This window comes from Thunnus albacares, chromosome 7 (assembly GCF_914725855.1).
Source record: "Thunnus albacares chromosome 7, fThuAlb1.1, whole genome shotgun sequence".
Classification (NCBI taxonomy): Eukaryota; Metazoa; Chordata; class Actinopteri; order Scombriformes; family Scombridae; genus Thunnus; species Thunnus albacares.
The window spans coordinates 12139507-12427864 of NC_058112.1; the positions used below are offsets into that span (position 1 = coordinate 12139507).

Genomic DNA, 288358 nt, shown 5'->3' on the forward strand with positions numbered 1-288358 from the left:
TTAATTGATTTGAACCTGGCAACCTGACACTGGCAGTCCCTGGTGGCTCTATAGAAATGGAGTTTGTGTGAGCCAGCACAGTGACGTCAGGGTGGAGAGGGGTTGTAACCTCTCTCTGTCAGTTTGGCAGCTCCTTGCCAGACCACTCTTAAGCAGCAGCAGACCACTCAGAGGAAACGCCTGCAGAGAGGCTGTCAGGATTCAATAACCTGAAGGAAGCTGTCATACACTGCGGTCAGAAAGTGTTAAGACAGTTCTACGGTAAGTTATTCAGAGTTACGGCTCTGTACTCCAGATAAAGTGGAATTAAATTAGGTTTAAGTGCAGACTATTTTCAAGGTGTTTACATTTATACTAGATGAACAGTGTACAGTGTAGCAGGACTCTAATCCTAAACATAAAGTCATGGCAACTAAATAATTTTTATGGCAAATACTGGGATGATCTCGATTTGCCGAGTTTGTCACCTGACTTCAGTCCAACCGATCATGTGTTTCATTTCCTGAGACTGAGGGGGGAAAAAGCCCTGAAACAAGCCAGCTGTACAGGCCTGTCAGAGCATCACCAGAGAAGACAACAAGTCTTTGCTGATGTCTGTGAGAGGGAGACTCTAGCCAGTTATTACCTGCAAAGGTTCTGCAAAGAAACAATTTATAAAAAAGGATGGGATGATGATGTGGATGATAAATCCCTTAAAGCTCAGATTCTGAGCCTTAACCTCACTGTTTGATTTCAAATCCAATAATGTGCTGGATTACAGTGCCAACACAAAATAATGTGTCACTGTCCTAATACTTTCTGGCCGCACACTACTGTATGAACAGTGGCACATAATAGGTAGTAAATTTATTTACATTTTTGAGCATTTGTGCATTTATTGTCTACAGTGGAATGAATTAGAGAGAATTGTGATGGTAAAAAGAGGATAGCATATGATTAAAGCTGTGGGCTAGATTCAAAAGTTACATGATATACAGATTAGCAAAATAAGCCACCAGGACATCCCAAACGGAGGTGAGATTTTGACGAGCAGTTGCATATTTTGCAGAGTTTATGCCACTTTCCTCAAACCACTTTCACTCTTGAACTTTGGCATTGTGGATATAGTGCACTGTGGATTGTTATATTAAATGATGATTTAATAATGATGTATGATGATGTTTTTCTTTAAATTCCTTTATAGAGAGAAAAGCATTTGTGACCATGAGTACAATGAGTACTGTACAAGTACAATCTCTTTGGCTGACTGAGCTGACTGGTAAAAATCTCTCCAGAAGAATGCCTATACAAGAATGGGAGCAAGTCCGACCTCTAGTGTTCATATTGTGTATTACAAGAGCCAGGAAAATTGAGTACAAGCAAGTAGAAAGATGAAAAAACAGCATTTTAAACAGATGACAAGCAATCACAAGCAATCAGTCAAGTCAATCGTAAATCTGATGTATATGTTTCTAATGTCCTAAAGCTTCAACCCTAGCCAAAGTTATTGTAAGTGGCGACAGTACATGCAGAAGGTATGTGGCCAATCAAAGTGCATCTGCCATGGCATGTCTTACAAGATAAGCTTCTCTTTGTTTGCCTGGTTGGTCAGGCTCTCCAGCAGGCCTTTGTCATCTTTATCTGGAAGACATTGTGACATACAGAGAGATAAAGAATTAGTTCAGCAAAGCTTAATACACATTTTTTTCTGTATTAATCCATCGTTACACTCTACTGCCCCTCTCTAAAACTTACCAAAGATCACCAGGCTGCAGGAACACTTGGCCGTCCCCAGTGGATTCTCCAGCACTAGCGTGTATCTACCTCCATCTTTAGCTCCACAGGTAGGGATGACCAGGGTGCACACTCCGTTGGCTGTGCTGTGCCAAAACCGAGGGTTGTCAGAGATCTTCGATTCCCCTTTGTACCAGCAGGCCTATACATGGGAATAACCAACAGATGTTTTATTAATGCAAGGATGTTTTGGGCCAATGCACCACACTGATATCAGAAACATGTCTTTCATACCTTTGGAGTTGGCATGCCTTGATAGGCGCAGCTCATGGTGCAGTCATGGCCTTTGTATACAGCGTGATCCTTCAGTGGCAGCAGGAAAGTAGGTTTCACCTGACGTGATGGTGGAGCATATTCCTTCAACTGAAGGCTGCTGATGCACTCTTAGACACAAATATATAAACAGAGATATATACGTGAAGATAGAAGTACAGGAAAATGAGCAAAAGTGCTCATTTGACACGCCAATCAATGGTGTAACGCTGAAATCAAATGTCCACCCTCTCACCTTTCTCCTTTGCAATGATGAGAGGTTCCTTGGAGTCCAAGGGGTCACTATCTCCAATAGAGTTCTGTGCAACAACCCTGAAGTAGTACTTCCTCCCAGGCAGTAGTCCGGTGACAGTGTACTTGCTGCTGAAGACACGCTCAGCCACCGTAAACCAGGAAGCTGTGCTGGTATCTCGTTTAAGGATGACATAATGTGCTCCCTCATCATCGTCAACCAGGTCTGGGGTGTGATCCCACTGCAGGGTCACCGTGCCTGGGACCTCCTCCACCAGGCGAAGGTTCTTCGGGGGTCGTGGAAAGTCTTATGGAAGGGGAGCAATTGAAGGGGGATGATGAGGAGAAGAAATATTTTATTTGAGCTGCAATATTATTTTGAGGTCAAATATCTTATTTGACCTCAAATTTCTCAAATTTCCACAAAGCCAGAAAAGCAGAGATGTATCCTCCCTGAGTGATTTGTTGTTGGGCAAAATACAGTAAAAAACATTAAAGAAAGCACAAAATTAAAACATAGATGCATAAACAATCAATCCTTCATCACTTACCTGTAATCCTGACATTAACATCATAGTGAGCCTCTCCGTAGTCGTTCTTCAGGTGGGCACGGTAGACGCCAGAGTCAGACCGCTGAGATGAGGAAATGAGGAACTGGGAGTGATTCTGGCTCTTGGTGATGACCTCTCTTCCTGTGGTGAGGATGCCATCCTTGAACCAGGTTACCACTGGGGGAGGTGAAGCCTGTGATGGTGAAGAAGGAAATGAGTGATGACTTGTATTAGTTAGTCTTGAGGCTCAGAAAGACATATCCGATTGTAATCTAACTAGTTCATCTGACTGATGGAGTCTTACACTGAAGCTGAGGTGAAGGCAGAGGGCTGTTCCAGCACGGACCACCATCTGGTTCTTCAGCTTCCCCTGGAGGTCAAACCTGGGTGCCACTTTGTAGGGAATTAAAAAGAAATCAATGAATAGAAAAGAAAAAAACAAATAGAGAAAAGGGGGATTTCAACAGAATGCATTTATATATTACCAGGAGGAGGCAGAGCCAGTACACCCTCCGACAGCTCAATAGGCTCCCCCAGCCCTCCTTCGTTGACAGCCCGAATACGGAAGTGGTACTTCATACGCTCCTGAAGTCCTCCCACAGTGAAGCCAGTACCAGCGATGGGGATCTTAGTGGCTTTCATCCAATCTTTAGCATCTTCAGAGCGGACCTCTAGGATGTAGCCCGAAGGCTCATCTCCCTGCTCTGGAGGGGTCCACCTCAGAGTAATGGAAGAGTTTGTGGAGTCAGAAACACACAGATTCCTCACCAGGCCAGGAGCTCCTGTGAGAGGAAAGCCAGATTTTTTAAATGATGTTAGATAGTCTAGATAATACAGATAAAGAGAAGAAAGGAGGGGAAGGAAATGAAGAAGGCAGCAAAGGACTCACGTATTGGGTCTTTGGCCAGGACAGAATTAGAAATGGTGCTGGGACTTCCTGCTCCAGCCCTGTTTACACTGATCACTCTGAACTCATACTCCACATCATCCACCAGCCCATCCACCACAAATTTAGAATCTAGATAGATACAAATGCAATAGAAGAGTATGTACTTTCAATACAGAAATGAAAATCATATAGGTTAGACACTCTGCGCTATTGCCACTTCTGACAAGTCATGACTTGGTTGACACATGTTAAAATGTCCTTACACATGCATTTCTGTATTGTATGTATAGGCAAGTTAAATATTATCTTACATTTATAGTAACTAGGGCATGATATCTTATTTTACTGCCCTTTAGTCTGACCTGTGAGCAGCTCCTTATTGACCTGCAACCACATGTTGCTGCCCTTCTTCCTCCTCTCGAGATTGTAGCCCAGAACTGGGGCTCCACCATCGTGGCCTGGAGGTGTCCAGCTCACTGTCATGGTGTCCTTGGTTATGTTAGACACCTGGGGCTGGGATGCCATCCCTGGAGGCTCTGGGTGGGTGGATTTAAACAAGAGAAGTATTCTCAAATGCTAAGATATGAAGAAAAGGGAATGTATCTAACAATGAAATGATAATTTCAACGGCTGTGATGATAATGACAGGGAAGAATAATGATGGTATAAGTCTCACCTTTCCTTTGCACATGCATCTGGGTGTTTAAGAGATGATTTTGATGATAGCAGCAATGATGATGATGATGATGACAGCCCTGTGATATGTTCAAATGAGCTCTCACCTATCGGTTCTCCAGCACGCACCTCCTCTGTCTCGAGGGGGTCACTCATTCCCTCCACGTTGACGGCCCTGATGCGATACTGATACGCCTGCCCCTCCTCCACTTTGTCATCGCTGAAGATGGTGGTGCTGCTGTCCACTTCTCCAACTCTGTTCCAGGACTTCTTCCCTGCCACGCGGCGTTCAATCACAAAGCTAGTCACCTGCTTACCCCCGTTGTCCCGGGGAGCCTTCCACTTCATCTTGATACACTTTCCTGAAAGCTCCTGGAACTCAACTTTCCCTTGAGGAGGCTTAGGATGGTCTAGAGAACGTGGCAAAAGAGGAGTCAAGTATTTCAAATCAGCATTAAAGAAAACAGTGTCAACATTGGTTGCCAAAAATTGTCACCCACCAATCACATTGAGGTGCAGGTTAGCAACGGCAGTACCACAGTCGCTCTTTAGGCGAAGCATGATTGCACCGCTGTCCTCTCGTACACATCTGGTTAAACAGGCAGAGGGAGTGGAAATGTTTATACATTTCAGTGCCTTTTAGAAGATCAGAAAATATCTGAGTAGATGATGCCCTTCTCTGCTCACCCACCTGCTGAGTACCAGTGAGGTGCCGTCAGCTGTCCGCTCCACCTTGGTCCTCTCATCCTCCGTGACCTCTACACCGTCCTTGTACCAGGTGACCTTGGGAGGCGGTTTACCTTTGAAGGGGATCTTAATGGTGGCTGTCTGGCCTGCCTTCACAGTCACAGGTTGGGCCCCCAACAAGTCCAGTGCAGAGGAATCAATCTCCGGAGGGTCTAATAAACAATTTTTTTTAATGGATATTTGGATGTAGTTTCAAGTTTTTATTTCATTTTTATTTTGGTTTAATTAATTTCTGGTATAGATTTGGTAGCTTTAGTTTAAACCCCTTGTGTGTAGGATTTGAAAATGTAATAGAAAAAATAGAAAAAAAATCACAGTCTGGATTTAAATATAAATATTGTTTGATTTTGACAGTGCCCCCCCCCCCCTCCCCCACACACACACTCACACACTCACCTGCAATAGTAAGCACAGCCTCACTCTCTGCTCCTTTGGCTCTGAAGGTGTACTTGCCCTCATGGGCATCAGACACACCTGTGAAGATCAGCTTGTGGACAGCTCCTTGTTTGACCACCTGAACCCCACTCTGCTCTGAAATCTGTCGAGTGAAACCCGGGAAAAATACACAACAATGTTTTTTTTTATCATGTGTTAACAAAAAATAAATGCAATTGAAATGGTGGTGATGAAGTAGAGTTTTTAAAGATGGTAGTTTATCACAAAAAATACACCTAATGCTATGTTTGCTTGATATTTAGGTATGAGAGTGGAAGGAGCAAAGACTAGTCAGATAAATTGACAGAAGAAGGATGCATAATGAGGAGACTACAACCTTTTCTTCTCATCATCTCTTACCTCCAGTCCATCCTTCAGCCACACTCCATCCACTTTCTCATCATCAAGGACAACGCACAGCTCTGCAGGGGAGCCTGTCGGACACTGAACATCTGACATACCGCTCTTCACTGAGGCAAAACGCTCTGACATAAAAACATAAAAGAAAAAGAGCTTATTTAGGGTCTTATTTAGTACTTCGTAATTCAATTTTAGTCCTTCAACAAGCTATGTGCCACAGAAAAAGTACAGACGGACAGATTTCATTACCATCCACAGTCAGATTGGCAGAGCTGACATATTCGTGTGAGTCATTGTCCTGAGTACAGACGACCGAGTACTTCCCCTCATCTGTCAGCTCACAGTCCTCGATGATGACCTCTGCCCTCTTTCCCTCACGCATGAAGATGTAGCGACGGCTCGCTGTGATATCACACCCATCCTTCAGCCAGCGAATGTGCACGTCCTTGGAGCTCATCTCACACTCCAGGTGGGCCTTGCCTCTCTCCTGCACACGGACGTTTTTCAAATGGCTGGTAAACTTGATAGGAATCCCTGGACAGTATAGTAAAAAAAAAGAAAAAAAAAAAAGACCAACAATAAGAGAAAGAGTCACTTCAAGGTAGATTTTGTGGTGATTTCTGTATTTTAAACACATGAAAACAAGATTAATCACATCTTAAATGGAAAAACATAATTTTAGATAAGAACAGATCTTTCTTGTGTACCCACTTATTAGTTTACTTTATATTAAGTCCCTACACATACAGCAGACCTTCGTTATAGAATTATGCTTAAAGAACAAGAAAGATAGAGTGTACCAATGAATAACTAATTAACACAACCTCAATTACTATGCTTCTGTTCCTGCAACCCCAGAGGACAGCCACATATCCTTGTGAAGATATTTACATGCCCCAGCTTGCACCTTAGGCAAATAAGCATCTTGTTAGACAGAGGCGTAATAAATGAGCTTGTTGTGAGGAGGGATTTGGTTGGCTTACTTTCAACTCAGCACTAGGAGGGAGGATTTATTATGCTACCCATACATCTTCATTTGGAAGATAGAGGGAAGATAATGTTGTTAAGCATAGCTATGAAGCAACCTCTAATCTCAGGGGAGGAAAAAAAAATAGCAGTAAGTGCTCATCTCCACTGAGTCTGAGGGAGGAAGTTTGTTTCCTTAGAATTGCTTCTGCTAACTCCACTAAAACAGGAAGACACGGCCCTTTTGGGAAAAACAAAACAAAACATAAAACGTTTTTTATGTTGGTGAAACCTATGAAATACTTCCATCCGTACGTTCGATGAAGAGCGGCACAGTGGTGGTGAGGTCTCCGATGCTGATGGTGTAGTCTCCAGTGTCACTGACTTTCACATCTTTAATCTTCAAGGTGTAGGTCAGACCATCTTCAGACAGGGACACGTCGAACTTTTCATCTCTTTTTACTTCCTTTCCTTTTACCTGTCAAAAACACATAAACACACAAACACATCTGGGAAAACGATTTCTTTTCTTTTTTTTCCCTCTTCAATCATGCAATTTCAATCAACCTCCTAGAGGTTTTCCTAGAGACCAAATTTGTGAAATCTCCTCCAGGATGGGACGGTGAATTATTGTTTAATTCTGTAAAAGTGTAATTAAGTCAATCAGTGTGTCTTTTTGAATCAGACACTAACCTTCCAGATGAGTGGTGCGTCTGTCTTCTTGGAAAGACGGACCTCAAACACAGCAGTTTGGCGCTCCGTCACTTTTTTGGGCTTGAAGTCAGACAGGAATTTTAGAGGTTCATCTGAAAGAAAGAAAGGACACAGAAATCACTACAAATTAAAAAGATAAAACATTATTGAAAGATGCCTGGCAATTAGCACTTTCTTATGTGAGTGTTTAGAGTAATATAAGAAAACTAAAAGAGCTCCAAAGACAGGTAATCATCCCTAATTGGTCAAAAAAGAAGTGTTTTGTCAATCTGTGCCCTGTAGACAGAATAGGAGATGAGAGACAGGAAAGGAAACCGAGACTGAGTAGAAGGAATAAGAAAAATGTCATGCACATAGGCAGGTGAGTATGCTCAAATAAAACGTGTCCATCTCTGTTAAAACAATCAAACAAGTCCAAATCAAAGCTCTTGACAGAACACCACATGGCACAGGTGTTCAAGGGTGCAAATGACAAGAAAAAGAGAGCGTGTAAAAACAGAGAGAGTCACACAGAGTAGGTAATACAGTCAATGATGACACTGTCTCTATGAGTTATGAGAGGCGGGAAGGACTTGAGTCTCATTCTGCACTTGCCTATGACATTAAGCCTGGCTGACAGTCTCTTGTCTCCAACCTGGAGAGCGTAGGTGCCCATGTCACTGAGTCTCACGCTAGAGATGCACAGCATGTGCTTGGTTCCCATCTGTTTCACTTCGTATTTCCCATGAGAGTACTGGATCCGCAGCAGCTCCGTGCCCTGAATCGTAAATAAAATGTCTGGATGAGTGGAGAACTCACAAGTGGTTTATGTAATGGAAAATTCTCTCTCGCTCTCTCTCTCTCTCTCTCTCTCTCTCTCTCTCTCTCTCTCTCTCTCTCTATATATATATATATATATATATATATATATATACACACACACTGTGACACACTAACACAACAGTCAGACATTGATTTTTTCACCAGAAACCACTGCATCCTGATGTTTGGATCTTTCAGTTCCAGGATGGTGTCAAACACAACATTGGTGTCAGGTTTGGCAGTGATGTCCTCCAGGGGCTTCAGCACGCGCACCATCTGGAAAAAAAAATAATCAAATAATCAAACATTTATTTATATATTTTAAACAAACCACTTAAGTGACGAAATGACACCGCAAAGTATTTTCCTATGTTCACATTAGTTGTCTTGAGTGTAACCATGCGACATACCTTTGTTCCCATGGCTATGCTGTGACATTAAACATTCAGCTCTATTTTAAGATTTTTTTCCCATATCATATCCCAAACCTTTTCATCTTTATCTGATCCTCCAGTATGTGAACAAGCTCTCTGTATGACAGGCCCACCTCCACCTCCACTTTCTTCTTCATCTCTTTCAGCTTCTTGAGGATGCCTCTGAAGTCGGTGAAGCCGTGCTCGGCACAGATCTTCTCGTAGTCCTTCTTGTCAGCTCCAGCCAAGATCTTTAGCATCTCCTCCTCTGTAGGTGGCTTCCTCTCCTCTCTCTTCTCCACACTGCTGCACAAGGAGAAAGTTCTCAGGAGGCAGCAAAGCATGCATGTGTGTTTATGTGCACGTGCATAGGTGGATGCCAGGTTTGTGTATGTATGCGTGCGTGTATGTCTGACAGTATGGGCATATGTGCGATGACAGCTCAGAAGCATCTTCCTCTGCCCCTGCGGCAACACTGGCACACAGTGGAGCTCTTTAGATCTCGTCCTGTAGATATTTCTGGATGCATGCAAAAAAAGAGGAAAGAACCTGGGGGTGGATCAGAGAAAGCTCCATCACACCTTGACAGGTTTTGGGAGTGTCAGGGGCAGTATTAGACAACATGCTTGTGTTCTTACCGTTTCTTCAGCATCTTTTTGAAGTCCAAGGCTGGATCTAGAAACAAAAAGAGAGAATCTTCACCAGAGGCGCTGAGTGAAAACAGCATGTAAACTAAGCTGAAATCTTCTAAACAACTTATCAGGACTAAGAAAGGTTCACACAATATATCATATGAAACAGTTAGACTCACTTTCTGTAACAATGAGGGATACAGAGTAGATAGCCTCTCCATGCTGGTTGGAGGTGATGCATTTATAGACATCAGCATCCCCCAGTGTGAGGTTTTTAATCTGAAGTGGAAGAAACACATCAAATGAATGAGAGCGGCTTGATTGATGCTCACTGTAACTTATAACTGTAACCTGTAACTGTAACCCTATGCAGATGTACCCACTCTATTACAAAGTAATGAAAGTAAAGATACACAAATATTTGAAACAGCCGTATTGTCACATCATCATCTGGTCACTTTAGATTCCACTGCAGTGCTTATTTGGAGCAGAGGGAGGCAGTGCAATGCTAGGAATACCTTGTCAACATTTAGCGCTGCAACTTAACAGTCATCCCTCACCAGAGAAACAGATGGCATGGGGAGATGCATATGTCAGCACCCACAAGTTAATTGCTTTATAATAGCTATTTAAGCTTCACTTAAGCTCCCCGGCTGGTACAGAGAAAGCGCTAAATCCACTCCAGAGTGGTTATAGATAAAAGGATCAGAGAGAGTTTTTTTCCCCTATCTACTTTTCCTCATGATGCATGGTGTGCTGTCTGGGTTGACAGCACCAAGATGGCAGAGCCCCTCGGCTTAATGATACTCTGTATAGAGCCGCTGCGGCAGTCTGTTATGGTCACATTCACATTTTTAAGTACTGCATTTTCACTCTTTACTGTCTTGGTAAATGTGTTATGATTTAAACACATACGGATTCATTAAAGAAATGCTTACAGATACCAGTGATCCACTCATACACAACTTTTGGAATACATACATGACATCTGTGTGTGTGATGGATTTGTCTTAAAAATAAGGCATTGCTTCATCACAGCCATCAATGAAGCAAATATGACAACCAGAAAGCACAAATATACGCAATGCTACCTTGTATTTATAGTCTGATGTGACTGAAATAAAACAAATATTAACTCAATTTCAGTTTCTTGTTTGACATTAGTCATTGTACAATTATATCAATTATAACAACAAAATGATCAAAATGATCTTCTGAGAGACTCATTGTAGATCTGAATCAACACAAAGTTAATTTCAATATCAGAGAAGTTGTTTTCTTTTATCACAGCCTTGGTTTCTGTTTCAGAAGAGAAAACAGTGGGATCCTTTAATAAGAGAGGCGCATTGTAAAGCTGTGTGGTTATATTGTCAAACCTTGAGTATATACTGATGGTTGATATTGTCATAGAAAGGCTTTGTTGCATCAGACAGCGGACACCCACTGGCTCGTTCCCAGCTGACACTGGGCTGGGGATTCCCTGTCACCTTCGCCTTGAACACTGCGTTGTCACCTATGAATGACAGACGAGACTGCTTGAGAATGATTAGATGTAGAGAAACCACTGTTGCATTACCAATTGATTTTTGAGACATAGTTATGATTTTTAAATCATATTGATGCAATAAAACTGAATGTTTCATGTTACCTCTCTGTCTCTCTCTCTTGTCTTTTTCTGTTTTCCCTTTCAGGCCATACCTGTAAGGTCAGTCCATGAATGCTAATGCTATGGCTACTCTGCAGTGTTCTGCATATTGTGACAGGCTACCTTCTACAATCCTCTTAATCTGTAATTCACAGGTGGAGTCAGGGTAAATAACACTCAGACACCTGCAGTTTATGCAGAACAGGCACTAGTATTCAGCAGAGGCAACAAAGGCTTTCTTGTGTGGAGGTCACCGACATCTCACAAACCCTATCACAGTATCTTTGTGCTTTGTGAGGTCTTTGTCAGGACTTTGATATCAGATTGGATTTACTGTACCTTCACCCAGACAGAAAAATGGTTATATCTGGAGTTTACACATTGCAGCAAACTTTTACTTTAACTTTTTCCCCAGTGGAGTTGAACTTGTGTCAACTGAAGTTTCTAGGCAAACTATGGGCATGAATCTAAAATTAGCTTGCACGTAGTTCTCTTGTAATCTCAAGGGCTCACAGTTGTTTACAATGCAATGGGAAGAGAGATATTAGGGGACACTAGGGGCATTTCTTGAATTTTCAAGGTACTGTGGGGATGGAAAGAGAGAATTCCCACATACTGTCCCTTAACTTGCAATAAACTCTATTAAAGATACAATGTTTCAGTCTTTAGACCTTACCTGATGAAGGTCTAACAACCAAAACTTTAATGAAGTTTATTGCAAGTAAAAGGACAGTGTGCAGGAATTCTCTGTTCTGTTGCCTATGGACATTTCCTCCCACACAGCTGTCTACAAGTAACTGAAGGTGTGCATGAGCCTTTACAGTTAAGGTACTGTAGGATACAAGGAGCAGTTCACCTCACCCTCTTGGGCTGTGATGGGGCGCAGTTTCTCCTCAAAATCTGGGACAGACTCTCCCTCAGGGACGTGGGTGGATTTCTGTACCTGGCTGAAGGACTCCACCACAGCTGAGGACTTACGCTGAACCCCAGAGTGCTCTGAAGGAGTATAAAGGACATTCACATCAACAACATCATCATGCACAAAGAGGCAAACCATCCTAGAGCAGCCTTACATGCAAATGTGATGTTTTCATCACTTTCAATGGTGCTTGTTGCACTGTAGTACTGAAAAATGTAGTTAATGTGCTTTATCATTGGTCTGCATTTGGGCAGGAGCTTAAAATGACAGGCTGGTGTCATTTAGTCATCACAGTTCAAAATGCACATAGCTTTAAGACATTAAGACAAAATGCAGGTAAGAAAAGTCCACTATAGGTACTTTTTATTTATTACTATTATTATTATTGTTAATTTTGTTATTATTGCTCATTGTATCCCCAACTGTCTCATGCCATTTCTCATAATAAAATTTGCTCTATTAAAGAACATAGCACATGAAGGGAAGATCATCACGTTTCCTACCATCCATGGTCCTCAACAAGCCCTGAGACACTCTCCGCAGCTTGGTGGAGCTCATGGAAGAGGTAAAAGTTGAGGAACTGGAGGAGGAGGAGGAGGACATCTGCATTTCTGGTATCTGCCTTATCTGACCCATCTGCTCCATCCTGCCCCCTGTGGCCTGGAGGAGTTCTTCTGCCATGGTGGTGATATTAAGGTGGTGTCTGGCTGTTGATGGATGCAAATAAAGATGCAAAAAGATATCTTACAAGTGGTAAAATGACAGAAGCGGACAATACTCATTTGACTCCATTCCATAGAGTCTCGTTATGTGTAACATCTTTTAGTCCTGATATATTGCCTCCAGTAGATAAGAGGGACCTGAGGGATAGAGGACGATCTTAACCATTTTCTCTAAATTCATGCAGAGAATGTGCAAAGCAGACATCGCCTTGTCTTTGTGCATTTGTATGTGCGTGTATGTGTGTGTAGGCTTGCGCGTTTGCATGCACGTGCATGCGTCGGACACACTTCTCCGCTGTGTCTTAGTGGTAATTGGGTTTGTGTTTCTAGAAGTATGCCCCCAAAAAATTACTGAAACCCACCTCCCTTCCCCTGTTGTCCCCTGCCCTTTCCTTGCTCTATCATCCTCCTTTCAGCAGTGACTACAATAGTCATTTGCCTTTGCCAGACTCAAACAAAGATCCAATTAAAAAGGTAATCCACATACCTGCTGTGTGCGATAAGGCATTGTGTTTGTACCACTGATGAACCGTGCTCTTCCTTCTTCTTACTTTGAATTAGGATTCCTCCCTCATGCCCAGTCCACATTTCTGTCTCTCTGTATGTGTGTGAGCTGTGCATTTGTGCCTGCACACGTATAATGTATAATGCATACACTTTACCCGTGGCTGAAGGAAGAAGATTAGCCACATTACAACTGTTTAATGCCAAGTACCAGCAGGAGTCAAGCTCCAGTGTCTCCTACTAATTAAAAATGTGTCACTCACTTTATCTGCTTATGAAACTTCAGTACTCATATAAAACTCACATAAAGCCCAGGGTGCATGATCATGTCTATATTTGTGAGCCAGTATGAAAATATAGAATTGTTTTCTTTCGCTGACAGCCTGGTTTTAGTATGTAAATGTCAAGCCAAAGGAACAATTAACCACAAGATTAGCCTCTAAATGTAAAACGTAAATCCAACAAGTAATTATGTGAGTTTTGCTTCCTGCAGCAAATATATTACATGTTGGAGTTATGGAACTAATTAGTGGTGTAAGCTTTGATACCTACCAAAGGAAGTTGTTTTTAAGCGGCTGCAGCAAACTCTCTGATGGTATAACTGTACAGTCTAAAGCAGTAGCAAGTGACTCACAGCTACAAAGTGCTGAACAGGTTGCTGTCTCACTGCAAGTGGAACACGAGAACATCTCTTCTTCCTCCCTACCTCTCTGGCTCTTTGTTCAGTGTCCTTGATCTCTCTCTTTCTCACAGCATCCAGCATGGCAAATTGCAAAAGGATTTTTCCTCTCCTCCCATGGCTCCGTTATTTCAGAAGACACACAGCCAACCAAACTTACTTGTTACAGCAAAGCCTTTACTGTCTTTTCAGATTCAGTCAGCGCCCCGGGTTCCTGGTTTAACTGCTTCCAGCCCAAATGTCTCCTCTTATGATGTTCTTAATCCACTCACTGCTCCCCTCTCTGTGGCACTCCTGCCAGCTGGGTCTCTGATGCTGTCTTGGTTCCTTTTTGGTGGATGAGCCAAGGCTGGGGCACTCAGCTTAAACACCTGCTGTGTCTTGTCTCTGGACAAATAAGGCTCTGATCTGGCCTGAGTTTGTTGGTCTATGCTGTCCTGGGCTGGACCAATACATCATATTAATATTTCCCACTGGTCAGTTAGTCTGAGCATCCACTGAGGGCTGTCTCACACTAGTATATCTGAACATTAACATGCTCCAAAGAGCATGTGGTGATGGAGAGTTTCTAGCAGGCTCTGGCTCTGAGGCATGTCTTCCCACGTGCGTCAGTGCCAGAGGTCTCAGTGTATCATTAAAAAAAAATGCAATATGCAACAGTTTTAACATACATTAAACAATAGTACATGAATTATAAATGATCATTCTCTGTTGGTCTGTGACCTTGTACTTGCCTCTTCAGTGCTTTAGGTTTATACCATCTGTTGTGAGTTTGTCCAGCACTGAATAATGGTTATCAAGGTGAGGCTAGAGCATCAACAGGACAACCCATGATGCACGACGAACCCCTGACACACGATGAACTAGCGATGTAACTCACTCATAATCACTGGTACACACAGATTTACTTGGGAGAGTAGACATGGCAAGAAAGAAGCTGATCGTCTTCAAAGGCACAAGATATTATAGATATATGTCTGAGCACAGTACAGCATGAGGTGTTACACTTGCCTCTTTTTCCCCAGATAAGACTGTGCTCAGAGCACGGTGGAGGAAGAGAAGGATGAAGATATTTACCAGGCCCTGCACTGAGATCTTTTCCTTGGTATTTTTTCTGGGAAGACGTTTAAGCAACCTGGGAGAAATAACATTCTACAGTTTTTAAGAGGCCAATTAATTGTGGATATTTTATGCACTGATTCCAGCATCTACATTTGACTATTTTTAGGCCATCAAAAAAAGTAAAGTTGACCATGTTGGGAGGTGCAATTAACTTATAGAACCTATAAACGAATTGATTTGACAGAAATGTGAAATATGTAAACAATAACTAAACAATTAAAGCCCAACAAGATTTAATTGTTGCTATCTACTCAGAATTTTCTGACACCAGTAAAATGGAGGGGCTTTCTGAATTCAGTATTTCTGACTATGGTCCTGATTTTTAATATTATTATGATGTACTGCAGCAAAACTGTTGCTTTTGATGATTATATAATTTTGAGTGATTGCTGACACTACATCATCTTAGTTGATAAGAAGAAATCAGAACAAGCTGATGTCAGTGGTTAAATGATGCAAGGTATTGAGTCCATTTCACAGACGTTTTTAGCAGGGTGAACACAGTCAGCTAATTTCATAATGTCACTTAATTAAGCTTTAAGAAATGGATCCACACCAAGAAGGTAGCTCCCAGCCTGAAAAGTAATACGGAAATGCGGAAGTGCCTTAAACCTGCATTCTTTACAATTGCCAGCAGGGAGTGACTCCACTGTTTGCAGAAATAAGTCCGATTATTTGGAAGTCTATGAGAAAATGACCCTACTTCCTACTTGATTTATTACCTCAGTAAACTCTTTCCTAATGAGTTTATGGTCTAAATCGCTAGTTTCAAGTCTTCTTCAATACATCATGGTGTTCATTTTGTAAATTATGGTCCCAGTTAAAGTAAAATAGACGATAAAGCAGCGTACGCTTTAGGGCGTGGCTACCTTGTGATTGACAAACCGCTACCACAGTCACAACGTTCATTAACGTTCATCAACGTTCGTAACGTCACCATGGCGTAACCCCAGATTCACAGAGTATAGGCGTAGCTGCCGCTATTTTAGTGTGTTTTCAGTTCATGAAAGTTAATTGTAACATTTTGGTCGCCTAAAAAGTCTTGTTCAGCGTTTTGCTGTACTAAAAGACCCTCTAAGGAGTCAGCTGTTCAGTTTTTCCGGTGAGCAATTTAGCCATAATTAGCATTACCATTAGCATTATCACAGTCAACCATAGACTGTCAATGTTATTTGCACCTGTGTTTTCTTTCCAGTCAAAATGTCTGCTATTAAAGGGGTCTAATGGGCCAACGTGGGTCTAGCCAGCTGTTTATTAACCTAAAAGTTTTGGAAATTACCGAAGTCCTGAATCCCGAGATTAATGCTTTTTCTCATTGAGATGGTAAAATGGGGGGAAAAAAATGTTTACTTTTGTTGCCTATATTTCTATTAATATGGTATTTTTTTTTATGTAAATGTGACATTATATTTAAAACTAGAATGTGCATTTCCAGAAGAAATTGCTGTTAGCTGATTAGACCTCTAGCTTTTTTAAATTTTGTAGCACCACCAAAAGGTGAAATTGTATCAAACGCTACGGACTTGTTCAGCACCCTTGCCTGTTCTGCATTGCCAAATTTGGTTGCAAATGAATGATACATTTAGGAGATATAGTAGTTTATGTGTATTAGGCCACACCCTCAAAGATTTGGTAACCAATTACAGAGAAACAGTAGGAGATATCCCAAAACGAAGACAAGTTTTGTTCAGGTTATCAAAATATGGTATGTATCAAGTTTGGTGAAGATAGGATTTGACAAAACATGCTCAATAAAAACCACAAACTGTGTTTACCAAAAAATGCAAAATGACAGAGGCATTTTATCGGCACAGATGGGTGTGGCCATAACCATAGACTGATTTCAGCCAAGGAACCCACAGTTGCTTGCAGGAGTCACACAATAACAATATTTATTATTCAGCTCATGAAAGTGGGAAATGTAGAACAAAGGAAATATAGAAAAAAAGGGAAAAAAGAAATATAGAAAGAAGGAAGAAAACAAAAAAGCAAAAAAGGAAAAGGACAAAAAACAAAGGAAAAGACACACTCCCTCAGGCTGTCTTTCACACTAACCTGGCATGCTTTCACAGGGCCCAGTGGAGCGTGCTGGTGGGGCTCTACTGACAGAGGAAACTGCTGCGCTGAGATGGAAAACATGGACATCATGGTGGTGATTGGGAGGAGGTTGATTGCACAATAGTAGGTCTGAAAGACAGAGTACAGAATTGCAATGATATTTAAAGAGCAGCATTGGGAGTCTGATTGGCTAGAGGAACGAAAAATCATATTCCACTATCCAGGAAGACGTGCCAACTCTCTACTATTGTAGAGAACTGCTGCTGCAAAAGCTACTGCTCCAGCAGCAATTTTTAAAATTTTGTAGTGCCGCCCACAGGTGAAATTGTATCAAATGCTAATACTTTGGCACTTGTAGTTGAGATTCCAACTTTCAAACTGATGGGGATCATTCCTCCCATAGAATGCCATTAAAAAATGTAATCTTTCAAAAATAGATAAAATCACCGGAAGATGCTAGAAAAAAGAGAAGTAACAGTATAATAGTAACATAAATACAAAACCAAACATTTAACTAAATAAAATAAATCCCCCCATACTTGATCTAATCCATGATATCAATGATGATGTCGTTTAGATCTTAAAAGCAGGAAGTGGTTCAGTGCCTCCCTCTTTTGTCTCCTGAAAGCACAGTGAGTATATGGTAAGTTACAACCAAAGCTAATCTATAACTCAAGAAACTATGGACTTAAATCAATCAACAATAAATGAACTTAAATACTTGTCTGTCTCGATTAGACCATAAATGCAGATGTAAATGAAGCTGTTACATCCCTGAAAAATGTCCAGGGGATAAAGGGAGTGACACATATAAAAGTGAGCCTAGGAGAATGAAGGAAAGGGAAATGGATGTAACCAAAATTAAGACTTTATTTGTAACAACAAAATAACTATAGCAGTAACTCAAAGTGAGGGGGTGGGAGGGGGCAGTACACCTATAACAGAGACAATAGTAACAGTTAACCCAAGTGAAGACAAAGTTCAAAAACAATCTTCACCCTCCCTTCATAAAGGAGTAAACCAAAACCTACTGATCCTGGTACATAGCCGCTTGAGGATTAAGAGGGTTTGCAACCACCAAGGTTTGCACACAGACTGCCAAAATGGCCCAAGGGCCCGGTCTGCACTGTTCTCTAGGGCCCAATCCCAATATCCACACTCATGGACTCACGGACTTTGAGGTGTGTCCCCACAAAATCCGTGAGGGTTTAGGGCTGTCCCACTATCAAATCATCAAGTGCATGAGGGCTCTCTGCCAGACATTTTGAGTCCTTTATGCATACTTTCTGTAAGTCCCAATAAAAAGTCCCAAACCCACAATCATACTTAACATGTTTTGGTGCCATCAAGCTAACATGATATGTCGCAAAGTGCTGTCCAATTCCTATTTAAACCTTCTCAAGCCCTTGCAGCCTCTTGCACTCAATCACCTACCAGGTGACGTCAATTAAGTCCATGAGGGTTCAGGGCTTAGGGCTTAGGGGGGACAGTGGGATTGAGCCTAGGTCTTTATCCAGACCCTGATGAGTGAGTGAACACCAGTGTCCTTAATCACTCACTGTAGCTGCAAGGAGGGGGAAGGGCAGTACCTGAGGAGAGGCACAAAAGAGAAAAACAAAACACACATACACGACACTAAGGCTGTAATAATAACAAAATGAAGCTAAACACAAGCACATTGCATGTGACAGCAATGCTACAATGCTAACAAATGTTAAACTGGCTAAACAAACAAATGAAAAGTATGGAAAGAAATACAAAGTGTAATGGTGACAATGACATGATGTGGTCCACTCACTTTTTCACAGCCTCTAAAAACTATTCAAATAAAACAATCCTAGAACTACTTTTCTCCTCTGATCTGAAGATTTTATCTATCCAATACTGAAATAGTCAAAACCTTTCAAAATAGTCAAAAGTTTTTTTAACCAGGAAAATTTAAGCTAATTAGTTTGGTTTTGGATATAAATAGCTTGACTGAACCAGTAAATATTGAACTGTCTTACTGTTGAAAATTGTTTGTACGGTAAGTCCTTCATATATTTTAAGTGAACTTATAACTGTAATCATTTATCTTTCCTCCTAGGCTCAACTGGAACATGAGTACTGAGGTTCCTTGAGCTTCAAAGAAATCTCGGTATGATGTAGTATACTGAAATAGTATGTGCTTGAATGTTTAATTTTATTAACCATGCACTCAAGGGTTCCCCCAGCGCTACTACTCCTGCCAAATCTGAAGTGGCTACTGGCCTTTGACTCAATCAACTTAAAGATTAATCAACTAAACCACACTTAAAGAGCCTGGCAAGATGCCGCCAGACCTGTGGAGGGCTGTCAGCAGTGTTAGTTTATGTGTTCTTTTTAAACTTAGGTTTGAGACTTATTTACAGCAGTCTTGATTGTCATAGAAATTGTACCGTTGTCCGAGAGCCTCTGGACAAAGACTGTCAGTTTTCAGCAAAAGCTGAGGGAAAACATTTTGGAAATGGCAATGAAGTTTTGATTACCAGGCTTCCTCAGTCCAGCCTCTCAGGCAAGGGAAGTAGAGCCAGAGGCAAGCAACAAACTGACGCTGGCGCCATCATACTGTCTGTCTGTCTGCTGCTTTCGGGAGACATTCACCAGTGTCCTGGACCAAACAACTCACAGGTGAGATACGGGATCGATGTCAGTCTGGGTTTTTACAGTCCTAACTGTGAGGAGGTGGTGAGAGCTAATGCTAAAGCAGTTGCTTGTGATTTTTGTGATATATTTGTTGACATAAAATGTGGAAATATCACATCAAAAACCTATGATCTGGCTGTGAGGAGTGACTAACATTCCCCTGGTGTGCAATGGATGCTGCTTGAAGGAATGTGTCCCGCGAATGTGTTTGATGGTGCCCTGGAGGAACCTGTCGCTCTGATGAGGGTTTGTTTGATACTTGGAAAGATCCTGATGTTTTATTCATTTGGAGAGGACTTCACTTTATTCATATAAATGCAAGGAGCTTTTTGCCTAAGCTTGAGGAGATCAAGCTGTTTGTAGTTACTTCTAAAACTGCTGTGATTGCAGTATCCGAGACATGGCTTCATAGCTCCGTTCAAGACGCAGAAATTGAGCTCACCAGTTATTCTGTCTACTAGCGTGATCACAACAGAAATGGAGGTGGGGTATGCTTGTTTGTAAGGAGTGATCTAACATTCAATACGCAAGCCAACTTCCAGGTGGACTGTTTGGAAACGGCGTGAATTGAACTGCTACTTCTCAAGACTAAACCCATTATTATTGGTGAGTGTTACAGACCTCCTAAGCAAACTGACTTTTATGAGCTTTTAAGAATAATGTATGCATGGAGTAGGAATGTATTACATTGGGTGAATTTAATACAAACTTGTTATTGCCTCCTAATAAGAGTTGTTTAGTTAAATCATTTTCAAACATCTGTAAGGTGTTTGGTTTGCAACAACTTATTACTGAACCTACTACAATATGTGTAGATAGCCAGTCCATATTGGACTTGATATTGGCCTAAGAGTGTAAAAAGTTCCCCAAATCTGGCGTCCTTGATATTGCTTTAAGTGATCATGAAATAATTTTTTGCACTTGTAAGATATCTAAATTACAGATAAATATTGGAAATCACCACTCTGTTAAGTGTGCTAACAACTCAAGTTCCTGTGTCGCAGAACAAGGCTTTTTGACTTTTCTGTTAAGAAACTTCTCGTGTCATCATTGATACAGTTTAATTTCAATTATGCATGTTCTGCTTGGTACAGTGGTTTGACAGCTAAACTTAGTAACATACTGCAGGTGATGCAAAATAATAGTATTCGGTATTTATTAAATGCATCCCCTTGAACTCATGTCGATAGTGATGAATTCAGAAGGGTAGGACTGCTGCCAGTACAGCTCAGAGTAGAACAACAGAAGCTGCATCATATGTACAATATTATCAATGGGTATGCTCCTCAATACTTGTGTTCTCAGAAAACAATGGTCCATACTCAGCATAACTGTAATACCAAGACCAGTGTGTGTTTATGTAAAGTGCCTCAAGTGAATAATGTTGCCAGAAGTTCCTTTTATTACACTGGTGCCGTGTTCCCGAACAGCCCTCTGCTACACATCCAGTTTTTAAGTATGAGAGGGGCTTGTAGAAGTCAGGTTAGGACTTTTAAATCTGCAATGACATCGTTACTGTAGCTGTTCTTGTTTTTCGATGTGGGAGTTATTACTTTTTATTTCTTAAATTGCGATGAAGTGTTTTTAGACTTCAGGATTGTATTGTTTATTTTTATGTTGAATGTCTTGTGTTTCTTTGTGTTTCTTTATCTTTTAACATCATAGGACCATGTTGGAAATAAGTGTGCTCACTTTAACATTTTATCACATGGATTTTAGTTTTTTTGTGTCTGATAATACATAAATTGAATCAATCAATCAATCAATCAATCAATCAATCAATCAATCAATCAATCAATCAATCAATCAATCATTCAATCAATCAATCAATCAATCAATCAGTGTAGCTCTACTTCAAACCCTGTCCGTATGTTTTTACTTAGCTGTTATTTTATAAACTAATCAAAAGTTCATATTCATGTATTTTGTGCACATCTAGGACTAAAGAGTACTAAATCATCTGACTCACCAGAAAGCAGCTATTGTATTTGTGAGTCAGATAGTTACATTTTGTATTTAAAAAGTCACTTAAGCATTTCATTGTGAAGTTCTTCTTAACTGGAATAATTAGGAGTTAGAACTTATTATCACATATTTTTTGTTAATCTGTTCCCGCAGGATCAGATTTACTACTGAGTGACACTGCCCTTTCTACAGCTATTTGAGGTATGTTTTAAATGACATTTTCTCTGTATCAGGAGTAGTATATTTTTATTGAATTATTCACGAATATCTAGACTCAATGCTTTTTATACTGAGCTATTGCCAGACTGAAATTCTGTCTGAACCCTGTTCAGACCAAAAATAGTCTGTATTAGTGTGGGCATGTTGCTTCAGGTAGTGTAAAGGAATACTCCAGTGAAAACCTATGTTTTGGTATCAAAGTAAGTATGAAAGCTAGCTTGGAAATGTTTGTAACTTGCTCATTATGGATTATATATAAACCTAATGGATTTTTCTGTTACAATGGATGCCAGTGGTTATCCAATTTCCATAGAAACTTTGAAAAGCATGATCCACTTCTGAATTGTCCATCCATATGCTCAGTTTATTTCCTATAAGCTTACAATTGGTGAGGGACATTCCTTTTATTTCTTTTTTTTTTTTTTCTTGTATTTGTTGTTATTAAGGCACTTTTTTGAGACTCTGAAAGTAATTGTGCTGCTAATGGAAATATATGGTTACTTTTTTCATAAACATAACAGTGCTGGTAGTAAGGGCGAGTACAAGTGTTGTCATTCAGCTTTAGGGGCGATCTGTTAACTAGAAGTGTTTGGGGTTCTTTAATAATTGTTGCCTCTAAAATAAATCAGGCCAGTACAGTTTAGTTTTCACTTCTCATTTTAGTGGTACTACTCATGTGAGATTAGGGCTGCAACTAACAATTGTTTTTTCAGTATCGATTGGTCTGCTGATTATTTTCTTTAAATAATTCTTTGATCGCAATTTCTAAAGCCCAAGGTAATGTTCTCAGTCCAACGATGTAAACCCCCAAGTATTTAATTCATAAATAAATCATAATCAAATCATAAATAAGCAGCAAATCAACAATTGAGAAGCTGTAACCAGGGAATGTTTGAAATTATTTCCTAAAGGTAACTGAAAACAATCAATTGATAATCAAAATAGTTGCTGATTCATTTCCTACAATCAACTTATCATTTCAGCTCTATGTAAAATGTGCCTTTCCTGTTATTAGCCTGATGTTGGAATTGTGTGTCAGTGTGAAATACTTGGTTGTTCCTATGGAAAAAATACTGTAGTTTCTACAAGAGATGTTTCAAACTCTGATAATGATTGTTATTGCCTGTGAAAAGGCAAAACACAGTGTTTGAAGGAAGAGAGGATCTGTAAGTTTAAGAAACGGAGGGACCACCTGCAGTTTGTATTGCAGTCAATAAGAGCTGGACAGTGTTCTCCCTGTCAATTAAGGTTTAGATCTCAAAAACTATAACTCCTATGAGAGAGAGGAGGCTTGTGGCAGCATTTTGAGGTATGATATGTGCTTGGAGAGTTGAGACGTTTTTAGAATTTTTTTTCACCTGCCATTATAAATTTTAATATTTTAAAAATGTACATTAAATCAATTTATTCTAGAAAAAATAAAACAGCACACATCATGGAAACATGCTCAACATGTTATAATCAAACCGTGTTTCTAGCTATAAGTGTGTGGAACTAGTTAGGCACTGAAGAAATGCGATGGAATAAAAATAATAAAGAGAACAAAGAACAAAGTGTGACTGCTGCAGTTGCAGAGAAGACTGTTTTAACAGGACTAAAAATAGTAAAATAATCATTTTTATCCTTGTATTATCCAGACAACTTTCACTTACTCATGATGTTTTTTGCAGAATCCACACCCACCTCAGTGAATCCTTGGTTGGTGGATATATGAACATCCTTGTGAGTACATTTTCCGTTGTTCAAGTAAGACTTATGATTTTGTTTTTTGAGTAACCTTATGAAAGATGTTTCATGTTATATTGTCTGTTTGGTAAAACCTGATTGCCTGAAAAAATCCTGATTAAGAACGACCAAGTAAATGACAAACCAGGAAATAATTGCTAATTAATGAATTACTACCAAGTAGTTCCTGGGTAACTTAGACTCAAGAATTATATCAATGACTTTCTGTCTCTTTTGTCACGAACCGGTCTCGATTAACTCTGAATGGATATATTACACTACATATACTGTCAATTGTATATTTATTGGGTACCTCAGCTAAAATTAATGTAGTCTAATACAATGCACCTGCAAAAAAATCCTATCTTCATGAAGGTTATAATGTTCAGTCTGTGTTGAAAGTGCTTTAGAGAGCATGTTTAAGGTCATTTTGGAGGCTGTGGTTTCTGGTGCCATTGAATTACATTGTGTTTTAGTGAGAGGTGTTCTTAATATGTTGTCCACATTTATTGTCCACATTTATATCAACTATGGCAAACTTAGGCTGTACATTGACCCTCAAGAAAAGTGGTGCATCCCTCTGAGCTGTTACAAGGAAATCCTTGTTACCTCATGAATTAACAAATCATTACTTATCACTTTTGGATCCTTTCAAGTAATGTGGAGCATCATCCTACCAAACTGACATATAGCTTCCAGATTTTAACTACAAATCTGCTATTGACGCATTAGTTTACATTTACATGAACATTCATATCCAAGTGTCATATTAATAGCCCAATACCAGATGCTAGCTAGCCAATTGATAAACTAATAGCATAGGTCAATCACTTACAATTGCTTACTTTCACCAACTTCATTAGGATTTGTTTCAGCATTTCCACTTTGAGGCAATGTCTGCTGCTCATATTTAGAAACAAGATTAATTCAACACAACTACACTACCTGAAAAAACAAACTTCTTCAGGAGGAGCAGTCACAGGGAAGATAATTCCCACACCCCTGTACAGTACCTGTTGACTGATTGGGCTGTCCCTGGCTTTTATGATCTCCCATAATGTCAAAATTGGGATTTAGCAAATATTCCTTGTTTAATGGGCTTGAAACAAGCTCATCATTGGAGCTGGGTAATGCATGAATGTTTTATTGCCAGTCTGGACTACTTGTCATGGATATCCTCTTTGAGGTGGCAGCAGGGAGCACTTAAGTGTGATTGTTTGCTTTGAGAGAGAGGGAGAGAGAGAGAGAGAGATAGATAAAGAGGAAGAAAAAGAGATAGACATAGAGAGCCCCACTGGCATTACTTCCCCCTAATCCTCTTTGTGCTACACCTGGCTGGCATACTAATGATGGAGAAATGACCTAGATTTTTCTCTTAGCACATTCATACTCACAGCATAAAACATACAGTAATGGATGAGTTGTTTTTGGTTTTTTTGTGTGTGTGAATCTGACTACTGTTTTTCCGTCACTGTTAAATCTTAGAAAGAGGCCAAGCATGGATATTCAGTCGTGATGAAAGACAGACTCTAACGCTACAACAGTCACTTTGGTCTCAGTTGTTTGAGCTTCTTCAGTGGCTTCATGATAAATACAAACTTTGCTTTGAGGGGTAAGACAGATGATTGTCAACAAAAATCATAGCTGTATGATGTCTTTTGATATCCTACACTTTCTTGTGACAGTATCCTTGGAACAAACAGTTTATTACTAAGACAAAAAGCAGAGCTATTTTTACTGTTATTGTTTAGACACTTCACCTGTTCAGATGGAAATGTAGCTTACTGTGTACTGCAATAACAATACTAACAAGATCTTTAAGAAATGACAAATTCCAGTAGCTGCAGATCTCAGGGCAAAGGTCAAGGTCGACTAGTGAGTGCATTTGGACGTTTTACCTCTAACTTTGTGAAGACGCAGGCAGGGAAAACACTGCAGAATGCTGTATAATATGACAGTAGCTGTAGCCGTGTGATGTTTAACGCTCCGTCTGAACTGCAAATCTCTGGAGACATCTAATTTTCAAATCTGTCCAACTGTATTTGGAGGAAACAGCTGCAGATGAGTGCATGTGTCTGTCCATGGTGTGTGGGTGTGGGATGCTGGGCGGGGGCAGAGTGTAGAAACGATTAAAGTCAACTTTGCAAACTTTGTATTAATAATCCAGAGAAATATTCTAATTATGTCCAAGGAAATAGATTTTCCCATTTTGACTTTTGCCATAAGTATTGAATCCTCTCCTCTCCCCTGATCTGTGCTCCCCTCAATTTATCGTTCTTCATCTCCACATCTCTTCCCCTCACTTCTCCCCATCTCCTGTTTCCCTCTTTACTCATCTGTAAACATGGATGAATGTTATTTCCCCAGAAGGAAATCCAATAGGGCACAGCGGAGCAGAAAGAAATACCACTCCGCACCTGTTTAGGGAGGAGGAAGCTCCAGCACAGAGGGCAGCTAGAACTGATCCGGTGAGATGCAGGAGGCAAAACCCCTTAATCCCTGTGACATTTTTGCTCAGACCTCTCATCAAAGCCTGTGAGCTGCTGTGCTGCCCGGGAAAAAGGAAGGTTGGAGGAGAGCGAGGAAGGATGTTTGTGAGAGATTGAGGGAGATGAAGGCTAGTGGACAGACAGAAGGCAGACACGGATAGACAAAGACGGACGAACAGATGTTGGATTAGTGAAAAGAGAGAAATTTTAGAACCTGCGGCTCTTGAATCGGATGAATTGTTGATGAAAGATGTGGCAGCTCTGATAAAGTTTCTCCTCTCTTGCTCGTCTGCATCACGTCTTCTCGTTTCAAAATGCAAACACCATCACACTCTGAGATTATGCTCTCTGCATGCTGATTCCCTAGTGACGCCTCACCCCTCGGCTGTGCTCAGTGGCATCATAACGTCAGTGCCACACTTTGACACCTGTCACAGCCAGCTGGGCATTTACTCCTCCCTGTGGGCTTGGTCTCTGTAACACCCCAGGAGACAGCAGCTCCTTTACTTGTATCTGTCTCCACCTTTGAACATCCTCTCTGTCCATATCATACCACTGCACACCGCCTCCTCCTGGATTCATACAAGCATGTAATTCCCTGGAGGGGGGACCTAGGTGCCAAATGTTTCTGCAGGCATAAAAAAGAGGGGAGGCAGAGAGGGAAAATGGCATGAGTTAACTTTTAAACTGAAAGAGACATGTACCTGAATGTGAAAGTTTCAGATGATGTAAAAGCTTTCTCTTAGCCAATTTACACCTTTTTCTTGGGCTTTACGCAAATACAATGCAGTGTGAGAAACTTTGTCTACCTTTTTTGAGTTAAAAGTGCGCACGTCCCTTGCATGTATTGGATTCTTGCCCGTCCTTGGATGAAAGAGAAATAACGGGAGCAGACAGACAGAATATCAGGTACACTGAGTAGGAAAGAGACTTGTTTCTGTTGGACTGAAGACAAAAACAAGTCAGATGATCAAACATACAGAGCGATAGAATCAGGACCTCAAAAGGCCCATGATAATGTCCTGCAGCCGAGAGAGACGAGAAAAAAAAAGTACATGAAACTATTTGATTACACACGTTGGATGACTTTCAAACCCAGAGTGTGTGATGAAATACCATCGGTTTATCCTGCAACAGCACATGCAAGGTGAATGCCGTGAAGTTTTTGCTTCAGCGTAAATGATGTTTGACTGAGGTCATTCACTGAGTACTCATTTCAATACGGCCCAGATGAATACCTAAGCATTTCATTTACGCTCACTGTTTGCTCTGAAGATTACATTATTAATCCACAGAGAGAGGATTATGGTTTGTGTTCAGACTGATTCAGAAGGCACAGCTGGGACAAACTAAATTGAGGTCGTATTCTTATAGTTCAGGTTTCGTGTCCTTTGATCCTTTATCTAGATTCATAACGGCATCACTAGCTTACCATAGCAGTAGTTGGATGATTGGACATGTATTAAACTGAGGATAAACCACATGTTTGATACATTTTTCTGAACCTAAAGTGAAGGATATATTAGAAGAAATACTTGTTTTTCTCGGTTAATGTAAAATACCCCTTTAAGTTCACTCAGACATCCTGTTAGTGTTTTTCCTCTTTTGGCTCAGACCCACAGGTGTTTCCATTTAATATGCCTAATTAGACCTCCTGTCAGGACTGTGCGACTGTGTGCAGAATGACTGACATCTCCACCAGTCTCTTGTTAAGTTTGATGCCACCTGTCAGGATGGGGCAATTTATATCAGACCATTTATTATTTCTATACTTAACTCTACATACAGTTTTTGCATTTAGTAAACAAGAAAGTAACATAAACCATTTTATATTAATAGAAAATGATAGAATAGTTACACTCTCGAATGTCAATGGAATCATTGATGGCTCTGTTGTATTTAGATGTCAGTTTCAGGGTTCAGGAATTGTACTTGCTCACTTATTGGGAAACATAAACCGAACAGAGCAATCATTGACAATATCGGTTCCACCTGTGCGTTTCCTGTTATAAGTAGTTGAAATGTTTGCTGTGAAAATTGCTTATAGATCCGATCTGTAGCTGAAATGTAAATGCATTCTGGGAATAACCCAAAAGTACAGTTATTCCTCTACATGTAGTTTGTCACCTTACATTCAACGATAACCAACTTGGCTTCAACAAGGACAGTATAGACTGTTGCTTCTCTTAATGTGATTATTGCTCTTTTCTCTTTGGCCAGAAGGCGGCAGCCAAGCGTCTATCCTGAGTGCATCTGTCTTCAGGGTGCCACCACCAACAGCTCACACAGGCTACATCATGTGTAATTACTTTGCAGCGAGCAGTCTAATGCGGTGGTTCTCAAACTTTTTCACATCAAGGACCCCTACACTCACGCAAATTAGACCACAGACCCCTTTCTGATAAGATTTTGTCCCAGGGTCACCCATCTGATAAGAGTTTTGCTTTTAGAGGTTTTATTACAGAAAGTGTATGAAACCCATGACCAAAACAGTCATACAGTCTGTGATTGTGTTACTTATGGGTGGAATTACAGTGAAAGTGAATTATTCTCTTTTTTTCTAGGGACTCCCTGGAACCTCCTCAAGGATCCCTGTGTGTCCCCGGACTCCTCTTTGAGAACCAATGGTCTAATGAACTGTGAAGTCAGTAGGAATTATTATTATTTCAGCCTCAAAATTAAAATAATTAAATAGAAAAATAATGTAGTGACCTCCTTTTTAAATAGCAGACTGTAGATGAATTATTCAAACAATATATGGATTTTTCCCTATCTGACACATAGTGAGTATGAGACGAATGACGACACATTACGTTTTTATGTAGGCATTTATTCCCTTATTCCCTAGACTAAATGCCTACATTAAGACGTGGTGTGTTGTCATTCGTCTCACCGGGGCGAAAGTAACACGGCGATTTTCCATGAGCCCATACAATTCTGATTTGCCTAACTACGTCAGCACGTACAGCACGTAACACTTACCAGAACCGTGAAAGATCGCGTGGACACGTCATACTTTCGTGGACTTTTACCATGGATATATCATAAGAGCTTTTACAATACATCCATGAGTTTTACCCGAAAAGTTGCTTTCGATCACTTTAAGTAAATTCACTCAAGAATGGCAAGTTGTTTTAATTGATTCACGCGTCATAGTCATGATCATTTGACAGATTATCTTAAAGTTTGCCATGTCAGCTTTTCTCAGTGTGATTGTAAAAAGTGTTTCTTTCGTCACTCTACAGTAACAACGAGCTTAAAATAAATTATTTTGAACTATAAATCACTTAATATGATTCGAAGCTGGAATTTGAGGAAATGCAATGTGTAAATGGGATGAAAAAAATTCAACTGCGCATCATTTTTTGTTTGGCCCTATGTTCTAAAAATTCAATTGGAATATATTTTTTATTAAGATAAAGGACATAATATGTTTGCAATTACATATTAACAAGGACATTGTCAGACATTTTAAATAAAAACAAGAACAATGTAAACAATTAGTTTATACCGTTGCGTTATTTTTCACCCACCCGATTGACTGGGTCGAAAGTAATAATGCGCAATTTCCGTTTAAAGTCAAATTATACTGAAGTAGTTCCACATTTGTAGAAAACAGCACCTGGTATCGACAGAACACACATGTGAGCTGTTGATCACAACGAAAATTAGTTTCTGTCTGTAACATATTTTAAAATGACGTTTATCGTTTTCGACCTGGTTCTCTCCCATCATCACCCAGGGATTTTTCAAAAGGGACGCAAAAATCAAATTTCAGTGATTTAAAGTTCTAATGTTCAGAAGGCTATTGTGATTAATGTGCAGTTTTTTGAGAAAAATTAATAAAGAAAAATACCATATTTTAAGAAGTAACTGTTTAGATGGTCGCCTTACATTGTCACACTATTTCTATGTACTGTTGTGTGTCAAGTGTTAGTGTTGTCTCATTACCCGTAAAAAAAAAAGACATTATTGTTCAGGGGGCTACTTGCCTTGATTTAAGGGGAGAAGGACTAAAGTGGGGAGCTTAACAAGTTTCAGGCTTTACATTCAGCTATTGGATGATAGATCATATTAGTACCAAGCCAACGGTGAGGGCAAACGTTGTCGTCCCGCCTTCTCTGAACCCTTTGCAGGGCTGTGATTGGATGATGAAGTCGTCACTCCCCACCCTCCAAGGGTTAGGTTGCTCTGCACCGTTAAGATGCTCAATTGATGGGCGTACTGAGCTGTGCAGTGAAACGAGATACCCTTACGTGTTTCATTGTAGCAAAACAAAACCATGTTCTGTCCTGGTTATATCACAGCTTGTTGCTGGTTTTTCCGCGACACCTTCCCCGGAGCTCAGCTGTTTTTCCTCCCTGCGCGCGGTGACAAGCGGGTTGGACGGTGCTATTGCGGCGTTTTAATGGGAAAAAAGCTCATGACAGAATAACAACACGGGGCATTGTATCGCTGCTTGCACCGTATATCACTGTTTATTAGTTTAATCCGGATGTGGTTCTTTTCTTTTGATCTTTGTCGCACGCACGGTGGACTCGGACAACGCAGCTACTTTGGGAGAATTGGGTAAAATGCACCTGCCGTGAGATAACGGAGCAGTCGGAGCACATGGACATCTCTTCCCTGGATCTCAAACCGGACAGTCAGGTCTGAGTATTTCTATCAAACCTCTTTTCTCATGGAGCATCCACAGTTTTTAATCTACATCGGGTTAATATTTACTCGTCGCGGCGGCGCTTCAAACCAACCCGAGTATGAGGATGACAGCTGATCGCCCCTCCTCTCCTGGAGACTTCAATAAAAACGCGCTCCATCTGAATCCGCTGCCTTCAACTGGAAGCCAGAGTCTCAGTTTCAGATGTGTTTAACAATAGATGGAGCGCAGAGGGATGTGACATTTAGTTGATTGCCATCTTAACCTTTCCCTCGATCAGGTTACCTCTCCGTTAAAGATCTCACCGGCATTAGCTGATGCCATTTTCCCACTGTAGGCCCTTTAATTTCATTTGTACTCATTTGGAAAGATTAAAATCATCCATCTGTTCTGCAGGAAACTGTTTTTTTCCTGCACAGAAGCGCAGCTGTGTGGAGATGCTCCGTCCAATCACCTCTCCATATGGAAACTAAATTTCTCCTCTTACTCTTTGATACTTTGCGTTAAGCCCATGGCCGGGGATGATCCTTGAGTAGCCGATAGAATAATCAGCGTCGCGGTGTCAGCAAAGGCTTGAGCTACAGGGGATTTGTGTAGATTATCGCCGGACTGCTATTTTGTTCCCCTGGTCACACTCTGAACTGAACTTAGCGGCTTTTGATCTGCAGCCTTTTCCCTGCTGCTCCAGCCGACTGGAAACTCCAGCAGGGAAGCCTGTTTCAAAGCCACGCTGTTCACAGGGAAAAGGGGGGAACCGGGTTGCGCTCATAAGCAATGACCGCCACAGAGTTGTTTGGACCCAGATCTGAGGATACGAGCAATTTGGCACCGCTGTCACCCCGTGGATCCAGAGGCATGACACGCGCTTTACGGCTGTAGTTAATACTCCCTGTTTACACGCAGGCTGCCTGGGATGCCGTCGCTGTGACCGGGAGAGCGAGCCCGTCAGTAGAGCCGAGGACAGCCAGGGACACCGAACAGCAGCGCCCGAACGACCTCTTCCCGGACCCGTTCTGACTTTCTACCGTGCGGCTACCGGAGGATGTTTGAGCCAGGATGCTGCGCTTCCCCGTGAAGAAGATCCGGAAGCAGTTCAAGCTCCTGCTGCTGCTGGTACTGCTCACCTCCGCCGTGTGGTTCACCTACCTGCACATAAACCAGGGCAAGACCATCAAACTTCACTTCAACTACGGAAAAGGTAGGATTTCCTGAGGAAAAAAAAATGTCTATTCATCTTATGTATTACACTTTCGAGTTTTCCTAAAGTGTGTTTTACCCTGATGGATATGAGCTACCAGCCTTTACAGACATTTAAAAGGACATTAAAAGCCACTTTATGAACACTGTAGTGATACCTCAGGAGATAGTATCATAAACTAGAGATCACCATCGTCACCCTGGAGTACAATGAGCTCCTACAGGAATATTATAGAAATATTAAAGTGACTTCACAGTAGATATTAATGTCATAAAGCATGATACGGCCACTCACAGTACAGGCATAATAACAGATTATATGTCCTATAAGGAAAAATCTTACGTGTCGGGTACTATAACTTATGATGAAGTACTACAGACACATAGTCCCTTATAAATATTACAGTAATAAAATAGTTGAGTGGATTTATGACAAATGTGTCCCTTGAACCGGTGCCCTACTGACTTTTCCATACCGATCGTTCTCCCTTGGGTAGTGTGATGGGTAGGACCAGATATGCCACAAGAAGTTACACAGAGAGAAAGCGTGTCTCATAAATTAACAATAGTTTCCTTCTCCAAGCTAAGTAAAGAGCACCGCGGTCTCAAGCCAGGCCGAAAGCCAGGCCACTGCCTTCAACATAAATAATCAAAGGGCTTTTCATGACGGTGGCTTCAGAGGTCACAGGCATGCCAGTCAGACTTGGAAAAAATATTAGAGGCTGGGCAGACCTCCACCTGCTGCTGTTATGCTTCTTATAACTAAGGCTTGATTGCGTTCATCCACTGCGTCTGGTTGTAACAGTGGATGATGTTGAGTATTGTACAGAAATGACACTTAATTAAAAAAAAAAAATCCTGATATTAGGTGTTGGATGATGTAATGTACCACCACCTACTACAGATTTAACATGGAATGATGGTATACTATATCTCCCGCAGCTGTCCGTGTAAAGTGATACTCAATGATTATGATGCCCTTGAAGAGTGTACACCGCGTACACACACGCACACACACACACACACACACACCCCACACACACACACACACACACACACACACCACACACACACACACACACACACACACACACACACACACACACACACACACACACACGATGCACTGACACAGGGCTCATTTCATTGTCTCTGATCTCAGCCGCGGGGTTTTCCCAGCGACAGACTAGATTTAGTTTTCTGATGGTGACAGTCCTGAATCATACTGAGGGCTGAAGTGTCACTCTGGCTTGTCGCATTTAGTATCTGCAGCTAAGCGAGTTGTGAGTTTGTATCAGGATTCAGGGTAGAAACTGTACACATTGAAGAAAGGAAAGAGCAAAGTCATTATGTTAACGATACCATGAGGATTTTGTATGAACTTGCAGGCTCATATATATACATGTACAGGACCTGCAAAAACCTAAAGGCCACCAATATCATGCAAAGCAACACAATATCCCTGCAATGAATTCCATATTTATGATGCATATATTATTCTTCTCTGTATTTACAGTATATGGCAGGCCAGTCTTACAGTGTTTCAAGAAAAGTACACAAAAAACGTACATTATAAGCTTCATACAGGCCGAATTTATTGCAGGGCTATTGTGTTGCACTACACTATATTGTACAGGTATCCACACCCTGTGCTCACGAATACAGACACTGTATTTGATGTAATAAATGGTCACGTTCAGTCCTCCTGTACAAGCAGATTTACTCAGCCTTACTCAGTGATTGTGCTGTCAGCATGTGAGACTGCTGATTTTGTGTGAACTTGCGTAAGAGTACGGAAAAATCCCTTTCATTCTCTGAAATCACAGAACCCAACACGTATCAATATATTTCCGCTATTACTGTGTTCCTCATTTTTAAGGCTAGTAGTCTGCTTCTGTGACTCGTCTGCTGCAGCCGTCTGGTGAGGAAGGAAGCTGTTATGCTGTGCTCTGCTGGTCTGTGTGTCTAATTGACTGTCTTCCATTTAGCAGGCATCTGAGCAGGTCAACTCACTTAACCTCATATGAATAACATGTCCCCTCTCGCACCAAGGGTTTCTAAGTGAGATGTAGCCATTACTGGAAATGGGGCACTATGATTTGTGTAAATATTCATATCAGGCTGGCAGTATTCTCTCCACACAGGAATCTTCATTGATTCTTAGCACTGAGGTGGGGCAGGTAGAACTAATGTAATTTCATTTCTGGCCAGAGTCCTCTCTTATTTGAATATGAAATGACAATTTGTCAAGTTTTTATTCTGTCCCTATTTTGGAGGAAATTAGATTTTTATCAGCCAAATCCTCTCCTGGAGCAAGCACAAGCTAGTACCTCATTCACTAGATAATGTCTTCTTGGCATATGACCAGCAGACCTATGAGAAATATAAACATCTTGGCATAAAGTGTCCCGTTGAGGCTGCATCTTTCTAGTTGTGAATAATGACTGAGAAGCGTGTCGGAGACAGTTTGCAGCGGTTGATTTTATACACAGTCTGTCAAGCGTTTCAGACTTCAGTCTACTCACCTCTGTGTGCTCATGTGTTGGTTGACTGGGTCAACATAATGAGGCAGCAGAGGCCTAAACTTTGAGAGGAGGCCTTCATAATGGTACCTTGTGGAGTTTTCATGGCAAACAAACACAGTTTTGTTATTCCAAAACACACTGAGTGTATTCTTAAAACCTACCAAACCTGTGATATAAATATTTTACCTCATGAAACATTTGCTGTCTTTGGAATGCCCTGAAACCTGCTTTTTTGCATCAGCTGGTGGTCATCTTCTACTCTTATTGGCGCATTGCTACCTTTTTTTGGTGCATTACGTCCACCATCTGTTACCGCCCTCTGAAGTTAGTAGTAGTGTTGTGTGTGCTTGTATGCATGGTGGTAGAGCATCAGACACAAAAATATGGGGATCAGGTCATGGTATGGTAGTGGTTGAACTCTTTGGACTGGCTTATAATGAACCTGTGGTAGTTGTACAATCCAAAACTGGCATGTGAACCCTAAGTGGACATGTGTTTCTTCTCTAACAAAAATAACACACTGATTCCTCTTCTGGCTGAAAGCAGACGTGGGTGTATTAATCCTTGTTGCCTATACAAAATAAACTTTCTTATTAAAAAATCTAATAGATAAACACAGCCTTGTATCCAGATATTCCACAACATGGTTGGAAAACTGTGAGGCTCCAGTCTCGTCACATGAGCTACAAAACTATATTCCTGTGCCTGTGTCTATCCACGGCAAATTAGCCGGTCCCATCATAAAGAGACATGAACATATTTCTCTCAATGAGTTTACTACTAATAACACACATGCAAAATGGTTAACACTGCTAATAATTCTACTTGTACAGATTAATGTGCATTATACATGAGATATAGTAATTTTAAACAAATGTAAGGAAATATAAATATGTAAGTACGGTGAGTGTAAAATATGAATCTGGCTCCTACAGTAGTGAAAGAACAGCACTCTCAGCAGGTGTTCATGGCCTTGAGCAAGGTTCAAATAGCAATCTTTGTGTTATTATCTGGCCAATGACATGTCATACATCCAAATGTAAATAAACTATTACTGAACAGTACTAAGCCAGTCTATGTTTTACCCTGGTGAAATAACGGAAACGGTATGATTAACATTAGTTAATACTTTGTTCAAGTACTTTGACTCACAGATGCATTCATTAATATTGCACTGTGGTTGATGGGAAAGGAAATCAATCCCACAGAAGTGTCATCAGGTCATTTTTATTCAGAATTGTCACACTAAGCCAGCCACAGCCGTATTGAAATGGGCCATCATTTTCTGCAACTAAATTATTCAGTACAGGATGGAGCTGTGTGATAGACTGATGATAGAATGGTGATGGGCAGTCCACTCACCTTTTTGTGATTTTATAGAAAGTAGAGATGGAGATGAGAGAAGATCCAATCTCAGACTGGTGATGGCACACGTGAATAGTAGCTGAAGAAGTGAGGAATCTTAAAACTTGACTATTGGGGTGCAGAATGGAGATTCTTCCAAAACTCTAAAAAGGTAAAGTTACTTCCCACATAATGAAACATCTATGCTTGAAGAGCAAACCATAGCTCAGAAGGCTACTCTCAACGTCACATTTTGCAACGTACAAATACCAGCTGCAATACTACTATTTGCTTTGTGGATGAATGTGTGTATCATTTACATAGCCTGCGTGTCACTCCTCAAAGAACTATAATTACAGCACAACGAGCAATTCTAACAGGAGTTTGTGAATGTGTGGGTGTTTCTAAGGGCATTTATTTCTATTTTCTTAAAAGCCAAGGTAGCTGTTGTAACTATGATGATGGGGAAAGCTAAAAAGGTATAATTAAATAGTTTTCAGATTGTGCACAGGCCAGACTGGCCTTATTTAATCAGAATTTCAATGAGGAAGCATGTTGGCAGGCAGCACTGTGGTGCATATTAGATGAGTGCCACATTTATGCGGCCACCCAGTTGTACAACAGCCCCCCTGTTTTCTAGCATCAACAGGTCCACTGAGGAGGAGGAGGCTGGCTACTGCATACAGGCCTCTATTGATCAACTATGATTACACATGTGGAGGTACACACATATGCATACATGCACCCACCCCCACACAAACACATAAATGCGTTGCCTGTAAATTGGAAAATAGCACATAATACACAGGTATTCTTTATATCATCACTTCTCTGAGGAGATAAGGAGGAAGTCGAAGAGGGGAAGTCTCAGGGGCCTTGACAGATTGGCTGCTTGGTTGCCCATGGAGACAACATATGGGAAATGAACGTGCGGTGTTGGGCTGGTGGGATGTTTCAGTGCTTATTTTATCATGACTAAAGCACGTATAGATTTTGAGGAAGCATGAATACTTCAAATGTCCAACAAGAGACTAAAAATAAAACACAACTTGTTGATTGTTTTGATGTCTCTTGACAGAAAGGTAGAAACTGACTTAACAAACCACACGCACACATTCACATCAAAACACTTGGATATTGTTGCAGTTCAGTATCAAGTTGGATTTGCTTGTTGTAGTATCTCAGCAGCAGCACCCTCAGGCTGACTCGCTGTCATGGTAACCATGCCCTCCGATGTCACCTTTCCTAATTTTAGCTCTTGTGGTTCTCACGGTCGGTCAGCTTTACCTCTGCCAGAACCACTCTGCCGGTAAAATGGTAAGTGACACCACCCTGGCGTGTGTAAGCGCTTAAACACATACACAACACTTTTTCATGTTATTATTTATTCATGCAACAATGAATATCGTCAATTACCTTTTCAGATTTGTGAATAATGCAGCTGCTTGGTATCCACTTGCGCCTTTGATGAATCAGAACAGTTGTAAATGGAAGACAACCTTCATGCTCAGTAAAAAGAAATTTCCATGGCGGTCATGTTGTATATCTTAGGGGTGTTTCTGATGGAGTTGATTCTAGCAATTTTTATAGGAACACTGAGTCCAGTGTGGGTGCAGTCTGCAAGTCTGCATCAACAAAATGCTTTGGGCATGTTAAACCGGGGACAAGTGTGAACCCAGCTGGGCAGTGCGGCTTTTAAAGATTGCTTCCATTTAAGAATGCAAGGCCTTTATATCACTGTGGAAGAGCTCAGTTAATCAGATGGAAATGGAAAAAAAGCTTTTCATTAGAAGAAATTCTGAAAGGAGTGAATTATAAAATTGTAGCTGTACTAATGTGGTGATTTATATTCTTTTAGAGCCTTAGTGTTTTGCTGGCTTAACAGTAATATTTCTGATTCTGTACAAGCATATAATTCCATTTCCAGATGGAAGTTATTGCTGCAGAAACCTGAATGTTTTCAGTGCTGTGATCATAAAATATAATCTGTGCATCTGGCTTTCCTATCATTGAGAAATGATTTGATATAACAATATCCAATAAAGAGAAACAGCATTACATATGAAAGTCATTTCATTTGAAGCAACTATATCTTAGAGGTCTTATTTCATTTAAAGGGTAGTCTTATAAAAGCGTACACATGTGGCAGTCAGTCCATTGTTAGGTTGTGTCTGGAGAGCTGGGATGGGAGCTGTCACAGGATCAACAATGAATCTGCCCCACAGCTTATCTGACCAACCCAGTAAATCTTTCTCTCTGGGTAATTCCACAGTGAGGATGAAGGATGTCCCTGTAACAACTCACACTGCATTCTCAATGAGCCTAGATGCTGTAGGACCTGCCTGTTGGAGGTGGAGACAACAGAAGGATTGAGGTCGTAGATATTCTCGCTTTTAACTTTGCGTCTGTGCGCGCATGATGGCTGCCTCAGATATCCACCGTCCGTTTGGAGCGTTGGTTGTGCACGTTCTCAGAAATTAATGCTAGGTTGGGGCAGTGTAGGGTTAATACGGGGATGTGACAGGGTCAGGGGTCAGTAGGCAGGTCATCGGCAACAACAATGGCGTAAAGTTTTGAAGACAAGTTAATAGAACAAGTCTGCAATAACCTGCATCTGTATGATGTGTTATTACCGCTACACAATAACAAATATTGTCAGAAGTCTCTACTTGTCAGTGTTCATTGTTTACATCATGCAAATCCAGAAATTCTGTTTATATTTTTAGTTCTCTGGTGTTCCCTCTAGTGGAATCCTCCAGAAACGTAGTACATAGGCAAGTATGTGAGCAGTTACTTTCACGACGCAGCCAGTTGTCTACACGAACACGTGGTCAAAAAGTAGGTATATCTCCAGCCTAAGAAGGGGAAATAATACCTCATGCTCTATTTATGTGAATACACATTTACTGACACTCCATTGAACATGTTGTCGTACTTGTGCATTTGCTCGTCCTCACATTTAAATGCATTTGTGAAAATATGTTATCGTAGAATAATCATAGAACTCTTGTTTTCCTATTGGCTATTAAACATTTTCTGTTTTCTTGCCAGTGGTCCAGCAGATGCACAATGCTATTGGACAGAATTTTTTAACAGCCCTGAAATATTTCACACTCAGGACTTGATACCTTCACATCACCACAGTGTATTTCACGACATTGCACGTAAGATTAACAGATGCGACTATAGGATGGAGGGAGGAAGGGAGTCTGGGTTGGAAGGTGCAGAAGCACTGGAAAACAGAAGTCCAGAGTGTGTTAACCTCGGGGTTAATGAAATTTGTGTTGGCCTGCCTAACAAGCCACCATCAAGGTACCAGCTCTGCCCCATGCAGATGAGAGTTCTGGCCCAATGCCACAGCTTTGCCGCAGGAGATTTGTCTGTGTGTGTACAAGAGTGAGTGAGTGAGTGAAACAGAGATTTAGTGTAAAAGAGAAGGAAATGTGTATGTGTTAGTGCACATATAGTGTTTTTTCTCCAACTGTGTTATGTGTTTATGAGTGCGCACTTCCCCGATCTCGCTGCCGTCTGCACTTTAGCCCCAGTGTTTAGCCGAGCAGAAGAGGAAGCAGCTGAATGATGGTACTGTCTGCCCGCTGGCACGCTTGCTGTGAATGGGGGACGGGCATTTGGGGAGGAGGGACAGGGCCGAAGAAGGACACCCTTCTCACGCAACAGGTGGGACATGCAGCAGGATGCAGGAGCAGGAGAGGATGTGGCTGTGACCTACAATAAACCCAGCCCTGTTTGTACATGGAGATGTGTTGTATGTGCACACATCAAATGAGGTTCATTGTGGAACGCCAGCTCATACTGTGCAGCAAGGGTGTCTAATAATGCAGCAATCACACTATTAAACAGTCCTATCAAGTTTTCATTAAGACCAATTTCCTCAGTAGAGTCTCATAAAAACTCACACAACTTGGACAATTTACTAGGACACTGCTGGGAGACACAGAGGAGGGGAGTGTGAATCCTCAAACAGAGAATGAGTCGGTGGTGAATTTTAAAGTGGAAACAGACTACTTTTCAACCCCCCCCCCCCTAGCGTTTCCAAGTGGTATTATTATTTGCGCCACTGTTGCAAAGAAAACCGGATCGCTTTCTGTTTTCCTCAGAGCTTAGCTCCGTGAAACAAATGATCAACACCACTTTGGAAATAAGAGGGAAGAAAGAAGCATATTCACTGAAGAGGTAAATTGAAATTGTGACAATTTTATATTGAATTTGGGAACAGGCAAAAGCTATTATAATGATGTGCAATGCATAGCAATAACATACTTTGAGTAACGTTATTGCTTCACATAAACAAGTAACTACAGCAGGGGTCGGCATCGGGGTGGGTTGTGTGTGTATGTGTTGAGAAAAGTGAACTGGGTTGGAAGTATGTTTATGTTTTTATAAAATGAATGAAATTGCTCAACAGAGATGATGATAACATATTTTCTGTCATTTTTTATATGAACAAGTAGATCATATGAATTATACTTGTTCATATGATTTTCATATGAACAAGTAGATGAGCCTGACAGCCAGCCTGACTGGATACTGATCCATATTCTCTGGCGGTAGCTTAGCTAACTGACTTTTAGAGGGTTTTCTTCCTGTTAGCTGCCATAGCTAACATGAAGCAGTATACTCAAAGCATCTAAAATGTAGCATATGCAGATATAAGTAGTGTTGATGGTGTCATTATTCTATAGCCATCACACTGTGCAAGCAATATTTTCTTCATAATAATTTAAAACAAAAAAGTCTATTTCCACTTTAAGAAATAAGAAACAGTCAGAGAGCGAGAGAGAAAAGAAGCAGAGCCAGAGAGACAGATGTCAGGTGGGAGTATCGACTGTAGACAATCATGATCCTTGTCATGATGGGATTTGTCAGTTTCCCTGTGCTCAGGCTCGGTTCCGCTCTTTACTCCCCACCTCTGCAGAAGGATTTTCTTTCATAGGGTTTTTGTGCAACGCTGGGCTGTATCAGCTCTGGTGTTACCTTACTGTAAGTGATCCAGACCTTGCAGGATTTCAATCAATCATCAAAGAGTGTGTGTCTGTGAGCTCCCTGCTGCTCAGAATGAGCTTTCTGTAGTGGTGGTTAATGGAAAAGGTCACCTCTCCTCCAGGCTGCGCTGGCTACGCAACAAAGACAGAGAAAGCATCAGAGGAGAGGGACAGATAAACCTAAGAGACAGACAAAAAACGCTGAATTTTTAGATACAGAGATGTTAGTTGCATGGTAATCAACTGCAAGTCATAGAAATGGATCCACTTGATATAAGAGAGTAAACTGACTGTAACATACCGGTCCCTGTGTGCATCTCTCTCTGTAGTTTTCACCCCTGTTTTCTTTTTGAAATCCCTATCATGCACATTCTTACTATTCATCGCACACTTATGAATATTTACACATTTGTGGAACCAGATCTGGAGGTGGGATAGGAATTCATCTCCATTTATAAAAGCTTGCCGGATAAAGTTAAGCAGTGAGAGGGAGAGTTGGAGGCTTTCATCCCTCTGACGTTCAAGGGCTTTCACCAACATGTCTAGGTGCCATTTAGATGAAGCTAAATCTTGCGCTTTACATTTGGCTATACATATAAAAGGATAAAAACAGCATGAATGTGATAGCGGTGGTAATAAGGTTCCCCACTGTTCCGCAGCAGGTCTGAAGGGGCTCCCCTGCTGACAGCAACCCAATTGTGAAACTCAAGTAGCATTTTTGCATTTTGCTTAGTTGAGCTGAATGGTGCGTATTCCCTTCTTGATTTTTATATTGTATCATTGCAGCATTTTTTAAAATGCTTGTTCCCTGTCACCTAATGTCCTAGGTTTTCTTTCATATCTGACTGTCTCCATCTTTATCGTGTTTTTTTTTTGTTTTTTTTTTTGCATGAAGCGTAGGAGTATGTCAGGAGGTGGGAGAAATGAGAAAGAGAGAGCACAAGGGCTGCACTTTGTCATTCTTTTGTTTTGAGTCTCAAAGGCCTGCTCGCCGGCTTGATTACCATGTGAGCTGCTTTGTGAAGGAGCGCAGCATCGCTCTCACAGGGCTGTCAAACACTGTTCCCTTTTTTCTATTGTGGCCAGTCATGAGGAAAGATATTCAAGAGAAGAGGAAAGTTTCCAGTTTACTTTGGAGCCGTATGTGTGTTTGTGTTTGTGTAACTGTGCATACTCGCTTTGAGAGACGCCTTGCCAGCCTGCTCTGAATTCTAACATCTCTTCATTAATTTAACTTCACTATAATTCACTGTAATTACATAGCCTGTTTTAGTATTCCGTGTACCGTCTCAATCACACAAACACAGCTGATAGAAAATCCAGTGTTTTGATAAGAGCTTAATTTTTATTTTTGGCAATTGCTATGCGGAGTAGTTGCAGGAAAAAGGAAGGTTATAAAGGAAGCTGTGACAGAAAGTTCAGTCACAGATAAATAAACAGTTCCAAATGAGTAGTCACTGGTTTAAAGATTATAGCAATGTTTTTGCATATCCTAGTCCGTTCATTTTATACCATCTTGAATGTTTGTCCTACATTCCTGGTTTCAGTTTTTTTCTGTTATGGTATGAAAATCAACTTTCAATGACCCGCAACAAGCTTTTGAAAGTTACTGTGTCACAGTCACAGTGAACATCACATTTTTTTGTATTTCTTTGTGATGGACATTATTATTGTTGTGTGGTAGTGCACTGCATTACCTGCAGCTGCATCACAGTGCAAACTTAACATACCTTTTACAGCAATAAAAGCAAACATGTAAGGTGGGCCTTACAGGGTTAAGGATTAGTCATCTCAAGAAAGATCCAGGTTATTGCAAATCAATATTCATACCCTACTTAAATGAGTGGAAATCAATGGCTGCCATGTATGCATGAAAAAAACACATTAAACACTTAAATTAGACAGATGTTGTTGTGAAAGAGCTAAAGCCTTTTGAAAAAGGGCAAAAACTGCTTGAAGTGCTGAGATGAAGGGTACTTGTGCCTAAGGATGTTCTCCCTGAATATTACATATTTTGCTTCCAAATCATGGAGTTTTCTCTCATGTTTCTAGATGTTTTCAACTTGAGGCAGTTGAAGGTTTCATATGCTTGTACTTTTTTGAATTTGTTGGTGCTGTTGGGCACTGCTGCAGTATCAAGAAATGTATTTGAAATTGCCAAAACCAGATTTCCCAACTGTGGCAGAAATCTTAAATAACTTCTCGGAGAGGTCACTTCTCTCACCTTCAGGCTCAATCTCTACCGAGTACACGGCTGGGTTTAGGCCAGCTCGTATCTTTTCCATCAAATCACCTATGAGAAATTCACTTAAATCTCAGCGCTCTATCTCTCTTTGTCTCATGTACAGTATATCAGGCAGTATTCCTTATCTAACGTGATGATGCCTGCTGCCGAGGGCACTGCTATAAATTCTCCTCTTGGCAAAATAGTGAGCTCTCGAGACCGAACAAGGTAGAGTATCAACTCTCACGGCCTAATTCTAGCTTGGCGTCTATTTTTTTCCCACTACTAGCTGTGTTCTTTTTTGACAGCAATATGCCACACTACCTTCATAAATGATACCATGACACCCTCTTTTAAAAGATTACCTTGTACATCCATCGAGTTTGCATTCCACCGTTCCAGGAAATGTTGGTTTTATTTATTTCAAAATTTAATTAGAGGATAAACCCCTTGAGATGCATCGTCTCGTTTTCGAGGGGGGTCCTCAGGCACAAAACATTAAAAGTTACAACATTTAAACAAAACTTTATTAGTAATAAGAATGATAATTTAAACAATATAGCAACACAAAACAGTCAACATAGTAACATGGACATACACATAAGGGTTCTCACACCATTCCAAACCCTACCTGCTTCAACTGTTACATACATGTCATCTGTACAAAGAATGAACGAAAAATAAAATAAATGTATATATAATATATAAGTACTGAGTCTACTTATAAATTAAAATGAGGGTAAATATAATCAAAAACAAGAACAAGTATATCTAAGGTTAACAAGCAAAGAAGTCTTGAAGTCATGGAAAGAAGTAATCGATCTGAGTGAGTTAGGCAAATTATTCCAGTCTGATGGTGGATGCTTTAAACTTAAAAGCATGTCTCCTCATTTCTTTAAAGATTCCAGGCACAATAAAAAAAAAGGTTGTTGAGTGTGTCTAAGTGAATATGATGATCTGAATGGAACTAAAAGCTGTTTTAGGCGTAAAGGATTGTTAAAGTAAATGCATTTGAAAACAAAGAGCAACCGATGAAAATGTCTTCTAGAGCGAAGTGGTAGCCAGTTCAGTGTGTCGTACATGAAACAATAGTGAATGCGGTACGGACACCTCAGGACAAATCTACAAATATTATTGCAGACTACTTTTAGAGGCTGAAGATGTGTTTCAGAGGTGTTCTGATGTATAATATCACTATAATCAATAATGGGAAATAAAAGCTGTTGGACAATTAGTTTTATGCTTGGAAGATTAAACAATTCATTGACAGATATAGTGGTCTGAGACTAGCATTTAATATGCTAGTCTAGGTCTCAATATGAGACCTAAAAGAAAATTCAGAATCAATCCAAAGTCCCAAGTATTTAAATTTATCAACTTTAATAAGTTGTGACGGGCTGGCCAGCCAACCGGCCAATTGGTTGACTAGTTTTGTTCATTGTGCAGCATTTCGGATGTTGAGCTAAGGCAGCAGAAACACTTGCCACAGCAATAAAAAGCAGCAAACAGTGACAGCCGTATAAATAAAAGGATACTCCTGCCTCCAGTGAGCAGGACACAGTGGAGAAAAAAAAAGAGTAGTGTGGAGATGTAAACGGGCACGAAGAGAAATGTTCCATACAAGATCAGCAACATCAGCAACAAAAGTGACAAAGACTCTAAAAGCTTATTATCTGAACATAGTTGTACATTTTCTCAGAGAACAGCGTGGCAAGGAAACGTATGCGTGCCACCTTGTCTGGACTTTTAGTTTCACATCACCAAACATTGCTACATGGCTTCTTTTACATGATGGCACACAGACAACATTCTTAAAAGCTCATCAGACAGAGAGGGCTTTGTACGTCTAATGTCACCACACTTTCTTCCACCTCCTCCGCCACGCTCTCATCTTCCATTTCCCTCCTGCTCAGTTGCTCTTCTTGGTTCTCTTTCCTCCACAAAATGACACATCTATCCCATTCTCTTGTTTTTTTTTCATGTACCAATGAGATGTGGGTCAAATGCAAGCTTTTCATGTGCCACATTTGACATGGAGATTCACCTTCCTCAGAAAAGCAAGACGATGCAACTCTATTATCTCTCATTATCTGTCAGACATGCTGCTGCTACCCACCCTGCTGGTGAAAATGAGGTGTTTTTAAATCGCTGGGGAAGAGAAGAGGACTGGCAGTGAGCCGATTGGTATAATACATTAGACGAGCACTTTTTTTGTGACCATCTGATTGTGTTCCAGAGTACAAAGAATAGAGAGAAAAACAGCCAAGGCCTTGTATATATTGAGTGCTGGAGGATAGAGTGAGATTTCTTATGTACTGCATTTAAAGTGGTGTTGGCAAGTAGATAGATAGATCTGTTTACATGTATACTTGTATATGTATACACATAGAAAGAATGGAGATTTGGTTTCCTAATTTATACCATGTTCGTGTGTCACGATTTTAGTTGTCACGATGCTCAAACTGACTCAAAGGTTAAGTTTTTATTGTGTTGTACAATAAAAAGCCTGTTCCCCGATTCTCCTTTCTTCAAAATTAGAATACATATTTAAAAAAAAGTGATAGATGCATCACATGTACAATCAAAGGACATTAAAGTCAACAAGAACAACTGCATAAAAAGGCATCAAAGGGAATTAAAAGTACAATAAAAACAAAAGTATATAGCATAAAAATAATGATATTGCAGATAAATACAAAGGTCAGGATGGATGGCATATTGCTGCTTTAATAATAATATTAACTTTCGATGCATAGCAGGAAATAAATGAATAAAATGTCCACAAAACAAAAGCATCATGTTTACACAAACATGTACATAAGTTGCCTGAATCCAAAAGTCCACAGTTTTTATCTTCACAATAACCAACATGTCCATTAACAGTCAAGTGTACTGTGTAAGAGTCCTTGAGTCATCTCCTGCTCATGTAATGTCAACTGCTTTACAATGTAGTGAATTGCATTTATAGTAAAAAGAAAAAAAACCATTCATCTAGCATACTAATGGTGTCATGCTTGTCCTTTATGGGTTTTTCCTTTTAGAATGTCTTTGTGTTCTTGGTAGCAAAGCGTGACAAACTACTTTTGTCTCCCTTAGACCACACTGTAGACTGCAGCGTTCCACATTAGCTCTCATTCCTCTTTTGAGATAAACCACGTTGCCGCTACATTTGTGATAACAGGTCTCCACTACTGCCTTCTCAAAACCTCTCTGTTGTTTCATTTAGATAGAATCAAGCTTAATCTCCACCACGACAAAGCGCGCCCACATGACTCACTTATTTTTCATGATTTAAAAATGAATTAGCCCTTACATCTACTGTTAATTCTGCTTGCCAAGTTAATATTTATTGTTATGGCAGCTTGTCACAAATACACAAATGGCCTTATCAGAATTGTTTCTTGGTTAAAAGTAATGCTGACTGTATGTTGTGGGTACAAACAGCATCAACACCTCTGGAGAAAGTGCTTTTAAAAACTGATTTCCCTGCCTAGTATGGTTCCTATTATCCTTATCCTAAGATTTTGCGGCTTTGCTGATTCACAGGCCTTGGGGAGTTACTTTCAGTGTGCCTTAGGGTAAATGAAGGAGGGAAAAAGATGACTTTGTTTACAACAGTGTTCCCTACCTAGCGACTTAAAAGTTGAAGTTAGTGATGGAGGAAGTGATAGTGTGCTTTGGCCCTTTTGCAGAGAGGATCAGTGCAGTTTGATAACAGAGTAGACCTTGTCTTCACCTTCCTATCGCACTCGCATTTTTGCTTAGAATTGTGGGAATGCTGATTATATTGCCTCTTCATATTAATCTGCCTTCAGCCCACACATTCGTAAGATGAAATACACACACTCACACACACACACACATAAGAGGTGTGTACGCAAGTTGGGGAGTAATTTGTTTTTCTTTGAATGCCCTTAACGCTTGCTGGTACTCTGAATAAAAAATCATCCAATCAACAAAAAGTCCTTGCTGTTGAGCCCTAGTTCTGCCTGTGCAAATGGAGTCCTTACAGGCTGAAGTGGATTCTGCTTATTACCCCAATCACATTGAGACACGCTCATTCACTGTGCAGGTGAAGGCCTCACTCAGCTGGGTTAAGTTAATGGAACCTCAAATAGAAGTTTTTCACCAGAGCTGCGTTTACCTGGATGAATATCGCGGTATCAGCTGTACTTAACTGTACTCAGGTGACAGAGTATGAAGAGTGAAGTGATATAGAGGTGCATTAAGGGAGTTTGACGCATTATGGTTGCAATGAATGGAAGAAAAGTGTGATTAAATGTACTTTTTGAACCTTTTTACTTCTTTTAACCTCTATCTTATATGACATTTTCCATTATTCGCAGTACAACACAAAATCAGAGATGTGGGTGACCATTTAGAGAGTTAGAATCATTTTTATGTCCAAACCTGATTAATGCCATATGTCTGGATTGGGAAGGTAGTAAGCACTTCTTTTCAAAACTTCAATCCCTGAGGCTTCTTTTAGCTTTTTTCTTTCTCTATCCTGAGCAATTATTCATTCAGTTTATATATATATATATATATATTTATTTATTTATAGAGCTCTCTTTATACTGTTTTTTTTTTTTATCTGTGTTTTTAATGGTACCATGCTTGTAATTTCATTCTGCTTTGCATCACTGATGTTTTGCTGACTGACAATAAAAGGATCTTGAATCTTGAGCAGTAGATAGTACAGTAGGGACCAACAAAGATGCATTAATTTAGTTAATAAAAACATTCTCGGGCGAGCTCCACAGATTCAGTTTCTCTGTCTGTCTGGAAAGAGAGAAATGTCTTTGTGACATTATGCCAAATATTATGATTATACTGGTTACATTGACTAGCGTGTCTGTTCTATCTTTCATTTCAATACCATAATTCATCAAAAATAGCTGATCTGCTGTAAGACCAGTTTTGCCTGCGACAGTTCCTATTAACAGCAAGGAGAGAAAACCATATTTAGTTATGTTTAAAGATTGCGTTTGCATACTTGTTTGGAGCATGTTGGAACCCTGCAAGACTACAGCATCTGTATGTGCAACATGCCACAGAAACACAATCATCAGCAGTGAAGGCATACAGCTGTGTGATAAATGATCATTGGCAGAGTCATGCTCTTACAACGGCACATTAAGGGTGAAGCGTGTGTGTGTAGCTTTCTGTTTACCACAGTCTGTGTTTCTCACTCTTAGACTCAGAGTCGGAGTGTGTTGTGGCCTTTCTGCAGGTGGTGTCACTCTCTCCCCCTTCCTCCCCACCCCCCACCTATCACCGCCTATGCTACAGTGACACTATTTACCTGCATGTGATGTTTCTGTAGAATGTTGCACCTGTGCCCCGCTGCAGGCTGCTGTCCCCCTGGGTTCCTTATTATCCCTGCTGGTGACACACACACACACATACACACACGCCCTCCATCCCATCCACCCTCCTCATTCAAGCACTCTGTGCTCATTCATATGCTACAAGGGATTCCTATTTTGCTGCCTTGATTCTTTTCCTTCCGGGGTTGTGGGAATCCGCACCTGTGGGGTACATGCACACACACACACACACACACACACACACACACACACATACGTTTGTGGACTGAATCTCTCCCATTTTAGCTGTAGGGAACCTGACTCTGGAAGCATTTAGATTTGCCCTCTGTGAGTTCCAGCTGCGTGGAAAATAGGTGCAGGAGCTGTGAAAAAGACATGACAAATAGAGGAAAGAGAATATCATCAGACTTCATTTGCCACAAGAGATTCATTTTTAAAAGGGGGCTTAATATGGACTGTGCATACTTTAAAAACTACCGACCTGTTAAGACATGTCACACAGAGGCTTTATTGCTTTTTCAAAGAGAATACAAATGTTTCTCTGCCATAAAGAGGAGCTTTTTATATCTACCGCTAATGTTGTCAGACACAGGTGGTGGAGTGAGTGAACATCAGCGTAGATAGTTTTGCTGAACACCACAAGAAAAGAGGTGTGCTGAAATCAGATCAAGTGCCATATAGATGAGCTCTGTGTGCATGTGTGTAGGTGTTTTGAGTACACATGTGTGCTGGAGCCATTATATAAATGACAGTGAAACAACCCGAAGCCTATATCAGCTTTCTGCCGCTACATTTTCCTGTCAGCAGGTTGACTCACACAGCAACATGTGAGTCAGCTGAGTTTGACACCACATCCCTACGGACAGATACACTCACATACTCAGCGTATACACAAAAAAGGCGGCTCAACCCCCCTCCTCTCAGAAGACGTGTGAATGAATCGGACATTAGTTTAAAAGTCAAGCTAAAAACGGCTCTCATCGCTTAGCTCCCTGTCCACTATCCCGCAAATGCCGTGTAGTTGTTTGTACTTGACTGAGCATCTCTGGGAATCTGGCCTCATAACCTCATCCCGTTAGCTCAGACGAGCCTGCAGCCTCAGCAAGTTTTGCGCTTTATTCAGGTCAGAGCAGAACACAACCTCTCTCCACTGAGATTTAAATGTCCCACCCATAATCCAAAATGTTAAATAAGGGGTAGTTCCATCTCCAAAGCTAAATCACATATACCTTCCCAAAGGAATGGCAAATGTAACAATAGTATTAATATCTTTATGACTAAAACTCTAATCTTCCTTTAAACACTGTACATGCTGGTCAAGCACCAGCGATATGTATTTAAATTACAAGCTAAATTGTGTGTGAGCATGCAGAGATAGAACAACCCAACTCACCTCTCTCAGCAGTTTCTCTTCGCACCTGCCTTATTGTTTTTTTTGTACTATTAAGTGTTTAAAGAGTTGGGTTTTTTTTGGTGAAACAGCCAAAAACAGGAAAAACACAAGCATAGGTTTGCTTGTGTTTTTCCTCGTCAAACCCAGTCCTACCGAACGAACTGCAGGAAGGCAGATACCCCCCGCTGCTCTCTTTTTGAAGAAATTTGTATCACAGCCAGGGAGCTATAAGGCCAAAATACAATACAGAGCAGTGAGTTAATCACTGGGGTGAAACGTTCATTTAGTCCAACGTGTAAACCTGTGAAGTTCACTTGTTGAAGGAAATTTGTTCTGTGTGTGAAGTCCATTGCATTACAGGAGTCACTCAACCCGTCTCATATACTGACACCTCAGGTAATAACTGTCTTCATTTCCCAAAATGCCTTTGTACAACCTGAGTAGAAGCGGGGTTTTCTGTGTTGTATGGCAATAGTGTGATATTTCATTTCAGGAGTTGACGGGCAGCAAACAAACCGCCAGTACTAGGAGAGAGAGAAAGCAGGAAAGAGTAGATCAGGTCAGCATCAGGGACAACACAACTACTTAGGGAAACTGGGAGTCGAGTGTCGCAGGGAGTCTCTTTTCCACTCGACGTGTTTTATAGCCGATTAAGGATTGGACTTGGACCCGCCTGTGACCGATTAACAATCAGAGCTAAAGCCTATTTAACCTGCCACTCTCGCTGAATCTTGAACAGCTCCAGGGGAGACGGAGTACTCTCTGCCTGACATACACCGTTAACCTGCAGTTGACAACAAAGGCTTTGGATTGACAGTCAGTACTCAGCCTCAATGTAATATTTCACCTCTAGAGAATGTGAGGCAATAATCTGGATGTAAAGTTGTCTGACTACTGTTCCAGTCCTCAGAAGAATTTCACTTACCTTTTCTGGTTTCCTCTGCCCCACAGAGACTGTTTTACTGAACCTTTAATATAATGATGAAACCAACCACAGTAGTAAGTTCTTCCAGCTGATAAAAGTGACAGCGGAAAGAGAAAAGAACTATGGTTACATTGTATTAATATGGACTACGAAGATGTGGTGACACCGGTGACATGATGGATTTCTTTCTGTATGATTTTCTTGTCTCGCTGATTAGCTTGACCAGTTATACGTGAAAGAAAAGAAACAGTAAAATGCACGTTTGAACACGAAAATAGGCCCACGGCTGCGAGGTAAATCACCAGTAGCTGTTATTGTAAGAGTTTGAAAGGTGTTTTCAGAATCTAAAAACTTTTACTGGTTCATTTTCTTTCAAATCCCGTGCATTAAAACTCACAAGATAACAGCCATTTTTGTTTATGTTTTACTGGAGAGGGATAGTGAGAAAATGACTTGAAACATATTGAAACATATGTTGGTCAACACATACAAATTCTCATAAACATGTAAAGATTTGCCTTCAGCTAGTTTTCTGAATATGCTCTCTCTCCTGTGCCCTCTGGCGCTTTCCTTTTTAAAATGTCTTTGCTCTGCTGTTCTTCTCCCAGCATTCCCTACAGTGTTTCTTTTGAAATGTCTCAGAGTCACTAATTGAGAGTTAGGCTGATTGGGGTGTCAGAGGGCTTTAGGGGCAGACAGATACATGTAGCCCACAGTGCTGTGCAGATGCTTTCTGAGCGTACACACATGCAATCATGCGGTAACTAACGTTTCTCTTACGGCCATCTGGGAGTTAAGACGTCAGGACGTGTTTGTAGCCTACTCAAAAAAATCATGTAATTGAACTGCTGTGTGTGTATGTGGGTATGTGTGCTGATGCTACTCAGGCTTAAAAAAGCGTTTTAATGACCGTAATGTTTTTGCTTGCCTGTCTACACAGTTCCTTTGTCTGGTTACTCGGGTACACATCAAAGGCACAAACAACATTAGTGACGACAATAGTGGAAACAGCAAAAGAAAGAGGGGATTTCTCTCATTATGCTCCACTACTGCCTTCTACTACCAATTAACCAGTGTTCACATGCAAAACATTGCACCCGGTAATGGCGTGCTCTTATTCTTGACAAATACTCACAAGCAGATTTCTTTTTGAAAGCGTGTGGTTTGTTACCCTCATCCAGTATTCAATGAGTTTCTGAGACTGCTTGCCTGTTTAATAGAAAAGGGAGGGGAAGAGGTGGCAGCACAGCACGAGACAAATCCACTCCCTTCTATCAATATAAATATACCTGCTCGTCATTCAGCTATGTCTCTTAATGTTTTTTTTTTTTGTAAGCTCTGCTAGGCAACTGTTGCTAAGCACCTATTCTTTGGTTGTGAAAATTCTCTTCCTTTACCACCCCATAAAGCACCCACTTATTATATTTTACCAGCATGTCATTTCACTAGCTGTCCTATTTCATTTTTCCAAAGTAATATATTCTTCCCTCCCAATATTCTCTGGAGCATCTGACAGACAATATGGGGCTCAGTAAATTCCTGAACTCATAATCCAATTTCATAATTCACAATTCCCCTTTCCTACCCGCTTGCCAAGCCGGGAGCAGCAGAAGCGCAGAGGGATATGTGCGCTGACGTGTGGACTGTCAGTGAGTGTGAGCAGAAGAATTAGAGGTTTTGCGGAGAAGGCTGCTCTGAATGTCGAATAAACTGCAGGTTTAAAAAAAACATGTTTTCCTTCAGGTGACGTTCTGGCAATACGCAGGTCTCTTATCTGCGCCTCTTAAGGTTCTGAGGTTACTGGTTCAGGGTCTTTCAACAAGGTTTTTCGAAAAAGGTTTTTCGAAAAAGGTTTTTCAGCAATTGTCAGTGGCATAAACAGCCCTCTTAATTCTTTATTCACACGCCACACTCTTACTGCTATTTAATTATTTCTAAAAATCAGCCTGACCCTTGCTGAAATTCTGTCCCAGAACTTTTTTTTTTTTTTTTTTTGGAATGACTTTACCTTATGATGAAGTGGCTTTTTTTAATTCCCTTTCCCTTCTGTTTTCTTCTCATTGGGTGTATAAACTGTACGTGTGTGAGCACCCGTCTGGTCCTTGCTAAAGCCATATGTGGCTATGGCTCATTCCTTGGCTCTGAACTCAAATGTCTTGGCATCCATTCATGGGTACACAAGCGTGATATTGAATCACACAAAGAGAGAGAGAGCTCTGATTTCCCCGCTGGGTGTGCCCTCTGTGGCCCTTCGCCGTCACCCCCTCCAACCACCCCCCCACCCCCCTACCCCCACCCCTCCTCACTTTGGGTGGCACACAGACACAGCATGGCCGGAGGAAGGAAACTCAGATGATGTAACCGAGGACCGCGGGTAGCACAATGAGACAGTGACAGTGCTCTCGTAGCTGTTTCATCACCCCGTGCTTTCTTTCTCGTTCAAACTGTTACGTCGGTAGCCCAAATGTGATTTGATAAAAGTCATTCTGCTGAAATAAATGCAGATATGATTAAAAGGTCATTAAAGAGGAGCTGTAAAACCTGAAAGGCAATTTTTCTAGGAAGTTGAATATATTCAGAAGTGATTTAGTAGCTGCTTTTCTCCTTCTTGAAAAATCTTGTTTGTTAATCCCACTGCATTGTAGGCAAACAGTGACCAGTCAATATTCCTGCCATGAGAACTGTCCCAGTATGTGTTTATTAGCACGCTGGCTCATTGACTGGCTCACAGTGGGGGGGGATCCAGGGTGACAAATTGACCTGCTGATGCTTAATGTGGAGCGTGATGTAGGTTAATGATTCCAGCAGGAACAAAGGCTGTGACAGCAGAAGCACAAAATGTTTCTTAATATTATATTAAACCTTGTAGGGAATTTTTCTTCTAGTTAGCAGGATATAACTGCAACCCTGGACTTGGAAGGGATTCTGTGCCTTGCAGATAGTCCACCAGCGGAAGGTCACCGTACTCGGGTCATGGATAGAAAATCATTTCAGTCCCCTCTGCATGCCAGGCTTGTATATCACACAGTTGTATTTAATTGTTTCATAGATTTTCTTCCCCCTGAACATACAAGCGTTGGAGTCCAGGTTTTTATACATGCATTGCTTTGTCAGTGCACTGCTGGACCACTCTCAAGAATTAAATCATTATCCAGTAATGCAGGATAGATACAGGATGAGGTAAAGTCTGTAAGATTGTAGCACTGGACCGTTCAGCCTCTTGTACACACAAGATGAGAAGACTGCGTTGTGTGTTTCTTCTGCTGCTCGCTGGCTTGTCATGTTGATTAGTAACCCCCATCCTGAGAGGAAGGAGCTAACTGTCCTTGTGTCACACTATACGTGCCAAGGTTTCTTTCATGCCATCGGGGAATCAATGGGGACTTGTTTCTGCATGTGGCACTTTTTTTCTTTCTCCGTTTTCCGCGGAGGTGGTGTGCAAATCGATGGCTTTGAACTCAGACGAACAGCAATTCAGAAGGGAGCCAGGCGTTTAATGAAATCCTGCCCACTAGAGACACACTCGGACAATTCGCCTGACGCAGAGAAATGCGTGATCTTTAAGAAGAAGATCTCCTAGATATATTTTTAAGCATACCCGCCAATTACCCCATAAGTATTTTTACTAAGAATATGCTGAGATGCTAAGATTCACTGTGACATTACAGTATGTTGAACTGTTGCCCATTTAGTGTCCCGCCACAGTTCTGTATAGGTGAACAGTCCATGCCAAGCCAATTACTTAACCCTGACCCACGGTGGCAGGGAGGCAGGGTATCAGAGAGACTCTGGACTTAGTGGCTGTCTGTAATCTTGAAAGGAAGGCAGTGAAGCAGTGGTCTGGCTCTAATGTGGGAACTGGGGACTGCAAGCTGGAGCGGCAGAAAGGTGGCCATAGACACCAGGACCACTCCTTAATCTAAACTGCAGGGACCAAAACAATCACACAATGGTACACTGATAATATGATTACGAGGTGCTGGGTCTTAAGTCTAGACTTGAAGCCTCAGGGGCTTGATTCTGTCTCACTTTTTCTCTTTTCTTTCAACCTTTATCACATACACTGCTTCACAAACTTATTGTCATGAGGGCTGATAGCATCTCTTTGAACTTCACTGAGAGGAGAGAGAAGCCCAGAGCCATCCATTCTCATTCACCTTCAACAAACCAAGCCTCTCTGAGGCCATGTCCACTCTAATGTGGATATGTTTAAAGACACCATTTGAGTGTTGAAAGGGTTTTGTCCACACCAGTTTTTTCAGATAAAAGCTCAGATTGCACACTGGAGGGCCAAAACAATGGAAAGTGCTTAAGTTAATTCTTCCTCCAGTCTTGGCCAATTAACAACAACACAGTGCTTTGTGATCACTTAGTTTGTGCTTTACAACCAAGTTCATAACCAGTCACTCAATACAGGTGTTTTTGTTCATTGTGATATCCACCTTTGAACAATATATAATAATACCAACCCTGTAGAAGATACACTGAAATTAAGTAGGTGCATATTATGATATTGAGCATATTTTAAGAAGCAAAAATCTTTGCAGATTCATATTTCCATTCATTACACACACTATATGTCAGTAACTTTTGGTCCAGTCAACACATGAGGTGAGTCTTTTTCATTATGGTACTGCATAGATCTTTACAGACATGTTTGCTGAATTATTGTACTGAGAATTTTGAAAACTCTTCAAGAAAGCCATATGAGTCATACTGTGACTGTCATAAATGAGTCTGATAATCATTCAAAACTAAAAGAAATCATCTTTGAATGTAGGGTTTTTGACAACTAGTGGTGCCATAGAGCCATCATATGCTCTACCAGCATATATGTACAAGGATGCACATGCACTATCACCAGGGGTGATGTAATGCATATTTTCTCTCTAATTAGAAAGGAGTACATCATTCATTCTTTTGTCTTTGTGTACAAACATGCAAATACCAATGTGTCCAACACCCAAGAAGATAATGAAAAACGATTTGAGCACGACCCCACATATCCAGCGGTGTCCTCGTACTGCACTCGTGTCCACACGGACAAAAACACACATGACGCTGACCCTTGTAGCACTTCCACATCAGTTTATGGAGATTGCCCGTGCTTTTCATGACTGAACAAAAGGTTTGAGTGGCATCGTGAGAGTTGGAGCAGGATTAGACCTAACCTCCGAGGGCTCTCTCCAAAGCCCCTTTTGTGTGTGTTTGTGAATAGAAACATGGAGCCCTGAGATTGTCTGTCTGCCTGCCAGCCAGCCGTGTCCTACATGCTGTCTGCTTCTTTGCTTCATTTAAAATAAGCATCAACGTGTGTGTGTGTGTGAGTGTGCGTGCATGTTGTGAGTGTATATAAATATGTGACATTTAGGGATTTTTTTCTATCCTTCTAGACTGCAAATCTAGACTATGTGGTCTAACTTACATTCACTTTTATCCTCTTAAGCTAGTGATAACTTAAGGTCTGCCTAATGCATGAGGACAAAAAGCTTCCTCTCTCTTGCTCCCTAATTGTGCCTAAATGCAACATGAATGGCAAGCTGAACTGATGTTTCCCTCAAGTCCCTGAAATTACACAGAAGACCAGCAGACCATCTTTCTCCATCTCCCTCTGCATATTTGACAAAATCGACAAAGATTTGATCAAGGATTTCAGTGCCTCCCCTCTTTCCTTTGCCTCTTTAATCAACCGTTCCAATTGGCCGTGAGCATCCGGCCAGTTGTTTGTCTTTTCAGCTGGCCGAGAAAACACAGAGGGAATCATTGCAATCATAGCTTCAATGTAATTGGCTGCCTCAGCCAGTAATCATGCCGTAGAGCTCTGATAATAACAGTACATCTCCTCTCCCTGATTGTCTAAGGGCATCTCAGTGAGATGTTATCTCCCCCCTCCCCTCCCCCCCCCCTTCTTTTTCTGCCCGTTCAGTTTTTGCAGTAAAGGAAGTGCAGGAGGTTGGGAGCCTCACCCAAGGGCCAGTCATGCATGAACAGAAAATTACCAGGAGAAATCACTTTCCCTTTGCGCTTGATTTTAGATTTAGCAATTACCTCCTTTCCTCTATTCATCTCTGACATGCTGTGGATTATAAACGAATACAGTCTCTTTTTATAGTGTGTTTATTTTGCACTTTGTCTCGATGCTTTTAATATTTTATGTAAAGCACTTTGAATTGCCTTGTCGCTGAAACGTGCTATATAAATAAACTGGCCTTGCCTTACACAGGTGGGCTGTACGTGCACATGTGTGTGCATTTAATTAATGTGTCTGCCAGTGTGGATGCATGATCACGAGCCCTTTCCATCCTCTGCAAACTTGACTTGGTTTCTGGTGTCAAGTGCCAGCACAGTCAGAGGTGGTGAGTAGGTGCTCCATTCATCCAGAGTAGTACGCATTTGACAGTATCGGCCCACCATTAGGCCCCGTGATGGATGCTTCACTGAGCGGCAACAGATGTGTGCAGGCTGCTCACGACGGAAATGGGATTTGTTTGGAATTCATTCATCTGCAGCGTACAATTTTACAAAAAAAAATGTTTTTCACATTTCATTTTTTGTTATTTGCAGTGAACACAGTAGATTAAATTTATACTCACAGCTTACAGACTTGACTTGCAAATTAAAAGGAATAGTATGAATTTAAAGAATAAAAACACATTAGTAACCAAGATGTATATTTTTAATCTGACTCCCTAGTCTGTTGTGTGTTCCTGTGTTTGCATGCTTGTTTTACTCCGTCCCACTGTATCATAGATTTGTGTTTGCATGCCCAGAGCGAGGACCCTGCAGGGTATGCATGTGTGTTTGCTATCCTCCTTGGTTGTTTGCCCCTGTTTGCACGGATGAATACAAATTGGGCCATGTTCCTTATGGCTAGAGATGCTGTAGTGAGTAAGATTTTGCCCCTCTCTCTCTCTCTCTCTCTCTGTCTCTCTCTCTCTATTTCTGTGATCCCTTAATGCAGACATTGCTCTGCTCCTGGCTGGTTTTATGGTGTTACTCACATCCCCTGACACAGCCTAGAGTCATTTTCGTTTGATTTTGTGTTATGATTAATATTGTCACCCTCCCCCTCTCTGGTGTTTTCTTGTCACCCTCAATACAATGAGGGGCCTGAGCCATGAGCATCTTGTTCATTTTTTTATTTTTTTTTTGCCATTCTGTATGCGTCATCGCCACTTGTTTTTATTTCCTTTCAGCCTCAAGGAGTTTTACTGGAGTTGGTGTTGCATCCATTTCTATCTATGTCTTGTCTGTCTCTCTCATACCCCTACGTGATTGCTTTCTCCATCAAAAACTCTTTGCCTTTGATTCTGAAGTCCTCCCCATTTCCCATCCCGCTGCTGAGAAATGTTAAAGAAACGTGCTGGAAAATTAGTTCTGCTGCTCTTTTGCATCCCTCAGCATGTTCTTTTACCTCCAGTTACCACTCCGTCCACTCTCCCTCTCTTCCCTTTCCCTTTTTCCTCACCTACGCACCACTCCTCATCCTTCCTTTCTCTACTCATCCCCCAATCTCAGACTCACACCTTTGCCTCTGCGCGATGTGGACCAGGCTTATCTCTGCTCTGGCAAACATTCATTCGCTCGCTGCCATCCTCCTCTCCTCCGTCCAGTCCTTTTACCCCTCATCTGCTGTCCTTCTCACCTCTCTGCGCTCTTCTCCTTTCTCTTCTTCTTTCCAATTTCCTCTGCTCAAATGAGATGTTGTGTACAGAGGAGAGTGTGTACATTCCTTATCGCCAGCTCCTGTATGGGTATTAGGTGGGGGAAATGGGCCTGTAATGAAACAGAGAGTACTGCTGTGCAAACACACACCCGCCAGGTTTGATGGTATTTTTTTTGTGTGTGCGTGTATATGTATGTATATGTGTCTACGCGTGTTCACGCACGTGTACATTCTAGCGAGTGCTTGATTAAGGTCACCCTCTTTCTCATCTCATTACTTTTGCCACTGTCCTCTCGTCTCTCTTCCTGTCTCGCCCCTTCAGCCGCTTCCTCCTTCTTCTGTCTCTTACTATTCATCTCCGCTCATGCCTCCCACTGTCTGTCTCTCGGTTTGTCTTTCTCTCTCAGTATTATCCTGCCCGCTGCCTTAATCACTCACTGTTCCTCTCCTCTACAATGTATATTTGTCAAGTTTAATTGTGCATAAATTATTTGGTATAAAGAGTTCTCTGTATTTGCACTGTATGTTTGCTGAGTGCAAGTGCATACTGTGCATGTGTGCGTAACATGTGTCTGTCTTTCTGTCCCCGTCATTCTTATCTACCTACACACAGCCTCCGCTTGCGCCGTGTCCTCTGCCCTCTTTGCTCCACTGTTCCTCATGCATAGTAGATGTGTTTCGCAACAACAACAGAACGGCAAATGCTCCATCCGTGTACGCCCTCCCGCTTCCTACACTGCCGTGTTGTCTGGCATGACAATTGAATGTCTTGTGTCTTTTGCATAGCTTGCTTCAGAGAACACATTTTCACTGAGCCGTCCTGCAACCCACACAAAGCAGAATGGGCTTTTGTCTTTAGCAAGCGACGGTCTTTTTCTATCTTGCTGCAGCACTCCACTACTGAACAGACTTCCTTCATGTTCCTTCTCCTTTGGCTTGCACTGATCGCTCCTCAGGAGCCTGCTTGAAATAGGCAGATAGCGTAATTGGATAGAAGTGAGCCCTAAAGACAGTGTAATGCCTATTAAAATGTGTCAGATCAGTGAATGATAGGTAGTCTTACTTGCAAGACGGTGTTACCCTATGACTTCATTGATCAGCAGAAGCTACGATTTCAAACGTGGCAAAGTTGTCCTTGAATCCCTACTTGTCCTTTGAAGAATAATATTTTGTGGACCTTCAAGATTGTACACTAACATTTTTGTGAATGAATCTATTTATTAAAATAAATATTCATATCATAACCGAAGAGATCATTGTATCCACAGTTATTGTTGATTTCACTCTGCTTAAACTGACTAATCTGACAAAATCGTTTCAGTTATTGGATGTGCAGCCTTGATATCAGGAAAAGACAACATTTAAGTACTATTATGATGTTTGGATGCCAAGTACTATATATTCTCATTACATGGTATGATTTAATGTTCATACAGTATACTGACTAGCTCTGTCATGTTTATTCAGTAACTTTAAGACTATATCTGTAAAGATAGAGATGAAACAAAGTTAAACCATAAAATTCAGGAGCAGAAAGGGAGAACGCTACAGCGATCGAAAGAAAGAGGATGGAGAGATTCTGTCAGGTTAATACAAGCTCACGGCTCAGGGGAGGTCTTGTTTTGGCTCTACAGTAGGTGTGTACACTGACAAGAGGATAGTGCGGTGGGGAGTGTTGCTAAGGGTAACAGATTGAAATATGTTTCTCTGCCTCCAGCTCATGCTCGGGTCAACGTGGTTGCCCAAGGCGATGGTTTTCAATGTTAAATCCTCCTACAGGGTAAATGACTGGTTGCCCAGGGAGACGACTGCAAGGGTCCACAGACTCTGGTACACCATGAGGAGAGCAGAGTGCTGGTTCATATCTCTGCCCAACATTAGTTGTTAGCTTCCCTCCCATTCATTACACAGAATGAGAAAGCTAGTCTTTGTTTGTACAACGTTGTATAATTTCTGTGTTTACAAAGGTGTACAGTAAATACTGTACGTGCAGGAGCTGCGTGTGTTTTTATTTGTTTACTTGGTTTAGGGGTCGATGTTGGACTGCATAAGGTTATGTGGGACGATGTACACAACAATACACTTTACAGATCTGTATTTTAATTGTTGTTGTTTTCATAATTCTCTGAGGAATGCAAAAAAGAAAAGAAAAGAGAATATAAAGTGATATAACATCCAAGTGTGGAGATAGATAACTACCCTATTCTGAATTATATATTTAGCTTCTGATTACGTTTTTGTTCACAGGGCACAAAATTAGCAACAGCCACCAGCCAAATGCTGGTAAAATATGCAAGTGACTGGTAGATGTGCTTCACTCACCAGCCAAAAAAACAATAGTAATTTATTGAGTGGCTGGTAAAATTTGAATGATCACTAGCCATTTGGCCGGTGGACAAAAAGTTAATTTTACACCCTGGTTGTTCATCATGACCAATGATACCAATGATATACTGTACAGTCATTCCAAAACATGTCTCTGAAAGCGTGTGTGCCGCTCGGTCAACCTGGGGAAACACTGGAACCAATAAAACATTTGCAACATAGCAACACAGCTGAATTGGTTTTGGATCTTACATCTGTCAGTCACCGTCTAGCCAATTTATTCTTTGATGTGTGTGTGCTTGTTTTTTCATTAAGAAGGTTGCCAAGCAGTGAGACACAGACGCCTGAGTTATTCCCATACCATTCCTGGACACATTGTGAATCAGTTGAAAAATGCATAGATTGAGGCCTTGTCTATGCTCAAACACTGAACAATACCGGCATCTGTTCAATTAAGCACATTAAAATGATTTTGTTGCACCCTCTACTCACCCTGGCTATGCCATCTCCCATGACGATCCCATAAAAATGAAAGTGGAGCTGTCAGATTGCCTTCCCAATTACTCAGAGACCAACATGCAGTGTTAGTTTTATTTATTTCCTTCCAGTTTTTTTCACTCAACAGTCTCATCCTGCTTGATGGCTTTGATGTTTATAAATACACAGGTTTTTTTTTTTTTGGTTTTACATCAGGAAACTGATGAGTGCACAAGATATATCACAGGGTTTAGAGTGTGGGGAGAAAAGAGTTTACAAATCAACTTGCTATATGCTATAAGAATTCAAAATAGAGTGATGGTACACAGCTGGAGTGCCTCTCTATAACGTAAATATTAATGTCTAAATAAGTTAAAATTCAGACAATAACATCCTTAGTTATTATTTAAGTGTGTCATTCTCCAAAACTGAGCTAAAGTGTTTGATCAGGACTTGATCAGATTTGATTGACAGTCGTCTGGCAACAGAACCAAACAATTTCCCAACTGTCATCAGATTCTGATTCAAATCTTGCGAAATTGTCATCGGTGCATAAATTAACATGACATCATCTTTTTTTCCAAATGAGTCCCACAGAGTAAAAAAAAATACAGAAATACAAATACGAAAGACAAAGACTTTCTTTCTTTCTTTCGTTTCTCTGTATCAGCTGCTGTCACGTGTGGCTAGTTGACGCACAGAGATCGATCACAATACTGAGTTATCACCAGTAACCAGAGGATGATGTGCTGAAGTGGCTGTCAGATGTGAGGGTAGAGGAAGGGGATGATGGGACGTGACAGAGTGGCCCATTTGAGGTTGTCACTGGGTCCCAGGAGTGATGACACCGACCCAAGACGAATTGAGGCCCAGCTGGCTCCTTGGCTGTGCTCGTATAAGAGTCCTGATCATAAATAGCCAGGGCCGCAGTGCAGTGTGGAGGTGGTTTGTCATCAGGCCTGACCCCAGCCGGGGCACAGGCTCCCCGACGAGAAGGGAATTTATCACTGTACAGTGATAAGACAAGGCTATTATTGTTTCTGTCCTCCTCCTCCTCCTCTCCCACCTCCTTTTCCTCCCCCACCCTTGTATGTAACATATCACCTTTTCCTTTTCTTTTGAGTTTCCCCCCCTTCCTCTGTCCTCCTTTCCTCCTCCTGTCTTTCATCTTTTATTGTTACCCCTCACCACCACTACCCCTTTTTCTTTTTTTTTTGGCCCTTGTTCTCGCCTTTATGTCTGTCCTCCTGACTTCACCACCCTTCTTCTATCTCTCTTTCTCTCAGCACACAGGTGATATGATCAGGAAAGCAACGACTCCTACGGATGATAGTAATCAGATACTCGGTGGAGGATAATGACCACACCGGGGGTCCGACACGGAAACAACATCAGACAGCCACAGAGGGTGACTGAGAGGAGAAGAGAAGAAAAGGAAAAGAAAAGGAGAACAAGATGAATGACAGAAGTAGAGTGTAAAAAAGAGGGGGAGGGGGGGGGATAAAAGATATGTAGAAGAGGAAGTGCACGCTAGACAACAAAGAGAGAAAAAAGGAAGGGGGAAAGGTGCATTGTGAGTGAGACAAAAAAGGGAGAGCGAGGTGGTAAACAGAGTAAGGTTATTTGGGGGTCAGTCTTGTCTCAAGCGTTTCGAGGTTTCAGAAATACTATTTGTCTCCATCTTCTAGTGAAGCATAGCTAAACTCTCCATTTTTCTCCTCTTCTTTCATTATTCTGACACTTCTGTCTCTTCTTTTTTTTGTTGCTCCCACCAGAAAAGTGTCTTTTTTTTTCCTGTTTCTGGCTCACGTAGCTCGGCGCCCTGAGACTCAAAGCCGGGCCTCGACTCTCAAGTTTATCTAGTGTAAGTTTTTTTGGATGCAGGCCTGGTGCAGACACCGCCGGCACCTCTCTCATTGTCTCCCAGCGCGGCAGCTCAGCTGTCAGGAGCGGAGAAGATGAATGAATTATCACAGAAAGGTCTCCTCTAGCGCTCTCACCTCATTTAGATGCTCTGTTCAGCTCTGACTCTTGCTAATGGCGTGACAGCGTGTTAGCCTAGCACCTAGGCCCTTGTCGCCTCTGTTTCTTTGTTTACAAATGTATGCTAATGAGCGAGGGGGCTCAGGAAGCGTGCAACCTCTGCGTGCTCACTCTAATTCCTTCCCCGGTGACACATCAGCTGTGACAGTTGTGGTTCTGCTGTGGCTCCTAGTAGCCTCCTTATCTCCTCTACTGTGATTGGAGCAGCTGCCTGTGGGTGTCACTGTCAACGGGTATTGTTTAGCAGTTTGTGTGAGTGTGTTCGTACTGTATGGGTCTTTACACTTCCTCTCAGGGGCTCAATTAACACCCTGGAGACTGAGAACTCAGGGACACTTTTAGCCTGTATGTGAGAATATGCACTGATGCACATATAATATACAGACACATGAAGGCATCCTAAAAGAGAGAGAGTTGAGGTTATTTGCATTTGTGTTTGTATGTATGTGTTTCCTGGATAAAGTTCATCTGCTCTAGCCACTGCCGCTGCCCCTTTGTAAGTGGCTGCTATAACTAGGGGTGCACTGATTGATCAGCCAGCGATTGAAACTGGCCGATTTTACGCCTGATCAGCTCAGACCGGAACCGGCAGGTCTTTCTGACTATAAAGCCGATTGTATTAGCCGATCTGGCTTTGCACTGTGGCTGCGCTGACCAGCGAGAACATCAGTACGTTAACATGCAGACAAGAAACCCGATAATTGAGAGTAACCAGGTTATGTTACCTCACACTGATTATACTCAAAATCTCTGTATACATGCACTTGTGCATAGTCAGGTTTCTCCCCCACTGCGACCTCCCCCCAGATGGTAAGTGCGCTGCAGCTGGAGCACCCGTCTGCCAAAGAGAGCAGGTCAGTCGGCCTCTTTACGTAATCTCAAAAGAAAATAGGAATTTCACCTATCACCTATCAAGAGCGTTGCCAAACTCTGGGAAAACTCTCCCTGTTTTCATGAGAGATCATTTTAATAACATTAAGCGTTCTTCAACGGGCATGTAGAACAGAAAGTTTTTACTCCCTCCAGTGTTCAACAGTGTGTTTTCTATTGTATGTATATGGTCAATTTCCTTATTTGCTCTGTTCTTTTGGACAAGTGTACTTGTAAAAAGCTGGTCAGAAATAGATTGTCTGCTGTGTGGGACTTCTATACTGTAGAAAAAAATAATATAAGTCATGAGTTCTGTAACCTTCTGCACATTATTTCCATTTGAAAAAGTAGAAAAAGGTGATGTAACCTGGTGCACGTTATTTTGTTTGCATTTGGAGAAGTTGTTTTATGTTTAGTGTTGTATATGCAGACCATTAAGTTGTTTATTAAAGAACAGGTACATTTTTAATTAATTAATTTATTTATTTATTTATTTATTGCAGGCTGTTAATTATATCAAACTAAAGAAAATCCGTATCGGCTGGTGAGGCTTTAAAAAAAAAACAGAATCAGCCAAAGAAAATGTAATCGGTACATCCTTCGCCATAACTTCCTCTCCTCTTTTTTTTTCATTCTCTGGCTCTCTAGCTTCTGTCTGCCCTGTCTATCTTGTGTCATTGAACATGATGGAAATGTTTCCATTTTGCACTCTCGTTGTCTCCATGGCAACCCAGTGTAGGGCCAAAGCAGACCTCTAGACAGCTGCTGGAGTTCACAGAAGCTTTGAGCACTAAGTAGCAGGAGGAGATGGGTAGAGGCAGACAGCCATTTAAAGGTGAGCAGGGTGGGCTTGTAGGTCACGGAGGGATCAGACTGTTTTGCTCCACAGCCTGTGGCCAAATACCAACTAGATGGGAGATTGACAGAAATATGTCAGGTCCTTTTTTTTTTTTAACTGTGTGTCCAACATGACCTGAGTTGCCAGCTAACTAGCTCTTAAAAAGATCTATCCCACACTCAGCCAAGGATAGAAGGCAAAATTTATCAATGATGCAGAATACCCAGTTTGTCTAGTGATTTAATGTCAGCTTTAAGGCGTCACCTCTTAGGCCCTGTTTATCTGCTAATTGTCAGATGAGTGTAAAAACCTCAAGAGCGGATAATATTTAGTTTCAAGCTTTGAGTCGAGAGCAAGTCAGATTTAAACCCACTGGAGTCCAGGTAGTCTAGAGATAAGTAGTAGGCACTTCCTGGCTTTCACCGCTGCTTTAATTACAGCTTCTTAATTGCACTTTCTACACTCTAAGATCATTATATTGTAAGCAGTGATAAATATGCATAAATAGAAAGCCAAAGATTGACTTGCATAATTGTACTCATAGATGTTACGAACACGAGCAGCTTTTCACACACCGGCTTTCGCTGTGAATCCAGCAGACCTCACACTAATGCCAGTTCATTGCCAAGCTCATCTACTCTGAAATGCAAGTGTTTAATTGATTCTATTCATTAAAATTGCTTCAAAACAATACCCTCTACATATGAGTGTGTGCGTATGTGCGTGGTTGCATGCAAGAGCATGTGTGAGCGCGTGTGTGTGTGTGTGTGATCGGAGCCCGGCACTGCAATGAGGTCATTCCATTTTCTTTCAGGCTGTCTATTAATCTTTGCGTGCACCGGGCCTTGGGGCTCTGATTTTATGTTTGTCTCCATCCGAGGTATTTTGTTTTTTTGTTATTTGAATTTTCCTAAGTGGCGGCTTTAGTGAGCTGTTAGTGGAGTGCAAAACATTGCGGGAGCTTAGAGGAGAGGGTAGAAGAGTGAGAGAGAGAGTGGGACCTCTTTGCCCCTGACCCATATTACAGCACATTAAGCATCTCTGCCATCTCACTCTCTCTCTCTCTCTCTCGCTGCCCTACACACCCACAGGCCTACAAGCTCACATTCACTCCACTTTCTGTCGCTTCTCCCATCAACTTATCTCCATCTCTATCTGTGTCTTTCCATGCCTCTCTATGCCACAGTCTCTTTGATTCTATTTATCTCATCTCCAAAGCCTTGTTATGCCTCTTGTCTTAATGCACCCGCACTTTTCCTCAGAAGGCTGTGTTGTTGGAGCCGAACTAAAGGCCGGGGAGTGCAGCACTCAGAGCCAGGCCTATTCATCAGTGTCACGGCGGCCCTCCACTCTTCTTCATTACTGACTGGCTAATGGCACAGATCAGTACAGTTTATTTGCTATAATTAGCTAGCTCCATTTGGCCAGCACAGCCCTTGTGAAGCCCGCTACACATACGCTGCCCCCTGCCATGCCACCCTGCGTGTGTGTGTGTGTGTGTGTGTGTGTGTGTGTGTGTGTGCATGAATGCTTTGCTCTTGTGCCTAAAAGAGTCGTTAAAAAACTATACAGGCCCATCATTTTGACATTCTCCATTGCCTTATGTCAGCCATGTCTTATAATGTCATGCGCGATTGCAGAGGAAAAAGCCACGAGCCTTGTAAAACTTAATAAGCTCTGTGCTTGTAAAAAGTAGTAGAGTGTATTGTAAATGCATCGCAGAGAGAGAGAGGGATTATGGATCGAGAGTGAATGAGTGAGTGACTAAGTCAATCAGTGAATGGCTGACTGAGTAATGAGTGATTGAATGAGTGAACATGTGAGCGAATGGGAAATGGTAGGCTCCGTCCCTGTGGTCACAACTTCTTCTTCTTCTATTGTCTCTCTTACTCCCTCTTGTCCTTGCATCCCACTCAAGTTTCTCTCACTGTCTCCTCCAGCGTGCCACTCTCTGCCTTGACTTCCAATTTCATCTCTTCCCCTGTACCCTCTCGTATTCTCCACCCTTTCACCCTGTCCCCCTCTCACTTAATCTCCCTGTCTTTCTCCCGCCCTTGTGTTCTTAAAAGCTGAAGCCTCTTGTTTTTCGTCATCCCATGCATCTTTAATCTTGTTCCTCAATGGAGGGAGAGGAGGTGGGGTGGGGTGGGGGGATGGAGTCACAGTGTACTCGGTGAGTAGAGGAAAAGAGCGGGCAGAGGCCCCGTCAATAATTTACACAGAGCACGCTGTTGCTGTGGACTCGCCCACTCTCCCTGTAACTCTTTTGTCTCTTCTTCCTCCCTCTATGGGATTCTTGATTTTCGTTCCGCTGGCCTGTGCAGTATTCGAGTCTTAATCCAATAAAGCGTCTTTTGGATGAGATTGAATAGGTTTCGAGTATAAAACTGTTGCTGGAAAATCTGCTGGAATTGCAAGACGGTATTGAGTCAGCATGGACCAAATACCTGAGGACTGTTTCCAGTAAATACGTCTTATTTAGTTACTTGTTTTTTTGGCAAATATATAATTTAACCACCAACATTTTATAAGCCTTTAAAATATGAGGAATATTTGCTATAATTGAATATCTTTAGTTTTGGGACTGCTGGTTCGATAGAACAAGTATCACTTGGGGCTCAAAGAAATTATAATGGACATTTTATGGATTTAAGAAGAAGAAGAAGAAGTACTTTATTGATCACTGGGGGAAATTTATCCTCTGCATCCTATATACTCACACTAGAAGCAGTGGGCAGCCGCAGTGCAGCAGCCGGGGACCAACTCCAGTTCTTTTGCCAGTGCCTTGGTCAGGAGCACTGATGGGAGTATTAACCCTAACATACATGTCTTTGATGGTGCACCTGGTGGAAACCCACACAAACACGGGGAGAACATACAGACTCTGCAAAGAAATGTCCTGGGACGGCTGGGGTTCAAACCCAGGACCTTCTTGCTGTGAGGCAGCAGTGCTAACCTCTGAGCCATCCTGCTGCCACTTTAAGGATGAATTGATTAAATAAAAAAAAAAGAAAATAATTGGTTGCGGCCCTAGAAGTATCTACTTTGAATGTCAACCACAAGAACAAATAGATTTGTAACCTAACCTTTATCTGTACATTCGGATGTGTATCTGTAACTGGGAAGGATATATTTAAAGCATTTTTCGCTGCTTGTGTTGCTGTTGGTAGTCCTTTATTACCGTTGAGTATAAGCGTGTTTGCCTGCGCCCTTTCAAAGGAGACCATGTAGGGCGGCAAATAAATTGTGATAATGACCAGTGGCATTGTTCTGTAACCACTGTGAGTTGCTGTGTTTGACTGTGTGCTATTATTTCCCCCTGTTTACCAGAGGGGCTATTACGTGGAACAGATCCAGAGGGCTCCCAAACACATTATTATTTCATTTGTTATGACGAGGATTTGTCATATGTGTTCAAACTCAACTCCTCCTACTTAAACACCTCAGTTAAGTCCTCTGTAGGGTTCAATTTTCACCCCTTTTCTCTTCTAAGTGTCCTTCGTTCTCATGCGTGTAGCTCCTGCTGCACTCACTTCTTTGACTCTGTGATTAGCATTCTGCTGTATCACCATCCTGTCTATCACTTAACATACAGTGGAGCACCACCTCGCAGTGAAGCGAAACAGTTGTTGTCAGTCTTGTTCAAAGATAAAATGAGAAACAAGAACACGCACATGCATGCACGTGCCACACATAGGCATATATTGTATGCATGCAAACACACTGAAATACACACACAGTATATAGTATACACACACACACACACACACACGCACACATATATATATATATATATATATATATATATATATATATATATATATCCACAGAGCCATGAGAGCCTGTCTCAGTTGGTTGAAAGCTGTAGAGTTTAGAATATCATTAGTTTTAAAAGGGCAGAAAGGTAAGGTGAACTTATTACTCATTTCTCAGAAGTAAAGGAAGCTGGTGAAAGTTTCCCACAATCTACGTCTCCATCTACAGATTATCAACCGTGGATAAGACTCCTGTTTACTGTGTTTTTTTAATACACTCTGTCACAGACGTAATCTGCAAAACACTTCAAAACCTAGTCACTATCTCTGTCCTCTGGAGGTTGCAGAAGTTGCTCTCCAACATCTTATCTGCGCAGTGAAATAGTGCTGCTGTTTTAGGACCGGGGGATATGAACAGATAGGCAGAACATAAGAGAGGAAGCTGCTAAATGATTAGCATTCCACTTGGTCTCCTGCTGGTGGCGGAGCTCGTAGTCAATTGGCTTCCATTAACCTGCCAGCCAGCTCTTCGTTGCTTCATTGGAGGCGGCACGGAGGCTGGAGGAAGACCCGTCACAGTCCAGGGGCTGGGACCGACTGCTGCTGCGTCATGGTCTACATGTGAAAGTAAAGGCCAGGTGGAAAAGGAGTCTGAGCTTCAGTTCATCCTGGTCTCACAGTACTTTTTTAACTTTGCATAGTCCATGAGTGAATGAAGGCAATGCATGCTAGTTACTTAGGGGAATTACAGTCCCAGCGTAGGATGAAAGAGCTAACCTCCCGGTTTGTAGGACTGATTCACCACAGAAGAACCCACAGAAAAATTATTTATGATTCATTCCCATTGCAGCACCACAGCTTCCTATCTGACAAGCTGCAAATAAGCACATGTCCACACATGCATGCATACTTCCAGTCAGGACACACATACACAGTCTTTTAAAGAGTGCTAAGGGATATGTTGGCAAAAAATGTTTGAACATTTGTCCACAAGTGTTCCAACACACACACACACACACATGCACACACACACACACACACACACTCTACAAGTGCTTTGCAGTTCTCATTATCTTCTCCTTTTGGGATTGTTGAAGAATTTATTAGAAGAATATATTAACAGCGAATGTTCTTTTTCAAAATTTCAAACACTTATCCGTATAAAGGGACTCTTGGTGATTTTAAATGTAACTATAAACTACAAAAATAGCATTCTTCTACATTACATATATTCCTCTACAGCCCTGCATAGGGTGCAGAGACACATGTTGTACTTTCGTTGTATTTTCATTTTTATTTTCTCAAGTAAGACAAAAAATATTCTCTCTCTTCTAGAGACAGTGATTGAGGGACCTGAAAAAGAAGTGAAATTATTTGGAAGTGAATTCTTTGGTTGCCTCCAAATGTTGGTGGACTGCTTTCTGCCACCAGACTGATGTTTCTATAGATGATTTTCTTTCTGTCGCACGTTATGTTGTTAATCTTTTCTCTACTTATGGAGGGTATTAAGGGAAGCTCAGATGGCTTTGACTGTTGGTTTGACCATCTATACAACTTGAATATACTATATATCATGCATACAAAATGCCATTCATTCTCATCAGCTTTTATTGTGAATGTGAAGGTGCAAGGTTTGTTTGTTGAGGACATTTAAGTATGATATATAATAAAAATCCCTTTATTATTCACAGATATACGCTATTTAACTATTTTTTCTTTTTCTGTCACTCATTTAATTTCCAGGTAGAATTGATAAGAGGTCTTTATGCTCTGCGTGCTCATTGATATTAAAGGTAATCACTTATATAAATGATGCGAGACAAAGGGGAGGCTCACCTCGCTCCCTGGTGCATTGCCTGCTCATAATAGTCTGAGATAAACGGTTAAATGGAGATGTGCTGCCAGTTGAATCATGCAGTGACTCATGCGGTGTTTACTCAGAGGAAGAACAAAAATAAACAGCAAAATAAAGCAGGAGATGAATTACAAAGCATAAAGAAATTATTTTGCCATTCAACTGCTATTTGGGTGATTTTGGGTAATTTGTTATATACTAATTACAATACCATATGCTTTTGTGTTTCTCTGATGTGTTATTTTGACATTTAGGGCTTTTAATGGTGTATTTTTAATGTAATTTATATACTAGAGTTTCCTGAACATTCAAACATTACTGAACTACTGAATTCTACCTTTAGAAGTTTTGACAAAAGAGCTTTTAGTTACATAGTAAGATCAAAACGTGGAAGTTGAAGTGCCTCGCTATATTTGGCTCAACAATGGCAGGGGAGTCAGGCTTGAAGTGAGACGAAGTTCAGGACGGCTACTCTTTGGTGCTTGCTCTTTGATCTGGCAGAGCTTTGATAGACCCCGGAGGCCATACTTAGACTGTCCATGTCGAGTTGACGGCTTTTACAGCACGGTTCCTGTGGCTCAAGTGGCTGGAGTTTGACATGGAAATGGCAATCACTGAAAGCTTCCTGGACTGTCATTGGTTTTTTTTTTTCCCCCTTTTTTTGTCAGGCTGACCTTTCCAGTGCTCTTTGTCCTAAGTGGACAAGAGTGGGAAAACATACAACACAGTACTTTATACCCTCACACAATCAGAGAGAAAGATGGGGAACGGTTTGAAAGGAAATGCTTTCCTGGCAATCGGCACATGGCCATTTTTCCTCCTCTGTTTCCTTTATTCAGCAAAAGGCGAAGATTTCTCAGATCAAAGCAGATTTTTTTTTTTATTACAGTTGTCTGGAATCAGTGAAATTGCAGAGGGAATGGAGAGAGACAGGCAAGATGATATCCAAACAAATGAGGAAAACAAATCATCAACACAGATTATGTTTGCTCGAGACTTTCCTGGGATGCAGCTGTACAAGAGGAAAAAAAAAAAGACTTCTGTTAGAATTTCTTTTATTTCGTGTGTTTGATTGCATGTTTTGATTGTTTTTTGGTTGTATTTTCTAATGTCACTTCTCTGTCTCTGTACATGAATGATGAGTGAGCATGCACAAGTACACCTATCTGTCTTCCTCTTCCCCTTGACCGCATCAACCTGCTCAAAGATCAACCACACTAACACACACACACACACACACACACACCACTTTCCCCCAAAGCCCCCCCACCCCATCCAATTCAGCCCACTCAGACTCATTGTTAAGGGGACATATTGGAAAACCATTAGCCCTCATTATGCTTTATAGGCACCCGTTCTCCCCACTCTGTCTTTTAATCACAATCCATCCCCTTGTGTGTGCGCGTGGGTGTGTGAGTGCGTGTGTGGCTGTATGCATGTGCGTACGCTACAGCCGCCATTGCTCAGCAGACAGTAATGAACCACTTTCACTGTAATGCATTTGGAACACCACGCTTTTTATGAAGGAGTCAATGGCACAGGCGCCACCTTTTATGGCAGCCCATCCGAGCTGCAGCGATGTCGCACATTCGTGAACCATGTCAGCCAAATGGGATCGAATGCAATGCAATACAAATAAAGAGATTGGAGTGAATAGGGTATGGATTCCCTTTTTTATATGAACTCTGCAGAGGTAGAAACCCTTATAGGAAACCTCATGAGTGTCTATTTGGTCCTTGTAACTCCAAATAACCAGGCACTCATAAAGTGTCGAATATCCTGTTACTGCTCTGTATTGAATTGTGCTCCGGCTTAATCATCCATGACTCTGTGTGTGTGTGTGTGTGTATGTCTGTGTGTCTCTGTGTGTCTGTGTGTGTGTGTATGTGTGTGTATGTGTGTGTATGTACGTGCGTGCCTTTTTGCTGGCAGCACAGAGAGATGGCAATTTTGACCATATGCTCTGTGACGGACACACAAAGATACACTCTTGCATGCACACACACAAACACACAGACTCGTAATGAGTGGATTTAAATTCTGGTTGTTCTCTCCCGGCCAAGGCAACTGTCATCATTGTGCAGCAAAACTCCCATAATCCATCTGTGGCATGACAGCATCCTAACAGCTCCACTTCGCAGCAAAAAAAAGCTATTCTTTATGCCTCTCCATTTCTCTATCTCCTTTTTATTTTTAACCCCCCACCCCCCTCCTTCCCCACCCTCCTCACCCCCCTCCACGTTTCGCTTCCGGACCAGTTTTTAGTCTCTCTTGTCTCTTTTCGCTTTTCCAATTACATCTCTTTTTTTTCCCCCATTTAATCCCCTTTTCTCTGGAAACTTTTATCTGGTTTTGATTACAGTACATAGGCTCAGTAGGAAGACAAATGAGTGATAGCTCAAAATTATTGTTGACCATAATGATGATAATACTGAAGATATGCATAATTACAACGATTCTATTGGTGATGAGGATAATGATAGAGATCTGAATGACAATGACGCTATTAATTACGATGATTAAAATGGAGATGAAGATCATGACAATGATAGGAGTGATGATAATTGTGCTTGCTGGCTTTCTGAGCAGTGTCCATGTTTTCACCTTGGCTCAGATGGAGAGAGACAGACGGAGGGGACAGACGCCAGCCGCAAGAGGGACACTCGCTCCTCAGCCGGCCACCACAAGAGTGAGGACACCAGCGACAGCAGGGAGGACGAGGCAGCAGTGAGTCTTTCTTTTTTTTGCATGTTTGCTAGCTGTCTTCATTTCTGTCTCACCACTCTGGACAGAGTATTAATAGGATATCACTACCTAAGCACACGTACCTGCTGCACCCACATCCCTTTGATTAAGCAGTAATGAGGTTTATTGCTCATGTATGTGTGAAGGAGCTCATCAGGGCTTCAACAATCACAGTCTGGATCATAATTATCATCAAAAACTTTGAGCTTTGGTCTCTGGGCACCCAATGATTATGGCTCCATTCTGCCGGAGCCCCAAAAGACAGTCCTTTCCCTCTATTGACCTCATGCATTTCATTAATAAGGAAGCACTCCAAATCCGTTGTTTTGTCTTTTAACTTCCTGTTTAAACTTGAAGTGGAAGTGGGTGCCATTGTTTAGGTTGAATTTTCCTGCTTGTGATCCCTTTGCCTGCACTATAGCAAATATCTGACCAGTATCACAATATAATATACAGCATGAAGGATTGACAGAGTTGAAGGAAAAAGAGCGAACGTGTTTTACAGCAGTCTAACAAACATCAACACATTAGCTAGTCATGTTACTGTTATAATAGTCATGGTGACTGGTCAGAACCATCATTACAGAAGTTGCCTATGTGTGGCCATTCAACACATGTGCCAGTGGAGACACATTACAGTATGTTAGTTACACCACACTGCACAGTCCAGTTTCCCATGATGCGGGCTTATTACAGTGCAACAACCTGAATATTCAAAATTGTATTATTGATAGATAAATATCATATGTATATAACCTGAATCATCACACTAATAAGTTAAACATCATCATCATCAAAATACCTCCACAAAACAAAGACTGTAAAAATGTGAATGATGATAAACTGCTCTCATTACCTTGACAACAAAGGAAGCTGTACAGTTGCTGGATAGCATTTTCATTTAGTTGATAAGAGTTTTCCAAATCTGTACCAGGCACAGTGTGCAAATGTTTACAACTGAACTGGAAAGGTTTAGGGCTAGTTAACTGTTTAATTCCAAAATGAGATTGAAAACCATAGAAAATAAGTCTGTATCTCTGGATGAGGACAGACTTAAGGAATTGCGCTCTAGTGGAAACTTGAGCAGTCACAAACACCATACTCCTGTACTGTAATATTTTATCTCCATTTTCTTACATAAATTGTATCTAGCTAAGAGTCTGCTTTATTAAAGTAAGAGCAATCTTTTAATACTCTCAAGATTCACCTTCCATCATTTGGCCTTGAGGCAGACGATTTATTATTAGTCCCTTCTTCCTCAACCAGTCGACCAGCACTTGTCACTCATGTTGACAGACTGTCTACCTTGAAAAGGTATCTTGCCTGAGGCTCAGGTATCTGTAGAAGTGCAAACTCTTCACCTTTCAGTGAAATTTTCTGTTTTGAGATCAAAATAGGTCACCTACAAGATTCATGTAGATCTGAGGAGGTTGGGTTGATTGGTGTTATGCAAGTAGCGTTGCTCCTTTAAAGGTTAGCTCAGCGCGTAGGTTGTGTGTGTAGCGAGTGTGCAGTCGAGAGGGAGAGAGAGAGAGAGAGCAGGTGTGATCGTGAGGCTGGTGACCGGAGTATGAAGTTAGCAGTATAGCTGTGAACGTAGCAATGCAGTGTGTGTACACTTTAGGCTATTTGTCAGTGAATAAATGCTACAACTCCTCAAGACCCAAGCCAAGTTCCCATTTCTTACTTGCCACCTGCTGATTAAAATGAAGAAGGTTAGCCCCGAAGTTAGCAACAACGTCGGCCCTGGAGCAGAACACAAAGTCTCCTGTGTGCTTCCCAGCTACATTTTGGACACTGAAGCAGGGAAGGTTAACATTGAGTTAGACGCAGAATTGATTAATTTTAACTCTATCGATTTTGTCTTCAAAGTATGTCATTTTGATGCATTTATATGCAAACATATTCAGTTTTGAGTCAGTTCTGGGCTGGGTGTACTGGTAATAGCATTATTTGTGTCATAGTTTTCTTGTAGTTATATTATAGTAAACAAAAACAAATGTGTGAATTCACATTTGCATTTATGTTATGTTACTTATTATGTCATATGTAATCATGCATATAGACTAGATGTAAGCTTTTTATGAATTTTACCAATTGCATGTCTGATAGTGGAAGAAGCTACTATAACCTGGTTTCCAACATACTTTTCTATCTTGTTGTTTTCTTCTTGTTTTTGTCTTGTTTATGTATTCAGCTCCCATATCTATTCCTATTCCCATCTATTCTATTCCTTTTATGTGCTTTATGTAGGGTTGTTTTACCCCATAATGGCTGTTAGAATTAGTTTTCAGGCAGATGCAAATATACTTGAAACTAGACTGAAACTAGAAATGAGCATGTGAAGATTTATTCCCGGGGGAGCATGCCACCAGAGCCTCCTAGTTGTGGCAGGTTTTCTCTATCCATGCAATGTTCTCACCTTTTTTTACCCCTTACCTGTTTGCATCTCTGATCTGTAAAAATACCCGAGGTGCTCAAGAATCATGCTGTGAATGCAGACAATCTGTAGTAATTAAATGTTTCACTGCGTGTTTAGTGGTGTTGAATGTTTGGTATGAAAAAAGGCCAACATAATAAAGAGAAAGGATGTAGACAGATACAGATTAATGAGCTGAATCAGATGTAGTTATTGGTATTTTGTTAATAAAAAGCTTTTACCTCTTTGCCTGCTAGAGAGACTCATTACACTGGACTATAAAGGAAGTCCCTGAGAAGCTTCTGTTCAAAATGAACTGAAATGGATCAGAGAGTTAAGAACCAATAAGAGTTCAGTTTGTATAATCCATGATTTTATTATCTTAATTTTTTTGCCTTGATCAGGAAATAGCACCCACCGAGGAACTGATTTTAAATACCCGAGTCTAGTCAATTTTTATCTGTCAGAATAATTCCTTGTACCATATCACACTAGTCACGCAGATTTCTTACTTGCGTGTGCAGCAGTAACTATATCTCTGACAAATTTGACAATATGATATATAATGTGCACTGTAACATCACTCTAATACACCATACATAACATACTATATGTACTTGGCCACACACACACTGTGGCTGCGGGAGTTTAAGACCCAAACACAGTTAAAGTTAAAACCCAAATTGTTACGATATCGCTGTGTGAATGTCGACTAGCCGAGGGGACCGGCCAAGAGAAGAAGACGATACATCTCATTCCATAAAATGCAGTCGTCTTCAAAATCGATTTAAGTGAAGGCTTTAGGAAATGTGCTTCAAGAGATAAGAGTCATGAAGGGAATCGGGCAGGGGTTTTTTTCTGAACGGCCCTCCTCTAAACTAAACCTGCCTGATAGTGTTAGGGCTTCTCTTCTGTAACAGTCAAATGAAAAGCGGCTCTCAGGATGAGTCAGTCTCGTGCACTGAAGCTCAAATATTCGACTGCACTGTAAGCATTCTGCTGAAGTCACTAAAATGTGTCAGACAGTTTATGGCAGGGTCTTTATGAATTTTAATAGCGTCGCTTTGTCATTTGTTCCCTAAACGACGGGCGATAGATTTGGTTTGCTTCAAATAATGATCAATTAGATGAACTGTGTTCCTACTTGGATGGTAAACACGCTGTAAATCATGAAAATTACAATACAGGAGATAGAATTGGCCCGCTGCAGGGGGTGCTTATTTGGATTTACGATCTTTAGAGTATACAACTGTACTCCGTTTATGGTAATCCATAACGCTGCTTTATTTGTAACAAGCACTATGTTCTATCCGTTCGAATGTACGTGTATATGTGCACGTTGACCCTGCTCACCCTCAAGACTTCTTTTTTCAGCTCTATAAACGCATCTCTCTTCATCTATAATTCACATGCCCATTTACCAGCTTTGTTCCACCAACGCTTGACCTCTGAGTGTGTGTGTGTGCTTCCCTACGTATGAACGTCGCATACTATGTTTCATATTTCTCTCAACTTTGTTGTTCATTCAGCACCAACATCTCGAGGAAATCCAAAACAACATAATTGACAGTCGATGTAAGCCTGCTCCAGTAAGAGAGCTCCCGTCATTTAGAAAATGTCAGTGCCAAAGGTCAAAGCTGTTGTCCATGTTTCTAGGCCTGATAGCCGAAGATAAGTCCAACACCAGATGTGTGTGCGTGCGTGTCTCTCACAGAAAGAAAGAGAGAGTTGGGGATGATTTAGCGTGTTTAATGTGCTGTAATATGGGTCAGGGGGACAGAGGCCCTTCTGTCTTGTTTGCCTCCTCTGTTAAGCTCCTCTAATGTTTTTGTTCTGCACTAATAGCTCACTAAAGCTGCCATTTTAGAAATTTCAGACAATGAAACCAAAATGGCATGGATGGAAACAAACAGAAAAGCCCCCAAGGCTGTGTGCACTCAAGATTAATAGACAGCCTAAAAGAAAATGGAATGACCTTATTGCAACTGGGCAGCGTTTGGTTCAAACACTCAGTCGGGGGCTTATAGCCTGGACACACAGGGGCTGTCACACACACACTGAGAGAGATATTTCTGCATCGCCTACTGCTTAAATTAATTTAATGAGGACTTTTATGAGACTTGCAACACATATTAAGTCTCTAAATTACACTCTTTCAACTTGTTCATCTTTCTGTTTCTGTCACTTTCTGCCTTCTGGCTCCTTTCCGGGAACACTGAGTGCAAGTGATAGACGGAGCTAAGTGGCATCCTTGGTGTGAGTAAAGGTGAAGTGGAGGATGCTGGTTTCTGATAAAAGCCTTGTAAACGTGTTCTGCACCTCTCTTGTTTGTTGTCAGATGGATGGAGGAAGCAGCAGGAGCAGAGGGGTAACCGTGTTAATCTGAGCATGATAGAGGGAAGTAGGAAAAGACGGGAGAGGGTAAAGGAGACGACAGACAAAAGATGGAAGGAAACAAGACAAATCAGATGAGGAGCAGGATCTTCTGGAGAGGAAGTAATTACGTTCCTTTCCACCTCTGTGAAAGACTGGGACTGAGCAGCGAATGTTTGCCTCTGCACCTTTCTTTCTTCGCCGGCAAGTCACTAAAATTGCGGCTTAAATAGTTGACAGTGTGTCAAGGTTTGCAATTACAGGAGCCGACTTAAGGTGTGTTTGAAAGACATGGAATATCTCTCTGGCCACCTGCTTTTCAAGATGAAACCTGCAATAGATTTACACTGTCACAAAGTGTGTGTGTGTGTGTGTGTGTGTGTGTGTTTGTGTGCACATCACCTCCGGGGGAGCCTCCAGGTGGTTACCACTTTTTTCTGACAGTCTGACACTAAGGTTGTATAAAGCAAGGTCTGTTTTGGTCCTTTGCCATTTGGTGCATATATATATTTTACCATGGAGGTTGGTATGCGTGTGTGTGTTTGTGTGCATGTCGTTAATATGGATGAGATGTGGATTCTGTGCTCTGTGCCCTGCTTTGCTGGCAGATTGCTTTGCTGGCTCCGTCCCTTCATCTCGCACACCTGATGAGAAGGAAGAGTGATGCAGGCAAAGGAGGAGGGTTGGGGCTTCCTAGGAGACAAAAAGGCTGGAGGACAATAAAAGACAGATAGGAGGAGCAGATTGGATGAAACTTGGAACTATTAACATCGATTGAAAGATAGATAAAAGAACTAATTATACAAAAAAAAAAAAATCTGCTTCTGTGCACTCTTTGCACCGCCTGTTGGCAGCTACGTCCTGTCGGAGTCAAACTTAGCTTTATGGCATACTCGTTCTCATCTGACTAGATCCTTGCTTGTGGTGTATCAACTCTCAGGTGTATGTCACTTTGGATAAAAACGTCTGATAAATGAATTATCACGTTCTAACATTGTATGTCATGACCACATACAGTAGTAGCACACATGGTTGTAAGCAAAGATAACATTGCTGTTGGCTCCACTGTGAAGGAGTTAGTTCGAAATAGGGAGCGACTTCTGTAATTTTTGATAACATTAACCTTCAAAAGAAAAAAAGCAGGGGAGCCACATTACAGAACAGAACCATATATATGCCATCATCTAGCAACAAAATTGATTACAAAGACTAGACACGTCGGGATCTAATTCAGCTGAGGCGACAACAATTGATCTAGCACATTGTACGTTTACTTTGTGGTAATTTATCAGAGAGGCATGTTGCAACATCTGTGAAAAAAGACCTTTTGAGTTTTTACTAATTGGGAAAAATGGAGGTTCGCCAGCACAGTCAGTCCCATTCAGGTAAGAATGAGTGGAAAAACACACAGCACAAGCAGCTCTGCCAGGATGGCACTAGAATCACAGGGTCTGTGTCTATGACCCTGATCAGAGTTATTTTAAAGAAGAGACAGAGCAACTGCTGTATTGTCTTAAACATACATTGTCATCATCCACTTCTAACACTCACATTTTATACTTTTATTGAATGTGAGTGTCTTCCTTTAAGAATACCTTATGGCGCATAGCAAGATTTTAAAAACACATCACAAACAAAAGTCACAACCCATTTCACAGTTTCAACATAGAAGTCACAATAGCGGACATTTTTGTCAGATAAGGTGATAAGAATAATAAATCAACACTATCATGCATTGGTATGTAAAGCATCCCTATTTAACACACCCTTACACACACACGCAGGTCAACGACTCTCAGTGCCCTTTCCCAAATGTTAATAAGAAAGGGCTCTATAAGGCCAGTTAGCCAAGGTAAAGGCCTGCAACGAGGTCATGGAGATGAAAGGAGATGAGAGGAGAGGTAGGGAGAAAGAGTGTGAGCAGATATTTCATAGGGGGGTCGAGAGAAAGGGCTGCACCATTGTCTTTCACCTGACGGAGATTTTAATCATAGTGGCAATTTTACAGCAGCTCATAAACCACAGCAGCCAGGCCTCATTGTTAACCTCCAATTGCTTTCAGGGCTGTAAATATGGCTGCCTTACATCGCTCTGGCCTTGCCGATAGTTTATGGGAGGTGGGATGAGCTGGTGCTGGCACTGGGAGACTTCCCTGAGAATGATGAGGATCAGAGAGCATGGACTGACTAGTAAATAAACACAAGGCGTATCAACGAGATTCAACACACTCAGCCGTTACAATGCTCCATCTACCAGCTAGGTATTAGGCTGCATGTAATCTGTAAATGGACCCAAACACAGGGATTAGCGTCACAGTGTAACTGCTCAATTTGACATTTAGATTTGACCGTGGAGATCAGTGACACATGACTCATTTTTTCAGGCACCTATTACATTTATTTAGCATTTCAAATGTTGTAACGGATTGGAAAGGGTAGTACATGAGTGATTCGGTGTGATGAATCCAGGACGTGACTCAGTCCGCATCTCTGACATTTGGTTGGCGGAGTTCTCTCCTGCTGGCTGATTGGATCTGCAGCCAGCCAAGTGGAAATGGATCTCCCATGAGGAATTCGGTACATCAACCCAAGCGCCCTACCCCAGAAGTTCACACTGCATTTGTTTTCTGCCACTGTTCTCAAGTGCCGTTGTCACCTCTTTTACCAAAAGAGATTAATTAATTTTTTGTTCTTAATCAAGGACTCCACTGCCAACCTGGTCCTGAGAGTCTCCCGAGTGAACCAAGGAAGGTCGACAGTCTAAATGGGAGATGGAGGGATAATAGAGCTATTACGGTGGACGCCTCTCTGTTGATAAGTAAGCAAGGCAGTAAGCTCTAAAAATGAACATGGAGCTTTTAGATAATCGTGGGTCATTTCCTCCTGAGGATCTTATGACAACTTGAGCAGTCAGAGCAGAGCAAGAGGCAGAAACAGAGACAGCAAGGTTTGCTGTATGGAAGAGACAGACACTAACCAACTATAACCCAAACAGAATAGACAATAAAGACATATTAGGTCTGATTTTGTCATTCCAGAAGTCTACTGAAAGTCAGATCTTCAGCTATTTGGCCACAAAAGATAGATAGATAGATAGATAGATAGATAGATAGATAGATAGATAGATAGATAGATAGGATAGAAAAAGAGACAACAAATCCCAACGCCAACTGTCAGATGTAAACATCCATCACAGTTCACAGATCAACTTTCTAGTTCAACTTGGATCTACTGTTCTCACTGTAGTTGTGCATGTACACAGTTGTCATGCACAATGAGGGATTATTGCCAACATTTCAGGCGTGCTTTCAGTTTTATTTCCAAATAAAGTAGTTTAGATAATCTCAGAAATAATACCCAAGTTGTAATAAACAACGATTTAGTCACTGAGTTGTTGTAGTCATGGATTGAACCCAGTCAAAGGAATAGAGCTGCATACAGGATTTATCTGGTGTTTACACCTCAGCAGTCAAAGCTTTTAAAGTACTGGTTCTTATGCAGCAATGCATATCCCTCTTGGCAATTAATGTATTCCCTTGAATGTACATAATTTCACTTCAAACAGCTTGGGTAAGCCACAAGCCTCTGATAACTGGCTGTAACCAGACAAACAGAACAGTGAATACTTCCCTGTCATTTTTCAAGCTCGGGGGTGTTGACAGCTCCGTTATATGAGGCTATTTGAGGGTTCAGTCCAGAATTGTTTTTCCTCTGGGTGCTTCTGTGCTTCCACTTATTCTCTCCCATCACCTCTCAGGCATTTGTCAGCCTGGTGTTGGTTCACAAAAGCTGGAGATCCAAGCTGTGGGCCTGCAATAAACTCCTAGGCAGAGCTCCAGCAATGTCTTCCTACTCTGAAACCAATGACCAGATGCCAACAGAGTGGAAGCCTGTTTCTCAAGACCAACAGCTCTGTATGCACATGCGGTATTCTATACACAGAAAAATGGACAGCTCTGCGCTGTACATACATCCACATACCAGTGTAAACAAATTTCTGTTTTCATTCATAGGCCTTGAGAACATTTGGCTTTATTTCTATCCTCTATATCCCAGATAAGGGGGGGGGATTACACAATGAGATCACCCTCAGTCCTTTTAGGCACCCTATTGTAAATTCCTGATCTTTCTACTCTCACTCTGGTTCCTACCTGCTGGCTCTGTTCCAGCAGCGGCCAGTGCTAAGCTGCTACCAGCTGGCTGTTTGCTGTTACCAGTCAGTTTTCATGCTGGGGCCATGCTGGGTGAAGGTCACCAGGTCATGAGACATGACACTGGACTATATCTCTGTTTGTCTTTCTCACCTAAACCCCTCTCTCTCTGTGCGATACTTGCTGTTACACTGATATGATAGATGCCTGCGAGTGTGGTCAAGATGGACTGCTGATGCTCTGCGATACCACCTGAAATCAATATAACAATTAAGTGTCCCATTTACCATAGTAAAGATTATTGAGACTAATATCTAATTGAGTACAGCTGTACACAGGATTCTCTGTCCTCTCAGTGGAGTGCTGATTAACTCTTTTTACTGAGCAATGAACTGAGTAGTAGTTGGTATTTACAGACCTTTTGCTGTTGTTTTCCAAAACAGGAAAATCAAAGTAAAATTTTCACATCTCCTGCAACTATCAAAACTATCAAAAGTAATATTAGAAAAAAATTTGAATAACACTTTCATGATGTCTGTTATCTCATTCTATCAAAGGGATGTTTTAGGGCACATAAGGACATTATTTTAATGAGCGCTTGTGTAGCTGAGCTGCTGCATCTGAACCGACCTGCTTCAGCCTCCAGACTGCAGCCGAGCATGCACAAGGCAGACTTCATTACTCCTCCAGGGCTGAGTATACCCGTCACTATACTCAGCTGCTGGTAAACAAAACTCAGGAACTCGACTTGGTTCTTGAGGTGCTGTGGCATTTATTTTCTGACAAACTGTAGCTCAGACTACACGTTCACTGTTACATTCACGGCTTACTGCTAACCCAACTCCGCTGCCACTTCCCACATTCCTGCCCTGTCCCAGGCTCAGCCGCTCCGCATCTCTCTCTCCCCTGCACCAATCCGCTATTTCTCCACAATATTTACATTTAGCTTTGTTTTGTCCTATATCATATTAAGCCCACACAACCAGCATGGTATCTTTTTTCTATACCAGTTTTTTCTCATCTAACCCTGCCCCCAGCCTCATTTCTCCAACATTTGTGTCGTGTTATCTATCTGATTAGTCTGGACACGCATAATTAATTATATTGCTTAAAACAATGCTGACTCGTATTATGAAATGAACCCACACACCCAAAACTCTTGACTGATTGTGTACCCAGGGCTATAGAGTTAAATTTGTTGTTATATTTTCAATGGATAGATGGCGGCCTGTGTGAAGGAATGAATTTATTGAATGTATGACTAAAATTAAGCTGTTTAGAGGGTCATAATGTTGGTGTGGTTAACTTTTAGATTAGGCCGTCTTTTCTGTCATAGTTCAATATGAAATACTACAGAATCTCATAGAATGTCTTGAACTGGCGATTGATGATGAAGTTGTGGGAGCTGAGAGTAAATGTATATTCTTACCTGCCACTCCACTGTGATCACTGCACGATCCGTCTGCAGAAAGGAAACCGATTTACCTCACTATTCATACTCGGAGCATGTATTCGCTGTGCTCATATCAGCAAATGCTCATATCACAGGTCCAAAACATATACAAAATACTTGGAAATGCACTTAAATCATAACTACGCACAACCAGAATCAGCAGTCTTGCATAAATAGAAAAGAACAGGATCCTGCAGACCATTAAGTTGATGGTTAAACACCTCGGATGGGAAAATGCATCGAACCTCTCGAGACAAACTTGTTCAAGTGCTCAATGTTTTAAGTGCTTTTAAAGAGCTGCATCGTAGAAAAAGGTTTGGCAGTGGAAGTAATCTATGCACTTCTAAAGTTGCTTGTACGACTGCCAGATATAAGTAGATGCGGCTCCTGTTGCCACTTGATAAAGGGGAACAAAAAACGTGCACACCTCCATTTTTCTTCTGCTCCATAAAGACTCTCAAAGAAGCAGGTTAACAATAGAAACAAGGCAGGGATAAGACGCATACAGAAAAATGCTGAACAATGGAGGAAAAGCATCCTCTGTCTCCCTCCTCATCTTTCTTGCCAAATCTCCTACCGCTCACGCATTTACTTCACGAGCGGCAGATAAGGGAAGACTTGGCCGAGAAGCATCATGGGTAGACGGATGGATGGATGGATGGATGTGTGATGTGTGAGTAATTGAATTGGAAACTCAAAATTCTTGGTGTGGGCACGCAGTGTTTATGTGGGTTTAAAGAAGAGGAGGAGCAGATTCATTTCCATTCTCGTGGGAACATTTCCTGCTTTCATCAGAATTCCCTGTTTACCAGAGTTAGAGCGAGTGCCATATCTCTGAAGAGTTGGAGGGGATTTTGTGTTTTGCTTCAGGTTTCAGCTTTTTCACAAGGGAGTTTTCTATAGGTGCCTGCTTTCAAGTGTCTAATTTTGTTTCTTTTAGTCCGCACTCTTTCATCTCAGAATGGCCTCAAAATAATAACCAGTGTGTCGAGATGCTTGTAACTCATTGATGTACAGAGTGACGGAACACGCACCACTGATAAAAACACTGATGACAATTTTACAGGCTAACACTAGTGTAGGCGTAGAAGCTTGCTGGTACGACAGTGTTCTTGATTTTTCTGCACCTTCACTCCCGCTGCAGTAATCTATTCAGATTGTCAGACATTTGACTTGCAGGGTCAAGTCTCTTCCGTCTTTTCTCACTTCCTTGCTTCCAATCCTTCACTGCTCATTCAGCTGGACCGTGTGTTTCCAGTCTATAATGTATTGTCTCTTGTGGTGAACTAGCCGGTGGGTCTTACCCCTCATTGATCTCTGCTGTCCCCATGCTGTCCGGGCAGAGGGCAGACACTTGGAGCCTGTTGATTGATCTCCTCAAGATCTCTGAGTGCTCCCCCCCGCCCATCGTCGACCACCTTGTTCTGTCCTCTTCAACTCCTTTATGTGCCTTGTCATTGCTTCTCTGTCACCTCTTTCTCCTCTTCTTCTACCGGTCTTCATCTCCTCCCCCTTTAAAAGAGCATAACCCAACATTTAGCATTTTTAAGCAGTATGTAAGCATTCGATAAAATGTTAATAATACACTGTAATGTATTTGTCAGCAATCATAACTTCTACTATAAAGCATTCTTAACTGGTGTATTAACACTTAATGAATGATTGATAACAGTATAATAGCTGTATTTATAATGATGTATGATGACGTACATTAACAAATCCTTACCGTGTGTCACAAAATATTTATTAACCACTTATACAGATGTACAGATCATTCACAGGTGAGTTTAAAGCTGTTGATAACTGTGAAAACTGCAGTGAGGTATAAATATATGCAAGTCAATGAAAAAAAAGTAACGCCTGCACAAAACTCATGACGACACGTTGAGCTTGAGATTCATTGACTTCACAGCTTCACAGGAGAAGTTATACTTATGCGCTTGCAACCATGCCTAACAGTGATGTCATGGTGTCCCTGAGTACACCTGTATAACACTGCACATCACAAGATGAAAAGTTAAACCCCTGGAGGTCAAAGCTACTCTTTAAAGGCAACATTATTGCGGGAATATTTAACTTTTTTTTTCCATGAACATGAATACGTATACTAGATTGCCTGGCAATCTATCCAGTAGTTGTTGAGATATTACACTTGAAACCACAAATGTGAACCTCATGGTGAGTAGAAGAAAAGTCATGGGATCTCCAAAGTCAGTAGGATTGATCCTCTGGGAACAATGAATGTCTATACAAAATGTTTGCCTATCCATGTTGAAGATATTGAGATATTTTGCTGGATTAGTGAAAACTTTGATCAGCTGGTGGCACTTGAGAGAAATTTAGGGGATCACCAAAGTCAGTAGGATTCATTCTCTGGGGACCATGAATATCTGAACAAAAGTGAATGTCAATCCATGAAATAGTTGTTGAGATATTTCAGTCTAGAGCTAAGTTGTGGCCCAACCGACTGACAGACAAACATCCCTAAACATATTGTGACACACTTTCTCCAAGGAAAGGCCAGACTGCATGCCTGAAAATCCAGCCTCAAAACCACAAATGAATGCCTTATCTTTACTGTGATGGATAGTACTGACTGCATGCAGACATGAATAATGTCCACCTGTCCTGTAGGAATTATTTTTCCTCCTCTTTATCGTGTGCTTATCAGTCCTCCTCCTCCTCCTCACCTTCTCATATCAGCTCCATTAGCGTCTCTGCTTCCACAACCTCCACTACTCTTCCTCACACACCCTCATCCTTCGACCTTCCCCTGCCTTCTCATTTCACCTCATGTTCTGGGTTGGGCAAAAGGAGTACCCTATGCATTAGCATGAAAATTCCATTTATACTGTTCCATTATAATACTAGTATAATGATATAATTATGATGCCATAAAATTTAGTCAATATAACCTGCTGCAATTGACAGTTACAGATCACACTGCTGTGATTACCATAGAAACCACACTAAGAGTTTGACCTTTCAAAGTCTTTGCGAGTAGGTGGTGACAGGCCTCATTTACCAGCTTTTCCAATCAAGCCACACACATCAGATATGATCACACACTTTCTGTGCTGCTCTGACAACTTACATGTCGTAACACTGTTTCAAGGAAAAAAGTAAATGGATTTAAGATTAAATATTGACTATGACTATGGAATGGCTGAGATAAAGGAAAAGAAGGTAATTATTCTTCATGTATCTCATCCTGGGGTAATGGCCTAAACAGGCCGACCAAGCAGTCTATTAATCTAGCTACAGTTGCGGACTGAGAGAGCTGCTGAAGCGCTTTCTTTTGCTCTGTTGTTATTGTCAGGATATCAATTCCTTTAAGCGTCCTCCTAGATTTATTCTGTCATTAAACAACCCACTGCCTTGATTTTTCTCACTTGAGCCAGTAGAAGTTTGCAGGTATATCGACACCCGAGTCGATGCCACTGGCTGGGAGGCATGGATGGATCCGGAGTGGCCATTTCAGACTCTTGTGAGATGGCAGCTGGCGGGAGAAAACCAATTTTTATTGGCTTTTTCAATTTGCGCCTGACCGGACAGGAGCAACACTGTGTTAATTGCAACCAGTGAATCAATGGTGCAGTGTGAGTGAGTGTCTCTGGTTTGTCTCTGGTGTGTTCAAAATTGAAAAACCAGGAGAAGAGCAGTTATCCTGCCACTGTATATGAAATAAAGATTTGTCACTGAAGCATATTTTCAAGTTCAATTCATCAACACATCTAAATGAATCAAATTTTTTTACATTTGTGAGTGAGTTGGGTACCTTTTTCAGTGTTCTGAGGAGCAATATCTGTAAGTGAAGAAACACACTGCAGATGTGATAATAAGCAAGAAGTGATGCCATTTAAAAGCAATCTCTATCTCTATTTTTATACTTTATATCAGTCCTGGTTCAATACACAATAACTAGTGAACTGACTGTAAATATTAATACAAACAGCACAGCTAACATCAAGCATTAATTAGCCAATATCTCTCACGCACACAGACAAAATCTGTAATCCTCTGCCCACTCAGAAAACAAACCCTCCAACAATCAGAACAATCAACCAGCAAGCTGCTGCTTAATAAATTAAAACTGATTAATCAGTTTGTTTCGATGTGAGAGGGACAGATGACGGAAAGCACAGAACAACATGAGCCGGCTAAATCCACAAAGAGGTGAATCTCCAAATCCTCACCAGATGGCTGAAAAATTGGCAACTGTTATGAGTTCTCCCTGAAGTATTCTGAATAACCATCCAAAGCACAGCAGCCGCCTGCGGGCTTGACACTTTTCCATCATCTCACATCTGTTTTCCACTTTTTTAACTGTCATCTACACTTGTCAAAAGTTGTGAGGTTGCCTGGAAGAGTGCAGTTTTGGCTGTCTTTTCACATTAAATTGTGCCTGCATTACTGCCTCCATGGAGCCCCTTTTTCAATTCGTGACTGGATGTATATAACCACACAGGTGAGGCCATATTATAATCTGTTGCAATATTGATCATTTTTGTCACCTCACATATGCCCACAGAAGTGTGAACACAAAACCACAGTGCTTAGAGCGTAGAGCTGTTGGTATGCAGCAAGCCCCTCTCAGGGTCAAGAGAATTCATAATTAGTAGATTTTAAGTTGATGTAATTAATGCAACCCAAAGTGCTTGATTTACAAGCTGCGTTTTGCAGAGGTTTATGTGTTGTTTGCAGAAAAAGTGGTTAAATGGATAAAATGGAAGTTGGCAAACTGCTGATGAAGACTAGCAATTTGTAAGCCAAAAATCTATGATAAATACTGTATAAGACACAACAATGAATAACAGGCAATTCAGTTTGTCACACGAGCAGTGCTCAAAAAAAACATTTACCTTTGAAAATTTGTCTCCATTTCACTAGCTCCACTGTGCATCCATGTATGTGACTGTTTTGTGAGATGTATAGGATGAAACTCTTGTAATTTTGCACAATTGTGAGAATATTACTGGTATGAGTTGAATTTGTATTACTGCCAGTCATGAAATAGTCCCTGTGTAATATATTGTATATGTTAAATGGCCTGATATGCTATAGCCAGCAGTTAATGGCCAGATGTAGGCAGAAAGAGAGAGAGAGAATCAGACAGACTGTCAGACAAATAATTCGACACAGACCTTATGGCCACAGTAACAGAAGAAGAGATGATGATGAGACAGATATACAGATTGAGAGTGAAAGAGTTGACCCTGAGCTGACACTGTGTCACAGCCAATCATCATCCTCCTCCAGCGCAGGAAACACTGCAGTAATATAATAAAAGTTCAAGATGTAATCATTTAATTGCTGTACCAACCAAATTTTCTAGACATTTATGTCAGTATTCTGAGGACTGATACAAGACAGGGCATGAACTATGACAGACATTTACCTCACAATACAGTAATAGATCAATGATCAATTATTTGCATAATCAATTATTTACATAATGGTACCTAACAAAGCATCTGTTTGTAAGAGATGTTGCAAAATTATATCACAAGCTTTGTATCTTGGTGTGCAGTGCTGTAGGAGTGAGTGGTTTCACAGCGTGGGTTTCTTGAAGACTCTATACAGTATTACAGGTGTTGGTTGAAGTTGGTACAGTACATGTCATCTATGATCTGACAAGACGCCTGCAGGTGGATGAAATTACAACCCACGCACCTGGTTCATATCGATGGAGGCTACAGAACAATGTGGGCGTGCTGGCAAAAAGAGGAGGGCGCAGTGTCCTGGAATGAGCTATAAATTACCTTTCCGCCTCTTTCCAGGTGCCCAGAGATTGGATGGATGGACAGGTGGATGGATGGATGAATGGACAGAAAACAAGTGAGGGTGGGTAAAGGGACTGAGTGAACATGAGGTCTGAGATGCACAAACAAAGCCCGAAGACAAAGGAGCAGCTTGGGACTGTGGGTGCATACGGGGCGAGAGAGAAATATTGGCGGTCTATGATGAAGATTCATCGCTCTTTTCTCGCCACCATCCATCTCCACTAACATGCGCAGACACCATTGAATACCCATGCCACCAAGTTGGTAGTGGGTTTGCTGTGTGGGTGCTAAAATAGAGCTGATGTCAGAGAGGTTAGAAGCAAGAATGATGAAATGTGAAAGTCAGGCAGTAAAAGCAACGCAGCTTTCAAAATAGTACACAGGTGATAAAAGGTGCCATTTATATCAGCAAACGCTTAAGACGCTGTCATTCTCTATGCAGCGTGTTTTTAGGTATGTAAAAACTGCACGGTCCTGACAGACAGGTGAAGCTGACATGAGATAGAAGAGACTAAGGAGCCTTCCACTGTCTGGATCAGCCAGACTCACATTATTAGAAATACCATATTAGAAAAGCTGCAGAATGTTCTCAGTGTTGTACCAGAAAGTATTTTTGATGCAGCATTCTTGTTTTTAGGGCAAGGCCCAAGTGGTTCAGTGCTTTGAACTTGTGACTTAAAGTAGACGAAAATGTCAAGGAATTTGACTGCTGTGTAAAAATAAAAGCTCACCTACAGTATGTTTTCTCTGTCAGGGAAGCTGTATAATTTTCATGCATAAATGTGACCTCAGCTCAGCAGTTCGCAAAGTAACTTGCTGAAGTGAAAGAGCTGTTAAGCCTAATGGAGGCGGCACATTCTGTGAAATGGCTTCAAGGCTGTAGTCAGCTGACTATACTTTAAATACTCTTAATTACTAATTAATCACTCTTTAATTACTCTTCGTCTGTCTCGATGACAAACAGGATGGGGGATGTTTGCAGATGACTATGCGACATAGCAACATAGAGGCAAGTGACATAGCAACATAGAGGCAAGTGAAGACAATTTCAGGCATACACATTTTTTTCTGACAGAGACCAGAAGGTAGTTGTGAGATCTCCAAACAGGTGTGCAGCTGATGAAGTGTGACATGGAGTAGAGAGCTGGAGAGACAGATGCCTTCCCCTCAAAGCGGCTGAGGTCTGTCCTGTGCTTTTGAGTTGCACCGACGGAGGGAGAGAGTGAGGAAATGGTTCCCGGTATTTTAAAACGCTAATGTCATAAAGGTCGAAGGTGCTGGTTATCAGAAACACACACACACACACACACATACAGTACTTGTGTGAAAACCATGCATGGATGCTGAGCTACAGAGGCGTAGCTTTCTTTGAGATGAAAGACTGAGCCTGAAATGTTCTCTGGGCCCAGGGTGACAACAAAATTTAAAAGGAAGAAAAAAAAAAAGGGGGTGGGAGAAGGATGAAAAGGTAATAAATGGGAAAAAAATCCAGTAAAAGTCATCCCCTGGTGCCACAGGCTTTGCTGACACATCCCTGTGTTAATTTAAATGAGGTAAAAAATGGAGTCCTCCTGTCTCCCACTGGCCAGACTCCCAAATTAAAAGTATGAAAACAAAGCAAAGTCAAACAAATGGAAGCCTTGTTTTAACCTTCTGTGTCTTTTCTAGGTTTCTTAACTGAAACTTTTCTATGTGAACATATATTATCAAGCTTTATTTGGAGTCTTTTTGTTTTCCTTATATATTACCAGGATGGAACAGCAAAGGGTAGGATTCGTCCTGATGGATAGTTACTTAGCCTCTAACTCTTCAGCTATTAATCCTGATTAGTTTAGAGTTGCACCATTTCAAGGAGTCTCGAAATGGAGTGTCTGGCAAACATTCCTAAGAGCAATTAAAGAGCTTACATAGCAAATGGTCTTCATATATCTAGTCAAGGACTGGCTGGTTTTGTATCTAGCTTTCATTATGCTCTCTCTGGACCTGGAGAAAAAGTTAGATCACACTGAATTAAGTGTTTTTTCTCAGTAGAAAGGAAGAGAGAAAGAGCTGGCAAATTCCCGGAGGAAAACGGATGGAGGGAAGAAAGTACTGAAGCAGGACAGAGTGCTGGTCAGCAGAAATGTCAGTTGCAGAAATCGGGGGCAAGCAGTAGAGGAACCTACATATCACAGACACTGCACGTGAAACACGCTGTAACACATATTGCGTGGTCAGTATGTCTTTTTGATGTAACTGCTCGTCTAGAGGCATGCATTTAAACACGCAGACGTATTTATGATTACACAGTTTTAAAAAAAAACCCAACTCATTTCATATTTCACAAATCATTCTTATTGTTTGCATTCAAAACTGTCCTTAATTTAAAAAAAATAATTTGGGGGCATTTTATGCCTTTATTGGAACGTCCCCAGTAGAGATAGACGATGAGGGAAGAGAGAGATGAGGTCGAACAGGGGAGGTTGCAGTTCATGGTCACATAGGCCACCACAAACTGCTCTTGATTTAGTTTCATTGTATCTTATTCCAAACCGATTTGTCACTTTTGGTTGGTGTGACAGGGCTCAAAGGGTTTACAGAGGGGCACACTGTGCAGGAAAAGGGTTACCTATGCTGGTTGATTTACTAAACACAACAGTTTTCTTTTCTTGCTCCAGAAAACGTATTGTTGTCTTGTTGCTCACTGCAGGAGAGATAAATAGCCATGAGCTGTAATTGTCAATCGACAGCAGTGGAAACTGCTGTACAGTTGTGGTTACTTTACCCACCTTCTGCCCCAGACAGATAAAGAAGCCACAGCACTGGCACTGCTAACATTTAGCTAGCCTATAGAACTCTCTCACCGCAGACATTTTGATGTGTTAAACACAGGTGTTACTGATGGCTCCATTCCATGTGATACTGGTAACTGTGCATGCTGGCTCACTGGCCTGGTTTACTGGGAAACTGAGTCACACATAAAAATAGCCACTGTTAGAATAGAGAGGTTAGTATATTTGCACTGCTACAGCTGCACAAGTGAATACAGTAAATGCAACTTTTTTCTTACAATATAAGCTAAATTACTTCAGTTTGTAATAAAAATAAACATTAATTCTTGTAATGAACTCAGTTCATATCTTAGTAATAGACTATTTAGCCACAGTATGTGTGTTATTCCTTATCCTCATTCTTAACATATTCAGAGTAGGAAATAGACCTGTGGACCTCCTGTATGAGAGTGTTGCTATCAGTGCATTTATTCAGAAGGGGTAAGATAAGAAGATGTAAGTATTGATTGTAGGCATAGCTAATCTCTGCACAATCTCCATAATAGCAGTTGGGGTTCTGTTTCTGTGTTGTCTTTATTAAAGATTACAGATAATGAAGACGCGACCACCTCCTAGGGGTCTTGCTGTTACTTTATTGATCCCAACAAGTTCCCCTGAAGGCTGTTTTTTATTATAATGAAGTGTGAACCAGTGTGTGTACTGTATACACATGTATACATACAAGCAAAGGCATATAGATAAAGATGCCAACATATATTAAGTTGGGAGCAGGGGTGAACTGGAAAAGAAATTCAGCCCTGGACCACTGGGACCCTACATATGTACAGTATATATTATACATTATTTGACAGCTGTGGCTGGAGGCATTATGTTTTTGGGTTGTCCTTCCATCCGTCCCATTCTTGTGAGCTCGATATCTCAGGAACGCCTTGAGGGACTTTCTTAATATTTGGCACAAACATCCTCTTCGACTCAAGGATAAATTGATTAGATTTAGGTTGTCAAAGGTCAAGGTCACTGTGACCTCATGTCCGTCCCATTCTTGTGAACACGATATCTCAGGGAGGCCTGGAGGGAATTTCATTACATCTGGCACAAACGTCCACTTGGACTCAAGGATGAACTGATAGTATTTGGTGGTCAAAGGTCAAGGTCACTGTGACCTCACAAAACATGTTTTTGGCCATAACTCAAGAATTCACACGCTAATTATGACAAAGTTTCACACAAATGTCTAATAGGATAAAATGATGAAGTGATAGCATTTAATATCCAAAAGGTCAAAGGTCAACTTCACTGTGACATCACAATGTTCTGCAGAAACACTTTTCCGGCCATCATTCAATACTATAGGCCTAAACACACTGGAAGTGTCTGACGGGCGCGCTTTGAAGTACACCTATTGTTTTCATTGGCCAAACACGCACTAGAAGTGTTATGAGGCGTGTCAAACTGTCTTGACGTGCCTGCTCTGACCTTGGTTCGATTTTTGGAGCATCAAATGCGGACCCAGTGACCAAAGCTGTATTCTCTGCAGCCAAAAAAGAGAGAGATAGCGCAAGCCAGCTGAGCACCACCAAGTGAGAGAGAGAGAGACAGAGCGGCGGTGGTCGAGTAAGGAGAGTGAGCGATAGTGAGAGCAAAACCGCTGAATGAGAGAAATAAAATGTTATATTCTGATTATTTCACAGTAGTTATGTTTTAAAGCACAAATAAATAACAATCAAACAATCAACAGATGATTTACTGTGGACACAGACGCTCTTAGTTTGTTTCATTTTCCTCCTCTGCATTTCTCCTTTTCATTCATTGATTATATCCAACTAATGCAGCGGTTAATAGAAAGAATAAAATGAAAAACCTGTGTTGGTTCTGTGGTGTTGCAATTTCAAATCTGATGCCTGCAGTGCACCATAGGAGCATCAATTGACGCTTTCAATGTGTTTGAGCCTTATATCTCAGGAACAGAAGGGGAGATTGTGACCTCATACACATGGATATACATTCTAGTTTCATTCTCATCCATGACTCAGAGCAGGAAGCAAATGTGTATGTAAGTATTTTTAGATGTGTTTGTAATGTATATAGATCTATGTGTTTAAAGGACCAGTGTGTAAGATTTAGTAGCATCTAGCGATGAGGTTGCAGATTGCAACCACATGAATACACCTCCACTCCCCCTCCCCTTCCAAACGTGAAGGAGAACCTACGGTGGTCGCAAAACTCGCAGAAAATGCGAAAGGCCCTCTCTAGAGCCAGTGATTGGTTTGTCTGTTCTGAGCTACTGTAGAAACATGGCGGTGCAACATGGCGGGCCCCGTGGAAGAGGACTTGCTCCCTATGTAGATATAAAAGGCTCATTCTAAAGTAACAAAGACACAACGATTATTATTTAAGTAATTATACAGTAATTAAAACATACTTATGAATATTATATTCCATTTCTGCCAAGTCTTTTCTGCTAAATGCCACTAAATCTTACACACTGGACCTTTAAGTAGTGTGTGCTATGGGAACAGAGGGAGTTGGTGCTCATGTGAATTCATATTAATTTTTGATTTTTGTAGAGGTTATGAAGGGTCACTTTCAGATTAAAGACTCCAGAACATTTCCCAGTATTTCAAGGTTATTAAACTCCACACAGGCCCCTCTTTAATTCCTAATTCACTTTTGCATTTTAATGTTTTTCCTTTCATTAACTAGATACATGGTGGAGAGCTGTGTGTGTGTGGCATGGATGGAGAGTTATGGAGAGTTATACCTCATGTTACATCTCTGGTTTTAGGCCAGTGAAGCTGTTGAGTGGGTTTAGGGAGTAGTTTAATATCTTACATTTATGCTTTGATGTCCTACAAGATGTGCTGAGATTTATACTGTAGCAGGGTTTTGTGTGCCATATATGTTAAACACAGTTTAAAGCGCAAATTCTCATCACATACAGACATAGCTTAACATGTAACAAACATCAAATACAGAAAAGCACCCGCAGTAGATCAGATATTTAATTTTTTTAGATGCTAAACGCCTCATGAAACCGGCTTGTAACTCCTCAAGGGAAAGTTGTTCACTCATCGTCAGACCAGTTCTACAGCTGCCAACTTGTGCCACCTTCAGGTGTTGACATGTTGATGTGCGATTTTAACAGAATGTAAAATTAAAATAGTAGCTATAAAAGAGAAAATAACTGATGTTTTAAAACTCATTGCAGGGTACCAACAAAATCGAGAGCCGATGATCTCAGATTAGCCTCTGCTACTTTACAGCTGATCTTGCTGTGAAAGCTGGGCTTTCTCACCATCCTTCTTGTTGTTGTCATGGAGAGCTATTAGCCTCCTCAGCAGCCTTTTCTTCAACATTTGCCTCACACAAATGCAACTGACATCATATGGTCTTTTCTGAAAAAGTTAAGCTGACGAGTGCTTTCTAATATGACTCACATAGTGGCCACTACTAAGATTGTACGTAAAAAAGGGAAAAAAAACATTCAGAAAACTTCCTGGAACAATGCTACATACAAGTTAAAGGTATACTATGCAGGACTTGTCAGTTGGTGTTTTTAAACACACGACATTCAAAGTTGACCCCTCCCCTCCGGCTCAACGAGCGAGAGAGAGAGAGAGAGCAGCAGTGGTCGAGCGAACTAGAGAGCGAATGAAGAGAATGAGCGGTGCTGGCGAGAACGAAGCCGTGAATCAGAGTAATAAAACGTTATTTTCTTATTGTTTCACAGCATTCTAAAGCATAAATAAACACACCCACTCTCTGCTCTGCATGTGTGTGTCGGTCAAACAGAAACACTGACAGCAGAGGAGCAGCACACAACAGAGGAGGGACACGGAGAAGCAGAGGAACACTGAATCAAATACGAGTCCTACGCTACGAGTCCCGACCTCACACCTGCACACTGTTGGCTACACACCCACTGCCCAAAGGTTGACGCCCAGAAGCGTCCTGAACAAAGCAAAATAATAAGAAAATACATGCAGAGGGCAGAGTCTCTGTAGATAAATACACGGCCACACACTTCTAGCGGGTCATAAGTGATGATTGAGAGGGATTACGTTTGTGTGAGTCTATAGATTGTTTTTTAATAAAATCCTGCCTGGTATACTTTTAACACATCCTTACTGTGAACACACAATGCTTGTCTCTTTGGCCAGTCAGTTTGTCAGTTTGTGTGTCCATTGTTCTCTGAGACCACCTCAGTTTCTCTGCAGCAAGCTCAATGTTGATTAGGTCAGACTGAGCACCAAGCAGGTCGGAGATGATTGACAGTTGACTATTTGCCTGTTTTGTTTGCCAGCTGCCCCGTGTCACATCCTATCAGTAGTAATCAGCCTGGACAGAAAACCCAGGCCTAATACAGATAACAAACCTCTGTTTGTTAGTCCTCTGTCTTCTCCAAACCACACTGTCAGAAAAAAGATACAGAGTAATGCATTTTGTTGCTCAGACTGAATTCAGCGCTCTTTCAATAAAGGGTGAGCATGGCATAAGGCTGGATTCCCACTCTCAGCATCTGCTTTCTGTCCCCCTCCAACCATTTCTCCTTCTCCACTAATCTGACCCACATCTTGCTCAAGCTCTACTTACACTGAATCCATAATGATTAAAGAGACCTTTAGCGGTCTTTGCACAGAGTATTTTTCCTCAGGCTTTACTGAACACCTCTAAGACAGTGTTAATTACAGTGTAAAGATTACAAGCCATCAAAAAGAAGGCTTAAGTTTTGCTTGCTCTCTCTCCAACTGCTCAGTCTAATGCAAAATCTTGTCCTCAATCAGTCAGCCAAATAGTTTTGTAGTATCATTAGTATCATAGTATCATTTTGATGTATTGCTTGCAACAATGATGCAGCAGTCACTAAAACACAGTTCTGAATTTGTTTAAAATACCTGTAGGTGAACCCATAGTTCACAGGCTTTGCCTTAAATTAAGAATTAATACCACAAATCTGCCAAAAAAAGTTCTGTATCAAAAAAGTAAATCTATGACTCTCTGAATAATTCATACGTAGACTAATTTATACATATTTATACACATGTGATTATACATAAAGTTATCAAATGTAGCTCTGAGTTTGTTCTTTGTGTAAAATGTATTTAAATTATAGATAACATTGAGATTTACCCAGAGGGCCTGAGACAATAATTGTGATTTTGAATTAGAGGGCCTGAGACAAGAGGGGCCAAAAGTGACAACGCAGACAAAGCTTTTCAGACCACTGTTGATCCCGGGAGAGACTACACTGCTCCTCACAGCCATTGTCCTTACATGCCTGCTGTATTGATGTGGACTCAAGCATGACAGAAGTCCCACCACCTTGTCCCAGACCTAAATCAATAAGCTACACACACTCCGACTCTCTGACGAACGTGCACCTCAGTATCTGCCGCTTGCACCTGTTGAAATGAACGCATAAGGATACATGATTGCGCACATACAATCCATGTGAGTCTCTATTAACAGGATCGTGCACATGCATGCACAAACATGTTCATCATCATCATCATCATCATATTAGCGTCGATGGCCCTTAAGTACCCACACAGGATAATAATTGCTCATTCTCTCTCTTGTCTCTCTCAACTGTCTACAGTTTTTCTACTCCCCATCCGTCCATCTCCCCCCCTTCCCTCCCTCCCTCCACTCCTTCTCCTCCTTTGTGTCTTATTGTCTCCCTGCCGTACTCATCTCTGCACCATTAATCTTCCAACCAATGAATTGAAGCCACTGACTCTATCACTCCTATTATCGACTGCAGCCGTCCCTTATTTATGTTCCATTTTTCTCCCTCTCTTCCTCACTCAGCCTTTCTACTGTTGTTCCATTGACCGGCATGTAATTTCTTACATGAATAATGCAAACAGCCAGACAAAAATAGTTGCACTCGTTCTTTCTTTTGGCTGGGATTTGTTCTGCAAGAGTTTAACTGAGTGTGTTCAGGTTGATTTCTATTCAGCAGTGACAGCCACTTTGTTAAAAGGAATAGGGATTTGGACAGAGGTGTAGGCTTGGTTTTAGCTTTAGTAGGGACAATTTTTGTTGAACGGCCAAAATAATTGGGTATGTGCACTCTATCATTCTTTTCTCTTTCATAGGCACATGTGCGCACACACATACACACATAAAAACCCTGACTCTGCAAAATGTTTACTTTACTGAATATGCGTTTGCTGACTTGCCTGAAACCGGACTTGTATCACGATTTTTTTTTTCTCTGATTTTTACATTTTATTTAATTGATAGACTACTGAACGATAAATCTGAGACCAAAATTAATATTTGAAAATAACATGTTAAAATAAAATAAATGAATAGAAACCTTTAGGTAATGTGCTGCTCAGTAACTCGCTGCTGTGAGATTCTGTCCTTCTTTCAGTTTGTAGATTTGAGCAAAACAACTCAAGAGTTTCATGACAGAGCCACAGTGATGCTCAAACCTATCAGAGCTCAACTGAGAGGCTGCAGCTCACCTGTCTGTGTGTCTCTGTGCTGCTCAGGCTGCTGCTGACAGGATTTTTATAATGAAATGATGCCTGACAGTCACAAATTATTCAGTCGGACAAGCTGCAGCTAATTTAATTTATAAATAATGTTCATGTCTTATTATGCAATAATAACTTTGCTGTTGATCCACTCATGGAAAAGAGGAGAGATGGCATTAAATAGTAGGTATTTCTCCCACTAATATCAAAGATTAATGTTTGGATTGATTACAGAATATTCTTATTAACTAAGCTCAACTGTTATTTTGATTCTTTGACTCCTTTGATTCTTCTTTAAAAAGAACCAAATGTCTTAATTTGCTTTTGGGAGAAATTTTCACCAACAGTAATAAAGTTGTTTCATTAGACAGCATGTCTGAGCAACAATCACAAATTAGCTTAACAACACCGAACATCTGAAATTAAATATCAAATGGTCTTAGTTTTGTTCAGTGAAGTCATTTTCAGTTCTGTGATGTTTGAAACGTTTAAACTATAAATACTAATCTTCAGATTCTCCATCTCACTGACTCCACTACTGCTGCCGCTTTAGTCAATGCGTAGGCTACAGCTCGAAGTTGAGGGTTGCCAGATCATCATTCCAAGCATCCCCCATATCCTGCTCTTTCACTCTTTATCATAATAATGCACTTTTTTGCAGAAAACACACAAAGCTGGCAATTCTGCAGAGATCTGACTGTTAACGTTACATGGAGTTGAAGCAGCTAGATTGTTTGAGATCAGTAAAAACATCAATAGGGACAATCCAGCAACACCTTGGTATTGGTAGGGACATGCCCTTACCATCCATACCCAAAAATCTACGCCCATGGATTTGGATGTAATGGTATTGGGGCTCCCAAAGCTGCATTCTTACTGAAATGGGCTAATGAAACGACTGATTGTGAGATCGGGATGCAGATTTATTCAACCTCTCAGTGCTCACAAGTGCTGATCCAGGATCACTGAGGTGGTTCCCAGGACAATCCTATTCATTAACCAACACCCGCAGCAGCCACATCAACATATGGTCGTCTGCAGGCAAAAATTACATTTCAGTTTCCAGCAGTGTCTGCTGATGTGCCAATGTTAGACATATATCAAAGTGGCCAGCTTTCATCAGTCAGCTTTCCAAAACAATAGAAGCCTTTGAAAAATTTACCTAATGATGTCAGATTATGGAAAATGAGCAGCTTTGAAGGCACTAATTGCTCAGTTTACCTGTTGAATGAGTACACAGAATTTGATTGGCTGTGTCATTTTGCTGTATTTTAAACATTTTCAACCACTACAGCATAAACACCGTACAGATGTTCTGATATGAAGAACGATAACTTAACTACTCATGAGAGGCAGTGACTGACACATTTTTCACATCTCACTTTCTGTTCCTTCAGCCTCCTAGAAGAAGATACAGTGGGGTCCAAAAGTCTGAGAGCACAATGAAAATCTCTAATATTTTCATGTAAACCTGTAAATGATCAGAAAGTTTGAGGAGTCAGAAACATTTCAAAACACAAGAAGTTACGACGTGTAAAATGAAGAAATATTTAAGATTCTGCACTATTTCTAGGTCAGCAATCAAATTTAAGGAAGATTGTGGCATTGACCAACTTAACTCCTTTGTACAAAAGGTCAGATTTCCTTGAGTTATATCCCTTCCATTGAAGCATGCATGCAGATAACACTCAGGTCGATTTGATCTACTCCTGCTCCTTCAAGTAACTCAACTTGCAGCCAGTATTCACCTGTTATAGATATGGCTGTGCCTCAAGTTTCCAGCAGATCATTGCTTACTAAGTTGCATTATGAAAGTGGGAAACATGGCATCAGAGCTAAATGAAAGTGTCAGCAAAATATGTTGCCAACACGACATAGCGTGCTAACAACACTACGTTGTTAGCATAGTTACCATGCATTAGCTTGGAAGGCTAACTTGGCTTATTTGCTATATTATGTGAATGTTCCTTTTTTTCCCCCCATTTTTTCCTCCAATCAATTTGTTGAAGAATAGGTATGATTTTAGTCGACCAAGATTTTCTTTGGTTGATTACAGCCCTACAAATAGGGGCTTTCTCAGTGGTAAATCATGGTTAGACTAAAGGTTTCTAAGGGGGCAGCGCACAGAATTCTAAAACACTTTGCAGAAACTGGATCAGTTGCATCCAAAGCACAATCAGGCAGACTAAAAGTGACCACTCCATCAGAATATCAATACATCAAGCTTATTTCCCTGAGAGTAAGAAAAGTGACTTCAAAGAATTTGCTAAATAAAGAACGCAAGACTCCAACCAGCAAAAGTACTGTCAAAAGAAGGCTGTCTTGTAGTGGTCTTAGAGGACGAGTAGCAGTTCCTAAACCACTTCTCAGGAGCGGAAACAAGGCCAAATGCTTGGGATGGGCTAAGGAATACCAGCATTTAACAGTGGATGACTGGAAAAAAGTCCTATTTACTGATGAATCCAAGTTTGAGATGCATGGCATTAACAGAAGGGTGTATGTAAGGAGACGATCAGGAGAGAGAATGAAACCACAGAGTATCAAACCGACAGTAAAACATGCTGGTGGGAGTATTCAAGTCTGGAGATGTTTTGCCTACTCTGGAGTTGGACACCTGTTCCGAATTGACTCCACCCTGACCGAGGAGAAGTACTACTCCATTCTTCAGAGACATGCTGTACCCTCTGTTTTGCATCTTTGTGGGGATAGATTCATACTGCAGCAGGATAATGACTCCAAACACACTTCAAAGCTTTGCAAGAACTACTTGAAGACCAAAGAAGACCAAAGAGTCCTGACTGTCATGGACTTTCCTCCACAGTCACCTGACCTCAACCCCACTTAACATTTATGGGGGAACTTGAAGACTGAAAAAGGCAAGCATTATGTGACATCACAGTAAGCTCTTTGGAGTATTGTCAAATCCTCCTGGGATAATATGGGTCATTAAGTTATGGTGGAGTCCATGCCAGCTCGAGCGCATGCTGTCATTAGCAAAAGGAGGACGTACCACTAAGATATTCATGGACATTTTTAAAGGATTCAACTTTTCACTCAAACTGTTAAGCTGATATTATCCTTTGTAATGAAAATATTAGTATTACATTTGAAACAAATGCAAAATAGAAGTATCTTGACTAGTGGTCTCAGACTTTTGGACATCACTGTATATTTGAAACAAACACATGATTCCAGAGTAATTAAATTGAAAACACAGCATCAGGAAAAAAAACATGCATTTGAGCATACATGCCATATAGGAACACAGTCACTATTTCATACATGTTTGTGATGGCAAGTCTGGTGTTGCCATGGCGAGCATGTTGGTGTTTAGTGAAGGACCAGGTGCATAAGGGTCACAGTGAAGATATTTCTAATAATCACACTAAGTTCTGTAGTCCTCCTTTTCTCATGATAATGTCCAAGGCCTTGCATAAACATGCTTTTCAATCCTCACAAGACTCTTGTGAAGGTAATCCAGTAATTTTCTGCCTCTGTGTGTTGAGCTGGCATAATTGGTCCTCTAAGGTATGAACCAGAGAAGTAAATGTGAGCCACATCATCTCTCTTTTTATCCCATGTCTTTTTCTGCTGAGACTCTCTTCCCCCATTCAGTTTGAAATTCGCAGGTTTCCTCATTGTTTGCTGCACTGCTCTCTTTCTTACTGAAAGAACCTTGGATGCCAGAATGTGAAATGCTGCAATATTCCTTGCACATTACTTTTCATCTTTTCTTTACAATACTATAATGTTTAGGTGGCTTTTAAATAAACTCTCCTTTTTCTTTATTACGTTGTAAATTCTTGACAATTGTTACAAAGCACCAAAATTACAGGAATCAAATTTGTTTAAGTGAGCCTTCTGCTGTATTTTACATGCACTCACGCACTTTTTTCAATTAATGCATGGTCAGATTCTTCTTTTTTTTCTTTTTTTTAGCATTTTAGGTAAGGACAATTGTGAAGTTAACCTTGAGTGAGATGAGGAACACGTACTATATTATGTTACTATGTGCCGCAGGCTAATTCATAATGTGTAACGGGTGTGAGTCGCAATGGAATACCTTGCTGTGGTGATGAGATCAAGCCTTTGTCCCTGGTTTAACTTTTATTTGAATGAACCTATCACTGGATAAAATATTAATTTCAATAAGCCAAAATTTAAGAGAAGGACAGGATGTATTAAGATATTACAAAACAGAGAAAAAACAGTACGTCTATGTAGAGAAACAGTACGTCTATGTTATCCAGTGTGTCCTGAGAACTGTGAACTGAAAATCCGTCTTTTCAGTTGCAGTCATGTCACATATACAGCCACAGTGCCGGTGAGTGTGTAATACTTCACAGAGCTTTGTGATGCTGCTCTGAAACCAAGCAGACTGGTTCGTTTGGTCTTTTCGGTATAGAGAGGTGGTTAAGGGATTCTGGCAGTCCACAGTCACCCTCAGACATTCACTGTGCCAGAGGGACTTCTGTGGACGAGACTGGCACTACTTATCAAAGGTCTTCTCTCAATCGTGTACCTTTTTTTCTTTTTATTGCTCCACTGGTCACCTTTTCTGAAATATTTTTTTGTCTCTGTTCATTTCTGTCTATGTCTCCAGTCTGCCACTTTTTATATCTTCATTCTCTGTTTTTCTTCATTTCACCTTTTTTCTTTTCTTTATTGCTTTCTTTAGATTTCTCTAAGCTTATGCATCACCAGCCGACTCGTCTTTTCGCATACAGTAGATTGGAAATGTCTGGTGGGTTGTGATGCACTGTAATATTGGCTGATGCACAATATGATGTTTATGAATATCTTTTTGCAATAACAGAATCATACTGTAATTTAGAAATACTGCATCACTGTGACAGATGAGAGCAGAGAAACATCACAGCTTTTCTTTTTTGGTGATGAATCATTGTGATGAGTCATTGCTACACTAAATGTCATCCAGGTATCTTTTCCTGCAGCTACATGTATTAATATGAACAATGAACATCCAGTGAACAGAAGCCACTGTTGATTCAGCAAGACTATAGAATGAAAAACGGCAAATGTCTACATTATTATTACGGCAGTACTAATTAACATACTGTATATCTCAGTGGTGGCATGAATGAAAAATGGAGAATAATGTAATTATTCCGCTCTGGTTATTAGCTTTCATACTGCAGGTCGCTGGAAATGAAACTATGATTTGTGAACTTCTCCCCTTCCTCTCTCTCCCACTCACTGTGTCCCTCCCTGCCTGCAGACTGGTGCTTGTTTGTGTTTAATAAAAGAGATTAATTAAGCTCATTGGTATTCTAAGACACTGGCTCCAGCTGTTTCCCTGAGCTAGGATCAGCAAGGTCATCCATTTGAACTGCACTGTGTGAACAAGGAGAGTCTGCAAGGAAACAACTGGGAGGCTAGCGCCCACTAAAGTGAGGTGTCTCACTGGTGGGGTAGATGGATGGGTGGATAGATAAGAGCCAGAAGCACTCTGATCAGACTGCTAATCTATCAATCAATCCTTTTGAGATGTACCACTCTGCCATGCATGCTCATACATGAAACAACTTAGCTTAGCAATAATTAATTGCCACTGTCTCTTGTGCTCTTTCTGTCTCTGAAGCATTGCTCCCATAGCAGACAAATGCACACATTGTTATAGCTCATTTATCATTCTATTTGAGTGAAAGTCAACAAGGTAAATAGGAGTGTAAACATATGATAAATAGACAGTCTCACCAGTGTGATTGATATTCCCTGTTTTGCTTTGATGCGATGTTTAATACATAAGGCCATCTGACAGACCCTTTTGCATCAACTTTAATTATCAGTGAAACATGATAACACACTTCTGGGCCTAGTGCCAGAGAAATGTAGATCTGCTTATAAGTTGCAGATTGTAACTCTGAAGTAATGAGTCATGCAAAAATGTTACAAGTACTTGTGGTATGCTGTAAGTAATGGCAGCATCTCGTCGAAGTGTTAAGTCGATACACGCTATAGAGGAAAAAAGATGCAGCTGATGAAGGATGTAGTGCAACCTTAGGTCAATGAGTTTAACTGTACCTTTTATTATTGCATCGATAAGCAGACTTTGAGTCGGATCAGGCTGAGGCAGCGCTTTTGTAGTGGTGTCTGTGTGAATTACAGTCCAGACTCAAGAAGTGATTTACAGTTTGGTCTTTCAAGGTTGTTAACATATTATTTCTAAAACATTGGCTCTTTAAATTGCAATCAGCAACCACAGATCACAAAGTGCTTTCCCTTACACGGATAATCTTTTATCATCTTCCATACAGTTGTCACACCTGTTCTAATAATGAAAGCTGATTAGCTGGCGTGGTAACTGCCTGGCACAGGCAGGAACAAAAAGCTCTTTGGCTCCCGGTTTGTTCACAGGAAGCACACAGTGTCACAGAAATTATCCAGTGTCTAAATTTTAAAAGAAGTGATAGCAACACAAAGTTTTGCTGTGACAAGAAAAACAAAACCTCAAACATTAAGAAGCACTCAAAAGTGCAAAGTGTTAATGAGGTGACAGAGCTGTAATGATTGAAATAAAAAAAAAAGAATGATGTAATGAAGTAGAAGTAATGATAAAGTTTTAAAATTTCACTCTTATTCTTACAAGTGTGTGCAAACTTTGGCAGTGTTTGATATTCTAGACATAACTAAAATGTTATGTGATGTAAACATTCTACATGCTTAATTTAATAGCCTTCTTGAATCTGATAAAAAAAATAAGTGTGGTATTATTATAGATTATGAAATTAAAATCTAATGATGTAGATATCTTTTCACTGTATAGAAAACAGTAAAAATTGCTGGATGATACGGGACAGAGTGAACTCAGCAGCCACACATTTCTCCATTCTCTAATTCTCTATTTAGCGTCTTCAGGTTAGGCTAACCCATTGTCGCTAACTTCAGGGCTAACCACCTTCACTTTTCCAGCAGTTGGAGAAACAACAGACGTGACTTTTCTTGGTCTTGACAAACTGTAGCATTTATAAACTGACACACTGTAGCCTGTACTGTACATTTACTGCCAGATTGACAACTTACCGCTAACCTTTTCCTCTGCTCTGCTCGCATTCGCCGTCACTTTTCTGCTGTTCTCTCTCTTACTCAACCACTCACTAGCTACGCACACACATTACACACTGCCCTATTCCTTCAAAGGAGCTACACTACCAAGAGTTTCTAGGCAACAATACGGAGGTTAACTCACATTTTGGTAGAGTGCTGCACAGACTCCCAAATGCTATTGATTTATAAATGAATGGGTATTTGGTGTTATTTTTGGCATTAAAACATTTTTTTTTTTGGCCTGGCGGGGGTTCTTCTTGGCCTGGCAGCCCACCAGGCATTTACAATTATAGGGGAAACACTGGAAAATACATGTATGTAACAGCCAAAACAATGGGGATGCAGCATTACATAAGCTATCCAACATATGTGTCAAAAAATATAATTTAGCTGCAGGTGATTAAATCAATGTTCCCTTTGTTTTCAAACAATTCAGGATCTGTCTGCATTTTGTATTTTACTGACCGCCTAGTCCTGTCTGGTACTTTTATTCTTCTGCTGCCTTTGTTTCATTCGAGACACTAGCTGATGCAATATGAATGTTGTGTCCTTGGCTGGATCTACGTGTGATTCAGAGTCTTTGTGTGTGCGTGTTTGTTAGACAAAGCTAGTACAGGATCGTGTTCGTTCGTCATGGGGTACGCACAAACATCAGGCACTTTACATTCCTCTGGTGGCAGACGGGAGGGGAGCCTGTTGTCACATGTCTTCATCATTACCTTCCCTGCCCTCCTCCATCGCTCTCCTTTGGAAGTTAAAAAGTAATTAAAGGCCTGGCATCTGACAGCTCTGTCTTTTTGCTTCTTCTACTCTCAAAATTTCTTTTTCCTCCCCTGATTCTTTTGCAAACACCGGTCACGACAAAAGACAATCATGTCAGGGGTGCTGAAAACCTTTCCAGCTTGTCTCGGTGGAGGTATGCCTCTCTTTGACATCGCTGCTAAATGGAGGACGATTTGCCACTCATTTAACAGCTCTACAACTCAGTTCCTCCTCTGGGAGCCCAGCAGCCTTTTATCTCCTTGTAGCTGGCCGAGAACTTGTGCTCCTTTCTGCTCTGTCCTGCCCGTCACACCGCAGCATTAACATTAACATGCCTCTTAGCAGGCCGCGGAGAAAGAGCCCTGCAGTGCTCTGGCCGGAGTACCAGGCTAAATCCCAGATCAGAGGGAGAGTTCAGACTCCCAGGGGAGGAGATCTTGGCCGGCAGGGTGGATGGTTAGAGTATGTTGGAGATTAGGGCTTTGGTGAGTCAAACGCTGGATTAGGAATGAATGGTGAAGAGGAGATTCCACAGATTCCATTGTAGCCTTCTGAGGAAAAAAACCCTGTTTCTTTGGCCTGCTCCTTCATGGTGTGTGTGTGTGTGTGCGTGTGTGTGTGTGTGTGTGTGTGTGTGTGTGTGCGTGTGTGTGTGTGTGAGTGAGTGTGTGCATAATAAACAGTATGATGCTTAATGCTTCCATGACTTGCAAAAGGCTGTGGTTTTAGCAAATGATGAGACTTTATCTCATATATCAATTATGTAGCTTATGGAGAGGAGTCATGTTACCTCAGTGATGGATGGATGGATTCATGCCTCCCTGCATCAACAGATGCATTAATTGATTGATGGATAACATATGTTGATAAGCTAGTGAGATTTAAAGCCACCTTTCATTTTTCTTCTCTTTTCATGAGTGTTTGTTGATTTTGTAGTTAAATGAGGAAATATGTGTGTGTCTTTCTTTCAAGGATGACGAGCCAATCACAGGAGGGGCCGATGGCAGAGACCATACCCACATACGGAAGTTCCTCGCCCAGCGCCACAAGAAATTGCCATGGAAACCAGAGGTAAAAGAAATTATTTTCTTTATTTTTGTTGTATAGTCCTTAATCATCTTCCTCGTTTTTCTTGTCTTTTAGACAGGTAAGGATTGTTGTATTGAAGTCCTTCATTGCTTTGTTATTTTGGTGACTCACCAACTAAATCTTGCAAGGACACTCACACATGCGTCAAACTTCCATCAATGATTAACCTTTATGGAAATTGTTTTATTAGCGTCCACTCATCGCCGGCTCGGTAACTGAGTGCCAATGTTTTCTTTTTGTGAAATATAATTTAGGAGCAGATGTCTGTCTTTCACTTGTCCTTTTTACAGCAGCTGATATTTGAGGTCAAATAGACGTACAGTCGTTCTCTGATACTATTATCTGAAGAGCAAAATGTACCTCGCAGGCATGATGATAAATTATTGTGTGGGGATGATAATATTTCTTCCAAGACCATTAGTGGGTTATATTTAAAGGCACCTATGACCTGCAGATTACAAGTTGATGTGATTCATTCTAATTTTTCAGCTCACTTACTGATGTAGTTGACACACCCATCGTAACAAAGGGAGCAGCAGACAGGGCAATTAAGCAGCGGATTTGTGATAAGGGAAGCGGCTCTAGATTTGTAACCTGTTCAGCAGAGTTTAATTAAAGGATTGGCTGTGTGTGTGTGTGTGTGTGTGTGTGTGTGTGTGTGTCTGTAAGCCTAATCTGCAAAATATGATTTATTAGTCTTTCTCTACCTGGGGTAAAGTTTAACTATGTCTGCTGAACACCACAGTGCATCGTTCTAGGCAGGCTGTAGAGAATCTAACAGTTCATACACACAGCAGGAGAAGGATAATAAGAAGTTACTGTTGCATAAGTTATTTTCAAGTGGATCGGTTTGACTGCAGCAATACTTTACTTTTTCACAGGATTCTCAATCATACATAGCCTTGTACTCAGCCGTCTTGCTGCTTCTGCAAAGCATTATGTGTGTAATCTGCTGCTCTAGGCAGCATTGCAGGGTTGCTGAACACAGTATGGGCCTGATAATGTTATAGTAGCTGTTGTTTTATTTCAACAGACTCTCCTGGGTGAGCCACTCTTTGAGTTAGACTGCCTTTGCCTGATACATGAATCACAAAATTATCCTCGAAAGCAAAGTCATTTGATTCAAGTTTAAACTTTGCTTTTACCAGCTGCAACTCAATATTCCCAAACAAGCAATGGCAAATAAATTGCTGGACATGACAAATATTGTCATTTTGGCTTTGTAAGTTGTCACATGTGGATGATATCTGTATTTAATATCATCTGACCTACTATTTCTTTTTTATGCCATTAAACTCAGACAAAACTGAAGTTATTGTGCTTGGCCGTAAACACATTATCTAATGATATAGCTACTCTAGATGGCATTACCCTGGCCTCCAACACCTCTGTAAGGAATCTGGTAGTTATCTTTGATCAGGATATGTCCTTTAACTCCCACATAAAACAAATTTCAAAGACTGCCTTTTTTCACCTACATAACATTGCAAAAATCAGGCACACCCTGTCTGAAAAAGATGCAGAAAAACTAGTCCACACATTTGTTACTTCTAGGCTGGATTGTTGCAATTCCTTATTATCAGGCTGCCCCAACAAGTCTCTGAAGACTCTCCAGCTGGTCCAGAATGCTACTGCACATGTACTGACAAAAACAAGAAAAAGAGATCATATTTCTCCCATTTTAGCTTCTCTGCACTTGCTCCCTATGAAATACAGCATAGAATTTAAAATACTTCTCACCTACAAAGCCCTTAATTGTCAGGCACCATCATATCTTAAAGATTTCATAGTACCCTATAACCCCACTAGAACACTGCGCTCCCAGAATACAGGCTTACTTGCTTGGTTCCTAGTTTCTCCAAAAGTAGAATGGGAGGCAGAGCCTTCAACTATCAGGCTCCTCTCCTGTGGAACCATCTTCCAGTTTGGGTCCGGGGGGCAGACACCTTCTCTACGTTTAAGAGTAGGCTTAAAACTTTCCTTTTTGATAATGTTTATAGTAGGGCCTGCCAGGCTTGCTTTGGATCAGCCCCTAGTTATGCTGCTATAGGCCTAGACTGCTGGGGGGACTTCCCATGATGCACTGAGCTCCTCTCTCCTCCTCCCTCTCTCCATCTGTACGCATTCATGTCCCTTTAATGCATGTTACTAACTCGGCATCTTCTTTCTCCCGTAGTTTTGTCTTATTATTATCATTACTGTTATTATTACTATACATCTCTATGTGGAACTTGCATCATGCTATGCTCTCTTCCCTCCTGCTCTCTCTCTCTCTCCCTCTCTCTCTCTCTCTCTCTTTCTCACTCTCCCCTTTCTCTCTCTCTCTCTTTCCCTCTCAACCCAACTGGTCAAGGCAGATGGCCGCCCACCCAGAGCCCGGTTCTGCTCGATGTTTCTTCCCGTTATAAGGGAGTTTTTTCCTTGCCACTGTTGGGTCTCTGTAAATAATATTGTAAAGAGTACATTCTAGACCTGCTCTATATGAAAAGTGCCGGGAGATAATTTCTGTTATGAGTTGGCGCTATATAAATAAAATTGACTTGACTTGACTTGACCTAGAAACATCTGTTGCCTGAATTCTGAAGTGCCTGCATCTAACTGTGGATGATGCTTTTGGCTTAATTTAAAATGGTGCCACTTAAAAAACGAGAAGTCACATTGATGTGAAACAGCCAAGCTCGGACCGCAGCCAAACTAGCTCTCTGAATCTGGACCATGTAGACTAATTGCCCAAATGTAGATGGATTTCATGGCTCGAACACAGTGAGACACTTTATTATGAACATCTTGTTTTCTGCACTTTGTGTTTTATCATTATATATGTGAACACAGTTAAGACCACAGATGCTTTTTTGCACTCAGAGACATGTACATGATTTCACGGACCAAACATAATTTCTTATTTATGGTTTGGATTGGAAAAGCGAAGTGGGCGCTAAAGGGAAATGAATTTTGTAAGATCCATACCAACTACATTTTACATTGGGCATGACTAGCATCAAAGCTCACTTGTAGAAGTCAACATGCCATTTCTTTGACCGGTTTCCAGCCCGCTCGTTAAGTTACATGCCATTTAGTTTCTTTGAATATTCTGCAAATCCGGCATAATTCTATCAAATATTTCACAAGTCTCCGTAAACTTGGATGCTTAAAAATCTCCTCTTCTCTCATCTCACACTCCGCTCTGCTGTGTCAAGCCTAAGCCAAGTCTGTCAGAAACCATGGAGCGCAGCAGCTCTTCCTCCGCTCTCCTTACTAGCTATCTGTCCTAATTACCAGCACTAACTTGTTTTCCTGGTGCACAGCCAAGATGGCAGAGGTCTGAGGGGCCACCAGGCTGGCACTGTCAGAGGCGTAGACTCCGGCTGGTAGAGGTAGAGTGGTGCCATATGCCAGCTGTCACAGACTGGCAAAGGTCACACGGGCATCCAGAAAAATTCATACAAGCCACAAATACTCAGCTATTGTGCACAGGAAAAATGTACGGACTTAATTTCTTCTAATACAGACATAAATATAGAAACAGAGAAGAAAAAGGGTAATAATTTGACATTTATTTGAATAAAGTAGTGTGATTCTGACCTGCGTTGGTTCCACCAGGGTGTTTCCTGCCACTACTTGTCATTTAATGAGCATCCCCAGCTGGTGAACTCATCCAGAGGTGACTGTGGATTAGCGGAGACATACAGCTGTAGAGTGGACATACTCTATCTGTCAAGGACACCGGCACGTCAAGGACACTGACACGGGATCGGAGAGAGAGAGAGAGAGAAAGAGCCGGCCCACTTTTTAAGATTTGAGAAGTAGCCAAGCGTGAGAGGATAAACAGTCATTTGCAGCAAAGCCGACATGAATCCAGAGAGAATTTGAGCATAATGGAACAATTTTATTTAGTCAGAAGCAGAAAGAAATTGATGGTAAGAGGGATTAGTGACACTTAATTTATTATAGACCTTCATATCAGAAGGACTTTTAATGATTTTTTGTTGATATTACTGTCTCACATTAAAGCCACACGTTCAACATGAATCCTAAATGTAATATACATATGCAATGAGGTTGATCAGGTATTCAGTAGGTGTTAAATCTTGTTTCAAATACAGTGTCATTTTACACAGAGAGGATAGATGACTCTCAGCGGACTGGCTGACTCAAATGTCTGGTTTTCTGGAGATGGAGATGTGGTGATAAAAGGATGCGTGTATGTTTATGTGTGTACTTTTGGTATATCAGGTATAGACAGCTTATTATTTAGCACTCAAGAGGGAAGTGAGGACGATATTGTGGCACAACACAGACACATGACTCAGGTGGGAGCTGTTGTCACAGCTGGCTCCGAAAATACATGGAGTGACATGACTGGAGGAGGAACGAGATCTTTCTCTCTCTGTCCCCCCGCCTCGTCTCACAATAACATGTGAGAGTGACTAGACCGGGGGAGGATGCAGGAGAAGAAGCGTGATATTTGTCTCTCTTCAGTCCGTCTGTTTTCCGTCCGTCTATCCAAAATGCTAAACAGTCAAATAGACAAACAGGAGGCAGAAATGTGATTTTTTTTTTCTTACAGGCCGCTCATTGCAGTTGGTTGAATGATCGACAGCTTGTTGCAGAAAATGAAAAAAAAAATTCTGCTCGTCCTTTGTGCCCCATCTCGTGTTCCTCAGTTATCCAGTGCAGCCGTATCCATCCGCCTCATGTTATATCCCTGGCATGACTGAAGACATGTAATTGTATGACAGATGGCAGATTATACAAACCCTCATTACGGTTGTTGATGAGGCTGGAATCTAGATCATATAAACCTTCCATTTTTTTTTCTGCTCTCCTCTGTGTGAAATGAGTTCTCATTATCTCTCTCCACATAATCTCTTATTTTAAACCTCTTTACCATTGAAAACCCCCTTCCTATATGTACATTCCTACTTATCCCACTTTCTTTCCGCTCCCAAGTGACTATTGGGCAGAGAAAGATGAGAGAGGTAAGGGAGAAACTAAAGTGTCTTCTATAAATTCAGACGGGGAGATGTCATAAAATGGCTGCATGTGTTCAAGCAATAACATTCCCGTCATAGCCACAGAGGGAATAACACACATATGTATCATTTGATAACTCATTCGACATTTACATTTCAACGTAGCAGCTCAGCAAAACCACAGTGTGATGTATCAACAGCGAGCGTTAATGCCGTCTCTCCTATATGCCCCGGGGGAGTGAACTGAGTGCTATTGTGTATATACCCTAGTGTGTCTTTGCCAGGAACATCATGTCTCACTTTTCCTATCCAAAAGGGATTCACGGTGTCAGTTGGTGCAATTGCTCGTCAGTGAGTGCACCGAGCGGCCATTTGTCAGTGCCTTGCTGCCAGCGGGAAGGCAGAAGGCTGCACCAGATTTCGAGAAAAGGAGACAACCTCCTGGAGGAGAGAGGGAGAAAAGAGAAAGTCTGATTTGTGCTCCGTTTGATAGTAACGACCAGATGGGAGAGAGAGAGAGTAGATATTGGAGAGCGGTTGAGACGGAGATATGCTAAGACAAGCTCACTGTGGAGGAAATGTGTGTTCTGAGGAAGATAGGCGAGACAGTGACAGTGCTGTGCAGAGCACCCTCTTACTGTAGGCTGAGCTGTCAGGTTCAGCAGTGTACGATCTTTTATTTTAAATGTCTTAATCAATCAGTCATTCTGTTACTTAGTTTCTTTCCTATATTTGACAGATGGCATTAACTGCTTCCCTTGATCTCCCTCTCCTCCCGTCTGATTTAATGCCAGAGCTGTAGTTGTTCTGTTGCTGTTAAAGCTGGTAGTTCAAGACTATATTTGTTGCTGGGACAACCTCTGGAAAGGAAGACTTAAGATAAGGAAAGACAAAGGTATTCTGACTCAAGAGAGACCGACAACAACAGACAGATGGATAAAAAGATGAAAATTGACACGTTTAAGGGAACAAACTGACTAAACGGCCAAGCAGTGCCACATGACTAATGTCTTTATATATCTTTATAATATCTATTGAATAATGTATATGTTGTTGATTTACTGTGTTTGAATGGTTATGGGAGCATGATATATTGTCAGCTTGTTGGTATTAATCACTTAAAATATGATATTAGCACTTAACAACGGCATCCATGATATATAGTAGATTGGCGAAATAAACACAATCTATTCCGTTTAAATGACAATTACAAGCCAGTTTAAATTATAAAAGCCAATACCTAACTCATTTAATTTTGTGATGACTGAAGGGAGCAAAGTCCCCCCTTTTGATATTTACAAAAAGTTGTCATCCTCTGGGCAACATGGATAACTGTACCAAGCTTCATAGTAATCCATCCAATAGTTGTTGAGATATTTCAGTCTGAACCAAGGTGGTAGACCGACTGACAAACCACCAAAGTATGAAAAAAGAAATAAAAAAGAAAATGTTATCACATACTTGTAACATATGTTACATTTTTCCTACATTCATTCATGCTTCTTACCATTGCATTTGATGCTCTTCACACTTCTTGAGTGAGTGCAGACTCTTGGAAGCAGTATCATGTTATGTAATTCAAGACATGTGGTAATAAAGCAGTGTTTTTTGATTACACCATTACACTATACTGGGCAAAACCCACTGGATTGATAGCTGTACTAAAATAAAGTGAAAAACAGGGCTGTTTTTATCAATCATCTTAATAACCGTTGAAATGATTGGCTGTATATTGCTGCTATTTCTGCAGCCTCATAGTACAAAATTATGCAGTACAGTAGAGTGAAAAAAGAAATTGGTAGTTCTACTCTTCCCTGTCTTTGCCTGGAGGTCATAGCAATTAGTCCAACAAAGAGCCACTTTGTGCCTCAACTCACCACAGATTTCGCCCGAGCTATGCGGAACAACTTACCTCTAATCAAGCATACTTTCAGAACCAACACACTAAAAATGAACGTGGTAAACAGCGCTTGTTTGAGTTAGGCTCTTTTCATGCAGCTTTGGCCCAAGTCTTAAGTGCTGGTGGTGAATTTGTTATAGTTGGTGGAAGTGCAGGAAACAATGCTTTCTGAACCCTCCTTTCTGTGGATTAGACTACTAGTCCATGGTGGCAAGACAACAAAGAAGCCTGTCTCTGGTTTTGGATTAAGGAACAGAAGACAATGAATGAGAGTAAATGAAGAAAAGTAAGAAAGGCAACAGCAGTCTTTCTGTCTTTTTTCTTTAGTCAATTACTGAATATGAATGTGAGCTGACAAGCTGTAAAAATGCTGTTTGAAAAGACACAAGCTGCTACAACACATCGATGTCCCCACACACACACAGACTCACACACAACCAAGTGAACTCAGAAATCCATTAGCAACAAGTCGCCATTTCTATACTAACTGTTAATGTGCACATCTCTTTATTACACACAGAGAGGGAGACAAAAACGAGATATAAACCCCTTTTACACAGCCTGTTCAAGGCAGGATGTCTGTGCCTTTATTCCGCCTCGCTGTTCTGTATAAAAGGTACGGACACAGATTGGGCCAATGAGCTGGCTGCAGTGGTAGTCACAGAGCCAGATCAACGTCAGTGTAAAAGGGACAGCCGGCACATTACGGCTATTATGCGGGATCTGTGTATAAAAGAGCCCAGTACGGGGAACTGACAGTTGAGCTCAGGGTAACTAAAGAGAGACAGCATTCAGCAGCACACAGACAGAGATGGAGAGATACTGAGGTAGAAATAAGAGGTCAGAGGGAAGACTAGTTGGAGAGACAACATTAGGGATAACGGGAGAGAAGGCTTTGAGAGAGAGGAGATGTAAGCAGCACTCAATAGCCAAATGACACAACAGGAGCAGGATGAAGTCAGTTTAGCAGAATCGGGGAAGTAAAGGAGTATCAGGGTGAGTTTAAGTCAGAGAGGGTGAAAGAATTCCACCTCCAACATCCTGTTAAGGCCAGAAGACAGACAGACCTCTCACAGCGCTGTCACCCACGAAACAGAGCCAATTATACACAAGCGCCCCGCCCCCCCCCCCCCTCCCCCAGCAGAAAGCTGACTGCTTCTTTACAGCCAGTGGCCTCTCCAGGGCTACACAGGGATATGTGTGTGTGAATAATTAGAGACTTTTAAAGCTGCCCCGTTTATTGCTATTTGAGGAGGAGGGGGCCAGGCCAAAAAGGTTTGCTTTTAAAACCCACAGGAAATCTATTAAAAGCTTTACATAAGGCATATTTACACAGGGACTAGTGCTGTCTGCTAAATCCGTCTAACCTCGCTATGCCCCCCCCCCCCTCCTCTCTGCCACCCCCTTTCAAACATCAGACAGTCATCTTTCTGACTCCTCACTTTTTTTTGTCTGATTTGATTCTATCTACCCTGCAAATCCCCGTCTCTTTCTCTTTTCTGTTTCTCATTTTCATCAGTCATTCTGCAAAAAGAGCAAATAACAAAAAAAAAAAAAAAAGAAAAGAAATCACAGACATGCACATACAGAACTTAAGTCGGTATTCCCGCTGCTTTGCACTGACATGTTTGCACAACAAAAATATCTCATGGTTAATGCATGAGCTGTAATTGCCGGGGTGCTGTCAGCATGCAGGGCACTTAGTTGACCGTAAAGAGCCGGTAGAGAAATGAAAAGGGCCACTTCGGGTCAGGCCATCTGTTAGAATGCCTGTGTGATAGTGAAGGAGCATGACACCCTCCGTCAACATCTTTCTCCTTTTAAATGCAGCAGGCAGAGAGGTGTTTACTTCACCCTGATAGCCTCTCCTGTCTTACCCCTCTAATCCCTGAAGAAAAAGACAACAGGATTTGTAGCTATGTGTGTTTTTCCGTCATGAGGTCACTCTAACTCCCTCGATTGATTGATTTGACAGCTCACGCTCGTGGCTGGAAGCTAGCAGCAATAGCTAGCAGCTATTCGACACAGATAATGGCTATCTACATCAAATGGAGCAGGGCCTAAATGGGTGAAACCGGCTTTTGCTTTGATCCAACCGGGGAACCTTGCTGTGCTATTTCATTGTCATTTGGTAAGAGCCAGCTTTCTGCTCAAGTTCTGTGTGATGTTCTAAATATCTGTGACAGCGTTACAGTGGCAGCCTGCTGTGACTGTTGTCACGCATTAAAGGGCGGCAATATGTGCAAATATGTTTAAATGTGTCGGTACAGTTGGTTAATCGTCCACTATGGAAAGTTTTAGACTGCAGATTATTCACTCACTGAGACAACCTCCTAAGGCTTGACAGTAAGCTGCACTGTGCATGTGTGCACTTGTGTGAGTGTGTGTGCAGATGATAAACAATGCATGTGTAGTAACATCCCCACCATCTACTGTTTGCCTTCAGGCCACACTTTGTGATTGGGATGTAACAATAACAATCTTATTGTGTATCCGCAACATGTTGAGGAAATTACACCACCCCACTGGTGTGAATCTTACTTTATGAACCCCAAATTATTATGTAATATGTGTTTGTGTGTGTAAGGATGTGAAATATTTGTATTTGTTTGGATCAGTATACCTTGCCTTGCTTTATTGAGATTTTTTTTTTACATTCCACTTCCAAAGCAGCACAAGTTTGACACACAAGCCAGACGAGAGTCGTCTTCTCTGGTGTATGTGCATACCCATGTGTGTGTGAAGAAACTATAACCCTAGGCAGACTGGTTTCACCATCTGTCCTTGCTGTGTCCTGTGATTTCCCAGTGTAATTCAGACAAATGTCAGACTATGGGCAGGGGATGAGCTCTGACAAACTGCTCCAGACATTCTCAGTTCACACTCCCCCCCTCCCCAGCCCCCCCGCTACTCCTGATGAGCTCTGTCACCTTCCCTTATTCAGGACAGTGGGAACATTCGAAACTTCACGCTGCGTTCACATGTTCACCGAGACCTAATTCCTCCTGCATGGTGGAGAGACATGATAAATTACATACATTCCAGCACAAAAATGTATCTACTGAAACCAGTGCAAATGAAAATCTTGCAGGCAGGGTGAGAGCTCCAGTAGCTGAAGTACTGAAGCACATCCTGCCTATTTAATAGCAAAAGTCTGCTGTTGTTGCTGTGTGCTAACCTGTTTCCTGTCTGTGTGTGTTTTTGTGTTGGCAGTTTAAGGGCCAGGCCAACCTACATGTGTTTGAGGACTGGTGTGGCTCCTCTATAGCCCAACTCAGAAAGAACCTGCACTTCCCTCTCTACCCTCATGTAAGTATTAAAGTATTAAAGAACACACTGAGTGACCTTCTGTCTGTTTTGAAACAATGGCTTTCTGAATGACGGATACACAAAAGTAGGCCTCTCATTTCTAGAAAGTTTTCATTAAATTCTAAAAATTTAATTCTAACATAATCAGTTTAGCTGCTTAGCTTACATACTTGGACAAGCAAGACAGGGGTTAGTTTTATGTTTTATTGTTCCTATATTCAAACATTACGTTTCCACTTTTAAGGTTACAAGAGCAAGGCTTTGTGTTTGGTGTATGTAACGCTATCTTGAGTGTAAACTTGCGCAAATCTAACTAAGAGTGGGACTCTCTCGTTCTTTTGGGAAGGCTTAAAAAAAACAGACCCTCCAAACTTTTTATACCAAGTATTGCTCTTACTAGAGGCCCACGCACACAACTTCAATGTGCAACATCCACAGTTTGACAGGCCTGAAGCTCCTAGTTACTGCTTCTAAGTTATGATTGGAGAATCACAGTTCGGGGGATGGCTTTAGTGAATTTTAATTGGTGGATAGGATTCACTCACACAGAAAATATCTGTTCAAGCTTTTTATCCTATTTGTTAACAACTGCTACATGTATGATGTGATTTTATTTCTGCTTTCTACTACAGACCAGAACCACAGTGAAGAAGCTGGCAGTGGCTCCAAAGTGGAAGAACTATGGCCTGAGAATATTTGGCTTCCTTCACCCTTACAGAGATGGTAATGAGCTCATCTTATTAGCGAGTCCCTCCTCTGAGGCTGCAGGCTTCGGAGCATGTGTCCTTTATAAGAATAGACAATTTCCAAAGCCCTCTTAATCCAAGCGCTCGAGAGCCACTAATATAGTGGATATTCACATTTTTATTAGGGCTGAATGCCAGACATCTCACAGCTAAATCTCATTGCAGTATCCTCATAGCCCTACCCTCCAGGCCAGTTGCTATGGGAACTGAAAAGCCTTAACACCCAAGTGCTCGTAGACAAATTGCAGAATATGAAGTTATTAATTAGATTAATGTTAATTTTGGTCTTTTATGTAGCTTTTGCTTGTGGTAGGGCTCTCTCCAGCTAAAGACTCAAAGGTCATACTATCTTCAGGAATCTGATAAGCACTCTTAACAAGCGCCCTTCACCTCATCCTGCGATACACAACCTCTTGAATGTCATTGTAGATTGACTGTTAATAGTAAGCCAAATCAAAATGTTTGGTTTTCAGTTTCCGAGGCCAAAACCTCTGAACTACTCAATTTTCACAACAACATACTACTTATCTCACTTGTTAACCATCCTCAAGTATCCTGACTGCCCACACTTATAGATAACCTTCATCGCTTTCCATGCTCCCTCTGGTTTCGGTCTGTGCACAAAATGTTGATTTCCATTAACATAGTTGTGACATGTGGATTAGAAATGCGGTCGCAGTAACACTTTTGATGTGTCATCTCTGACCACTGCCAGAGGCGTTTTGGCCATTAAATTCTAGATGCATTCACACCTAAGAATTTATTTTTAGGTCATGTCTTATCTGGCTATACTTACACTAACACACTTTGATCGTGTTTTTCCACCCCCCAGGGGATTTCCAGTTCTCGGTATCGTCTGATGATAACTCAGAGTTCTGGCTGAGTCCTGATGAGAGCCCTCTCAACGCCAGGCTGCTGGTCTATGTAGGACAGGTAAGCAATGAGCTGTGCTGCATTCTTGTATAATATCTCAACCACGGGAGGGGGGGAAACTAGTAAAAATCAAACGAGGTCCCAGCATTCATTATGCTTTCTGATGCTCAGCAAATTCACTAAGTACATGTTTCTGAATGCAATCCCTGATTTTCATTAATATTGCTTAGCAACAAGGTTTTACTGCAGGAAGGAAACTGAATCATCAGGAACCTAAATAGTTTCAAACTCCTCAATGTCATGACTTAAACAGCAAAAAACATTTTATATAATATATACCTCTGGGACAGAACTTTTGTGGTACAGCATGTGCAGGGAAGCCAAACCCTCATCATTAGACTATATAGGGACTTTATTATCTGATATGATATTCAGGCTGAGGGTGTCTCATAGTTCTAAATGACTACCTTCCTCTCATAGAAAATCATGCACATAATGATAGATCAGATATGGTTAAGTATTTCTTTAAAAGACTAACATTGCTTTGATCTGACATCCATGCTGAGGCAGTTGCTGTTAGTTAGAGGATCAGGTCCTCACCAGTCAACAACATAATCTTATTATTGTGCCAGTGCTCCACCTTACAGCAACAGGAGGGACACTGAGCAATTCATTTGTCTTTAGTACCTCCTCACCTCACATCACCATCCTAACACTATCACTCACCTCCAAGACATAGCTCAGAATACAGGAGTCTTAAATCCTCCTGTAGAACATCCTGTGAAAAAAATCGTTTCCTTTTCCATCTATCCTTGAAGTACACTTTGCCTGCAATCGAATAAAAGTCAAACTGTAAAAATAGCTTAAAATACTATCTATGCTGATGCGGAGGGTTGAATCGCTACAGGGCGTCCGATTAGATCTGGCCGAGTCACTGTTTCTTAGTTGAGGGGTTAAATCACAGACTTGCTCATTTCCACCTGAACTGCTCCTTTATTGTTGCCACATTTGAAGGTGTATAAGGATAGGTGGATATGCTTGGTTCTGAAACAAATATAAATTAAACATTGAATAATAATATTCCTATGTTATGGAGGAAATTATTATCATATTATTAACTTATCAGCCAAAGGGATGAAAATGAGCCTAGAGCAAGGAATAGTTCAACCAAAACTTCTCCAAATATATAACAATGCAAATGATCTATCATTACTACTACACACAGCGTAAAGAGGAATTGTGATATATAATTATGAGCGCTATGTTTCAAAGCAATTAAAATGTATCTAAATTCCACTCCATGAACGGAAAGAAGAGAAACCCCGTATCACTTACTTTTTTGTACGCACGTGATGGACAGCACACCAACAAAATGTTTGCTAACACTCTCAATTAACAGAAATTAAGCTGCGCTATCTAGCATGACTTCAATTGTACATGATTGGTGGAACAGACAACAATCAAAAAAACAATCAATCGGAACTATAGAATATAGAACGGTCCCGCTTTTTCATTAAACTGCTGCTATCACTGCTGCTGGCCTCACAAGTTTTCTCGGTGAAACCTTATGAAAAATTGAAGAAGGAAAGGATGCATGAGGTTGCACAGTGTTTGAACTGCACCATATGAGCGCTCTGGGCAAATATGTGTTAAGAGCAAAGGTCCAGCTATGGAGCCATCTGTATTCCTACAGGATGTGAGATGTCACCAGGTTCCATGGGAGCTGAGATTAATTAGCTGGCAGTGAATATTGATGTGACATTTAGCAGTGGAGAAATATCATCTTGGTAATGGCAGGGGAGCAGTGCCATGGCCAGGGATCATTCATTCTGCCACTGGCTGACAGACAGGCCTCGCAGCCTCCCCTGTCTTCAGAGACACATTGTGTTTCACAGATAAAAATCTAACTCTCTCCTCCGTCCCTCATTATGTGACCCATCTGTCTGTGTTAGTTTAGAGAAAAAAGACAGAAGTCTACTAAGAAAATGTTTATTTTGTCTTACTGCAAGGAAGGGATTCTTTTGAAAGGGCACCTGAAATGTTGGAAAGTTTACATGTTTGCCCAACTTTTAGAAGTTAAGGTGTTATATATACAGTATATATTGATGTCCTTGCCCATCATACTTGTGCAATTTTATGGCCAAAGCAGGTAATGCTGTGCTTTTGCTAATCTGAAAAGAAGGCTTACTGTCAAGCCTGCTTTTAAGACCTTTAGCTTTAAAGAAGGCTAGAACTTTTCTTCACTCTTTTTATTCTGTTTAGATTGTCCCAATAACCCACAGCTGTTAATAAAAATGAGATAATTACAGGTAGTAATATACAAAGTATGTGAACCCATACTGCAGTCATATGTTTGGAGTGTTATACACAAACTGGCACATTTACTGTGGTCTTTTTCTATAAAACAAGAAAAATCAGCATTTTGGGCGCTTATAGGTAACAGTCCAGGTAAACCCCTCTCAAAATACACAGTACACGTTTGTTTTATAAGTGAATACATTCATCAAGTAATGTAATAATGTCTTAAACTCTAATTGAATAACAAAGTGTAAAACCCCAGCCTAAATCTCAGAGCATTTAAAACCTGAATATTGTAATGTTTGTTTTTTTTACAGCAAGAGGCTCTGAACTCCAATCGTTAGGGGAAATATCCTTACATTTTCATGAGCTGTTTTTTTGCTCTGGCAAGTGCTGGAGTTATTCCAAGAAGTTAAGCAGAGGGTGTCTGAATAGCATAATCAGTCAGTCAAATTTGGGTGCTAGCATAATATTTGTATAGAAACCTCGCCAGCAGAAGTTATTGCAGAGAAAATGTGAAATTAAACTCTCCAATCATTAGTGTATATACCCCCCCGTCAGTGACTGATGATTTGTACAGTTTTCTGAGCTTTGCTACTACAAGCACCTGGTTATAATTCCTGCTCTATTCATGACCTGAGTCACCGCTCTAAAAATACTCATAGTATTTTATAGGATTGCTGCTGTATGTCAGTGGTCACAGCAGAGCCATGCTATATATGAATGTGCTGCCATTAGACATTTAGCCGTGATTGGACGAGAAGCAGGGAGCTGAAGCGTTTCCGTGCCGTTTCCTTGGAGACCTTGTCAGCGTTTTGTGGCGAGCTTCAGAAAGATGTACCGGATGTGACTGATATCTCCCGTTTCCCCACGGTATACCTCAACAAAACGATGACGTCAGCTACTGACATCTCTTTGTCTCTTTCTCAATCTCACACACACACACACACACACAGACAGAAAATGAAAATGCTTGCCCACACACCTGAGTCATGGTTGATTCCTCAGTTTGGTCTTTTATACATAGCATCTCGCTCTGGTCAGCGTGTTGGGGGAGAGGTGGGTTTCTAATAAGAACTCTCTCCTTGGTCCTACTGGGACATTATGAGTGCTTGTATGAATGTACTTTATGTGAGTGAGGATCATCCATTGTCCCGCCTCGGTATTAATCACATTTTTTGCCCACAGCTAATCTGTAATGAGATTTTCTTCAATCAGAATGTCCAGACAGCTCCTGCGGAGCTTCCCACAGTACCCGACCAGGGCTTGTCTGATAGTGAGAGAGCTGTATGAGTAGCACAAAGAACACGTCCAAGTTTGTGAGAGTGTGTGTTCATTCACCAGCGTAGTGCACAGGTCCGTGTATTTGTGCAGATACATGTGGGCGCTGATGTACAGTACGTCATATGTGCTGTGATGCTTATTTTGTCTGGTTCAGAAAGCAGGCAGATAACAAACACATATCCAGACACACACAGGAAACTAGGTCAGGGAGGCGTCAATCAATATGAGACTCGACAGCAACAGTAGCTGCTTATTCTCAGAAGGACAAGACTTTTTCCACAAGGAACAGGCGCTGTTTCACACCTTAGTCTAACTACGCTGAACATTAAGGCACTAAACTGTGTACAGCAGTTGATAAGGAGAAGAGTTTTTTTTCCAAAATAGTGCACCATCTGATAACAATCTCCCTATTTTCCCAAGTTGATTGCTGGAATCATCACAGCAGACAGATGGAAAAAAACAGTTTTCTAGAGGCTTTCTTCACTGAAGACATTACGAAATGTCTCAGTAGAAATAAATGTAAAATAAATAGAATGAGTGATGACACGCTGTTTCATTTCCTCGTTCATTCAGTCCGTATCAAAGCACATATAGAAGCGCATTAATTAGTGGAGGGTTTACTGTATGTTAGAATCAAAATTAATTGTTAGTCAATGATTATCTAAAGTTGTCGCTTTTATGCTCATCAGTCATAGTGCAGCAGTTTTTGCTCTCACATTCAAATATTACGCAGCATGAATTCAGCCTCAGCTCAGAATAAAACGTCTGCATGTCCTTCTGTTATAACACTGTGACACACAAGACAGCTGTCTTTTATTTTTTAAATCTTTAACTATATTTTTCATCTTCAGTTGCTGCCTCCTGTGTTTTGTCCCCTGTCAAATAAAAACTGAACAAATATATTTAAAATGTAATGTAGGCTACAGCCTGATACACAGTCAGTTTCCACCACTTTATCATCCATTAAGGAAATGGAAGTCTGGTAAATGATGAATTAATGGACAACACTGAATAAAACATTATTTAACTTATTGACTGTTTTCCCTGCTCTGACTCTGGCTCTTTTTTTTAAAGATAAATGTGCACCATCTGCATACTCATGCATTTATATCTCTACATCCACTGGATTAAAATGGAGGCCCTGCCTTTTATTTACCTGTTGCCATAGTGACTTATACTATCGGAGCTCCGTTGATGATCATTCACCATGCATGTGCTTAACTCAGAGTGAACATACTCAGAGTTGATTGAAGAAACTCTGATCCTGGAACCGAAAACTCTTGAGTTTTCATCTCAGGGTTCATCAACTCAGAGTTCAGAGTTAGACTCAGAGTTTGTTAAACCTGCTTTCTGGAATAAATAACCACCCAGGGATAATGTAACAACAATAAAAACAGACATGGGGATAATTGTGATGGATTACCTTATTTAAGCCAGTTTAAAGTACCTGAAGGTTGATTTTAGACCAGACTGAAATGACTGGAAATCAATGCCTACCAATGAACACCATTCAAAATGAAAAAAAAAACCACTTCACTTCATTCAAATAGACTCCTCTTGTGAATATGTTAAACACAATTCCACTTGAAGGCATCTAATATTCCTGCTTAATGAGACAAGTGCACCCAGAGTTCATAATCAAAACAAACACTGTTGTTGACTATGAATCTGAGTGCACCTGTTTCACATCAAGTTGATTGTAATTAGAACAATGACATCACTCTGTTGTCTATGCTGAGGTCAAAGTGTTGCAGTCACTTTATTTTTCTGCAGCTTGTAATTCAGTTTATGGATGACCTTTTCTCATAAATATATTTTGTTGTCAGCATCTGACCGAAAAAACAGTTTGCCTTTTTAAACAAATTAAAACAGCCATCTCTATTTTACTTATGGCCTGTTAGTCATGCATACATTTTCATCTTTACTTATATAGTTACTAACATCTTAAAGAGGTCAGTGCTTGAAACTTGTGCCTAGGTTGCCATTGCACATACATCTAAATCATATATAAATCACATATCTAAATCACATATAATAGATGTTTTTTTCATGGCAAATGTTGTGACTTCTCATGACAGGAAAAGCACAAGTGAAACTGATGACATTAATGACAGCTCAGTTCCATTTACACTTATGAGTAAGCGATGACAATGAGCCAGCGTGCACAATGTTAGGGCCCTAAAATTGGAACACCTCAATGTAATACAGCCACAGTTAATATCATTAGTAACACCTGTGGCGTTGTGTCAGGCGTTATGTCCTGACGTGGAAGTGTTAACAAACAGACTCATTAGTGATTGGCTTGAGAATATTGCGGCTGAGCGAGGCGGAGTGATGAACAGATATACTGTGCATTTACAGCTCCCAAATACAGAATGTCAAACGTGATGAAGAGCTCATTAATTAGTCAGTTTATCACTCATATTTCATCTCATGTGAGCTTGTTTGGCTTCCAGTGTGTACAAATTGGCTGCTGGCTTATGTTTCAGTATAATTTTAAAGTTGTACTGTGTCATTTACTATATATATATTACTTGTGTTAACATTTGTAATTTCACTTTTGTGGAAGTCAACTAAGTTCTTAAACCATGTTGACCATGTTTGAAAGTTATAACTTTCAAAGACGATTGGAAAAAGATCATTTTTAATATTTAAGTTTTACATAACAAGGCTGTAGTATTTGCATCCAGATTTCAGTGCAATGACTCCTTAATTTGATTGATTGACTAAGTTTCAAGCATTCCAGGTATAGAAATAGGCAGACAGCAGACATTTTGCCATGTTATAGTAGGAAAAGCACAGGTGTAACTAAGAACAACAGCAATGGTTCAGTTCTATTCAGGTGTCCCGGTAAGCCATGACAATGTGACAATGAGCCAGCATTAATTAATTTCTAACAGGTCAAAATGCCCTCCATAAAAAAGGAAAAGCATGGGTATAACTAATAACAATAATGATTAAAGATTTAATCAGAAACAGTACGCAGGCCTGAGCCCTCCTACTTAATATTCCTGTTTACATGACATGTCTGTATGTCCTCATGCACATGCTCATAAATCATCTGAATGGTGTTACTAATCTTGTTGTCGTTGAACCAAGTGTACTCAGTATCTTCTAAATGGTAAATGGGCTGCATTTATATAGCGCCTTTCTAGTCTTATCAACCACTCAAAGTGCTTTACAATACACGTTAACATTCACCCATTCACACACAGATTCATACACTGATGGCAGGAGCTTCCATGCAAGGTGCCATCCTGCTCATCAGGAGCAATTCCTATCAAAAGCACCCCACTATGTTTTATGCTCACCCATTCACCAACACACTCACACACCGATGGCACAGCCGGTAGCAATTTGGGGTTCAGTGTCTTGCCCAATGACACTTCGACACGTGGACCGGAGGAGCCGGGGATCAAACCACCGACCTTCTGATCAGTGGACGACCCTCTCTCCCTCCTGAGCCACAGCCACCTACCGTTCGATTGGAAAAACACACTGAAGGCAAGAGAAAATAAAAGAGCAAAAACAGCACTCTGAAGTTATATCACAGGTCAGCTGTTTTTCTGTTACTTCTCTCTTCTCATATGGAGAGAAATAAGAGTGTAGAAGGAGTTGATAGAGAGAAGAGAAATGTCTCCATACCTCCATTACACACCTATATTTCTTGAACCTGTTTTGTGTTTCACTTTTCAGTGTTTCAGGGTCAGTGGCCATCTGAAATTAGTTTTCTCAAGGTACCCACATATATGGGTAAAGTTCACACGGAGACAAAGTGTGCGTGTTTGTGTCTATGAGAGAAAGAGAAAAAGAGAGAAAGAGGTTATGTTAGTGCAAAGTTGGTGTATGTCTGGGTTGTTTATCTGCTTAAAGTAAAAGAAATTGGGTCCCCAAGTTCCCTGCCTTATTTCTCCGAGAAGACTTCTGAAGTAGAAGCAAAATATGACAATATGTCAAACAGAGGGTGTGTTTTAAGATGTGGTGTGTGTGTGTGTGTGTGCGTGTGTGCGTGTGTGTGTGTGTGTGTGTGTGTTGCCCCTCATGACTCCCTGGCTGCTTGCCTTCTGATTTACCTCCCGCCTACTCTGGTGAGGAGATGCTGCTCTCAATAAGCAATGACTCATCGTTCAGTGGGAAATCAAGTCTGTGTGCGTGCATGTGCGTATGCCTCTGTGTGTTTGTGTGTGTGTGTGTTTCATGTCTATAATGCAGGTGCATGTGTACCTTGGAAAACATCTGCCACTTTCATCAGAGAGCTGAGGTACTGCTCGTGTTTTGTCCTTGTAACAATGTCTTTGTTCACGTAGGGCTGGTTAACCATCTGACAAGGAAGAAAAGGGAAGAAACCCTTTAATTTTAGAAGGAGATTTCCTCCTTTGACACTAATGTTTTTCTCCTTTGTGTGAAACTGCATATTTTAAAACCTCCAATTACATTTTTTCTTACAACCGTTGAAAGCTGACACTTTCATGTAAAAGGAATGGATAGACATACAAGAAATGCTCATGAACTATGAATTCAAAACCTTATTAAATATCAACTGCAGTACATTTTGATGGAAGAAGCTGTTGCATAAATCACAGGAATGAGCACAAAACCACTCGTTTTTTCCAACCTGGTTCATTTGTATGTGCAATTCTACATTAGGAAGTCTGGATTTAGAGGTCAAAGCTCAGATCAATATAATTGTGATTTAGGTATCTGTTAAGTTAAAGGTATTAGTACTACTCTTATAAATTTTCATTTGCTGTGGAAACAAATGCAATTATCGTATCATATCATATCATATCATATCATATCATATCATATCATATCATATCATGTTTTCTGCATGTACACAGATATTTTTCACTTGTTTTGAGATAATAAAAAAGATTCACTGTATTTAGAGTCAGTACTCAATAACATAACTTGAAGTGGTGCCTCTGCTGTGCAATCGCTTTCTTTTTCATCTGGTGAAACAGCTCTTTCAGGTGAGAACAGTTCAGTCACAGACAGAATATAAACATGTAAATATTGTAACTTGAGACCTTTTCAGCAGTATCGTTACACAAGTTTTCCATTTATATTCAGTTAAAAGTTTTAAGTCGCAGCTTTTTTTTTCTTCTCTGCTTCGAAAGATTTTAAAGTTCTGCTGAGGTGCCTTCTTCATCCAGCTATGATTTGTCAAAGTTCTTTAACTTTCACTGAAGGTTGGTTGCTTTTAAGAAACTAACTGCACATTGCAGTGACACAGATTTTATTTTAATGATGATTCTTTTAAGGGAGGTAAGCTTAGAAGAGATTCTACTGCACTACTTTCCACAATCACCGCCACTAGTTAGGATGAGCTTGACAAAATGTAATGAAAACTTAAAGTTGTAGAGTTGAATTTATTTATGTAGAAAAAGTGTCAACTTCCCCCCACACACACAATAAAACACTGTCTAACAAACAAGCATAACAAGAGAGAAGCATAGACAATATAAAAGAAAAACAGTGGGAGTATTGTGAATGACACCGATAATTAATAAGTGAAGCATTAACAGGTCGCAGTGTTGATATATTAATAAGCAGATATAATTGTTTTACTGAGCTGTCTGTTCTTCTAAAGCCAAATTTTGCAGTGAACAGGCATCTGATGTGCAAACAAGCACTACAGTATGTAGAATGTGATGCTCATCAATCAGACTTTAGCCTCAAATGTGAGCTGCATTAGTCTTTGTTTCTTGACTATCCATATACATGATGTTCATGTAAGGGACTGGCAGGTGAAATAGGTTCCTAGCTCAGTAAACACAATATAGGGTGCCACTTCACACATGTTGTCTCCAAGTGGATTGGACGTTGAGAATGACAGCGCACGCAGACATTGAGTAAAGGCTTTTGGGTCTCGAGATAAATTATCTGATGTCAGACAGTCCATAAACCATCTGATGCATACTGCTGTCAGTGGACCATTTGCTATAAAATTCAATAGCCATCATTGCTGAATTAAGACTTGTAGATTTAGTTTAAAATGCCAAACAGGAGCATATCAGCCTTATCACAATTTATTAGTGAACAACAATAAGTCATTTGCTGTGATTGTTTGAATGTCAACACATTTAAACCTGCAGTTTGGAACTTTTACATATAAATGAACATCCATTACATTCAACTCTTTGCCAAACAAGTTCACACAATGCTTATTAAGCCTATCACTGCCAAGTAAATCTCTCTGTATTTCACAGTATACAGAGTTTTTAAAACTGGTGTTGGTGGCGACATTTCTGCGCTGGCCAGATGAATGCATACTGCACATGCACACTAGAGACTTCCGCCAACCAAGCAACTAACTTCCAGTTACCCCTTTGCTAACTTGAATGGGGATAAAACAATTTAATCATGTTGATCTACTAGACTTTCCAAATACATATTATTATTAGACCCAATGGATCAAATTCTGATTGTGAAATGAGTCATTTTGTGGGGGTTGTGTGATGCTCAAAACAATTTATCCACCATTTTACAGCCACAACAGTAGGGACGCAGTAGTCTATGGCGGAGCCTATGATGTAAGCAGTTTGACAGTGTTTTGTAATTACTCTCACTGCCAGAAGGGTGAAACAAAAGTCCCGGCTTTAAACGTGTTGGTTTAAAACAAAACTTTTCATCTTTAGTGTAAACTTAGTAAATTAAATCGCGGGAGCTTAGTGAGCTTAATATTCTTCCTGAGTCACTTTTTCATTTAAATATTCTCACGAATATTCTCCCTCCATTCTTCCTTCTCCTGCACTGTAGGAGGAATATGCGAGAGGACTGTTGGTGTGGAAATGTACTATGGGAGCAGGGCGCTGTAGGCCTCAGACTGAAGGCACAGTAGCACACATTGTGTCCTCCTGCTCTCCAGCCAACTGCTTCACAGAGACTCTCAGAGGCTTTAGCACTGCCAGAGGCTTGTTTGGTTTTGGACAGACATTAGTGCCTGTTTTTGAGGTTTTCTTCATAGTGGCTCTCTTCCTATGCCAACAAACATACTCAGAGGGTGCAATTGTATAATTTCATATGTGTGTGTGTGTGTGTCATTATTGTAGGTGTGCTTTGCTGTGTGCGCTGCTCCCCATGAAAACATAGTGGTACCCAGAGTGAGGATCAGCAGCCATTTACAAGCTGAAAGGCTCTTGTGATCTGTCACCCCCACGTGACACAATGTTTTCTGACCAGTTTCAAACCCAGACGTGTGGCCAGCACAAACATTTAATGGCATGCCCACTGTGATCTTAGCCTTATTCTTTCATTATGGATCAGCAGCAGCAGGGGCCCTAATTAGTTGCGTTGGCTTGCTGAGGAAATGAATGGGCAATGATTCGACCGCAGGGCTGAAACGGGAGCCCCAGGGTTCCTGATGAGCCGGCTTCTTAGAGTCAGTATTGGCAGAGAATCGCTCTTTCTCATTTTCTGTCTGTTCATAGCCATTAGCTCTCATCTGTTTGCTCACTTTGCCTCAGAACTTGCCTCCTGACTGACTTTTCTTGTTGCTTCAGGGCATATTATCTTGTTTTCCCAATTCATTTGCTGTGCTATCATAACCAGGGAGGCGATCAGGATTGTGCGATGTCCTTTTCAACTGACCAGTCCGTTTTCTGTTTTTGAAAAGGAGCTGACAAAGTCTAACTGTTTGAAATCCTACTTCCTCACAGACACAACCCTTCAAGAACATGTGTAGTCGATGCCAAAAAATCATAAAATTGGTGTCCTTGGCTGTGAAAGTTGATTTATAAGAAGGATTTTTCAGGTGAATACTCCTCACCAGCACGCTGCTTGAATATTTCTTATGCTGTTATATCCTCTGCTCTCACATGTGTGCACCCTCTCTCTCTGTCCCACTCTCTTTCTCTCACACTCTCTCTGATGTGTGTCTCCTGTCTTGTGTGTTGCAGCTTGGTACAGAGTGGACCGCTCCAGGCGAGTTCAGCAAGTTCAGGTCCCAGTCCTCCAAGTCTGTGCAGTAAGTACCTGTGACAACCACACATATTTCTTAACGACAGTTATTTTACTCTCAAGCCAATACGGACACCGAAAGAAAGCTCCTGTTAACAACTAGCAGTAAGCTTGTCAAATTTACACCTCCGGTGTAGCATCTCTTAGGACTGGTATGTTACTGGTAAAGTGTCTCTCTGCCTGTCAAGTAGCAGATTGCATCAATGATGCTCTGTGTAGAGTCCATTCATATCAGTCTCCGGGCTAGTTTGTAACATAATTGCTTCAAAAGGCTTTTACCGCACACATGCAAGAGGAAATTGATGGCTCAACTGCTCAACTGTGTATTTCTGTGTGTGCATGTGTTCTTATATGAATTAACGCATACAGAGTGCTCTCATCAGGTATTAGAGTGTGTAGGATCATAACAGTTGAAAGACCTCTTTCTGTAAATGTAAGATGAGAATGTATTAACCCATCCACTCCTCTCAGATTCAACACATCTCTCTCCCTAATTGCTGAGGGCTGCTCGCGTAAAAGCAACCTTTAATATGAGGGCTGATCTGCAGCCACTTTGCTTCTAAAGTCATTGTTAAGTTGATATGGTTACACAGCCAGAGAAAAGAGCCTAAGAACAGTGCTCCTATTCCTTTGGTATTCCGCATTTGCCTGATTGGATGATACAGAGTAGAGTGCTTTAAATTATTCACACACACGCACTGCCGATGGTGTTTGTAGTGAAGGTTCAGAATATTTTAGCACTCCTAAATGGTACAAGTTGGATGACGAACACACACAATAAATTTAAGGAAAAACAAGTCACAATGTGTTTTGTTAACAAGAGCCTGAAACAATCCCATCACAGTTTGCTAAAATGGCAAGCACCACTAGTCAAAGCAGCTTTCTGCAGCTGGCCGATGTAGTTTAAATCAAAATCCTGATGTTAAGAAGGATTAATATCTAATATTGATATACATCACAGCATGACAAATGGATGCAACGTCACATGCAAGCAATGAACTGTGTTACACTGTTATGCATTTTATAAAACCAAACTGTTCACATGTGTAAAACTAAGACCCAAGTAACTGATTTTGTTTGAATGTGATCACATATGATTCTGCTGAACGTCAGTTAACAATACTATTGAATAATTTCATAGCCCTATCAGAAAGCCATCTCATACCAGCAGGGCAAAAGGAAAAACCGTAAGTGAGATTAGCGTGAACAAAGCCAGGGCACTGTTTTGTGTTGTCTGCGCACATATGATAATGTACTAGATACACAGACGTGTAAATGGACTTCTCTGTTTGTTGTGTTTGGTGAGAGCGTGTGTAGGTGTGCAGCTGACGCTCAATGAAATCAGCTGATTATCAGATGACTTGAGTGGCACTAATGACTTAATGAACCCGACTGAACTTATGATATGAGCTCAATTTGTGAAATAATGGAATATTTTAAGTTGAAACCCTCATTTGTATTATTAATAGTACACACACACAAACACACAGATCAGAGGTCATGGTCCTTGATTCTTCAGTTTTAAACTTGATGCTAAAGCTGAATATTCCTGAGTTACCACTGGCAATTCTACAGTATCATGCAAAATAAAATCATCTGCATCAAATGAGGTATTACATCCCAACATAAGAAAAACAGGCAATGGTCAGTTCCTACAAAGGAGGACATTCATAGCAAAACCTTTGTTACTGTAAAGTATTGTAGATTAAGTATTTCCTGTGATATCAAAATCATCCCTGCTGTTGCACAGTCAAGTCAGGTGCAAGATAATTACGTGAATCAAACCACAAACTACACAAAACATGCAAAATGAGATGAAACATTGCATACTGTACATTCTTTGTTTTAATCAGTATTCATTGCTGTTAATAAAAATTCACTCTCAGATACAGTAGCTTAAATCAAGCTCTTAAGGCTAAATGCAGAACAGGGGAAAGTAGTAGAAAGTACAGGCGTGGGACAGCCTCACCTCATCGTAACTCCTTATGTACCAATCTTATGAGGATTACTAAGATGCATAGAACCCTTGAGAAAATCTTCAGTACTCATTCAACACCACACATACAACACTTTATTTAATGAATGAAGATTTATTAATCCCATGAGGTGCTGAACGCAGGCCAGGACCTGTTGGCAAGTATGTGTGTGTGTACTACTGCGTAGGATTAACTGGGCCCGGTTAACACAGCAGGCACGCCAGACTATGAGGGAGTACAGAGAAACGACAAAAGATGAAGTAGAAAAAGAAGGAGGAGAGAGAACAGGAAGCAAGGAGGAGGTTGAAAGTTTTTCTATTTTCTCTTGCTGTCTGACAAGCGTCTTGCGTTCTCCTACAATAACAAGACAACCACAGAGTAACCAAGCGTGAAGGCAGAATAATGCAAGAACATTAAAAAGGTTACGCAGCGGGGAAATTTAGGTGTGACATTGCAAGTTTTATGACCTGTTACTTCGTGTCTTTGTGTGTGTGTGTTTATGTACATGGCTGTGTATGTACTTTGCATGTGTGTAGAATTAGTGGAATGGTTTTCTACAGTTTTGACATGCTGTCAGTAATATAATTGACCCCTCTAGTAAAGCTGTAGCTGATGACGTGCCTTAGCTGTGTGCTCTCTACCCCACTGCTCAGTACCTTCTCTCACATCTTTTAATATTACCCACTGTAATGTGTAAAGTGATTCATGATTCCACTGTCATGTCACCAAATATCATGTATCCGAGATGAAAGGGTTCGAGAAATTGTGGAGTTTTAGAGGTGGAAGGGGCTAATGACAATATGTCTAATCTGTTTTTATGTTATAGCTCCACACATCACATGCTTTAGAGGAAGTGTGTCAAAGACGGCGTGAAAGTCTAGCTTAAGATAATTAGACAAAATCGTGTTTGATGTTCCTGCATGTGGGTGTGCGTAAGAGAACATATTCATGTTTTTTGCACGCGAGCAAATACACGCATCTGTGCGTTAATATGCATGTGTTTGTTAAATACCGTGGCATTTGAAATTCCTCCCTGCATCTGATGACTTTATCGAAACATCCCACAGCAAAGGCAGTTCATTTATAATATTCCACGTTTCCTAGGCGGCTCTGTGCGACACCCATCCCTAACACACCATCACACTTGACCTGTTTGTAGCAAAGCTGATGCGCTCCTGAGCATTTCTAATTGTGTGTGCAGCAGGATTAATCACCATGCATTCATAAAAAGCTATTCTTCAAATTAGGTGGGATAGAACTGAAATGAGCAAATTAACAGTGCAGAACAGAACAAGATATAATTTTCTAAAAAATGGGAAAAGAATAGCGTGAGAGTGTGTGCACGGCAATAATAATCCATCATTAGACATGTTTTATCACCTGGTAATGTGAAACATTTGTAAACCTGGTAAAATAAAGAAATAATTGAACAAAATGAAATGAATGAGGTGTTTCTAGAATATTGCAGTCAATTTTGTAGATGGAGAGCCACAGGAGGCTACAGCTAGCCCTTGTGCAATTTGTTATTAGAGAATATGTTCAGGCCCATTTGAGCCTATTCACACACTCCACAGTTAAGTTCTGCACACAACCTTAATCAAAGCTGCAATTTAAAACAGCTCTCACAGTTTATGTTCTATTGTTCCTAGTTATTATCACATCGGGACTAGAGGAAGAAGAAATGGGACAGAGCTAAATAAAATGGAGCATAAAAGAACGAAGCTGAGCAGAACACAACCAAACAGAGAGCAGCCTTCAGAAATGTAATTAAACAGAGGAGAGCAGAATGAAACACAACAGACACTCCCACTTTAGCAAGGTTGTTGTTTTTTTTGTTTTTCCTTTCACGCTTTGAACTGCAGTTATTTATACGTCTCGGTTCATTGGAGCTGTACGGCGTACTGTAGTAGAGCTGAGTGAACAGTGACTAATGGCTGCTGCAGGGCTGAATCATATTGTCAGGGAATGAAACATATTGTTGTTGAGGGGTTCACTGGAAACACATCACTCGCCTGTTGGAGGTCTCCACAAATTGCAAAATCAAAAGGTACTGAAACCCACAAACGCACACACACACATACACACACACAGTCCCTTTGGCAGTACCGCAGTCCCTTTGTGGTTATTCTGCGTCTTGGATGACTGCATCTTGGGCTTTCAGGTGCGATACCCTCATCAAAACTATGCCACATTTTTCCCATCAACCCCTCATTCTCTCTCTCTCTCTCTTGCTTTCTGTCTCTCAGTCACATTTTATGGCTTTCTACCTCTGTTATGCTCAGTCTAGAGTCATAATGGTGATTACATTTTGGGTAGTGAATTTAAAGCTTTAATAGGGAAAGGGTTAGGATAGGGTACGTGCTGTCTGTTTGTGTGCATGCGCTGCAGTGCAAACATCGCGCAGCAGTGACAGCCGGGTGAAGACGCAGGCTGTCGAAGACTGACAGAAATTATACCAATCTCCAAACGCCCTTTTGTCTCCACCGACGGAGCGTGGCCTTCCTGTTGCCTCGGTATGTGATAGTCTGTCCTAGGTGGCAATTTAAATAGATGGGGTGGACAGGGAAGTTGGATCAGTACACCTGTTAGGGAGATCTGGTAGTCATCCACACCACCTGGCTGCGACCACCTGGAGGTAATGACTCACACTGTTCTGTGGGAGAAATAGTTTTGCCTTTGTAAATCAGAAGTTTTCCCAAATAAAACTTGAAGATGGAGAGTATTTGTCATTCTTGCTATCTTAATCTTGCTCTAACTTCCCTCTTTTTCTTCTCTCCTTTCCTTTATAGCTTCATCTCATTAAAACCGGCCCACATGAGGATGTAGATAAATGCCGTAGCAACCATCAATACACATTTTATAACCCTACTGACTTGCTTTTATTTGGCCCATTATTATAGCCTTGCTGACAGCATAACAGTGAACCACATATTGGATGAGATTCTGTACGTTCTCAATGAAGCCCTAAAAACACCCACTAGACTGTATCAAAGTTAAAAAAACACTATAAAGCTCCTTTTTTTATGGCAGGAGCATCTGTTAAAATAATACCTGTGTCACTTTGAAAGTGTCCCTTTTTGTCTAACTCTTTGTCTCCACCTCTGCTCATACCTGTAAAGCGATAGTTTGGCAGTGCCTGCCAGGTGCTGTCACAATAGCTTGATAAGTGACAGTGAAGTAGTCAGATGAGGAACCCAGATAACCCTGTCAACACTATCTCCGCTCTCTGACACAGCTACTGGCGCCTTGGGCCGTATAGACATCACCGGGGAGATTGACATTTGCTAAAATTCTATAAACTGAACTGCGCTGAGTTGCATACTGAGCTCGTCTGAAGTGTTTCAGAACCTTTTGAGCATCTCAGACTGGGAAGTGATTGACAGTAAGCCGAAGATTAGAGGGAATATTGGAAGATATTGGAAGCTAATGAGCACTGGCTGAATCTCATCAGCGTGTCGAGATGAGGTCGGAGTTGAGAAAAGTGCCATAAGGCAAAAAAAAAAAAAAAAAAGCGATGTCTCTATTTCTTAACCATTACATGCGTATGTTTCTGAGTTTCCAAACACGAGGAGGGATTGCTGTGTAAGGATTTTTCACCTTCAGCTGTGAGGATTGAAATTTAAAATGGCTGCTGCTGACCTTTGACAGTGGTATGGTGGGGAGGAAAGGCAGAAGAGGATTCCAAGGTTATCTGTAATGCTGCAGCTGGCATTTTAAAGGAGCAGCTTTCACTTCACAAACTGCGGGAAATGACATTTACGCCCAATCCTCCACAGACACGTGGGCGTTGACGTGTCTTCTTCCTTTCCTCTGTGTGTGTGTGTGTGTGTGTGTGTGTGTGTGTGTGTGCGTGTGCACGCATTTGACAGTTTGTGATGTCTTATTTTTAAAAATCCTCTCTGCCTTTCCTTCTTCTCTCAACTTTTTTTCTCCTTCTTCTTCCTTCTCATCTTTCTTTCACTTTTATTTTTGTGCTTTATACACACCACAAACACTCCCATTTGTTTTCCACACACGCGGCTTAACAGAAAAAAACCTCTAAAGGCTGATAATAGTTGGATGGAGAGAGTTAACCGTGCCTTTCCCAGCAACAATGAGGGAAACCTAGTGGAGAATGACCAGTTATTTCACTATGGGATCTCTCAGTATCTATAATTGAATCACTTAAGCACTGCTGGCTATTAGCTGGTGAGAAGACTCAAGTATTTAGAGAGAGGAAAGTATAGTATTTGTGCTCATGACATTATAGGAATACTGATTGAGCGTGGAGACAGGTTAAATACAGCACCTGCTTTAGGCCAAGCACCTGCACTGCCTCATAATGTGTGTACGTACGCTTACATGCGAGTGTATGCACTATGTGGTTGATACACTGAAGCAGTTGAATTAGAATGAAGCTGTTCGCCGGCAAAGCTGCAATGACTTTTCTGTCCTGCTTTCTTCCCTCAGGCCTTCACTCTGCCATCTGTTTCTATGAGTGATGGGAGCCTGCTGAGACACAAATCTATGTTTGAGTGTGTGTGTCTCGCTGTGCGTTCATCTGTGTGTAGTGGCTTATGTGTAATCAGAATGTCTTTGGGGGTGTTGATGCACATGGTTTGAGCTGTGAAAGACTGTGGTATCAGACATCTGATTGGCTGTAATGCATGAGTACATCCAAAGCGTAACACTGCTTCTTGATTAGACACGGTAATGATGACGGAGGGTCCGTTCATTCGAAGGGAAACGCGGAAATTTCATTCTTCAGCTGGGGAAACAGATATGTAAGCCGTCTGGAATGTGACTTGGGGAATATCCGATATGTATCGAGACGTCACGAGCAGAGAGATGGACAGGCGCACACGCGGGCACGTCATGCCCGCGTACTGACACACACACACTTATACACACTTTTATATTTTTCTCATTTTCAACAAATCTCATGGAAAAAAGCAGTCAGTAAGCTTTAACTGAAATGTTTGCCAGGTGTTCCAACAGTGTCTGACACCACCTACTCCCACACCTTTCTGAAGTCAGAATCGTGTCGGGGGGGCTGTATCCGACTAGCTTTTCGAAACTGACAATCTGATATTCCACACTGTATGGAAGTGAGAAAGTAAAAAGGTTTTCAAATTCTCTCTCTGAAGCTTTCTTTTTTCATTCTGGTCATAGCGTGCACTATTATCTTAATAATCTATTGGTCTGGTTATGTTTTACGCACTAGTTACTTTTGGGCATACACCTGCCTTTAGTCCGTCTCGCAGTACTTTCTGACTTCTTGTATGTAGGATTGACTCAAAGTGATACAGTGTGTGTGGCTTACTGATGAATTTCTTAAGATAAAGGGGGTCTATGGCACAGAGAAATAGGTTATATGAAGCTTTGGCTACACAGACTTTGTTAATAGAATCAACAATATAGTCGGTTTTGTTTTGTTTTTCATGGGACTTGATGAAAAATTAGAAAAATATGGAATATCACCAGAGTTATCCTTTTATCACCCCTTCATCTCTGCAAGTTTTTACGTGCAGTATTGTCCGACCGTGACATAGTTGCACTTTGCTGTGATGAAAAGAGAATACGCCTCTGCGTCTCAGTGTAGCACACATACACAAAACACCCTGGAGAGCAAGACATTGTGAGATACTGAAACATTCTTATTTTTTTTTCACCTCCATGCATTCAGGCCAGTGAGAGAGGAGATGGAGTGTTAATACAAAATCAAAGTGAGAAAAGGGTGAAGTGGAGGCGTGTAGAAGAAAAAGCATCGGAGATAGTAATGCTGTAACGCCATATTAGATAATTACATATGGGGGGAATTGGACGCGGTAGATAGAGGGAGAAGAGACGGGCGAGAAGCACTGGAGAGAGGCGTTGGACAAGATACCGGAGAAGAGGGGAGAAAGCGGGGAGAGCAGGGGATGAAGTAGAGCGGAGGGGGAGACGAGGGGGACGGAGTGAAGGGAGGGGATGGAAGAAAGAGGATTTATTGAGGCTGCAGGGAAGAGCAGCGTGATAGCTCTCTGATGGATTAGAGGAATGCATGAGAAATGGAGTGAAGAGGGGAGAGAGTAGAGGGGAAAAAAGTGAAGTTTGTGCGTCTCCTTGGGGCAGTTCTAAACACTGGTATCATTAATGTAGTTGAGAGGGGAGCACTCACCGAGCACAGTCTTTTATTTAAAGGCCACCTGTGGGTATTAAGAGAGGGAGGAATCAGGCAAGAGAGGGAGACAGGGACGGGGTGACAGTCAGATAGCATTAATGAGAAATTAAGTTGGAAAAAGAGAAGAGATACCGGAGAAGTAGAATCAAGAAATTGCTGTAGCCGGCAGGCAGATAGGAGACATTGTGATGACGGGAGAATAAGAGAAAGTATATTGTCTCTATTTCACTCAGCACTCAGATCTACTCACTGCAAACCAGGTTAGTAACACTGAGGGTGTGTGTATGTGAATGTGCGTCAAACTGGCTTCAGGTTTTTTAGGTTGTTGCGCACCCGAGCTTTTGTATATTTCTTTAGACAAACCTTTACTCCAACAGATTTCTTTAAGATGCTTTTGAAAGGAGTTTGTGTCTTAGCAATATATAAAAAAAAAAACACTTCTGTATATGTTCTGGCCAAATGAATATTTCATACAAATCCAGCAGACTTTGGGCAGCAATGATACTCTCTGAATACTGTTAAGCTCCAACGGTCCCGTCTTGTGTTATCCAGCCCAGTCAAGCCTCTTTGTCTGTCTCTATCCGTTAAGCCCAATGAAGGAAAACTGGAAACAAAGACTCCAATTAGTCAGGCAATTAGACTCTTGTTTTGTGTCCTCTACTCATCCTCTGAGTCACACACTAATAGCTATTCTTTCCTCTCCCATCTCTCATTTGCCCTTCACTTGCTCTTTTTATGTTTTTTTTTTTTTTTTCTCGTCTGTCATGGCGTTCTGTATGAAATAACATCTCAGTGATATTCACTGTAATGTGTGTAAAGACACAGAAAGCATTTATAATTCCTTCTCTGTTTCTGCTGTTCATTTGCTATTTATCACTCCTCCTTTATCTTTCATTCCTCCTGTCTCTCTGTCTCTTCATCTCTTTCAACCGAAGCCCGCCTCGTCATCCATCACAGGAAGACTGGTGTGACCAGTGCGCACGTACACACACACACACACATAGACTCGTGCAAGTGCAGAACACCTCTGTCCCTCCTGCTTTGTGCTCCCCCTTTGTTTATTTCTTTCTTCCATCTTTCTCTTTGGATTTTAAGTTTAATATAAGATTTGTAGACAGAGTAGAGATCCCAAAAAAGTATTTCAAATCCCTTCCCATCTCCATTTCTTTACATCTCTCTTCCTTGTCTCTGACTGTCTTGTATTTAACCCCATCTAGATTATGTTCCTTCTTCTATTTTGACAAAGAATAAACACCTCAGTCACACTAAACTGAAAAAAAATTAGATATAAACACACAAAGAAACCATGCAACGTTTTTAAAAAAGGAAATAACTATCGACAGACTGCAGACAGCGAATGTCACAGGACCTAAAAGATTTCTCACCTCAGCGGTGGAATGAAATGATATGAACCAAAAATGAAATTGCCACCGAATTGTCACGCAAAATTACTTTATTTCACAGATAGAAAATAAAAAGGAAATAGCTAAACAAAAGATAGAAAAGTATGTGAATATGACTTGCTGCTCTGCTCTTTTCCTCTGTTTATCCATTTGCGTTTCTCAGTGTGATATGATCCTTTTGTTTGCTCCGATCTCTCTCTGCTGCTTTTGATACGCCTGCTATTTGCGGGGTGTATGTGTGTGTGTGTGTGTGTGACTTTATGTCTGTGGGCTTGGGTGCATTGTCTTATCTGCCATCTTACAACAGGTAAACAGGTTCGTATTGGCCAAGTTGCCACTCTGTCACTCCTTAAGTTCGAGCTCACATGTGTTTTTGAGTTTCTGAGAGTGAGAAGGAGCTAGAAGAAAGAAATCCTCAAATGCTGACAGATAATATATAGGATGCACTCTGAGAGTTGTGTGCATATATCTGTAGGATTGTTATTAATTTTAAATGTGTAGCCCTCCACTTGGATGGTTGCATATCAGCCTGACACAGAAACATTGTGGCGGCAGACTGCGTCCTCTCAGCTCTGACATTAGATTATCCCCCTTCAAATGGATTCAGATTATGGGGCGAAATAGACAATCTAATGAAGGGTCAGGAAATGTACTAATATTCCCTAAAACCATCTACAGTCGTCTGCTCAGGGACAGGAACTCAATAAACAATGACCACCGAAAAAAATATCAGTTTCGGTTCAGGATATCAAATGAAAGATGTGACATGTCAACCTAAAATTGAATTTGGTCGAATGGGGACAGTGAGATTCAATTCTCTAATAGAAGCCTCTTTGTGTTTTTTCCATTTAGTAGTATTTTCATATGATGTATCTTTCACTTAGACAAAATTTTGCTCTCTGTTATCTGGTTGAGATGATTCTGATTACTCAATTTCCGCACATATCCATTATATTCATTAACGTTTCATGTGATCTAATCTAATCTAATGAGTCTTTCAACCGCGTGTTTTGTCTGAGGTGAATGTGAAATAAGACATTTTTTTCTTTCTTTGGTTTAAAAAAAAGCCCCAGTTTATAGTCTGGGAGCAGAGATGGCATTATGTTTGAATCATTTGGCAAAGGGTAAGCAGGGTGCCAGGAGCTAAAAGTGGCACTTAAGTTTGCTGAGTGCCGTTTCAGCAGCTGCACTGAGGGATGTTCCCTATTCATGAGAGAGTGACCTTAGCGCACTGTCACTGCTCTCCTGCACCTGCAATGATTTATTGGATACAGAACGCTGGGCAGCCAGATGATGCGGTGGCGTTTGTGCACGGGGGCAACACATGACCGTCCCCCTTCAGCCTTTGTCCTTTCCTTTCAACATCCATCCTTTTCACATCAGGAACAAACACACCCACACCCACACCCACACCCACACCCACACACACACACACACACACACTGCAAACTATGTCAACTAACTGTAATTCAGGTAATTGTCTGGATTTCTTTATCATGAAAGACCAGGCACCTACGTGTATGTCCAGTAATATGATTTTAATGATTTAAAAATTGTTTAAGTCATTTAACAAGCAAAAAAGCTAAAAATTTCACTGCCTCTAATCTCTCAAACGTGAGAATTTGCTGCTTTTCTTTGTTTTGCATCTCGTAAATTGATCACATTTGAATTCTGCAGACGTCACTCTGATAGCTCGTGATGAACATTTGTAACGACAAAAATTCTAATATCCAAATTAAAAACCAACATGAAGATTCAGTCCTTTTCTAGAAAAAGGATAACATCATGCAACAAACTTTTTTTTTTTTTTTTACTGTTTACTTGCACTTGTCTTCTTCTCATGTTATCTTCTGTTTTTGTGGGACTACTTTGAAATCAAAACACAGTTCATCAAAGAAGATGAGCTTGTGTTTGCTTCGAGGAGGAGAGACAGGAGAGAGAAACGGGAACATCAAAGAAAACAGAAACAAAGAAAGAAAATGAACCGAAATAAAAGAGCAATCCATCACATATCTTAGTGAATCAGAGCACATGAATATGGAGGAGCCAAATGACTCCGAAGTTCAGAGTTGCAAATGTTTCACAAATTGCCAGGCTGCAGCAAACATGAATTAACATGATCTTGTTTATAGGAACTGGTTTTTTCCAGTTACATCGCTGCTTTACCCTTATAAGCAGAGCTGCTCTATGAATAAAACACAAATGCTTTCACTACACTGTAGATATGTAATTTATATACATACAAAAGAATGTTTTTATTCATTGCCTGTATGTGTGTTCAACTATGACTGCATGTGTGTGTTTTGAGAGTTAATGATGTGTGGAGCGGTGCTGTGGTGTCTCTCATTCAGCAGCAGATGCTGGCCTATTATCCGAGATATGTTTTTGATTAGAATAAAGCATTGTCGCTCAGTGTGTGTGTGTGTGTGTGTGTGTGTGTGTGTGTGTGTGTGTGTGTGTGTGTGTGTGTGTGTGTGTGTGTGTGTGTGTGTGTGTTTCATCAGTGCAGGGAATAACATTATAGAATAAAAGTTTAAAACCTTTACTCTGTCTAACCAGGAGTTCCTAAGAAATACTGGAGCTTGTAAAAGTGTAAAATGTTGATTTATGTGGAGCATCGATTTTCTCCTTCACAGTCTCAGAACGAGTGTTTTATTCAGGGCCCGGAGCTGATAATATCCTGGCTCACTGCTGCCTCTTTTGCCATCTTGCCTGTAGCGCAGAGTTACATTTTAGGCTGATTAACATGTTAATGCTCAGGTCCAACTGACATTAGTTTTGTATGACTGTTCTGTGCTTTTGAAGTCAAACTGTTTACCTTACTCCACTGCCGCCTTATAAAATTATTATACCTTTAGTTTTTGGTCGCAAAGAGTTTCTCACAGACATACTGCTGGTAGATCTCCAGGCAATGACAGCCACAGTATGTTTTCATAAGGTCCTTTCTCTTTCATCAGTGTCAAATATCTAATAAAACCTCTCTCTCCGTTCATTTCCCCTTAGCCTGATCTCGTCCAGACGATACTACTTTGAGATCCTCCACAAGCAGGACGACAAGGGCTCCGATCACGTTGAAGTTGGGGTGAGTGGATCCGTCCGAACAAGGACACTTGTACTTTTCCCTGTCTACATCTCTTTTCCCTCCAGTCATTTCATTTATCATTTAAAAAAAAAATTCTTTGGAAAATTTGCAATTAGTTTTCACTTACATCCTGTGTTTAACGGTGGCAGAGTCCTGGCTGAACAGCTGAGAAATGAAAGGAAGTGTTTGAAGTGGAAAGTACTCCTTTCCCCCCTGCTCAACTGTACATTACTTTGCATTTTCCTCCTTTTTCCATGGAGTCATGTTGTCATAACCTTAAGCAATAAATGCCCTCCTTGTTGTCGCTCTGAGTTTTCCTTCCATTTGAAATCTCTGAACAATTGTTTTTCTATCCTCTTTCCATTACTCTCATGTGTCATCTCTCTCTCTTCCATTTTCCTCACCCACTCCTGGTTGACTTTTCCTCTCTCCTTGTCTTTGTTCTGTACTTCTCCTCCTCCTTCTCTAACTTTCTGTTTTCTCTCCTGTTCGCTTCGACTCTCCTCTGCACCATTTTCTCTCTCAGCAGTGGTTTTTTTTTGCACCTCAGGCAAAGCTCAGAGATGAGTGGGGCTTAATTTCAAGATGAAGTTTCAAACGAGATCCCACATGCCTCGTGTGAGCTCTGTACTTTGAGTAGGAGGGCAGATGATAAAAAGAGATCACTGGTGTGCGTATGGAATGAAACTCTTTACAAGCCCCGGGTTATCATCATCATGGTGACCATCATCATCAGCAGAGCAGCCACGGTACTGCTGCAGTTGCTTCCCTCTTTCATAGAACTTCAGTGTCATTTTTGCACCCTCAAGGTTAATGATTTTTTACTTCTTTCTCATTCTGTCTTTATTCTCCTGCAAACTCCCTGTCTGAGTGCCTCTAGCTACCTTTCCTCTACCTTTATTTCTGTCTTCTTATTACTTCTTGTTAGTTTCTTCCTGGGTCTTTATATACTTAAATGTCATGTCATATTTTGGTTCTTTTTTTTTCACCATGTATCTACAAGCCATTCATCACTTCACCACTCCTTCACCCTGGACACATTTTCTGTTTCTGTGTTTCTCTACTAGTCTCTCCAACTTTCATTCTGTTCAGGGTTGTTCAGCTCAGATTGACTGCCTCTGGGTGCCATGGTTTTTAGAGAGGAGTTGATAGGGTGATGTGAGGAGCACCTCTCTGATAGCTCTGCAGTGCCAGGAGGGTCACACATGAATCCAGTGAGAGATGAGATTCAGGCAGAGGACTGTGTGTGTACCATGCCTCACCGATACTTAGTTTGAGATTGGTAAATTGGCACAATCTGCTGTTAACTACCCACAGTAGTGTTTTCCCTGAGTTTCAAAACAAGCAGTATCGAAATGTCCTGTTGGCAGGTCTCTCAAGTACTATACTGTTGCTGAGGGATGTTGTGGGTCGTTGGTGTGGGCACGTTATGAATATTCTGCTGATGATGTACAAGTGTGACTAATAAATTATGGCCCGTGACAACCACATCCCAGTGGCAAACAAATACCTTCCCATTTATTTGGAGAGCCTCTGGATAGGACAAACAATAAGTTGGTGATTAATAATAAAATAAAAGCCAGGAGGATGCACTGTAATTGTGTCCTTCCTGTCGGAATAGTAACCCCTAGTGATGGTCGCCTATGTGGAGGTGTTTGGCAGTGTTCAGACTGACAACAGCACTGCGTCAAAAAATGGAGCATCCTCATTCCTTTCAATGAGACTTTCACTAACCAAGACCACGCCAAGAACAATATGGAGTTGGATAGTTTCATTGAGATGATGAAAGAGAGCTGAAATGTTGGTGGATGGATTGGAGAACCTGATGAATGGAATAGGGATGGAGGGATGAAGTGATGGAGGGAGGAAAGGTTGAGGGTAGAGGGATGAGGGGTGAGAGTCGAGGAACATAGGATGGAGGGTTGAGGGGATGAGGGTCGAGGGTCGACAATGGATGTATGGTATTTGTCGATTAGACGATGGCTGTTGATGGTGAGAAGGTAGGAGGGAACAAGGGGGAAGGTCGAGACTCTTGAGTGGGGGAGCTGTCTCTCCAGTCCATCAGCTGGATAGAGCCCCCTGTTCCTGTGTTAAAACAACGGAGAGAGAATGGTTAATAAAAAGGGGTTAGGGTGGGAGGGACTTGCAAACTGAGACAAGAGGGGAGAGGAACGGATGAAGGTGTGCCTAAATACTCTGTTGTGCGGAAGTGGGATGTGTATGAGGCGTGGTATCTGTTCCCAAACTTTGTTCATAAATCTATTAACTTCATTTGGTGATGGTGAGAGTTGACTCAATGCAATGTAATGTCATCTAGCAGTGTTAACCAATCAAATATGTAGAAGCACACATTTCTTGTAGATAAACACAAAATTGACATATCACCTTATATAGCTGATATGATGAAAGTGTTAGCAAACAACTGCCTATTTACATATCCAGCAGACATGGAGCAACATTATGAGTTGTGTTTCTGGCGATCTGATGAAAGCAAGTCCAAAGTACAGTACACTCTCCTTGCAGCTCTGTTTTGGTCTAGATGCTAAATGCTCCGCTTTATGTTCACTAGCTAACTTTGTCTGTCTGCTGTTTGGTGCTGGGCAGGTAGCATATAGTGGGCTTTTATGGGCTTTTTCACTGAAAACAGCTGCCTACTGTGACCGGAAACAACGCTGATGAAAGCAGTCAAAATGTACCGAAACAATGAGCTGATAGATGCTAAAACGCTGCATAGAGCTGAGAGAAACTGCAAAGTCGGGTTAATATTCTCTGTGAGTTTGTTATTACAAACAACTTTCACATTACACATGTTCATTTATTAGTTGTTAATATGAAAGTATTGATTAGAGCAGCCTACGTATGAAATATCCCTGCTCTCTTTACCTCATGTGATTATGTCTACAGGAGAATCAAGGTCATGTGGAAATCCATCTCGTTCCCTCTCTTTCTTTCTCTCTCTCTCTCTCTCTGTCTCTGTCCTCCCTCTCAGTCAACTACCCATGAGGCCTTCAAAGTGGGTTTGTACTAGTTGAAACAATTTAATGAAGCGTATAAAAGTCATGCAGCAAATCAAGATTGTGTGTGGGAATGTGTGTATCGTATGTGTGTATGGCGCGCTGTCTTAGTGCGGCCCCTGTGTGTGATCTAACAGCGGAATACATTTCACACCTTGACAAAAATAGCAGATTTACCATGACCGGCCCACAACAGCATAAGCCCAGGGCTCACATAAATCCGCAGAAACCCAGGCACTCATTTGTTAAAGAGCAGATAGTGTGGATTCACAGCTTTTTCTTTTGTGTTCTGTGCCAAGCTGTGATTGCATGGTCAAAGGTGGGCTGTTCCTCTGGGAATGTATTTGTTTAGCAGCGCTTGTTATAAAGAAACGAGAAGGAGTAAATATCAGATAGTACACAGTCCTACCTTTTGGCAAGAAAATAAGAAACCTTTTTCTCCCCTTTTCTTCTCTGTTATGTGAACGAATTAGGGAGAGCGGCTGCAGGAAGGCGGAACATAAGCAGCATAAGAAGCAGGAAGAGACAGGTTAGGAATACACTGTTCCTTCCCCAAGGGGATGGAAACAACCGTGTTTGTGTGTATGAGCAGCAGGCCAATGAATGAGGAGATTGTTGAGCTGCTAGGATGAGTAGTTACCAAACCTGCACTCTGACTGAACCTTTCCATTGCACTCCAACAAAAGTGTTTCCCTTCAATTAACTTCAAATAAAATCGCTTTAGAATGATGACTGTTTTTGAAAGGAATACACGAGATGATGGAAGATTTAGTGAGCAGCGGTTTCATTAAGTTTCTTAATTACCATCTGGATCTTTTTCAGTGAAACACAGGACCTTTCCACTGGCCTAATGGAAAACGTCTCTCACTCGCCATGTGACAGAATGAAGGAAAGTGTTGGCCATTAAACGGTGTGAAGAGGGAGTGAGAGAAAGAAGAGAAGAAAGTCACGCCTTAATTAGTAATGGCAAGTTTATGGAGAGGCAGGGGTGTGGGATATAAATGCAGGATTTTAATGGCCCTGTTTTATCACTCCTGCCAGGCCAATTCTGAAACTGTCCACCAATTAATACACACACACCCATGTGTGCACAGACACTCTCACACACTCATCTACCCCACCCCTGCAGACTCGCAACACAGGCCTCTCAACATCTGCCTCACATATATTCCCTCCTAAATATAAATCAGGAGTGGTCTTAGCGACCCGGAGCCAGCTGTTAAACTATATTGTGTGTGTCTTTTTACTTTTGGAGATAAATTAACTTTCTCTCAGTTTCTTTACCACTTCAACGCCCTTTAGGGTTAACTCTAGTTCAGCAGCTTTCTAAAACATATGGAGTCATATTCTTCGCCTTAATTCACTCTTTTGGTTTTTGCTGCGTTCTCCTTTACTTTTTCAAATACTTTTTCCCCCACTTTTAACTTTATCTTTTGGTGCTCTTTGTTTTATTTAATTACACTTTTTATCATTACTGGCACACATTTGCTTTTCCCTGCCTATGAATTACTTTCATTTTCAGATTGAACCATTTTTTAAAGAATAAGAGAAGATTTTTTTTTTTTTCCGTGGCAGTTTTTTATTACATTGTCAGCATTGTCTGCCACATCACTGCCACCAATTCAGTTATTGTTTGTGAGAAAACATTACAACTCGGCCTTGTCTTTTGACGCCACCTCCGTTCCAAGAGTTCATCTTTATGAGTTTATGGAAAAACAGGAACAGCAGCATGAACCTTTGCCTCAGTTACAATTTAATGGTATGAGATGCTTTTAATGCTGTTCCTTTTTTCCATCTTATCCTCTAGAGAGCAACATCAATGCCAGTTAATATGACTGATATGATTACAGAGTGATCATCCATGCCCTCCCCCTTAATGAGGACGATGAAAAGCACAAGACATGCACATAAATGCAGATTTGATCAAACACATCCCAAAGACCACCGTCCCATACATGACATACCATTATAACACTAAAAAGGAAGCTAGTGTCCTGGACACCCACATTCATTGTGTCATATTAACTTTCATATTCACTTACATTATCTTTATCCTGACTCACCATGTGCCTCTCTGCACTACTGAATCTCAGAGACACACTTCTTGTTATCAGTGGGAAAGTATATTATTGGAAAATGGTAACTTAAAGGACCAGTGTGTAAGATTTAGAGGGGTCTATTGGCAGAAATGGAATATAGTATTCATAAGTATGTTTTAGTGTATAATCACCTGAAACTTAGAATTGTTGTGTGTTTGTTACCTTAGAATGAGCCCTTTATATCTACATAGAGAGCGGGTCCTCTTCCACGGAGCCCACCATGTTGCACCACCATGTTTCTACAGTAGCCCAGAGCGGACAAACCAAACACTGGCTCTAGAGAGGACATTTCGCATTTGCTATATTGTATTTAATACAGAAAATGTGAATTCTGTATTTAAGTATTTAATTAAATTTTAATGGCCTTGAGCCTGTAGCAGTCTCTCAGTATGTCATATTTCTGATTAGAAATCAGCCAGATTTGTTCCCTGTCTGGTAGCTTCAGAGTACTGTTTTCATGTTCACAGCACTTTTAGATTCATATTTCATTCATACCGGTAGTTAAGAGTTTCACTTGGTTGAAGGTTGCAGGCACACTTGCATTAACATTCAGGTCATGATGAATTTGTCAGATTACATTCTGTTAATGTATTTTATCATTAGATGTTTTATAATCTGCCATTGGCTGTGTCAATGCTAGCATATTAAAGCAATTTTTACATGTTCAGTTAGGTCTGTGCTGTTAGACTCACTTAGTCCAAAAACATTGATTCTATGTCTATTTTCTCTTTGGTCGTATTCAGATCAGGCTGGTTATTCCTGTGTTATCTCTTCTCCAGTAGGCATCAGGTTGACCTGCATGTCCTTGTCATAAGTTTTAGTGAATTCGTGTGGTTAAAGAGAGAACACATCGCAGTTTACGGTGTATGCCATGACATTCAGTCATGTAAGTTTTACTTCATTTTTATCAAGTGAGAATGTTAGTATGACTAACTAGTTTCCCCTCTGAGCACACAGGGCATCGCTGTAAACACACTGACTGCGACACTCCAGTAATTGCTATGGATATTGAGCTCATTTGTCTTTCTGAAATGTCTGGTCTGAGAGAATTAGGCTAATGTATAATTCAACACAGAAAATCAAACACCCCGTCTCTGTATCCACCTCGTCATATCTCTTTGAATATTGTTCCTTTGTCCCCAGGCAAGACATGATATGACATGAAAAACAAGCCACCGTTTTCATGTCAGTGTGACAGGGAATGCAGAGTGGCATTTATCCTCTAGCATGCAAGTGTTTAGTTCTATTTAGTTGTCAATTGAAATAAGAGCATAATCAGTCAGGAGCTTTATGTCCTTGTTTCCATGCTGTACAGTTGGTTAGATCTTTTGGTTAGGTGCTTTTTCAGCTCTTCTTCACTTTCCACATCCCTGTCAACTTCCATCGGGTAAAGTTTCTACACTGGTATCAGCAAAGCATCAAAACGCCAGCAGTCCTGTGTCGTCAGTGCTCTGTTGGGGAGTTATCTGTTCAGAGTCTGTCAGGAGTCTCTGCTGCCAAGCACCTGTCAGTGGGCAACACCGTAGCACCCCACTACAGACTTCCCATTACTGCCAATGTTAGAATTCACACTTTGTTTCTCTTCCTACCAAAGCTGTCATAACTTTTCTTGCATCCCATCAGTACCTTTCTCTTGTCATTTCTTGTCATTGCACATATGTTATTCCGATTCTTGGGAAACAAATAGCAAACTATAGCCAACAGAAGCATCTCTAGAAAGATTTTCATGTTCTCCCACATTGTTTTGAAGAGCTTTGGCAAGCAAACTGCCAGTAAATATCGGGAGTGCCGATTAGGTCAGTTTGTGGAGTGAGCTTAGTCTCTGCCAGAAGTCCTTCATGTTTGTACAGTTTTCACAAAGCTCAAAGATACAGCTGAGAAACTCCGTCTCGGTTGAGTTAAAATCACAAAAGAAGCAGTATTTCAAATATCAAATTTATAATGTTATGTTCCAAAACATATAACACATACAGTATTTCCAATCACACATTACATACTGTACATAAAACATTAATGTGTCCTGTTGTTCTCAGTTGGCTAAAGGGATTTAATCAGCTAAAGGTGACTACTTTCAGACAGCCTACAAATAGATACGGATAAGAACCATCCAGTAAGTTTATCAAAGACTGCTTTACTTGCACTTTTGCTATCATCAAAACTGACATAAGAGCTCCAAACAGATTACACACAACATATTTAACACATTGTAAACACCAGATAACAGTTGGTTTTGCTACGTATCAGCACTTTTCAATGACAATAAAATAAAAAGGGCTACTTTCCTTTAACCCTAACCAAAATATAACAGGACATGGTCAATTCTTATTAATGTGTGCTTTCATGAGCTTGTTAGCTGTCACTTTGCCTTCTTGACACCACTACTACAGGACATAATTCGTGGCTTGTCAGCAATATGTCTTTCTCAATGAAGTCAGTGTTTCTGTGGTCAAACAGTTGTCTGGCAATGGAAACATGGAAACAGGTCAATGAGAGCCATTTTGCTGTTTTACCTTTCATTCAAATTCAAAATGAGTGATCACAGACTGAGTAGGTGGTGAGGGAAAGTTGAGAAGGCTTATTAACAGTCCTGGTAAAAGTGAAAATTATGCCCATTCCAGTCACCTCATTAACAACTTCCACTCTATTTGTGTCCTATGATTATTTCATACCTTGACTGTCAGATGTCTCAGTATTTATTGGCTCTAATGTGGACTTTCTAGATGCTACATGCACAGAGATTGATCACATTGTGTGCTGAAGAAGGATTACAGTAGTACATATTGTCAAAAATTAGCCATATGTGTCAAACTCTGCAAGGCTCTCAACTGGAAACCTTAAATCTTTTTTGGGATTTGGGAAATTTATATCTCATGGGCACAGTGGAGTTCATGTTACAACAGTCTTTTTCTCTCACATGCTTCGGCGTCTTTCTCACTTTATTCATCCACTTTCCACAACTAAATCACAACTTTGAGTAGTTGAGAAAAGACACATAAAAACTAACAAGTAATATTTACCACTGTTTCATCCTCAATCTAATCCTGTTCCATTTCTCAAGGTCCTTTGTCTCACAGCTCAACCTGAATCATTACTATCTAATCTGCACCAATCATTATAAGCATATTACATATATATGTGTGTGTGTGTGTGTGTGTGTGTGTGTGTGTGTGTGTGTGTGTGTGTGTGTAAAGGATAAGGCTCGCATGATTCTATATTTTTCTTATTGTTAACAAATCACATTGAAAGGCCAAAACCAACAATGCGTTACTCTCAATACTTTCCAACTTTCCTGACCTATCTATAGCACTCAGCCCAAGCCCATTAATTCCTACTTAATGTACATTTTACGGGTCTTTACATCATTTTACTTATAACAAAGGGTGAAGTAATTTTATTAAAGAGATGGGCACCTAAGTTTGCTAAGTTTTTAGCAAACATCACTCAAACAGGAGTAAGTGTTTTTAGCTGTACACATTAATAGACATTTGGTGTTCTAGTCAATGAGCAACAAAATAACATAACACGTCACCCATTGCAACAGTTTGGCTCATTGATGTTGTGTGTATAGTTTTTGGACAACAAGAGGTCAAGATCCAACTTTGGCTACTCAGGCAATACAGTACTTTCCAGAAAAATAGTAAATATCACCAGCTGCGTCTGTATTTCTATTACATCTTGCAAACTCATCATCGTATTATGTCCTTGTTGTCCTGCCTTCAAACATTTATTAATTTCAATGAACATGCATGCTCATCCAACCTACCCCGTATGAGTAAATAAATAACAACAGTGTGGTCTTGGTTTCTTCTGGCTTTGTTCCCTCAGGCAGGTGTTGTCAGGCTTGTTAACATCTGTTTTGTCCTGCTGTCCGCTCTGCCACTGACTTCTCTTTGTTTACATCTCTACCAATGTGGGCCTAAAGCCGTGCAGGTGTGTACAAGTAAGATCGAGAAAGAGAGAAAACAGATAAATAACGCACAGTGAACCTTCCAGTGCTCATGTGAACAAAGGAAAACCTCTATTCTTGCTTTGTTCACCTTCATTCTATCTTCATTTAATGTCAGATTACATCACCCATTAGAAAATGTTGGGCAGAGAATAAACATTTGTTTGCTAGTGGTCCAAAATGCTGCTGCTAAACTCTTGACCAGGTCCTCCAAAAGGACTTGTGACATTGATTCTAATTGTTCTTCACTGGCTCACTATCAAGTTCAGAATCCAATTTAAAGTTCTTGTGATCACCTGTAGAGATCTGCCTGGTCTGGCACCTGTCTCATTAGAGATCTACTGCAGCCCTATGTCAGCAGCAGGTCTCTAAGGTCTTCTGATCAGGGTTTGCTGGTTGTTCCTAAAACAAGGCTTAAAACTAAAGGAGACTGTGCTTTTGGGGTTGTGGAACTCTCTCTCATTGGATTTCAGATCTGTGGACTCTGTGAACACCGTTAAAAAGCAGCTTAAGACCAATTTGTTCAGACTTGCCTTTGTGTCATTTTTCTATTTATTCTGTTTTATGTCTGTATGTATGTTTATGCTTTATTTCCTCTATGAAGCACTTTACACCCAGTAACAGGTGGCATTCATCAGGTTGAAACAAGCAGACAAGTTTGTGCTGTTAAGAAAGTTTGATGAAACAACTTTGCAAACTTCAAAGAAAAAAATAAAGTGACTTATTTATTCCTCAGAAAATCCAGAACGGGATTTTGAGGCCACTAAATGGAAGTGTTTACTTTCCATTAATCTTATTGTACCTCAAATCTAAATTGATTTTTTACGTAAACTGGGAAAGGTCAGATAGTTTCATTATTCCATTACCTGTTATATGTCACACTAACAAAACAACTCCATATCCATAGCGCCTTAGGCTTTGGAGCAGCCGATTGAATTGAAGCAAACAAACACAACAACAACAACAACAACAGCAGCCAGCAGTCAGCTCGCTTGGAAGCAATAAACTCCTGTTCATGGAGGGATAAAGAAAAATAACCTATACCTCATGGAACCAGAGGCAAACTACATGTGTATGTGTAAGCTGGAATGAAAGTACAGTTTGTGTGTCCAACTGGCATGAAACCACACAGTATGAGTTGGAGCAACACCCACTTTTGGCCAGCTGAGTGAAAACAATATCAAAACCACATCTGTCACTGGATGGTTCAGGCATGATGAAACGTGATGAAACCACACTGCTGGTTGCCCATTGCCATTTTGCTCTGTGAATGCTACTTTTTATTATTTCCCCTTGGATATTGATTTTCTCTCCTCTCTGTTGAACTTGTGGGGCCAGCAAGCGGGCCTCTGCATCCTCCCTCTGCTCCCTGTCAGCACTATTTCACACAAGATGCACCCGTATACACAGAGAATACACACCCACATTCACACACACACACACACACACACACACACACACACACACACACACGTGACAAATACTGTGTGTACGTGCACATATAAGGTACACACAAACACACATCTAGATACACACCGGGTCAGTAACTCCCTTTGCAGAATTAATCAGAGTATCTGTGAGGCCAGACAATGAACAGGAGAAATTCACACAAAGCTGTAAAGTAGGCTACATGGGTACATATACACTATCTCAAGTGCTGTGTGTGTCTCTTAAGGCTGATGTGACAGTAGCAGTATTACGCTCCATTGATCCTTGAAAAGGAAGAATCTTGTGATGACACTTTATCTACACACACACACACACGTAGCTAAAACGCATCGCAAACCACAAGTCACAGTACCAAATGTCATTGATTAATTTGAAATTAAGCAAAAAAATCTCCAAATCTCCAAAATTCAGCTGCTTTGAGTTGCATTGCTGCTTATATTTTTGCAATCTGTTCACTTAATATTGTCAGTCTCATGTTTCTCCATTGTGTAATTTTACTAATGTTATTTCTGTCTACTGTGCATACAACATCTACTGCATGTCTGTCCATCTCCTCAGTTCCTCTTCCTGAGGGGTCTGAGGTTAAAGAGTTTTTAGGGAGATGTTTATACTACTTTCTGTAGTCCGCTTGGAGGACGCGTTCTGCACATGTGCAGTAGATCTACAAGAAGACAGCGTATAGGCCAGGCGGACTGTCTGCACGGTCACTGCACTAAGCCTCCACATACACGTCACGCGGACCCTCGCATACTCACAGATGCAGAAATATAATTTTGGCTTAAGGATAGAAGCCGTCTTATGCTGCACAGACTGTAAATGAATACAGTTAATTTAACTTGCTTGCAACTGGAAAAGAGGACCATATATTTCTACTGTTTTCTCGCAGATCACACTGGTGGCAACGTCATGTTCCATCAGTGATTGTCGCTCCCAAATTGCAGAAACTTTTGTGAGTCCTATGAGGCTCTCGCATGTTCATGGATGGATTGCAAGTACAGCTTTTGTTTTAATTTGTGGACGTGTCGAATGAGTGAGAGGAAATGATCTCATGTCGCTAATTGCAGCTCGCACGTTAGCAATGCAGCCAATCAATCATGGCCCATACTGAAACACGGCAGTGTGTTTGATTTTGAGATCCAAGTGAAATTCAGTATGACTGAACACCTTGACTTTGTGGCTTGCAGCGCATTTCAGCTGCAAATGTCTGCACATAAGGTCAGTGAACGGGCTTCCCTACTTACTATGTTGCCCTGTGGAAGCCTGGAGGGCAGAATCAAAGGTCTTTGAATGCCCATTATCTTGTGGATTTTGTTTGGTTACATTTGGTTTCTTCCACTCATTTTATGAAAAGACATCTTTACATTTATTGAACATTTCTGTAATGGGTAAAAATAAACCTTTAAAGTTACATCTCCCATGTGGTCATCACTTTTTTTTTGTCCTTTCTTGAGTCAGGCTATGACAGCCTTCTGACTTGACCTTGAGCACAATCACGGTGAAATAATGACACAATGGCGAAGCCCTGGATCTCCTGCTGAGCTGCTCCCTGCTGCTGCTCAGCATGATGTCGCACACTGCCCTTGTTTGTCTCCTGTATATGAGCACTTGTATGGATACGTGTGTGCTTCTGCACAAATGTGTCAGCATGTGTGATAAGGAGTAGCTTTGAAAAGTTGCTGGATTTTGGACTTTTAATACAAGCAGTCGGTGTGTTTAGTAGTGCTACATTCATGACAAAATGTGTGCCAGAAAGTCTAAAGCAGTTAATGTGTGTGTGTGTGTGTGTGTGTGTATGTATGTGTGTGTGTGTGTGTGTTGTGCATACACATGAGGGCATTTGCATGAGCCTGAGGAGGGTGTTTATATTTGTATTCTCAACCGGAGGGTTAGAAAATGACCTGTCTCCTGTGATTATATCTTGGGTAACCAGAAGTGACGTGGTAATTGTGAAATCTATTTAAAAGAATTGTAGCTTGTCTCTCTCTCTTTCTCACTCTCTCCCCCTTTGTTTCTCTCTCCAGGCGTCTCTCTGTTTTCAGGTCATTACTAGATGCTCCTTTTTATACCTGCTTGTCACTGTCTTACTCCTATAGATCTCTTCTTGCTCTGTTCACGGTCTATTTTGTCTGGATTTTTGCTGCTGTTTGCTCATTTCCTTACTCCCCCCCCCCCCATGGCGTCACATTTCTTGTTCTCTATTCATGTTCACGTTCCTCTCTCTTTCCTCTTCTTTCTCTGGTTAAGTGTGTTTATACATAAACCCAGCATCAGATCGATCCTGTGATGTTGCTAAGATCAATAACACAGAGAGTGAGAGTCACAGAGAGTCACAGTTTAGCCTACAAACCATGACGGAGGGTTTCTGCTCACCTTATACTTTCCACATGTTGGCATTTACTCTTTACTCAATCCCCTTTTTTTTTCTCTCACTCTCTGCTTTCACACACAGTGGCGTCCATTCCTCCCCGGTCTGAAATATGAAGTGATAGACTCAGCCTACATCTCCCTGTACACAGGTAAGAGCTATTCTTGCTCTGCTGATACGTTGCATGGAAAGCTTTTCTGTCAACTTCTCTTAGAAATAAAAACTGATCTCATAATGAAATTTTAAACGGGCTTTAAAGCTTGATGTTTGTGGCCAAGAGACATGTGGGACTCTTTAATGAAATATTGTCTTTCTGTTTAGCTGGAGCTCACCGAAAAGAAGAGGAAATGATGCTAGAACTAAAACTACTTCATTAGTCTCGTCTGGTATTGATCAGTAGTTAAATGTCACATAATCAGCCTTTTTTTTTTTAACCAAGATGTGCTTCTCTCTTGTCCCTCAACCAAAGTCACATTATTGTCTCAATCTTGATGATGGCTTAAAGAAAATCAACATTTTCACATGTATTTTTTTGTCATTGCCATGTCACTTTAAGAATAAAGAGAGAAGATACAGAATCTAATAGATGCTCTATTTTTCTCTATAGGTGTCATTTGTAGTAGAGATGAGAACACCAGCTCCTGAGTCTAACCTCTATAGCTCTAAGAATAGCACTGTGTCACAGGGATTCGGTATCGTAATAAGAGAAAATGCCGGCTGCACGGAAAATGATGTGTCGAGTTGTCATTTTGGGCGAACCTGCAAGTTTCTATGCCAAATGCTGAAATCTTCTTTATGACCAGCAATGACAGGGAGGAAGGAGGCCTCGTACAGTATACAGTATGAGGTCACCTGCTGGATTCAAGCATCACCATCTCTTCATTCGTCTCCTTCCCTCCCTCCACCCACCCATCCCAACTCCTCCCTCTCTGTCATCTGTCTGTCTCACTGGATTTCTCCATGTTCTCACTCTGGAAAGTGTTTGATGTATATTCCCGTCTGACGGAGAAAATCATTTTTTGGCTTAAAGTTGAATCATTTTTTTTAGCGTGTTACATAACATTTCAACGTGCAGGGCAGTTCACTACAGCGCCAAAACCATTTCATTGTGGTTTGAAGCCCAATACGTCTCTTTATTGGTATGGTTTTACTTTTTCATTAGACATTCCAGCATCAGTGAACAAACATATAAAATCGCAACCCAGATGGTAGCTGATAATGAATTTACTGAACCACACACATACATACACTTTTTATGACTTGTCCTACAGACAATACTGAAATGATGCTGTATTTTTTATTGTAACCCAGATACGTCAGTGCAACGTAATGCAAACTAATTAAATGAAACAGAAGTAGAATTCAATTGTTCTGTTTGTTTGTTTTCCTGGTTTGACGATTTCAACGACACATAATTAAATGGTCTTGGCGAGGCTTGTATGTAGTGGAAAACCAGATGTGTGATCAACAGATGTCTAATTGTCAGAGAAATAAGTAAAAAAAAGTCCCTCTCTGTGTAGCTTGTGTACATGCACACTGAATGTGCACACCCCCATCCCTCTAGGGGATAAAAAGGATGCTGACCACCCTGTTAATTATAAAGCATTTCTCCCATCAGGCCTTGCTCCTGACATGCTATTAATCACACATGCTCTCTCCTCCTTCTCTGGTATCGATTGGTATAATTATGACTCTCCTCTGCTCCGTTTTTGTATTCTTCCAACTTTTTTCTGATCCTCCCACTTCGGCTCTTGATCCTGCTTTCCTCCTCTTCGTTTTCTTCCTGTGTTTCTTTGTTCTCTGTCTCTTTTTCCTCCTAATTCTTCACCTTTTCATGGTTAGTAAACATCTATGATGATTGCAGCACCCATAATGTGCACAATATTTTCCCTCCAACAGCTTACAACAAATTTGTCATCAAAACGGTGAACGCAATAACGAATCTGTCTCTCTCCCTCTTCTACACCATCTCGGTCTCTTCTCTCACTCTCTCCGTGTCTTATAATCTCTGTGTTTTTCAGACGAGTCCAATCTCAAGATGAACAGTGTGGACCACATCCCCCAGACCTTGGCCAGTCACATCCGTCTCCCAGAGGAGTCTCAGCCTCAGAGTCTGGAAGGAGGCAGCGTCACGCAGCACGGAGCGGATATGCTGAAGCCAGACCCCAGGGACACCTTCTACAGCAGTAAATCTGCCACTCATCATTTTAGGCTGTCCACTTTTTCTGTCCTCATCCTGCTTTTCTGGCCTGTCATTTTCTCTAAAGTGATTGACTGTCTGTCTGGCCGGCTGTCTGGCTCACGGTCTCTCTGGCTGTCAGTTTTACTGTATTCAGACTGTCATTTCGTCTGGGTGGCTGCGTATGTTGTGTGTTTTCCTCCTTTTACTGGCTGCCATTGCTCAAATCATCTCCGAGATTTCTGTAATTGTATACCTTTGATGAAGGCAGTACTCCACACAACATATTTGTTTGTCCAAGATCTCAAATATTTGCCTCGCCTTTCTCACTCTCTCTTACTCTCTCTCTCCCCAGCTCCAATGATCGACCCCTCCCGCCTGGAAAACGTTCTACCGGCCTGCCTCTACTCTCCAACCTACGTAGTCAAAGATTTCCCCATCGCCAGATACCAAGGCCTGCAGTTTGTAAGTGACCTCTCAATCACCATCCCTCTGGGTCACAAAAGACCTGCCACTGAGGACGTGTGATGGTATTTTTGTATGTGTCAGAATGTCTGAGAGAGTGTGATTTAATTGGCACTTATTGCTAAAATAAGCCCTGTGGGGTCATCTGAAGTGCATCCAATTATGACAGTTGTCTTTTAACCTGCTAAAAAAAAAAGTAGCTCCTTAAAGAGTCAGTGTAATATTCAGATCACCTGGATTGAGAACAAAGGAGCAGAGCTAAGTCCATGTTGGTTCAACCTTACCTCTGTATCTTTCCCATTGTGTGAAAACACAAAGGAAGCAGGTGGCAGGTAGTGTTGAGCGCTGCTCCCCCCTGTAGGGCATTACAAGTTACTGCAGCTTTAGTAGCAGAATAGCAGTGATGGTCTAGAAATGTGAGCCCTGCAAAAAAATGCAGCATTATGTCAGTGGCTGATTTGAATGAATCGCTGGTGTTACTCAAATCCTGAACACTGATGTGACCTTCATGAGTGTTTAGGAGGTCATTGCTTTTTTTTGTTGCTCAAAGAAATATGTGGGAGGTTGACATTGTACTCTTCTGCAGGTGTATCTGTCTTTTGTCTACCCCAACGACTTCACACGACTCACCCACATGGAGCGAGAGAACAAGTGTTTCTACAGAGAGTCCCCTATCTACTTAGAGAAGTAATTTGCTTTTATCTTGTCTTACCTTATGTTTAAGGGAACATTTATCTCTGTCTTGTATTTATGAGGTGATACACTGATTATGCAGAATACCTGTTTAAATGTCTGTGAATTTGATGGCCGTGATTCATACGACCTCTCACCAAGAGATAACGTTTATTATGCTGTAAGGCACATTGAAACTTCAACCTTCTACTTAAGCATGTGTGTGTGCGCATGTGTATTGCCTCTTGTGGCTTCCAGGTTTGGTTTCTACAAATATATGAAGATGGATGAGGAGGAAGATGACAGACCGTTTTTCTTCCCCAACCCAGATGGTAACTAATAATGAACAAACACACACTCATACATAAATGTAGGGTGTGTATATATACACACACACACATGCACACACTCTTTCAACTGTGTGTCTCATTCATATCTCCAGATTTCCTAGAGGAAGAGGAGGTTGTAGATGCAGAGGATGAGGCAGAGATTGTTGGCACACCGTCGCCCAAGAAGCCCTCTCATCCCAGCCAGACCAGTCACACCTCTAACCCCTCCCATCAGCACTCGAGACCTGGGCCCACAACAGCTGGCAAAGAAGGGGAGGAAGAAGTGGAGGACCCTGATGAAGAGGAGGAGGGAGCAATCCACAGTATTATACACCGCAGAGAAAGGAGACACTTTCCTCGCAGAGATGTGGATAGAGACTGGGAAAGAGATCATACAAGGGGGAACATGAGATATGACACCAGGGGGAGGCCTCCAGAGCCCCAATCCACACACAGTGTGGTCCGTGTTCGCTCCCTGTCCTGGATCCGCACCGGTCCTGCAGAGCTCAGCCCTGGCAGGAAAGGAGGAGGAACAGGTGGTGGAGTAGTAGGAGGAGGAGGAGGAGGAGAGAAGGGAGCTGAGACTCCGCCTAAACTGAGCAAGTCTTCACTCCTTTTCCCCCAAAAGTCCTCCCTCTCTGCCCTTGCCAGCCGTGCCAAGCAGATCCTCAGCAACTCCGCCCATAGCAACAACCTTCACGACAACAACAACAAGCTCACTGGAAACAAGAAGGAGAAGAGGGAAGAGAACAAGATCTACATCACCAGGCCCCGGCCCGCCAGGGAGAGAGAGAAGGAGAGGGAGAGGGAGCAGCGTCGAGAAAGGAGGGAGGAGAGGGCATCTCGCCACCCGAGAGAGGTGTTCCCGGGTGTATTTCTGTACCAAACTGGAAAAACTACCAGGCTAGTCAACCTGGGTGCTAAAGGACATGCTGCAGGAGGCATAACAGGAGGTAGGAGTCTAGTTAGTGCCCCTCAGCTCTGGCCAAATCCCCCTACTAAGGAGGGTAAGACACTGTCTCACAATGGAAGCATCAACATACAGAAGGAAAGTGTACAGAAGTCTGCAAACAGGGCAGCAGCGGTAAAACAACCAGACAAAAGCAAGAGGAAAGGGGAGCACCAGCCGTTAAAGACTAATGTCACTGCTGATCTGCCCAGCAAAGGAGACCCTCAAACATCTCTTTCCCATCACAAAGATCCCCCTCCCTCTACCCCTCCACAGCTGAACTCCACAGAAAACACGCTCCAAGGTCAATCACGGGTCACCTCTTATCTCAGGACCTCAGAGATTACAGAGTCCCAGCAGCAGCCAGACCCGGACCCCAACCCGGCAGAACTGGACCAGGACACAAACCGCTCTAATCCCGACCCCGACCCCGACCCTGAGCCAGAACCAGAGGAGGGCGAGATGTCGGACTACAGCTACGAGGAGGTTGAGGCCCGACCGGGCTGGGCAGAGGAGAGCATCAACTGGCAGAGAACCTTTTCAGTCAATCCAATGGACTTTGAGCTGCTGCGCTCTGACTGGAATGACCTTCGTTGCAATGTGTCTGGCAACCTGCAGCTGGCAGAGAGTGAGGTGGTGGACGTGCTGGCGCAGTACATGGAGAAGCTCAACGAACGCAACGGAGGGTAAGAGAAAGACGAGAGAGAGACTAAAGAGGTGCTCATGTTTCCCTGCAACCTTGTAAATTCAAATATGGTTGGTTATGCTGTTATGTAAAGCAAGAAGTAATTTCACAGAGAACATTTTGGTCATGCCCTGGTGCTTCGAGTTCATGTTAGCAGTTCTCTATTTGCTGATAACCATTTTCTGCAGCAGTGCTTACAAATCTTGATGTTATTTATGTACAGTAGCTTGGCCATTAGCTTTTCTCTGTTCTCATTTTCCTCCCACAACACACCACACTGACTTCATGATGCCACAGATAATGAACAGCAGTGTTTTTGAAGTGGTCTGCCTACAGTCAAACACTAATTAATCCAGTTATGAGAATGATATAAGAAATACTATTTTGTATTTGTGGCCTCTTTCTCTTGCATTATATTTCAGAGAATGTACAACCTGTCTGCGTTTGCTTTAGCCTCTTTCTGTCCATGCCCCAGGATCTACACCCTGCTGCGAATCATCAACGTCGAGAAGCGGCGTGACTCGGCGAGAGGAAACCGTTACCTGGTGGAGCTGGAACTAATGGAGAGAGGCCGTAGCGTGGTGCGTCTCTCTGAATACATTTACCTGCTGCTCCACCGTGGCAGGCAAGGAGACGAAAGCCTAGAGAACACTGACTCTGCTCCGGCCTCGGCCCCGGCTTCAGCCACCTCTGCTGCCACGTCTAGCCTCACCACCCCACCACCTCCTCCCTCCACCAGGTCCCCCGTCCGGCCCGGAGCGACACCCTGGAGCACCGCCTATGCTAAACCTCTGCTCTGCCAGCCAGTCATGCTGCAGTGGAGGAGAGATATCATGGTGCACTTTGTGGTACCAGGTCCGGGAATAAATAAATAAATAAATAAATAAACTGTATACAACTAATTCTTGAGCTAATATATTCATATTATTCATGATTTATTTTTTAATCATCCAGAGAAAATTCAGCACAGTCATGCAATGAGTAGACCTCATGAAAGTATTAATAGTTCAGAAGGATCATTTCTTTTTGTTTCCCTAACTTGCTAATTACATTTCTCTTTGTTCCTTCTGTCCTTCAGTGAAAAACCAGGCTCGCTGGGTACAGCAATTTATCTCCGACATGGAGAATCTTCATCGTCAGACCAAGGACGACAATTTCAGCATCATCATCGTTGACTTTGAGAGCGAAGACATGGACGTGGAGCAGGCGCTTAGAGAGAGCAGTGTGCCAAGGTGTGTGTGCAACACCATCAGCCATATAATCTGACTTAGGATACATTTACACTACTTAAATGGCTTTCAAGTGACTTTTTGTGTGTATATATTTATGTTTTGACAGATATGAGTATCTTAGGAGAGAAGGGAACTTTGAGCGCTCAGCAGGACTGCAGATCGGAGTGGACACCATCGAGGTTAGAGAAACAAACACACAGAGGGAAGACAGCAATATGTGAGCTGGCAGAAAAAAAGCCACTCACTGAAGGTCAGCCACTCACACTGACCACATGACCTTTACTGGCTGATGGACAGACAGAAAGAGCACTCATGCATAATGAATGCATCATTGCTAGGCCGGTCTGTCACTGGGCTGTGGATCTCACCCTTATCTCCGAGCCTCCTCCTGCTTCCCTTCGCCCTCTCCCACAGAGCCCAACTGTGGATGACAGGGAATCGCTTAGACAGTTAGCTGCATTTCCTCTGTCATGTGTATGCCATAGCTGTCACATCCACTCCCTTTCACAGGTTATTTGTGTGCATGTACCCCTACGTCTCTCTCACTGGCTGTCTCTCTATCACACACGCATGCACACCCACCCACGGGGCGTGGAGCGGCTAGAAATTTGGACAGACGTTGATGCGTCAGTTGAGTGTCAGTGCTGTCACAGTAGGATGACAGGGCTGTCACTCATGTCTGAATGACCTGCGGGCTCTGAAAGTGAAGACGAGCCACTGATGCTGAGCCGAGACTTCACTTCACTTTCTTTAATCCTAAAATCCCGTATTAGGTTTATGAGAACATGTACTCGCATTGGCAGTGAATGTGTGAAGTGAAGTTATTTTTGCGTTTGCTCCTGCAGGATAGCCACAGCATCGTGTTCCTGTGTGATCTGCACATCCACTTCCCTCTCAACATCTTGGAGAGCATCAGGAAGCACTGCGTGGAGGGACGCCTTGCTTTCGCACCCATTGTCATGAGACTCGGCTGCGGCAGTTCACCACAGGAACCTGATGGTAACACACAAATAAACACACACACACACACACACACACAGTAAATGCATGCAGGCACATGCCTGTACTCATGCAGTAACATTCACAGATTAACATAGTTTGCACTTTGACTCATCACTCAAACTCATTCCCCTAATGAGTGTTGCACCAGATACAGGCAGCTACTTTGAGTTCATAATACTGGATTTCAGTTTACATGCGTAATGAACACGCTTGGATCAGAGGCACGTACTTGTATGGGCAGCCTTTTATCATGTTGATGCAACAGCATGCAATGGACCAATGGTTCTTTTTAACATCCTTTTCATTCTTTCCCCAGGTTACTGGGAGGTAAATGGCTTTGGCCTCTTCGGAATCTATAAATCCGATTTTGATAAGATTGGAGGGATGAACACAGAGGAATTCAAAGACCGCTGGGGTGGAGAGGACTGGGAGCTGCTGGACAGGTAATTAATACTATTAGGACTGAACAAAAAGTACACACCATGTCAGAGATGTTTACCAAACTCTACGGTAACTTTTAAAGTTGTCGGTTAAAATTATAAGCTTTATAAAAGTGTGTTAGGTTGCACCAGGTAGCATTATGTTATACAGAAGTTCCTAATATTTTTTCCACCTCCTGTTCATCACCTTAATAACACAATATTTATATTTGTGAAATTGTTTTGAAATTAGCCCTGTTGTTCCTCAGTTGTATATTGCCAATGTCCTCTTTTAAAGCAAAGAGGGGAGATAGTGTGTACATTCAATGTGGAAAGGGTACAAGTGCAGGACTAAAGCAGCACAGGAAGGCAAAACAGGGGCAGTCTGCCCGACGGATATTGCAGCTCCCAAAAGACTACTGAGACAATGTTTTGGCCAGCTGGTCTTAGACGGATATTGAGTTTGAGGACTTCCTATCCTTTTCAAATGTCCTCTTTTACCACCATCGAGAGAGACACCACTATCAAAATGTGTTGCAATTATGAGAGGAATTCCCCCAAATTACCAAAATGCAGAGAGTTTTGGTTTAATCTGTCCAGGTTTTAAGATACCCACCTCTCACATTTCTGCCTCCAACCCTAAAATAATGGAGGTGGGTGGAATTTCATTTTTAGTACTTACAGCATTTTAAGTGAAATGTAGTTTTTCAGTGCTTTGAGAACCAGAACCGGGGCAGAAATCTCAGATGACAATCTCTTGGGTGCAATATGATCATACTTGCCGACTTTTAATAAAAGAGGAAAAAGAAGTGATGTTAGCCCCTGGTTAAAGTTGACTTAAGAACAGATGCTACAGTTGTTTACTCAGTATTTACTCCTATATAATGAAAGCTTCCATCATAGCCTGGCATTGTTCAAAGAAAAACCAGAAAAGCATCATAAGCAATTTCACTTCAAACTTTCTTTCTCCCTCTGACTTCAGGGTGCTGCAGAACGGTTTGGAAGTAGAGAGACTACGCTTGAGAAACTTCTTTCACTACTACCACTCCAAACGAGGCATGTGGAACGCCCAAAACAAGAAAACTCCTAAGGGATAGTGCCTCTAGCTGGTTGGAGGATCCTAACCTACCTGCAGATCCACTGTGTGTGAGAGAGACCTGTAGGAGCTCGCTCACTGCCTGAACTCTGGCCTGTTTTTTGAAACAGACTCCTTACAGGGAAGCCTCTGTTTCGCCATCGGCCCCTCTCGTATGGTTGTCTGTATGAGGAAATGGAGTCCAAATGTGAACTTTGAAAGCGAGCTGTTTACGCAGCAGATAGTCCTGAGTCATCACTTTGCCTCACTGACTAAACTACTGTACAGAGAGAAGAGAGTTATTTTTGTTCTCCTTCTCTCCATCCTTTTTTTTTTTGGTGCAGTGTTTTCAGACAGACTGGAAAGCAGCTTGTTTTTGTGTGTGTATGTGTGTGTGCGTGCGTGAGTGCGTGTATGTGCGAGTGTGTACATATATATATATAAGTGTGCGTGGGTGTGTCGCCGCTTGTGTGTGCTTAAGATGACAGGAAGCACCTTTTTTTCTAACAAGGAGATGTGAAGACAACCTAAGATCTTTTTTCTAACATGCTCTCACATGGGAGCCTAATAGAATGTGTGTCAACATGTTATTCAGATAGATTCAGACATGGTGGCGTAAACAGTATTTCTTAATAGATCAACTACTACCCGTTGGATATCATTAACCAGTATGACCGAGGTGCTTAAGTTCTCCTGATATTATGAGCAACAACATTTTTGAATCAGAAAAAACCCTTTTCCGAACAAATACTGACAGATACATCATCTTTATATCTCTTTCTGTCCCTCTCTTGCCCTCTGTCTCTCTTTTCTCTTTATCTTCAACTCATTTCTGCCTCTATCTCTGTCAGTCTTTCCTCAATGTCATGCTAATTTGTGTAGTTGTATCCGTCCAAAAAATTCTATATACTGTAGCCCTGCTGCTGTTTTGACGTATGAGTTTTACATGCTACGCCCACATCAATGCTCGCTATCGTTTAGGACTCGATCAGTTTCATTTCCGTAACTGCAGGTTGTTCTGCTGTTATGTTTTTAAACAGGGTTTTCATTTGTCATGGCTGAGAATGGATGCACTAACAGTTGGGGTGCTATTTTTGTTTCTGAAACACTGAATTTGTCAACAGTTTACACATTTTAATCCTACTGACGCTGTCCTCCGCTCCCTCCAGATCTCTAACCTCATCAACTGGAACATAAAACTATAACAGGAGGGAGGAAGAGGATGGATATTTGATTTAATGTTGTCCCATCGTTGTTTTAAGCATTTTCTGAGCTCAGTGTTTTTTTTTTTTAAATATTGGATTTAGGGGATTAAAAACTTGAGCTCTCATTAAAATACCACAGAGACAGAGAATGCTTAGCTGTTGAAAACATCGACACTCTTCTTTAAAGCTTACATGAAGCTAAAACAAAAAGTGAGACCAGTTAATGTGTCGGACACGATGTGGCAAGGCATGGCTGTTTCACAAACGTGTGCCTTTTTCAGGGTTTGGCTGCAGGCAGTTTTTAAATGACCGAAGAAGACGGGGGGAACAGACAGAAGATACACCGTTATTTATCAGCAGGCTGTAACGTCACTGTAAATTCAGATACACTGTAAAAGAGGGAAATGTGGTTCTCTTTAATGGATTACAGATGTGTCAGTGTGTTTGCTGTACCTTACTTTAGAAGCAAGGAAGAGTGGCATCGTGGGGTTGTAACTTGGGCGAGAGAAAGGGAGAAATTTTAAGAATGACTACTGAGTGGGAACAGAGGGTGTGATGGAGACTCACTGGCAGCTGCAGTCCAGCAGGACCCCACCTGCTCCCATTAGTTTGGCTGAAGGCCGGGCTCCTAATGCCTCTGTTTATGCAACATGGTACTTATATTGACGGGGAGTGGCTGGAGGGCACCAGGCTGGACATATATGGATGGGAGTTAATGATCTGTTATTGACTATATGATTGTTAAAATGCCCTCCAAGACCCTTTCTTTGCCTCTACAGGAAAAAGGTCTATACTGTACGTCATTTAACATTGACATGGGACTATTTAAAGAGCAAAAGAAACACATTAAATATAAGACTATATATATAAGATGCAGAAAAATGAAAAATAGGAATATACATTCCAAGGTAATTTCTGTGAAATTGTTTTGTAGAGAAAAGGTTTTAAGAATGTATTGTACTTTTATTTTGATTTGTCGGTTTTTTGCAAATAAAATTTTATGCTTACGTCCAAGATCATTTTTCAAATGTGTTGTTATTTTTTATTTTAGTTTGTTTTGTTCTTGTCTCTGTAATAAATATATCACCTTTATTACTCCATTCCGGGTCTGACCACATGGTGGTGCTCCACACACACACAGACTCGTGTACCTGCAGCTGCATTGGTTGAATGGCTTGAAATACATGAAAATGAAAGTAGACACATTTTTAGAGCAGGAGCAGGTTGACTCAGTAAGAGAAAAGAGATAATGAGTGAGAAGACATGTGAGATCACATTTAAAATCCCCCGCCTACAAACACGTGAACACTCTCCCACAGTGTCTCGAATGACTTGCTTTACACAAACAATCTAATTGCTCTAAACCGCATATGAACAGCTCATGATGATGATGTCAGTTAGGTGACATGATGAAACTTTTTTCTGTCCCAGCAATGAGTTGTATCAAGCTCAGTGTGTTTGAAAAGAATCTATAAAAATCTCTAAAAGAAAGTGACTCAAAACTCCTGTTGACCTTTCAAACTCATTTCTTTAGCTCTTTTTTAAAGTGTGGTATATTCTGCTAAATTATAAAACATTCTGATTGATTACCTGCTAAAACTGCAACAAGCCTAAGTGCACTTTTTTTGTACTAGAAATGAGAAGTAGATATGACATAATGTGCCCTGCAACCGGACTGTTTATGCTGTCTGAGGCTGACATCACTATCCCCTTAACCATTATAAGATAAATTGATCTGAGATCATATTCATTGTGTTTTATGACCAACGCAGAGAGAAAAGTAAACATTATGAAACTAACATTTCCAACTGAGGAGACGTATTTATTTTCAGACCACATTTAATCATTTGCAGAGTTTTTCTTGTTTTACATCATTGATCCCCATCCTGTGTTTCGCTTTGCTCCGGGTGGTGGTCTGACTTGAAGTTTTGCTCCGAGCACACACACACACACAGACATGATGTAAGTGCTGTCCATACCACAGCTACATGAGGTCTAGATGAGGCAAGTGCTAACCTCCTGTGATGTCCTCTAGCCCTGCGCGGCTTCTGATCTCATTGGAGCAGCTTTGACTAACAGAGCAAAACCGGGAAGGTTGACTCCCCTTTCAGTTCCCCTAACTGATTCATACATGATGTGTGAGTGCCTGTCTGTGTGTGAGAGAGTCAGTTTTTCCACTTTAAGCACAAGTACATTGTATGTCCTGTAACACCCAGGTCTCTATATGTGCAAGAAAACATTAGTCACCTTCATATGTTGCTGTCTTACAGGCATGCATGGTAAGGGTTCAGCCCTAAACCCATTTTGTAATAGTGTTGGATTCTGTTCCACAGACACACCCTACCTGTCTGTGTAAGTGCAGAGTGATGAGAACAGGTTGTCACAAGCCTACTTAATATGTTTGCTTCATTTCACCTCAAGCGTGTCACTACACCTGACCAGAAACAACAAACAGTCACACTGTGATCCAAAGACTGACATTACGTAAGAGGATTTGCTTAAACTTTCTTTTGAAAGCAAGAGCTGCCACTTCTTTTAATAAGGGCATTACGTCTGCTGAACTTACATAATGAGCAAAAACCGTGAGACAGAGCACAAACTTATCAATATACAAGCAAGCACACAATTTCTCAGTCTAACATTAAAAGCAAAAGAAATATTACAGCCACTACTTATTGAAGCTATGTTTTCCTTGCAATCCTACATAAGCTTTTAAAATGCACTTTTAGAGAAACTCTTAAGCCTCGTCAAATCAAAGTAAACACTACTCCACCTCTTACACCATTACCAAGGGCTTTACAGATTCAATTTCTCTCAAGGGCTGTAGGTGAGAGATTAGCTAATGTGCAGACAGCAAGCCAAGTCCCCCAGAGTCAACATGACGAGATAAACTGAAGTCTGCTTGCTGTGCATTTTGGTTCCAGTTAACTAATCACGAGAATTTCCCAAGACTCATCACTGTAATTTAAAACTAATGAGGGACACACAGCCACGCATTTACTCAGTTTTAGGTTAGCTGGGGAAATGTGTCTGTTGCTAATTTGATTATAGGCTAAGGTGTTATATTTAATCTTAACCTATTTTGTGGTAAAATAGTAAGAATTATATAAGAACATACATACTCTTACAATAAGAGTAAAACCGCTGAAATCACTTGAAGGTATCATAAAGACGCTGTTTGAATGTGTGAAAACGTACAAATACAACCATATGTAGGTCACACATGTTAAAGGGAATTTGTTAGATGCTCATTTTTGAGGCCAAACAAAGTTTGTTTTTTCTCCCAAATTTAGGAAACATTTGAAGTGTGCTCTGATTGGCTCCCACCAAACTCGGCTCTCTCCTGATTGGTGCCTGAGCTGCTTCCGTGTTGTCATTCATCAGCAGTTCCTCCTCGCGCACATCTGTAGCTGAGTCTCTCCGGCAGACAGCTCCTGACTGGTCGCTCTGGACGGGAGAAGCGATGAGGTAAACTCGGACTTTTTCAACTGGTATCCGAGAAAAACCGAACCAGTTTTAGTTTCTGAGCGGCTACATGGGAGTTTTTTTGGCAAATGACCTTCGGTCTGGCTGTTTTCAGACAGCGGGGAAACATTTTTTCGCATTTTAAAAGACTGTGGACAGTGGAGGAAAGTTTAAATCCCTGCGCTGCCCGGGGGAAAGGTGAGACGGGTGCGACTCTCATTTCTCCGATTTCTCTGTTTGTAAATGACAACAGGCTACAGTGTGGTTTTGATTAAAAATAACACACCCAGTAGGATTTTAACTGCGTTTGTAGTTGTGCTGTTTCGCCGTCCTGCACTGAACTCTGTTAGCAGCATGTCAGACAAGTGTTGCGCCGAGTAACCAGTTCATCCAGCTCAGCGGGGAGTATCGACTGCTGCTTGATTGACTTCCAGGTAAACCGCTGACCAGGTTTACTGTCGCTTATCAAAGCCACATCTGTAGACCCCCGTTTAACAATAATAATGGCTGGCATGAGCAATGTCCACATGAAAACCCTGGAGGACCTCACTCTGGACTCGGGCTACGGGGCGGGAGACTCCTGCAAATCCCTCAGCCTGTCCTCCTCCAAGTCCAACTCCCAGGCCTTCATGACGGCCCCTCACCGGGGCAACTGGTGGTACTACTCCGGCTCCATGAACAGCAGGAACAACAGCTGGGACACGGTCAATACTGTCCTCCCTGAAGACCCGGAGGACATCTTCTCCAAGTGTCCCCGCTTACCAGAGTTAGAAGAGTTTCCCTGGACCGAAGAGGAGGTGGCCAGGATACTGCGTAAAGTGGCCGAGAGCGGGTGCTCAAAAGGGGGACCTCCACCTGTGTTCTCTGCGGAGGCCGTGAGGCGGCTGTCCGCCCTCCTCCGCAGGTCTCTGATCCGCATCTCCAGAGAGGCTCAGCGGCTGAGCGTCATGCACTGCCGCTGCACCCGCTTCGAGGTGCAGAGTGCCATGAGGCTGGTGCTCAGCTGGGCCCTGGCCGATCACTGCGTCTCTGCCACGGTCAAGGCTATCTCCATGTACAGTATGAGCGCCGGGGAGCTGCTGAGGAAGGGCAAGTCCGCCCGCTGCGGCCTCTCCTTCTCCGTGGGACGTTTCTTCCGCTGGATGGTGGACACACGCATCTCCGTGCGCATCCATGAGTATGCTGCTATATGCTTGACTGCATGCATGGAAGCTCTGGTGGAGGAGATAGGAGCCCGGGTGCTGATGGCCGAAAGGGGTCATTTGGGGCCGGATTCGGGGTCAGCATACGCCCCAGTGAGTGCAGAGGCCCTGGAAGGGGTGGTGAACAATGATGCGGAGCTGTGGGGGGTCCTGCAGCACTATGAGCACCTGATCTGCGGGAAGAACGCCAGTGGTAAATATATTTGAAGTCCCCTTTTTACTGCACTGTAGTGTGTAAAATTATGCAAATGTCAGCTTTCAGGTCGTTTTTCTGTGAGATGATGGAAGTCAAAATTCAAACTTTTTTTTTTTCCTCTGTCACACACTTTCCCTTCAAAGTGCTGGTCACCACTTTCCACTCCCTCACAGTCCACGTGTGTGGAAAAGGTGAAATGTGGCCTGCTGCAGGATACAATAGCAGCCTTTTATGCATGAGTGTTTGATGGATTTGTTGCAAATTTGACTTGACAGAAAAGCAAAATAACAGTGCAGAGGCATCTGATAGGAACAAAGAAGGTATTTTTTCTCTGACCCTATGAGGAGAAATGATTGCTGCATTCTGTGTTGAACAGCCAAATTTGATTTAAACTACTTCACTCTCCTCTGTCAGCTGCAAGATTGAGTCCTAACATGTCACTCCTGCTCTGTTGTTTAACAACCAGTGTTGTGATTCAGGGCGCAGAGAGCCTTTAGAGTCCAGGCAGGAGGCTTGTCTGTTGACACAGCTCTCTGTTTACGCTGACTTCACCTCTCATCCTCTTGCTCTGTTGGCTGCACTCCTTTAAAATCCTCCCCTTCTTCCATTTCCTCATCCCTCTTTCCTCCTGCTTTACAAATCCCTCTCACCCACCGCCACCTCCACAAATCTTACATCTCTCTCCCTCCTCTCTCTTCCAGCTCCAGCTGTGCATCCTGCTCCCTGTCCATTTGTTTCTTCCACCCTTACATCCCTCCTCAATCAACTCTCTTTCTCTTCCCTCTTTGTCACACCCTAGTAGACTAGTAGTTCTCTTTCCACGGCTGTTTTGGCAGCCCAGTGTTGAGTTGATTCATAAGCTTGTGTTGGGACAATGTAGCCAGCCTTTGTTTGTGGCCCACTACCAGCTCCCTGGAGCAGAGCTTTTTACTGCAGCACAATAGCCTTTTGTTGTGTGATCATGCAGCTTAGGCCAATGCAGAGGGAGTGAAAACAAATGCCGGGGAAGCTGGGCACACGAGCACTCACATCCATGCAGCGAGAGAGAGAAAATAACTTGACATAGCCAGTATAACAAGGCTGCAGCTAGCAGGCTCGCTACTGATCTGAGTGAAGAAGTTATCATGCAGGAGCACCTCTCTGTGGTGGCATGGCATGCATGTGAAAAATAAGAAGGAGGGTTAATGCTGTAATGCTGCCAACTTTCTAAAAGAAGATGAATCAGAACTTAACATGCATTACTTGCACACATGTGCTCACTCACGTACACCATACACTTCATATTGCAGCCTCCACTGGTTTCATCATTGTTCATCATTTTCTCCCCGTTTATCCTTGCAAGTGTTTGAAACCATAGAGTGCAGTGCGTTGGACTTATTATGTATGCTTGAGTTGGAGCTTTTTCATTGCAAAATAAGTTAAAGAGCAGCCTTTGTCCCAGTAGTTAACCAGATGTCTTTTGGTTGGGTTTGGACTGGCCTGGACTATTTTGGTGAGTTCAGTCATCGGTTTTGAGAAAGACCAGTTTGTGTGTGTGTGTGTGTGTGTAATAACAACAGACCATTATTCTGACCACCCTAGCTTTTTTATAGGCCCGAGACTGGGTTGTGCAAGCCACATGCCCCTCTACCACCTTACCACCTGACACCCCACACCCTAAACCTTGCTTTCAGCACAACCCTCCCCCTCTACTGCTGAAGTCCCTCCAACCCAGCCACCACGACCGTCAGTAAAGCAACAATCCACTTCCCGCTCTCAAATCAGATAATCTCGGAATGGGAGGGTAGCCTGCTGATCATTTGGAAGGGCACATTCAGATAAATACTCCTCCCTCTCTCTTGATTTCTCTCTGACTCTTTCTCTTTCTCAGGGGCTGGCTCACATCTGGAACTCTTTAAGACAGAAATGACTTCTACGGCTCCAATAACAATTCTGAAAACTCCCTCCCTCCCTCTCTCCTCCCCTCCTGCCCTCTCTCACTCACTCTTGCTTTTTTTTTTTTTTTCTGTGCCATTTTCTTTCACGTCCACTTCATCTTTATCTGTTTATTTCTTCTGGTCTACAGGGAGTGCATTAGAGGAACTTGGTTGTGATGTGCCAGGATCTTATTCATTACTCATGCATGCACTTGCACGAGCGCATTCACGTACACGCACAGACACACATAGACCCTCAGACCCATTTAGTCTTCTTTGCATGTGTTCCAATGGCTCCACAGCACTGGTTGAACTCACTGCACAGTACCGATATACAGAGGAGTCCATTTGTCATTCATTTCTCCTCACAAGGAAATAGCATGAGTGAGCTCTTCCTGGTGTAATTTGTGTCAATAGTACTGTGGGGCATTTTAAAGTGCAGAGTAGTAGCTTTACTAATGCACAATGGAAGTGGCTATGAAATCATTGATCTTTATGACTGGAACACAGATGTATGTTAAACTCTGGTGCGGCTGTCAGGACTGTTTGAATGGTTGTAGGACTAAAGCAGTGTTCTGAGATTCTGTTGGGTCTGTATTTGTTCGCCAAGTAGGCTAATTTGTCGAAACAGTAGTCCAATAGTGAGATATTCAAATTAGTGACTCGAGCAAGGCTATCAACTCTCAACATCTCAGTTTAAGCTTTGCAGTTGGAAGACTGTGTTTATAAGGGGCTGCTCTGTGAAGCAACTGAAAGAGAGCATTCATGCTACGCAGAATTTACCTGGATAAATAAACTTTGATTTGGTCCAGTACTAACAGAAAGCAAGGTTCAGTTTCTCTGCTCCAGCTTTATAAAGGTAGTAAAACAGGCTGTGAGTAATGGGCTTGGGGTGCACTAAGAGAGCAGGGTATATGATTTGCTGCTCAGTATTTCCCTAAATATGTATTTAGCCCAGAAAGAGGCGTGGGAACAGTGGGCAGAAAGATGCAGGGAGAGCGGCCCAGCACTGTGGTCACACAGATGGGGAAACCAGCACTCTGAAAATACACTCCCTGCTCCACAAATCTGGAGCAGGATCAAATACAGTTTTGGAAAACATATCAGGACATTAATATTATGGTGAAACAGACTTAAGTTCATCCTTGTGTGATGAATGCATGTTAGACACGCTTCAAATTCGCTCAGGCATTAACAGCGAGCCTGTATTTGGCCCGAGTAACTGTACTGATGAATTTAGGTAAACCTTATGAGTACTGTCAGCAGGTCAGTGTGTGTAGAGTTAAGACCATAAGTCATATAGCTTTAGTGGATGATAAGGGTTAATCCTTCAGAAAACACTACAAATTTTTAGTTTGTTTGCGAGTATTATGTGTGGGTGCATGCACCACCTCGGGCAACAGACGCACACAAACACACTGATGGTCCATGTCACTGTTTGCACTGGCTTCTTGTCTGGGCCCAGCTGTAAAAACACTGACCCATTAGAGAGCTGGTGAACACATGTGTGATGAATGTGCTCATCTGTGGTTGTGTAAATGTACTTGTGTGGGTATAGACTATTTTCGGATGACTGTGAGTAAGGTTTTCACAGATATGATACCACAAATGATTTGTTCGGCTATTACAAAACCAACGAAGCAGATCCAGGAACTTCCATTGATTTCACATCCTTTGATGTAGGTCATTTAGTTTGAAATTAATAACAATCAACGTCAAATCGTCTGTGTGTTGCCTGTCTTTACTTGCTCCTCTTCTTTGAAACTTCAGTTATTATTTTGATCTCAAGCCATGCTCCGCCCACTACATTACAACAGGATGAGTCATGGTTCTTACCACTGTTTACTGTAAAGCACTGATAGGGAGGAAGCAAAGAAAGATACGGATGACTGATACTCCAGGGAAATGGACAGAAATAGAGACACAGAAATAGTGACGGCGATTTTGAAAGCGTTTGTTCTCTTGCGTCTTGATTTAGTCTTTCTAATCAAATTCTTGGAGAGTTGAGTCTTTGTTCTGTCCAGAGAGAACAGGAGACTCCAGATTGGTATTGAGCTTCCTTGGCTTGTTTAAATTGGAAAATGTGCAGCCAGTGTGTCACATGCTTTACCACAGAGTCCTGGCTATGATTCTCGGAGGGAATCTGTCCTGCACGTTGGATTGGGGTTGCAGCCCGAGTAGCTAATGAGGGAAGCAGGAAGACTGGCTGGAATCTTTGACCAAGTGGCAATAGTTTTTTGTGGAAAGGAAAGGAAAGGAAGGGAAGCAAAGTCTGGCTTAGAGACTACAATGCCACATGCACCTGTGTTGGAGTCTGGATTAGTCATAATGATACTGAAATCTGAGTCATGTGTCAAAGGTTAGGAATTAAAGGTCAGTGATACTCATAGTAGTGTGGGCAGGTGTTTCTTAATAGAAACAATATGCGAAGCTAAGGATTTAGAGGAAGTGTTCCCTTCTTTGCAATGATGTCAGTGGCGCTACTTGACGATGCAGCTACTTTCTCTTTCATTCACTATAATACCATCTGTGTTATACCATCTAGGGCTGGGTGATAAAGTGGATATTTATCATGTATTCACTCTCACTCATAATCATTTTTAGGCAGATAGACATTGATGTCAACATCACAGCGGTTTAATGTTTTCTTTGTTTATTCATTTGGTCATTTGCTTTTTATGCACAGATGAAAGGAAGCCTACACAGATACATTTTGCTGTATTAGCTGCACACACTTGCTGAGGGCCTGAACAGGTTTCATGCTTGTTTCAAAAAAATGTCCATGAATCCGAGGAATGCTGTTCCCCGGGAGGACAGATCATAAACACTAGCTTCAGAAACCTTCGACTGGGGTTGAGGAGCTAACTTTGTTTTTGGGGATGATTTACAGTAAACACTGGACAGGCCAATCAATGCTTATGCTTCTTTGGATCACATTGTCTTTGGTTGCCACAGGTTACCACTGTTTTGTTTTTTGTAAGTCTTGCCCACTTAATCAGTGGCTATAGCAACACAAGTCAAAAAGAAAAGAAGGGGGTAGGATGGGAACAAATCAATAATGACTCAACAGTGGGTTTAATGTTTGACACTGAGCCTAAGGTGCGAGAGAAAAAGCTATCTCAAAAGGATGGAGATATATCAAGGCCTTTCACATCATAACATTCAGCTCCTGCAGCACATTTGTGCTTTCTCCCATGGCCTGACATGCTACAAAAGAAGTCAAGCCTCTGTGACTTTCATGTAAATCTAGTGTGGAAATGGCAACAAATCCTCTGGTTAACTAGAAGTGTTTCCTAAAATTGTTCCTGAAATTGTTCCTGGAGCAGAAATAAAATTGTCCAAGTAAAACCTAATCAAGTACTTAAAGGAAAACATTTTTTTTTTGGCATGATCATTCAAAACAATTTGTGTTTAAATGTCAGATTTTGACCTTTTTCGAGCATAATACAAACTTCAAAATGTTCTGTAATTGCTGACTGCAAGAATGCAAAAATGCAAGAAACATCATGTGCATAAGCTACTCAATTAAAGTGAAAAGAGCTAACCTTTATTGTACACTCCCCAGACATAAACCAAGCGCGGTCGGTCACTGTAATAAAACTGTTATTGCTACTAAAAGAGTATCCATCTTACAGCTACACCACCCTCTCACTCAGTTATTTCACTCAGAGATGGCTTGATTAACTGTTACAGAATATGGTTTGCAAAGAAGAAGATATATACAGCATCCCGTTCAGTCTGGTTGTTCCTGTGGCGATGCAGATCCGTTCCGCCTTGCTTTTAAACATACACTTCACAGCTCTCACAAAAAGTAAACTTTGAATAACTCTCTGTGTCAAACCACAAAACCCCACTAAAATCATCAGTTGCCCTGCTCCTCACCCCCCTGAAAAATCAATGCCAACCATCACAGTTCTAATTGCTAATAGGCATTACTTGGCACGCATCTATTTCTCTGCATGTGTGCTCCAGCAAAACTGAAGCCGGTTACTGTAGTCGATACAGAACCATTTTGTGGGTGATTTGGTTGTAATATTTAATTACACACTAACAGATCAGATGGGCAGACTGGTGGGGGGGAAGTAAAGAGAGTAAGAGAGAGAGAGAGAGAAAGCATGGAGGGGGATCAGGGAGTGTGTAGTTTAAGTGGAAACAGATTTGTCTGACCAGGGATTGGGTATAATAACCCCTTGCTGTGTTCTCTGGTGAAATCTGTTGGAGTCATACTGTCTTGGCTGGATGGAGCCATGGAGAGATAGAGAGCGTTTGAGGGAGAGATGGAGCTGCAATCCCACATATCCTCTCTGATTGGGATCTATGAATCCAGGTTGGCCAGAGCCAACTCGCTGCAGCTGAAGAAGACTTTGTGTGTGTGCGTGTGTGCGTGTCTTTCTGTCGTATGCTACTTTCACAGACAAATTTCAGACTAAAGACCAGTTAACTGGGGACAGCTTGTCCATCTGGGGACAAAAGCTGTGTCCCCAATTGGGGAAAAAGCTGATTTTTGGGGTCAGTGGTTAAGGTTAGGGTTAGGTTAAGGTTAGGATAAGGCAAGTAGTGATTATGGTTAGGGTTAGAGTAAGTCTCCAGGAAATTAATGTAAGTCTATGTAATGTCCCCAAAAGTGACCTAGGACAACGTGTGTTTGTGTGTAGGACACAGCTTCTTTTGGATGTTCGTCAGCCAAACTTGGAAAGTGATGTTTTTTTTTTTCTTATTCCTTTCAAGTCTTAACTGTTGTTTTTGTGAACGGGCTGAAAGAGGGAGTTTTTTGTGATGCTGTCAGTGACCTCTTTGTCCAGCAGAGTCAGAGCAGCAGTGTGTGTGGAGGCTGAATGGCAAAGCTCAGATATATTGCACTGGAAAAGTAAACACTCCTCTGTAGACACACTGTTGTGCACATGACTCCTTCTTTCTCTGACCACCTTTCTCTTTTCAGGCACAGGAACATACAGTAATATTCATTGACATGCGCTCAAACACTTGTGTACACACAAATAGACTAAAGCTGCACCTCCTCCATACCTCTGAGGGATAACTGACAAAGAGAAGAAGATGCTTTTCCTTCTGACTTGCATGACAACCAGGGTTGTGCGTGTGCATAGAGGGTGGAGTAAGCAAACATTGTGTCAGGGTACAAAGATACTCTGCAAAAGAATTCCATTTCCGTCTCATTACTATTGACTACCTCCCTTTTTATTTTTAGAATCTAGAGCTGTAGAAATAACTACAATATTTTGTGTACCTGAGGACCAGCCTCACAGCTCATCACCTACAGGTTGAGCAGTAGTTTGTAGCTTGCATGATGATTGGAAGCAGTCTCTCCACCATCCTGAGCAGCTGGCCAATTTTCCAGGAGGAGAAGTTGGATAGAGAGAGTGAGATGGAAGGACTGTAAAAGAGCAAGAATTAGAATGGAAAAATAGCAGCAGCTTTTATGACAAGTTGTTGTTGAATGTGCCAGGTTCAATAGGCAAAGTGCCCTTCATGACAGGTTAACTGAGGTGTGTGTGTGTGCAGTATGTTGTCCTTCAGTAGTAAGTAGGCCACCACAGCCTTTGACATTTCTTCTCCATGCTTTTGCTTTGATGTGCTGTGTCATCTCCTCTGACACTGATGCTATCTGTGATTTTGAAAGGGACTTTAATGTGTGTGTGTGTGTGTGTGTGTGTGTGTGTGTGTGTGTACGTGTGTATGTGTGAGCGTGCATGTATGATGTTTGTGTGTGTGTTTGTGTCGACCTGGATTTGCCTTTTCTGTCAGCGTGGTTGCAGTTAATGCAGCTATCAAGTCACAGAGTGATGAGGGTGTGCAGATCTAGATACTCTTGATGGATTTACTGTCAGTGATGTACTGTATACATTTTCAGAGCACCTAAATTAAAGATTATAAGTAAGAATGATCTTCTTACTTCTTTTACCCTTTATTTATCCTTGATAAATGGACGGTACCTACTTAAACTTTCACGATAACGTCAAGCTTCTTTTTTGCCTTCATGTCTGGGAGCTACACAGTACCACTGGATACCAGTCAGAGGATCAGTGCCCTACTCAAGGGCACATTAATAATAGCTGCTGGGGAAGGAGGGCAGAGCATTGTAACGTCACGTTCATAAGCCAGATTTTCCAGCAGTGTAATTCCATTAGTTTTTATTGCTACTATCAGTAGGGGATTTAAAACGTATTCTCTCTCTCTTTTCTTTGTCTTCCTCTCTCTCTCTCTCTCTCACTATTCGCCCGTCTCTCCGCTGTCTCGTCTTTCCCTGTCAGACACTGGAATGTGTTTGTTTGTGTGTAGAGCCTGCAGCTCCGTCAGTAACAACACGTACGTAAACATTGAGGCTGAGCGGCTTGTTTGAATTTTTTTTTTTTTGCCCACATCACAAGTCGCCCCTTCCTGAATAGCCAAACCACTGTTGGGTTGAAGTCTTTTAACAGGGTGTCTTCTGTTGCGCTCTATCAAACCTGGTCATCTATTTTTTTTTTCCAACTTCCAACACCGTACCAGGCTCCTCCAACTTCCGTTTGACTCTCAGGTTTTTTTTTTTATCTGCATCTTTCCACCGTCGTTGGTGGTTGTTCTCAACCCATATTGATTGCAATCTCTGGCTCTGGCCCTCACATTTCGAACTTTGTCTGTTAATCTATTCTTTTTTTTCCCCCTGTATCTTACTATGTCATCTTTCTATTTCCCACTTGCTATCCTCAGCAGCACTGGGCGCACATTGCAATTTTATTTTCTAAAACTTTTACTTTTCCATCTGCAACCCGTTGCCATCTCCTAAAAACATCACCTGTTGGGTCAAGGTCACCAGATAGACACGTGGTCATTAAAAGAGCCACAGCGACGCACACAGCATATTTAGACCCAGACCATGTACAGTAAGGCTTCCTGGAATTCCCATGTGGTTAGTGGAGGGAAGGAGCACATTTAGAGCAGGGCCATATGGAGAACACATGTGGGCACAGGAAAACAGACTCTGTCAAGACAGGACACCCTCGGCCGTAGCCTTTAGTCTCTCTGTCGATAAGATCTGCACAGCACATCCACCACATGTGGACTCCATCCTTGAACCAAAATAAACAGTTCAGATCCCATAGTTAACCAAAATAAGATGTACTAATAGGGAAAGTTAGTAACAGAACATACATGGTGAGATGGAGGTGTGGCTTTAAGAATCCCCACTAAACACCTATTTGTGTTAAGTCTGCATAAACACATGAAGCTTTGGATGATGTTTAGGGGACACAGACAGAACAGAAACAGTCATCATTAGGTTGGCCTGTATTTTAGCTACAAACTTAAGAGGCTCCTTATTACACATAATCACCATGTCTATGTGTTTCCTTTGAAAAAGCTGAGGAGTTTGGGTTTCAGTCTGCGTTGTGTTTGTGTGGCGGGGGAAAAACTTGGACGACTCGACCGCACACACACGTATGGCTGCAGCGATAAGAAGACTATGACCTGACACTTTGTTTGTGTTACTGTGTCTGTACAGGATATGTGTCTTTGGTTATGTTCCCACTAATTTGGGTTGCATCTGTACGGAACTGTGTGTATGTGCAGGCCCGTGTCCATGTGAGTATGTCTTCAACTCGATGTTTGAATGTTCGCTTGTGAATCTCTGTCTATTCAGCCACATCTGCGGTGTCTCTGTGTCGGCCTCCCTCTCTCAGTCTCCGTCTATCTGTTTTGTTGTTGGCCATCTGTGTGTCACTGCAGGGTCACAGACAGTGCTGGACATAATACACTCAGTCCCAGAGATGGTGGCCAAGTTTCCTTTCCAACATTGAGATAATCTGCCCATTGAGCATTAGAGGGGTGGAGGGAGAAGATAGGAGAGGGAATATGTGCTGGAATTTCACACAGATGAAAGGACGCCTTGTTTTGAGGGTGTTTAGAGAAATGGTATTTTCTCTGGTTTAACTTGTGTCAAACAGCTAAATCCTTGTGAAGATGGGCACAAGTCGTTTTGTGTTTTTTCCTGCTCGAACTGATTAATTCTGCAGTGTGCCTTGTGTCTGTCAGTACATAATGTGAGAATATAAATTGCACTATTAGTATCTTGAGTGACTTGGTGCTGGGAGTGTGTCTTTGTGTCAACACACTTGTGTGTAGCTGCAGAGGAAGTCAGTCAGACAGCAGTTAAACAGTGCATGGTTACAGCACCCCTTAATACTTTCCCCTCTTCTCCACCTCTGAGAGCAAAAAACAGCCTCTAAAAACAGTCACCACACCAACATGTTCATCAGCTCATCAAACTTGATGAACTCTGTGTAAACCCAATGGGATTATTACACATGTTAGGATTAAACATTTGTTCCACCCATATGGTCTGTAGACTCAAGTGTAACTAATTTGGGCTCTATTGAACAAGCATTCCCCTTATATTCCATAGCCTATGTTTCACATTAGTTAACACTCCACACAGTGCATATACTGTACGCACATGTGGTTACGTGTCAGTGCCCTGGCCTTATGGTGCTTCTGTTAAAAGGTGTTGTAAAGGCACTCTCAAAGGCAGCCTGACAGTAGTTAAATATATAATGTAAGACCCAGCCAAGCATTCACTCTGACAGAGAGGGCAAGATGAAGGAAGTTGTGGAGCTGGAGAGGTCAACACACCTTTCTGCCATTAAGAAACCCCAACAACAATTCCATGCTTTGTCCGTAGTTAACATTCTGCTTTTGGGAACTTCCAGTGACAGAAGGAGACTTTCAGCAATCCTGTCAGGTGCTAAGAAGGGGTGTGTGTGTGTGTGTCTGCATAACGGGGTTAAGGGGGGCAGATGTGTCAGAAGTATGGCTTTGGGGAGTGGGGGGGCCGTCACCCTGGAGGTCCGAAAGTCATAAATATTTCAACACCCACCCAGCTGGTCAGCTGAGCCCAAGCCAAACTGTGTAGTGCGCCCAGCATGTATTCATCGAGGTGGGTTTCTTATAAACATTTCAACAATATTGTGTTTGTTCATTATGCTTTTCAGCCAAAGGGTTTTGTTTTGACATGAGGTCTGCAGGCAGGATCCACAGCACTAGTCTGATCTCAGCAGAACAAAGGAGCATGTATGGCAGTTAAAAGAGAAGCATCTGAAAACACAGGGAGGAGATGACTTGATGCGTCTCTGTGACTCCGATAACATTGAGTCACACACAGTCCCAGTGTCTGAATAGACAAAGATAACACACACACACAATTGGAAAAAAAAAAATCACTTGAGATAGGGACACAGACTGATAAGTAGCAAACAGACAGACAAAGATGGAAAGGAATTTACATTATCAGTATACTATCAGCATGTGGTGGGTTTCTCTCTGGATGCAGGTGTGACAACTAGTGTTTCTTAACCTCATTAGGATGTCTGTGTTTTATCTGCTGTGTGAGAGAGAGAGAGAGAAAAGAGGAAAGGAAAAACCGAGTTTCCTGACAGCCATCATGTCTGGATGGATACCAATCATCTCCAGCCCCATGCTGGTAGAGACAAACTTTAGCGGAGGCCTCTCTTCATATCCTGACCCCGTGGAAACCTCCCAAGAGCTCCATCTCTTTCTCCTCCCCTGACTGCTCTCTCCTTCTATTCATTCTTCATCCCACTGTCCGTCTCTTGTTGCTGCTGCCTGTGTTCTGCACGCAAGTCTTGAAATGCCATCATCGTCTCCTGCAGAGGAGAGCACAAAGAAACCAATAACATAGTACTGTGTATGTGCGTGAGACGGTGATTGAGTAAAAGGCAGATGTTTGTGTAACTTAATATTTGTGTTGTATTTCTCTGTGCATGCATTTGCATAGCTTTACTAGCAGAACAGAGGAGTGGAGAGTTAATATGTTTTTAATTGATTGAACATGTGCAGATTAATTATCTCTCGTAGGGTTAGGGTTAGCAGAGCAAAGTGGAAAAAGAAAGGCACAATTCAGGGACAATGACAAGCACAGAGGAAAAAAAAGCACAGAGCAAGAGATGAACCTGCCTTGTGGTTCTTGGCTCGAGTGCACTTCTTCTCTGAAGACCATAATTACCCTCTGACCGACTCGTGTTGGTAGCTGGAGAGTGGTGAGGTCAGCCGTTAGCTGGCTAGCACAATGAGGTCAAGTACTATTCATGCCGTGCCTTGTGCATTTCTGTATGCCATTCTCCATCAGCACTTTCTGGCTCCATGTTTTGTGCTATCTTTGTCATGTATGAGTGTGTGCATGTCTGCGAGCTGCTCTGCGTGTCACCGCAGTCTGAAAATCGAATCAGAGAAAAGACTGGCCTCCCCTCAGTTTCCGGTCTCCCAAACTTTCTCTTTCCTTCTCTTGCTTCTCCTTTTTTCTTTCGTGCTTCTCAGCGGTCGACTCTCTCTGCGTTCTGCCAGGTCTCCTCTGGCTGAGGGTCAGCCAGAGACTTCCCGCACAGGGTTGTTGCTGGAGTCAGGCTCTTGGGAACCTGTAGCTCAGAGACAATGGCTGGGGAAGGCATTATTACATCCACACACACACACACACACACACACACCAGGAGGCGAAAGCCCAATTTTAAATAGGCACACTAATCTCTGGGTATCAAATTGTTGGGAGGATGGCTGCTGGGCTCACTCAAGTTTTCAGCAGGGGACTGAAGAGGTCTTCATCTTTTACTCCATTTCCTTCTTGAAATAACATCACCGTTCTCTGCACCATTGTTTCTTTACACAAGTTCTCCCCAGCTTGTTCCCATCTTCATTATGGTGTGTGTTATTGTCCTCCTATGTTTCTCTCAAGTGGCAAAAGGTAAGACGTAGCTAATTATCACCCTGCGGTTTTTGTAAACCCTTCTGAGACTTCACGGGCTGAAATTGGAGAATGGGAGTTGTCCCAGGGTGTGTGTGTGTGTGTGTGTGTGTATGTGTGATGCTTGCTTAAGGCTTTGAGCTGTCCAAACCCCAACTCTGAACACTTGGCAAGCAGTTGAATGAAATATCCCATGAGCCTCCCCTTCTGTCTGTCTAGCCATTCGTGGTCATGGGGTTTCCCATGACCAGGACTTGGGCAAAGCAGGAATTGCTGTTTATCTTGGAAGAGGACAGGAAGTATAAGAACTAAAAGTTGGATCAAAAAGGGAAAAAAAAGGTGAAGAATAGGCACAAAAAAGAGAGAATTTGCCCTGTCAGACACAGCACAACTGCGGGCGGGGGTCATTGATGTAGAACGGCAGGGCTTGCACACATGCTCAGCCATCATTATCACACCCTAGACAGACCCTACAGTGGGAAAAAGGAGAATGAAAACAGATTTGTCACTCGGTCCGCTGTTTGTACAGGAGCTGTGTGAGCGTTTGCAAGAATAGTCCTCTTTCCCCAATCTGTTACTCACAAACATTCCTCACACAAGAAACTCACACACCCATGCACACACCACTCCTTTAAAGGGTCTCTGCTGGGTAGTCTGGTCTCTCTGGGAAGGGTAGAGGGGTTTGTGTGTTTTAGTGTGTGTGGTCAGGATGTGGCTAGCACCTCTCACTAGTCATGATTTACTAACAATACCCATGGTGGTTAGAGCCTGACACTCAGCACATATTACAAGTCTGAGTGGGTCTAACAATCTGTAAACTTTTCCATATTCACCCATTCCCCGATTTTGTTCACATTGTAACCGAGTCTCACTCAAGCAGTGTGTGTGTGTGTGTGTGTCGTATGTGGTGATTTATCGGTTGTTTCCTGCCAAGCAAGGTTTTATTAATTTCTGTAAAGGGCGTAGCTGGTAATATACAATGCGGCTAGTCTAAAATTGATATGTGTGTGTGCCAGGGTGTGAGTTTCTGTGTGTTAGGAAGGACTAAAAGTCAGTCAGCTATTATTTAGTCATTGTGGCTTTGGGAAGCATTGTGGGAACGTCAGTTGAAGTGAATTGACTGGGGCATCTCCGATACCCAGGAAGAAACGCATTAATGCACGAATACATGCACACCCCTGAGAATTGCCCAGCTTCCTAAGCAGTTAAAAGGCAAATGGCCTTTGGCTTTGACATTGCTTGTACTTCTTTAAGTGCTCTGTTTGCTGAAGTGCTCTGGTTTTATAGTTAGAAGAAAACATGAAGGAATGGAAGGAAGCAGAGATGGAGAAAGGTTGTTACCCTTCTCCATCTCTCTTGAGGTGCTATCTCTTTTCATCTGTGATCCTTGTCTTTTTTTTCCATCTGCTGCTAGAGTATTCAGTGGGTGGTCCACAGAGACCCCCGGAACAGTAGCCTCTTATGACCTGCACACACTCATCCACACAAACACACACACACGAACAGGCACATTAAAACAGACCACGGAGATCAAACCTGTCTGAAGTTGTCGAGACGACCTTATAAAGTATTTCAATGGCACACACTCAGTCAAGCTTGTCTGTAGCACCTGCAGGGGCAACAGCTGGGAACACACACAGCAACAAACACACCCGCTTGTATATGTATGCACGTACATGCACTCACCTCCCACAACTTTATTTGTGTTGCTGCCGTGCTCGGGCTAAAGGAATGTGTGAGCAGGTGCCCCCTGCAGAGAAGAAGCAGCAAACACTCATCGCACTGAGTTGTTTACATGTTTGTATTGCGGTTGCAAGACTGTTGGCTTTGTGTTTGACGGACAAGACTTGCAACAGTGATGACTCAAGATGCCTGAGAGTCATTGCAGTGAACTCTCTCTTGATTCTTTTTTTTTTTCACCTGAAGGGCAAAGCTTTTAGACTGAAGCAGATCTGGCCATCTCACAGTAAGTCTGTGCACGTTGAGGCAGTAAATACACACTCAGCAATCAAAGTGCCCATCAGACAAGAGGAATTGAAGACTCATGATGCTTAATTCCTATTTTATATTCTGAGTCGGCCAAAGATAAACTGGAGTGCCAAGAAAACGCACTCATAATCTGATACGTTTTCACAGTTTGGCAGTTCTCTTCTGTTTATGTCTTTTGTTGTTTCAAGTGTTACTTCTTCATTTTGTTTATCCCTTCTTTCTCTCGTTGCAGTTTGTTTACTCATTCTTTGTGCTGCCTGTTTGCTCCCTCTCTACTGTGAAATCAAACATAGAGACGGTCACGTAAGCACAATCATCTTTTCCTTAGGAAGAGGAAAGAGGGGAGGGTGATAATTTTATCAGTGCAAGTGCAGAAAGACAACATAAATGCTTCTGTAACCCTCAGTCGAACATCCTACACTGAGAGCACGTGTGTGTGTCTGTGTTGCAGTTTGGGTTAGAGATTCAACCACAGAGTGAATTCCCTTCTTTGATTTTAAGCATTTTTAGAGACCTGAAGAGCTAAAACTCTCAGCAATAGAAATTTTGGAGATGAATCCCTTTCAGATTAATCTTGTGATGCATTCAGTAGGTCTTCGCCCCCTGGGTCTGCAATCATTTGTATACCGTAGGTGTCTGACTATGTGTGTGTGCTTGTGCGATGACACGGACACACTGAGGCTTTATTTAACCTTTTTAGTGTGTCCTGCAGTGCTGACCACCGCATGGGCACCTATTAGCTTGTGGACATAGAAGCGGATGACGTGAATGCAAGTGTGTATAAGTGTTGCTTTGTGGGTGTAAAGAGCTGAGGGTCAAGAGGTGCCATGACTGAATAAGAGGATGACCCTTTTTGAGGTGTGGACACTCCCACTGTGTTCAGTGTGTGTGTGAGGGGTGTGTACAGGGTGTGTGTGTGAGGGTCAGGGGTGAGCTGCAAACTCCCTCGGGTGTCAGATGGGGTCATACAGCCAGATGAATAAAGGGACTGATCTGGTTAGTTTACTGCCTCCCACTAAAGAGGTGGACATCCGGACACGCCCTACAGGTCTCTAACACACCCAGGTCACCCTCAGAATATGTAGAGCTGCTATCTGTGCTCCGCTGTTGTCTGCAAGACTGACACACAACCGCATGATTTGTGCAGTTGATGACACATCAATGCTCGGTGCATATTTAATTCTGTGTTAATATGTGTGTGTGGTCAGACTGCACTGGGCACGTTTACTAGAACATCAACATGCATGTCTGAGTTTGGGTGGTCTGTTGATTTACAACCAGTATGTCACTCTTGCACATGTTCCATCACTGGAATTGATTTCCTGACTAAGTGTATGAGGTTCTCTGCCCACTCTAACCGTCCGATGTAATGCGTCCCCTCCCATCATCGAACTCTCACCTCTCTTGTGTCTTTGACATTGAGCACAGTTGTTGTCAACAATGGTGTGGACAACAGTAGAGTGAGGCAGATGTAATAAAGGGTCCAGCCCCACTCATTACTGCAGACAAAGAACTCTGGACCTTTTGAACAAAAGCTCTGCTCCATTCACTGCCCACTGCTGTGAAATGTTGCTGAGCTGTGATGCCCATGAAATAATGCATACTCATCCTATCTATTTATCTTATCCAAGTCAGGTTATAAATGGATGCACTGACTCTGTGTGTAGTTGTTCATTCTTTATGTAGTTTAAATTGAAGTGTGATAGCATTAAAAACATTAATGCAACAATGCTCTACAATAGTTTCCTGTCAATAGACAAGTTTCCCCTGTCTATTGAGCTGACTGTATTAGTTTTAAGCACTTGCACTTTCATCTTTACATCTCTTGTTTTGTCAGATCAGCAGTTCAAAATCCCCTAATGTTCAATTTACTGTCATGGATGACACATGTTTGAGAAGCTCCAGCTGACAAATGTTTGGTATTTTTCTTTTAGAATGACTACAGTGACTATTTAATAATCCAAATAGTTGCAGATTATTTTTCGATCAACTAATTGATAATCGTTGCAGCTCTGAAGATCAAGCCTTTACATATAATCATCACATAAAATATTATGTAGTGTTATGGAACTACCCAACAATATGAAGTGACCAACTCCTTCAATAAAATGCTACTTACACAATTATGCATCAGTAATAATCATCCAATGGCAAAATATGCCAGATTATAACACTGACAGGAGCCATTCTGTATCATGAGTACTTTTGCTTTTGATGCTTTCTCAAAATATTGTTGCACTTTTATTCAGTATAATTAAGCAGTCATGACGTTTACTTGCAATGGAGTAATTTTAAGTTGTGGTATTGCTAGTAACTTCTTCTTTCACCACTGTCTGTAGCTGTCGTAAGTATAGACCACACCTTGTATTACACACATACAGACACACAAAATACTTTACAACAGACTTGTATGTTTGTGTGAGTGAACAACAGTCAGTGGCTGCCCAGAAAGTGGTTTGCCTTTCCTTTCCGGAGCTTCTTTTCCACTCTGCTGTGAAACTGAGTCCAAAGCTTTAGTTTGAGAGTAGGAGAAAGGAGGAAAGGGGTGATTGAGAGAGTGAGTGAACCTCCAGTCCTAATCGTAATCCATCCACCATCCCCCCACCCTTGTTTTATTTTCCCCCTATTTGACTCACTCTGTTCTGCGTCATGATTTTGCTCTCTACCGAGCCCAACGCGGAATGTTAATCAGCAGAAAGCTGCTTTAGATTTACAAGGGGGAATTTGGATGCAGTTCTTTGAAACGTCAAACTTAAGTCCCTCTATCAAAACCGCTTGTTGGACTGTGAGAACTGCGCTGCAGCAGACAGAGTTTATTTCTTAATGTGAAAGTTGGGATCTGCGGATGTCTGCGGATGTCACTCTGGTGGGAACGGCACAGCATGTGTTAATTTATGTCTGGGCTAATGTGTGAATACTTAATTTAATGTGTAAGAGATTAATTAGGGAAGAGAGAAAGTGAGAGGGATAGAAGTAGAATTAGAAGCTTAATATAATAAGTAATTGAGTCACAAAGTTATTTTTATGAAGGTTTTTAGGCAGGGGTTGAGGCGATAATGGAACAGTGCCACATGCGTCTGTGTGCGATGCTTGGACTCAGAAGTGTCTCACGTTGAGGTTATTTTAGTCCTTATGTTAATTTTAAAAGTGTTATAATGTGAAGAGAAGGTATCGGTGACAAAACTAATAAACACAAAACAAGTGCAAGCTGTAAACAATCTGCAAGTCAAGACTTTCAGGAAAAATTAAAAAGCTGATGGGCCAGATGGGTCTTGATAGGGTGTAGCATGATGTCACTTATGAAGGCGGAGTCATATAGGTGTCAAATTCAATGTATTTTACTCACTCTTTCCTGGATTTTGTATGCGAGGGAGCAAGGGATGCAAACTGACAAAAGTGAGTGGGAAACAGTGAAAACAATGAGCAAATCAGAGCTCAAATCTAATGAATTTGCCCTGCATGCTCACAACACGTGTAACCTCGCCCAATTCTGCATTTTCATGCACCTCTTGACCAAAGCTTCCTCTGCGCTCATGCATCTGTCCTGCACACTTCAATGTTTGCTCAGGTTTTTGTTGGTAATTAATTTCCATATCTAACAGTTGAAAATGAGCTTATGAGTGAGACTTAGTAGGTGTTTTGGTAAGGGGTGTCAAACATCCAATACGGCACATAAAAAACGTCAGAAGTGTTTTAGGTATCTGGCTCACTAAGAAAGTGAGAGATCAACATAGGCCAATCAGCCAGTCAAGCTTGAACTTTACTGGATTTTCCTCTCCTGAAAAGAATATGAGCCTCCAACTCATGTACTGTGATTTACCTATCTGTGTGTGTGTGTGTGTGTGTGTGTGTGTGTGTGTGTGTGTGTGTGTGTGCGTGCTCTTTGCTCAATGAACATGTTGTCTGCTATCCACACTGACGGGTTCTCTGTTCTCATTCTCTAGATGCTCCAGCTGAGAGAAAATGAGCTGATCACACAGACAGAATGGGAGCAATTAGCGCAAACACACACTCACATACACACTTTGTGTTCCTTTGCCCAGCCTGCTGCCCATAGCGTTATTTGCCGGAGAAGTGAATAGAGGGCAGTTTGTTCTTAAAAGGAAAGTTTGTCTCTGTTTAAAACAGTCAAATAAAACAGCCGTCCCTTGATCCGTCGCAGCCAATAAGATCCATTCTTTACTATGATCATAGTGAGCTGATGGAGCTGTTGACTTTTAAAAACTTATACTAGTGAGAATTGTTCCTCTAAACCAAAGCGCATGTTTTGTCACCGTTATATTTGCTCTCCTGACTTTTTACTGTGTTTGTCTTTGTTAAACACCTCCTGGCAGGGTTTAGGATGGTGACATCATCTCAGTAGTAAAAGTGGATTCGATTATGAGAGGGAGGGCTTGAGGTTAGATGTTTATGTGCGTGTGTTATTGCAGAGTGTGTGTAATATCCGCCATCCTGGTTCATTAGAGAAAACAAAACCAGCCTCCACATACAGCGTATTTCCAGCCCCAGTACTGTACAATAAGCCAGTGAAACCTATAAAACTATGTCATCCAATAATGGAACTATACCGTCCCTTTGCTGCACACTATGTGAAGTGGTGTCACATATGGAAACGGGGAATGTTGACTGAGACTAGATAGCCACAGGCACCACAGTTGGCCTGGAATGTAAAATATAAAACATGATTAGAGAGAGAAAGAAGGAGAGCGGGGAAATGCCTGAAAGAAAGCGAGAGAAACGGGGTGTGTAAAGGAGGGGAGAGGATAAGGGGGAGAAAGCTGAAGTCATGTTTAGGATTAGGGTTAGTTGTGTAGAAGAGCTTATGGCGATATTTTTCAGGGCTGTGGGAAACCAAAGCCAGCCCTCTCCAATCCTACCACTCCTAATTCATCTGTGAGCGCGTGTGTGTGTGTGTGCGTGTGTGTTTGCTGGAGGGTGGTGGTAGGTATGTTACTGCAGACCACATTTACAGCTCAACAGTCATATTGTCGCACTGTGGGAGCCACTTAATGTGACCTGCTTGCATGAGTTTGTGCACCTCAGATTTAAGTGTTTTATCCGTCTCGCTGGATTTTCCATATGAGCAGGATGTTCTGCCAGGCTGGTAGCTCATAGTAGTAGTATCAGCTTTATTTATATATAAAATGTTCACTTCAGAGGTTCTGAACACACCCAGCAGTCTTCTTTTCAAAGATTCAGCATAGGCTACCCTGTGTGGAGATTCAGATTTAATCTTGCAGCTTTGCACCCTGGGATTCCTGGCAGACTTCTAACAGCGGAAAGATCCACATATCTTACTTTCAGCCTGTGGACAGGAACAAAATTTTACACTTTCGAATCTTTGTTTTAAAAATTCAAATCTTAGTATTAACCTCGTTTGTGATTTTACTTCCTAGAAACCATATTTACAAGCCAAATGTTTACTACTGGATAACAGCAACTGTAACATCTGCTGACTGCAGGCAGATCAGACACATGAAATCTTTCCGTTTTAAACCCACGTGTAATTCCTTCACATTCACCAAAATAGGAACTTTCTTCTCTTTTCAGCCTCTCCTCCAACATGTCTTGCTGTGATTAATGGTGTGCGTGGGTGTTCTTACTCAGTGGCTTAGGGAAGCCCCCTTCTTACACAGCTGATAAGGTTACTTCCTCTTTTAGCCCCAGCTGAGCGCCACCTCTGACCCATGACCCCGTGCAGGCGGGGGTCACCAGAGGTGTCAAGGGACATCAACCAGACCCCACGTCACTTGTCTATCATGGTCTGTGATTTATCAGGCCCTGACAGTACATTTTGTTGCCTCTTAAATCAGAAACTCGATTTGGACAAAAAATGTCCCAGTGAGCGGTCACTTCAATCCAGACTGTGTGAGCTGCTTCAGCTTCTCAATGCTTCTCTGTCTGTCCCAACTCCACATATGTAATTTGTGTTTTGAAAGACACACACTAACTTGTCAAATGAATGATTATTTTTAGCCCAAATACTAATAGACCACTTAAACTTTCTAAATGCCCCTCTGTCCCATTTGAATTCTGTTTAGATAAGGATCGTGAGGAGGGTCCGCCAGAGCAAGCACACACATGGATATTTTTAACCCTGAATGCTGAAAGGCTCCAGTTACTGTAGTGTAGCAAAATAAAGCTAATCCCTCTGACAGAACATGCACTTACAGACACACACACACACACACACACACACACACACACACACACACACACACACACACACACACAGTAAAGTTCATTCATCTGTCTTACTGTTATCTTCTGAAAAACTGTGCTCAGTGCCTCTAAGAAAATACCTGTGTGTAGTACTCAATGCTTAAAAACAGGGAGAAGAATGTGCTTGTGTGTGGGTGAGGTTGGATGTGTGAAAAACAGGTGTTTTGGAGCCTTTACTGATGGAAAACAAGAGGGCTGTGAGTGAAGGATCACATCTGGGCTATGGATTCCACTGACATGAAAAGAAGCAGCGCGAGCATGTGTTTTGACTTTTGTTGTGTGAAAGACACTCTATGAAAGACAGAGGAGATCAGGACACTGAGGGGGTGATACACACCCAGTCGCAGTCCTGTCAAACACTGTACTATTGTGTGATTGTCCACCCTCCATCCTCCACACAGGGACAAGCCTATAGCCTCCTGGCCTTAAATAAGAGCTCCATTCTGGGCAGAGGAAGTGGCTTTGAAGCCCCCTTTTTCCCTGGCTCTCTGATCCATCCACCCTGTACTGAATGAAGAGGCTGTTAAAGGAGGCAAGGCAGGTGTTTGCTTGTATGTGTTTTTGTGTGTGTGTGTGTGCGTGCACACACATTCTCCTGAGTTTTGCTGTTTTTCTATCAGCTTACTGAGGCCATACAGCAGGAGCAAAGCTGATCATGCCCTTCTGTCTTTCACACACTCTCTACCCTAGACAAAACAAATCAGCACATGCAGACCAATTATGGTCCAAGAATGTAGTTTTATCAGAGCTGAGCCAGTGGGAACAGAAATAAAACCAAAGCTGTGAATGACTATGGAAATGAACAAAGCAATTTTCAAGGTCTGGTTCCCTTTAAAAGAAAACTATGTGTCCTTACATTCTAGTTGCATAACACAACTTGTTGCAAAGAGATTCTCTGATGAAGCCCAAAGTAATTAACTGTCCATTTTTTTCTGACCTCGCCAGATAGGGCTGCCATAAAGTCAGCCATGAACTGACTAAAGTAAGTGACATTGTCAAAACTTTATTCAAAGAGAAATAAGTCCTAAGGTGTTAAAATGTTTAGTGAACAATATGCTCTGAACCAATTCAAAACATCTGCCACATCTGAGAAATCTGAACTTTTTTTTTTTTTTTTTTTGCTTTTTCTGGCCCATCACTGAAGGTAAAACCTCAATGTCTTCCAAATATTAGCTGAAGATGTAGATATGTGGAGCAGCAATGTCCTCCATAGTCTAGATATTTTCTACTATGGTGCTGCAAGCAAGAATGTGTGTTTTAAAAACACTAACTTGAAGGCTTGTAGAACAAATTGTGAGATAACATGAGATATCATGAGAGCAACTAAGAATGAGAGTCAAGGCATGTGGGAAAAACATGTCATGTGTTCAGTTCCATCAGCTGTAACAAAAAATGTTTATTTTGGCACATGTGATGACTGGTCATGGTTTGAATTTTGTTACATTTTCCTGACAAAGAATGGAAATGTTGGAATGTTGAAATTTGCTTTGATGACATGATAATTAACGTGATATGACTCATAACGGCAGCTAATTGAAAGTGACAGCTGGGTTAAACTTTTAGCAAAACAAAAAGTAGTTGTTGGATATTTCTGACGTTCTTACAGCAGTTTGTCCAACATTATTGTGAATGATAGCTTGGCTGAGCTAGGAAAAGCTGTAATGGTTTTGAGAGATAGTTTGGATGGGCTGGGGACTGCCACAGGCTTTGTGGTAAGTTTCAGCTGTGATTTGTAGCTGGGATTCCCACATGACATTTGCAGGGTCAACCTCAGAAATGGAACCAAAATGGCCGCAAAAGAATGAATCCCTTGTGCCACTCATCTTCCCTTGCCTCACCCCCTTCACAGTCTCAGATATTCCTTCTCGCTTGTATCCCTCCTCTGCATGACTCATTCATCTTCTACCAGGGCTCCAAAACCCTCCTCACAGCTTTTACTCTCATCCCCTCCTCTTCGTCTTATCCTCAGCCTCTCCCAGTGCCAGAGAAAAATGATGCATATGGTGCTGGAGCTGCTGCTGCACGTGATATTAGTGGTGGACGTGGGGACAGGCCTTGGTTGTCTTGTGGACCTACACTGGGCCCAAATGACGCAGGCTGGGGTTCAGCGGTGAAGCGAGCAACGGGGTGGGACTGTGGGAACTGCTGAGAGTGTGGTGATGTGCGAATATTTGCCACAGCTTTGAAAGAATATGGCAGAATCAATTGAAACTATATTAACATTTCCAAAGATTTCAACTCTTTCTTTCAAGTCAAAACACATCTATTTTCAGCATACTAAATATAGGCTAAAGATTGTTCTGTAAAAATAATGAAAAAGAAAGTTTAGAAAACATCAAATCAGTGCCTGTCTGATATGTTTGGTTTTATAAGGAGTGTTGTGAGCTGGAAATATACCTGCTGTTTTCTCCAGAATAGCTCTCAACAGACCTTATGAGTGCTTTAACAGTGGCTATACTTCTGAACTGTGTAGACTGGTTCATTACACTGGTTTAATTAGTCTTAGGGGTTTTAGATTTCTATTTTGAGCCATTTAATATATTTTATACAAATAGGTAGTTTGAAGACTGGAATAACGTCAATGTGATGTTCTTGGTGAATCACGCTACAAGGAGTCAGAACAACTGTTATTTTGCACACTCATGCACACACCTGCCGACACATTCAAGTTTCCACACACCCTCACCCACGCTAATAAGACAGAATCTCTTAAAATGGCTCGTACACCTCGGTAAGTACGCGTCTCACTGACGGAAGTTGAAATCTGAATGAGCTATTAACATTACAGGTCGCTTTGATTGATCGATTGATTTTATTTGACTATTTCATTTTAAAAACACCAGCTCTGCCATGGCATCGAGTGCTTATATAAAAGGAAAAGTCAGGATAACACAATAAATCCCAGAGGCCCATTTCCACATACAGTAACACCCACTACCCTGTCATGGTGGCCATAAAATACAGTAGTATATACACCGAGAGGCAGTTAAGGAGAGTATACAGAGCATGAAAGTCATCACAATAAAGTGAGAAGTCTGTCGAGTATGCAGCCATCGCTATGAAAGGATAGACCAAGGCCTTTACAAAATAATGGTGGGGAAAAAGACATTCACACAAGATCTTGTAAAAGTGTTAGAGTTCCAGATGCTTCACCAACATTTATGTGTGCTGTGCTCAATGTCATTTAAATGAATGATTAACAAGTTGCAAAAGCAAGGCCCTCGTTATAATGACTACATATATATATATATACATATAACACCTGAAAAGAAGAAGTGTATGTAAGAATACTGTATATGCACAGCGGCAAAGGTATGTGTAAGTTTGTGCTTGAGTGAGTGCACAGGGATGTGTTTAAGCTTGCGTACAGTTTGTTTGTCTGACGCACATGTTCTTTGTAGCATTGGTACTCTGCTAGAGGCAGCCGTTTCCATTGTATTGGAATGGGGAGTCAGCACATATTACAAGTCAGATGGTGCAGAGAAAGTACGTCAGATGGTGCAGAGAAAGTACGAGAGAGAGAGATAGAGAGAGTGAGAGAGAGAAAGAGAGAGATGGATTTACACTTTTGTATCAGACTGGATTCCCTTAGGCAGCATAACTCTGCAGGAGTGAACATACAGTATCTTTATTGCACCGCTCTAGATTGAAGTGACTTTTTCTTTGGCTTCGTGTTTAGGAAATCAACATATCATGTAACATGTATCTCTCTACTGAGAAATGCAATTCAGCAATAATATTCCCCTCTCTGTGTCTTTATGGAGCAGTTCATAAACAGCCTATTGTATAAACACATGCGCATGCAGTCTAATACTTTACCTGTCTCATAGATTAGCCATTCTTTATTGTGAAATAAAGAAATAAATATCGTGTGTGCTTGTGTCAATACACAGTTGACACTGTGTTACAAATCAGGCTGTGATGGCTATTGTTGTGTGCATGACAAAACAGTGTGTGTGTGTGTGTGGCAATGTGATGTATCAGAGAGACTTACTCTTTTATCATAAACCCTGCATTATAAAAGGAACAAATCTGCTAGCCAAGTCAGACAGACAACATACAAAGATTTTCATAAGCTCCACCTCCACCCTTTGCACGGGTGAGGTTCGGATAAGTTATAATTGTCATTCTCAAATATTGCCTTTACTGAGCTTTGTGTATACTTAGAAACTGTATCCATACTTAGTTGGTTGTCAATTTTGGGCCAGTCCTATATCTTCTGGAAGTGTGTGCCAGCTTTAGAACTGCTATGTTGACCTTTGGAAATTGCACAGGACTCATTTACTGTAACTAAATTTAGTCTCATCTCCTGTAGAGTTATGACTAAATCATATGATGCAGAAATATGTTTGTGGGCAGGACAGTATTCTGTGAAAAAAAGTGTATTGGTTAACTACTGGTTATAAAATATTCTGTCTTTTGCCCTTCAATATCCTTACATCATGTGGTGCTAAAAAGGAATAATAAGATGGGAGAGTAAGATGATGATGTATAAAATGATGGGATTTTTTTTTTTTTTTTTACCCACATCAGCGTTTTTTTTTTTTTCAGCGTCCCTCACAGATTCCAATGAGAGGACACAGCTTGCCGGAAGCACATGGGAATGTCATTTTAGGGATGGTAGCCCATCTTTTCCCTTTTGGGAAGAGTGGAAGATGAGGAGGCTTTTTTTTCCTCAGGCTTTGTAAATAAATCACAAACCTGCACCAATCCTCTTCTTATTTCTCCTTACTATCCACAGCCATCCCCCACTCATTTCCTCTGGCTTGGCAGAGAGCTCACCTCAGATTCAGAAGCCAAAATAAAGGTTAACTTTTGGGCAGCTAATCATGTTCACCTAGGTCAACTAGCTGCACAGTAGCTAACAGCACACTGTTCACCTTAAGCAACCACATATTACTCCTAGTTAAAGCAGCCGAATCCAATGAAAGCTAGCAGAGAGTCACCAGCAGGCAGAGAAATGGCACTCTTGTCCAACTTTCTATCCATTTTAGTCGGTGAACAATAATCACAAGTGGGCACAGCAGCGAAAGAACAGGATTACATTTCTGGGTTATGTAAGAATGATGTTATCTCCTCACCAGCAATTAGTCTGACAACCAGCTGTCATGCACAATAAAAGAGCAAACCTGGTGTTTAACCGTTACATAACTCATCATTTATAGATTTTATAAAGGGAGGTAAGTGATACTCCTCACACATACAATCCTCTTTCATTTTAGCTTAATTTGACTAATAACAAAACTTAACACGTTCAGTTTCTCAGAAATGGCTGGGTTGGGCTAACTGGATCTCCAGGCAGTCTATCTGATGAGGAAATACCACATAAATCCTGGATTGACACTAGTTACCCCATAGCCATCACAGTAGACGTAGTATTTTAATAAGTGATTTTGTCTCAAACTACCATGAAATCTTATTATTTTAGGCTAAACTGTTTCACATCATTGGCTTATAGTATTAAATGTAGAAATGGAGCTTTATTTACAGTGGCAGATTTTTTCACTTGAACTGATTCCTTTAACAAGTATGACAAAGTATTACAAATGGATCTTGTGTCCCGTCACACCCTTTAAACTTATCCCGACCTCCTCCTGTTTCTTTGTGACGGATGCTGAACAAATAGCAAATCCTCCTTATTCTGTAACCTGATTTTGTTTGTTTCTTCATCTGTGCGTACGGTAGTGTAAAAAAAAGGTCAGAGGGGTTGTTGGGTCGGTGTGTTGAGCAGCTGGTGGTCTCTGACCCCTTCAGCACTCAGTTGATTAATGATCCACATACCAACCCTTCATCTTACTGACTATTTCCAGATATTGCAGTCATATCATCATTTATCTACCGTAACCATATGTTACTAGCTTCTTAAGACCTTTGCAAAGTATCGGCAGTGTGGACATTAAGCAGTATGTGTAGTATATGTTGTATAATGTCTATGATATGAAAGGGAAGTAAATACCCGCAGTAACAATGAATTCTTATTTTCATCATAGTCTGTCTTGGTATTCCTTTCTGTGAGGCCTCTGCCTTTGTCTAATGCGTTTGTTTTGTTTGTATTAGCCTGATGTCATTATGTGCTTTGTTTATTTTCCTGAATGTGTTGAGAGCAAGGCTGACATTCCCTTGTGTATTTGTTTGCCCTCAGCGGTGTGGGTTACATGTTACCAGGATTACAAATACACTATGTAAATACCACCAGCGATTGTTTTGGGACTTCTGTAGGAGCAGTGCAGAAAGCAACAGTTATAGAAGTTATGGTGGTTTGTTGGCAATCCTCACAATCATTTCATATTAATCATAAATTCCTTTCTCTCTGTTTTTGTCTCCGTAGGGGTTTTGTCTCTCCCGGCGCATTTCAGTCCCTACACAGAGAACCAGCAGACGTCTGTGGACTGCAGGGAGGATGCCTATGCCCAGCTGGAGCTGAGGACGCTGGAACAGTCCCTGCTGGCTACCTGTGTGGGCAGCATCTCAGAACTCAGTGAGTGAACATGAATAGTGTGTGTGGTCCAGACTTTTTCACATTATATGTTTAATTTATTCAATTCCTCAGAGATTTTTTTTAACAATCATTAAGGAACACCAGTGAAGCTAAAAATCATTATTCTTATTACAGATTTGAAAAAAATCCCAGAAATGATTTATCATATTTTTTTAAATACTTGACAACTTACTGAACACTTCCACCTTGTTATTCCCACTGTGCTCTGGAAGACAGGGAACCTTTCCTCTGCCCAAAAGACTGATACTTGAGACAGCCAAGTGTAGTTAAGAGCCTAACAGAGATAATATAGAGATAATATAATTACTTTATCAGCCTGTCAAGTGCCATCTTGTGCCTTTCATAGTGAAAGCTGTCTAATGTCCACTACGCTATAAATAAGCAGGGGAATAGTTTATCTACACATGGAGCTCTGGAGAATAAAGCGATAATGCTTCTGATTGTTTATTGTCTGTCCCTCGTCTGTTTTGCTGTCTGCCTCTTTGCTTGCCTTTTTACCAAACAATGCACATCAATCTTTTTTTTTAATTTTATTTTTATTTTTTATTTTTTTCTTTTCTCCCTCCGTCAAGTTAGTCAAAAAAAGATGTGGACAGCCTGTCTCAGACTCTAATCTGTCAGCTGTCAGTCAGGATGTAGCTGTACCTCTTCTCTGTGAAGCCTGATTTCAGTCTTTAGACGATGTTTTCCTGGTTGTCTGCATGTTTTATCAGAAAAAAAAGAAGTCTGGCTCTCATTCCCATGTCCGCTTAATAGTTACTTGGCCACTAAAAGAGACGAATGGTTTGTTTAAGGAACTTTGCTGCCTGTGAAGTTTTAAAATACATTTTAAAATGATCCCTCTGACAATGTTAAATTGTGTATACATAATACATTTAAAATGTTATTAGGGGGCTTGCTTTATTTATAGGCAGTACTGTATACTCATGGTGTGCTTACTGGGTATTTTACAACAGCTTTGAACACTTTGTCGGCCAAAGTTCATGTTTCAGTCCCATATAAGAACAGGGTTGATGGTTGCTGTATTTAAATGTCCTTTTACAATGATGGACTGGTCAGAGCTATTAAGTAGTGAGGGCCTTCTCGGGGCTTTTTTCCAACCATTAGGTTTGAATCACTGGAAAGATTCCTTGTCATATAGAATGAAAATATCACCAGTACTTGATACCAACGTCTCACACACGGATTTAGGTTGGTAAACACAGGCACACACTCGCTCAATCATTCTGTACTCTACTGTAACTGTGGTCTGTTTAAACTGGAGACTGTGATGGAGTTGGCAGTGACGGTGCCCTGGAATCAGGGTCATTAAAAAGTGAAAAAGAGCCAGGACTAGACGAGAGGGGGTACTGAGGGAAGGAGGTAGGAAAGGTAGAGGATTAAGTTTAAGGAAGGAGTATGTAGTGGGTAAAACAGCGTTTAGATTTGTGGCTTGTAGGTGGGGGGGGGTCAGGGGAAATGATGGAAAGGTAGAGAGGTGAAGTGTGAGGTTGTCAGGGCACTGAGAGAGGAGGAGGGATGGAGGTTAGTGTTGGTGAGAGTGCGGATAGGTTTCCATCTCCAAATGAGCTAACACTCTGCCATTTGTTCCTCCTGCACAAGGCCACGTTCATACACCACCGTCGTTAGTGAGGCATTAAGAAAGTGCACACGCACTCTGAAAGACAGACACACTCTTTCTCCGACTTGCTCAGTGGACTCTTTGTGCCACATCTCTCTCTGGTGGTGTGAAGCTGGGCTGGTCTGGGCAGGGCTGGCATGCTTCACACTCATTCGCGCCTACAAACACACGCACACACAGGCATGTGTTCACCGATACGTGTACACACAACAAAAACAGAGAGGGCTTGGCACTGTGATCTGAGCCCAGGAGACCAGGCAGACACAGGAGCATCTGTACTAAGCTGCTCAGTCCTGCTGAATCTCTAGACCGGACTTGGCCAGACACACAAACACACAGCATACATAAACATGATGGATAATGGGTGGCAGGATACTGGACGTTTCAACTAAATATCCAGAAGTTTTGGAAATATAGTGTAACCAATAGCCTGACTGTGAACGTTCCCTTCAGACACCTTTGAATGTTTGATTTGCAGCTCTGCAGTGGTCTTCCACCAGCTATGGGAAACTGTGAGTATGTGACCATCCTGTTCACTAAAGGGAAATATTAAAGATCAAGATTGGACTTACCCAAAATAAAATGAGCTTTATTTCTAAAGCCTGTAAAGCCAATTAGCCTTCTGGGGTCACAAAAAGTCCAGATAAAAACTTGTTTGTGTTGAATTGACTGACGGTATAATTTACATCTTCTAATTACCTTGATCACTAAAAGATTTTTTTATCTTTTGACTTTCCTGTAATTGGCACAGTTTGTTAAAATGTGTTCAAAAAGCAGAATGGTCACAGTTTATTCACTTCCAGGCCTCCACAAGGACTCCAATATAAGCTGTAATCTAAGAATGAACCATTTCATATCCTCCTGACCCCTGGAGCTTAGTTTAGCCTCAGGGCACAATATGTGCTGGAAAGCCAGGGAGAGGCTCTCCATCTTGGGTAAGAATTCCTGGGAGACCTCCTGGAGGGACTGCTGATGGTGGTTAACACAAAGGAGGCCCTTCAGCTGTAAGTGGGGTCTGTTTTGGGAGGGTTTCCCAAATCTAACCCCCCTCGAAGTACTCCAAACCCCTTTATATAGACACACACATACGCATACACACTGCTGAAATCCCCAGCCTTGGCCTCAGTGCAGACTTCCACTCACGGTAATCTGGTTAGAAATTAACCCAGGGGTAATTATGCTAAATGAGCGTTACACGATCCTAAGTTTCGACCTGGCCTCCCTCCTTCACGCCCCTCCTCCACATCTCCTCCTTGAGATGACTGATATTTTGTCTACTCCTCTTCTGCTCTGACACGCATGGCCACGCAATAGTTACCCACACACTCTACTTGTTACACCCTCTTATGTCTTCTGTGTCCTGTCTACTGTTAAATTTAATAAATATTATGCTGTAAATTCAGGAAAAAGGCGCAGTAATGTGGTTGTCTGCTTAGCTCACAGTGTGGGAGGACGAATCCTCTGATAAGCAGCATATTTCCACACAGCTGGTAGTCTAGACGTTTTACAAAACTTAAGCATAGATACAGAACCTTGCTTTTATTATGTGACTGACATCCACCTTTTTAGGGCTGAGTGCCATAATTAAACGGCAACAACACAGAAACAGTTGAACAATTCATTAGAGCCTGCTTTACTGTCTGTCAGCCTATTAACTCCTTCAGTGATTAAAGATGAATGGCTATTTAGACTGGCCGTCTGGCTGTGTTTTCTGATAATGACACTGCTAATGGCAAATACCACCAGAGACATGGAGGGAGAGTAATGAGTAAAGGAGGGTTTAGGAAAAGGGGAAATCCGGTTTGACTGGAAGCCCACAGGGTTTTTTTTCTGAGCACTGAGAATTCTTGTTATGGTTTCAGTTTTTTTATGTGCCACTTGGCATTTGTGTAGGGCCTGTACACCTCCCCAGGGAACTTTTAAATTACCATACTGTGTTAAAAACCTGAACAAATAAAATGAGCAAGCGTAACTAACTTGTTAATAATAACAGATATCTTCTAAACCATCTAACCCTGATACAACATATTTCCTTTGTTCCAGGTGACTTGGTGTCCCGCGCAATGCACCATATGCAACGCCTGAGCTCAGTGCGCCCGGGGCTGAGCCCAGCTCGCCACGCCCGTCCCCAACAGCCCGTGTCCTGGTCGCCTGATGCCCTCCACACCCTTTACTACTTCCTGCGCTGCCCCCAAATGGAGTCCATGGAGAATCCCAACTTAGATCCCCCACGCATGGCACTTAGTAAAGAGAGGTGGGTGTCATGCATGACCGGACCAGAGAGCTTTAGATGCTCTCCAGAAGTGTATCACAGGCACAGTAAAATAACAGATCTAATCTCAGACGGTGGTATGTTTTTCCATTTTGGTTTTGGGAGCCATGATCAGAAAATGTGTTTCATAGTAGTACTGCTTCTCCTTTCTTTAATTGTAGGCTATGGTTTATTCAATTTTCTTGATAACACCCCTAATTAGAAAATTAGATTTGGCTCATGAGGTCGACAGGAATGTAATTAATGCCAGCACTCTTGCCATTGCAAATACACAAACTCAAATACACCAACATCCACAACCAGAAATTAACAAATAGGTTCTAATCATGAAAACAGTTCTTTTGCAGACCATCATTCTTTCTCAGCCATTCCTAATCCCATTTCCCTCTGGTGAAATTAACACCTCAATAAGTGTTCATTTTCTTGAGGTAAATTACAGGTAACCTAGAGCTTCCAGGTGTTAACGTTGGTCTGATAAAAGGGTGAATTGCACATTTAGAGTGTGAATTAGGCTAAAGACTGGTGGTTTAAGGGATTTTAAGAGGTGCTAATGGCCTGTAATTCTGTTGGGGACTCCTCTGATCCTCCTTGGTTTGCCTTTGTAGAACAATTCTGATAATTCTCGACTTTGTCTGAAGCTGTTTCACCATCCAACAATCAGTCCTGATGGAGTATCGTTGCTTCTTAACACTAAGTCACGACTCTTTTCTTCTAAAGTGAACTCATAAAACATGTTAAAACATTGAGTTGCATGACATGTGCTAACAGGAGTTTACGGTTGTGATATTAAACAGTCCAAAGAAATGTTAGAGATACATTATGTGCAGTCAGTTAAGGTAACATTATTATTTACAATTTGAGTGTGTGAGTCTATGGGAGAAAAACGCTTGCAGGCTTCCCACACATCTGTGTGACACACCAGACACGTGTGTGTGTGTGTCCCAGAGTAACTATATGTTAAAAATGTCAGTGGAAATTGCTCTCGTATGTGTAAAGGTTAATTACACTTTTTGAATTGATGTATGGAGTCCTGTCTAAAGGTAGCACTCAAGCATATAAGTGGGATGCAGCTCCGTCTGAAGTGTGTGCTCAGTTTGCTGTGCCAAGTGGGTTTAATGTATGTGTGTGTGTGTGTGTGTGTGTGTGAGTGTGTGTATTTTTCTCACTTAATATTATATCCTCTACTTCATGTGTTTGTGATTGTTAGGTTATGACGGTTATGATGAGGGCATGACATCTGTGAGATGATCACAGTTACATGAAAGTTTTTGTGATGAAATCAGCCAAATCTGCATCTTCTCTTATCCAGACACACCGTATATGTGCGCACACACACGTACTAATGCGTGCAGAGCCAGCTGGCTCCCATTCATGTAATAATGAACAGACACAGTGTGAGTGAGCAAAGGTGGGCTCCTCATTAGCATCAAAGAGAATAGAACAGCAAAAATACACCCCTCTTTTTCATCATCTTGGCCTTTCTTCCAAGTCTTCAGATGTTTTTAATGTTGGGTGTATATCAGCCTGCTTTATGTGTGCAGGATGAAATGATTTAGCATCCTGTTATACTGTATATTTTGTAACATCTGCAACATTTTATGTTCTTTCTAGAAATGTATTGGTTTAACTTTCTGTCTGTTCATTTTAATATATGTTTTTGTGTGTGTGACTATGTGCAGTGTCTGAATGTTGGTATACAGGGCAGACTCAGGTTGTAGAGTAGAACAGTGTAAACCTGGTTTTGATTACAATGTTAGCACCTGGTAATGATACAGACTTCTCTCCCTCAATGGGCCTCTCCATCTCTCTGGCTCACCCTGTATTGAAAGCTTTATAAAATCTTTTTGGTGGAAACCCAAAACCACCAAATCTGTGTGGGCCACATCATCAAACATTATATGGAGCCTGGTGAAAGCCTTATTGCAGAATCCTCAAAAATAAGAGAGACGCCCTTTTTGTTATGATCCTTTAAACCTAGTGCTTAGCTGTAGTTGTGAGTAATGATGTTGTATTGGAGTGTTGGACTGCTGTCAGTTTGGGAGTACAAACACCAATTTATGTGTGGCTAAATACCTCAGTGTAGAAAAATACAACTTTTATCAGTAATGAAAGTTATTAACCAATAATTTAAATAGTGAAAATCACTTTCAATCAAAAAGAAGCATTGCTCTGAACAGACCACACCAGTCCCTGTTTCCTCCAGGAGATGGAAGGGAGCACTAATGGATAGATGTGTTATAGTGATAAGAAGTAGCTGATGGAGGTTATTTCTAACCCCAGATACATCAGATATGGTTACCCCCACCCTTATGGAGCCTTTATGAGAGTAATCTGACTCTAGATCAGTGGTTAACCTTGACCCTTTTCAGCCCATGATGGGGTCTGCTTTAAGACCTGATTGAAGTTTGTTCCATGTGAAGTCAATAACATTGGCTTCAGGATAAAGGACACACAGAACATATGGGGCCAGTGTAAAATGTATAATATTGGCTCCTGTGGAGAAAACACTGTGCTTTTCATGTTGGACAAGTAAGAGTTCCAACACACCTGACCGCAATTTGAGTGGACTGTCATTTTATGACCAGCCAGGTGGTGTTGAGAAAGACGCCATGAATCAGAGCTATCATTTATATGTTCATGTGCTTGTGTGCACATGTGTGGGAGAGTTTGTCTATGTATGTCTGTGTATGTCTACATCCCGCTGTTCTCAGTGTGTAGCCTTAACATGTCGGGTCAGTAGGCTACCCAGAAGTGCTATCTAGTTTCAGTGTTAACAGGCATCCCGGCTTTGATGTTGCACTGACTCTCTGATGAAGCTGAAGTTTGTGTTTCAGGCTGAGGGGCATAACCCAGATACAGGGGTCAGATGGGAGATGTATGGGGGAGGCAGTCCAGATAGAAGAACGAGGAGGTAGAGGAGAAAAATGAATTGTGGGATAGGGGCCAAAACAGCATGAGTGATGGTAGAGACATGCTCCATCTGTCTGTAGCGGTGGGCCACTGGCAAAGGTGTATACACACACGTGGCCTCGCTTGATTTGCGAAGATGTACATTTGCACACACATATACTTAAAACAACATTAGAGGTTAACTGGTATAAAACCACAGCTGAGAGTATTTTGTAGGGAAACACAACTTCAGGTCATGGAAGGAAAAACATTACCTCGGTTATTATGCAGAGATTGGAATTTTTATTCTTTTACACACTAAAACACAGGCGACGAAATGCTGATTGTTAAAGCGGACAACAGAGGAAATTTCTCTGATGGATCAATGAGCATTAAGTGTTAAAAGCTGGATACAGTTGATTGGAGCTGTGTTAGTTCTGGATTAGTGCCAGTGCACCGTGCATGCCTGGAAGCAAGCATGCAGTAAAGTAGCAGGGCGGATGCCTTGGGGCATTCAGGCAGACAGACACATATACATGCACGAATGCACAGACACACACAGCCCAATTTGTGTTGAGTGGAGCTCATTAAGAGGGGCATAACATTGATTCCCAAGCCCACTGCTCCTCCTCTCCTCAGAAACACAGCTTTCTTATCACTCTACACCCCTGGCACTATCCCCAAACTGCCAAAAACTGCCACCCAACCCCCTTCTTCATTTTGACATACCACACCTGCCTCCCAGCCGTTTCCCTAACACTCAAACCCTCCTTATGTGCACCCATCAACCCCATTTAACAACCCCCTCCTCTTACTCCTCCTCTAGACCATTAGCTCCTTGTCTGCTTGTTAACTGTCACGCATGGGTGACAGCAGGGTCCCTCCTCCTGACTGATCACTGACTGATAAAGTATTGAAACAACATCTGAGAGAATAGCTAGAAGATAAAATAGACAGAAACAGAGAACAGCAGGGTATCTGCTGATTTTTAAATTATGAGGAAAAAGTTTGAGACATAGTTATTTGAAGCTATTTTAAGGGCTTAAATACACTACAGTGTCTGCAATACAGTTATTAACTACTAATACAGAATTGTCTAAAAAAGACATGTTTTATTCTCTGCTTTACTAACAGTGATTCAGCAACTTTCTTCCTGGTATTTGCTTTTTTATACTGTCCAGTTATAAAAAGTTTTTGACATTTATTTTCTGAAACCTTCAAATAAAAGGAGTATATACACTTAACGTTATACATTGTTAACAAAGAGATAATAAATGAGAGTGCTGTCATACAGAAGGAGCTGTTCTATAGGTCGCTGCTTAAAGTAAACACAATGAGGAGAATAAATGGCACTACGGGGGTCCCAGTGCTCATTAACAGTAGCTTGGATCCTTACAGCATGCATACTACAGTGATATATGCTGTATACCGCTCATGCTTTTACCTCCATCTGTATTCATGATATGCACTGGAGTGGTTGCAGCTCCTCAGAACAAAGGTGAAGCCACTGCTAAGAATAACATCACAGCAGGAGAAAGGCGGTTTAGTAACTCATGAGAACACAGCAGCAGTGTTCAAACAATCATTAACACGCTCCGACTGAAGCTTGTTAGGATCAAAAGCAAACAATACCATTCACAATAATGTGTCATTGTTCACAGGCACATTCTATGCCCATATGTTGAGAGAAAAGCATATAGACAAGAAGGGATTAAGACTAGATAACCGACTAGACGTGGCGTTACAGATAACCATATCACCAGTGGTTTCTAAAGGGATTTAGAAGAATAGGTGTGAGGGGAGGACAATGAAAAAACAAAAGAAAAACACAGAGAGGAGAGACGTAAAGAGAGCAATCACATTATCTTAAATGACTTTCAGAATGCCACATTCACAAATACCACAGTACACCTCATTTTCTGCTCTTTTATTCCTCTACTGATGTTTACTCTCATGCTTCACCACGATTAATGACATTTTCTCTTGTCCCCTCAGGTTTCAGGTCAATTTTGTCTGTCACTCCTATTTTTATCTCCTTTTTAGTTTCAGTTGATTCGCTTTTCCTTGTCTTGTTTTTTGTTTAAGATCTCAGAAACCAGCAGTAACAATGTCAGTGTGCTGCACCTTTGTTTAGCCCCCTTACTGTAGATAGTCGATTCTGCCCTGCTGGTTTAAAAATAGGCTGATTATTCAGAAGCCACTTCGGTGTTTTGTTTATCAAACCACAGCTCAAATGAAGTCACAGTTCTCATCTCATATGACATCTTACTGGAAAAGAAAGTTTCACTTCACAACCTGGTAACCCATAAACAAACACTTATGAGTCATAAAGGTATACATTTGTCAATAATAGTGTGTGCTTTCGTGTATGATGACTTAAAAGGAGAATTATGACTGCATGTGATGTGTAAGAACTGGCAAGTATATGTAATCAGTAGAGGTGAGATGCTCTGTGCAGTGTTCATGTTGGTGTTTGTTTAAAGATGAGTCACTGTGCACTAGTCAGGGTCAGGGGAAGTACTGCCAGACACACACTAGTCATCTAGTTGAAGATAGTTTATGTTGTCTCTTTCAGCATCACTGAATCATAAGTGCTGAACAAATCTTATACTCCACACTGATAGCACTCTCCCACACAGCCTGATAGTTTATTGGAGAGAGCTTACGTGAACTCACTGGTTTAAATTTGTTTACATGACAGTTAGATACAAATGTCTGTTACCTAGCGTAGATGTTACAGATTTTCAGTATTGATGCAAATTGTCCCAAGCACATAAGTAGACTGAACTGGAATTAATTATCTTTTCTCTTCACAGGCCATTCCTGTTGCTGCCGCCTCTGATGGAGTGGATGAGAGTGGCCATAGTTCACGCTGAGCATCGCAAGAGCCTATTGGTGGACAGTGATGATGTCAGACAGACTGCCAGACTTCTCCTTCCAGGACTGGACTGTGAACCAAGACAGCTGAAGTAAATGAGAACACACTGTCCTGGCCACTTAAAAGTACAAACAGTGATATGAGTGCTTATAAAAGGCAGGACACGGTGCGCTATATCTGAACATCTGTAACTGCTGGTAATTTAAAATAAGAACCTCAACAATGTCCTCAGAAGAGACCAGATTTAATTTTACTTTTCTTGACTCTGGTCACTTGCCTCTCATCAGCCATGACAAAGAACCTGTGTTCATAAGGTCATTCTAATTAGTTTAAAAGAAAAAAAAAAGAAGACGGTGCTGAATGTGTTTTTCCTTTAATCCACGAAATATATGCTTGTAATTTAAAGTTGCAGTGTGTAGAATTTAGTGGCATCTAGTGGAACGGACTTGGCAGAAATGGAATATAATATTCCACTAACAATTACACCCTGCATACAGTAGATTAATGACTCTTCAATGACTATAATGTGGTTCATTAACCTGTTCATGAAGTATACACTCATTTCTTAAGAGTGAAAACATGCTAGAAACAAACTCTTGTATCTCTCCATGTCTTATGTTTTATTTTTCTTTGTGGAGAAGAAAAGTGTTTCTTCAGACTGACAGACTGGGCCAAATAAATAGCTAGCAGCAAGAGAGCTCTCAAAAACTGATAGTGACCTGGTTATTTAGTCTCTCTCTTTCTCTGTCTGTCTGTCTCCATCAGGCCCGAGTGTTGCTTTAGCTCCTTCAAACGCCTGGATTCCAAAGCTGCCACAGACAAATTCCACCTCGACTTGGGTTTTCGGATGCTCAACTGTGGACGCACAGATCTCATTGGTCAAGCCATCGATCTGCTGGGGCCAGACGGGGTCAACAGCATGGATGACCAGGTATGGAACATCGGTCTGTTTGTGTATATGTGTGTATGTCTGCCCTGTGTTTTTAGAGAAATATTACAGCAATCTGCATAAGAAAAGACTTCCATCAATCATATTAAAGCACCACTTCATGTATTTGTTTCCCTTCTTTCATCTGTCAATGCCCCTCCTTTCTGTTGATCTCTCAGGGGATGACCCCTCTGATGTATGCCTGCGCAGCTGGAGATGAGGCCCTCGTCCAGATGTTGATAGATGCCGGGGCAAACCTTGACGTGGCGGTAAATATGCTTCAACAGTTGCAGCTGATGAACAGATTTGTTTAAACGTTGCACATAAAGTATACTTCTACATCTACCCACAGTGGATGCAGTACATCACTTTTAAACCATTTAAGTTCAAAGAGGCTGGGATGAGTATATTTTTTAATGTTTTCTTGAGTGCGATCTCGTTGTGTAACACTGATTTCCTCTGTGCTGTCAGGTTCCACCATGCTCCCCAAAGCACCCCTCTGTGCATCCCGATAGTCGACACTGGGCAGCCCTCACCTTCGCTGTGCTGCATGGACACATCTCTGTAGTGCAGGTTGGAAACACATACAAACATATGTAGTAGCCGCCAGATGTAGCTAGTACAGAAAGCCCTCGATAGATATGCTGCATGCCTGTTCTAAGTTTTCCTCAAGGGCAAAATATCTTGCTGTATATCCACAATGAATGCTGGTTGTTCTACATAGTCCCAAGTTAACTGTAGATCTGATGCAAACCTTTCTAAAGTGGATTGACAAATGTGAGGTCAGAGGCCAGGCCATAAATGAGTCACAGGATGTCAAACATTGCTTAATATAACAGATGTGGTGTGTCTCTCCAGCTCCTGTTGGATGCAGGGGCCAACGTGGAGGGGGCCGCAGTCCGCAATGGGCAGGAAAGCACGGCAGACACTCCATTGCAGCTGGCTTCAGCAGCAGGTGGGCCAACACACACGCACACACACACAACAAAAAAAAAACCCACACGACAAAAGGCATAGCTAATGCTAGAGAATTGTCTGACTTACAGTAGGTCTATGCTCTGACTTGATTTATGGTAGCTGAATTACTACTTTTAAATTATGTAAGCAGAGGTTGTTGGAGGGTCAAGCAAGAGAGGAGGTGAATGAACAAGAGCCGCTGTAGTAACTTTGAGTACAAAATAATCATAATTGTCACAATTATCAGTCACAAATGCATTCATGAGCTATTCTTCCAAAAGAGCACCAAGAGCAGCACAGGATTGGGTTGTAAATGGCAAACTAGATGGAGGACTGAGGAAATGAGAGGGTGAATGAAGGCATGGTGAGAGGAGAGGAGTGCCGTCTGTGGTTGTTTAGAACTCTTGGGCAGCATTCCTCTGCGGGATCATCCGAAAGCCACACATAGCTGTAGTGAAAGAGACACATGCTCTACATAGCAGCAATGACAGTGTGTAAATAGTGCCTAATATGAATGCCTTTGCTTGTGTGAAACTGCAAAATAAAGTATGATAAAACTTCATTGGTCCCTGTGGTCAAATTCCATCATTGCAGCAGTAAGTGTAATAAAGCAAGAAAGAAGATATCCTGAGTATAATGCAATGTATTACAAAATAAGCAATAAAAACACTAAAAGCAGTGAAAATGAAGTGATAAAATGTTAATAGTTGTAGGGTGATAAAAGAACAAATGAGAATTCAAAAAGATGTCCAGTGGGAAAAATACACAAGGAGAATTGGTCATTAACAAGCATGGCTGTGGATACAATGAAGATATTTTATGATTAATACATATAAAATGTCCCATGACATCAAATGTAAGGCTGTTTAAGAGCTGTATCTGTATGTAATTGACTGTTTATGTGTCTCCCAGGCAACTATGAGATGGTGAGTTTGCTCCTGGCACGAGGTGCTGACCCCTTATCAAAGACCCACGATGGAAATGCCCTTACATCATCCCTATATGAAGACATGAACTGCTTCAGTCATGCTGCAGCACATGGACACAGGTATGCGTCAATCACTCTGACCTGAAAAGCACTGAAAACAGCACAACAGATGGTGCTGGAGCACTCTGACAAACTGCCTGCTAAGCGAAGAAAGTCTACATTTGAGCTTTGAGGGGAGATTCCTCCCTTTGAATGACCTAGAAAGTATCAGAGTATGAAAAGCTTGGTCAGGATTTCCTTCCATTATAGAGTCCATCTATCTCTTAACACTAACTTGTAGCATAAACCTCTCCACCTGTTCACTCTGTGTATGTGTGAACACAATATAGACTCAACACTTCACATTCCACAGTGAGGGTGACAGAGAGGAGCATACAGGGTCGCAAAAATGGATGAATATGTTGCAATTTGAGCTCCTAGAAATGTTTTCATGCCTTCTTTCTGTCTTTCTCTCCCTCCTTCCATGTCCTCTTCCTTCCATTTATCTTGTCAGGAACGTGCTGAGAAAGCTCCTGACTCAGCCCCAGCAAGTCAAAGAGGATGTCCTGTCTCTGGAGGAGATCTTAGCTGAGGGGGTGGAGGGTGAGGAGGCTGGGATCTGCCCTTTCCTCCCTCTCTCCCCCATTTCTAACCCTTCCTCTGGCCCTGGGGCCCTGCCCGAGGGGGGCATACCCAGGCTCTGCAAGGCCAGGATGAAGGCTCTGCAAGAGGCCAGTTACTACAGCGCAGAACATGGCTACCTGGACGTCACCATGGAGCTACGAGCTATGGGTACCTATCAGACTTTTTTACTATAGACACTTTTTACTATAGGGTTTTTTTTTTAGTTTTTACTGTTTTTTTCTACATAATATTTCTTTTTCCACCTTCATAGTACTAACTAAAGCATAAATCCCTTCTTTCTAACCAGGTGTACCATGGAAACTGCACGTGTGGCTTGAATCTCTGCGTTGTGCCCAGCAGCAGTCGAGGGCAGGAGTCACTCTCTCCCTCCTCAGAGAGTTCACCACCATCAGAGAAGAGGACTACTGTGAGGAGTTGGTCACCATAGGCCTGCCCCTTATGTTCAGTATCTTGCGTACCACCAAGGTACACATTTAACTCAATCTTTCACGTGTCTGTCTATTTTCCTCTTCATATTTTCAGCATAAAATGTGAAAGCAAGGAAGTAGTTTTGTTGTGATATAATGCCCTCCTCCCTGTTCTTTCATTTCTCCCAGAATGATGCCATTGTACAGCAGTTGGGGACTATTTTTAGTCACTGTTTTGGCCCAGCACCCCTTCCAGTTGTCCCTGAGATGAGGGCAACTCTCTCAGCACAGTTGGGTGAGGACTCAATTATTCTTCTGTGTATATACAGTTATTTTCACTACTGACTAATCTGCCAATTATTTTCTTAATTCTTCCTGAAAAATGCCCATCACAGTTACCGAAAACCCAAAGTGATATCATCAAATTGTGTGACAACTGACCATGATCACTTTACAATCACATAGGACAAATATGAATCCTCACACTTGAGAAGCTGGAACTGGAATGTTTTGCATTCTTGCTTGAAAAATGGCTTAAATGATGTATAATTTTAGTCTTTCTGACTAATCAATTGATTATCTAATTGTGGCCAGGTGTTCAGACTGATTTCCTTGTTACAAGGAATCTGTTTAACAAAAGTTGTAAGAATGTGTTGTGTTTTCCTACAGACCCTCACTTTCTGAATAACCAGGAGATGTCAGATGTGACATTTGTGGTGGAAGGGAAACCGTTCTACGGCCACAGAGTCCTGCTGATTACAGCTTCTGACAGGTGAGATATGTTCCACTAGACAGAAGAGATAATGATACTGTACATTAACCTACTTAGATACAGTTGTCATTTAAAAAATATTTTCTTAAAGGGTTTTGACAAAGAAATTTGTTTTCCTGTAGATTCAAGTCTTTACTGGCAAATTCTGGATCAGATGGAAGCCCCAACAAGGAGATTGAGATCAGTGATGTCAAGTACAACATTTTTCAGGTAACAAATATATTAATTGCCTGATTTTGAAAAATACTTCCCTAAATAGTCCGTCATTTAGTCGGTCACAGTGAATCGAGATTGATAGAAAAAACTGGAGTCACACCTATTGTGTATAACAAAACCTACTACTGTACTGACCGTATCACCTCTCTGCAGATGATGATGTCATACCTGTACTGTGGAGGAACGGAGTCACTGAAAACTAATGTGTCTGACCTGTTGGAGGTGAGAATCATTAAATAGGTAGTTGTGTGAAACATTTTACACCTTCCAGGGGATATGAGGGGATATGATATATACACGTTCTCATGATAGAATTATCACATCTCAACTCTGTTGACAGTATAATTTACATGCTTCAGTAATACTATAACACCATTAACATTATCAGGGGAAATAATGTTGTTGGAACAGTAAAGTGCATGTTTTGAATTGGAATCAAATGAATGAACGTGGGACAAGTGTGTTAACCTGATGCGCCTGATGGTTTGTTACACACACGCATCTGAGAAGTCGTCCTTGGAAACTGTTTGGAAAAGGGCGGGCACTTTCAAAAAATACTTGGCAGGTGATTGGATGAACCATCTGTCTATCACCATTCATCACTGTCTTACCTTGCGAGGCAGCTGGATTCACAAGATCATGCGAGAATCCTCATAGGACACTGATTGGTCCAAACCACCGGTGGTTTGGACACAAGCGCATAACTTGAAACCTGACAAGATGGGTTGTCGCATGCCATGATCTCGCGAACCCAGCTGCCTCACAGGGGGTAACAAGTGTGTACACTGTACACACAACAAACGACAGCAACTTCCTGCCCAGCCTTTAGCCTAGCAATAGTGTTGTTGTGCATGCACAGCAACGGTATTATTTGCAGGTTAAAGTTGATAAAATAAGTAAAAATAAAACTGATTTAATGTGTGAAGAATTGTTTACATTTTCACGTCCAGCTTCGTGGTTTACATGATTTGGCTAAACTGTGGACTTCTCTATCAGTGTCAATGCGTCCCCTTTCAGCAAAAATAATCCTAATAAAAATAATGGCCAAAACAAACAGAATTTTCCTTCACTGCTGTATCCGAGTCTTGGCCTTCTTCATGTTATGAAATATAAGCCAGAGTGTTTCTCCAGTGTTAACACTTGCTTGTGTTTTCTCCTGCAGTTGTTGTCAGCTGCTAGTCTGTTCCAGCTGGGGGCGTTACAAAGACACTGTGAACTTATCTGTTCTCAGCACATCAACCTGGATAATGCAGTCAGCATCTACAAGACAGCTAAGGTAACACATTGAGAAGCCTGGTTCAAATGGTACAATTATGTAGGCTTTATTCTATAGCAGAGCTTTGCGCTATATGCCAGTGTAACTAAGGTAACTCACCTGTGGTGAATGCACAAAAGTATGTTACATGATGAGGTGGACTGCATTCTACACTTAATAGCAGTTTTTTTTTTTTAATACGGCAAAAACATATGACCATAAATTGTCTTCTCTTATCACAGGTCCATGGTTCGGTGGAGCTGAGCTCATTCTGTGAAGGCTACTTCTTGCAGCAGATGCCTGCTCTGCTGGAGAGAGAGGGTTTCAGGAGCCTGCTGTTGGGACCCCCTGCGGTCCGACAAGGGAGCAACTCCACTTCTACGCTGGTCCACAGCCGGGGAGACTCACCTCTGGTGGAGCTAGAGGCCACCCTAGCACAACGACTACGCTCTCACTACGTCTCCTCCCGAGTCTGAGGACAACAGGACAGATGCTGAGGAGAGAGGACAGAAATAAGTGGAAGAATGTGGCAGTTTGAGCAGAAGTTTCATGTTATCATTGATACAGGATCAGATATCTAGCAGTTGTCTAAATGGTTGGGGAACAGATGTTTTCGTAGTAAAATCTGATCCTATCTTTGATAACTAGCAACTTCCACAGTGCTTTGACACTGGGACACAGATCAGCGAGTTATTTGGCAGCAGTTAGACTTTATTCTGTGAACAATTCAGTGCTCCATATTTTGTGCCGAGCACTCAGTCTTGACATTACTGCAGTGTACAGCATGTTTATGAAGAAGAAAATTGGACAATGTGATGCTTCTTCTCCAAAGCTCAGGAAGCTTAAATGGAGAAGCAACAGATGGATGCAACAGGTGGGAGCTCTGAATTGTAAAACACTGCTGCCCTCTAATGGACAAAACTGGCAAAGAAATAATTGCCTTGGAAGATTGGGATCAATGGCACCCTCCTGGTTCTGACTGAAGCTATTATGCAAACTGACAATAGACTGAAGCATCTATTCAAGAATCACGTGAGGCGGCCATGCTGGACTTTTGGCTTTGTTCCATTCCAACTAATGATGCAGAGTGGGAAGAAGGAGGTAGACTCGGTGCCTCCAACCAATGTACCTTCTATGTAACTGTATGTTTTTATTTTCTATTTTTTAAAAAGTATGACCAGAGAAACAAAACACTTACTGAAGAGTGGGATGGACATTTTCTATTTAATGAGAAGAAAAAGATGTGAGAGTATTTAACAGGGTGTTCCCTTTTTATTTTGTTTTTAATCCAAGCAAATTATTAATATTATTATTTCAAATTTGCTTTGTGTACAGGTAGCTGTTGTTTCTACAACACAAGTACACTCCTAACAGTTAATTAAGCTTATGTATGCTGAGGTTGAATGCTTCTACACAGGTACAACAGCAGGATTCAACATGGGATTCTGACTAAAAGTCTGTTTTATTGCTGAATATTGTAATAAATATACAAACCTGGTAAACAAGCCCTTTCTTTTTTTTTTTTAATGGCACAAACTACCCCAAGCAATTTAACTGCCATCTGTTTGTGTGGGTTGGTATAGACTTACCTGAAATGCAGGACGACAAATCAGACTTGCAAATGCACAAACCTACAAACATGAAAGTCATCACGTGTAATAAAGAAGAAAATTAAAATGAGGAAAAGTAAAATAATGGTAGGCAAGATTATAATTACACTACATTAATAGTAAATTTGCACTTATTATTCTTTAAGTATTTACAAATCCCTTACCATATGGCTGTTATGCATGATAAAACACAAGTATTTCCTTTGGGTCTGCACTTACCCTTACATGTACAAGCACAGAGAACAAAAACAAACACACCATAACTGAATGAGTTTATTTGTTTCAGCACTGAAGATGCTCACAGTTATGTTATATGGGGATTACATCAGTCAGTTTTGTTCCTGCTCTGTCAAAAAGACCGCTCTGGGCCTCAGAATCATCAGATGTCCTTAGTGCTGCTAGCTTCCCATTGTAGAAAACAGAAAGGAGGGTGAACAATAGGGTATTGCTTTGTGTTTGTAGTACTGCCTCCCTGTGCCTCTTCTACCTACAGGTAGAGACAGCCCAGACCTCCGAGCCTTCCACAGAGAGGTACAGAGTAAAGGAAGCATTGTTCAAAAACTTTGTGCACAAGATAAGAGGAGGAGGAAGGGAAAGATCAGCGGGAGCAAGGGGACAATAAAAAAAAAAAAAAAAAGAAGGCCAGAAATAAAAGCAGAGAGGGCGAAAAGTTAGGGACAGAGGGGGAATTTAAACGTTAAAAGGTAGTTTTGTGGAGAGAGAGAGAATCGATGAAGGCTGAGAGAAGGAGTGAGTTTGGCATGGAACATTAACACTAAAGCCATGCAAAGAAAAGCTCATGTTTGACATGCACACAGCAATACAAGCTAAAAGCATAGAGCAGGAATCCCCAGCATGGTTGAGAAGACAATCAACCCCCACGGTTTGTCTGTCTATTTACAACGAGAAGAAGTAGATTGGGATCTGTGGTGTCCTTCTCCTCAGGCCTGGCCTACACGCACAATAATATGAAACTGACAAATATCAATAGAAGAGCATATTCCCTCTCCAAAAAGAGGCTAAGTCTACATTCTTAAATGACTGGTAAATAATTTTTTTCAAGAGTTCCCACAAGTTCTCTTTCCCTCATCAGTGAGGTCAGGGAAAAGAGAGTTTGTGACTTGTCAATGTTCACATAATTCTGTTAAAGTCAGACCAAAACAAAAGAGAAAAAAAGTTCATTTTTTCTTCAAATGTTGCCCCATTTACAAACACACAAGAGGGTAATAAATAACATTCAACTGACCTAACAGCTTTGTTCATATAAATAGCCAAGTTATAATAAATTAGGAAATGAAACAGTGAGATGAACAAACATTAATAAATAAGGACAAAAATACAAAAATATCCACAATTGCATTTATCACGTCATAATTTTTTTTTTTTTTTGTTCCTCTACTCCTACTGCTGGTAAGTGAGACTAAGAGAGAGGTATAGATGGAAAACCAAAGACAAAGTGCTGCAGATAACAGGAAACAGGAATGTTTGGATCATTATTAGGTCAATCAAACAAAGACATAAATGATCATGTAACAAAAATACACAGAGGAATTTGAAAGAACATTATGTGGCAGGCGCAGGTTTACCAACCTGTCCCTATGGTATCTAAACATAGTGTCACAACTAGACATTTCATTTTTTTTTTACATAAGAAATGATATCAGTCTGTACAACAGAATAGATCATTCATTTTAAATCCCCACATACCCACCCGCGTCCCTCCCCCCAACCCGATACTATCATATCATCTCCCTCACTGCCCCCCTGCCCTGTTCTGCTCACACCCCGCTCCTCTCTGAAATCACAATTCCAGTCCGTTTGCAGCAATAGTATTAAGTCTAATAAAGTCAGTTAGTATTTTAAACCCAGTTCTTCTCAAAGAAAGTATATTAAAAAGCAAACAATACAATCCAGCAAGCATCCGCGTCAGCTGTTTGGGCTTTCCACAAAACTCCTCCCCCTTCTCTCCTCCTCTGAATCAGTCAGTGTATCTGCATGTCTTCTTTTTGTTGTTGTTGTTGTTGTTGTTGTTGTTGTTCATGTTCTTGTTAATACATCCCAGAGTTTTCTGTGCATACTGGACCTGTGCGTGTATGCATGTATATGTTTTGTGAATGTAGTGTCTTTTTGCAAAAATGCTTATTTTCCAATTCATGAAAGCTCCTTGAGCTCAAAGAGAGGAAAAGGGGGCAGGTTGGGAGGCTGGGGGGGGGGTTGTGCGCGTGTGCGTTCTTGTTTCATTGGTATGTGTGTGGATGAGTTGTGCACATGTGTGTGTTTTTGTGTGTCTAAGATGGGGAACACTAAAGGTATTTTCATCTACTTCTACTGATGGCTGCCAGAGGTGGAGAAGGGGCGCAGAGGGAGATGAAGGTAGAAGTCTGCATGAAGGGTCTGTTTCCATGGTAACTCCCCCACCCCTCAGCACACCTCTAAAAGCAGTCCTCCGTCAACAAATGTCCGTCTCTCTCGGCGCGCTCGGGGGGTGGGCGGTGGGGGTGGAGGGGTGGTTCGAGGGAGGGCGAACGGAGCAGGGAGCAGGAGGAGGAACTTAATAGGTTTTCTGGATAATTCCTGGTATCAGAAACAAGTCAGGTCATCACACAGTTTAGCAGCAAGGGAGCAAAAAAACAGAGCAAGGGCCACAGGCGATTAGATGGTTGGGGTAGAAGGGTGGATGGTGATGGTGGACACTGAGGGGTAATGAAAAGGAGTGGAGTGGAAGGAAAGGAGTGTGCGTTTGTCATGTAGGTGCAGTATGCTGTTTGTAAAATATCACATTGATTCTCTCAATATATTTCTATCTATATAAAGTCATTTTATACAAAAAATGTTCATAAATGAATATGTACATCTAGCTATGTACAGATAGAGTATTCTCTCTGTGCCACTGGTTTATAGTGATACTGGGATGGGTTTTAGCACTGGCTCAACTACAGAGCGTCTCAGTCTAAGACTCCTCTTGTGTCCCCAAAGATGCCACCGACAACTTGGCTCTGTCGTGGCCCGCAGTGGGGCATTTGGTGTCATTATTTTCTGGCTCGTGCCTCCGGACGTGCATGGGCGAGGGGCAGTGCTTGGAGGGCGTGCCAGAGGGGTAGGGCACCTGTCCGTTCTTCTCGTCTGAAAAAAGTTGTTTAATTACGTCAAAGAAGTTACTCAATGGGCTGCCTAGGTACACAGACGGGAAGAAAAGAGAACAAAAAAAGGGGGAAAGAGAGAAGAAAGAGAACAAACAATCTAATGAACAATGGGGTTCACAGGATAGAGACGCAGCTACAGGTAAAGACAGAGCAAGCGGAGGCGAGGAGGAGGAGGAGGAGGAGGAAAGACAGACACAGCCAGGATGAAAACTGCTGGGGCAGCCATGTCAGGACTACGTCATGTGTGAGCACCCATGCATATGTCACAGCACAGCCAATGAAAACACACGAGTGCAAGTAGCCATTCAATCTTAAACTAGAAATGACAGCAAATAGTGTTAGTGTAGACTCATTTGGGATCATCAGTGGCTTGGTAGCAGGTGATAGCAGCGGACGATAAAAAGATAACCACTGTCATGAGATGATACGGTAAATTTCTTGAACATATTAACTGTGTGCTTCAGAAAGACTAAACATAATGTGTCATCTGTGAGAGTTGGTGCCCAAGCAGGTCTGGCCAGCCAGAAGCAGGGCACATGATGGGGAAGGAAGACAATGAGAAAAGCTTAGAGTTCCAAAATAAGGTTGCCCTTGGAGGATAATAAAGGATCAGTGTCTCCACTCTATTTGCCAAACCTAATTGTTTGAGATTTTTCACAGACGTCATAAAAGCACTAAAAGGCAGCGTGAACCTCGGCAAAAGCTCTGCTGGTGGAGGCTGTCCATCCCGTGGCTATTGCACCAAGTGAAACGAATGTAACACCGTGATGTTTGGACTTAAGTCTGCCTAGAGCAGAGAGACAACCTTTGATCAAGATGTTTCTTCACTTGAGTTCAGTTTTACACTTCAGCTGAGTATCAAACCAGGCCAAAGACATCAAACACACCGTGAAGCTGCACCATCACTGTGTCACTCTTTGAGGTGAAATAAGTCCAACTCATGTGATTTCACTACAATAGAGTCAAAACTGTGTTGAGCTCCTTTAAGCCATAAATACAGTCAAAACTTAATGCTGTATGCTGACTAAAATGGGTGTATATGCTAAATAATACAACTTTATTTCTTTAACTGCTATAAGCAAACTGAGAGTGAGAGCGTGCATGTCTGTCATTACGAAAGCAAATGACCTCCAGCTAAACACACTTACTTTTTTCTGCAGGGCCTTAATGGTCCCATAGCAGGTAGGTGGAGTAGTAAAGACACCAAACATGAGATATGGAGCAAATAAAGAGTCAATGTTCTTTTTGTTAATGGTGCACACATAGCACATCTCTGGGAACTATCAGTCACACATCGCACAGTTTTTGAATTCTAGGTGGAAGAGCCATTTGCACAACAGAGTCCTGTGGGCTGCCAAATGAATGGTGACAACATCAGTAAAAAACAGGCGGGGGTGCTGCACAGACGACAAAACACACACACGCACACACAGACGGGACTGGAGGGTGTCTATATACCGGCACTTGGAAAGAATTTCTTTTATGGCTGCTTTGCCTTAAAAAGCCTCTATTCCAAAACTTGGGCCTGACAATATGTATGTACTGCCAGTGTGAAGAGTGAAGTCTGCCTGCAGTAGTCTGGAGATTAGGGCAAATTTCATCTAAGCATGAATGAGTGTGTTTGTGTGCTTGTGTGTGTATGTGTGTGTGTGTGTGTGTATGTGGGTTATTGGTTTTAACCACTCCATTATCCAGCTGGTAAAACAGTTTCAGCCAGCATCTCCCTAATGTTGCCTCTTCCTCCTTTCTCATGTGTGAAGAATTCCACATTTAGTCACTTCACTCCACCCAAATCTGCACATTTTCAAAAATGTCAGGAAACTCGTGAAACTTAATGATCTCGTTTGTTCAATAAAACAGAGACACCATCCTCTAAATGAATGGTTCCCTTCTGTGGTCCTACAGTATGTTTGCAACGTTCTTCCACACTCCTTTTATTGTTGTCTTTTTCCTCCTAAGCTGGCTCCCAAGTATGCTAGCTGTTACTGGTGATTAGGAGACATAATGACCAAGACTTGATGAAGCCTTTTGCTTGACACACATTGGTATGCAAAACCATTTCTATTCTAAATTGCAGCCATTAGCTTTTTTTAGGCCCTGTGGTCAGGTAGCACTAAAGGTGTGTTAGGAGGCCAAAGGAAATTTAGTTAGGAGATTTAGTTTAACAATGCTTTTAATTACTGCCAAGCACACATTGACCTGTTTTAAGATTCATATTACAGTGTTTGATAGTGGAAAGACATGAAATTAATTTAGTCTGACCTTGGTCAAAAACAACTGGCTCTGATAGGAGGTATGAAGTAGAATACTGTCCTTTATTATTTATGTTATGTAATATTCTCAGTATCTTCTATTGCTTTAACTGGTTATAATACATGATATACAATCTCATCTTTGCTGCTGAAACAAGCCTTAGCAGCAATCATTAAAAACTTAATCTAATGTGATTCATTCTGATTTTACCCTTCCCACACCTCATCCTGTTAATTAGTTTGACAATATAAAAGAATGAAATATATACTGTATATAGACAATGTATAAGATCTGAAGTAATTGGTAAACTTACTGAGACACAGCGATGGTAACAGACTGTTAAATATCATAACAGCTGTCATGATGGCTAAGTATAGTACCACGCTACATGAAGGCCAAGTATCACCTGACAAACTGTGCCAGCCATGGGATTGAAAATGGGAAAAACAAATAGACACCAAGAGTGTGTTTGACAGATGTAATGAAACAGATATCTAGAGAAATCAGCACGTCTTCCTGCTAAAAAATGGTTACATTCAGGATGTTCTGATGGTGTTTCCCTGTCTGAACAGCAGGCGGAGCTATTGTCAAGAGGATGGCCAGTGAGACACACACAATTAGGGCAGTGATTCACAAGGAGGGACATGCTTAGAGCAGAAGGGGAGGAGTAGGATGCCTGTTTCTTTTTTGCTTCATCATCCACACTGTGTGTTGAGAGAGAATACTGTAGGATGTAGCCACAGTGGGGGAAAGAACAGGTTTATATATTTTCAGGGACTCAGTATAAACTAATGAGAAGATGAGAAGAATTAATCCAACAGGGAAGCCTGAGTAACATGAAGTTTACAGGTGAATGGTTAGCTGTTTGGTCTGAACAGGGTCACCTGTCAGAGGTTCTGTATCTACTGACTGAGTGCTGGATGGGGGGCAGAAAGGGGGGAGGAGGTCCTATTGTACTGACATACAGAGAGAGAGAAAGAGCGAGGGGGAGCGTTTGTCAGGTGTGGTGTCGCTGTGTAGTGCAGTGCATTGTGGGAATTGTGTTGAGGTGCAGTGGTGTTGCCATGGTGATGAGCTTCGACGATCAGTCTTGGAAGTAGGAGTAACAGAATGCGAATCAGCTTACCCCAACTCGACTCTAATCTTCACTGCCAGGGCAACAAGACAACATTTGACCTGCAGTCGGTGCTTGAGAGCAACTCCCACCTTTTCATGGCAGTGAGGTGTGGACGGATGCATGCAAGGAAGCCGTTTTGAGAAAGTGAGAGAGAGTGGCTCAGGGATTTCAAGCACAGGAAGAGAAGGATGTCACATGAGTGGAATGTCCAAGGACTATTTATGTTTATGTCTACATGTGCAATGATTAGGCTATCAGAGAAGGTATCATATTGTGTCATGCAGGATATGGTCAGGCAAGTTTGACTGGATCAAGGCAAAGTTTGACCCTCCTGAAAACTTGGATTTTACTCAATCGGAACAGTTGTCAGAGTGGTGGCAATGGTTTCAGAGGTACCATATGGCTACTAAGCTAAACATGGAGACTGGAGATGTACAGGTTATGCACTAGGCAAGGAAGCTGAACAAGGTTTCAACGCTTTTGTGTCCGGGGAAGAGGAAGCTGATGACCACTTTGAGAAAGTCTTGGGAAAGTTAAATAACTACTTTGTACCAAAAATGAATGTTATCCACGAAAGGGCCTGTTTTTACCTCAGGGCACAAAAGCAAGGTGAATCAGCTGAGGAATATATTTGCATGCTCTATGAGCTAGCCAAGACCTGCCAGTTCAGTTCAGCGAAAATAGAGAATATTCTGAATAAATTAGACATTGGGATTCTAGACAAGGAATTGTTAAAAAAGCTATAGTTGACAGCTGACCTAATGTTGGAAAGACTAGTGGAGATAGTGAGACAGTCAAAGCAGGTTAAGGGACAAGTTAGCCAACAGGCTAGGCTAGCACGGCTGATGCTAGTTACCTCAGCGAAGTGGCGCAAAGATGTGCATGCGCAGCACCTCCTCAGCAGCACAGAGGAAGGGGAAAGACACAGAACAGTGTCGGTTTTCACACGACGGGGCACCACGATTGAGGTGGAAGGCTAACAAAGTGCTTTTGGTGTGGTAAGGAACACCCCAAGCATACACACTGTGCAGCCAGAAATTGACAGTGCAGAAATTGCCAGATGATTGGGCACTTAACCATCGTGTGTTGTTCTGTGAGAGTGAATGAGATGACAACATCAGAGCAGGAGGCCAGTCACAGTGGTGTACGTTTTCTAGATGAAATCAAAATAATGTACATGTACATCGCAGAATCCAATACACCATGGACAAAACTAAATATCAGTGACACTCCTGTAACCTTCAAGATATCTGGTGTCTCTACCTGTGATATCACACAGGTAGAGACACCAGTGTGATATCAGATGACACCTACCACAAGCTCAGACGCCTGCCTCATTTAGCCAAAGATGACATGGCTTTCGACAGCCCTGGAGTATGCTCGACTGTTTAGGATTATTCACTATTTTAACAAAGTACTGAGGCCAGCAATACAAGTTCGCTATCCTTGTGATCAAAGCAGCTAATGGCAACAACCTCTTAGTCTGTAATGTTGCAGTGGCAATTGGGCTGGTGAAAAGGTGGACGAAATTCAAGGCACATTTAGTACAGATCTGGGCCTCTTAAAGATTAAGCCTGTCAAAAAAGTCAAAAAAGTACTGTTATCAGAATGTCTGCCCCCTTGTTCCTCAACGTTAAAGCAGAGCTGGAATGGATGGTCAAATGTGGCGTCATCAAGGAGATCGAGGAGCCAACAGAGCGGTGTGCCCCCATGGTCCCAGTCCCTAAGAAAACAGCTGAGGTGACGATCTGTGTTGACTTACAATGAATGGCTGTGAAGAGGGAGAGGTTCGTTTTACCTACTGTAGAGGACATACTGCCACAGCTGGCAGAATCCTGTGTGTTTTCCCTGCTTGATGTGGCAAGCAGCTTTTGGAAGACTCTGCTAGAGTGAGACAGCCAAATTGACCACCTTCATCACACCCATGGGGAGACATTTTTTCAAGGGGCTACATGGACGATATCCTCATCTACGGCAGGGATGAGAAGGAGCATGAGGAGAGACTCCAAAGTGTCCTGCGGATCCTGGAGAGCACAGGCTTGAAGCTCAGTGACAAAAAGTGCTGCCTGCGCCAAAAACAGTTGAACTACTTGGGGTACCACGTTGATGGAGACAGTATCTGGCCAGACCCCTCATAAGTAAGCACCATTACAGAGCTAGAGCCACCAGGTGACATGCCAGGCCTGTGGAGGTTCCTGGGTATGGTCCATTACCTGGGGAGATACCTGCCAATGCGTTCAACAAGGTAAAGCAACTCATCTCCACCGCACTCATTCTTACATTCTGTGATGTAAACAAACCCACAATCGTGAGCACAGATGCAAGCATCTATGGGCTGGGTGGTGTACTGCCACAGCCACAACACGCTGATGGACTGAAACCAGTAGCATTCTGTTTGACAACACTGACTGATGCTGAAAAGCAATATGCACAGATAGAGAAAGAGTGCCAAGCAGTAGTTTGGGCCTGTGAGAGATTCTCCACTTACCTGTATGGCCTAGAAAACTTCACAGTTCACACAGACCACAAACTGTTGGTCCCTCTGATCAACAACAAAGACCTCCACACAGTTCCCCTGAGGTGGCAGCACCTGCTCATGCGTCTGATGAGATACAACTCTACTGCAGAGTATGTGCCAGAAAACACACTGACAGTAGCTGACACACCAACCAGACAGCCATTACCAGTAATGCAGAGTGAAGTGTCAGAACTAACCTGTGAGCATTCAATGTTTGAAGATGCAGCTCACACAGCATGGCCCGTGTCACCCTCCAAACTGGAACGGATCAAGCAGAGGATGAGCACAGACTACGACCTGCAAGTGGTGAGCAGATTGGTGACCCAGGGATAGCCAAAGTATGTGAGTAGCATTCCAGTACAAGCCAAAGCAAACCACCAGTGGGGTAATAGCCTGTCAACTTCAAAGGGACTTGTGTTGTATGGGGATCGCATCGTCATCCCACACAGGTTGAGGGGTGACATACTCCACTGTTTGCATTATGCGCACCAGGGCATCACCAAGTGTTGCGAAAGGGTACGTGTGAGTGTGTGGTAGCCCGGGCTGGAGAACGAGATCCAAGACCTGGTGACAAAGTGCCCTGAATGCATGCAGACCAGACCAACACAGAGGAAGGAGCCTCTCATGACAACACCGCTACCGCCAAGGCCCTGGCAAAAGATCGGAGCAGACATCTCTGAATATGCAAAACAGAACTACTTGATTGTCACTGACTGATTTTCTCGCTATCTAGAAATAGCTCATCTACCTGATGTGACGAGTGAGACCACCTGTGCACGGCTGAAGAACATCTTTGCCAGGTGGGGGTGTCTGGACGAGCTACACACAGACAATGGAGGACAATTCAATTCAAGTAAGGAGTGAAAAGCCTTTCTGTGGCTTAACACATCATTTCCAGCCCTCACTATCCTTAATCCAATGGTGAGGCTGAAAGAGCAGTGCAGATGGCGAAAAGGATTCTCTGGCATGCTGACCCGTTCCTTGCCCTCATGAGCTACAGAGCTACACCGCTACAAGCCAAGGATGCCAGTACTGCACAGTTGATGCTGCACCGTCAGATTAAGACAATGGTGCGACAGTTGACAAAGTGCTGTCTCCAAGGTGGCCGGACATCACAAAGGTGCATAAAGCTGATGCCGAGGTGAAAGAGGGCTACAGGTGCGTCTACAACAGGAACCACGGCATCAGAGCACTCCCACCTCTCAGTTCTCTCAGACGAGAGCGTGGCAATGAGATGACTGGATGACAGCAGGGACAGTTCAACAACCACACCCAGCTCTGAGGTCCTACCTGATCTAGACAGACCACTGAACCCTGTGGAGGAACAGGCGCCACCCAACCTTTCATCCATCCGCCTTAAAAGTTTAAAGACTTTGTATTTTTTTGATGCATAGCTCGCTAAAATGGAGCAGACTAAACTCTGGCAGCTATGGAGGTGACTGGGCAGTCTACCCCATAACCTCTGGTTAAGGACAAGGTTGAAAAGAAAAAAAATGTCGGTGTGTTGTTTACTTTACTACATTGTTTACAGGAGACCTGCATATGAAGCATCATTGAATGTGTTATATAAGTTGCTGAGTATGTAACCTACACTGTTAGGACTTGGGGCTTACATAGGTTAATTGCTATTTGCTGTGATTATTTACCTGTCCATATTGTTTAGTTACTTGAAGAACGGACACTGCAAGATATCTGTAATTACCTGCATACATCTATGTCCACAAATCAAAGAAGGGGAGATGTCATGTGAGTGGAATGTCCAGGGACTATTTATATGTATGTCTACATGCACAGTGATTAGGTTATCGTAGAAGGTATCATATTGTGTCATGCAGAATATGGTCAGTCAAGTTCCAGTCTGTCAAGCTGTCTAGCTGGTTCATCAGTTGTCCTAATAAAACGTCTCAAGTATGGAATAATGTCGTCCGTGTTAATTCATCAGGCAGTAACCTGAACAGAGGGTAGGATATAGCTTAGGTTCAGCAGTGAGAGTGGTTTGTCAGGGGGTGGGATGGGCTGATGAGGCGGTAGGGGTAAAGGTGAAGAGGTTTTGAATATTTTGTTTTTTGAAAAAGAGGAGGTCTTACTCACCAGACAGCTGTTGGACTCCAGGCTGGTCATGTGTGCTTAACAACTGGCTCTGAATCGTCTCCACTACTCGCTTAAAGCGCCGGCTGGGTCCTGAACATGGGCACACGACAACATTCGAACAACATAGAGGAATTATTGGCATAATCAGTCACATCAGTATACACAGGCAGCAGGATGAAGGAAGGCAGCAGAGTGCATAGAAAATATGTAGATGGAATAATTAAGAGAGGAAAAAAGTAAAGGTGAGGACAGGGAAAGAACACACACACAAGAGCATGCTTTGAAATGTGAGCTGGAAAAGCTGCAGGAGAGAAACCCTGAGATGATAAATGGAGGCCAGAGTGTGCTACTATGGGTTCCTGTTGTGTACAGTACATGGTCAGTGACATGGAAGAACCAGCAGGCTCCAAACAGCCACTATTACACCCCGTTCAGATGTGCCCCCATTTGTGTACATGTGTGTGTGTGTGACTGTGTGTATTTGCATGTGACAGAAAGAGAGTGAAAGAGAGAATGCATGTGTTTCTGTGAGACTAAGCATGCACGCATGACTGCATAGTATGTAATCTTGCATAGCCAGACCTCATCTTGTTGCGCTCAGGGAGGTTCGAGGAAAATCTTATCAAGCATTCAGAACTGCAAGAACTTTAAAAATCCTTTTTTTGCAGTGTTTTTTTGCAGAGTTTGAAAACACCCACCTCTGGAAACAGCATTTCTGGTTTATTTGTTAGCTGGATACAAAGATGTTTTCCATTGTGTCATTTCATTAGTTAGAGGTGTCACATTGTCCCTCTCTACATATAAGGGATGCCCTTTTCACACTTTGATAAATGTCTTTTGAGCTTGAATTTCCCCAACCCTCTGTGAGTATGATGAGACAAACGAATGGCTATTCAAGACAACATAATACTGTATGTAACTCTGTGCACTGGCAAGGTGGATTGGTGGTCAGCACTGTTGCCTCATAGACTGGTGACCATTTTTGTTTGTCTACAAGCAAGAAAAGTTCATTCCCCCTCAAAATCCAAGGCATCCCTCTTTGTTGAAGCACTCATATGAAGCATAGTGCCTTGATTTTTTTGGGGAATGAATTCCTCCTCTTGTAGACAGTACTCAGCCTACCTGTACAACAGGACCACCTGCTTTGTGTTTCATCCAAGTATCAATTCATGCATTGTTTTTCATTACTTGTGCACAATTTGCATGTTCTGTGTTTGTGTGGGTTTCCTCTAGATGCTCCAACAGCCTAAACACATGCAGGTCTGGTGAACCATAGACATTCAATTTCCCATAGATATGAATGTAAATGGTCTGTCTATGTGTATCTATTAGCCCTTTAATAGACTGGTGACCTGTTTATGGTGGACCATGCTTTTATCAAATGTATGCAGGATAAGAACATTTGTAGATGGATAGTAACTCTAAGCATGTGTCCTGACCTGAGAGCAGGGTGAAGGTGACAGAGTAGATGCCATTCTCCTTGGTGGCAGCTGTGCTCTCCGTGTAGGTGATATCCACCTGGAATTTGACCGGCTTCTGGAAGACTGTAGGGCCGGCTGTGGACTTGTACTCTGCTCGGAAACTGGTCTGAGATATCACACTGTGGCTCAGGCTGGGGATCTGGGAGGAAAAAAAAGTTGACAAAGAGGCAGAGATAGGAATAAAAATAAGTAGTAGAAAGAGGGGAGTAATAGGATTACACATAGGGAGCATTGATGTTTAATTTTTCTCCCACACCTTGCAAATGACAAGGTGAATAAACCCTCATTAAAATACCCTCCACATACTACGAGCCACAGTTGAAACTCTAAGGAGATTAATGCCTTGGGGAGTAGCCATGCATGCCAGGGAGACTTAAGCGAATGTAATCTTGAATCATCCAACAACATTGCACTCTCCCACCTAAAATGAATTTGTATGCCCAATGAACAGGAGAGCTCTGAAATTGTCACGTTTTGCCATAGTGCTGGAGAGGGGTTGACATTCCATTAATGTGAGTGTGCTGAGAGGTATAATTCCACTGATTCAGGTGCCAATCTCCTGTCTGGGATACCAGCTAGCATAACCCAGAGGAGAAAATAGCTACCTCCAGGGACGGGGAAACAGATTTGACATTGACCTGAACTGGCAGAGTTTGCATTTACTTAGACTTTGTTAAATCTAACTGGGGTGAGGACAGGTTCTGTTCAATTATGTACACTGAATATCAACTAACACTGTTGAATGTTTGTTGATACAGATACTGCAGCGCTTACTGAGAAACCCTGATGTTGCCTGCATTGCTGCATATATTTGTACATCTACACTATTATGAACACACCACACAGACAGATATAATCTACACTTTTCTCAGTTTCTCTCACTACACATCTAAATATGCATCAACACACACACACACCACACACACACATACACACATGCTCAATACACGGTATTGAGAGCAAAGCATCTATATGCTAATGATCAATGCCCTCTGTTGATTTTCTATTGACCTCGAGTGAGTCTGCAGTCAGAGAGAAAAATAGAAGCGCTGAACACAAGCAGTTTACTGAATTGCTACATAAATCAGAAGCATGTTAGCAAACACTAAGAGAGAGCCTGCCTCCTACTGTAGCATAGCCAATCACCACTGCTGTTGGAAATGTCCTGCAACAGACAGCAGGTACACAGGTAATACTGCTAGATGCACACATAACCAGATATAGAGAGAACAGTTGGGGTGCAGGGGGCAGGGAGCAGATGGGAAAAGGGTAGGTGTGGGGGGAGCGGAGGAAGAGAAAAATAAAGGAATTAAGCAATGTGTACCGAGAGAAATGCTTGAACGATGTCTGCCTTGATGGAGCTGAGAGGCTTGTCTTTGATGACAATGAAGATCTGCTCCTCTTTTTCCAGGTTGATGAAGTTACCAAACCAGGATTTTTTGGCAAGTCTGTGAGGAGAGACAAGAAGAAGAAAAAAAAGATGGTCAGCTGTAATTTTTGTCCTTCCATTTTTCTTCCTGCCAGCCTTTTTGTTTTCTTGTTCTACACATCCATCTGGGAAAATGGAGAACAGGTGAAATGCAGAGAGAGAAAGAAAGCTCTCGCTCTCGCTGCAGCTCTGGGGAAGTGGAGAGAAGCAAATGTAGGATACCCCGAGGGAAATGAGCTAAGACTGTGAAGGGAAGGAAAGTTTTCTGACATTTCACCTTCTGTGCAACTGGGTATATGTAAGTGTGTGTGTGTGTGTGTATGAGAGAGAGAGAGAGAGAGAGAGAGAGAGAGAGAGAGAAAGAGATAATTGAGCCTCTCTGTGAACAGAACTGTAGGTCCAGAAGGGGCAGAGGTAGATGAATTCACTGCTGGCCTCAGCCCAGGTGTTCCTAAACCCACTAATAAGCCATATGGACTCCTGTTTTCTGGCATATTAATATTTCATAACTTTCTTGAAAATGTTGATGGATTTGCAACACTTGCACTTCAGCAATGAGAGATACACTCCCAGATCACCCCATAAATATAAATAAATACTTATTCAATATGAAGACTTAAATAATTCTGTAATGACTGCAGTGACATTAAAGGGTGCATTGTTCTGCAGTAACAAGCTGGTTACATCGGGTGTGTGATTGTGTATTCCTGAGATCCAGTTAAGAGAAGGTCTTTTTTTTCAGCCAACTCTCCAATTCCTTCCAGCCTGGATGTTCTTCCTAGCCAGGTGGAAATGGCCAAGCCAAACAGCCAGCCCACCAAACAGGCATATCTAGGCCAACCTTGAGTTATCAGGCCCCTGGGAGCTTAGCAACATCACACAGGCTACCTTCCCTCCCTCATAACCAAACCACTACCTCCTGCTACGGTGCTGTTTCTCCAAGCCCGACCAGACTTGAGGTCATTACAGGGAACTCAGCAGGCAAAAATTAAACATTCATAGATGTAATACTTTCCAAAACATCATGCTATCAAGAGTGAGCCTGTTTGAGCCAGTGACTGAGGGGCTGATAGGTTATGCATAGTTATGATAGTCGTGGTGGCTTAGAAAAAAGTACAGCATCTACTCACTCTGGGGAAGACTCTGGTGTGAGGCTGGACATCTCCTCTTGTGTGGGAACTGTGGAAGCAGGGCCAAAGGTGAGACAAAGGCTCAAAGAAAGACCAAAAGATCACACTAGTCGGTACAGTAGGGTTTTTGGGCGAAATGAAAATAACAAAATATTACATATTATTCAGTGTTCACCAAAAAAACTTGGAACAATGTCAGTACCTTGGAGTTTCCTGCGGTGGAAGCGTGGTGAGCCCAGGAAGCTGTTCTTGATGGAGTTGAGGCGCGTCCTCCATGGCATGCCTCCGATGGAGGGGCTGGGGGGCGGCGTTGGGGTGGGGGTCCCAGCCGGGCTGTCCTTGGGAGTGTGCACTGGAGTGCCCTTTGGGGTGGGGAGGGGGCTGCCTCGAGGGGAGGGGTGAGGGGTAACCTGTATTAGGGGGATAGATTTGGGTGGGTGGTCAGTGAATGAAGAAGGCGCTGGTGCCACGGGGTGAAAGTGGTGCAGCCGGATGGGCGACAGGGGCACCACTGGGCTGAAGGGCACAGAGAGTTGGGGGTTGGCAGCAAAATGGGAGCGCCGTACCTGGGGGCTGTTTGGGATGGGAGAAATGGGGATTGGGGACGGGGAGGATGGGGAGGTGGGGGTGGGGGGTGCAGAGGGTGACTGTGATGGGAGCTGGCAGGGAGTTGAAGGCTCTGATTTGGCGGCAGATGCTGGATCTGGGGAGGTTTCTGGAAGTGGGTTGGATCGTGTGGCTTGGAGAGGCTTTGGGGCAACTTTGGGCTTGGCGGGGAGTGTCTGTGTCTTGTTAAGTGCTGCTGGCAGGGGCTCACTGTTTGGAGAGAGTGAGTTGGGGGTGGAGATACGCGGGCCTGTGCAATTTGGAATGGGTTCAGGGGATGGGCAGGGGCTGGTGTTGGGGGACTGTGGCAAGTCTGGGGACTGAGGCGGTACACCAAACTTTCTGACAGGCTAGAGTTCGAGGACAGTGTGAGGACACAGCACAATACAGCCGAGAGCCAGAGCAGGTGGAGGAGGAAAAGAAAACAAAGAAAAACACATGGGGACACATGCAGGCACACAAGCACATAGATGAAGCAAGAAAAAAAGCGTGGTGGAAAAAACAAGTCAGAAGTAGAGGCAGCCAAAGAATACAGAGACAAGTGAGATGTGTACATACACAGGAGAGATGGAGGAAAAAAGAAAGACAAAAAAGACAAAAACATGCAGTTATACCATTCAGTGACAAAATAAAACAAGGCAAAAATGAAATGGGAACAACAAGATCAGCAAGCAATACACACATTTTTAAAAAATCCAAACAACAGACATAAAAAAGGTGGACTTATTAAATAAAACATACAGGAACCAGAAAAGCAAGCGCACACAGACAAGTGTGAGAGACATGAGGCCAGCTTTGAAGACAGTTTGTGCCATCTCAATAACAGTAGGGGCAAGGTTATGGTAGCTCTGCTGTAAAATTTCCAGTTTCCAGATAGGTTTATTGATCTGTCTGATTTGTAATGGTGAAATTGTGGCCACAATGGTAGATTGATAAACTATTTCCCCTGGACACCTTTTTCCAGACACAAATTTGAGAAAATAACTCTACACGGAGCCTCTTGCTGAGAAGCACAATCCAGGCTTTGGCAAGGTCTGAGAAATCAATTTCCCTTTCAGATCAGCCTTAAAGAACCTGTGTGCTGCGAGGAGCTCGTCTTAGGATCCTGGCTAATCTCAAGCCTTCTCAGGTTAGTCAGCTGGAAAAGTTTACTACAAGCTCCCCTGATCTAAGCAAAGCAAAAGTGGGATTTTCTGAAGCATTCCCTGAGCTGGATTTCAACAGAGCTCAGGCCACAGAAAACAGAAAGAGGGATAATAAGCAGAGAGGATGGAGAGAGAAGAGACTTTGGGCTTTGAAAGAGGAGAAACTTTGCTGTCACGTCCCCTGTATGTGCTCATCAATATGTTTTACTGGGAGTTAACAGGATGATAAAAGCTATATGGACACAATGAGGATCTGTTTCCTCAAAACGCAAAGGCAGATCTGAACAGTGGATTAAAACAAGGACTGGAAAAATATACCATATCTCAGACTTATAATATAGTGGATCAGTAAAACTATATTGCATTTGCAGAGCGATAGAGTAGTATTGCTGTCATGGTGCAGTTGCTGTGCTTTGTTAAAGGTCAGAAGCCCCTGCGATGGAGCTGTAGTCTTTATTTTCTCTTGCTGACATAAAGAGCAATAAGAAGACAGCAATAAAAGGGGATCAGCAGTAGTCAGATGGTTGTTATCCCTGAAGGTGAACAACTAGATACCTGAGAACTGGGTCAAGAGGTGTGTGTTGTATATGTATGTGTGTGTGTGTGTATTTGGAAAGGTTCTGAGGGTTGTGACTTACCCGTGGGCTGCTGAGAGGGCTGGTGGAGAGGCCAGAGGAGGCTCCGCTAATAGACCGCGACCTATGGGACAAACACGCAAGAACACACACACAGGCAGAAGTAATTTGTGGGATCATGTTACATGTTTCAGTTAACACAGGTGGAAGTGAGAGCTTGGAGGTTACATGTTGCACATGGTTAGAAAGCACTACAGCATATGGTATAATACCATATTAAGCACAGAGTTTCTATGAAGCCCCTCGCAAACACAAGAACTGATCACACAAAGCACTACGACACACAGTAATAGCAATTACTTTTTAACAGAAATTACTAGCATTGACTCCCAGCAATTTGTCTCAAACCAATTAAGCTGAAATTTCGGTTTCAAATGCGTTGATTTGACTGCAGCTTCTCTTGGAAATCTATATGTTACTTTCCACAGATTAGCATTCAAATTAGCTTTCTGCCTTGTCTATAGTTTTCTAATAAACAAAACATGTTGACTTTTTCAGCCTTTGCACTGGATCAGTACTAAATATCTTGAGGGGGGATGAAGTGGGACATTTGGTTGAGTGCCATTTGTCATGTTTTTCTTTTCCCCGCAGATGCTGTCAATAACCCCTATGAGCAGAGCCCCGCTCAGAAATGAACAATCACAGGACAATCTGTCTCCATCAAGCGTGCATGCACACACGTACATACACACAAACACACAAAAACAGCGCCTGTCAACACTCGGAAACACCAGCTGCTCACTGTCACAACACTGTTCCTTTTTGTCATTCAATCTAATAATACCCCCCTCCTCCTCTTCCTCTCTTTTTTTCTACATTTCAGCATTGATGCATTCATGAACATGTGGCCAAGCCTACAGATATTTTGTCTCTCTTTTAAAAGATTAAGAGATAGTTAACAGCAAGGACAGTGTTTTTCAACTTGCTTGGTTGAAGAGGAAGACCTCATGGACAAATGGGAGAGGAGAATGAGGGAGTTTAGCAGTAACAGAGGAAATGAGGGGAAGGGTGGAAGAATGAAGGATGGGAGCGAGTGATGGAGTAATGGAGACTGATGTTCCTTCTTGATGCTGGAGCAGTCCCACAGGACCACAAAGGCATCCATACATGGACACACAACTGTTGTTATGGCTAGTAGCCATAAAATAATACGGGTACTGTCATAACAAGAAGTCTGTATCAGGATAAGCATGTATCTTCTAAAGGTAGAAGCATTTATTTGGGTTCAGTTGAGCTTTTAATTTACAGCCACCTAAAAAAAGAACTGATACTGGAGCAGGAATCGTCTCCTGAAAGGCATAGACACACAAACAGAACAGAAGAGAAGCAACATTACCAGCTACCATGAGAGCGACGAAAATATAGAAACACCCACTCCTAAGCTATTTCTGTAATTCTCTTACAGGCCCTTCTATGAGTGTATTTATTGCACACACTCATGCACACATGAGTAGGCGATGTTGAGACCACGTTGGCTAGGATTTCTTGTTTCAGTGAGCAGCTGACCAGACAGTTGCTATCATTTACATTTAAGTCCTACAGTCCACTGAGACATGACCGCAGTTGCTCACTACAGTGCTTGTGCGCACATAGCCAACTGTACTTCATCTAAACGTGGCCAAAACACTGTGTCCTCGGGCCATAATGAGCATATTGTTAGAGGCAATCTGCATCTGTTAGTGTTGGACCCGCAGGTCTATAAAGCTAATGTTACAGATGGTTATGCTGTACAGTAATGGGTTGTCAGAGGCTCACCCTTGCTTCCAAGAGACAATGAATAATTGTTGACGAGTGTTTTATTTATAGTTAACAGCACACACAAGTAACTCATCATTTATCATTCATCACATGGATACAAAGAAGCCATGTAGTAAATAAGTAGGAGAGGAGATGCTGTAGCCGGGAAGCTACTCTGGCATTTTATTTTGTCTGTCAAAATGCTCTAAAGGGTCAGTTCACCCAAATTACAAAAAAGGTTTCTATCTATGCAGATAGTTAAGTAAGTAGTTCCATTTACAGCTGTTCACAGCAAGGGCTGTAGGCACTTTTAGCATTGCTAGGTGTAGGTGTTTTTAGCTATGGCTTTATGTCATGTCCCCATCAGGATAAATAGACCCTTTTCATGGCAGACATTTTAACCTGTCAAAGCAGGAAAAACACAGGTGGAAAGAATAAAATTAATGATGGCTGCATTTTATTTAGGTGAGCCAGTTCCTGGGCTCTGGTATTAAGCGTGCTCACTCACTGACATGGCTCACTGGGACATTTAATTTAATAGAGCCATTGTTAATGTTATCATTCACACCTGTGCTTTTCCTGCATTGAAAGGTCAGAAACATCTGCTGTGAAAAAGGTTTATTGTAACAACTTTGGTGATCCATTCACTTTTCTTATAGTAGCATCCTTGACTCAATATTTTAATTTGTCATTTACTTTGGTTCATGACCAAATACATGCAAAACTATAATAAATAATAATAATAAAAAACTTAATTTATACATCACTTAACAAATTGCTTCACAAACAAACTAATCAGTCTCATCTGTACTTTGTGTTTAGTGCTATTTAGCAAATGTTAACATGCTTACACACTAAACTAAGTTGGTAAACATGGTAAACACTACACCTGCTAAACATCAGCATAAAAGCATGCTGACATTAACATTTAGACCAAAGCACCACTGTGCTAAAGTATAGCCTCACAGAGCCGCTAGCATGGCTGTAGACTCATGTTCTATGCTGTGAGCGCCACAGTAAAATTCTATTCACCTCCATTGTTTTGTAATGGAGGCAGAAATCTCTGAAATAGTTTTCAAAACCTGGACAAATAAAACCTAAACTATCTGCATGGCTTAACACCACTGAAAGTACATAAAAAAAGTTTAGCTTATTTTTTGTAATTTAAGTGAACTCACCCTTTACTATATGTGTACTTACACCCATGCATGTGCATGCAGCGGCGTATGTACATGTCTGTGTGTCTGTGTGTGGCTACCCATTCTAGTCTTTCTATTATCCATTAGTCCTCAAGCTAATATTTCCCATAAGCCTGTTTTGGAAGAGTCCCCATGTCCTCAGTGTGTGACCACCGGCTGTGTCAGAGACCCATCCAAAGCACCCGTGGGGGTCTAATGTTGGACTGTGGGGAGTGGAACAATGACAAGAGGCTCTGAGATGAGGGCATGGACTGAAATAAAACGAAACCGAAGCAAAATGAAATGGATGGTGCCAGGAGTCATACGGTGAACAAATAACATTGCCAAATCCATGCTACTGCTCTGCTAGCATGATTTAAGGCAAGTGGAGAAAGTTCTCTTTTTGCCCCTCTCCCTCCTCTATATTGACTTTGGCCTGCCAATGGAGTTCCTCTTCGCGAAGTAGATATTCATATAAATCAACACACTGTTTAAATTCATTTCCTTTTCTGAGCCCTGAAAACTCCCTCAGGACTCTGCATTAATATTCACAGCTCAACTCCTCAAATTTCTAAATGTAGTAAGACCCCTGCAGTTTCTGCTGTAGAGATCAGTGTTAAAGGTGCTTTATTTGTGCTCATTTGAGCCTCTTAAATAAATTAGAGTCAATAATTAGCATGAGAGCCTGACTTATTAAGACCGCTCACACTAACCCAACACATTCAAACTGCATCAAGCAACTAGAGCAGATCTGTAAAGGAGAAAAAAAAAATCAATTGATATTCTCTTCTTCACACTGCAGCACTTTTCCATATTTCATTTACATATCATTAACCTCCCTTCATTTCTCCTGGCATGCTGTTAAGATATAAAATTAAATCAGTGGGATTTCTTATGCTTTGAGTTTAGCTTTAAAGATCTTTTTAAGACACTTTTGGGTATATAAAGAATGAAACGGGCATTCATGTGAGAATGTCTCTATGTGTATTTCTGTGCAACACGGCTAAAGACGCATTTATCCCAAATCTATTCAATTATTCTTCACAGGAGCAGTCAAATCACCAATCACATGTATGAAAATGCAGCCTGGGCAGTTGCTCAGATTGTAACTGCCTATGCGAGATATGTGAGGCAAAATACTGGATAAGGATTGAGGTTCGGGCATTTTTGTTGTGTAATTTTAGATAAAACCCCTTTCCCCTCTCTCTTCCACCATTTACGCTGGTGGAAATGTATCCTGTCAAAACACATGTTTCAAAGTCAGTCCTCTCTCTGACACCCTCTGATCTGAAGTTCTATGAATCTTCTGTGCTGTCGACAAAAGTTTGCTGTCGGGGAAAGATAAGGTTAGGTTCAGAGAAAGTCAGTCAAATCTTTGGACGTTATTCTGCTACGCATGTGCATCCCCAACACCAGCATCTATACACACACAAGCACGCACATGATCAAACAAAGCGCACACAAGGACGTGATAAAAGGCAGAGGAGTTCAAAAACACAACAAAATCCAGATTCACAGAGACTTTGTTACCATCATCTTTTTCCCCCCACTGATCAGCTGGAGAGCTATGAATTGCAGTGGGGGGAAAGAGACGTATAGCAAGAGAGAGATTCGATTTGATTTGGAGGCGGAGGGGCTGTGGTATAAAACTCCCCCACCTCCAACCCACCACAGCTGATAGGAAGCCAGACAGAGAAAAACTACCAGCATTTCCACATTAGCATAGCAATTCCATACTAACAGAGGGGGGCGTTTGGGACTGAAGGTCAGCCGCACACAAGGGACCACAGGAGAGAGAGAAAGAGCGAGAGAGAGAGGGGAGATATGAAAGAGTAGGGAGGAGCCCCTGAAAGAGATTTGGGTGGAGGGGTATAAACAAACACACTGATTTTAAGTTGCATGGAAGAAAGATGCAGGGGAGCTTTTTTTTAATGACTGCCACTCCTGATGATATATGTAGGATTCAGACACAAATCTATTTTATATGATGCTCGCTGGATGTGTCCTCTTATTGAGATTTATATGAGTAAACCTACAGGTTCAGAGCACTCATCTCAGTGCCCTTTATGATGTACGCCATTCAGCTGCGTATGAAATATGAACCAGTGTTGACGCTGCTTAGGAAGGTATTATTAATGCTCAATAAAGTTATTGTAAACTGGCCTATTTGGGGATTCTAGGGTTGATTGAAATGGATGAGTCAGAGCGAAGGGCAGGCGAAGGCAGCTTCTAAACTAAAGCAACCTTTAAAAAAAAAAAAAAAGACGAGGTAAGACTCGAATCGCCTGGAGGGATGAAGGAGTGGAGTAGAGGCGATGAAACACAAGAAGATGAATCTTAAACCGAAATTCAGAGGCACCAGAGGACAAGAAGAATTAAGCAGAAGTGTTTAGAGGTGGGAGCTCTTGAAGTGGATTTAAAACTTCTGAAGTGGCTTCCCCCATTGACATGAAGTTCAAAGAAGTAGGAAATAAATTCTTGTTGTTGCCAAACTGCTGGGGTGAGGATTTCTTAAAGCATCCGGCATTTGGATGAATATTCAATTTTATAACCATATATCTTTTATCTGCTACATTACTCGCTGCCTCTGCATTTATGTTCTATACCTCTGAAAGCTTTTTCCCAGCACTCTCTGCCAATCTGCCTATCATTAGGCAGATCAGGTTATCACCCCCTCAGATTCAATCTTCCCCGCTGTCACAAATGTCACTGCCTGTGAGCAGAAATGTGTGGTGTGATGATATATTGGTTGTTGAAATAAGATGAGGAAATTTTAAATCAGTCCGCTGTGCCTTGTGGGGTTGTGGTTCTGGCTTGACTTGAACATTTTTAAAATAGAAGAAATGTTCTGCATCCGGAGAAAGTGGGACACAGAATAGGGGGGGGGGGGGGAACTGATTATCAATGCATTCAGATTATGAAAAGAAGAGATAATTGAGCTCACACCGGAAAAGGAGGGAGGTTGGGGTGTAGATATTAAGGCTGTGAATTGCAAATGTGCAGTCTTCTTCGCTTGGAAAATTAAGTTAATTAATAGAGTCAAGTCAAACTTTAGGAACTGCCACACCAAAACTGTTGACTCTGTCGGAGCAAGCTTCTTATTTTGCTTTTTCAGACGATTTATAGCTCATTAGAGTAAACTTGTGGTGGTGTCACATGCTGCATGCAGCCATTTAAACAAAGCATCCTTTCCACAGCAAGCAACACTGCATCTTTCTCCTGCCATGGACGTCTCCTTGCATGGGGGTGAGACATAGAACAAGAGGATGGCGTGAGGAGTGAGTGGCAAGTGAATACCTTTCTTCTTTGCTGCATTTTGTACTGGCATCAGGAATATCCAAGCTTTTACTGTACACTGATTTACTACAGTGAGACAGGAGACAAAGCGAGCAGAGCGTCAGTCTCTGTTTATGTTTGTCCACAATTTAACCTGATGACACCAGAGCTGTCAGACCTGCTGAAAGACCACTGGGCCGCGAGATCCTCCACACTGAATCAACTAACACAAACAGCATGTATGCAAACACTCACACAGAGATGTCTTTCTCTATATTTTACATTTGAAAATTAGATTTAACTTGAACTTAATATAAAAAAAACCTGTTTCACCTCCACACGTACCTTTGTCCGTGCTGTGTCATGTCGATGGCCCTCCTAGCCGGTACGGGCGAGCCTCCGTCTGTGACACTGAGGACCTCCATGGACTTCCTCTCTGGTCTCCTCTTGCCATGACGGTTCAACATGGGAGAGTCCACCCGCTTCCTTGGAGGATCTGTGCACAACAGCGAGACAGATCGATTCAGAATCAACACAGTGCACCTTGCGTTAATGTGTGCATTTCCAGGTGTTGAGCGGTTTTGTGCATTGCGAGCATTTGTAAATGTTTGAGTGATGTTTAACGCTGATCACATTGACATTTTAACTAATAGTGAATAAGTAATGGCTTCCTCCCAGACCTTGAACTAATGGCCACTGTATTGACTGTATCACATTCACTGAAGAGGGAGTCTATTCATCAAAATGTCGGTATCTCTCAGCGCACACACACACACATACATTTGCGCATAATACTCCTCCTATTGCAGTGCTGGTGTCAGAAAATAACCCTGGCAGAAGTCTAAGTCAAGCATCTCTGTCTGCACTCAGATTCCTGTGGGTGGAAATCTGCGGAGAGTTGTGGTGTATGAATAGGAGAATATCCTTTTTTTGATGGGTAAATATCTGAACCGAAGCAGTTGGAGCTGACAGTTTAGAATTAAAAAAAATCTCTGGCCTATTGACATCTTCTATTTCTGCTACTATATTTCATTGAGAAGCTTGGCTATTTTCAATAAATAGAAAGCTTTTTCTACTGGAGAGCCAATCCACCGCTACTGGAGACGATCCAATTTCTTCTGAGGGAGGAAAACATTGTAAAAACGGTTTAGACACCAAGAGCATTCAAGAGTTACATTCGTGCAGTATTTATTCTCAACTAAATTGGCTTGTTTTGTCTGTGTAAACAGCTGTATATTCAATGACAAGATGAAAAGGCATTTAAAGTAAAAGACCCATAGTCACATAGTGGTATTGTTCAGACATATTGTGTGCCATATTGTGTTTACAGATTTAGTTCTATTTTCTCCCTCTATGCTCTTTTCTTTAGCTGTTGTTCGATTAATTTTAATATGTTAAATTCTTTATCTTGTTTGTCCGAGCCTCACCAATCTCATTGCGAGGGGGAAGGTTCTGGTCCTCCTGACTGGGGTACCTCTCCTTACGGTCCAGTAAGAGGAAGTAGATCATCTTTTCTTGGTTGTCACTGCAGAGAGGGCACAATGCAAGCAAGCACTTAAAATCAACGCATTAAACTGTAAAAATCCTCACTATGATTAATGTCTTTTAATACTTTTGGGTTCACTGTGAAACAGCTACTAAATAGCTTCCATCATTAAAACAAAAGTTTAGTTCTACAGATCATTAAGCCATCATATAATATTCTGCACATATTCTTTTTTAGTATTGCCTCCATCTCCATATGCAGAGCGTGCTAGCAAGTTTATGAAAGTATCAAAAACATATAAATTCGTCCTTTTCTTTCTCAGTAAATCAGGAAGCCTAATATCTTTTAGCCTCTAGGCCAATCTTCTCTATGCAAAAGGCCCAGGGATTGGCCTACCATAATAAAGACAGATTGGAAAACAGTAGGAGGCAAAGAGACAAGGACCTGCAACTTCAGCTAAAATGAACCAGGGGAAGGGAGATAGAGACCGCTGATTTTCCTCCAGTCCAGCATTATTACTGGATGCTCCCAGGAGAGAGGAGGCAAACGGAAGAGACGGGGAAAGTGATAGAGAAAAGCTTGTTTAATATTAAATGGGAGAGACTGGACAAATGTTTAATAGAGTGAAAGGAAACAGAAAAGAAACTAAAAAACATCTATATTTTTATGTTAGTAGAAAGACTGAAGGGCAAATATCCTCAGCATAAATTCATATTTGAACTGAAAACACAAACACAGACGCAAACATCACTAGCAGAACATAAAGAATGTGACCCAGGGGCTTGTTCGTAGTGCAAGCCAGGATCAGTTTGAGAGGAATGTATCCAGTGGCAAGCGGTGTAAGCACTGTGTGATAACAGTTAAGTGATGTACGGCTTCTGACATCTAAAGTGACAGCCTCACAGGATTTCATAAGAGACGGGGAGAAACCAAGGCCGTCGGTGCACACGGACACCACACACCCATCCTTCCTTTGCAGTCCCCTCTCTCACGCTCTTGAAACTACGGCACAGCTCCATCTACTTCTCTCCACTTTTTTTTTTTTTTTTTATCATTTCCTATTTCATCACACTGCTTCACTTTTTCTCTATCCTCTATTTTTTCTCTCCTCGATCACCAAACACATCTCCATTCTTCTCATACTTTCATATTCTGCTTTTTCTTCTACACCCCGCATCTTTCCCATTTCACTCACTCATCTGAGAGCAGGTCTTTCAGTAGTTTGTTTTTGTCTCTGAAGCAGCCCAGGGAGTGCATGCTGTCCAGTACGTCTGGGTCGATGTCGTCTGCAGAGGGCAGGCTGCGGATGGTCACCTTCCTAGGCACAGGCTGCTCTGGCTCTGGCTCGTTCTTCCCCCCTCTGAGAAAGCAAAATCACGACACAAATAAGGACACAGTTGGACACTTTCACCCCTACCAGTTTTCAATCATTTTACTCTACAGTACAACAACTTTATTATATAGTTTATAGAGACATTAACAATTTCACTCTCTGCATTTAATGACTATATAGTGAATGAAGAACACTTTTGAGTGTTTGTTTGCCTTTTGGTTATCTGAGGCAAGATGTTGGCCTCATTATGACCCTCACATTTTAAAACTTTCATCATCATGTGTTTTCCCCCAGGTTTAGTCATGTTGCATGTAAGCTTCAGTGGGTGAACAGGGGTCATCACGCTCACCAAAATGCAGACAGACGACTGAGTCATCCTGTTACGTTTTGCAGTCTCCTTCTCTCTCTCCTCCTGCCTTGCTTTTCCAAACTTCTTTATTCTCTCTTCCTTCCCAGGCACTCTCCTAGTTATGTCACTTTTATCTGTCTCTGTTTTGTCTCTCTGTATCTTGGGAGTACACAAGCAGGCCTATATTCTTTGGGATTTAAAATGAAAAGCTAATCTGCAGTGACAACATTTTCTGGAACATTCTAGTCGTCTGTTTCAAAGAATATATCCATCTTCAAATTCTACAAAGGTGCCAATACACACAGACTCTATTATATCGATAGGGTTGTGTCAATAAGCAAACACCTCTAGTTCTTCCCCTTAATCTAATTTTATTCATTGGTAGACGCCATAGGTAAGTATTAAAAATCATACAAATCTCTCATTTTCTATATATTGTCAACTTGTGATGTGGATCTGCAGTGATTGTTCAGCCCCTCCTGTTTCACTATGTGCACATAACATGTGGCAGTGATTCCACAACCCATCACTAGTAAGCCTGTTTAAGACAGTTTGGCTTGGTGCTGTCCTTTCAGCACCACAGCTGCACTCAGCTGCTGCTGAAAGATTTTAGGAAGCTCACTGACTAATTCACCTACTGAACAAACACAATGACAGTGGCCCCCTGAGGCAAATTTGTGATTTGTGATAAATAAAAATTGACTTGACTTGAGTGGCTGACCTCATTTCAATTTCAAATAAAAGTTATAGTTTGTGTGATTTCATTTTTTACACACCACTGACACATTGCTTCTGGTATAGCATATTATCTGTCAGACAAAACCCTGTTCTCATTCATTCATTCATACCTTCATTCATTCAGCTCATTCAGCAGTCGCTTGGCCAGCCAGCCTGCCATGCAGAGACAGTGAGGCAATTTCCTCACTGACAAAAGTCATACTACATTAGTCTTCTCTCCCCGCTCTTCACTTGTCTCCTCTTGTTTCTTTTATCAGTCTCGCTGTCTGTTTGCATGATCTTTCAGAACACCGACAGAAACCATAACTCAGCCCCTTCCAGGACTCACAGCCTCCTACCATGATTCATCTTTGCTCTTCCACAGCAAGAACCTTTTAAAATCCTATCCTGAAAAAAAATCACCATGACTTCATGGTGATCATCTGATTATCTGATATGTTAGCCTTTACAAACTATCTTTAAAAAACTTTGTTCATGCTTTTTTTCCCCCAATTTGAAAATATCTCCTCACACAGTAATGTAACTCTGACACAGTTTATTATGAACTGTGCTACAAATTTTCTCAAAAGATCTATGTCAGTTTAAAAAAGTTAAACGATGAGTACACTGAGGTTAGGTGGGTTCATTCTCCGCTACATCCCTGCTTGTTCTCTCTTCACTCCTCCCTGTTCAGCTGACCATATGCTGCACATCCTCTTTCATGCACTACCAATTTACCCCCACATCCCTGAGAGCGGAGTCATGCCCTGCTCAAATGCACTCTGGCGTACATGGCTGAAACTCAAAGTCATTTATCATGTGGTAGGTCCCCTCGGGTCTACAACCCCGGCAGAATAGGCTAAGAGAGGAGAAAAGAGGAGTGGAGGGCGTAAAATGGAAAGAAAGACAGAGGAATACTTACATGTACCATGTGTGCTTCTGGATCTGTTCTAACTGTAAAAAACATGAGAAAAAAGACAGCAGGTTAGTACAAAGTCAGTTTAATAATCTTTTAGATGTTAAGAAAATTATCAAAGACAGCAGAATCATAAAGGAAAATGTGAATGCTTTATGGCTTCAGTAAAATGTGAGCTCACTGGCTCAATGGAAACACAATTATATAGTACGCTGAAAGGTGGGAGTAAATAATGAGGCCTTCAAATATTAATACTGCCAAAGGGACAAAAACACATATTGAGGCAAAGAGGGAGATAGAGAGATGGGCAGCTAGAGTAAAAAGAGAGAGAGGTGATACCACTGAGCTATAAACTGAGAATATTATCTCCCTCACACACACTCTGCTGACCCTGCCAAGCACTCTGGTCTAAAGGGAGTCTCCCATTCTCTTCCCATCTCTCTTACTCACACAAACACACACTCAATACTCCTCTTGTCATCACACTTTTAATGCGGCCACTTCGTCACCGACACTGTCAACATGGTCTTTTGCCAAGAAAGGAAAAGCAGAAAGACACAGAAACTGTGAGTAAAAGGGCAACAAAGGAAGATGTCTGTTCAAATGACTCCACTGTGTTTCAACTGCCCACAGTGGAAAACAGGATCAATTTCACTGTTGGGACTTTTTAATTTGCTCCTGCTGTTGTTGTGGAACCACAGGAGATTCACATAGCAGCTCTAATTACTGTCACTTATTCACAGGCATAGTTCTTGGGTATGTGTCTCCATCAGTGTCTCGATGATTCCATCATCCCAGAGGATCTACCTCTGTGCTTTAACACTGCTGAATGCCTTTGTGTGATATTAGTCCAATCACAGAGCTGGGCATTTACTGACTATAGGTGACTCCTGTCTGCTTCCACAGAGGTCATGGTATTGACAGAGACACCGTGCCTGTCAGACACAGGCCAGTGGGTGACCTACTCTCTCCCACTTTTATTGAAGGGCTGGAGGCAAGAGACCGATATCACACGCAGGTTAAAAGTGATGTGGTTTGAAATGCAGTACCACATCAATCAGTCTCTAAATGTGACAGCATCAATTCTGGCTGCTTTCACTAAGGCAGAGGGGGATTCTGCTGTGCTACTGGCTTGGCTAGGTGAAAGTATGAGTGTGCATCCAGGTCCAGGTATATACTTATCTGGATGCTGCGTAAACTAACTCTCATGCAAGCATTCATTTATACAAGCTGGCTGAAGGTAAAAAAAATCTATTAATAAATGCTGGCTCCAAAGAAACCCACCTACGTACTCTATGCACCTTTTCATAGCCACTGCTACTGTCTACACTCCATGGAAACTACTGACTCATATACTCAATGTACTATTTATTCCACCAAATATATTTGACAGCTATTATTACTAGTTACTTTTTAGATTAAGAGTTTTACATAAAAACATATGATGCACTTAAATACTATAATGAATTGTTAAAGATTACACCAGTGGTTCCCAACTTTTTTGTCTTGTGGCCTCTTACAAAAAGCATACTTGTAGTCTTTTGTCACGTTTTCAATGTCTATGAGATGTTAGCAGTTCCACTATAACGTGATTTTCCCTTTAAATGCAAATGGTTTCCTTTAAATAACAGTTTGAGGCAAAATGACCATATGACCATATATCTTGTGACCATATGAAGGGGGCTCAACCTCCCATTGGACTTAACTACCTTACTGTGTATAAAGTAATTAAAACAAGCCCAGTATCAATATTAACAATGACATAATATAGAATAATATGCCAGTCACATGAGCATATGAACTTGGCTGATAATACGTTTGTATTTTATTATATTTTGAATGAAGGAGTTTTGTTTATTTATTTTGTTTATTTTATTTTTACATTGGTGTAATTTTAGCTAAGTAAAGGAGTTTTTCCTTCCACCATTGGGAAACAGACAGTTTAATACATTTTCCCTTATTTCTCCTTTTTGTTTTCATACTAAATGTCAACTGTGCCTTAATCCTTATGTAATGAATACCTGTGTATTTGTCTGTATTTAATGTCCTCATCCTAGTCCCCCTGTTCTTGTTCAGTATCATATGTTCACTGCTAAATTTAAAATGCTACAAAAATAGAAATTAAAAAAAATGTGTGCAGGTCTGTGTGTGTATGCATATCTCTCATTCGTTTGGCATCATTAGAGCAGGGAGGGACATCAGGGTAGGCGGTGCAGTGGAGAAATTTGCAGCAACAGAAGGATCTTTGAAGTGCCCCATGTCAGGAAGAAAGGCAAAGAGCTCCAGAGAAAACACAAACCAGGATTGGTAAGTCTTTAAAGTGTCATATAAGGGTCAAAATGGAAGAAACAAGTGGTTTCAGTGCATTTGTCAAAAGCTACTACAGTGAATACTTTATGAATGAGGTCAATTTTATTTGACACTTGTGAAGATGCACACAAACACACGCTAAAAAACCTCACACACTTCCTTTATTTTCATTCCAGCAACCTTGGTACTTTATCTGTGCTGTCCCCATGAGGGTATTATCTCTGATGAACTGCTCTTTAATATAATAAGCTAGCCAATCCTCTTCATTAGCCAGGGATCACGAGGAGGCAGATCTTTCCAGGATGTCTGTGTTCATTTGAATAGTGAAGATGACATGACTGTGTTGAGGATACTGGCCCGGTCGCCTCCAGGGCCCCGACTACACAGACAGGAAATGAAGAGAAAAGCTTTTATTGGGCTAAGCCCCTTAAGCCCAGGTACGTGCCCTCCCACTCAGACTCTGAGGGGACCTTGGCTTTGTGTGTGTACTTGTGTGTAATTTGTGCATCTACTGGCAAAATCTAATTAACAGAAAGTGACAATAGACATTGAAACACAGCCAGTAGTTATGGTCTGATTACCCTATTGATTTGATTCAATAAAGTAAAGTCAACATTATTATGGAAAAAATAATCCCTCGCAAAAGAATGACATGTTCCCTTATGATGTCATTCCCACCCTGTGTCATCTAGGACTGGGCGCTCACCACTAAACACCAAGAACGCTCAATCTAACAGGGTATTTGACATTCTGCGAGGTTACAACACATCCCCAGAGCTCTGTTTGGAGCTCTCATGCGCAGGAGGGGGGTGGACAGGTAGCATATTCTCTCCCAGCAGCTCGGCCTGTGTGTAACCCTTTGTCGAGGACAGTGCTGGAGGCAGGCTGACATAGCTAGGGGATCTCAGGGTGACCTGTCCTCGTCAGGCAGGGGAGAACAGAAAAATAAGGCATATAGTGTACATACAGCATACCAAAGAAGTAGGGCTCAAATTCATGGTTCAACACTTAATTTACTGTATCTGAAGGGCTGAAACTTAAAATTGTCAATTCTCCTGCAAATCTTTTTACTGGTGTCTCTCACATTTCCATATTAGCTGATGTCATACTGACACTGTGAACATTAGCTAGAGCATGGGGAAATGGTGCATTAGCATCCACTCAAGAGATATTTGCCCTTTTGCTTACACAAAAGTGCATGAACGCACTGTTTTGTTTGCTGAATTGATTCAGAAAGATACCTGGAGAGGGCATGTATGTATGTATGTATGTGTGTGTGCGTTTTTATTTAGTGTGTGCACAGACACAGTATCTCTGTGTGACGTCCGAATGTGAAATGCAGGACAAAGGGCAGCATCATCTCTCTATGAAGTACGCACTTTGAGATATCTGGCCACTTTCATTATTTACTTTTCCCTTTGTCCATCATTCTCTTTCTCTTATCCTGACTCTCTGCCCTTCATAGCTCTTTGTTCTCGCCCTCTCCTCCAGCCACTTTGCCAAGGTGATCAGTTGCAGTGTAGAAAGGGACTGGCATTGTGATGAGTACACTAAAAAAGTGCAGGGGGAGAGAATACAAACAGCAGTCCTCTCCTGAATTCGCATCCTGTACTTGAGGAAGAACTCAAATAGAATTGGGGATGAGGTAAACACATTTGGAACACAAGGGAGGAAAGAAGAAACAAACAAAAAGACAATGGTTGACTTGGCAGCATTGAGTTGATATTAGCCACTTTAGTTTGAATGTGTATCTCTGCCATCTTGCTCTCTCCTTGGAGCATTACAACATTTCCCAGCTTGCTGCATATCTACAAAATAATTACTTTCTTTTCTTATCGCAGGCCTGATATGTCTGGGTTTTTTTTATCCATGTATGCCGTCTCAAATAACATCCAAACGTGTTTAGCTGCTTCTACAAGATGATTAGTAAACACTACTGGTTGTAGACTATGAACATAAAATATTCAATGCAGATAAAAGTCAGGTCACTGAGGATGTATGAACTATGCAAAACAAGGTGCAAAGTTACTGTGTAGCTACATGCACTGTAGAACCATATCATGCAAACCGTTACAAACAGCCCCAGAACAGAAGTGCACAAAGTAGGCTGACATAATCATAATGGTGTGTTCATCTTAACTGAACTGACCGTTAGTCTTTTGGAGGCATCCACTTCAATCATGCCACGGAGAAGGTTCTGACAGTCTGGAGGGATAAAGTGGGGCATGTGAAACACTCCCAACTTCACCTTCTCCAGAAGATTTCTCAGGTTGTCGTCATCGAACGGCAGGGCGCCCTGAGGAGATATGGAGAAGTTGCAAAGTGAGAAGAAGGACAAGATATTGGAAATAATAAAGATGTGAATGCAGGAAATAAAAAAAGAAGAAGAAACAGTTTGCGCTCATTTTAATGGTAGCGTTAGAACAGAAAGTAAGCCTTCACCGAATCAAGAGCAGAAAAGAATAAAAAGAATAACGATGACGGCTCCCCAGAAGAAACAAAAACACATTTTGAGTCTTAATCCTGCATGACTTAAAGAACAGGCTTGCTTTCTCAACTTGTTCAACTCTCCAATTAGAGCATTCTGCCCTCAGTCGCGATGCAAAATAAATAATAAACAGCTGTAAGCTGAAAACAGGGCTTTTCTAATAATTACCCAGCTTTCTCATTTACCTCGTTCATTTAGCATTCTCTCATCAGAGTCATTTATCAGTGCAAGCTGACACCTCACAGATGTGGCTGTTTGATGAATGACAACCTCCACCAGAAGACATGATGGAGGGGGGGAGGGGGGAGCAAAAGGATGAGAAAGGCTGAGAAATGAAGAGAGGTAGAGAAAAAAAAGAGGGCATGCTTGTGTAACAGATGATCTGAGCGCAGCCTAACTGCTGGGGAGTATGAGCGTCTCCAACAATCAGACAAATGGTTATCTTGCAGCCAGACAGCAGGATGAACTAGAGAAAGACAGTATTCGTCTGCAGTCAAACAGCAAAAGGAAAAACTTTTGTTTGTAGCGAGGAAAGTACGGTCACGATGAATACAATGGTAAACAACATTAGGTTTACGCAACACAAGAGTAAGGGAGACTGTCCTTAATACAAGTACACAGACGCACACATACACGCGACAGAAAGAGACGGAGTGAGGGAGAAAGAGGCAAAAACAAAGACAAATACATAGGGCCTGTGGCCAAAAGCCGCCCTGTTAGCGTTGGTATTTATTTTGGGCTCTCTTCTTTCAGTTTGACTGCATGAATTATTCATGGAGCAGGAGTGTGTAGGAACTACAGTACAGCTGTTGATGAAACAAAGCTTCAGGGCTGCACGGCTGGGGAACCACAGACATAATGTAGCTGGAGAATAGACCTGATTATGGATACAGCATTGTGTGAGGATACAGGATAATGAATAAAAAGATGCTTCTATTCTCTGATCTTCTATTGCATAAGAATCAGCTTGAGGGAGTCTCTGTAACATTTTTCGGTAAGACCTTCTAAATGTTAGGATTTCTGCTTTAACTCCCTGAATCCTGAGTTTGTGTTTGCCGGCTTCAAGCTCACTCCATCTTCTCAGTCCACTGAGGTCAACCTCGAGTCAACTGCCAGTGTGCAAAGTCACAGCTGTCCTGTCGTAAGGCTCGCTTGCTTTGTGCTTTCGATCCGTTACAGCTGGTGTAAAGGTTAGATATACTATTGGTTATAAAAGGAGGGTTAGGTAAATCTGTATGTTGCCGTATTTCTCTGGAGAATTTTAAACTGTGTGTCAATTCAGTCACCATTTGCTAGTAGAGAACAAGTTAGCACTCACCACCAACAGGGCAAAAAGAATGACCCCACAGCTCCAGACGTCTGCTTTCCTCCCATCATACTTCTCTCCCTAAGTGCAAGAGAGTGTTTGTTAGCGGGTTCAGACAGTGTTAGGGTTGGTTTAAATAAGATAGAGGTCTATAAAAAAGGGCTAGTAAAAGAGCATATGAGAGCATGCTAAGAGAGCAGAAAGAATGTTAATATTATGACTCACCCTGATGACCTCTGGACAGGCGTAGTGTGGAGATCTGTTGGAACAGTGAATGAATAAAGGCAGCAAGAGAAAGAAAGAGAGAAAAAAAATCTAGGTTATTTGAGGGCTTTTTCATTCTGTCACTGCTATCTAAACTTCAGCAGCCGTACTGTGAGGTAAGTCAGGGTTATACAATCATGACACAGCAAACATTAAACTGGCATACACTTCTGTATGAAAATGTGAAAAGAACAATTTGAGCAGACAATAAATGTCTCTAGTGAACATAGATCAAGATGTGCTTCAGGAGTTTAGACATCCTGAGGGTGTTTGGATGTCCTCCTGCTTGCTCACTCAAGGGCATCCTCTCACAGCAGACGATGAACAGACCCACTAATCTTTACAGCACCTGGATGGGCTGACAGTAAACCCAATGACTAGATTGACACATCAATATCGTATGAAGATTTATGGAGCTACCTCGCAATGGCTGCTGCATAAGCCAATGGCTGCTGCATAAGCCAATGGCTACGGATGAGTGGAGCAGCTGTGGAGTGACTTGTTATTCTATACATACACAGTGGCACTTTTCCATTCTTTGACACTGCCAGACTGCCAAATATAGCATCTTGAAATAGAAAGGGTAATAATAAGAGAAATCTATAATTGAATAATGTATATAACATTTTCATTTCAGGATGTTTCTTTATTTTTCCCAAACTCCTTGGCCAGGTGACATGTCTTCCACCTCCTTCAGTCTTAACAGCAATATATTTGGCTCTAATGAGAGTCTATCTAAGGTCTGTAAATATGGCGCCCATTAGCTCGGCTTTTGTCTCGTGTACTCATGAATACCAGCCCTGACGGCCCGGCTTCCTCTGGCTGTCAAAATACCGGCCGATAACAAACGCTGCCACCACGTCAACGGGGAAGTTCAAACGTGAGCCTATGCAAATACTGCAGCCCTGATTGCAAGTGTCATAGTGTATTATGCAGATGAGCAGGGAATAAAAGTTAAAAAAAAAAACAAGCCTGAGATTTGCACTAGTAATGCCTCATCAGTGCCACAACACACGAGCCACAGCTGGAACCAGTGTGAACATAAACTCATTATTTGCAGAGGATTCAGGTGGCGAACTAGGGTGACGGTAAAGACTGGAATACAAGTGTTTCAGCTTTCTGTTTGAGCTGAATCCTTATTTATCAATATTAGGACAATAAATTAAAGCCATGTCACCTGTAGGTTTAGACGACCACTCTACTCATAATTAACATAATGATATAGCTTATTTCTAACCATTCCATGCTGAAACTCTTTGAAACAAATATCTACTCACATAATGAAAAAAGGATCTTGTTGCGCCATAATATTTGATGGCCTAATTTAATTATGGGTATAAATAAAGTGTCTTAGCTGACTAATTAAAATTCTGGCCACATGTGAAAGCCCATAGTCCATGAAATTATTATCATGATAAAAATCTTGAGGTGCTCACACCAGAAATTCAGATTATAGATTAGGACACTAAAGATAAATAGAAAGTAGTACGAGCCAATGCCCTCTGACCAAAGTGAACAAGACTAAGTCAAAACCTAGTATGTGGCTGGACCGTGTATGAAACGCTAGAGAACTTTTAATTGAAATGACAGATACAGGAAGTGCCGACACGTGGCGACCAAGCTCCAGGAAGTGCGCCGGGCTTTGAGAGTTGGAGAGAGGAGTGACAGGAGGAGTTTGTTGTGTTGGAGGGCAGAGAGCAGAAAGCATAGCTTAGTGTTATCTAAAAGATTTTTAAAGTCATAGCTGAATATTTAACTGATTTTGACAACTCAAATGTTGCAAGATTTCATAACGAGACTTCTCTTTGAGCGAGACTTGTTCAGACACAATAACAGACAGACTGGATCATGTGAAAGGTAAAGAAAAACATTTTATTTCTCTGTATGGTCCTTTCCATAATGTTTCCAGACACTTATAATAACAATCTGAGCCTGTCAGTAGCAAAAACAAGCACTTTTAGTGGACATACATTGACAGGACACTATTGCCCCGTCGGATTACATTGCAGCCTGTTTTGCAGCTGCTGGCTGAGGTGCTCTCACTCAGTAATGGACCCATTTCAAAAACTGTTGTCACCATTAGTCACTTAGACACAAAAGCAAAGGAAAATAGGGTCCAGGTTGAAAAATACCAAAGTTTCCTTTTAATCTCCACCATCGCTGCCGGTTAGTGCGAAATGCATTCTGGGATACTTAGCTTCAGCTGCCTTCGGCCAACCAATGGTGTAACTTCCTCACTCAGTCACTCAATGACAGACATTCGCATTTATAAGGCTGGCTCTGCTGTTGCGGTCCAGCCAAAAATCCAGTCTTTAGAAAAACAGTTGTGTGTGGGTTGATATAACATTAGTCTTGTCTTGCTATTTGCTACAGCTCATTTACTCTCTCAACTTAACACTGCTGGCTGCGCATTCACATCAATAAAATCAATTGACAAGACTTGCAGGAACTTCAGCTACATTTTGAGGGCAACAAATAGCGGTGTAGTGGCACAAGATGCTGCTGTAAGTGGCTTTCCTGATAGCATAAAGACAGAAACGCATTTGGTTAAGGACCTAAGATTGTAACTCAAGCAGCACAGACTGCTGAAGTGGGGAAACAAAAATGATAAAGAAAGCTGTTTTATCTACACTGAAGGGCTTCTCTGTGTCAGAGTGTTTGCAGAGAGATCTCTGGATCACAATTTCAAACAAGGATTCATACATTTACCATAAGCTTACCATGTCCCTTACAGTAGATTGCACACAGTATACAAGGAAAGTATTGTGAGCTTAAGAGATGTGAGTTCAGGGGGGAATGGGGTGTATGGGCAGGCGACATTGAAAAACAGAGACATGCAGCTCATTTAGATTGAGAATATGAGTCTTTTCCACCAAAATTTGTGCTGCTACTCACTGCATACAAGATAATTCCTTTTCATCATTCAGTGCAACAGAACTAAACAAACAGCAAACACTGATGAACTCACAGCTGGGCAAATGCAGAGAGAGAGTGAGAGACAGAGAGAGAGGTTATGTGTGCATTCCTGGATCCATATTTGTATGCGCTTGTCAATGCCTCTGCTCGACTACATGTCTGTATGTCCGCATGTATTTATGTATGTACTCCGAGGCTCCCCCTGCTTTACCTGGGACTAGTCTCATCTTCACTCAGCTCCATTACCCGTGGCAAATGGAATACATTTGTGTCAGACTGCTGCATGGCGAGAGGGGGCCAGATAAATGCGTTTAATTAAAAACTGTCATATCTACACTTAGAGATGGGACAGTCAGAAGAGCGTGAACAATCAATAACCACACATACAGTGAATGGCACATTCACATGTATTCGGCACCGGCATACAGACAGAGAGACAGAGTGGAATGAAAAAAGAACTACTTTGCTTAGCTGTGTGTATGTGTGTGTGTTTGTGGTTTGTGTGCAAGCATCTTTGTAAGACAGCTCTGTGTTCCCACTTGCAACAAGTGCCTTTAGCACTTTGTAAATGTACGCAGGGGACTGAGCAGATGCACTGCATCTGGATGGGAGAGCAAAATTGCTCAGAGTGGAAGCAGAATGCAATCAAATATAGATTCCAGTTGGTCTACTCAGAACAGCTGAGTCAGAACTGTCACCCTCTATGGCCTTTCTAGGAAAAGGAAACACTTCATTGTGGTCATCACGGCTGCAATATGACTCAATCGTCCGCATTTTACTTGCAGATAGATATGCACGCTGCCCTCAGTTGGCCTAATCTCTACAGATGAGTCATGAGAGCTTAGGCACTGTGATGCTGCTGGCAAAATATTATGCAACAGTTTCAACTGAATGCTTGTATGTGTGCGTGTGTCTATTGTAGGGAGGGAGGGAGTCAGAGACAGACAGACTGAGAGACAACCAAACAAGCGGAGGACAAAGGGTCTTAGAGGTCAGGGATGAACTAAGCCTTGCTTGCAATGTGCGTGCGTGTGTGTTTGTTGAATTGCGTGTATGCAAGTGCGTGTATGCAAGTGAGTGTAATTCCAGTTGCGGCTGATTTGGTGGTATAATCTGGACAGAATCAGGTCTGAGCTTAGGACAGATGTCACAGGGCCTCTCTATCTCCCGGCCCTGCACGCAGTGTCATGTGCCACCACAGAGATTCCCCAAGGCACCCAGATCACCAGGAATCTGCAGAAGAACAGCCCTAGACCTCTCGGTTTATATCTAATGGGCTATACATACTACCAGTTGTTAAGTGTCTGTCTCAGAGAACAGATATGCTTAAGAAGCTACGTATGAGTTTTTTCACTGTGAGTTTTCCTATTTCAGTTTGGGCATATGAAATGTCAGTGTACGGGGAAATAAAATAAAAGACTCAAACATTAAAAACAAGCTGGTTGTGTAATGTATACCTCTCATAGCCAGTTATGTTTACACGCTGACATCTCAATTCTAGTGTGAATTTCAGGTAAAGGTGAAATTAAACCCTTTGCAGAACAACTTCCAGTACAGCTGTGAAATCTTCCTCTTAACACAACACCTAGTTGTCAATTGGGTTGCTTTTTTTATTGACAAATCTGACCCCGCACACTGTTTACTACACTTCAGGGTTAAATAAAAACACAAATGGGGTCTTCAGTCCTCATCCGAGTGTAGCCCTCACACTTTCAAAGTGACTTTTCCTGCAAGCGAATTCATTAGTCGTTGTGGGATTGATGGGCCTGGCGTGGTCGTGACTACTAGATCATAAAAACCCAGCGTCAGATATGAGGAGATGGAGAGCAGTAATGTGTGGCCGTGGCCCTGGCCATGCTCACAGCCAGATAGCACACTCTGTGAGAGACACCAACAGTCTCTCATCAAGAGATCAACACTGCCCGATAACGGCGGCTTTGAGAATACGGCACCTGGCAGAGGGCTTGATAGCTCCACTCATCATCTCTGTAGCTTTGCTCTTCTCGTCATTTCTCTCCGTTACAAACTGGCAACTCCACGTGCCCCCAAACTATGACTTATTATTTACCTTTAACATCATCAATTTCAACTGCAGAGGATGTGAGTCAGATATTACATTAGAAAACATGCATTACAATAGTTTCTCTATTACTCACCCACAGCTGGTTTCCAGCAGACTGTCTCCGACCTGAAGGGAGGCCATGCCGAAGTCTGCTATCCTGATGTTGTTCTTTTCATCTAGCAACAGGTTCTCTGGCTTCAGATCCCTGTGGCTGAAAGATAGTGAGACAGAAACATAAAGCAGTTAATGAATCATGAAAGAGCTCATCATATGTTACATAAACTAGGGGAAACTAAGGTGAAGTGAGAGGTGTGCCGCAAGGTCTATCAAACACCTGTGGATCAAACCTTGGATCCACATCCGTGCACACAACTGTGAGCAACACAGCATCTTAACCTGTTGCTGAGCACCCTCCTCCTCCCTGAACCACCTCTGCCTTTGATCTGTCCATGCTGAAACTAGAGGCTCCCACCTCAGTGCTGGGCTGGTACGAGGTGTGACAGCCCCCTGCTGTGTCCTTTTCTCCTTCTGTTTCCCTCCCTCTTCTCCCCTCATCCCTTTCCTCTCATCTCCCAGACAGCCACCAGCAAACTGGCTGAGCAAAGGGCACCGAGGGGAGCCTGCCGCAGAGGTGGTGTTCATTAGCTGCCATTCATTACCACTAAACACAGTGAGGGGGATAATATCCAGCGGACACCATCTCCCTCCTTAAAAGGGACCATTGAGGGGAATATCTTTCTCATATCACGTATGCTGTTGCTGTGTCAGGGGTTAAAATCTCAATTTTGATGAGTGACTGTTCAAAAGCAGAGTAGCATTAGTGTGCATTTAACATCTCTTCCAGGGTCGAGGGTAGTCTTACATCATACTGTGCTGCTCTTGCGATGTCTATTAAGGCTGAGGGAAGCACCATAGAAATCAAACACATGTATATGCGCATACTGTGATATCTTTCTATATTCTTGTATACTTGCTTACCTCCCTCTATGCTTTTTGTAAGGGTTATAGAGAAACAGGGATGTCAGAATAGCATGAACTAAACTTTCATCTCCTCTTTAGACTAATGATAGAAAGGGTAGAAGAACAATAGCTGGATGCGTCTGCCTTTGAAGAGCGCCTCATCACAATGGACGTTTAACCTTAGATGACATCAGCTGCTGTACAACTCGTTTCCTGTCCTGAGGGATTAGCTGTCAGCTGGTTTGTTATCACACTGGCAGTCTCTGTGATCCCTGCTATAATTGAAATAAAACACAGATAGCATCTAAAACAGTTCTCCCCAGGCTAAAACCTTTATCAATTCACACAACCATCGTTTGGCAGCGATGTCAGTAGCCTGAGAGTTAGTCTTTTAACTAATACTGTCAAAGCACAAGAGGAAGCAACAAATATTTACCAAACTGCTCAGGGGACACCAGTGTGAGACTGTGGTTGTACTGGCCATTTGCGAGGTATGTGTTTATAAGCCTCCCTTAATTCCACCAAGTCAATGCTGGATAGAAAAGTGTTCTTCGTCAACACGTCTGATTAAATCATGCTTTGAAAAAATAATGTTTCTCCCAGGAACAAAATGTTTTAGACAGCTGAAATTTACAAATCACTTATGACTGAGTGAGTTTAAACTTTGTAGATGCAGGGACCAGAAGACAGGGCCTGGAGGACATTGAATAATTCGGTGTGACATCAGAGACAAAAGCAAAGGCAACTACAGCACTGATTGTGGCTGGTGTTTAAGACAGTGTTCAAACATTATATACTATTGATGGCGTGAGGAAGATATGCTCCTGAACCTGACAGACCCCAATCAGAAACACACAGCCTCACCAGAATCATACATATTTAAGTACTCTCTGTTGGCCCTATATACAAAAATGCACACTAAATCATTATCTAAAAGACCCATAAACATGGCATAAACACTGTGTAATCAAAAGCTTATCACATGTAACACACAAAGAGCCAAAGCTCAAGAGACTGATCCACAAAAGAAAGAGGGCAACAACGTTTTCATCCACCAACAGCATCAAGGGGACAAATTGCATCTGGATGCTTTATTGGTTGTCAGGACCCTGGTATCCATAATAGGACATTAAACTGCCTCCCTGACACATTAGGCTGCACTTTGCTACTGTAATCTTGCTCACACAGCAGGCCTTGCAGCAGGGATATCTCTTTGTTGCACTCATATGTCATGCAGGAATGGATGCTGTTAAACTAATTCATCAGCTGCAATGAGCTCAAATGTAACTGTAGTTTTTCTTTCTAGAAATTTGGGAGCTGTGCACCACCAGCTTGCATGCAAGTCTTGGGGAAATTCCCTTTTTCCAAAATACTCTATATGTCATGACTGTATTTTTTTTTTTTGCACGGGTGGCTCCTGCAGAAAACGAAACAACATAAACATTAGTGCTGCGCTCGCCCCATAACACAAGACATGAATAGAATAGAAAAATAAATATACTAAATGCCAAAGAACAAAAAAAAACTTCACTGTACAAGTATGACTAACAGTGCTATCTTGATTTAAGCTCTTACGATGCTGTTCAGTGTAATTTACAGGGTGCACGTGTGTCTACACGATGTCTGAGCAAGCATTACCCCCCCATGGTGCTGTTAAGACATGATTCTTGCTATCTAACACCAAGCTCTTAATTGCCTGTGATTATTTGCACACACTACGCTGATATGTTTTGTTTTACAGGAGGTTGTAATGGGTCTGTCCTCGTGGGGCTCACATCTCCATAATATCCCAGACATATTTATGGTGATGAGCAGCATTGTAACTAAATTCTCCAGCCGAAGGAAAATAAACTTTTCCCATGGTGACACATTTGACATAGACCATATTTAATACTGTCTCTAGTTAAAACTGTGTTATCGCACAGAGATATATGTGGCACTAATTAGCTAAGCCGAAGCACTTCAAACTAACTCAAATGCGTCCTTTTTGACATGCCTGGAAAATAGCACACCTGTTTCTGCATTTCCATGAAGTACTATCCTGGTACCATTATTGTTAGCTGGAGAGGGGTTTTTAACATAACTGCGAGTTGAAATGCACCCATTTAGCCTCCGGCACACCTCTGTGTCATCCTCCTCTTTCTATCTTTCCTTTTTTCTCTCAAACTTTTTTTAGGCTTCTGTTGACCCAATTAGAAAGAGACCAAGCACATTCACTAGAAATGCTTTAGGCTAATATTCAATCGCATTAGCAAAAGAGGACAACATTCTGACTGCTGACTTAGATGTGCTCGGCACAATCGTTCATTAGCCAGTGGGGTTAATTGTGTATTAAGAGCAGAGAGTGATGAGAATGATAAAGTTGTCTTTTTCTTTTTTGCTGTCTATTTTTTGCATTTTTGCTTAAAGCTTAAAGCAAGTCAATGGTGAATGTGTTGAGAATTTTGCTACTATATTATTCTAGTACAGATAGGAAATAGGGACAGGTAGGTGCAAGTGAGTGCAAGTGTGGTCACAGTAATATAAATTTAAGGTTTCTTGTCATCCCATCAAAGTAAGTTGTGAACTTACTAAAAGACAGTCCTGACTGCATTAGCTACACTGTGCAGCACCATGATGAAATTACACACACACACACACACACACATACAAACTCATTCACTATTTACTTTATGTATTTATTTTTTGTTTATTTAACAGAAACAAAATAATAAATGTCACTTATAAAGCACCTGTCTAGTCTTCTGACCACTCAAAGCACTTTACAATACATGTCAACATTCACACGCAGAGGCTGCCGTGCAAGGTGCCAATCTGCTCATCAGGATCTAATCTAAAGCACATTCACACACACACTTGAACACACACTTGGGAGCAAGTTGGGGTTCGATATCTTGCCCAAGGAAACTTCCACATGCGGACTGGAGGAGCTGGGGATCGAACCGGCGATCGTCCGATTAGTGGACAACCCGCTCTACCTGCTGAGCCACAGCTGCCCCAAAACAGTAAAACATTATCAAATAGGAAAAATGTATGTGATGTATCCACGCTATCTAGCTGATTTGCCCCTCCTGTCCCAACTTACACCTTTTAAATCACTAATCACTGCACTTTGTAAAATTTACTAAGCCTCAGGTCCACTTGAATATCCACCATTTTATAGTGTTGTCTTATATAATCATTGTGACAATGATTATTGTTAGCAGGCTCACATTGCTAAAAGAAGTATCACACAAAGCAACATAAAAACAAGCAATAGTCACTAAACAAGTGACAACTTCCATCATGCATCGCCCATGCATGGAATATTGTCTGATTGTGTAGTGTCAACTGACAACAACACATTACATAGTGTGAAATTTCCCATAATAGTGAATTTTACTTAGCCAATGAAAGAACAATTTCAGATGTAGCCATTTTTTCCCAAAGTGCCAAAGCTGAATTTGTTTCCTCACATCATATTATCCTTGGTCTCATTTGATCTCACATGATCTTCGAAGTTCCCTTGGTTAGCTACAGTACTTAGCGCCTCTTTACACTGGTGCCCCACACATTTCAGTAGTCTCCTCTCATATAATTTGCATTTAAACAGGATTAGAATTGAGCAGAAGGCACACATCTATTTTTCCACACAAGATTTGCCTCTCCACTGACTGGTTACAAGAGCATTCCTTGTGCCATATGGGGCATTCCTATCTATTCCTCTGGGGTTTTGAGCAACACTGGGAAAGTAATGCATTGTTGCATGTAATGCAGTGACTAAAAAGTGGGATTACAATGATGGCTAGATCTGTAATAAACAAACTATTTTCTTTGTTGTGCCAAATCTGTGTGTGCAACCCGGCGTTTGCTCTTAATCCAGAGGAGTTTGACTGGTGGAGATAGGAGGAGCAGTGGACCTTCAAGGCAGAATAAACAGACAAGCTGTCAGAGAAGCATTGGAGTGAAGTAGTGGCATAGATATTAAAAACCCATAGCAACACCACACATCTAATACAACAGCCATGGTGGAGCATAACTCCCCTTAAAATAGTCAATTGTGCCTTTTTTAATGTAAGAAAGATGAATACTCTTTATCATATGTGGTTATCTTTACTCTAACCTTTATTCTCCACATAAATTCAATCTTATTTTCTTAACAACCTGACGTTTTTGCTCTCTTCGACTTGTTGGTTTGTTCCCTTTACTGCCACATTTATTTTACCCCCCATTTACCCCACTCTTCACTTCCCTCATTCAACCAGTCTTTCCACATTTCTTACAAAGGACCCTTGTCCCTTACAAACACCTGCCCATTCCCCTGAAATAAAGCACCATAAACCAACGTACCCCTTTCATTCTCCCTCCTCCTGCTCCATTTTCCATACCCATTTTACCCATCCCATTTCCATTTCTCCATTCCACCTCATCTCCACATCTTTCCCTCCTCTCACCCAGTTACACCTCAGCGCTTTAACTGCAGGAGAGGAAAATATGAAGAAAACTATAAAGACAAGGAGAGAGAGAGAGAGAGAGAGAGAGAGAGAGAGAGAGAGAGAGAGAGAGAGAGAGAGAGAGAGAGAGAGAGAGAGAGAGAAGAGAAAGATTTCCATTCTGTGTTGTTAGAGCCCATCATCCGTAATGATGACAGGCTATAAGTACAGGCTTTCTACAGACAAGCAGACAGACAGACTGTCATTTGGGGAAACTCTCCTAAGAATGTCAACATTCACAGCCACAAACAGCCACAAGGGCATAGGCCAACAGTGATAGAGGGACGGAGATACAGAGGGTGGATGATAATAAATAGACCAACTTGCATTGCATGCTGCAGAAAGATGACAATGGATGAAAAACATTAGAGAGAAAGAAGGAAAGAGAGAGAGAGAGATGGCATAAAGTTAGAAGTGGGTTTGGGGCTCCTCGACAGAGGTTCTTCAACATCACTAGTTGTATTGCCAATACTGAACATACAGGATTTTTGCATCAATGTGAAGAAAAACCTTGATTTGTCAATTATTTCATTTACTAGATTAGCCAAAAACAATCATTTCCATCTGGATATTTAATCTATAAATGTAGCATGTATTGTGATATTTATTACTGTTGCAATGTACAATTACATATGCTGTAATAGAACATTTGTTTAGAGATGGATGTTGATCAAAAAATAGGACCTGTGGCCGGCTTTATTACTCTCTGTGGAACTATAAGCAAGCAAAGACACAGACAGATGGATGAGGCTCTTTAAGCTCAGAGGAATAAAGCAGCTAATGACAAAGCGAGTGTGGGAGACACCGAGCGAGAGAGAAAGGTTGATATGGATGATGTGCAGGATGATGCTTCTGCGTGGGTTTAATGTGATTTTTGGGCCAGGTGTTTGTTTGAGCACATGTAGGTGGCGGCAATAAAGTGCACATCAGTGTCGAGGATAGGTGGATGTGTGACTTTGTGCGTGTGTGTGTGTGTGTGTAGGCATGTATGATGGGCTTTAGGGATCGGGTTCTCCTCCAAGGTGTACTGGCAATTGTTGGCTCATTTAGTGGGATGCTGGGAGTCACTTTATGTGATAGATAGTCTTTATCTCACACCCACACACAGTCACTTTGTATTTAACACGCACACATAAGGTTGTTAACTGGGTTACAAGGAACAGGCCAGAGTCATTATTAAACAAACAGAACAGGGGTGTGAAGGAGGACAGAGCATGTTAGGGCGAAATCACTCATTGATTTCGGTGTTCTTTTTCCTCTGAATGGTTTGGGTGCTCATGCTCATGAAAATGTATATTGTAGGTGAAGCAAACCTCTGAATGTGCAGCATATGACAGAGTGGGTGGACAAAATGACTGGGGAGTGATACAGGGTTTTGTTTGGTGTCAGCCCTGGTTCACTTGACCTCAGGCTGAATCCTGGGAATAGTCTCACTGCAGCTTCAGAAACAGTGAAAAAAATCAATACAATATAGCTGTATTGCTCCCATGAGACCAGAAATACAGTGCACTAAGTTTATCACAGGAAATCACAGCAGACAGAGCTTACTATGGTCAGTTCACATGCAATAAAAAGGTAGCCAAATGTGTAGATGAAAACAAATGTCATTCTAATTATATTCTCTGATTCTTATCTTTGTTTTGTATAAACTTAACCTTTGATTACCTGTTAATGTGGTTGGAAAGCTAAGTAAAAAGAGGACAAGCAGATTCACAAGTGTTCAAAGTAAATATACTTTACTCTTCTCACTCAATCTGTGTTTCTGTTGGGTGTTTGCAAGTATGGCAGACTGCCATGTTGGCTTCTCAGGAGAGTGTATAAACTGTGTAGCAGGTGTGTATTTTGTTGAATGTTAAAACTGGCAAGATGCAGCTGAAGCTGTTTTTGGGATCTCCTCTCAGGTAAATGTGGAAGTGAATTATCTGCAATATTTTAACCACATCTTTGAAACATCTGCTCTGTTATTGTGACCTTGAGCGACAAACTGAATCCAAAGCAGCCCTAGGAGCACTGTTCTGTAGCTGACCCTGACCTTTGATCTCCCTACAGAGTGATAGAAAGGGAAATTTTCACAAGGATCAATAAAATATAATATTAGAAGTGGGTTGTGTTCATCTCTGCTCCAAACAGTCTGTCAGTCAGCCTCTCTCTGTATCTGAGTCAAAGGTTCATAGGCAGATCTCGCACTGGCAGACTTCAAATAATATCCAATCACAAGACAAGTCTTAGTGAGGAGGGAAAACACAATTTGACATTGGATCTACATCCCAAATCCCTTATTTGATCTTTCCTCGCTTCTCGCTCCTCGCTCCTTGCTTGACCTGGACATTGTTGTGGTCCGCCATCTTGAAGGCCATCCCAAAGCTCTTATTTCTGCTCTGAGGAGTGAGGAGGGATCTCTGAGGAGCCATGAGCGAGGAGACTCGAGAGCAGCCTTCACTGAAGTCTTTTACTGGCTGACACGCCACCTTATTGGAGATCAGTTATTGATTAGACGCTGCAGCTGATTGGACTGATCTGATACATCACAAAATCACTGAGTGGAGACAGATTAAAGATTAAACTCAAGTGTATCACTCCCTATATTTTATTTGTTTTCTGATTCACCATCTAGTTAATAATCTGTTAATTGTAGGTTTGATAAACAGATTTTTCTTTTCATGATCTGTTATTTCTCCCCTTCCCTTTTATTATGATAAAATTAAAGTAAGAGAGTGTCTGTCTGTGAGGAGAAACACATTTATATTTTCCATTCAGTCACATGTGAGGCTGAAAATTCCTCAGCGTCGGGTATGATAAGAGTTACATAACTTCAATTTTCTCTAAAACATTTAGCCTAATAAATAATATCCAGTGTTCAAAAGACACTCTAACCATATCCTGTATTATTAAGTAATGAATTGACAACCAGACTATCAATAAATACAGATTCAAATAATTCATAAATAATATAAATGCATTCTGCCAGTAGAAATGGCTCATGTGTGTCTGAGCAGGACACAGTACACAGTTTAAACACAGAATGCAGGTTCTTATTCATGTGCAGGTGTTTGTCAAACAGGAAACAGTGCTGCTCTGGCAGTGATAACTGTGCACTTTTTATTAGTAGCAGAGTACATGTGCAGAAACAAACTCCATCAAAAGTCACTACACCTGCCACGGTCATCAGAAACGGACGTCGTTTCAGAGGAAAGTATGTCTCATTTCTCTAAAAACATATTTCCTTGTTTCCTCTCTCCTTGCATGGCTTCCTTTTGTCCTTCCATGCATCCACAATGGGAGGTACTAAGATGCAAGGAAAGGACACGAGTGAGGGAAAAATGGATGCAATTTAAGAGACTTGGGATGTACTCTATATTAACATACAATGAAGATTTTTTTTCTTTCACTGCCTCAGCATTCATTATTAATGTATTTTACTGACAATTCCTTTCCCACGTCTGTTTTTATCCTACCCTTACCTATCCTTGCCTCATCTCCCTCATCAGCCATCCTCGTGCTTCACTTTGTCCTTATCTTTTCCTCCCCGTAAGAAGAAAACTCAAAATCAGAGAGCAATCTGAATCAGGCAGAGGAAACACTGAGTCATAAACAGCCGTTTCCCTCTACGTTCTTTCATTCATATTCAGACTTACATCCATCTGGCTCAAGAGAGATATTTAGGGGATAGGATGTGGGCGGAGGACGGAAGCATGAGGCAATGAGAAGAAGTGAAAATGGGAGTTGTGCCCCCCCCCCCCCCCCCCCCACCCGCATTGGTGAGTCACAGAGAAAAGGGAGCACTTCTAATGGCCTGTGTAGGTCCCCTGCGTAGACAGACAAGTAGAAATGGAAGAAATGATTGCAGAAATGCTTTTTTATTGAAGGGATGCTGGGATGATTAGTGGGGATGGAAGGGAGGTGAGAAGGGCTGTGACTGCCTGTCGGTTTGCCCCTAATTGAGGTTGGGAGGAGGGCGAGTGGGTACAGCAACACTCCCAAATAATCCACATCATGACAAATTTACAAGGCATCATTTTATAAGAGTGTTAGTGTGGGGATTTGAGGAGCTAAGATGGAGAGACAGCAGCAAAGTAAAACAGGAAGTGAGAAAAATCTGCTGGTGAATCTTACCACAAAAGAGCTGTGATAATCTATGTATGTTGATGCAGTTAATGTCAGTGCCAGATGCTTTCTCCTAATTGGCCTTATCTGTTCCTCTCACAGTCAGTTATTTACATAGACTGATAAAAGATTTCGAACTTCCATTCCCTTAGGTGGGATAGTTTTGTTCATTTCAAGTGGTACAGGAGTTATCTTCTGTTCGGTTCTGTGAATCTATCAACTATCTGTTTGATGGTTCAAACAATAAAATTAACTCAAGCGCATCACCCCGAGATAATCAGTAAAATGTAAAGTAGTTTTGACACCAGGCTGTAGTAGTTTGTACTGTGTATAACAGCTCCCACAATGGCTTTATTATTAAATAGCAGCAGCCAAAATGTAATTGCCTCCTCTAAAAATTATACAGTGCGAGAATACAAAGCATATCAAATCACTGAAATTCAACCGCACCTAATCATTCCATGACAAATCAGTTTAATTCTTTCCCTTTAATTGCCCGTGCAACATTATGTAAATCTATCTCTCAGGCATTTAGTACTCAACACCAGGTTCTACAGAATATTTTTACCACAACTGTTTTCCACTGGCTTGGTTACCACCTCATCATCAGCAGGAAGCTATTCAGAAAACTTTCAAGCATCCTAGACTGTGCACAGAAGAGGAGAGAAGCCTCTCTCTCTCTCCGGCACTTTAAGCAACAACAGCCTTTGCATAAAAGTTACGGTGGAATCTCATAATTTATCATCATGAGTCGACTGGCTGGCTGAGAGTCGTCGTGTCAGTGTGAAAAGGCCATGGCTGTGTTAGCATTTCATGATGACATCTTAATGTTTGTAATCTGAGGCCTCTGTCTGCGAATATTATACCGGTGTGAACAGCAAAGGAAACAAACTCATGATGTGCTGCTTAATGAACATGTAATAACTGCTAGTGACCTCAACTTCTTCTGAGTAATGAAAGTGAAATAGCACCTTTAGTCTGGTCATATCCTCCTGCTCTTATTCTATTCCTTTTTTTATTCTGTCAAATTGAAATTTGGACTGCCATGTCAGCATGGTTAGTACATATAACACCTGCTGACTTAATGTTCATGTAGCTGAAAAACTCATATTTCTACTAATATTTCATAAGTGTGCTGTTTTGACTTGGAAAAAAATCATCCCACTTATTACATTTACATACAGTCTAAATAAACCGATGCCTTGGTTTACAGTAGAAATGAGTACATTACATTCATATTAATTAATTTAATGAATATATTAACTAATCATTATATATATTACAGCAAGTGGGTGTATAATAAACAGCTAGTAATTTAATTTACTATTATATAACATATATTACATGATTACATTTAACTAATTATAATACAAAAATAATAACATTACGGGAGTAATAATAGAATAACTGCTAATAACACTCAAATGACATACTGTAGGTATGTGATCAGTGCTGAGTGTGTAAACAGAAGCAGAAACACGGGGCTGTAAAATTTATAGCAACTTTATGTGAAAATCTCTCTCTCCTGTATCTGTTCCACCTCATTTCAAAAGCTTTTTAATTAACATGTCCTTTTACATGGTATTTCTTTTTTCATATGACTTAAAAGATTGATTACTTGGATACGGTTACATTTTTTGCAACATTTTTCAGCTTTTTTCTCCCATTCGTGCAAAAGTGCTGGCGATTTACTTGTGACCAAGATAAAAATAAATATGCTCATTTCACTCTATGGTCCTTGTACTCCGCTGTGCACGCACATGAGGACAAAATGTATACTCTCCATACTCTCTGGAGAGGGGAAAAAAGTCACTCTCTGATGTAGTACCACAAATGAATTTATACAGTACACACACAATAGAACACAGACATACAAACAAGAAACACACTCGCTCCAAATCAGTCCCTGCTGACATGTTTGCCTTCTGAAGTATGCATGATTGCCTCTAGTCTATGAGCTGGTAAACAGTTAATTACCCCTCGAAGTCAAAAAGTATAAACAAAATTTGTCACATTAGTAACAACATGGAAGCAGATTTCAACAAATACAAGGAGCACAGCTAAGAAAATGTACTAATTATTAACAGATAATCACTTCTGCTCAGCTCTAAAAACGATACCAGAGAAATGCCTGAAAAGAAGTGATGATAGGTGTCATCTATATTGGAATCTGCTCGATACTGTAAAGAAAAACATCCATCGAAGGTATTGAACATGATGAATGTCATGTAAAAAGCCTAAACAATGTTGGGCTACATAAGCATCTGTTTATATGAGTGTTTTCATTTCACAATATGTCAGCTGTCTGAACTGGATGTAAACTGAATACTTTTAATGTGAGGGAAAATTATACCATTTCATAACAAGCAATATCAAGTTTTCTCAGTTTTGTAATAATCATATTGAATCAATGGTTTGAGAAGCAAACAGCACTGATGAATAAACTCATTGAAATTTAGATTGTTGTTTCACTTCAGGAAGAATCTGTATCTTTTTAGAATTTATTATTAGGGAACTCATTATTTGTTCAATGTTGTATCACAACATAATTGACTTTGTTACACATCCCGGGTATGGTTGTTTATTTATGTATGTGATGGCTTTTATGGATTGCAGATAGTGAGTTTGGCTTTTTACGCTTTAACCCAAAGTTCCCCAAATATTATTATATGAAGTCTGCAGTGTTCACAGTTGCCTAATACAGCATGATGAACTTGTTTAAGTATAATTATGTACCATGTGTACTGCATTATGACTTTACTGTATTATAAAGGATACACTTTTTGTATTGTGTTTTGTACCTTGATTGATGTACTTTTATGATTGTATGAATGATTGTATAGACTCATAAATTATTGTAAATGATTAAAATTCAATTACATTAATTTATATGCTTTATATACTTTGTGTACTATATATGGTTAAAAATATCTTCCTTTTCCCATAATTGCCTTTTTATTTGTGTCAAAATTAGTCAAACCTCAAAAAGAAAGATACAGCATCTAAAAAAGAAACCTGCAGGTAAGAATCCATAAATGTTTGTTTATTTTCGATGAAGGATAGGTGGGATTCCTTCATTCAATGTTTTCACCAGCACAATCCAATATCCACATTACTGGCAGCTAGAAAAAGTCTTTTTGCATATGAATCATATCACTTACCATATGGAATGACTGTGGCAAAAATCCAGGGCAGACATAATCTGTCTGAAGAATTTCCTGGCCTCTTTAGGCGTTAACCTGCCTTTCTTCACCAAGTAGTCAAACAGCTCACCACCAGACACGTGTTCTAGCACAAGGTACCTGAAAAAGGGAGTGCGAGAGAGAAAGAGGAATTCAGTGGAAGAATAGAACATAAAACAAGAAGGACAGCAGAGCATGAAGGACAACATTTCACTTGTAGGGACAGGAATAAATACCATAGAGCCCTCTGCAAGGACCCTAAAGAGAAATAGAACCAGAGCTCCTGATCTTAGAGGCCTGTAAGAACTGGTGCGATGTAGGCAAGCTAGTTCCCTCATAGCCATTACACACAGACAAACACCCACGATCAATGATCTGATCTCCCAGAAGCCGTATCATGTTGAGTGTTTATTTTTTATTCTGTCATCTGTAAGATGTCCCCACAGTAGGAGAGTGAAGCATGCCAACATTGTATTACAAATAAATGTGAAGGGTTCTGATATACTATACACTCTGACCTCCTGTGGGAGGCATCAGAGGGATGATACAGTTGCATTACACTGCAAAAAGATGGAAAAGTTGTGCGAAAAGCCCTTAGACATAAAGGATTTAGAGGCTTATGAATTCTGCTAAGGTACAGACAATGTAAGCTCTGTGACAGTCTTGTCTCAGCACTCGGTTAATCAAGCAAAAGAGACAGAGAGGGAGGACAAGCGGGAACGGGAAATCCTCTAAAGTTCCTTGGCAAACATAAACAGTATTTGTGTTGCTATTGTTGACTGTATATCTTAGAGATGGAGCAAGAATTTTGTTCGATGAATCTGCTCCGTTTACCTCACCAAACATGTGTACACACACAATATGGCCTGCCATCAGATTTTTTTTACAGCCACTCTTCAGGTGGCCTTTGAGCATGTGTGGCTGGGCTTATAGGAGTGCGCAGTCTGTCATCCTGACTGTATGGCCATGCTCTAGGGCTCCAAGAGGACAGGGAGGAGATGAATCTCTGCTGACCCAGACCTAAAGCTGCATCTGTGGGCAAAAAGCCAGCTGTGCCCTGCCCCTGCTCCGGACTGCTCTGCTCGTATATCCTGTGCTGAAACTCCCTCCATCTTCACTAGGACAAATTGAAACTCAGACAGGCGGTTAAATACTCACTGTCTTCTCTCTCTCTCTCCGTGCTGTGGATGTGTGATTGTACATGCACCTCTTCAATTCTATTGATCACATCATCATGTTGCAAAGTACTGTAAGTCAGCCACAAAGCATGCCCTTAAAGCCAAAAAGCGGGCTGGAGAAAAACCTCAATAACTGATTTTACCCTTCAAGATCAGTTTACTTGTCATCGGTAGTTCTCAGCCAGTGAAAACAGTTGTATAATACTTTCTGTGGCTCTGTAAGGGAGCGTTCTAAAAGCTGTGAAAATAACCCTTGTAATGTCAGCAGAGTTATCTTGGCTTGGAAACTGCAAAAGTTTATTGGAAAGGCGTTAAAAACTGGGGGTGCAGAGTTTGAAATATGGGGGCATTTACCAGGCTGGATGATGATAAAGTCATACTATCAAGTTAGATTATGAGAATTGTGTCATTTTTAAAGCTTTACCCGACTAGGGTGAGGACATCTTGGCCTCTGCTGTGTATTTTTGGACCCTTCTTTCTGGACTTGCTTTGCTGGACTTAATTGCTAAACTTTAAACTAACTTCTACATACTTTGCTCTTGAATTGCTTGTGAGATTGAAGTTACTACAAGGAACTTTCATTTTGTGTTAATATTAGCAGCCCTTGTGGATAAAACCACCGGTGGTTCGGACACAAGCGCATAACTTGAAGCGTGACAAGATGAATTCTCGCGTGATATTGTGATGTTGTGATGTTGTGATCTTGTGAATCCAGCTGCCTTGCAAGGTAAGGCATTTAGAATAACTATATAGATAACAGCCAATCTTCTCGTTTGCTTATGTAGGTCATATAGAGGCATCATGAGACTGTTTCATAACCAGTTAAAAGTTCCTTGTAGTAACTTTAAGAGATGATTAACTGTTAATACCATCATAAGAAGTATCAATACATTTTCAGAAATACTAGGATGGAGTGAATGTGGGACTTGGATCAGATTTAGCTTTATTGTGTCCCAATGGCAACAAGGCAAAGATAAAAAAAGAGGTGTTTAAAGAACACGATCATCATCTTGTATGATTACAATTACACGATCAAGCATCTTGTTTAAACGTTGGAGCAAAAAATCTGAATTAAATCAGTTTACAGCAACACTATTACACGTCAAGTGTACTCATGTGCATTACGTTCTCTTGTACTTTTGAGTATTCTTACAGCGACCATTTTTCATTCTTATAGGCATACTTTATATCAACATCATGATGTGATCATTCATTTGTCGCAATGAAATATCCATAAATAAAATATTGTTGGGCTATGTATCAAACGCCTTCCACTTCTCCCTCACCTACAGTACACACTCACCACACCACTTTAAACAGCTTATGGTGTGCCAACAGCATAATAAATCTTAAAGCTGCAGGGCTGCTGGCTCCAACACGCTATGTGTATCTATCAACTATTGGCTTTCAAGTGAAGATATCTGAGTAAGAATCTGAACAATATTAATTGCAAAATTACATCACTGATGTGAAACACAGAGTTCACTGGTGATGCAAATATTAAGCAATTTGTCCTCTGTGATGCTACAAGTGACCAACTGTCAAAAGTGATGAAGCAATGGGCACAAAATGTGATTTTAATAATCCAATTATAGGATGAATCATAATATTCTGCTAGTCCTATCATCTTAAAGGATGACATGTACAGTATTGCATGTCCAATCCTATTTGGCCTGTAAGCTCAAGATGAGAGCTAATTGAATTTAGTTGACAAACAGTCCTCTGTAGATCAAGGGGGCTGCTATAAACGACTGATGGGCTTGTCACTCACCACTGTTAAAGTTAGCTAATTGATTTATTTATGTGTCTGCATATGTGCATGTGTGTGTGTAGCGGCTGCAGCAGAGTAATGTGACTGCCACCCTCCATGGCTAATGTTTCTTAATGCAATAGTGTTGCCTCTGATAACCATGTCATGGTGTTTACATTACGGAGACTTCCCTTCCCTATTAGCATTCCCCTAGCGTGCGTGACCAAATTAAATGCCTCATGCCAATACTAATGGAGCATCCGCCCCTCCAAGGCTATCATTGTTGCCCTCCAATCATAATACACCAATCGAAACCGCTCCACAGGCTAACAAAATAATATGTGGGATTTTAAAGAATGTTCTGCTGTCCACAAGAGCATTTGTAAATAATGATTTTGTGAGCCAAAAAAAACCTTTTATACAACCTTGCAATCATTTACTGTGTGCAGTGTATTAATGATAGTATATTTTACATAATTCAAAATTGGACCACAATTAACTGGTGATACTTACAAGTATTTTTTATTTTCGTAGACATCATGTAGCTTTAAAACATGCGGGTGTTCTATGAGCTTCAGAATAGCTATTTCTCGCTCCACCTGTATGAGAGAGGGACAGATAGGGAAAGAGTGAGGAGGGGAAATAGAAGAGAGGAAGGAGGGAGAGAGTAAGAGAATAAGGAGGGAGAAAAAAAGAGACTTGATTAGTGTTGTTAAATGTACAGCATCATTCCAAGACAAGTGCAATCGTCCTTATTTGCCCTCTTCCACTCCAACTTTCCTGTCACAGTTGCCAAAACTGAAGTACCAAGGAGACCAACCAACTGACCCCAAAATAGCCTGTGATGACGTCTCACTAAGCGTTTTTCTGAGGTTACCTGTGAAGGTCATTGTCAGAGAGACAAATGTGAGAGGCAGCAGTCTGTAATAACACTTTACACAACCAGCACAAGGGCTTAAGAGGAATAAGTAAACCAATGAAAGGAGCTGACTGGCACTTTCTACTGACAGAAAGGACAGAGATAAGCTTTGACCACACTGTGATTCGGCATCCAGGCCAGTAAGCACTGCTATCTCAGGTGGAAAATGTGGTTTGCTTCAAAAGCTGAAGGAAAACAGGTTGTGTTTGTCTTATCTTACTAAAAATTGCACCCTTTCCTCTTTAACAAAACGAGGCCTTTGCAATCATATTTCATAATCCCGTGGTTTGCTTGAGGTGAACATAAATCAGCTTGGTTAGATAAGAAACATGAAGTAGAATAAGCTGTCAGAGTCAGACATCCCACATTTGAACATTTCTGTCCACTAAGAGGACTGCCTGTGGGTCAAAATGTCCACTCAGGTACATCAACTTCTTCCAGAGGAGGCTTTTTTTTTTTCCCGGCAGTCAGTCTGAGACAGTGGCTGTACACATGAACACAACACCAGAACAAGCAGATGGCTGAGTCCACACAAGTTTCTGAGTTCCTGTTTTTGCTTACGGAGCTGCTGAGAGACATCTACAGTATACTGTGAGACCGGTAAGAGCTGAATTTCACCAAAATCGAGCAGATCAGTTTGGATTTGTGTCAGCATCTCTGGAGGTTGTAGTCAGCATGTACAGCTGCCACTGAAAATCAGCATGGAACATACTTCGACAGAAGCCACCACTAATCTTCAACCCCCTGTGCATCTTCTGCTCTCCTCGCGGTTATCTGCTCACACTTCTCCTACACATTTCTTGTCCATCTTCTCCTCCACCCTCTGTGTCTAGCTTTAACTGACAATGATGGAGATGAAAGGACCGTGTGAGTTAAAGGCTCCTGTGCCTCGTCTCAGTCTCATCAAAGTCAATTTCACTATGTCACTCGCCTGTGACAGCCTTCACATTGCTTTACTGTCACACTCATTGTAGCTCAGTTTTATGAACACTCATGTGGAAGTCAAAACTCCGATCGGCCAGCTAACTGTGTTTCTGTTAAACTCCCACAAAGCTGTTTGCTTGACTGGGTGTAAAATCAAGTTCCTTCCCCCCTTATTCTGCTCTCACATTGTTTTTCACTTCAGCTTCTATTAGTCATCTCTGCCCGCTCAGGTATTGTAGCCTATTTTCTTGAAACATTTTTGATGATTAAATTCTGCCAAAACATCCCCCTTTCCACTCCTTATCAAGAGCAACATCTGATGCAAAGTGTGTGATAAAAACTGAATTGAATTGAACTGAAATGAGTTTTTATCACACTAAAAACTGAATTAGCACACGTTCAGTCACTAAAGAGAAATATGCAATGCACTGCAACCCGTGTTGAAGCTGCAGCCAACAAAAAAAGTCACGGGAGAGTATAACGCTAGGCACACAGCTTGTAACAGCTAGGCTAATCAGGGCTAATCCGGAGACTAATGACTCTGGATTCTGCACTCAGCAGCACTGCACTGTGCCACTTTCTCACCTGAGGCTAAGGTGTGTTGTTAAGAATGAGCCCGTGGTGGCTAGCTAGCTAGTTGGCAGCTGGGCTCCCTGCAGTGAGACTAATGCTACCCAGGACTCAGGGAGAGGTGAACGAAATGCTACAGAGCCAGCAGCTGGCTTCCTAAGCTTCCTCTAAGCGCCTCCTTATAGTTAATTGAAATAAGAGAAATAAGGCTTAATGTGATGACTTAACTGTACAACAGCCTGCTTATTCCAAGATTAGCTGTTGATTAACACACTAATGTAAATCTGTGGAGCACCTACTGCTCTATCCAGCAATATACAGTACAACAGTTTCATTAAATAGAAATGATCAGACAAATACTTGTACACCTCCCTTGCTTGCTGACGGCAAATGGAGTAAGGTATGCTGTTGCATGGGTTATTTCAAACAACCAACTGCTTACATACACACACTCACTAACTGTTGGCACACTTCTTATCAACGCCTCAAACACACACATCCATCCAACACCTCCATAACTTCATGGTAGTATGCATGCCAGGTGGCCATCCTCTCTCTTGGCCTGGCTCCTGTACATGGCTCTGCACTCTCTCATTAAGTTTCACATCTGTGAGTGTGGACGGTTCTCTCCAATCGCCATATCTCCGTGGCACTTCATTAAGCCTTTATTAGCAGGCGGTTGGATACCGTTCGCTGAGCCACACACAAAAGCACAGATGGACAGGTGGTCACATGAACACACACCTTCTCGCTTTTATCCTTCTTGTTACTTGTGCTCTTCTTGTGTTCGGCAGTTCAATGTGTTGCCAATTTGCTAAATTCTCTGATAACCAAACAAGTTTAGAGGAGAAACAATAGTTAGAGAAGAAACACCTAATTAGAGAGCGGAGGTCAGACAAGAGCGCAAGACTGACACTAATTCAAATTGTTTATTTGACAGCAGGATAATTTGTCTTGTAAAGTATGTGGTTATCGCTGTGGAGTGCACATCATTAACCGAAGACGTCAGAACAGTAGCCTGTTAGTAGATAGGCTGATTGGCGACGCTTCGACCCACAGGGTTTCCTATCAGTGTCATATCCTGCCACACTAAATGGATCAATAGATTGGAACTGCAGTGGGGATTCCTGCTAAGGTGTTAACTACAACCATGATGGTGTGTGTTATGTTGCAAGCAAGAAACTTCTAAATAAAAAATAAAAAAATGATGCTGTGTGATGAATTATAAACACATGACATCTTACTACTCCAAGGAACAGCATTTTGTTGCTCCATATTAAAAGCTAGAGCACTTTTTTCTTCACCCTGTATTTGAATTCTGATATTGTTGTGTTTGAAAGTACGTCTAATGTGATTTATTACTTGTAATTATGGTGTAATTTGCAGGTGCAGATGGTATGTTGTGATGGAACAGTAAAACGAGCCCATGTGAGAAGAGGAGGACTGGGAAGACTGTAGCTACATGGACAAATGAGGCACAGCGTTCACTGGTAGTCACATGTGTCACTCCAAATTCAGAGGATGAGAGCCAGTTTAGCATAGTTCCATCAGCTTGCTATTGATTCTTTAAATTACAGCTCTGCATCTGAGAGGATGAATGGATGAGCAAACAAATGACTTGCGACATCAATAGTTTCATCACTGTGGCTAAGAGTCCAGTGATGGAGGAGAGAGGATCAGAGACAGCCATGCAACAACAAAGACGTAAAGAGATTAGATTCATGTCACACATGTCACAGAGCAAGGGAACAGAGAAACCAGCCCAAAATCTCAGAGGGGAAAATATTGGATCACAGGCTCTGTCATCTCTCACTCTCCACTTATTGCATCTTGCGCTCTTTCTCCCGCCTTTCTCTCTTTCTCTCTCATGCACACAGAAGGAAAACACAGACATTTCTGTCACCTCCCCCAGGCGAGCGAGTGAATGGTCCCTTGATACTGAGATCTGAGGATCAAAGTCAACAGGGCAGCCATGTGTGTCAGATAAAAAAAACGGGGGTGGCTATACTAACATGGGGGCTACAGTGCATGCAAGAGCTGCTGGATGGATGGAAAAACAAAAGAGAAACAGAGGGAGGATGAGTGAATGCGTGAGCATAAGCCATGTAATTCTCTGCAATGGAGAAGACTAAAAGAGAAATGTAGAGGAGACGGACAGAAGGAGAGCACAGCGGCAGTGAGGGAGAGAGAGACTGAGATGATAACAGGTGAGGCGATGAGGCATCAATGTGAGGAGCTAAAAGCGTGTGACAATCAAGGAAATGAGAGACCATTCCACTTACAAGGCTTTAATTCACCTGATGGACCAAATATCTACAGCACTTGACAACTATGGATTAATTTGTAACATACTGCTACTGTACAAAGCTTGTAATTTTATTCAGTAAATTTCAGAAATGTGGTTTTATGACTGCATTTATGGTTAATAAATTATGTTTCCAACAGAAGGCAATTTGTTAGTACAGAGGGTTACCATTCTGACAAGTAAGATAATCTATGGACAAACGCTCTTCTATAATTTCATTCATTAACTTCTGTTACTTTTCATAATAACAACAAGGGTGAGTATATTTTCTACAACCCTTTGTAGAAGTAATTTTCTTCCTCCAAAAACATTTGGAGCCCTTGCACCCCAATCAGCTTCTTCATTTCAGAAACATCAGTGCTTGACAGTTTATTATATGTACTGTGTGTATTTTATATAAAAGATACGATTCAAAGAGAGAAATCTTACAGTTTATTTTCTGTCTTATTTTTAAATAAATTCACAGATTCACCTTTACTCAACCTGACAGTCACCTTCTTAGACATCTTACTAGTAGAGGTTAACTTTCAATAAGATATAGTGGTCTAAACTTAAGGAAACGTTTTGCAATGCCTTGTACATTACATTTTAACATGTCATTACATATAATAACATTTTTACATCAAGTACGGCAGAACATAAGTGTTTTATAACAATTTTTCGTTGTCAAAATATATTATATTATAATATATTATCATTATTATTTTATAGGTAGCAATAAGGAATAAGCCATTCTTTCCTGCACATTATTTTCCATCGTTAATTGTAAGTCATTTGATTTTAACTTGTGCAAATGAATAAAAATCAAAAATAAAACCTAATTTAGAATTGCAGGGAGGGAGTTGCAGAAGATGTATAGATAAGAGAACATATGGGTGAAGGCAAAGAAAGGTACAGGGGGAGTAATGGCTGGAGAGGGGGAGGTGGGTCCAACTGTCAGTGAGCAGAAGGGGAGGAGACAGCACAGCTTGGCTACTGGCTCACAGACAGAACCAGTCAGCTTGTCATCCATTCATACTTTTGACATGTGGACACATTAACGCATGATGCACACACACTGTACACACACGCCACTGATCACGGCAAGCTATGAGCCACCTCCATCCATCCATCCATATGTCGGTCAGTCAGCCAGTAGGGCAGAATCAGTGTTTTCTGCCAGGAGCAGAGGGTAGCCAAGCTGGTGTGTGTGCATGCATGTGTGTATCTGTGTGTACGTGCTTACACATGCATGTAAATGGTAAGGAGTTTAGTGGCTGTAGAGTAGTATATGTCAGTCTTTGTAGCCATCAGTTTCAAGGGCAAACACATAGACACACACACACACAGAGTCTACTCCTGACATCTTAGAAAAACATTGGGCAAAATGAGCCAAGACTGTCTCAGGGTGTGAGTTCAAGTGTGTGTTATGGACACTCTTCATCTACTTGGTGTGCAGGACATGGCCACTACCTGGAAGATGATATTAAGGTGTTCCTGGGAGAATTTGCTTAACCAAATTTTTTTTTAGAAATGATCACAGACACACACTGCAAATGAGTGAATGCAATACAAGATCAAGGTCAAAAAATCCAGTTATGATGCATAAACAGATAAAATTTCCTAAAACAATTTCAGTGAAAATTTAGGAGCAATCACATTGAGTACTATTTTCTCGATCCTTTAACCCTCTAAAACCTACATAGACAAAGAAGTGCCTGGACATAGTTTCATATTTTTCCAATTCTGAGCTTATTTTTTCAGTGAGTATCAAGCGTTATACACCATATGATTCAGGGGATCCTGCCCTTTCTTTCTGGTGCAGTGTAAAGTCACCATCACGCATTACCTTTGTGTGAGCATACTACACATATTTGACAAAAAAAGAAAAACGCCCAGTGAAATAAACTTGTGTTTTGTTGAATAACTCCATAGTCAACCAGGGAATGTTTGTTTTTTCAACATGAAGAGTTTTGGAGCTCCATGTGAAGTTTGGTGCAAATCCACATTTTCCTCAGTGAGTTACAGCCATTCATTTGCATATTGTCCTGGGCATTTTCTTAGGAGACAATGTGTCAATATATACATTTTGGTGCTGTCATTATATTTTTATCAATATCACCTCTGGGAGTAAATATCAAAGTGTTATATATCATTGGAAAATAGACAACCTAATCCGCTGATATATGGAAGACTGCAGTCATTTACTTTTTGTGCACCATGTGCACACGGTGACTCGAGTGAAGCCAGTTCAAGATGCCTCGGAATGCTGAGAATCTCAAAAAAGCTTGTCCATAACATAAACGGTTCCAAAGTTATTTACTGTTTTGTAGAGCATGGTCTAGCATAGCATCAACGTGATGCTCAGTTCCAGTGGGTTAAAATGGACTTAAATTCCCCCATAGTAATCAGCTCTGACAATTTCAGGTTCTTCTGTACATCATTCCAGGAAGAAGGGTAAGTGTTTTTAAAGGCTTTTTTGCCTAATTCTGTTTTTACACATGTATGTACACAGATAAGGAGGAACCAGCCCAAGGAGAGATTTATATAGAAAAGCCAACCAATGCAAAAGTCTGCAGACATATAGAGATGACCACTTAGCAGCAGCATGCAGAGTACAGTGTTGTACACGATATCCAACTTCTTTAAGCATTGGTCAGGTGCATTCATAAAGAACAGATTGCCGTAATTCTACAAAAGTAAAAAAGTTGCTGTTTTGTATGTTTCCTTGCCTGGAGGGAGAAACGAGATTTATTCCTAAAAAAGAAACTTAATTCAAGTTTCAGCTTGGAAACAAGGTTTTCAATGTGTGATTTGAATGACAAATTCTGATCTATAATAATACCAAAATACTTGTTCTATGTTGTGACCATCTCAATTTCAACCCCTGCAGCAGTTGAGATCTTAGGCAGATCAGATGTTAACTCTTTGCCATTTGAAAATAGCATGACTTTGGATTTGTCTACATTTAACACCAACTTAAGCTGAGTTAAATGGGACTGAACAACATCAAAGGCAGACTGCAGGAATTCAGGGGTCTGTACTACTGAAGGGAGTGAGCAATAGATAACTGTATCATCTGCATAAAAATGGAACGCAGCATTTGATAAATTATCACAAAGCCACAGTATTTGGTGAGGGAGTGTGTGTGTGTCAGGTAGATGTTTTATCTCTCACTACTGAGGTAGTCCCACTGAGAGCAAAACAAAATACAAAATAAAATCATATTTGTATGATTCCATTCCAGTCAAAGTCATCGAACTGAAAAAGTAATCTCTCTCTTACTTTCATCTTTCTCTGTTTATTGCTTTTCCCTCCACCCTGTGGACCTCACAAATACACAACTGCATGTGCACACATGCAAACACACACGGATACACAGTCTGCGCAGCAGGTTTTTCTGATAATCACTGTATCAGTCATCCTTTGTGGTGAGGAGGTAAATTCCCCACACGGGGGAGTTTGATCAATGCCAGAGACATGTAAATCGATCTGGACATAGTCTCTGCTAGCTTCCTAGTCCTTATCCTTTATCCATCTCCCACCCTTTCAAATCTTACTCATTACCCCTTCCCACCCAAGACCAATTCTGGCACTCCTCCTCCTCTCCTATTCCTTATTTGTTGTCTTTCTCTTGTTCTATCATGTCCGTGATGTGTACCCGTGCTGCTGGCAGATCCATCAAGCTGCCACTTAGACCAGTGGCAGGCCACATCATTTCATACTAACAGACATGTCCCTGTATAACCTTGGTCATATAAGAGTCTAATGGCAGAGGTCTTCCAGACTATAATCATGAACATCTTGAAACTTACTGCATGGGCTGATAGGCAGGATTGAGTATGATGGGCCAGGGATAGGGTAAAAAAAGTGTGTGTGTGTGTGTGTGTGTATGTTTATATATGCATCGGCATATGTGCGTTTGTGCAAAAGCCATCAGCAGGATGAGTGATTTATCAGTGACGGGCAGGAGGTGGATGCCTTTGGCAGCCGTGTTTTTGTGTCAGTCGTCTGAAGTGTTTTTTTGTCAACTCGTCCAGTTCAGTCACTCACTCCCTAAGAGAGGGATACTTCATACAAGAAGATTTGTAAGGTGACCTTGGATTGAGTGAAGATGTGAAATGTGGATTAATGAACTGGTTTTCACAGACTAAAGAGAGACAGCGCAGAACAGAATGCAATGATTAGATCTGAAGGTCATCTATATCAGTTATAAAAGTGTAAATCTAATAACCTACAGTAGCCTAAATGTGCTTACGAGGATGATGAATTGTTTCTAAAGTGCTGTACAGCAGGATAAAACTGTATCCTCTGAGGATTCTGGAGAAATTTGTATTAAATGCCATCTACTATTAAGTGCTACCTCATCTTTTTTTTTCCAGCCAGCCTTAAATTAAAAAACCTATGATATAAATTTTGCTTGTTAAAATGTTGCAGTTTAGTTAACTATCAGAGAAAGACCAGGGTAAAAGCTATTCCTCCTTTAATACACAAAGTATCTATGAAAAAAAGGTGATGTCCATGATGAAAACCAATCATTTATAGGAACACTGACATGATTTTGTCATGTAAGAGTGACAGAAGTGAACTACACTTGTGCTGGTGTTGATAAATGTAAAGTGATGTCAGAACAACTCAAACAAAGAAAGTGAGCAATGAATGAATAATGAAGACTATTTAGTGCAGTAATTCAAGCAGACAGTGGCGATGCGCTAACAGTGGTTCACTTTCCTCACTAATTATCTCCACATATGAATACATGGCCTATTCATTGACACATGACAGTGGTCAATAGTTAACCAGGCAGAGGAGTCAATAATGGACGGGCAACAGGTCAGTAGGTAAGACCGGTCAACTGAAACAACCCAAATTAGCTCAAAACTTTGTAAATAAATTCAGAATAGCTCTAATAATGTAATCTGGGAGTTCTTTTAGCTTCTGCACTTGTTAATTAGGTCTTACACTGAGCGAGAGTCTTTGACACATAAAAGGAACACTCTTGTGCCCTAATCATATGGTGTACAAATACAAATTTACCCCAAAAATGGCAAACCATATTTGCGAAAATATATACAGTGTCCGTATGCATTAACATACGTGTGTTTGTGCTTTGTGGACATGTACAGTAGTGTGTGAGTGAGTGAATGAGTGAGAAAAGGAGAAAGAGAGAGCGTGTTCTCGAGAATGTGTAGCACAACAAAGTCATTAGCAAACAATCCCCACAGGGGCGTAGATGAAGGAGCTGATGAAGTTAAGTGTCTTGCTTTAGATGTTCAACATATTGACCGCAAATTCCCAAATATACATCAGGATCCGTCCCACACTCATTAACACTGCCAAGACGGAGCCAATTTCCATGTTTATTCGCAACAGCTAAAAGTGGTTAATTTATGCTGGATTTGCAAATTAATGTAGCCTGTGCATAATGCTAAAGCCTTGTGCAAGCAAGTTAACAGCATAATCAAGAGATGAAGAAGTGGGCTGAATACAGACGAATTACCTGGATGTAAATTTGGTTCTCCGAGTACATGCATTGCCGTTTACCATGACCACATACAAAGTAGTAGGTCGGGATATTAATAGTATTCAACCCACTTAATCATCACTACTTATACCACTATCAGTGCACAGTAAGTTCTGAATGTGGAGCAGCTAATGAATGTGTTATACACACAGCTGCAATGTCACTGTTCTGTTAACTGTTCCTTCATATTACAGTAAATACATACTGTGAGGTACATTTGATACCTGTTCACACTATAAGTTCCAGTTTACACTATGAGATCATTATCAGGGGTGTGTTTGGCTCATAAACCCTTCATTTTGAGACTTGAGTACAATCTACTACAGTATACACAGTCTGTGTCTGTTTAAGCAGCATTGTTAGTGTCTTTGTGGCGTTCTTGTCCACAAGCTGAGATTCACCCCACAACCCTGCATGGCTGATGTGAGACTATCACATACCTAATCCTGCAGCAAGAGGACAGACAGCGCCTTAAGGGGAGAAGTGTGTGTGTGTGTGTGTGTGTGTGTGTGTGTGTGTGTCTTTATTGACAACTAGACAATGGTCAGGGAGCTGTTATTCACAGTGGTGTCATTTATGGTGTGTGTGACTTTCGCACAAAAATACATGCATAGCACACCCACACATACAACACCAATACATACAGTGGCAGTTAAAATGATGACATGGTACTGTATATGAATAGACATATCACAGCATTGCTATGACAGTTCATACTTTGTTGTCAATTAGTATAGTATTTCAAAGCTCTGCTACATTGTCACATACAACATTACACACATACACACACACAACAAATTATAGAACCAAAATTAAATAAGAGTCCTCATCACTGTCCCGACAAGACATTTTTCAAAAGCTACTCTGTATGCATTTGTGCATTTATTAGGGTTGATGAGGAGAATGACAAAAATTCATATCTCACCTTAAGCCTGAGCATATGTGTACAGGCCAACATTGAGTAAACTCACTCGCAAAGACACACAGTTTTAAACGTAATGATAGGCAGCATGTTGAGATGCAGGGCATTAGATGTTTGTGTCTATGAATACAAGCAGCATGATAGAAAAACAGATGACAAAGACAGATTTGGAAGGAAATAGGAAGGTTTGACTACATTTTTTTTCATTCAGGGGAATGTGATGTACCAATTCAATTACCAGTCCCTACCCAAACAAGACAGATAAAAGATTATCACAATACTCAATGCTAAGAAGAAACACACACAAAATACACTTCTGTGGGCCCACAGGTAATATCAAGAAGAAACCCCAGTGCAAAATATAGAAATAAACAGACATAAAAAAGAAAAGTAAACTTTGTTGATCTCCCCATGAAAGTACCGTTGTGCATACGTCACTGCATACTGGTTCAGTTAAAATAATGTGTCAGCAGTTCAGTGGTTGAAAAGACAGCAATGTTATGTAGCGTAGCCCCGAAGTTAGCGACAACCTGACCAGGCTCACTTAAGGTGGACTGACCTTTAAGGTGGGCCAGCTATTCTAATTTTAGTGACAATCTCAGCCACTCCTCATGATGTCCTAACGCTGCTTATGCATCAATCCACTTAAACGCACAATATGTAATTTCGGCCGCTAGGGGTCTCTCAATCAAAACAATAACAAAAGACGGAGTGTGATTACGGTTAAGTTCCAGACGTCCAATGACTAAAATCCTTCTTCTGGCTAAAAGATATAGTTAAAAGTGACCTAAATTTATCATGAAAATGTGGCTTAAAACTGAATAAAAGTCAATTTATAACAGTTTCTGTGGAGCAACCACAACGCCGATGTATTATCTTGTATGGTAGAGGAGGTATGGCGCCATTGACATGTGACCAAATGAAACGGTCTGTTACTTTGATTAAGTTACAGATTTCTCTGGGTTTGAAAATTGTTGGAAACGTTTGGGATAATGTAAGTACATAACTCAACAAAATAGGCTATATAACATAGGTCTAGTTGTTTTCAGACATTTTCATGTGGAATAATTACATATTATACCTTTAAGGGTAGAAGATCTGGATAAAATGCGCCCTTCGCTCACAAAGTAAAGGCAAAAAAACAAAAATAACACCAAAGCAACAACAAATAAAAAAAAAAAAGAAAACAAAGCTTTCTCATCTATCTGACAACACAGCGGCTGTTGCCTTTGAAGAAGAGAAACAAATGCCATCGGTTTAGACGTCTGTCTGTCTCCTGTCGAGCTCAATGGGGGATCTCGCTACATCTTGTGTTCTGCTATCCTCCATTTCATTATTTTGTCTGCACTCCATCTCTGTTTTATCTCGATAAGACATATGAGAGATAAAATCAGTCAAACAACGCTGCGTGGGTTTGATGAGCTTTGTCACCACAGTGAGCAGCAGCACTAACGGTTTTAGACGTCTCGCCAGGATGTTTTAGATCCCGAGCTACCAGTCAGAACTGTGTAAAACTCAATGTTTGGTGTCTTCAGTCAATGTCATTTAGCATGAGATGTGATGTGACACAGGTAGGGCTAAAAGCTGACATTTCTTCACAATCCCCAAACCTCTTGTGCCCTGTGGGTAAAATCTATTCCCTGTTTTCGTTTCACCAGAGCCTCATCGATACTTCATACAGACTGGGAAAAATAGTGGATAAACATTGATTTAGGAGTGGTGATCGGAAACCAAATTAGGATGTTGAATGCTGAGTGACCTTAATATTGATTGATAACAGACAAAGCACGTTGTAAGGCCTTACAGCTTTAAGATAAACCGTATTATTATTTAGGTTCTTACAGAATGCTATAAAGGAACAAGGGACAAAGGAAACCTATGTGACAACATAAAATATTATTTTGGCCAATATTTACTATGACACAACAAGTAGAACTGGTAATGTGCTATTGTTGGTCTGAATTTGTTATATAATATAGCTTTAATCTACATTCAAAAAGTCTACTAGATTGAACCCATATGTAGGAAGGTTCCTATTTCTCATTTTTTTAAAAAAATTCATCCAACAGTTGGATGTGAAAATATATCGACAGACGACAAAACGAGTGAAAGAAACAGCAGACAAACAGCAGAGAAACAGAGTTGGTAATGCTACAGTCATTCTGTGCTGCAAGCCTGTTAAGATCAAACTGTGTACTAAGCCCTGGCTTCTGGCTCAGCACCATGCAAAGCTGATGGATCAACGCGCAGGGGCACAACATATGAAACCCATTTATTTTAAGGGGTGTCTGCATTCACAGACACGTGCACACAAACACACACACAGACACATATACACACACACACACACACACACACAACATAAAGTTAAGGAGGATGTGTGCGTGTTGGAGGCATTTCTATATCCAACCCACTCGCGGCACAACAGAGGCGAGAGAGAACGGCCAATCTATAATCATTAGGAGGGAAGAGTAGAGATGGCAGAGAAAGAAAGCTGCAGTGCTGTCACCGAGGTGTCGGGATAACAAGATTAAACCTTGTGTGATTCATCTGTGGCATTCTGCTCCTCACCCGCCCACCACAATCTCTGCTGGTTCATGTACTCAACCTTTATCACTTGTTTTTCTCTCTTTCTTTAGCCCTAAATTGTTATTTTAGATGCCATGCATTCAAAACTTGGATACAAATGTGTCAAACTATCATTATGAATTAAACTTTCCCTCATATTTTGTTACTTATATTACAGGTGCAGATACACAGACTGTAAATGTTGACGGATTACACAAATTTGCTTTAACTTCATACAAGAGGCTTATTTGTGGAAAAGAAATACAAAATTAAAACAGAACTGATTTTAATTAAGACTGAATGTGAAAAAGTGTAAAGATCCTCATCCTTGTCCTTATATTTCGGGCCATCTTAGGTAATGGAGCTATCTACCCTGGCTGTGGCACTGCCTTGTCATTCTCAACTCTTACATGCGGTGTCCTTAACATAGCGCTTCAATTATTTGCTTCAGGGGGCAATTATACTGCCGCTTCTCCATTTCCAAACTCTCTTTCTCTCTCTCACACACACACACACACACACATTTCTCATCTGCAATGTTATGATTGACATCAAGGACGGAGTCAGCAAACCACAAGTAACCTCACTGCGCTAAAAAACCCCATCAAAAACAGTGTAGCTATGTAGAGATATCTACTTCACAAGACATCTATCCAAAGTGTTCTAACTTCATGTTCACCATCCTTTCTAACCCTCCTCACACACACACACACACACACACTCCCCTCCCTTCTATCTCCCTTCATCCTGCACTCCATCCCTCCTCTCCCTCTCTTCCTTTCTCTCTCTGGGCTTGGGGACAGTAGAGTGACTTTGAAGTTGTGCTGCTTCAGGAGGAGAGAGAGTCACTCCGGCTAATTAGTTGTCCTTATCCCAACAGCAGCAGCCGCCACAAGCTCACTGGCTCAGAGGGAAAAACTACCAACTGCTGCATGCTAAAGATACCCTTCTCCCTCAGCTAGTTGTTAGCGCTAGCGGCTAGCAACAATTTAACTCACCCCGAGACTAAACTGCAGATTAGAGAAGTTGCTCCACTCAGCATAATGATAGGTAATAGGGTATGAAATATGGTACAGTGAATCCTCTGATCTCAAGGAAAGCTTGTCAGACCGTCGTTAACTGCAGCAGCAAGATTCTACTCAATGTCCGTTTTCTCCACCATGTCATTGTCATCAGTATAACCATCAGTATTACAGCATGGTTTTCCAATGTGTAGGGGTACTGCACTACTTTATACAATATAGTGCATGTTTAACCCAGGTATCATCACAAAAGTTCAGGGCAAAGACAATATCACAATACTTTATGAAAGTAATTAAATGACCTCTGTACAGTGCAACAAAGGTGAGGCACCCAGCCCCTAATGCATTATCGGTAGGGCTAAACACTTCTTCACCAAGAAACTTATCAAGTACTGAAAGCTGGCATTGACTGTCTGGTCAGATTTGGAACCATGTTTTCTTTGATCCAATAGTTCCTGATTTAAATTTGAAAAATGACCAGTTTTAGACTGTATTATCTGAGCAAAAATCTTGTACAGCTGCTTCTGGTTTGACAACATTAAAATATGAAAAACATGGCTTCTTCTGTCCAGTAAAAAAAAAAAAAAAAAAAAAAAAAAAAAGGTTTAAAGAAAAAAACGTTTACATTCCCTAAAGCAAGGCACTGAAAAAAGTTTGGTTTTACTGTCAGTACTAAAACGCTGGTTCTGTATCGGTGCTAGAATTGAAAACTTTTAAATAACACCCAGCCCTATTAATCAGGGTCTATCAATCATTACTGGCTTGCGAACCTATTTCGAAGAATTCTCATGACAACAGTAATTTCAGAGTTGTCACATTATTGTGTGAATTTCAATTTTAATGATTTCAATTTCTACCTTTAAGAGAATGGAAGGAGCTCCATCTGAATATATAAAATCCCTACAATAGAATAGACAATATCTTAGGAATAGATGTTCTATGGCTTGTCCTGCTCTTTGACTTTATCGTAGTGGAAGACTGGAAAAGATTTTCCCTACATATCATCATCACATTCAACCTTATAGCGTGTATAATCGTTACTTAAATCTCAAAATCCTCTATGAATGCCAACAATTTCTCCATGCCTTTAATACAGCAAGAAGAAAACACACACACTCCTGACAGGAAATGTGAGTAGAGACGTGGTGTACTTACTAAGGCATCTGTGTTATCTTGGCTCAGCAGGGATTCTCACAGCATGTCCATCTCTATCTCCTGAGCCTTGCTCTCTCTCACCCTTCCTCCCTTCCCCTCTCCACCCTACGGCCCCACGGCACAGAGACATTGCAGCGATAGAAGGGGAGGGCTGGCTGAGTTTCAGAAACATTAACTACTCCCTCAAGATACACACACACACACACGCACTCACACATAAAGTGTTGGTCCTGGGCTTCACTTTGTATCGGATCGCCACACTCCATTCTGTTTGGCCGCAGTGCCAACAACTGCAGACATACTGTCATATACGTGCATACTGTGTATTCTTTTTCTGTCTGTTTCTCTCTCATCATTTGAAACATGACAGACAGCCACTTCCCAAAGATGGAGCTTCTTATTATTATTCAATTTACTCCATTAGGTTTTCTGCTTAGAAGTGGATTAAAAAAAAACAAAAAACAACACTAGCAGTCACTCTTTGAAGTCAAAGCTCATTCCCTGGTAACAAACTGACATAAAGTTCATAGACGAATTCATTATCCAAGACAAT

The 288358-nt window shown here is 41.5% G+C and overlaps 4 protein-coding genes and 1 long non-coding RNA gene across 21 annotated transcripts in view; 3 read left to right on the forward strand and 2 right to left on the reverse strand.

The window, feature by feature from the left end:
• Positions 1–1310: 1310 nt before the first annotated feature.
• On the reverse strand, positions 1311–17284 carry LOC122986563 (immunoglobulin superfamily member 22-like). 7 transcript variants are annotated; one of them, XM_044357907.1, is made up of 27 exons: positions 17107–17171; positions 15007–15064; positions 12528–12731; positions 11967–12101; positions 10837–10973; positions 9640–9739; positions 9467–9503; positions 8963–9134; positions 8578–8691; positions 8209–8371; positions 7594–7706; positions 7216–7378; positions 6184–6468; positions 5935–6059; positions 5536–5677; positions 5084–5291; positions 4893–4981; positions 4500–4802; positions 4080–4253; positions 3718–3846; positions 3314–3610; positions 3133–3221; positions 2829–3021; positions 2282–2584; positions 2008–2156; positions 1735–1915; positions 1311–1620 (listed from the first exon to the last, which is right to left on the reverse strand). In XM_044357907.1, the coding sequence occupies exons 3-27, from the start codon at positions 12703–12705 to the stop codon at positions 1553–1555; spliced, it is 4047 nt and encodes a 1348-aa protein (XP_044213842.1). In that variant the 5' UTR covers positions 12706–12731; positions 15007–15064; positions 17107–17171; the 3' UTR covers positions 1311–1552. The 7 variants fall into 7 exon arrangements, with proteins under 7 accessions (XP_044213842.1, XP_044213841.1, XP_044213843.1 ...); XM_044357906.1 differs by having other exon boundaries at positions 13803–15064; XM_044357908.1 differs by lacking the exon at positions 17107–17171 and adding an exon at positions 15608–15649 and having other exon boundaries at positions 13803–15064.
• Positions 17145–165888, forward strand: b4galnt4a (beta-1,4-N-acetyl-galactosaminyl transferase 4a). Of its 9 annotated transcripts, XM_044357914.1 has the most exons (26): positions 20298–20379; positions 21713–21763; positions 21892–21939; positions 23628–23679; positions 28392–28472; positions 28736–28815; positions 31732–32026; positions 73213–73325; positions 107583–107681; positions 117786–117881; positions 118514–118604; positions 119460–119560; positions 130984–131051; positions 143569–143647; positions 156605–156671; positions 158542–158706; positions 159055–159164; positions 159751–159851; positions 160095–160168; positions 160279–161800; positions 162275–162654; positions 162878–163031; positions 163138–163210; positions 163877–164030; positions 164350–164476; positions 165435–165888. In XM_044357914.1, exons 7-26 carry the CDS (start codon positions 31885–31887, stop codon positions 165547–165549), a joined length of 3831 nt encoding a protein of 1276 aa, XP_044213849.1. In that variant the 5' UTR covers positions 20298–20379; positions 21713–21763; positions 21892–21939; positions 23628–23679; positions 28392–28472; positions 28736–28815; positions 31732–31884; the 3' UTR covers positions 165550–165888. The 9 variants fall into 9 exon arrangements, with proteins under 9 accessions (XP_044213856.1, XP_044213851.1, XP_044213852.1 ...); XM_044357921.1 differs by lacking the exons at positions 20298–20379; positions 21713–21763; positions 28392–28472 and adding exons at positions 17145–17232; positions 19196–19246; XM_044357912.1 differs by lacking the exon at positions 28392–28472.
• Positions 75973–96014, forward strand: LOC122986565. The gene is made up of 3 exons (XR_006404328.1): positions 75973–75985; positions 77450–77455; positions 95811–96014. It is a non-coding gene; the product is annotated as an uncharacterized LOC122986565 (long non-coding RNA).
• A 4179-nt stretch (positions 165889–170067) lies between the features above and the next one.
• abtb2b (ankyrin repeat and BTB (POZ) domain containing 2b) lies at positions 170068–216273 on the forward strand. Its single transcript, XM_044357222.1, has 17 exons — positions 170068–171592; positions 198798–198947; positions 202633–202843; positions 208567–208719; positions 209394–209559; positions 209736–209825; positions 210028–210129; positions 210415–210511; positions 211426–211561; positions 211995–212272; positions 212412–212590; positions 212722–212827; positions 213202–213304; positions 213427–213514; positions 213674–213742; positions 214683–214796; positions 215018–216273. Exons 1-17 carry the CDS (start codon positions 170701–170703, stop codon positions 215249–215251), a joined length of 3168 nt encoding a protein of 1055 aa, XP_044213157.1. The 5' UTR covers positions 170068–170700; the 3' UTR covers positions 215252–216273.
• Positions 216274–218157: 1884 nt separating this feature from the next.
• Positions 218158–288358, reverse strand: part of brsk2a (BR serine/threonine kinase 2a) — a 173400-nt gene continuing 103199 nt past the window's right edge. The window contains exons 4-20 of one of the 3 annotated variants that reach the window (XM_044357351.1): positions 272431–272516; positions 268969–269109; positions 256366–256482; positions 251255–251288; positions 251042–251110; positions 249385–249531; positions 244932–244963; positions 242806–242970; positions 241552–241649; positions 240470–240620; positions 233937–233997; positions 231750–232503; positions 231548–231596; positions 230313–230436; positions 228947–229127; positions 227508–227597; positions 218158–219508 (exon numbers count right to left, since the gene is read on the reverse strand). In XM_044357351.1, the coding sequence (XP_044213286.1) occupies positions 219336–219508; positions 227508–227597; positions 228947–229127; positions 230313–230436; positions 231548–231596; positions 231750–232503; positions 233937–233997; positions 240470–240620; positions 241552–241649; positions 242806–242970; positions 244932–244963; positions 249385–249531; positions 251042–251110; positions 251255–251288; positions 256366–256482; positions 268969–269109; positions 272431–272516 (2472 nt within the window). In that variant the 3' untranslated portion in view covers positions 218158–219335. Of the gene's footprint in view, positions 219509–227507; positions 227598–228946; positions 229128–230312; positions 230437–231547; positions 231597–231749; positions 232504–233936; positions 233998–240469; positions 240621–241551; positions 241650–242805; positions 242971–243292; positions 243419–244931; positions 244964–249384; positions 249532–251041; positions 251111–251254; positions 251289–256365; positions 256483–268968; positions 269110–272430; positions 272517–288358 lie in introns of those variants that run through there. The other 2 variants (XM_044357352.1, XM_044357353.1) reach the window with 2 other exon arrangements.

What these genes read in the sequence shown, in the direction of transcription:
- LOC122986563 (XM_044357904.1), bottom strand. Translation starts at nt 17,284, where the DNA reads ATGCTGCTCTTTAAATATCATTGCAATTCTGTACTCTGTCTTTCAGAC. An exon ending in CCCCATCACAGCCCAAGAGG is followed by an intron (nt 10,974 to 11,966) that starts GTGAGGTGAACT and finishes TGTCATTCATAG; the next exon opens with GTGACAACGCAGTGTTCAAG. An exon ending in CCTGCACCTCAATGTGATTG is followed by an intron (nt 4,803 to 4,892) that starts GTGGGTGACAAT and finishes CACGTTCTCTAG; the next exon opens with ACCATCCTAAGCCTCCTCAA.
- b4galnt4a (XM_044357921.1), top strand. Translation starts at nt 31,885, where the DNA reads ATGCTGCGCTTCCCCGTGAAGAAGATCCGGAAGCAGTTCAAGCTCCTG. An exon ending in TGCTGGTCTATGTAGGACAG is followed by an intron (nt 119,561 to 130,983) that starts GTAAGCAATGAG and finishes TGTGTGTTGCAG; the next exon opens with CTTGGTACAGAGTGGACCGC. An exon ending in AGAGAGAGCAGTGTGCCAAG is followed by an intron (nt 163,032 to 163,137) that starts GTGTGTGTGCAA and finishes ATGTTTTGACAG; the next exon opens with ATATGAGTATCTTAGGAGAG.
- abtb2b (XM_044357222.1), top strand. Translation starts at nt 170,701, where the DNA reads ATGGCTGGCATGAGCAATGTCCACATGAAAACCCTGGAGGACCTCACT. An exon ending in CTGCGGGAAGAACGCCAGTG is followed by an intron (nt 171,593 to 198,797) that starts GTAAATATATTT and finishes TTGTCTCCGTAG; the next exon opens with GGGTTTTGTCTCTCCCGGCG. An exon ending in TCAACAGCATGGATGACCAG is followed by an intron (nt 209,560 to 209,735) that starts GTATGGAACATC and finishes TTGATCTCTCAG; the next exon opens with GGGATGACCCCTCTGATGTA.